Below are 243,793 nucleotides of genomic sequence, written 5' to 3'. Positions count from 1 at the left end.
AAAAAAAAAACAAAAAACCCCACTCCAAACGATTTCAAAGAAGGTTTAGAAGCGGAAACTGCTCCAACATAGTGAATGAACAGTCAAAAACCGCCCTGGAAAAAAACGCCTCTACCTCCCATTGGAATCAATAAAACAAGATTTGAGGCAATTTTTGGCGCTGATCCTGATGAAGTTTACGCGTCAAAATCAGCGCAAAAAACGCTGTGAACTGGGCCTAATACATGGATGGGTCAAGTCCACCAGTGAGGGTCCCTGCTTGTGAGCGGCTCTCCACTCTGGCTCATGTGGGGTCTCTAATGGGCCATATGGACAGCGGTTGTCCTGATAGGACAACCCTTATAATGGCTGCCATTTCCTGTTCTCACATTTGGAAACACTATATAACCGAGTAACATCCAGAGGAAAGAACAACTGAAGGTCTTCTGACTTTATTTTAAGATTGGTAATAATAATAAGTGCAGACAAGACACCCTGCATCGTGCCGGCCCTGCGCAGGAGATCACCACAAGTCACTACAACTCTCTGGCAGGGATTCCCGGGCAGGCATGTCCCCAAACCACCAGGGACTGTCTGACTGAGCGTCTGGAGGGGGCGGGGCAGTGACGTCACGGGGCGGGGACAACCTGAGGAGGCTGCTGCTGCTGCTGCTGCTCGTAGCGCTGCTTTCAGAGCACGTTCAATGAGTGGGGGAGGGAGCCCCGAGCTGCATGCAGGAGCCGGATAACGGGAAGAGTGGACTATTCATCCAGCTCCGATAACCTGTGACCTGCTCTTCTTGGGTGAGTTCAATTCCTTAAAGTCTTTCTCCCGAATGCAACTCTGGTGTGATGATGAATGGACCGCTGCTGCGCAGTCTCCTGTTAGCAGTGGCTTGAAGCGATGGAGATTTAATTAACCCTTACAGCCTGGTGGGATGCAACAAGGGTTAATAAAGTTTCCTGCATTAGGGGGTGAGTGTGTGGGGAAATGCTCATGTGATGCGGGGACTCCCCCCCCACTTCAGTGTCATTTCTGCCCCCCATTGTTCATGAGAGAGTCTGAGTCTAGAGTGTTTCCCACTACTTGGTGTAACTTCTGTGGAGAGGAGAGGGCTAGCAGCAGATCTGCTTATTAACCCCCTCCCCATGCCATGAGTGCCGCATCTTTCATTATATTGGATTGATTAAAATTTTTAAAAATCATCGAATGTCCCTTATTCTTATTCGCCGGTTCTTGTAGCGTTTGACCATTGTGAATGTCACGTATTTGTTTATTTTTTGCACTGATTAGAACATAACGTCTAACTCTACATGTAAACGTATTATTTCCTTACTATTGCACCTTCTGCCTGGGGTTTACATGTGTATGAATGTCGGGCAGCAGCGATTGAGTGCACATTGTAGACTTGGCTGCTCTCCTTTCTCCTATTTCTTCCAGGGAAAAAAATTTCAATAAAAGTGCTATCTAGGAGTGATTGGCTTTCTCGTCCAGCTGCATTTTACTTTGCATCCACCAGGGGCAGTAGAGTGGCCTCATATGGTCCTTTGCTGACAGCTGAGGCAGAAGTGTGTTTCATCTCCCATCAGTCACTGCCTAGAGAATAATAAAGGATCCACACAGCTTCTTCATCTCTTCAGTCTGTCTATAGTGGTGTATTCCCCAGAGGACTGCAGTATGGGCTTGTACTTGAAGCTTCATCATAGCTGTGGGGTGAGCTCATGTTCTTACAGGGTAGGGGGCTGTGACTGACGTTGTGGGCACACCAGACCACCCAGCTACCTGTGGAGAGCAGAAGTGGTGATCTGCTGGGAACGATCCGCCCATTGTTCTCTATTTATTGGAGTTAATCCTAAACTAGAAAGTAATTGTCCGCATTGTAAAAGTTCTTTCTGGTCTGGATGATGTACGGTTATTATGTAGTTGTTTTTTGTTTTTTTTAATCAAATGTGAGACAATAATATTTGTAGCTATGTTGTTGTCAGTTTGACCAGATCTTCACTTGTACCATTGTATATTTATTTTATTTTGATTGTTTTTAAGTTCTTGAGCCCACATTATAAATGAGTCTCCACATTTAACTCACGGCTGCTGACAATAACTTCAGAAGCCGCATCATATGTGGATGTGACATACCGTGAACTTATAATTCTACCTGTTAAAGGGGTTTTCTGGTACTTTGATATTGATGGCTTATCCTTATTAATATCAGATTGCGGGTGTTCATCTCCGGCAACTCCACCATCAGCGGCTTAAAGGAGCTACGACGATGTGCCCCTTCATTGTGTACCAGGCACAGCTCCGTACACAATGACTGGGCTGTAAATCTACAGGGTTTTACACTGTTTCGGAAAGACAGGACAAATAGGAAAGGTGGTGGTGTATGTCTGTATGTGAGAAGCGATATGAAGGTGAGTGTAAATGAGACATTAGAGGGTGAAGATTGTGAGGAGGTTGAAACCTTGTGGGTGGAATTACAAAGGGAAGTAAACACTGAAAAAATTACTTTTGGTGTAATCTATAGACCCCCCAATATAACTGAGGAGATGGAAGGTCAGATATATAAACAGATGGAGCGGGCTGCACAGGCAGGTACTGTAGTGATAATGGGAGATTTTAATTTCCGGGATATTAATTGGTGTCATGGTTCGGCTTCAACTGCAAAGGGGAGACATTTCCTCAACCTGTTGCAGGAAAATTTTATGGGCCAGTTTGTGGAAGACCCGACTAGAGGTGAAGCTCTGTTGGATCTGGTCATTTCTAATAATGCAGATCTTGTTGGGAATGTCAATGTTCGTGAAAACCTCGGTAACAGTGATCACAATATAGTTACATTTTACCTATACTGTAAAAAACAAACACAGACTGGGAGGGCAAAAACACTTAATTTTAAGAAAGCCAATTTCCCCAAGTTGAGGGCTGCAATTCAGGATATAGACTGGGAAGAACTAATGTCAAATAATGGGACAAATGATAAATGGGAGATTTTCAAATCTACTTTGGGTAATTATAGTGTTACCTGTAGGAATACATTTTGCAAGTATAAACGACTCAAATTAAACCCCACATGGCTTACACCTTCTGTGAAAGGGGCAATACATGACAAAAAAAGGGCATTTAAAAAATACAAATCTGAGGGTACATCTGCAGCCTTTGTAAAATATAAAGAGCTTAATAAAATCTGTAAAAATGTAATAAAATCAGCAAAAATACAAAATGAAAGGCAGGTGGCCAAGGATAGTAAAACAAATCCTAAAAAATTCTTCAAGCATATAAATGCAAAAAAGCCCAGGTCTGAACATGTAGGACCCCTAGATAATGGTAATGGGGAGTTGATCACAGGGGATCAAGAGAAGGCAGAGTTACTAAATGGGTTCTTTAGCTCTGTATATACAACAGAAGAAGGAGCAGCTGATGTAGCTGGTGCCAGTGCTGTTAATATATCAGTTGATATACTGAATTGGATGAATGTAGATATGGTCCAAGCTAAATTAAATAAAATAAATGTACACAAGGCCCCGGGACCAGATGGGTTACACCCTAGAGTTCTTAAAGAGCTTAGTTCAGTTATTTCTGTCCCCCTCTTCATAATATTTAGAGAGTCTCTCATGAGTGGTATAGTGCCAAGGGACTGGCGCAGGGCAAATGTGGTGCCTATTTTCAAAAAGGGCTCTAGGTCTTCGCCGGGTAATTATAGACAAGTAAGCTTAACATCAATTGTGGGGAAAATGTTTGAGGGGCTATTGAGGGACTATATACAGAATTATGTGACAACAAATAGTATTATAAGTGACAGCCAGCATGGTTTTACAAAGGACAGAAGCTGTCAAACCAACCGGATTTGTTTTTATGAAGAGGTAAGCAGAAGCCTAGACAGAGGGGCCGCTGTGGATATAGTGTTTTTGGACTTTGCAAAGGCATTTGACACTGTCCCCCATAGACGCCTAATGGGTAAATTAAGGACTATAGGTTTAGAAAGTATCGTTTGTAACTGGATTGAGAATTGGCTCAAGGACCGTATCCAGAGAGTTGTGGTCAATGATTCCTACTCTGAATGGTCCCCAGTTATAAGTGGTGTACCCCAGGGTTCAGTGCTGGGACCACTATTATTCAACTTATTTATTAATGATATAGAGGATGGGATTAATAGCACTATTTCTATTTTTGCAGATGACACCAAGATATGTAATATAGTTCAGACTATGGAAGATGTTTGTGAATTGCAAGCGGATTTAAACAAACTAAGTGTTTGGGCGTCCACTTGGCAAATGAAGTTTAATGTAGATAAATGTAAAGTTATGCATCTGGGTACGAACAACCTGCATGCGTCATATGTCCTAGGGGGAGCTACACTGGGGGAGTCAATTGTTGAGAAGGATCTGGGTGTACTTGTAAATCATAAACTAAATTTCAGCATGCAGTGTCAATCAGCTGCTTCAAAGGCCAGCAAAATATTGTCGTGTATCAAAAGAGGCATGGACTCACGGGACAGGGAGGTAATATTACCACTTTACAAAGCATTAGTGAGGCCTCATCTGGAATATGCAGTCCAGTTCTGGGCTCCAGTTCATAGAAAGGATGCCCTGGAGTTGGAAAAAATACAAAGAAGAGCAACGAAGCTAATAAGGGGCATGGAGAATCTAAGTTATGAGGAAAGATTAAACAAACTAAACCTATTTAGCCTTGAAAAAAGACGACTAAGGGGGGACATGATTAACTTATATAAATATATTAATGGCGCATACAAAAAATATGGTGAAATCCTGTTCCTTGTAAAACCCCCTCAAAAAACAAGGGGGCACTCCCTCCGTCTGGAGAAAAAAAGGTTCAACCTGCAGAGGCGACAAGGCTTCTTTACTGTGAGAACTGTGAATCTATGGAATAGTCTACCGCAGGAGCTGGTCGCAGTAGGGACAGTAGATGGCTTTAAAAAAGGCTTAGATAATTTCCTAGAAGAGAAAAATATTAGCTCCTATGTGTAGAAATTTTTTACTTCCCCTTTCCCATCCCTTGGTTGAACTTGATGGACATGTGTCTTTTTTCAACCGTACAGACTATGTAACTATGTAACCTTTGGTAGTAGCTGTGCCTAGTACTGCAACTCAATCCCATTCAGGCGAATGGGACTGAACTGCAATACTAGAAACGGCCACTACCAAATATACGGAGCTGTGCCTGGTACATAATCAGCAAATTTGAGTGTCGTCCCCCCCCCCACTCCCCCTCCCCCCGTGGCCCATTTAATTAGGTAATCGGTGTGGGTGTTGGGAGTCGGACCCCTACCAATCTGGTATTCCAGTTACAAGTTACCCCCTATCCATATGTTAAGGGATAACTTGCTGATCAGTGGGTGTCCGACAGCTAGGACTCCAGCGTTTACGAGAATGGGGAGCCAGAAGTTGCCCCTACCCCAAGTTTGAACCGATGGGCAGGTCGCTTATGCGCACTGCTGCTCCGTTCATTCTCTATGGGAGCGCCGGGGATAGCCAAGTGCAGTGTTCAGCTTTTTCCGGCGCTGCCATAGAGAATGAATGGAGCAGCAGTGTGCATGAGCGACCTGCCCATCGGTTCAAACTTGGGCTTCTGGCAACTTCGGGCTCCCCGTTCTTATAAACTGTGGGGGGTCCGAGCTGTCTGATACCCACCGATCAGCAAGTTACCCCTTCCCCTACGGATAGGGGGTAACTTGTTGTAACCGGAATACCCCTTTAATGGCCTATCCTAATGATAGGCGATCAATATCAAAATCCCTGAAAACTCCTTTTAAGGCTCGATTAAAAATCACATCTGTAGTTCGCCATCGGTGTATGTGCCGGGAAAATCTTACAATATATATAACAACATGCCCATAGACTTAATTGGCCAAATGTATGCAATAAAAGGCGTCCTTTTTGCATACGTTTTGCCAGTATACATTTTGCAGCCCCAACTGTACCAAGGCTATGTTCACACAGAGTTTTTTGCAGAAGGAAAATTCCTCCTGCAAAAACTGCTCCAGACGTTTTTTGCACAGTGGTTTGACAAAAACTCGTCAAAACACTTGTCGAGGCGTTTTTTTCCTCTTTCTGACTGATTTGAAATGGGGTTTTGGAGGCGGAAACCGCCTCAAGATGGGTCATGACGCTTCTTTTTACCGCGACGCGTTTAAAAAAAACTCGTCCAACTCCCATTGAAATCAATGGGAGCCATTTTCGGGCGGTTTTTGAGGAGTTTTGCGGTGCGGTTTCCGCGTCAAAAAACTCGTCAAAAAAACTCTGTGTGAACAGGGCCTAAGGCTATGTTCACACGGGGTATTTTGCCGAGTTTTTTGATGCGGAAACCGCGTCACAAAACTCGGCAGAAACGGCCCGAGAACGCCTCCCATTGATTTCAATGGGAGGCGTCGGCGTCTTTTTCCCGCGAGCAGTAAAACTGCCTCGCGGGAAAAAGAAGCGACATGCCCTATCTTCGGGCGCTTCCGCCTCCGACCTCCCATTGACTTCAATGGGAGGCAGGAGAAAGCGTATTTCTCGCTGTTTTATGCCCGCGGCGCTCAATGGCCGCGGGCGAAAAACGGCGCGATAATTGCCGCGAAAATCGGCGTGCAGGGAGAGGAATATCTGCCTCAAAGTTCCAAACGGAATTTTGAGGCAGATATTCCTCCCCCAAAATACTCCGTGTGAACAGCAATTATCGCGCCGTTTTTCGCCCGCGGCCATTGAGCGCCGCGGGCATAAAACAGCGAGATATACGCTTTCTAATGCCTCCCATTGAAGTCAATGGGAGGTCGGAGGCGGAAGCGCCCGAAGATAGGGCATGTCGCTTCTTTTTCCCGCGAGGCAGTTTTACTGCTCGCGGGAAAAAGACGCCGACGCCTCCCATTGAAATCAATGGGAGGCGTTCTCGGGCCGTTTCTGCCGAGTTTTGCGACGCGGTTTCCGCGTCAAAAAACTCGGCAAAAGACCCCGTGTGAACATAGCCTAACAGCACCACACCTGTCCGTGGATTGTCTGATGCTGTTTTTGAAAGAAAGCAGCCATGTTTTTCCAATCCTTGACAACCACTTGAGGCCCCATGCACACGACCGTAAAAAAACCTCAGTTTTTGCGGACCGCAATTATGGTCCTCCTAAACGGACCCATTCACTTCCATTGAACGCGGACGCATTTCCGTATCGCTATGGATGAGTGTCCGTGCCTCAGAACCGTGCTGGGAATTATGGAGCATGTCCGTTCTTGTACCGCAATTACGGCACGGACTCCTCCATTGAAGTCTATGGATGAAGCCAAAATTGCGTATGGCTATGGAGGTGCGTCCGCAAATACTGATAGCCATCCACAAATACAGAAGTGTTGCTAAGCGAAACAAAGGGGATTTCCCATTCAGGCCTCATGCACATGACCGTAGCCATGTGCACGGCCGTGATTTCCGGGTCAGCCGGCCACGGAGTGACAGCCGCGAGCCGCCCGCAAATCGCGGGCCGTGCACATGGCCGCGCCCATTATTTTCAATAAGCCCGGACCACAGAACACGGCCGTAATAAGGCTTGCCCGTTCTTTCTGTGGCTCGGGCTCCGGGGCCATGCATGGACCGTGAAAACCAATGTCGTATGCATGGCCCCATAGGAATGAATGGGGCCACAATTCTCCCGTGTATTTTTGGAGGAATTGCGGCCGCAAAAGCGCGTTTGTGTGCATGGGGCCTAACTAGGCCTCTTTTTTTTTTTTTGCGGATCCGTATATATATACGGATGCCCTACGGACCGTATTTGCGGATACCATTCGGCAGAAATGGGTACGTCGCTGATGACTATAAAGCAATATGGAACCGTATTTACGGTCAGTATTTGCGGATACGGTCATGTGCATGAGGCCACTATATGGCGGTATATGTTTTTTTTTTTTGTTTGTTTTTTTCAATAGCAGTCATTGACAGGTGTATGTTACTGTATAGACAAAAGCTCTAGCTTAAAGAAAATATAGAACACAATGTGAATTTAGTATTGTAGCAGTGTTTCACAGTAGCGCTTTAATAGGAGGCTACAAGTCTGATGCGATTCACAGTACGAGCAGTGACAGCAGTGCAGGGGAAGCAGCGCTCGCACGACAGGGGAAGCAGCGCTCGCACGACAGGGGAAGCAGCGCTCGCACGACAGGGGAAGCAGCGCTCGCACGACAGGGGAAGCAGCGCTCGCACGACAGGGGAAGCAGCGCTCGCATGAGTGCTGCAGCCCCTTCAAAACAACAGTTGGGGTGCCGAGAGTCTGACTCTCAGCGATCAGATATTTATGGGCGATCCTGAGGATAGGCTATCAATTTCTTATAACTGGAAAACCGCTTTAAAAGGGTTGTCCAGGATTTAAAAAAAAAATAAAAAATTGCAAGGAGCAGGAAAATTGCTCAAAAAGAAACCAATTCTCACCTGTTCTGTAAGTTCTCAAAAACCGCTTTACTTTAGCAAATCTGACCGACCGCTGAAATCATCGTGTAATGCCTCAGTAAGAGCAGTATAATGTCGATGACAGGTTACCATTAAATCCATTCAGTCTGAAATTTATGCGCCTTTTTTATAGGTTGATGGTTATGGTGGAGTCATGAGCTGTATGTGCCGTCTGACAGTGGTAGTAAATTATTATTCATTGTGATGACACATTAATTCCCATTTCAGAGCGTCTATGGGTTCATGCAGATGGCCGTATTACTGATATGTGTGGTGCGGATCTGTTCTACAGCGCACAAACTGTATCTCAGTGTGCCTCCGATTTTATACATGGCAAATTACATTTCATATTACGGATGCACCATTTTGCGGAACACATTCAGGCACCTTGCACTTGTCTTGTATTGCCCCCTAGATGCCAAACTTGTAGGAAAGAACACCTTATTATGACATTATTGGCATGATGGCATATGGAAAACGTAATTTGGCATGTTGGAATATGTAAATACTTTCTTTCCCCACAGACTCAATATAAATCCATCAGAGAAAAAAAACCTCATGTGCACCCCTGTATGAAATAAGAGGAAACGTATGTGTCCATAGCAGGCTATAAGTGTTGTATTACGGATTATTAATATGACCGCGTGCATAAGGCCTATGCGTTTTGTATCAAATTTACCACATTGTCTTCAGTAACGAAAAAGTGCGTTAAAATGTTACATTCCCCTGTGAACTACTGGGGTCAGAAGTGCAGGTCTTGCCCTTTGGTGACACAGCCTAAACTTTGAGATACTCCTTTTATTTTGAAATACCCTAAAGAAAAATATTCTTATTTTTTATTGTTTGAAACCAAAATTGTCCCATCTATGGATGGTGATAGATGGAGATATATAGGAGTATATATATTACACCCACAATTATTACAACTGCAATCTAAAAAAAACAGTTTGCTAAACATCTGTATAGCCTTATGTGGCTCCCAACTAAGGGTATGTTCACACGAGGGCGTCCGTAACGGATGAAATTACGGGGATGTTTCAGCCTGAAAACATCCCCGTAATTTCAGCCGTAACGGCATGTGCAGGCGCTTGAACGCCGCGTCCATTACGGACGTAATTGGCGCTGCTATTCATTGGAGTCAATAAATAACGGCTCCAATTACGGCCAAAGAAGTGACAGGTCACTTCTTTGACGCGGGCGTCTATTTACGCGCCGTCATTTGACAGCGGCGCGTAAACTACGCCTCGTGTGAACAGACAAACGTCTGCCCATTGCTTTAAATGGGCAGATGTTTGTCAGCGCTATTTTCGGACGTAATTCGGGGCAAAAATGCCCGAATTTCGTCCGTAATTAGTGCGTGTGAACATACCCTAACTTTCCATTTGCAATGCCCTAGATCCTTATTGAATTCACAATCTGGCCATTTCACCATCTCTCTTATAAAGTAAATGGCCACTGACCTGTAGTTCTCTAGGTGTTGACTAATGGAGTACAGTGGAAATGTCACTTTTTTTTTTTTAAATATAAAACTTCTGCTTTGAGTAGTAGCATTGAAAACTGCAAGAAAACAGACATTTGTGTTGGCGCAGGGGGAAGCAGTCAGTATGCTGCCTTCTCCGAGCTTTGAGAGAAAACGTTATTGGCCGGTATTAAAGTAGATCTGTCATCAGACTATGCTGCCCTATGTAAGTCCGGCGTATTCATAAGGTAAGCGCTTTCCCCCCGCCTCTCAGCGGTGATTATCCACATACAGCAGTCAGCCAATCAGTCCGCTGTATTCTTTGCCAGCTGCTATTAGCCAAACTGTACAATACTTTTTTTTGTGCCCTTTTGGCTAAGAAGAGAGCTGACTTGTCCCCACACCATGCTGCCCTTACAAAGTGCAGTTTGGTCTGATGACAGATCCACATTAATTGCTACGTATCAGGTAACATGGCAAGAGCTGCACATTTTTTAGGACTTTTTAAAACTTTTTTTTTTTTAAATCCAACGGCAGCAAGCCTGGTACTTCACTTTAATGGCCAAAACCACTGTAAATGTGTTTATTGTAGTAGTGGTGAAACTTTGTGCCATTCTCCCAATTATCAACTGGATCTTGGGGTTAAAGGGTAAGTAAACGTTCAGAAAACTTTTGACATGTGATCGTTCCGCGACCCCCACTGATCGGTAAAACGAATCGGCCGAAGTGCTCGCGTGAGCGCTGGTCCGCTTGGTTTCTGAACGCCTTTTCTCGGAAAGCCGAGCAGTTGGTCTACAGGCTCAATAGAAAGTCTATGGGCCCATACAACAACTGCTTGGCTCTCCAAGAAAAGCCGATCAGAACGGAAGCGGCACAGCGCTCACCCTAGCGCTTCTGCCGTTTCATTTCAGCGATCAATGGAGGTCTCAATTCTCTGACCCCCAGCGATGAAAACTTCTGACATATCGCTATGACATGTCAGAAGTTTTCTGAAAGTTACCCTTTCAAAAATTACAGAAGTAGATTGGGGCAGGTGTATTAGTGTTAATTTCAAATGGAGATTTTTTGGTGCTGATTTTTGACGCGGAAAAAGCATTGGAGTCAGCACCAAAAACGTCCCAAATCGCCTCCCATTGATGTTAATAGAAGGCAGAGGCCTTTTTTTCCCAGGTGGCTTTGCTCTTTCTTCCAGTAGTTTCCAACTCTGACCTCCCATTGAATTTAATGGTAGGCAGAAAAATCCTGCAACTCTCATTTTGAGCTTTATTTTTCATTTACGTTTTGCATTAGATTCCAAGCGTCCAAAAATGCTGGCAATTGAAAATCTGCCTCAGAATTCCTGTAAGAATTTTGAGGCAGATTTTTTTTTCTGCTTGTCAAAAAAACCCAACTGTGTGAATTAGGCCTTAAATTATGTCTTTCAAACAGGAGGGGGTGTAGCTTGATAGATCATTTGTGGGACTATGATTTTTTTCAATGTCTAAAGACAGAATTTTCTTCTATAACAATAGAGGATATGTATGAAAGGTCAGGGCTGGCACATCGCCTGTTTTATAGGAGTCTTTACTACTTGGGGTATTTTTCATGAGACCTGTGGTATCCATTGCTCAAATAGTTTTACATAGTATTAAATCCTTGCGAACCCACTGTATTACCCCAAAATGTACATAATTTCTGCCCAAGCATCCTCTATTAACACTTAAGGCGGTTTTACACTGGGCGATTATCGGGCAGATGTGTGTTCTTAGAACGCTCGTTGACGATAATTGCACAGTGTAAACAGGGCAGAGACCAGCAGATGAACGAGCAAACGCTCCATAATCTGCTGATCGTATTGTTTTAAAAAAAGTAAAATATTATCGTTGTCGGCAGCACATCTCCGTGTGTAAACAGGAGTCACGCTGCCAACACGATGATAATGTATGGGGACAAGCGATCAAAGTAATGACCGCTCGTCCCCATCCATAGCGCCGTGTGACAGGAGCAAATCGGCACCGATCAACGATGTCTCGTTGATTGGCGCTCGCTGTACCGGCCACTTATAGGTCAGTGTAACAGGGCCTTTAATCAAGTTCAGCCAGCAGCTGTCTCTCTTGATCTGTAAACCTGTACACCGGGGCCAAACGTGAAGGTTTAATTCAATTGGGATGTGGAGATAAGTTGCTGCCTGACACCTATGCCAGTGCTGATCTCCCCAGGAAGCAAAGGTTTGGCATGTTGAAATTCATTCCTAGCCTAATGCTGCACATTGGAAGTGCAGTGCAACTGTATGGTGAATCCGTTTAGTGGGATTATTGGGGCATTTTTTCCTATTTTTTTATTTTTTATTTTTTTTTATATACAGAGACGTATCCAGCAGAAAACAAGATGGTAGGTTGCGGTTTCTCATGCCATATTAAATAATATCTATAGAGCTATGACATCTAATGGAGCATTGTATGACCGCACACAGAGTGCCGTACGACTGCGTTGTACTATCCTGTCACCTGTAGTTTTCTCCCATTTTTAATTCTGCTACAAAGCAGTCTACAAAGATGCAACCCTGAATTTCAGATGCGTAGAAACGTTCCATAGATCACTGGAGCTATTCTGCTGTGTAGCCCCAAATGCCCCCCTTCTGTGTTCTGGCTTATAGTACAGCCATAGAGGGGGCACATAATGGGGGACCTCACTCTGTGCATGTCATGTGTGCTAGTGGATAACCCATTTTAAACAGTGAAGGTGAATGTTCCTCTAAAAGGATTAGATGCAATAGTTGCACTGGAAATGTGTTCTTCTAAACTCATTGCAAATCGCATATGTAATCAGAAATCTATTTTGATGACTTCATGGAAAGTGAGATTGTACAGCTGGGACGATGAGAGGATGTTCCAGTTTTGTAAGGCATTTATCATGAAGTTGTGTGGCCATTGAATAGTTAGCCTGTTAAACTCTTCTATTCACTTTTTCCTCCTGCTAATGCAATAGATGAAAATGCTGGATAGCTTTTATTTACTTTTTTCCAGCTAATTTATTGTATTTGCAATTAAGAACGATGATATCAAAGTGATCGTCCTACAGACCCTTCACTGATGAGACCCCCTGCAGAAGAAAATGCTCACAGTCCCGCAGCTGTCAGAGAGCTAGAAATTGACTGATAGATTCTGTCAGCAGATCTGCATAGATAAATAGAAATGAGCTGCTGGTGTCATGTTGGTACAGACAGAAGGATAAATATCATATGGGTACTTGTTAAGACTTAAGCTGGCCATACACATAAGACAGCTGTCGGCTGACCTCCCACCTTGGCCGAATGTGCATATTTGCACAGAGGGACACAAGCCAGACCCCTCTGGCAGCAGCACAACAAAAGAATGAAATCCAACATACCCAATCATTGTTTACCTGACGTCTGCCATCAGGGAGCAGTCAGGAGACCACCATACATACAAAACATTATCCACAGGATATGCCATAAATGTCCTGACAGATGTGGGTCCCACGTCCATATGAGAGTTCTAGAAACAGCATTGCTCAGTGAGCTTGGCTGTTTCCGTACTCCTGTCCACCTTGTCAGTCAGTGGCTGGAGAGCAGCGGGAGCAGGACATGGTAGGATGGGGCTCAAGGGGCCCTGTTCTAGAGCTATGTGTGGATCTCAGAGGTGGGACGCGCATCTATTGGACATTTATGGCATATCAAAAGTCCAAGATGGAAAAACCCCTTTAATCTAATATGTATGACCAGCATTAGGGGGTTCTGGTATGTGAAGGACGCCATGCGGCGCCGTACAGACTCGCTTCCTCAGAGTGCAACATATATACAAGAAGACAATATCACATGTTTGTAAGCAATGTGAGGCAGGTCTTATGTCAAGAACGGTGATGGTGGTTACATAGGTGCAAACGATGCAATGTATTTATGAAAGTATTTATTTATGTATGGTCATTGTATTTTAATTTCCTATGGAATAAGTTCATTCTGACTTGGCCTTACAGTCTCCTCCACAATTTTCCACAGATACTTAATACCTGTAAAGTCATTAGTGATTCGTCATTGGTGCGACCAGTGTGATGACAGACGTTTCTCTAAATTACAAGTGTGGCTCCATTGTGTGTGTTTTTTTTTTTTTTTTCTTTGCTATTAACCTTAAAATTCCTTAAAGCTTCAAGCAATAACCTCTGGCCTTTTCTACTTAAGGTTAATTCATGCACGAAATAAACAAAGTGCTTTAAAGTAGGGGGTTTGAGGTTTTAAAGAGGGCCTGTCACCTCTCCTGACATGTCTATTTTAGTACATACTTCTATTCCCCATGAAATAACAATTCTGGAACATATTGCATTGTGCTATTCCTGTTACTCCTCCTAGAAATGTTTGAATACATTGACAACTGGATGTTACCATTCTCCTTGTCAATGGGGTGTGTCCCTAGTCTGTTACTGTCAGCACTGATTGGTCATTGTCAGTCTGTGTCGGGACACCCCTCCAACTGGTAACACTAAAGGCCCTTTTACACCGGCCGGTGCAGCGAGCGCAGATCGACGAGACATGGTTGATCGGCGCTCGTTTGCTCCTGTCACACGGAGATACTGATGGGGATGAGCGGTTGTTACTCCGATAGCTCGTCCACATACATCATCATGTCGGCAGCAAGTCTCCCTGTTTACACGGGGAGATGTGCTGCTGACAACGATAATCTTCTATCAGCAGATGATCGAGAGTTTGCTCATTCATCTGCTGAACACTGCCCTGTTTACACAGGGCAATTATTGGCAACGAACGCTGGTCTGCCCGATAATCGTCAGTGTAAAACCCCCTTTAGTGGTTAGTTTATTCTAGGAGGAATACCAGAGGAACAGGTCCTATTTAAGTGTCACATTTGTGTTGTCCCCCTTGTCATCTACCACAAGAAGACTCTAATCACACCAGAATAATGTATAATGATCTGAAAACCGATCACCAACAAAGTAGAAAATAGGTGTTAAAGAGACTGTCACCACGTTATAAGTGCCCTATCTCCTACATAAGGAGATGGGCGCTATAATATATGTATCAGCAGTGCTTTTTATTTAGAAAAATTATCTATTTTTACCACGTTATTAGCGATTTTAACTTTATGCTGATTAGCTTCTTAATGCCCAACTGGGCGTGTTTTTACTTTAGACCAAGTGGGCGTTGTACAGAGGAGTGTATGACGCTGACCAATCAGCGTCATGCACTTCTCTCCATTCATTTAGACAGCGCATAGTGACACTGCGTTGTTCACTATGTGCTGTCTTAGGGTATGTGCACACGTAGTGATCAAAAACGTCTGAAAATACGAAGCTGTTTTCAAGGGAAAACAGCCCCTGATTTTCAGACGTTCTTTGAGCAACTCGAGTTTTTCGCGCCGTTTTCGAGGCGTTTTTTACGTCCGTTTTCATTGGAGTCTATGAGAAAACGGCTCCAAAAACGTCCAAAGAAGTGTCCTGCACTTCTTTTGACGAGGCTGTATTTTTACGCGTCGTCGTTTGACAGCTGTCAAACGACGACGCGTAAATGACAGGTCGTCGGCACAGTACGTTGGCAAACCCATTCAAATGAATGGGAAGATGTTTGCCGACGTATTGGAGCCGTATTTTCAGGCGTAAATCGAGGCATAATACGCCTCGTTTACGCCTGAAAATAGGTCGTGTGAACCCAGCCTTATACTGACACATTAACGTTACTGAAGTGTTTAGACCTTGAGTAGACATTCCTTCCAGACAGGACGGGATGTCTGTTCACAATCCCTTCACTTCGTTAACGTTTGTTTGGTACTTACAGCAGAGCAAGCGTAATCTCGCGAGATCTCGCTGTAAATGACAGGTTACAGCGAGATTACGCTTTGCTCTGCTGTAAGTACCAAACAAACGTTAACGAAGTGCCGGGATGGTGAATAGACATCCCGTCCCGGCTGGAAGGAATGTCTATTCACTGTCTAAATACTTCAGTAACGTTAATATGTCAGTATAAGACAGCACATAGCGAACAACGCAGTGTCACTATGCGCTGACTAAACTAACGAAGTGCATGACGCTGATTCGTCACTGATTGGTCAGCGTCATACACTCCTCTGTACAACGCCCACTTGGTCTAAAGTAAAAACATGCCCACTTGGGCATTAAGAAGCTAATTAGCATAAAGCTCCTAATGTGGTGATAATAGATAGTTTTTCTAAATAAAAAGCACTACTGTCACCTGCATTATAGTGCCGATCTCCTTATGTAGGAGATAGGCCACTTATAATGTGGTGACAGAGTCTCTTTAAGGCATTTAACACAGTGAGGCTAGTTGTAAAAACTAGAGGAGGTGTCCACAGCAACCAGTCAATTCATTGCATTTGTTTCATGGATTCCATAGATATATTAAATTAAATCTTCTTTTTTTTTTTAATAAATTCTTTTATTTTAATTTTGTATCACAAAACGTTCAAAGTATACACAACATAGTTCGAAAATGGCAGTGCAAAACATTCAACAGGTCACATGTCAGTTATCAGCATCACATAAGTGCATGGGGTCACCTGAGAGTACCATGTCGCTGGAGACAAATGTTTAAGGAATCTCCGATATGCACCCTGAACCCGCAGCCGTGCATGGTATTCCAGAAGAGAGCATGAGAACATTAAAAGGAGGAAAGAAAAGCAGAGACAGTGAGAGGGAGAGGAAAAACGGAGAGGGAAAAAAAAAAAGGGGGGGAACTGACCTGACACATCGGATCTAGGTGGGAATTCACGAGGCCATGATGGTCTTGTATTCCAATCACGCCATGTTTTTAGGAAGGAGGCATGGGTCCCCTTCATTGATGCCGTGAGGTCCTCCATTCTCATGATCTCCTGAATCTTGCCGAACCACATGCCTACTGTCGGGGGACAGGACTGTCTCCACAGTGCAGGAACACACGCCCTAGCCGCGTTCACCAGGTGTCGAACTACCAAGCGTCTATACGAGGACAGGGGGACCTCACACAAATGAAGCAGGAAGAGGCCTGGGGATCGCGGGAGGGGGAAATCCGTAAATTTGGAGGAAATGCGCCACACCTCGGACCAGAACCTAGTCAGGAGTGGGCAGTCCCACAAAATATGCATGATTGTACCCACATGGTCCCCACATCTCCAGCATAATGGCGAGGCCGCCGGGATCATTTCATGCAATCTGGAAGGCGCCCTATACCAACGGGACAGAATCTTGAACCCTGCCTCCTGAAATCTACTGGCCATGGAGGACTTATGTGTCATGGTGAACAAGCGTTCCTGTTGTTCAGGGGTGAATGTTTCGCCCAAGTCCCTCTCCCAGCTAAGCAGGTAAGGGGGTGGAGGCAAATTGGAGGGTGAGATCAAGAGCGTATAGAGTCTGGATAACGAGTGACGGATCGTGCCCGTACATAGGAGTTCAAACGAGGAGCAGTCTCGTAGTTGCACTCCAGGATGGTCCAATGACGCCAGGAAATGTCGCAACTGGGTAACTTGCCATGCCGAGAAAGGGACCGGATTCGACAGACCGTATTTGAGCGCTCGACATCCACCTCCCATCCTGCTGAAAATGTATAGCCTGTCCGTTACCCGCCCTCAACCATACTTGAAATGGGCCACTATCCAGTCCCGGTGGAAAGGCAGGATTGCCTAAAATCGGAAATAGCAGGGAGGGGGACGGCGAGAACTCTGCCCGAGGAAACACCCGTGCTGCGACTTGAAGGGTGGGGCCTATTGTCGGGTGTGTCCGCGACCCGGGGAACATGTCTGCCCAACCAAGGTAGTGCCTGCAAGGGGATTGTCATAAAAGCCTGTTCCATAGATACCCATTCTTTTATCCCGCCGTGCCGGAACCAGTCTAAGATTCGTGCCAAGTGGGAGGCGTGATGATAGGAGACAAAGTCCGATAGACCAATGCCCCCCTCCCTCTTTACACGAAAAAGCAAGGATCGGGCGATACGTGCCGGTTTCCCTGCCCATATGAATTTGTGCACCAGGGACAGCGGAGATTGAAAGAACGGGCGCGGGATCTGTATCGGTAGGGCCTGTAGGAGATACAGAATCCGTGGTAAAATGTTCATTTTAAAAATCGCACACCTACCAAACCGGGTGAAGGTGCCCGACGTCCAAGAGTCCAGGTCCGCCTTTATACGTTGAAGAAGCAAGGGAAAGTTCACCGCATGAAGGCGAGATAGATCACTGGGAAGTCGGACTCCCAGGTATTTAAGGGAGTCCCTTGCCCACTTGAAAGAAAAGGACTCCGACAGGTCAGTAACCAGAGTCTGGGGTTAACGAGATGTTAAGAGCCTCTGACTTCTGGTAGTTTATTTTGAAGTTGGATAATCTCGAGTATCTTCTCAACTCCGCCATCAGGTTGGGCAAGGAAATTCTAGGGGCTGTGAGGAAGAACAGTAGATCGTCCGCGTATGCGGCAACCTTATGGGATTTGCCTCCCAGGTCCAAGCCTGTAATGTCTGGGTTGGAGCGGATATGACACAACAAGGGTTCCAAGCATAAAATGAAGATCAGTGGAGATAAGGGGCAGTCTTGTCGTGTACCGTTGGTGATCCTAATGGAGGATGAGAGGTGCCCATTGACCTTCACCTGAGCCGACGGGGAGGAATAGAGACCAGAGATCCAGGACATCATATGAGTCCCTATTCCTATATGTCGTAAAGTGGCCAACATAAAGTCCCAGCTGACCCTGTCGAAAGCCTTTTCCGCGTCCGTTGACAAAAAACAAGTGGGGTGTGACGAGACTGCCGCCTGGTACATTAAATTAATTGCCCGCGTGGTGTTATCTCTCGCTTACCATAAGGGCATAAAACCCACTTGGTCAGTATGTATCACGTTATGAAGGAGCGGAGACAACCGATATGCCATAATCTTCGCAAAGAGTTTCAAATCTACATCCAGTAGAGAAATAGGACGATAACTCTGGCATAGGGATGGGTCCTTCCCCTCCTTGGGTATAACCGTGATGTGCGCCCTCAACGTATCCCCAGGGATGGAGCCCCCCTCGGTAAGCGAATTAAAGGCCCGGATGAAATGAGGTGTGAGCACGTCTGAGTATGTCTTATAGTAAGGCAGGGACAGGCCGTCTGGTCCCGGGGCCTTCCCCGTGGGTGAGTCTTTCAGTGCCCATGACAACTCCTCTGGGGAGATGGGGGCCTCTAAGAACGCAATATCGTCCAGTGGGATGGATTTCATCCCGGAGGATCGAAGATACTCCTCGATCTTCTCCAGTTGGCTACCGCCGTCCTGTGAGGAGGGTGACTTTGGGAGGTTGTAGAGGGAGTGATAATAAGCACGGAAGGCCTCTGAAATGTCATGTGGGAGTTGCAGTCGTTCATTATGTGTGCCTAGGATGTGTGTAACGTATGTACGCAAGCGGGTTTTCCAGAGGGCACGGGCCAAGGTCCTACTGGGTTTATTACTGAATTCGTAAAAATGTTGTCTACATTTAACTAGGGTGGCCTTCGCCTTGGCAAGACAGAGTGAACGTACCTGCTCCCTCAATTGCCCCAATTCTGCCCCTAATAACCGGTCCTGTGATACCTTATGGGACTGTTCCTGTCTATGTATTCGGGACAGTGGGTCTCTAAGGTGGGCTGTCCGCTCCTTCTTAAGTTTGGCTCCCATTCGTATAAGGGACCCGCGCACCACACATTTATGCGCCTCCCATATACAAAAAGGATCCATCCCCGGTGTGTCATTTTTGTCAAAGTACTCCACCAGGTCTCGGCGTACATCGGAGACCACTGTCGTATCCTGCAGGAGCGACTCGTTCAGTCGCCACTGCCAAGAGTGAGGGTGGGCCATTGGACGAGCTAAGGTGAGGGTAATAAGGGCATGGTCAGATATCGTTATGTCATCTATTGAGGATGATGTAAGGCTAGGGAGATGTGCATGACGCAGGAAAAAGTCATCTAACCTGGAGTAGGAATTGTGTGGTGCCGAGTAGTACGTGTAGTCCTTGACTGAGGGATGCAAAACCCGCCACGCGTCAACAAGTTGGTGTTCATGCAGCAGTCGTCGTATACGCCGATGCGCTGCCCTGGATAGGGAGGAGTGCCCTCGTGATGTGCCTAAGACGGGGTCTAGGGTGACTTTTAAATCCCCCCCCCCCCCCAGGACTAGGGTGCCTTCCAGAAAGCCATCCAGAGCCCTCAAAACTCTGTCCAGGTAGGCAACCTGACCAGAGTTAGGGAGATAGTATGAGGCCAGTGTGTACAGTGCATTATCCAGCTTACCCTTCACGAAAACGTACCGTCCCGCTTCATCTGTGCAGGTGTCCACGTGTTCCCAGTGAAGGGAACGGGAGACCAGGATGGAGACTCCCTTGGTCTTGGAGTCAGGGGACGTACTACGATACCCATCGGGGTAGTTAGCGTCTGTGAGCTTCGGGATGCAGTCTGCCCGGAAGTGAGTTTCCTGCAGAAAGGCCGCGTGCGCTTTTCTTTTCCACAGAAGACGGAGAATGGAGGACCTCTTTTTCGGAACATTCAAACCCTGTGCATTTAGGGAGACAACGGTAATGTCAGACATGGTAGCGGAGTTTTTAGGGATGGACAGAGGGGGAAGGAGAGAGAAAGGAGAAGAAGAAAAAGAACGAGCTCCTACACAGGAGTGGTAGAACCTAATGTATCAAACGCAAGCTCTCTAAAGTCGGAGTACAATACCTCTCCACTACTCAACGCGAGCTGTGTCGCCCGCAGAAAGCCTTCAAACACGACACAGCTACACGGAACCCTAATAGGGAACGAGGAAAGACCGGAGTGCGTTAACAGCGTGTCAGCAATGAAAGTGTCAACTAGATAATTCAATTAACTAAAGCGCCTTGAAGCCCCGAACTCGCCCTATCAACAGTTAACATTCCCAGCACCCACCTTCCCCTACGTGATGACACAGATTAGGCAGGTGAAACAGTTAGAGCCGTTAAACCAGTTAAAACATCCCCCAACAGGTGTGAACCTTCCCGCCCCCCAGACCCACAGTAGTTCAACTGGCTATATGGCAGTACCAGCAATGTGTTCCTGACAGTCCTCCAAGAACCCTGTGGGAAAAAAGGGAGAAGGAAAAGGCAAAAAGTACAGGAAAAAGTCCACATAAAAGGTGTCGGCGAGCATTCAGTCCCTCCACGGCGAGCGTCGTCCAGAGGGATGGGAGTCAACGGGCCCTGACCCTCGGTCTCTGCGTGGAGGTCGACGTTCCGAGGTTCGCAGTTCGGGTGGCTCCGCTCCTGGTCGGAGGACGGGACCCATAATCCGCATACGGGCCTCCTCTGGGAGCGAATGGTGCCGGAGGTTCGGTCCAGTCTGGTAACCGCACTGGTGGGGTCTCCAAGAACCGGAATGCTTAAAGAGGCTCTGTCACCAGATTTTGCAACCCCCATCTGCTATTGCAGCAGATAGGCGCTGCAATGTAGATTACAGTAACAGTTTTTATTTTTAAAAAACGAGCATTTTTGGCCAAGTTATGACCATTTTCGTATTTATGCAAATGAGGCTTGCAAAAGTACAACTGGGCGTGTTGAAAAGTAAAAGTACAACTGGGCGTGTATTATGTGCGTACATCGGGGCGTGTTTACAACTTTTACTAGCTGGGCTTTCTGACGAGAAGTATCAGCCACTTCTCTTCAGAACGCCCAGCTTCTGGCAGTGCAGATCTGTGACGTCACTCACAGGTCCTGCATCGTGTCGGCACCAAAGGCTACAGTTGATTCTGCAGCAGCATCAGCGTTTGCAGGTAAGTAGCTACATCGACTTACCTGCAAACGCCGATGCTGCTGCAGAATCATCTTTAGCCTCTGGTGCCGGTGTCCTCGCTCGTCTGACACGATGCAGGACCTGTGAGTGACGACACAGCATGATCTCTCGAGAACACGCTGTGTCTGCACTGCCAGAAGCTGGGCATTCTGAAGAGAAGTGGATGATACTTCTATACACAACGCCCAGCTAGTAAAAGTAGTAAACACGCCCCGATGTATGCACATAATACACGCCCACTTGTACTTTTACTTTTCAACACGCCCAGTTGTACTTTTGCAAGCCTCATTTGCATAAATACGAAAATGGTCATAACTTGGCCAAAAATGCTCGTTTTTTTAAAAATAAAAACGTTACTGTAATCTACATTGCAGCGCCGATCTGCTGCAATAGCAGATAGGGGTTGCAAAATCTGGTGACAGAGCCTCTTTAAATCGAATCTTAACGCTACAAATTTTTAATCTCCCAGAGACCACTTTTCCTCTGCTCATCCAGCATCTGTTTGATGTGCCCAATTAGAATGGCGCCTTAGTGGTCTGAGGTTGTCATTCTCTCTTTGAATACCCACACTCAAAATTGTGATCACGGGATGCATGCACCCTCTCTTTGAAAATCCCACCAATCCCTATGTCCTCCGCTTCTTTGTTGTTACAGTAGTTCTCAGAAGGATTCTGTTGTATTTGTTATAATGTGGTGACAGAGCCTCTTTAAGTGCCCTATCTCCTACATAATCTGATCGGCGCTGTAATGTAGATAACAGCAGTGGTTTTTATTTTGCTCAAAAATTATCGTTTTTCAAGTTATGAGCAATTTTAGATTTATGCTAATTCGATTCTTAATGACCAACTGGGCGTGTTTTTACTTTTTACCAACTGGGCGTTGTACAGAGTGTATGATGCTGATCAATCCGCATCATACACTTCTCATTGTTCCAGCCCAGCTTCTTTCACTGCACAATCACACTGTAACAATGGGCTGTGGATCATGCTGGGCTGGAACAATGAGAAGTGTATGACCCTGATTTGGTCAGAGTTATACACTTCTCTTTACAATGCCCACTTGGCCAAAAGTAAAAACACGCCCAGTTGGTCATTAAGAAACAAATTAGCATAAATCTAAAATTGCTCATAACTTGCTAAAAAATGATAGTTTTTCAAAATAAAAACCACTCTTATCTACATTACAGCACCGATCACATTATGTAGGAGATAGGGCACTTATACTCTGGTGACAGAGCCTCCTTAATATCTACCTAGTAGTTTTAATCCCATTAAACTATTTATTTGAGAGGGAACAGTCATTGTCCTACAGTATGCGTTCCTCTCTTCCAGGCAGGGGGATTTAAATTAACATGTATAAATAAATACGGCCGCTGATGCAGCTTTGTAATGAGTTTGCTATGATGTGTGGAGTGATCTTCAGCTTTCCACATTATGTTAGGATTTTTGTGCATTTGTTTGCTTTTCTTATGTCATTTGCTTTCTTAGAAAGACATTTTCACCATTTTATATAAACCCATATGAAACTGCATATGTTTTATTCGTAATGAGTGAGGACATGGCTGCATGTGGTAGGGAGGTTACAAGTAAGTGGGAAATCTGAGCGTATTGTCGCCCTTATATTTAAAGGGGTTGTCCCACAAAACACATTTATCCCCTATCCACAGCATAAGGGATACGTGTGTGATCGCTGGGGGGGGTGCAACCGCTGGGACCCCCAGAGATAAGGAGAACGGGGAAACGAAAGTCCCCCGAAGTACTCCATGAGAAGCTTGGGACTTCCGGTGGTCTTTGTCCGGCTTATGTGTCTGGCATCTCCATAGAAATTAATGAAGCGCTGCTCACGCATGCACACAAACGTGATCGGTGCTCCATTCATTTTCTATAGAGCTGCCAGACACAGACCCCGGAAGTCCCATGCTTCTTATGTAGCACTTCGGTGGACTTTTGGTATGTGTGATACTGTCCGCGGGCCCTGTATCTAAGCCCGTCCAAGTTCCTGATAGCCCTGCGGGGGGTGGACTAAAAGGTTATACAATTTCTGCCTGCTAGGGCCCTGTATCTAAGGCTGTCATGCGTTAGCCTTAGATACAGGGCCCAGATTACTGTCTGCTGTATCTAAGCCTACCTTGGGCTAGGCTTCGAGACAGGGCCCAGCAGACCGTATCACACACAGGCCCTGTATCTAAGCCTACCATGTGTGATACTGTCCGCTGGGCCCTGTAGCTAAGCCTATCATGTGTGATACAGTCTTCTTTTTGGAGCTGTTTTTCTATTGAGACAATGAAAAACCGCTCCAAAAACGGCTCAAGAAGTGTCATGCTCTTCTTTTTTATGGGGCATTTTTAAGCACCGTTTTTACAAATGAAATGTGTTTTTTTCCATTTAAATCAATGGGCCGATGTTTGGTGGCGTTCAGCCCCCCGTATTATTAGCCGTTTTTCGAGGGGTTTATGGGCCGAAAAACTGTTGAAAATGGGCCGTGTGAACATACCCTTAATATGCGGTCCAAATAGGTGTCAATGGGAGTGAAGGAGGCCACCATTAAGTTGGTTTTTACAGTTCATAGGAGAGATTGAATTAACTTTAGGAGCGGCCCAATCAACAACAAACAGAAGGAATGCACTGGGAGCTCTGCAACGCCAAAATACCTGGAGGACCATGGAAGACAACTAATGTGGATCATCACAGAATTCTTTCCCTTCACAACATCTAGGCGTATCCTTGTCAAAGTCTACAATTAAGAGATGCCTTCATGATTGGAAATAAATTTATCTCAAGATTCAAACCACTGGTATTGGTAATACTCAAGAACACAAAGGCCAGATTACACTTTGCCTGGAAAAATCTAAAAAAGCCATCAGGTTCCGGAACAAGATTCTTTGGACAGATGACACCAATATGAACGAACTTGTTCCAGAATGATGGAAAGAGAACAGCATGGAGAAGGAAAGGAAGGGCACATGATCCGAAGCATACCACATCATCTCTCACACGTGGTTGAGGCAGGATTATGACATGGGCATGTATGGCTGTCGATGGAAATTAGTCACTTGTGTTTACTGACGATGTGACTACAGATAGAAGTAGCAGGATGAGATCAGAAGTGTTTAGACTGAGACCTTCTGCTCAGATTTCAGTGAAATGCTACAAAAGTGATAGGACAACGCTTCACAGTACAGATAGATAATGACCCAAAACATACTGCGAAAGCAACTCAAGAGCTTCTTAAGACAAAGAAGTGGAGATTTCTTCAATAACCGAGTCACCTGACCTCAACCCGATTGAGCTTTTCATTTCCAAATACAAAACTGAAGGCAGAAGGACCCGCAAACATGCAACAACTGAAGACCGCTGCAATAAAGGAAAGCACCTCAAGGGCGGGATCTCAACATTTGGTGATGTCCATTGGTTCCAGACTTTAGCCAGTCATTGACGACTACAAACGATTTGCATCTAATCAGAAATAATACTTATATTTATAATTCTGTTAGTTTGTCCTATTACTTTTGAGCCTGTAAAAATGGAAGGACTGTGTAAAAATGGCTGTCATTTCTAAACGGTTAATGTAATATTTGTGTTAAGCGAATTAAAGCTGAAACTCAACACTTCTATCAGATCTTTATTGCTTTGTTTAAAATCCATTGTGGTGTACAGAGGCTAAATTATGAAAATTATGTCACTGTCCAACTAAATCACCTAATAATGAGGACACTTTGGGGCTGATTTATTAATAATGGCTTAAAAATGTTAGGCTGAAGATGCCCCAATGTTTTTAATGCCTAGCACGCAGTTTGATAGGTTTGGTGCATCTTGGCACATGTGTGTTTCTTTCCCTTCTTTTACACCACCTATTGGGTTGTGTAATTTAGAACAGTATTTTGCTTCACAAAACTTTCGCACACCAATGATAAATCTGGTGCATGTCACGACTGGAGAGCCATATTCTAGGTATGCGTCACGAGCATGTCGAATAACAATGTTTTTTTTTTTTTGGTGCAAACATTTAATTAATTTAAAATGTGCCAAAAATCGAGGCATAACTGCATTGATACATCTGCCACTCTGTTTAACATCGAGATAATCATTCATTACATATATTTACTGCAGTATTCTCGTTCGCTCTGCAACAGCTGTGATAGATGTTGCCTTTGATGTAGAGCTTGAGTAGACAATCAGCAGGCAGAATCCCCCGCTGACAGGCACATGAGTGATCGGTGGTGTTTGCACGTTTTTTTTTCCCTCTGACAGTCTGTAGGGGATAGTCGTGGAAAATTCCAGGATGACCACTCCCTGTAAACTGCACAAACAATTTTTGTCAATTGATTTTTAGATATTGACTTTTGGATGATTCTCAGTGACTGCGAACAAAGGCAAAGTTACAAAACTGTTAGTAAAGTTGTCGGACACGCTTTTTCTGTATAGTGTTGAGTCAATACAAGTATCATATTTGTTCTGTTTTGTTCAGTACGAGTTTCATATGGGGTCCATATGAAGATAGAGAGAGCTAATTTTTCCATTTGCGAGATGAAAAATGGTTGTCTTACGGTATCCTTACGGAGATTTCTCGTGGATCCGAATGCAGGTTCCAATTTTTCAATCCCAATTGACTATTAGAGGGAAAAATTGGTGTTCATAAGCATCTGATTGGAGCATGCTACAATGTTTTTTTTTTTTTTCTTTTCTTTTATTGTTTTTTTTTTTTAATATACAGCAGTACACAAACTGCATTATAGTAATCTGGTCATGTTCATGATGTCTAAAATTGGTAATACAGAGAGAGAGAGAATATTCAACGGCACCAAAAGTATAAAATGCCATTCTACATTGAGTAATTTCTCTGTTGACTAGCCATGGTGTGTACCACTTCCAGTCAGCAAAGTCCCAACAAATTTTTTTTACGCAGAAACCGCGTCGGAACATGCGTCAAAAAACGGCCGAGAATGGCTTCAATTAATTTCAATGGGAGGCGGAGGCTTTTTCCCGTCTCGCGGGAAAAAGGAGCGACATGCCCTATCTTCGGGCGTTTACATTTCTGACCTCCCATTGACATCAATGGGACGCAGAGAAAGCGTATTTCGCTGCGTTTTGTTGCACGCCACGAAAATCGGCGTGCAAGCAGAGCAAAATCTGGCATCAATGGCAGGCTGAGAAAGCATATTTCGCTGCGTTTTTGTTGCACGCCACGAAAATCGGCGTGCAAGCAGAGCAAAATCTGGCGGCAGAGGTATTCTCTTTTAGAAGCAAAGCTTCTAGGGTAGAATAGCTGTGTAATATGGCATCTGATGGCACATGCCACCATACTTTTCTCTGATTCTGTAGAATGCGATCGGCGCTGTATTATGGCTCCATGCAATTCAGAGTTGTAATGTGTAAGGGTATGTGCACACGATATCGACCATTATGCCTGAAATTACGTACCTGTTTTCAGGAGAAAACAGCTCCGTAATTGCAGACTTAATTGCTCGTCCTCGCATTTTGCGAGGCGTCATTTACGGCCGTAATTTAGAGCTGTTCTTCATTGAATTCAATGAAAAACGGCTCAAATTACGTTCAAAGAAGTCTCCTGCACTTCTTTGACGAGGCAGTCATTTTACGCTTCGACGTTTGACAGCTGTCAAACGACGATGCGTAAATTACAGGTCGTCGGCACAGTACGTCGGCAAACCCATTCAAATGAATGGGCAGATGTTTGCCGACGTATTGGTGCCGTATTTTCAGGCGTAAATCGAGGCATAATACACCTCGTTTACGCCTGAAAATAGGTCGTGTGCACCCAGCCTAAGTGGTAGACCTCTCTCAATCTCAACGGAGTGCCTCCTAGAGTCAGAAAAATACTGTGTGTGTGTGTGTGTGTGTGTGTGTGTGTGTGTATATGTGTGTATATGTGTGTGTGTGTGTGTGTATATGTATATGTATATATATATATATATATATATATATATATATATATATTCTAATATTTTACAGGTTTCCTTTTAGTAAGCATGCTCAGAGTTCTAATTCAAAAAGAAAAAAAGTGTAATTCCAGGCTAATTGACTACATGATTCTAAGCCAGACACTAACTAATTCAACATGAGACAAGTTCTTTCCATAACACATGAACCCATGCCCATTTGAAAGTGCACTTAAAAACAAGCCTGGGGAGGGATCAATAACCCCATGCTGACAATAAAAGTAATCACTAACACTTTGTACGTTTTAGTTTTGATGACTAGTTTACATTATTGGCTGTATTTTTTGTCATTACTTGCTGGCTTGTTTTCTGGGGTTGAGATCTTCTGCTTCATCTTACAGAAGTGACGAGAGGCGAGTGTATATTGATGTGATGGAGAAGAATTGGAAAGTGTGTTTCTTGTAAGATAATATATTAACCACACAAGATGTATTCTTAAAGATCAATGTATGTATCGCCACTATATAGAAGGCTAGACCTTTATAAGTAAACGAACGCGGCCTCTTCCTGCAGCTGTAGTTCGACTAAATTTTAGCATGCTCTTCTGAAGTGGCGGCCAAACAGTAGATCTTGGACTGGGACAAGTAGATCTCAATGTTGGATCACCAGGCTGTTCTCTTGCTGCCATCTACACCGATTTGGATAAAAACGATATCTTTTTAGGTTCATCTTTCAGTGTTCCTGACAACGAATGATAAAATCCAACATGGCAGATCAACTTTTTCACGGATATCTGACTTTGGTCAGTGCGCATCACGTAAATAGTCTAAATAGAGACTTTGGGCGGTCAAAAATCCAAAACAGTGGCCAGCTTTACTCACGCGCAACGAAAAGTAGATCCCTCTACTGAAAAAGTGTGGCTACTATTGTACTGCTGTTTATTTCAGCAGTAGAGCGCGTTTAACATCTTGTTGCGATGCTAGTTCTTGTAATGGCAGGCCACACCGGTCATGCCTGCGCGATTACCCGGAATGGAGGCGGCTGCAAACAACAACCCAATGTAATGGCCGGGGATCGTAGAAAACGGCATTCTCAGTCATTTAGCCAATCTGATGCGGCATCACATAGTAGGAGGGCTCCCTGTGCCCGCTTGGGTGGGGGTGTGACCAAGTGTAGGAGAAAATGGTCACAATGGAGCTAATATGGCTGACAGACAGCTACTTCCTTTCTCAGAAATTAAACACTAAAGAAATGTATAGGACAAACATCTGAGCTTACAAGGGAACGAGTGTTTACTGTATGTAAGGACAAGTTTTTATTTTTGGCTAGAGATACTCGTGAAGTACCATGTTCACCTCGTGAATAGGATTCAGATATATAGATATACATAAAATGTATCTGTTTTTTCAATCTTTAAGACACATGTATTGTGAATACAGTCATTGTATTTTAAAGGGCCTGTTCACATCACGGAAGGCCCGACGTTCGGTATATGTGTCGGGAAAGCACCCGGGGGATACAGCGAACTAATCCATAGTCCTCCACTCATCCGGCATATGCCAAAAGAGCACCGGCATACTTTTTTATTTTTTAATAGACTTTACTATTTTGTACAAAGGTATGCATAAAATAACGTGTACTGCGCGATATGTTTATTTTTTTTACACACAATCGGGGAGTGGGCCTATTAGCGATGTATCTCACTGTATGCCTATAGAGTGGCATATGTCAAAGCCTAGCGTCTGAGGTATACATTGGGAGATCAGACGTTTACCTCCGACTTAGGGCTCTGACGTGGTGTGAGCACCGCCTTAACTTGTATGCTTTTAGAACTAGATTTTAACGTTGTCTTTTTTCCCAAACATTTCTATGGAGTCCTATTCACTTCGCTGGAGCTTAGTTGCAATACCACATATAGGCCATGCACATGTGTGGCACTGCTTTTTTAAGAGAGAATCAATGTTTTTCTAATTGTGTACAACATATGCTAAGAACCCAATTACATGTGTAGATATTCTTATTCGAGATTGCTGATACAATTGATGCAAGCAACTGGAAATCAATTATGTTACGTTCTAGAATAAATTATAGGTCTGAAATTTTTGTTGAGTCGCATAAAGGATTGTCGTTTGTTGCATTGACACCTGTACCACAGTAGAGATATATTGGTAGCTAACTAACTGGAGATACTAACTAAAAAGCAGAGATTTAGAATCCTTAGCAAGCATCTAGTCTGGACACCCTTTGGACAGAATGTAATACAGTTTTAAAGATGAATGAAACTATTTTCTGGAAAACAAAAACCCTCTCCTTTTAAATTAGTAAACATGGTGGGAATCATGTTCTTATGGTACAGTAGATGATTTGCCCTAGATCTCTGTCATTAATATAATGCCCAATGGAATGAATGGCTGTCCAAGAAGCGAATCATTATTTCAAATGGAGGAGGTTGCAGTCTACCGATGATAAAAGCCCCACCAGACGTATATCTTCCTGCTGTAGCTAATAGAGAGGGGTCCCGAGTGCATGTTGTTCTCCATTTAACTAAACATTCCCCAATTCAGAACTTGGAAGGGGGTTCCCAAAAGAACACGGTGTACTTTCTATACACAGTGTGCCATTTGTAATCCAAAAAGGAGACTTGAGCCTTCCAGAGTTCTAAGGAATTAAGATTGAGATGTCTATACAAACTTTTTTAATGTTGTATTGCACATTGACGGATGACAGATTTGCAAAGTCAGTGCGGGGGATTTATCAACCTTTCTACGCCAAATTTGCCCAAATGTCGTAATTTGCTTTGCAAATTGTAACTTTTGTCCTTTTTACGTCGTCCTCAACACTTTTGTGAACCTGGGCAGAGCTCAACAAATTTATTATAATTTATGACCAATAACTGGTGCAAGTTAGAGTGGAAATTTACGGCTCGTGCCCCCCTGAGCCCACCCGTATTTAAATAAAAACGTATGTGACGCAGCACTGATGACGTTAAGTGCTGTGTTGCATATAAGGCCCCTTATTCTGCTCGTGGTCGGGACGTTGTATTAGCCGAAGCATGCTGAGGTACCTCGGAGTGAAGGAAAGGTGAGTATACTTTATTTTTTTATTTTTTTTACAGTATGTCCGATGGGAAGGAAGCAACGGCCGTGGTCGTTGTGCCACAATTGGGACACACGGTCAGCCAAAAGATGTGAAACCTTTATTAATAAATGGGTCACATCTTACTCAATCTATCTTTATATTAAGACTGGCCTATAAAAAATGCCTATGAAAGTGGGTTTTCCACTACCGGACAACTGATGGATAGGTCATCAGTATATGATCGGTGCGTGTCCGACACCTGGACCCCGCACAGATCAGCTGCTCTGACCACCTCCGGGCACCGGACGTCCATGCCGGAAACAGTTGGCTCCGGTCACGGAATAGCGGTTGACCAAGTAAATAGCAGAGCTATGCAATGTACGGAGCCAACTGCTTCTGGCTCTGTACACTGCATAGTGTGCAATGACATCCAGTGGTCGCAGGTAGCCGGAGCAGCTGATCGGTGCGGGGTCCGGGTGTCGGACACACACCGATCATATACTGATGATCTATCCGGTGGATAGGTCATCAGTTGTCTGGTAATGAGAAACCTCTTAAAAAATTCTCCCCAGTGTGTTGAAAGGAAATATTCCTACTATTGTTGGGGAGTTAAAGCCAGTTTTCTACATTGCATTATTCTTAAATTCCTAATTTCTTTATCTTATTTATGTGGCTGTCTGTGCCAGGCAAGGTTAGTAAGCTGTGGGCTGGAATAGCCCATCATTTCTTGGCATGGTTTTTGGGCAATGTTTTCTCTAGACTCATCAGTTTTACTTTAACTTTTAGGTAGCATGTTGCTCAACAACTAATCTGTCGATTTTATCAGGTCGCTGCATCTCACGGCTAGGTGTTACATAATTACATAGGTTGAAAAAGACATAGGTCCATCAGGTTCAACCTTTCTCAATAAATGACCCATCATTCTTTGCTTGATTTACTAAAACCCTCAATGCCGTTTGTAAATAATCATCTAGCCTCTTTTTCAATGCTGACATAGTATCTGCCATCACTACCTCTTGGGGAAGGGCATTGCATAGTTTGACCACTCTAACTGTAAAGAACCCTTTCCTATATTGATGTCTGAAACCTCTTTCTTCTACACACAATGGGTGTCCCCTGGTCCTTTGTAGAAACCTTGGAAGGAACAGATCATGTGCTAGTTCTCTGTATTGACCAAACATATACTTATACATATTAATAAGATCCCCTCTAAGATGTCTTTTTTCCAAGCTGAACAAGCCCAGTTTTTCTAGCCTTTTATTGTAAGCTACACCTCCCATCTCATTTCATCATCTCGTTGCCCGCTTTAGTAGAACTGGAGAGGGTCCAATGTCTTTTTTACAATATGGAGCCCAAAACTGCATTCCATAATCTAGATGTGGCCTTACAAGGGATTTATAGAGTGGTAATATTACATTTGAAACCCGGGTTTTTATTTCCCTTTTTTATACACCCTAAAATCCCATTTGCTTTTGCAGCTGCTGCCTGACATTGAGTGCTTCTTAGCTTATTTGTTACCAGAATACCCAGGTCCTTCTCTTGTTCTGTTATCCCCAGTTTTATTCCATTTAATGTATATGAATTAATGCTATTATTGCACCCTAAGTACATTACTTTACATTTATCAACATTAAATTTCATATGCCATGTTTTTGCCCATGCTGCCAGCTTATCTAGGTCTTTCTGTAATATTTTAAAGTCAAGCTGAGTTTTAAGTATCCTGCAAAGTTTTAGACGGTAGTTACTCGGTTCCACCTTTTTACCCTTCTTAAATATTGGTACAACATCAGCCGTCCAATCCTGTGGCACTGATCCTGTTACAAGAGAGTCTTAAAGAGGCTCTGTCACCAGAGTATAAGTGCCCTATCTCCTACATAATGTGATCGGCGCTGTAATGTAGATAAGAGTGGTTTCTATTTTGAAAAACGATAATTTTTGAGCAAGTTATGAGCAATTTTAGATTTATGCTAATTAGTTTCTTAATAGACAAATGGGCGTGTTTTTACTTTGGTCACCGTCATACACTCCTCTGTACAACGCCCACTTGGTCAAAAGTAAAAACATGCCCAGTTGATCATTAAAAAACTAATTAGCATAAATCTAAAATTGCTCATAACTTGCTCAAAAATGATCGTTTTTCAAAATAAAAACCACTTATCTACATTACAGCGCTGATCAGATTATGTAGGAGATAGGACACTTATAATCTGGTGACAGAGCCTCTTTAAGATGATGAGATACAATGGTCTGTCCAATACTGAGCTTAGTTCCCTTAAGGCTATGTTCACACGGGGTCTTTTGCCGAGTTTCTTTGACGCGGAAACCGCGTCGCAAAACTCGGCAGAAACGGCCCGAGAACGCCTCCCATTGATTTCAATGGGAGGCGTCGGCGTCTTTTTCCCGCGAGCAGTAAAACTGCCTCGCGGGAAAAAGAAGCGACATGCCCTATCTTCGGGCGCTTCCGCCTCCGACCTCCCATTGACTTCAATGGGAGGCAGGAGAAAGCGTGTTTTATGCCCGCGGCGCTCAATGGCCGCGGGCGAAAAACGGCGCGATAATTGCTATTCACACGGAGTATTTTGGGGGAGGAATATCTGCCTCAAAATTCCGTTTGGAGCTTTGAGGCAGATATTCCTCCCCCAAAATACTCTGTGTGAACATAGCCTAATGCTTGTGGATAAATGCCGTCTGGGCCAGGGGATTTATCAATATTTAATTTGCTCAGATGAACACAGAGGAAAAGTATGTGTTTTAAAGAGAACCTTTCACCTGCCCATACATGTGCAGTATGTAATAGGCGGGGCTGCACAAACCCTGGGGCACTTTACATTTTTTCCCTATCTTCCTCCGTTATTTAGATATCGGTGCCATTATATTTGGCACCCCATATTTAAATAACCCCCTGAACTGTCAAGGGGGCGTGTTACTATTGCTATGACACTGTCCAATCAGCTACGGACAGTGCCACAGCAAGAGCTGGAGAGAGAAGTGCCTGTGCACGCTCTCACTCTCCAGCTCTCGGCAGACAAGGACAAGACTGATCTCTCGCGAGAGATCACACAGTCTTGTACTTGTCTGCCGAACTGGCAAGGGGGCGTGTAATGGCAAGGGGGCGTGTCACCGCTACGGACCGTGCAAGAGCTGGAGAGAGGAGAGCGTGTGCGCGCATATGCTCTTACTCACTCTTCAGCTCTCGGCAGACCAGTACAAGACTGTGATCTCTTGCGAGAGATCACAGTCTTGTATTGGTCTGCCGAGTGCTGAAGAGTGAAAGCGCACGCAGACGCTCTCCTCTCACCAGCTCTGCAATGTTACACGCCCCCATGCCATTACATGCCATATATGAAGGACGCTGGGTGAAAGGATTGTATACAAGCATAGGTATAGTGGGATAGATTGGTTTCAAGATGTAGGTATAAAATGGAATAATAAGGGGCCAAAGCTGACAGAAATATCAGTTTTCCCTTTTATACTTTTCCTTCTTTTGGGATCCACTCCTGCATTAAAAACTACGTGTGTGATTCCAGCCTAATGGTCTGTTTACACTGAGTTTTTGGGCGCTGATTTTGACACTGAAACCGCGTGGCAATCAGCACAAACTTCGGAAATCGCTCCCATTGATTTAAATGGGACGCAGAGGCGCTTATTTACCCAGGCAGCTTTTGGCCGCTCGTTGGAAAAAAAAAAGCGGCATGTCCTTTTCTTTCTGTGGTTCCCGCCTCTGACCTCCCGTTGAATCAATGGGAGGCAGAAAAACCCTGCGGTTCTAGTTTCTGAGCGTTTTCTTGCTCATGGTCCTTGCATTCGCTTCAATGGCCGCTGTCGAAAAACGCTGCAAAATAAACGTGGAAAAATACGTGCAAGTAATTCAAAATCTGCCTCAAAATTCCTGAAGAAATTCTGCAGCAGATTTTTTTTTCTGCATGCCAAAAAACTGTGTGAACATCGCCTTAGGCTAGATTCACACATGCAGATTTCTTATGCAGTTTTTTTAATTCAGATTTTAAGCCAAAGTTTAAAAAAAATACACATTCAAAACTGCGTGTGTGAATCCAGCCCTTAGGTCAATACAATTTGAATTGTAAACTTTTTTTTTTTTTTTTTTTTTTTTGAATATATTTTCTTACATTAATTTTTTACAGGTTGGAACCTTTTATCTATGATCATTTTACATTGTAGGTATTCATTTTTTTTTTTGTAAAGCGGTGTAGCAGTAAGATCACAATACGTATTTGTTCTTCTCTCTCCATGCATATTTAGACTATTCTACATTAGCCAGAAATATTACAATAGTGTCCGGGAGAGGGCTGTGATCTTGAAGCTAGGAATGTCGTTTGTACACTTAAAACAGGAAACTGCTGGAATTCCCATTCCTATTGTGCTGTGGAGGGGGGGGGTAGCCTCTCTTTATGTATCAATGTGCTGGGTGACTGTTTTATTGAGCTGGGACCCGGTGAATCACTCAGATACACACTAGTTGGTGAGCGTAAACACATTATTCATTTAATCGTCACTTAAACCATAGAAGGAAACCTTAGCTATTTTATATAGAGTATTTTAAAGAGGCTCTGTCACCAGATTTTGCAACCCCTATCTGCTATTGCAGTAGATAGGCGCTGCAATGTAGATTACAGTAACGTTTTTATTTTAAAAAAACGAGCATTTTTGGCCAAGTTATGACAATTTTTGTATTTATGCAAATGAGGCTTGCAAAAGTCCAAGTGGGCGTGTATTATGTGCGTACATCGGGGCGTTCTGACGAGAAGTATCATCCACTTCTCTTCAGAACGCCCAGCTTCTGGCAGTGCAGACACACAGCGTGTTCTCGAGAGATCGCGCTGTGACGTCACTCACTTCCTGTCCCAGGTCCTGCATCGTGTCAGACGAGCGAGGACACACCGGCACCAGAGGCTACAGTTGATTCTGCAGCAGCATCGGCGTTTGCAGGTAAGTCGATGTAGCTACTTACCTGCAAAATCTGGTGACAGAGCCTCTTTAATTTTAGGTTCAGAACTGTTCATATCGTTCTTGTATTTCCAGTGGTAGTAATTCTATATAATGCCAATGCATTTCCCAGCACTGCAAAATTACTGGGAATCCAAGACTTCGAGTAGCTCCACCTTTTGTACTATGTAGCTTTTTTGTGGCAAAAATACAAATCTTAAGAGAATTTTAAAATTAAAATCTTATACTGTGTCTTTAGAGCCCTCATGCTTCTATAGGAAATTAGAGAAAAACACTGGTTGCCTTCTCAAACTCACCGTATAGCCACACCTTCACTGCAGCGTCAGGTTTGTGCATTAGGATCCATCTTTACATGTAAGCCCCAAGTTCGTTATTTGTTAGTGCGCATTCACTAGCAAGTCCGTTAATCCTATAGAGTATGTCGGTCAACTTGAGCACAAGAAAGGATCGCCAGTGCAGTAAAAGGGGGCAACTAATCGTGCGCATTCGCAGTACCATATAAGTTGTCAGGCAAATTGAGCAGTAGTCACATGGGCCACCATTAAGAAAATACCTTCTTTTGCAATCCTTTCAAAAAATGTCTATAGGAGAAAATAAAAAAAATAGTAGTATCTTTGCATCCTTGTAGTTTATAAACACACAGATGGAATCATTTTTAAGGGCTATGTAAACCTTCTAAAGTTATTATTCTTTTTTAATAAATATGTCAGTCAGTGTGTTTGATGCCACTTTCTGTATACAGAATACAAAGCAGCTGTAACTCAAAGTAAGAATTTTTAATAAAAAGTAACTTGAAAGTTGCATGAAACACACTGACATTTTTATTAAAAATAAATACTCCCTTTCAAAGGTTTACATTGCCCTTAAGGCTACATTCACACGAGCGTATCAGATACACGCGCGTGAATCTGGTCCGTGTGTGTTGCGTTATGCATCAGTGTGCTTTGCGAGTGGCATGTGTTATTCACGCACTCGCAAAGCACACCTTTATTTTTATTTTTTTAGTACTTTGAATTGATGCGCACATCACGCACTGCACACGGATGTGAATCCGTGTGCAGTGCATGGTTCTTCACGCACCCATTGACTTCAATGGGCGCGTAGGTGTGTGAAAAGGCACCAATATAGGACATGCAGTGAGTTTCACGCAATGGACTCTCGCTGCGTGAAAACTCCTGCATGTGTTTACGGCCCCATTGAAATCAATGGGTCCATGTGCTGCGCGTGATTTCCATGCACAGCACACGGACGTTATTCATGTTCGTCTGAATGAGGCCTAAGGCTGGGTTCACACAACCTATTTTCAGGCGTAAACGAGGCGTATTATGCCTTGATTTACGGCTCCAATACGTCGGCAAACATCTGCCCATTCATTTGAATGGGTTTGCCGACGTACTGTGCCGACGACGCGTAAAAGGACTGCCTCGTCAAAGAAGTGCAGGACACTTCTTTGGACGTTTTTGGAGCCGTTTTCTCATAGACTCCAATGAAAACAGCTCCAAAAACGGACGTGAAAAACGCGTGTTGCTCAAAAAACGTCTGAAAATCAGGGGCTGGTTTCCCTTGAAAACAGCTCAATATTTTCAGACGTTTTTGGTTACTATGTGTGCACATACCCTTAGGCTGGGTTCCCACGACCTATTTTGAGACGTAAACGAGGCGTATTATGCCTCGTTTTACGTCTGAAAATAGGGCTACAATACGTCGGCAAACATCTGCCCATTCATTTGAATGGGTTTGCCGACGTACTGTGCAGACAACCTGTCATTTACACGTCGTCGTTTTACAGCTGTCAAACGACGACGCGTAAAAATACAGCCTCGTCAAAAGAAGTGCAGGACACTTCTTTCAGACGTAATTTGAGCCGTTCTTCATTGAACTCAATGAAGAGCAGCTCAAAATTTACGGCTGTCTGAGAAGCCTCGCAAAATGCGAGGAGGAGCATTTACGACTGAAACGAAGCGGCTGTTTTCTCCTGAAAACAGTCTGTCTTTTCAGACGTAAAAGCCAGTTATCGTGTGAACATACCCTTAGTCTTTTATGCAGAGTATTTTGACTGAATAATGATCTGTATGTGTTGTTTCTGGAGCTTTACAACTATCTAAAATACTTCTAAAGAAATACATAGAAGATACGGGCAGCATATTGTAATCTCAATAGTAAATTATTGAGCATTATCACTTTTGTTTGTCCCATTTATAGGGGTGCCCAGTTTGGACAACCCTATTTTTTTTAATTATGGGTCCCCTGTCACAACTGAGGGACAAATTAATGCTCGGATGCCCACCAAAGTCAGCTGCTCAAGAGGGCTACCACTGAAAATAATGGACTTTTTTATGTGAACGTCCTTGCAGTATCCACTTGGCTAATACAGGTAGGTCCAAAATGGAAGTCTCAACCCTTTAGCTAAATTAGGTATCATTTAGAAACAATACATTATATGTCCTACTAGGGTAAGGACCCATGTGAATACAGTCCTGTATTTATTGTTTTATATTGGAGTAGTTTGATGTTTTATAAGTAAAGAGTAATAAATAATGTTTAATGCTAAGCATGTTTCACTATAGTGCATTGTTAACCATTACAATATGTGCCATCTGCTGCTAATAAAATATTTTCTCAGACAAAATATGCTTTATAATGGCATTTTATTGAAATTGTTTCCCTCTTTTTTGGGGGGTGAGCATTAAGGTATTTCTATATTGTTTCCAAACCTTTGTCTTGTTTCACTGTTGACGTAGCTGCTGCCTGTCTATAATGGCATTGTGTATTCTCTGAGGGTGGTATGCTACAGAATATCGGGTTACCCAAGACTCCAGCCAGTGGGAAGACATCTAATGCCCGACCAATATATTTAGAGAAGGTGGAACTTGGCACCTCCTGCTGAAGGTCGTGATCCATCCTTGATTACAGGATGTTGCTTTTGTGCCATGGTGGAGATTTGTTTAAATTTGGATCCTAGCATTTGTTTAATTTCCTTTTAAACTCTTCCTGACCTGCAAAGCAATGACCCTACATGTGTTTCAGAATGTGATAGTCTCTAATGACTGTGTCCGTCTTAATGAGGGTTAAATATAGAGGTTGTCTGCCCCTTTTCCTTAATCTCAAAGAACTCCTTTAACTGTACTATTCATCATTCTCAAGGCTTAAAGAGGCTCTGTCACCAGATTATAAGTGCCCTATCTCCTACATAATCTGATTGGACCTGTAATGCACATAACAGCAGTGGTTTTTATTTTGAAAAACGATAATTTTTGAGCAAGTTATGAGCAATTTTAGATTTAGTTTCTTAATGCCCAACTGGGCGTGTTTTTACTTTTGACCAAGTGGGTGTTGTAAAGAAGTGTGTATGACGGTGACCAATCAGTGACCAATCAGCATCATACACTTCTCATTGTTCCAGCCCAGCTTGTTTCACTGCATAACCACACTGTGCTGTGGATCATGCTGGGCTGGAACAATGAGAAGTGTATGTGGCTGATTGGTCACTGATTGGTCACCGTCATACACACTTCTTTACAACACCCACTTGGTCAAAAAGTAAAAACACGCCCAGTTGGGCATTAAGAAACTAAATCTAAAATTGCTCATAACTTGCTCAAAAATGATCGTTTTTCAAAATAAAAACCACTGCTGTTATCTACATTACAGCGCCGATCAGATTATGTAGGAGACAGGGCACTTATAATCTGGTGACAGAGCCTCTTTAACAAATCCCAGGAGCCAGGTAGACCGAGCGCCTAGAAATGTACGGCAAAGCTACTTTTTGGTAGATTTATAAATCTTTGTATTACCGAGCCATTAAAAGAGACAAATTTGGTTCCTGGAAGTGTCTGTATCCTAAAATCAAATATTGTCCACGTATGACCATGCTACCACAAGGGAAGATTTTCACTGTACCTGACTTGCGTTATATAGATTTCCTTTCATGTGGTTGAGTGTTTTTCGGAAGCTTCCACGAATCCTCAGAGAGGTGCGTTCTCTGTACCACTAAAAATAAGGTGCGGACTCCCCTGAACCTTGGATTTTAAAACTGGCCTTTCACCTGAGAAAGGTCAGCAAAATTGTTGTTTTACTGATCTCTTTTTCCACTCAACCATCCCATAAAAATGCATGCTCATATTGGCTTACTGTTAGGAGAGCGAGATAAGCCAATGTCAGACTCTTCTTCATGCGTCTTATTATTTTCCGGCATGACAAAGGAACAAGCCTGTTGAAATGTTACCCTAATATCTGCTGTCAGTCAGGAGGCCTCCATAGATATTAGATTATCAGCTGGATCTGTAGATCTTATGTTTGGCCATCTTAACAGGTAGCCAGCCACTTTTCACCGAGAAAAAATAGTGTTTGCTTTGTGCTATCCAGCAGGTATGCTATCCTTCTCATTTTCTCCTGAATGCTGCAGTCAGCTCATTCAGGAGAATAGCGGCGGAGATGAGGTTTCTCTGATCTCCGCCGTTTTATAGAGCGGGGCTGCGGCTGTGTAATATATCCGTTTGGGGATGCACCGTATCGAAACAGTATCGAAGTTTTGATGCATCGTGCATCCCTATTCTGAAGAGAGCACGTCAACATGCGGTGTCCTGTAACAGAATGGACCTGCTGGTTCCACACCGTAACGACGAGAATGATGAATTCAAATGTACTTTACGCATGATAGGAACCTATGATGGTGCGTCAAATCACATATTGAGAGTACTCCAGTCCTATTGGGCGATATTGAAAATGCACCCTGATATCAAGGAGGTAATTTCACCTAAAGCCTCAGTTACATATAGGAGAGGTCGTAATTTGAGGGACAGACGTGTAAAGAGCCACCTAGCCATGAATAGTATTGGAAATAACTGGTTAGGACGTGCTAATTTAAAGGGCACATATTGTTGTAGTTCTTGCAAAGCTTGCCAATATATTAACACTAGCAAAACTTTTACTAGTTTATCAACTGGTATGGAATATTCCAACAGGGAATTCATCAATTGCAAGACTACTGGTGTGGTATATTTGGTTACATGTCCATGTCCCTTAAATTACGTAGGCAAGACCATTCGCCAACTTAGACGACACATCCTAGAACATGTGGGTAATATCCTGAGACAGGAAGATCGCACCCTGTCCAGAAACGTCTGCCAGCATCATGGAGGAGACCCTGGGTGCCTCAAATTCCAGGGTATTGAAAGGATTCGCCCATCTCCTAGGGGAGATGACCTTGATAATTGGCTCCTAAATAAAGAGGCACAGTGGACGTTCAGACTCAATTGCGTCAAACCATGCGGCCTGAATGACACTATTTCGTATGCACCATTCATAGAGTAAGGTGGTTACCCTTCTACTCCATTTTTCGTACAAGCTTATGTGGCTTTCTAAATTGTAAACACGATATGAATATACTAATTCCTAACAAATTCTCATGTGAGGTTCACAAATACGGCCGTTTTATCGCTATTGTAACAGGATTACAGCCTGCACTGATTGCAGACCGGTAATATTGTCTAATACATTAGGTGCTATATGTTTTCTATTGGAATCTTTGTCTTCAGCCCAGCAGCGTCTTTCTGCCATGACACCAGACCCCCGTCCTCATAAGACACACCTACCACTCTCCTGTCCAATCAAACGATGGGATGACGTGGTGTTGTGGGAGGTATTTTTATTTATTATTTATTTCAGTTACTTATATAGCGCCAACATATTACACAGCGCTGTACAGAGGTCCTCTTTTACTGTCCCCATTGGGGCTCACAATCTAAATTCCCTATTGGTATGTTTGTGGGGGGAAACCGGAGAGAACATACAAACTCCATGCAGATGTTGTCCTTGGTTGGATTTGAACCCAGGACCCCAGCGCTGCAAGGCAACAGTGTTAGCTCCACCTCAGCATGGTGGCTCAGTGGTTAAGTCTCCTTATAGTCTGTGTTTTCGTCGCCGCGAACCACTATCTGAACCTGAGCGTTAGTTCACCATCAGGACTAACGCTCAGCAGTTTTAAAGAGACTCCCCACATTATAAGTGCCCTATCTCCTACATAAGGAGATGGTCGCTATAATATAAGTGACTGCAGTGGTTTCTATTTAGGAAAAACGATCTATTTTTACCACGTTAGGAGCGATTTTAGCTTTATGCTAATTTGTTTATTAATGCCCAAGTGGGCGTGTTTTTACTTTAGACCAAGTGGGCGTTGTACAGAGGAGTGTATGACGCTGACCAATCAGCGTCATGCACTTCTCTCCATTCATTTAGTCAGCGCATAGTGACACTGCGTTGTTCGCTATGTGCTGTCTTATACTGACACATTAACATTACTGAAGTGTTTAGACAGTGAATAGACATTCCTTCCAGACAGGACGGGATGTCTATTCACAATCCCTGCACTTCGTTAACGTTTGTTTGGTACTTACAGCAGAGCAAAGCATAATCTCGCTGTAACCTGTCATTTAGGCCGGATTCACACAAAAGGTCCATAAAAGGTCAGTGTGTCAGCCCTGTATGATGCGCGGCTGCGTGATTTTCGCACAGCCGTCATCATTATGACACTCTGTATTTATGTTTGTACACCAAAAAGCACGTGGTGCTTTTCTGTTTTCATTCATAGTTTTGACTACTGTAGCGCGCATCACACGGAAGTGCGTCCGTGTGCCGTACACATTTTTCACGCACCCATTGACTTCAATGGGTGCGTGATGTGCGAAAAACGGGCAAATATAGGACATGTCGTGAGTTTTACGCAGCGGACATACGCTGCGTGAAAATCACTGACAGTCTGAACGGCCCATTGACTAACATAGGTCCGTGCGACGCGCGTGAAAATCATGCGCGTAGCACGGACGTATTATACGTTCGTCTGAATAAGCCCTTACAGCGAGATCTAGCAAGCTTACGCTTGCTCTGCTGTAAGTACCGCAGAAACGTTAGCGAAGTGTCGGGATTGTGAATAGACATCCCGTCCTGGCTGGAAGGAATGTCTAGTCACTGTCTAAACACTTCAGTAACGTTAATATGTCAGTATAAGACCGCACATAGTGAACAACGCAGTGTCACTATGCGCTGACTAAATGAATGGAGAGAAGTGCATGGCGCTGATTAGTCACTGATTGGTCAGCGTCATACACTCCTCTGTACAACGCTCACTTGGTCTAAAGTAAAAACACGCCCAGTTGGGCATTAAGAAAGTCATTAGCATAAAGCTAAAATCGCTCCTAAGATCGTTAACTTATAGTGTGGTGACAGAGCCTCTTTAACTGCTCAGTTACTACTTCATCGCAAATAGCAGTAAACAAAAGTTTTACTGCTAGGATTCTACTATTTTCTCATCAGTTTAGATTGCTCACTAGCTACTATATCGCAACAGCAAATGTGACTGCAATCGCAGTCTATCATATCTGTTAAAGCTCTATAACAGCAGTTTTTACCGCTACAAATCCAATATTGTATAACACTCCTGATGATTCCCCGCTTGTGTAGCGAATGGGAGAAACGCGTAGAGTTAGCCTTGCAATTGGAGTTCTATTTATAATTGAGAAAAGTAGCGCCACAGGATGTATACTGAAGTAAATGAATGTTAGGATCCAGCAGGTATCAGCTTGGGTCACATAGCGTAGCTGGGAGCTAGGTCCCCCCCCCCCCCATCACATTTACGTGTACCTACTGTGGCGCATGAGTTGTCTTTACTATCAGAGTTTACCTTAATTGAGAAAATCTAGCACTACAGCACTTGTCGTTGAGTTAATGAGTGAAAGTGTCTAGCAATTATCAGCACGGTGTGTATAGTGTGGATGGGAGCCAAGTCCCCCTCAGTCTCATTTGCTTTCAACCACTGTGGTGTATAATCAACAATTAGTATTTTAATTACTTATGCAGCAACAATAATACTGCATATTATTATCTCTTGGTTGCAAACATATCAAGACACTGGGTGTTCTAGTGTCCAATTATTGCAAGTAACATCAATCTTGAAAGCCACTATATTTTAAATGTACTTATTAACATTTATATCTTCATTTACTTATATCCATTCCACTTTCTTTTAGTGAACAGCATTTCTCACTGCTCAAAATGCTCAAAAAACAGAATTGGATTGGACAACCGTTATTGTGGACTGGAAAACGTCTTCTAGTGACTTGTACTATTTTAATGCTATGGATTTTAGTTTTCCACTTTCTTTTCCTCAAGCGACAAACACAATTGATGTATTGAGCCTAGGGATGCACGATGCATCGAAACTTCAATACGGTTTCGATACCGTGCATCCCCAAACGGTTCGATACCGTTATTTCATGTGTTACTATAATAAGCTGTGCTCAGTATAGTAACACATTAATGTGTGAGAGCGGGGCTGCGGCTGTGTAATACAGTCATTGCCGCGCTCCTTAGTCCTGACAAGTGCGCTACGTCAGGATGATTTGATGCGGCCAGCGCTGCACTAATGAGAGCCGGCAAAGAAGACCGAACATGGCGGGCGCACTGCAAAACACCACCATGTTCTGTCTTCAGTACTGCCCCGCCGCTCATTAGTGCAGTGCCGGCCGCATCGCCTCATGCTGACCGCGCACGCACTTACTGTCAGGAGCGGGGCAATGACTGTATTACACAGCCGCAGCCCCGCTCTATAACGGCGGAGATCAGAGAAACCTCTCATCTCCGCCACTATTCTCCTGAATGCTGCCATCAAAGCTGACAACCACTGCAGCATTCAAGAGGAAGTGAGAAGGGGAATGCCCCATGGATCGCATCCACCCCTTTTCCCTGTGACACGACTGAGGGACATACCATATATCGGCAGACAGCCCAGGGTCCATTGAAGGACCCCAGGACTGTCTTACCATATTTCCTGTTGCTAGGGCATACTTAGGTATGTCCTAACAACTGCCTGTGTACGATCAGTACACAGGCTAATGTGCTGGTATATATATATATATATATATATATGCCAGTACATTAAAGTTTAAAAACAAAGTTAAAAACATAAAGTAATATTAAAGGGAACCTGTCATCAGCATTTCACCTATTGAACTTTACATATCCCTCACTGGCCGCTGCTATAAAAAGTTAATTGCTGTTATCGCCTCTCCCAATCTCCTCCTCCGACGGTAAATAATGGTCTGCAAACATTTTGCGTTTTTTATCGTAATAATCCGGTGGCCCTTTGTGCGCACACCAGAAGAGAACATCAATGCACGAGCGCAGGATTTTGTGTACTGGGGGAAGGCGAGGAGCTGTCAATCAAAAGTAAGGAGGCGGGGTAAACTCCGAAATACTTGAGGAATGAAGATTTGACTCTTTTCAAACGAAGATTTGACTCTTTTCAAACGAAGATTTGACTCTTTTCAAACGAAGATTTGACTCTTTTCAAACGAAGATTTGACTCTTTTCAAACGAAGATTTGACTCTTTTCAAACGAAGATTTGACTCTTTTCAAACGAAGATTTGACTCTTTTCAAACGAAGATTTGACTCTTTTCAAACGAAGATTTGACTCTTATGCTCATTAGCATACGGTGTGGGAACACTAAAAAACTGAATACTAAAGCTACAGAGCCGACTAAGAAGATAATTATAGGTCATATAGTAATGATTTTTCACCCGCTACCACCAGGTAGTGCTGGTTTAATAGGTGAAATGCTGGTGACAGGTTCCCTTTAAATTAAAAAAAATACACAGACACCTTTTTTACAATAAACATTAAAATAAGTCTCAATACATAAAATATTCACATATTCGGTATTGGCACGGCTGTAATAACCTGCACAACAATTTTTTTGCATCATTTATGATGTGTGCGCTGTAAAAAAATAAAATAGAAACGGCTTTCTTTCACTTATTGTGGGGCACAAGGTCTGATGAATTTAACCTCCATGTTCCTCACATTAACCCCTTAAGGACAGAACAATTTTTTTAGATTTCCCTCTTTGAATCCCGACGCTCATAACTCTTATTTTTTGTACAACGTAGTTGTATGAGACTTTGTTTTTTGCGGGACAAGTTGTACTTTATGTAGGTACCATTTTTTGATACAAATACATTATCGTTTAATTTCTATAAATTTTTATTTTGGCGAAAATGCAGAAAAAAGCAGTTCTGCAGCAGTTTTAATATATATATATTTTTTTTACACCATACACCGATCATCATAAATAATGTTATACATTTATTGCACAGGTTGTTACGGTCGTGGCAATACCAAATATGTCTATTATTTCATGTTTTGGGACTTATATTTTAAAAAGTTTATTATAAAAAAGTGTGTTCTGTGTATTTTTTTTACTTTATCATTTAATTTTTTTTACATTCATTTTAACTTTTTTTTTTCAATCCCATAAAGGGATTTTGATTTAGATTGTTTTAACTGTAATGTTCTGGCATAGATCTATATGCCAGTACATTAGCCTGTCTACTGATTGTACACAGGCAGTTGTTAGGGCACACCTCAGTATGCCCTAACAACAGGAAATATGTTCAGACAGCCCTGGGGACCTTCAATGGACCCTACTAGGCTGTCTGGCCATACGAGTTATGGGCTTTGATCACGTCACCATTATCTTCTGTGACGCGATCAAAGTGCAGTCCCCTCTCCTTGAACGGCGCGATCAGCTTTCATCGCGGCATTCAAAGGGTTAACGGCGGAGAGAAGATGTTTCTCACCTCTCCGTTGTCAGAGCGGGGCCGTGGTTGTGTATTACAGCCGTTGCCCCGCTCTCGATCGCGCGCACAGATGGCTGTCACACAGGACGAGAATGCTCATCCCAATGCACAAAGTGCTCGCCGCTCAGGTTGAGCATTCTCGTCCTGTGTCGGCAACCAGTTAATAGTAATTAACCCCATCATGTACCTTACACATTAACCCATTATGATTAAGAAACAAGATGGGGTTAATTACTATTAATGTGAGGCACATTCAAAATTCATCACACCTCGCGCCTCATCAGAAAATTTACTTTTTTTTTTTTTTTTATTACTGCTGTTGGCAAAGTATCGTTTTGGTATCGAAATCGCAATACTTCACTTAGTATCGGTATCGAAGTCCAAATTCTGGTATCGGGACATCCCTAATTGAGCCAACTGCTCTTTCTGTTTTAAAAGACTATATTTCTGTTGACTTATATGTTTCTTTCCTTTTGATGTCAGTGTAAAACAGAATAGGGGCTGTTGACTATTGAAATTAACTCCTGCACCGTGCTTTACGAACCGTGGCCTTTATAAGGTGGATTGTTAATGATAAAATCATAAAACCGATGTACTGTAACACATGCTTATAAGATTACGTTTACATTCATGGAATTTCAGGTTTCAAGTAGAATCTCCATCCATTGCCCTTACAGAAATATCAAACCTACATTAACAATATGTATATAAATACAGATTAGAAAAATGTCTACTAATACTATTTCACACATATGTAATGCCGATGTTTCTGGATGTTCTCTGAATGAAGCAATAGATTCATTAAACTGCACCCCAAATGCAAATAAAACTGGGGCCTCATTTATCAAAACTTTCTTAAAGGAAAAACTGGCAACCAATCGCAGAGCAGCTTTTATTTTTCCAGAGCAATTTAAGTTCTGATTGGTAACTCTGGGCTACACGGACAGTTTTTCGGTTAGAGAGTTTTGTTAAATATCTCGTAAAACTTTTTGATTTTTGCATCTTGAATTCATACTATGGTGCTCTGACAATGTAGGCTATATATTCATATTTATGTTGTGGCTTATGAACGGAAACCGCGACGATCTAATGGACTGGTCGTACCCCATTGACTTATGAGTGTCTGTGGTTCTGCAATGGGGCCTCCAATGCATATGAAACAGTCTAACTTACAGAACATATCCATCTCAAATCACACTCAAATTAAAAATGGCAGCCAATAAAAATTTATCAAATGAGTATATTCTGTAATACATCATTAGTAATGTTCTGTCTTCAATCCTGACTTCAACAAATCTTGCATTTTCAGTGTTGCCTGATTCTGTATATGGAGATCGTGAAAGGCGCAGGTTAAAATGTGAGTTGTCTGAGCCAGTGTTGTAAAAAGCACATTAAATTGCAAGAGAACTTTTGCACATTTTTGAGGCATAAGAGTCTTCGAAAGTCCCACGTAATACTAGCGTGCAAGGGTACTGTTGTGCTTTTTTTTTGGACTGTACATCTTTTCTTATCCAATGGAAATCGGGTGGAAAATATGACATTACCCATGATGCAAAGTACTGATATAGCCATGTATGCACATGGATCACCCTCCCTGGAAGTGTGGTTACGGTGTCACAACATTTTGACTTAAGCTGCTTATACATTACGTAATTATCGGCAGATCCTTTCAGGATCCGCCAACAATCAAGTTAATGAGGGCCTTACGACTGTCCATGCCTCCCTCGGGGCAAATGATTGTTGGATTCTAGGTGAGTAGCCTATTAATGGGGTGATCGGGGGACATAGCTTTGCTTAGTCCTGAATCAGTCTTGCAACCATATGATACAGTATGCTTCCAGCTGATCACTGCGGACACCTGTCTACATAACCAACTCGAATTGGCAACTTCCTTGGGAGTGAGGGATCCTTCTAGCTTATGATGTCAGAACAATATCCTAAATAAATATCCATCAGCTTCCCTGTATGAGCTGTGAATGTTATATACTGCGCTTACTTTTGTTTTTCAAAGAAGTTGACGGATTTGAGGCTTTTACATGATGTGATATTATCTAAAGTGGGAAGAATACGAATATATAGCTGAGCACTAGAAATGAGAATCCCCATGACCTGTTCCGTAGACAGACAGCCTGTCTCAAATTCATGTCTCTTGTTAATTTTTAACCCCTTAACGCTCAGTGACGTACTATTACGTCATGGAAAGCGCCCTGTTCGCGCTCCATGACGGTATAGTACGTCTCGGGAGTAACGGCCGTTTCGGCCGTCCTCCCGACACATACAGGAGCTGTGACAGCTGCTGTCTCGTACAGCAGCTGTCACAGCTCCTACAGCGGGGACCGATCGCTGTGTCCCCGCTGATTAACCCCTTAAAAGCTGCGTTCTATAGAGATCGCTGCTTTTTAGGGGTTAAGCTGCCATCGCCGGCCTGCTACACGATAGCGGCCGGCGATGGTGACTATGGCAACCGGACACCAAACAATGGCGTCCGGCTATGCCATAGACGGAAGCCTAGTGGGTCCTGACAACGTCAGGACCTACTATGCTTGCTGTCAGTGAGTAGCTGACAGTTCTAATACACTGCACTACGCATGTAGTGCAGTGTATTAGAATAGCGATCAGGGCCTCCTGCCCTCAAGTCCCCTAGTGGGACAAAGTAAAAAAGTTAAAAAAAGATGTGTAAAAATAAGAAAATAAAAGATTTAAAAGTATTAAAAGTAAAAATCCCCCCTTTTCCCTTATCAGTCATTTATTATTAATAAAAATATATAAACAAACAAATAAACTATACATAATTGGTATCGCCGTGTCCGTAACGGCCTGAACTACAAAATTATTTCGTTATTTATCCCGCACGGTGAACGCCGCAAAAGAAAATAATAATAAACCGTCCCACAATCACAATTGTTTGGTCACTTCATCTCTCAAAAAATGGAATAAAAAGAGATCAAAAAGTCGCATGTACCTAAAAATGGTATTAATGGAAACTACAGTTCGTTACGCAAAAAATAAGTCCTCGCACGGCTTTATTGATAGAAAAATAAAAACGTTCTGGCTCTTAGAATAAGGTAACACAAAAAGTGAATGATTTATTACAAAACGTATTTTATTGCGCAAACGCCATAAGACATAAAAAAAAACTATAAACATCTGGTATCGGCGTAATCATATCGCCCCGCAGAATAAAGTGAATGTCATTTATAGCGCACGGTGAACGCTGTAAAAAAAAATTGAATAAAAAAACAATAGTAGAATTGCTGTTTTTTAGTCACCACGCCACCTAAAAATAGAATAAAAACTGATCAAAAAGCCGCATGCACCCCATGAAAACTACAATGAATTCCTCAAGGGGTTTAGTGTCCAAAATGGGGTCACTTTTGGGGGGTTTCCAATGTTTTGGCACCACAAGACCTCTTCAAACCGGACATGGTGCCTAATAAAAAAGAGGTCTCATAATCCACTGGGTGCTCCTTTGCTTCTGAGGCCGGTGCTTCAGTCCATTACCGCCCAAGGGCCACATGTGGGATATTTCTCTAAACTGCAGAATCTGGGCAATACGTATTAAGTTGCGTTTCTCTGATAAATCCTTTTGTGTTGTAAAAAAAATGGTATAAAGAGGATTTTCTGACAAAAAAAAAAATGTAAATTTCACACCTACTTTGCTCTAAATTTCTGTAAAACACCTAAAGGGTTCATAAACTTTCTAAATGCTGTTGTGAATACTTTGAGGGGTCTAGTTTCTAAAATGGGGTGTTTGATAGGGGTTTCTAATATATACGCCCCTCAAAGCAACTTCAGAACTGAACTGGAACCTAAAAAAATAAATAAATGAGGCAATACTTCGCTTCTTACATTATACTGTTAATGAGCCGTGCCCACCCCGAGATGACCCCAGTTTTGACCGTTTGTATAAACGGAGACCCCTCTTAGACCGTTTTCAGTGCCCGGTTTTCCCAAGCATTCACCCCCGAGACGTGTATTTCTATTGATGAGTCCTTGGTACATTTTAAAGGGAGGGTTCAATTCCGCGAGTACCTGCCGAGTAAGAGGGCAATGTATGGCGTGAAGATGTATAAGCTGCGAGAGTGCATCAGGGTATACCTACAAATTTAGGATATATGAAGGAAAGGCCACCCCCAAACCAGACTGCATCCTGGACTACAATAGGTACATGGGAGAGGTGGACTTGTCAGATCAAATCCTGAAGCCCTACAGCGCCATGCGGTGTGGTATAAGAAGCTGGCCGGGCACATCATACAGATGGCTTTGTACAATGCGTACGTGCTACGTCGATGTGCAGTACAGACGGGAACTTTCCTGGAATTTCAAGAGGTGATTATCAAGAACCTAATCTTTAGGGACCAAGAAGGGGGGGCACCCAGTACTTCTGGAAGCGGGGCCACACGCATCGTACCAGGGCGGCAACACTTTCCAGGAGAAGTTCCCCAAACTGGCAAGAAGGGAAAAAGTCAAAAGAGGTGCAAAGTCTGTTATAAGGGATGACAAAATATACCAATGTGACCCGTGTCCCGAATAACCAGAGCTCTGTATGAAAGAGTGTTTTAAAATTTATCATACATCCCTTGGTTTATAATTTACCCCAATTTTACTTACCCTGACGCCCCCCGCACAGCTTATCCCCCCTCGTCTTTCCCCTCTGAGCCCTGCTGTGTGCCCAGGCAGCTGATAACAGCCACATGTAGGGTATTGCCGTACCCAGGAGAACCCACATTACAGTTTATGGGGTGTAGGTCTCCGGTGAAAATGCTCACTACACCTCTAGATGAATGCCTTAAGGGTGTTTTTTTTAAAACGGGGTCACTTCTTGCGGGTTTCAACTGTACTGGTACCTCAGGTGCTTCTGCATACATGACTTCGCACTAGAAAATCCCCAGTAGGCCAAATGGTGGTCCTTTCCGTCTGAGCCCTCCCATGGGCCCAAACGGCAGTTTATCCCAACAAATGGGGTATTGCGGCACTCAGAACAAATTGCGCAACAGAATGGGGTATTTTGTTCCCTGTGAAAATAAGAAATTTTGATCACAAATGACATTTTATTGGAAAAAATGTCATTTTTTTCATTTCACAGCCCAATTCAAATACGTGCTGTGAAAAAACTGTGTGGTCCAAATGGTAACAACAACCATAAATGATTTCCTTGAGGGGTGTAGTTTCCAAAATGGGGTCACTATTGGGGAATTCCTACTGTTCTGGCACCTCAACACCTCTTCAAACCTGGCATGCTGCCTAAAATATATTCTAATAAAAAAGAGGACTCAAAATGCACTAGGTGCTTCTTTGCTTCTAGGGCTTGTGTTTTATTCCACGAGCGCAGTAGAGCCACATGTGGGACATTTCTAAAAACTGCAGAATCTGGACAATACATATTTAGTAGTGTTTCTCTGGTAAAACCTTCTTTGTTACAGAAAAAAAAATGAATAAAATTGAAATTCAGCAAGAAAAATGAAATTTGCAAATTTCACCTCCACTTTGCTTTAATTCCTGTGAAATCCCTGAAGGGTTAAAAAACTTTCTAAATGCTTTTGAATACTTTGAGGGGTCTAGTTTTTAAAATGGGGTGTTTTATCAGGGTTTCTAATACATAGGCCCCTCAAAGCCACTTCAGAACTGAAAAGGTACCTTAAAAAAAAGGCTTTTGAAATTTACTTAAAAATATGAGAAATTGCTGTTTATGTTCTAAGCCTTGTAACGTCCAAGAAAAATAAAAGAATGTTCAAAAAACGATGCCAATCTAAAGTAGACATATGGGAAATGTGAACTAGTAACTATTTTGGGTGGTATAACCGTCTGTTTTACAAGCAGATGCATTTAAATTCTGAAAAATTCTATTTTTTCAAAATTTTCTCTACATTTTGCAATTTTTCACCAATAAACACTGAATATATCGACCAAATTTTACCACGAACATGAAGCCCAATGTGTCACGAGAAATCAATTTCAGAATCGCTTGGGTAGGTTTAAGCATTCCGACGTTATTACCACATAAAGTGAAATATGTCAGATTTGAAAAATGGGCTCTGAGCCTTAAAGAGGCTCTGTCACCAGATTTTGCAACCCCTATCTGCTATTGCAGCAGATAGGCGCTGCAATGTAGATTACAGTAACGTTTTTATTTTAAAAAAACGAGCATTTTTGGCCAAGTTATGACCATTTTTGTAGTTATGCAAATGAGGCTTGCAAAAGTCCAAGTGGGTGTGTTTAACTCCTTAACGCCGAAGGACGGATATATCCTTCCTCAGCAGCTGCTAGTTCGCGCAGGAGGACGGATATATCCGTCCTGTGATGGCGCGGGTACTGAGACTGTAACCACGCGATCAGCGGCAGGAGCACGGCTGTTATACACAGCCTGGCTCCTGCTGCAACTGCCGGAATCGAAGCGCGCGCCGATTCCGGCAGTTTAACCCATTAAATGCCGCTGTCAATAGTGACAGCGGCATTTAATGTGTTTGACAGAGGGGGGAGCTCCCTCTGTCACCCGATCGGCGCCCCCGCAAACAAATCGCGGGTCGCCGTCGGGTTTCCATGACAGCCGGGGGTCTAACAAAGACCCCCAGGTCTGCCTTCAGCATCTGCCTGTTAGGCGATACCGGAGGCATGACCTAACAGGTTGCCTGTCAGTTTTACACTGACAGGCAATAATGCTTTGGTATACGAAGTATACCAAAGCATTATATATGTGATCGGCACATCGCATAGTGAAGTCCCCTGGTGGGACTAAAAAAAAAAATGTAAAACAGTTAAATAAAGTTTGTGAAAAAAATAAATAAATAATTACAGTCAAAGTCAAATAAAACTACTTTTTTGGCCCAAAAAGTGGTTTTATTTAGTAAAACGGTCAAAACAAATCACACATACACATATATGGTATCCCCACGTTCGTAACAACTTGACCAATAAAATGAACATATTAATTAAACCGCCGGATGAACGGCGTCCAAAGAAAACGCAAAAAACGTAGTCAAAATTCTCTCTTTTCTCCCATTCCCCCCATAAAAAATAAAATAAAAGTTAATCTATAAGTCCTATGTACCCCAAAATAGTACTAATAAAAACTACACATTGTCCCGCAAAAATCAAGCCCACGTACGGCCACATCGACGGAAAAATAAAAACGTTACGCCTCTTGGAATGCGGCGATGCAAAAACAAGTAATTTTTTTCTAAAAGGCTTTTTATTGTGCAAACGTAGGAAAACATATAAAACCTTTACATATTTGGTATCCCTGTAATCGTGCCGACCCATAGAATAAAGTTAACATGTTATTTACGCTGCATAGTAAACGGCGTAAATTTATAACGTGAAAATTAATGCTGGAATAGCTGCTTATTTTCAATTCTCTCCTAAAATAAAGTTAATAAAAGTTAATCAATATGTTATAAGCATCTAAAAATGGTACAATTACAAAATACAACTCGTCCCGCAAAAAACAAGCCCTTATACGGCTATGTCGACGGAATAAAAAAAGAGTTACGACTCTTGGAATGCGACCGTGAAAAAACAAAAAATAATCCTTGGTCATTAACGTGCAAAATGGCCCGGACATTAAGGGGTTAAAAGTAAAAGTCCAAGTGGGCGTGTATTATGTGCGTACATCGGGGCGTTTTTAATACTTTTACTAGCTGGGCGTTCTGATGAGAAGTATCATCCACTTCTCTTCAGAACGCCCAGCTTCTTCCAGATCACGCTGTGACGTCACTCACAGGTCCTGCATCGTGTCAGACGAGTGAGGACACATCGGCACCAGAGGCTACAGTTGATTCTGCAGCAGCATCAGCGTTTGCAGGTAAGTAGCTACATCGACTTACCTGCTAACGCCGATGCTGCTGCAGAATCAACTGAAGCCTCTGGTGCCGATGTGTCCTCGCTCGTCTGACACGATGCAGGACCTGTGAGTGACGTCACAGCGTGATCTGGCAGAAGCTGGGCGTTCTGAAGAGAAGTGGATGATACTTCTCTTCAGAGCGCCCAGCTAGTAAAAGTATTAAAAACGCCCCGATGTACGCACATAATACACGCCCACTTGGACTTTTACTTTTAAACACATCCACTTGGACTTTTGCAAGCCTCATTTGCATAACTACAAAAATGGTCATAACTTGGCCAAAAATGCTCGTTTTTTAAAAATAAAAACGTTACTGTAATCTACATTGCAGCGCCTATCTGCTGCAATAGCAGATAGGGGTTGCAAAATCTGGTGACAGAGCCTCTTTAAGGCCAAAACTAGGCTGTGTCCTTAAGGGGTTAAGGAGTAACCCCCCCCCCCCCGCTACAACATGCACTACATGACTATTATAAAATAAGCTTTTAGTGTTAATAGCAAACATCAATCTTCTTTTACCGCCCCGTTCACTTACAAAGGACCGCTGTTCCACCTTTGCTCTATACATTTTTAGGCTCCTATACAGACAAAAAACGAAATCTGGTGGTTTTAATCGTTGCGGGCTACATAGGAATGCATTTAGAAGCTTATGTGTTGAGCAAAAGATGCAGTTGAGTCAATCACTTGACAGCGACACCAAATCAATGTTAAATTTTAAATTAGAGGTGGGCCTTGTTCACATTGCCTTAATTTCGTTCCATCTGAGGTATACGTCGAGAGGAGTACCGACGGAAGGTAGCGACGTATCTCACTACAACATCTACGTATAATACGTCTCCTGCAGATACGTCACCTCGGGTCTCCGGTCCTGGAAAAGCCCTTGATGTTACTGTCCATGTATGGACAGTGAGGTTAAGAGCTTTAAAGAGGCTCTGTCACCAGATTATAAATGCCCTATCTCTTACATAATCTGATCGGCGCTGTATTGTAGATTACAGTGGTTTTTATTTTGAAAAATTAACAATTTTAGATTTATGCTAATTAGTTTCTTAATGACCAACTGGGCGTGTTTTTACTTTTTACCAACTGGGCGTTTTACAGAGAAGTGTATGACGCTGATCAATCAGTGACCAATCAGTGTCATACATTTCTCATTGTTCCAGCCCATTGTTACAGTGTGATTGTGCAGTGAAAGAAGCTGGGCTGGAACAATGAGAAGTGTATGACCCTGATTGGTCATACACTTTACTTTTGTATTTCAGTGTATTAAGCCTGTCCGTGTAAAACGGACAGGCATCTGCTAGGTCATGCCACAGGCATACACTACAGGCAGACCTGGGGGCCTTTATTAGGCCCTCTGGCTGCCATAGAAGCCAGACACTCGGCGATCTTATCGCCGGGTATGGCAGGAGAGAGAGAGGGAGGGCGCTCCCTCTCTCCAAAACAACTCAGATGCGGCGCTCGCTATTGAGCGCCGCATCTGAGGGGTTAGATCGATACTAATATCGATCTCACACGGTCGAGCAGGGATGCCCTCAGCTACATCTGGTAGCTCTCCCTGCTCTGTTTATTTATTCTGATGCAGCACCGTAAAATGGCTATTGCGTCGGAATAAAGCCCATTAGTGGCCGTCGTAAAAACGAATGAAAAATCTGTTTTCGTAAATAATTGTATGCCCCATGAAATAACAGTTTTGGAGCATATTTTCTTTAAACCCTACCTTGTGCCATTCCTCTGTTATTCTTCTCAGAAATGTAAGAATAAATTGTCAACTGGGAGTTACAAGTTGGATGTGTCCCTACGCCCCCTTTGACAAGGGGAATGACAACATCCAGTTGTCAATTTATTCATTCATTTCTAGGAGGAATAACAGAGGAATGGGATAATGCAGAGTTCTAAGACCATATGTTCCAGAATTCTTATTTCATGGGGAATACGAGTATTTACTAAAATAGACAAGTCAGGAGAAGTGACAGGTCCTCTTTAAATGACGCCCACTAGGTAACATATGAAACATTACGTAGTTGGGTTAATGCAATGTAGCAGAACCATAATTCTAAGTTGTCCTTCTGAAATATATTCCAGTTAAGTAGATAATGGTGCGTTACATCACTATATTCTATGGCTGTTTTCTCATGCCTACTGAACGGAGAGCACATCTCCACCTCCTGCAGTCTAATTGAGTGGAGTGCTGGTAATCATTTACCCTGCAGCTTGCACGCTTCCTGCTATTACAGGAAAGCTTTCATTGAGAAGGAACTAGCTGTTTCGTATTATATGTAATAATATGTCATATCAACGTTGTTCTGTTCACCATTATGTAAGTATTTTTTTACGGCTTTGAACTAAGGCCTTATTCACATGAATGTGTGCGTTTTGCGCATTTCAGTTCCGTGTGTCATCAGTATGTGCTGCGTGGCTGCGTGATTTTCACGCATATGCCATGCTTATGACATGCGGTTTTGATGTTTAGAAAAAGAAATGAAGTGCTTTTATTTTTTCCTTCATTTCTTTATCTACTGTTACGCGAATCACGCACGACACACGGAAGTGCTTCCATGTGCCGTGTGCGATTTTTCACGCACCCATTGACTTCAATGGGTGTGGGATGCGCGAAAAACGGCAAAGTATAGGACATGTAGTGAGTTTTACGCAGCGGACATACGCTACGTGAAAATCACGGACTGTCTAAACGGCCCCATTCACTAACATAGGTCCGTGCGACGCACAAGATTTTCACGCGCGTATCACGGACGTAAAACACGTTCGTATGAATAAGGCCTAAAGTTCACATTCTAGAGGATTTGTCGTGTGAACATTTTCATTGAGTGCAAGGCAGACTATTCTCAAGTACTTTTCATACAGCTTCAGGGGGAAGGTTCTGATCTGGGAGTGACCTCGCATAAAGTTGCTGAAATGACCATCCGCTTTGTATTGAGAAATACCAGAATTTAAATTGATCAGGAGGATGATTTCCAGCATGTTAGAAAATATCTTAACGCTCAAATCTTTCCTTTTCAAATAGATTAGATTATATTTGGACACAGTCCTGCTAAATTTAAAGAGGTTCTGTCACCACATTATAAGTGGTCTATCTTGTACATGATGTGATTGTCGCTGTAATGTAGATTACAGCAGTGTTTTTTATTTAGAAAAACAATCATTTTTGACGGAGTTATGACCTATTTTAGCTTTATGCTAATGAGTTTCTTAATGGACAACTGGGCGTGTTTTACTATATGGCCAAGTGGGCGTTGTGGAGAGGAGTGTATGACGCTGACCAATCAGTGACCAATCAGCATCATACACTTCTCCCCATTCATTTACACAGCACATAGCAATATAGCTATATTGCTATGTGCAGCCACATAAACACACTATAACGTTACTGCAGTGTCATGACAATGAATATACATTACCTCCTGCCAGGACGTGATGTCTATTCAGAATCCTGTCACTTCTATAGTGTCTGTGTGATATTTACAGCAAGGCAAGCATAATCTCGTTTGAAATGACAGGTTAAATCGTAATCTCGCGAGATTACGCTTGCCTTGCTGTAAATATCACAGAGACGCTACAAAAGTGACAGGATTCTGAATACACGTCATGTCCTGGCTGGAGGTAATGTATATTCATTGTCATGACACTGCAGTAACGTTATAGTGTGTTTATGTGGCTGCACATAGCGATATAGCTATATCGCTATGTGCTGTGTAAATGAACGGAGAGAAGTGTATGACGCTGATTGGTCAGTGTCATACACTCCTCTGTACAACGCCCACTTGGCCAAAAAGTAAAACACGCCCAGTTGTCCATTAAGAAAGTCAAAAGCATAAATCTAAAATAGGTCATAACTCCGTAAAAAATGATTGTTTTTCTAATTAAAAAACACTGCTGTAATCTACATTACAGCGCCTATCATATTATGTACAAGATAGGGCACTTATAATGTGGTGACAGAGACTCTTTTAAAGGCTATGTACAGACTAGCACTAAAATTAGTTTTCTTGTTCATTTACTTCATAAATGCAAAATTAAGCAACTTTCTAAACAGTCTAAATCAGGGCCGCAAAGACCGGAAGAGCAGGGGGATCTCAACACTCGCTGTTGGAATGGGGTTATGTGGGTATGTATTTTATGAGCCACTATTGGGGCTGTGTGGGGGCAGCTAAGGGGTACTTTATACTGTGTGAAGGGCAGCTTTGGGGGCAGTTATGGAAGTATTATACTGTGTGAAGGGCAGCTATAGGGGGCATTATGCTGTGGAGAGCAGCTATAGGGAACATTATACTGTGGAGGGCAGTTATAGGGGGCATTACACCGTGTGGAGTGCAGATGTAGGGGCATTATACTATGTGGAGGGCAGCTATAGGGGGCATTATACAGTGTGGAGGCAGGTATGGGGCATTATACTGTGTAGGGGACAGCTATAGGAGCATATAGTTACCCCTTGAGAAAGCTATTTTACGCGAATAGCGCGTCGGGGCAATTGTCTGGCATACCTTCACCACACTAAATGGGTAAGACATTACTTCGTTATAAACGTGTGACTTAGTGTCCCAAATTTGGGACTCTTTTCCCTTATTACCCAGAATCTTACCGATTTGTGGGTTTTTGTTTCAGTGCACTTAAAGAGGCTCTGTCACCAGATTCTCAAATCCCTATCTTCTATTGCATGTGATCGGCGCTGCAATGTAGATAACAGTAACGTTTTGTTTTTTAAAAAAACTTGCATTTTTGGCCAAGTTATGAGCTATTTTATATATATGCAAATGAGCTTTGAAATGGACAATTGGGCGTTTTTTTTTTTCGTTATGTACAACTGGGCGTGTATTGTGTTTTTAACTGGGCGTGTTTACGTGTATGACACTGACCAATCCGTGACCAGTCAGCGTCATACACTCATCTCCATTGATTTCCACAGCAGCGATGTGCAGCCGCATACACAGAGATTAACGTTAATCAAGTGTCCTGATAATGAATACACATGATCATCCAGCCTGGACGGTCATGTGTATTCAGAATCCTGACACTTCTGACTCTTTTCTTTGAGATTTCTAGCAAGGGAAACAAAATCTCGCGAGATTACGATGTAAACGAGATTTCGTTTCCCTTGCTGCAAATCTCACAGAAAAGATTCAGAAGTGTCCTGATAATGAATACACATGATCATCGAGCTAGGCCCTAATTCTGTTTGGATCTTCTGGGTTTTACCATTTGTTTTAGCTTTTTGCTACAATAAAGATTATTTTCTATTTTCAATAGTGCGTGACTCCCTGTCCTCCTTGTTTTTCATATGGTAGGATTATTATGTGTGGCGGCAGCTATGGTAGCTTTATAATATGTGGGTCAGCTATGGGGCATTGTACTGTGTAGGGGCATCTATGGAGCATTATACTGTGTGGGGGCAGTGTCGGGGTATATTCTAAACCGCAGTATACAGCAGGATCAGGGGACAAATAGTAATTCACTGGCGTAGCATTCAAATAGGGGGCGTGGTATGCAAAAAAAGTATGTGGCCTAAATAATCGTTAATTAATGGTAATCCAGGTTACATGTTCAATTAATTGTGATTTTGATTTAGGTCATAATCGCCCAGCCCTACTGTAGAGTCTGTGGTACTGCTGTATATAACTGGCTGTCCTGCTGTTTTTGACAGCACACTGATCCTCGCTGTGTCTGCTCTCTGTTCTCCCCTTCCCTTCTCAGTGTTAGGGTATGGTCACACAGGCTAATTTCAGCTATTTTTCAGGCCGTAAACATCTCGAAAAACGGCAGAAAAATCGGAAGCAAAATGCCTACAAACATCTGCCCATTGATTTCAATGGGAAATACCGTGTTCTGTTCCGATGGGGTGTTATTTTACACCTCATTTTCAAATAACGGCGCGTAAAAAGAAGTGCATGACGCTTCTTGAGACGTTTTTTCATTGACTCAAAAGAAAAACCGCTCCAAAAACGGCCGTAAAAAACACTAGTTTGATTAAAATACGGCTGAAAATCAGGAGCTGTTTTCCCTTGAAGACAGCTCCATATGTTCATCTGTATTTTGTTAAGCGTGTGAACATAGCCTTAGGGATATCAACAAGGAGGGGAAGAGGGTGTACACAGAAAATCAGTGTGTAAAGAGGGAGGAAAGTATCCAAGTCTTCAGGAAGGGCAGATCACATAAGCAGTCAGTAGCAGAGTGAAGATAGGGAGGAAAGCACAAGGCAGTCTGATGGAGGTGATTTACTGATGTGTATCAGTATGTGTATATATATATATATATATATATATATATATATATACATATACACACACACAGAGAGAGAGAATCTATGGCATGCTCTGCAGGGGATGGAGGGGCAAATTACACATTCTTAAACATCAATATCTGTCAGCACAAGGGAGTAGAGATCCCTGGGCTGTGGAAGGAGAAAGCAGTGCAGAGATAAAGCTGTGCTGATACATGCTTGTGAAGTCAGCAGCATCCTGAAGTCACAGGACTCTCATGCAGCATGTATTTCTGGGAGGGACATGTTCACATGAAAAAAGTTAGAAACTAGAAGCAGGTTGCAAGCTGAATATCATGGGGTTTGAAAATAAAAAACGGAAGGAAGATTGCAGCCTGAAACCTGTTTAACTAAAAGTAACCGCTAACAAATGTAAGTCTTTGTTCACATCTGCGTTGATGCCTCCATAGCAGATTCCGACAAATGAACCAGACCTAATACTGCAGCATGCAGCACTATTTTGTCAGGGAAAATGATGGAAACCCAACGGGACCTATTAAGGTCAATGGGTTCCGATGGGCAACGTTGCTATCTGTCATTTCACAGATCCAGCCCTTCTGTGCAGATGTGAACAGAGTTTCAAATTCATTTTTTCCATGTCAAACGTGTCCATAGCCATTAAGAGTGGGTTAAACCACTCCATGGGCCAAATTTACATTTTTAATTTCTTGCAATAAGAACTGACTTAGGCATGAGTGAATGCAACACAAAAAGTTAGGCACCAGTTGCTTATTTTGGGCTCCTCGTCTACCTGGCTCCGAAAGATCCCTTTTTCCGCCAGGGGTCTTTGTTTCCTCATAGGGTCTCTTATAGGATTTAATAACTGGAGTACATTGTCTTTGGCTTAAATTCTTTCAGAAAAAGTGATATTTGTAAGAAGAAATATTATCTTCTAGTACGCTTGTAATCTATAGAACGTAAAGCAGGGTCTGTTTTAATCTTGTGGTTTTAGATGTTCTTCAACCTTTTAGCTGAAGTACTAAATCCCCATCTCTACTAATCAGTCTATCTCTTTTACAACAGAAAGGAAATTTAATATTATGACTTCCATTTCCTTTTTCATTTGAAAAAATAAAATTTAATTGCAATGTGACAAAAGCGAAGTTTTCAGATTTTGAAATGATAAAAGCGGGAGGAAAGCCATAGGGTGTGATGTGCTGCAGCCTGATACACTGTTGCAGATGCTTGTGATTACATCCTCCGCAGACCATTGTTGGAAAGCTTCATCCCATTTCCAATGGCTCTCGAGTAGCAGATGTGGAATTACGTTTCAAACAAAGTGTATATGTAATAGTTTGCATGTGGGTAGAAACACATAACATCAGGCTAGTCGTAGGGGGAAATGAACAACACAGCCACTTTCTTCCTATTACAGATCAATGCAAAGTCTTGCTGCAGGCCTAATTTTGAAAACTGATGTGTCATCAATGGTTAACATTATATATGTCCCCTTCCCCCTCCTTGCTCCAGGTTATTTTTACTGCTGATACCAACCAAAACAGTTGTTTATATAGGCGATTATCTCTCTTTATCCATATAGATTTACATCTGGTTTCATCTATATTTCGCTTCTCATTGACCATCGTTGTATTAACATTGACTCGTTTTGTTATGTAATGTGTCATTTGACTGTTCTCAAATGTACATGCCATTTATTGTATTTGATATACCTTTTCAATAAAAATGTAATTGAAAAAATAAATAAATAACATTATTGTCACGTTGGGTTCGTGGACCCACTGGCCCGTACCGCCTTAGCGGTAAGGCAGCTGGCCAACAGGGCGCAGGTTACAGTCTATAGTTCGTATAGGGTACCTGTGGCAGCTTGGACAGTAGCAAGGCAGGCTCGGCTGGGACTAGGCAGCAGGCAGGCGTCCGGCGTGGTGTTGCAGGACAGGCGTGGTATACAGCACAGCACAACTACAGCTCTGCACGGCACTTGACCAGGATAGCACGAGATACAGGATACAGGTACGGGAAAAACTGGGAACTGGAAGACACTAGGAGACCATTTGCATAGGCAAACTAGAGGTATGACAACAATTCTCAGGCATGGGAGGAAGGGGTTGGGGCCTTCTTAAAGTCCAGCGTGCTCATGGGCTAATTAAACATAAAAGTCCGGCCGAGGTGAGCGCTGGAGTCTCCTGAGTAGGAGACGGGGGCCAGCGCTCGCGGACCCATGGCTGCGGCCTTCAGGAGGTGAGTGAGCCTGACGGCGTGCGGCCATGGGCATGACAATTATATACATGATGATGTGTATTTTATACAGGGCATTATTTACCAGACACTGGTATATAGGCTTGTTATAAAGAGTCACTAAATTGGGCTCCCGATGGCGACTGAAATGGTCGTAAATTACCCAAAAATATAATTTGGTTCTTAAGGTTTTTGAATAAAGAGCCACAGCTGGCCTAGTGATTATTTTATTTATTCGTTTTTTGGCATGGACCTGTGCTGCAAAGTCATTAATTTAAAACATAACATTATCACCACCTGTGGCAGCCACTTGAGGGAGCATACTGTATAATATCTTATTATTGATTTCAATGTATAACATGCAGTAAGTTCCTATGCTCCCTCTAGTGGCAGCTTCAGGTAGTCCGAACGTTGAGCACATAGATTCCTCTAAATGAGTCAGTCAGTCATTCAGTCCATTGTCTAGTGTAAACACTGTCATACCACAGTTTAAGGCCCTTTTACACCGGCTGATAAGCGGCCGATGCAGGGAGCGCCGATCAACGAGATATCGTTGATTGGTGCTAGTTTGCTCCGGTCACACGGACCTATGCATGGGGACGAGCGGTCGTTACCCCAATCGCTCATCCTCAATCCATTATTATCATGTCGGCAGCGTGTCTCCCTGTTTACACAGGGAAATGTGCTGCCGACAAAAAAATGTCACTTTAAAGAGGCTCTGTCACTAGATTATAAGTGGCCTATCTTCTACATAATGTGATCAGCGCTGTAATGTAAATTACAGCATTGTGTTTTATTTAGAAAACAGATAATTTTTGACTGAGTTTTGACCTATTTTAGCTTTATGCTAATGACTTTCTTAATAGACAACTGGGCGTGTTTTACTTTACGACCAAGTGGGCGTTGTGGAGAGAAGTGTATGGCGCTGACCAATCAGCGTCATACACTTCTCTCCATTAATTTACACAGCACATAGTGATCTTACTAGATCACAATGTGTAGCCACATACTCACATATTTAACGTTACTCAAGTGTCCTGACAGTGAATAGACCTCACTACCAGCCAGGACGTGATGTCTATTCAGAATCCTGACACTTTGGTAACGTTTGTGGTTGATTTACAGCACAGCAAGCGTAGTCTCGCGAGCCAGTGAATTTACAGTCTAGGCTTCTTTATTTTAAATGTAATAATATTGAACGTAGTTTTTCCTGTCCGTAAATACTGGCGGAAATATGGGTCCTTGGTCACACGTATTCCACCAGTATTTACGGACCCGTGCCCGTAAATACGGGTCCGGTGTCACCAGTATTGGACCCGTTTTCTCTGCACTAATCGGCAGCCCCTTCTCTCTCAGCTCTAAAAAGAGAGAAGGGGCAGCCCTTTTAGGCAGAGTTTCTGCAGCGATTGAAAGTAATAGAAGTTCATACGTACCCCGGCCGTTGTCTTGGTGACGTGTCCCTCTTTTGACATCCAGTCCGACCTCCCTGGATGACGCGGCAGTCCATGTGACCGCTGCAGCCTGTGATTGGCTGCGGCAGTCCATGTGACCGCTGCAGCCTGTGATTGGCTACAGCGGTCACATGGGCTGAAACGTGATCCCAGGAGGCCGGACTGCAGGAAAAAGCAGGTTAGGTTTGTAGGGAACTCCGATCTTGGGTGATCAATAGCGACTGCGGAGTTTTATGAAGGGGGAGGGGTGGCCTGTCTGTGTATTTCATTGTTTTATATATAGAAGCGATTAGTGGATCGCATCTCCAAGTCCCACAGACAGACTAAAAAATAAATAAAAATTACTAAAAAAGTATTGAATAACGTTTGCAGAAAAAGAGAATAAAAATCCCAAGAATAAAATAGAAAAAACATTTTTTTTTCCCTTACAGAATGTTTTATTGTGAGGGGGAAAAAAAATACACATAATTCGTATTGCTGCATTCGTAGCAACCCATACTATAAAATTAAAATAATATTTATCCCCCATGGTGATCGCCGTAGAAAATTAAATAAACTATACAACAATGGCAGAATTGCAGTATTTTGGGCATCCTCCCAAAAAAAGCAATAGAAAGTATTAAATTCATATGTACTCCAAAATGGTACCATTGAAAACTTCAACTTGTCCCACTAAAAATAATAATAAATAATACAGCTCTGTCGACTGTTACAAAAAAAAAAAAAATTGCCTCTCAGGCCTCATTTACACGATTGTAATATACGCGCGTGCGATGCGCGTGCTTTTCACGCGTGTCGTACGCACCTATATTACTCTATGGGGCAGTTTAGACGATGCGTGAATTTTGCGCAGCGTGAGTGCGTTGCGTAAAACTCACATGTTCTATAATCATGCGTTTTTCGCGCATCCACGCACCCATTGAAGTCAATGGGTGCGTGAAAACCACGCATGCCGCGCGGAAGCACTTCCGTGCGAACTGCGTGATTCGCGCAAGAGCTGTCAAAAGGATGAATGTAAACAGAAAAGCACCACGTGCTTTTCTGTTTACAAATATCCAAACGGAGTGTCAAATTAGAGATGAGCGCACCGAACTTCACCGGGTTCGGCCGAACTCGTTTTGACCGAACCCGGCAAAAAATGTTCGGGTACGCGACGTCAGGAGACAGCGACTGCCCACGGTGCTGAAAGACTTAAACTGTTTCAGCACCATGGACAGTGACTTTCGATCACAATATACGTGTAAAAAAAAACAGAAGTTCGGACTTACCGATAAGTCCCGGCTCCTTCCTCCAGTCCGACCTCCCGGGATGACAAATCAGTCCACGTGACAGCTGCAGCCAAGCACAGGCTGCAGCCAATCACAGGCTGCAGCGGTCTCATGGACTGCCGCGTCATCCTGGGAGGTGGGGCCGGGTGACAAGAGAGGGACGCGTCACCAAGGCAACGGCCGGGAGACCGGACTGGAGGAAGCAGGCAGTTCATGGTAAGTTTGAACGTCTTTTTTTTTATTCACAGGTTGGTGTATATTGTGATCGGCATTCACTGTCGAGGGTGCTGAAAGAGTTACTGCCGATCAGTTAGCTCTTTCAGCACCTTGGACAGTGACGGGCGTCGACTAGCCTCATCTCTATGATGGCGGCTGCGCGAAAATCACGCAGCCGCGCATCATACACGGATGACACACGGAGCTGTCAAATGCCTTTTGCGCGCGCAATACGCAGCGTTTTTTGCGCGCGCAAAACGCACACGCTCGTGTAAATCAGGCCTCAAACTGTGGAGACACAAAAAAACAAATTTATATAGTTGTTCAATACATTATATGTACCCCAAAATGGTGCCATTAAAAAAGTAAACTCCTGTAACAAATAAGCAGTCATTTGACTACGTAATAAAGTTATGGCCTTTGGAATTCAGCGATAAAAAAAATAAAATCTCTTTGCCCTTAAGGCACTAATTGGGCTACGACCATAGGGGGTTAAAGCCGGTTTTTGTATTTTTGCTTATACGTAACTAGTGGAACAGCTCCATGCATGTCTGGAACATTTTAAGGTGGTTATGTATGAATGATCAATTACGCCAAGAATAAGCATCTTCAATGGGTTTTCCATCTATTATATATGCACATATCCACAGTATAGGGGATAAATGTTAGTTCTTTGGGGGGCTGAGTTCTGGCAGCTCCAACGATCTCTGTCCTGCGTACGGCCACAAATGAAGAAGCTATATGGCTGAGCATGGAATAATCCAAGTGACATAAGATGGTACCAGGCAGCATTCAGATGGGAGGTCAGGTTCAAGCCAGACTACAGTGAAGACGGATTCATACATGGGCTAAGTAGAAAAGATGAAATGGGCACAACCTCGTTTTATATTCCATTTAGTGTCTACCGAAAACTGAGTTACAGCCCCAACTGGCAATGCAATGGCCAATTTTAAGTGGCATACTCACCATATTTTAAAGATTGCAAATGAGCAGTATGCGTAGTATGATATAATGTAGCAACAAAAGTAGAGAGTGGACTTCTTTCCCCAAAATGTGAGAATTTTTTGAATAAAATTGAGGACCTGTGTTTAGGGGTGGGCGATTTTAATCAAATTTGATTAATTCGCTCTTAAGGGCTCTCGCAATTCTTTTTTTTTTAACAGAATCGTTGCATCGATTCTGTAGTCTCGCCGAGCTGCAAGGGGAAGCTCCGCCCGCCGCCACGTCATTGCCTGGTCTGCCTCGTCCTGTCTCTGCTTCCCCATGGAACTGCTGTTCTGTACTAAACAAAATGATACAGGACGGAACAGCGGGGATTCCTAGTATATAGCCACACCACCTAGCTGTAGATCGCACCCCCCTTGGAGATCGCACCCCCCTCTTGTAGATCACAACCCTCTTCCATGTAGATAGCGCCGCTGTAGTTCCCACTAGGAGCTGAATCTCTGGCCAAAGCGTCAGCAATATGTGCACTGTGGCACTGCATGTGGGCACTGTGGCACTATGTGGGCACTATGGCACTATATGTGGGCAGTGTGGCACTATGTGGACACTATCTACATGGACATTGCGGCACTATCTACATGGGCACTGGTGTTTTCAGGGGATTGGGACAAAAAACACTGACAAAATAAATTGCTGATGCTGTGACCGGGGATTCCACTCCAGGAGAAGCCCTTGATGTCCCTGTCCATAAATGGACACAGACGACAGGGGCTTCTCCTGGAGTGGAATACCCGGTCACAGAGTTGGCAATGCTGTGGTGGGGATTCCGCTTCAGGAGTTGCCCCTGATGTCACTGTCCATATATGGACAGAGACCTCAAGCAGAGCGCTCTAGGACCGGAATCCCCGGCCACATGGGGATTTCGCTCCTTCAGGGAGCTACAGTGGCACTAGTAGATTGCAGAGCAGGGAGATACCTCCCGGCACTGCTATAGTGTGCCACTGGTAATGAGAGGGGCCCGTTTGACGGGCGGCACGGGCGCCCTCATGCCCGGTGTTGCTGCTACAGCGGTGGTGATGCCAGTGAGTGAACAAGTGCCCTGGCGGAAAGGCGGCTGCTGAGTCGCTGGGCCCGGGTGCTCCTGATACAAACAGGGGAAGGGAGCCAGCGCAGCGTTTTATACTTGTTTGTTTCAAAACCAATAAAAACTTTGTATATGCAAAAAAAAAAAATATCTCTTGGTATTACTGTTAAATAAAGAAGAAAGTCGGGATTAAAATTTTATTTTTTGGCAAAATCACCCAAAATCTACCTGTATTTGTGAAAACTAGACAGCCACTTCCCTTTAGGGCTCAGTTAGAAGAGCGTGTAACTCGTCCGTATGATGGCCGTTAAAACAATTGCCGTCACACGAACACATGTATTTCAATGGGGCCGTTCACACACCCGTTGTGTTAACTGAGCGTGTGAAGGGTCTGTGGAAAAATAGGACATCCTATTTTCTTGCGTTTTTATGCATCCCTTCATAGACTCTAACCTATGAGATATATATGTGATAACGCGTCCCACACGGGTGCACCTAGGACGGGAAAAACTTCTATTTTCCACGTCCGATGTTGCACACGCTCGTCTGAATGTAGCCTTACTGGCCACTGACATTTTAGTTGAATCCATATAGTTGTATGAAATAAAAAACGCATCTTCTTTTCATTTATTACCACAGTAGTTCTAGCCGGTAATATATGTAGGAGAAACTCTAAAATTGCCACTCTTTAAATGAGCTTTACTACAAAGGAGTGAATCTATATACTTATTACTCGGTTCCTGGGGTTTGGTAAATTATATAACACGGCTGATAAAAGTATTTGAGCAGTACATATTGTTTGCTCTGTACTGTGTAATAAAGTTTATGGTTTGTATTTTTGGACAAGCCCATTGGTAATCTGTGTTCATCACGCTGTGCGCCATTAGACAGAATATTTTAGCAGCGTTGTTTTGATTGGGTCTTTGTAAACATGGAAAGAATGTTATGTGGAAGTGTTTATAGCCTAGTTTATGGTCAGGGAAGCTTAACTTTGTGATGTAAGAAGATGCAACATCCCATATGTGCTACTTAAAAGCAGGGAACAAGAAAGCAAAGCCGATATCCTCCGTTTTAATGTCAATGTTTGTCTATGTTCCTGGTGTATTAGTTCAGTTGGATCTTCATAATTGACTATAGTCTTAACCAGGGCCGATTCTAGCTTTTCTGCTGCCTGAGGCGAAAATGGAAATGGCGCCCCCCCCCCCCCCCTCCACACAAAAAAAATAAATTGTAAGTAAGAAACAACTTGTAAAACGAAGCAAAAAAATTAAAGCTGTGTGAACAAAAAAATACATTAGGGCCTGTTCACATCACCGTTCGCTTCCGTTCCGAGGTTCTGTCGGGTGAACCCCGCAACGGAAAGTGAAAGTGACAGCACAGCTTCCGTTTCAGTCACCATTGATCTCAATGTTGATGGAAACATCGCTAATGGCTTCCGTTCGTCACCATTTCGGCTGGTTTCCGGTTTTCCGACGGAATCAATAGCGGAGTCGACTACGGAACGGAACGGAATCGAACGGTGATGTGAACAGGCCCTTATTGAACATCATTGTTATAAACTGCAAGGTCTCATAATGCTACAGGCAATTGTGTAGTAAATATCCCTATATTGCCCAGCTATAAATACTAGTAAAATGACCAGGGCAACATGTATCCAAAATTCAAACACAAAAATGAAAGAACAATGTCAGTGTTCAAACTTGTGTCAGGGCTCCTTTAATGGCTCTTTACAGTCAGTATAGTAACGCACGCTGCACTTTACAGTCAGTATAGTAACGCACGCTGCACTTTACAGTCAGTATAGTAACGCACACGGCTCATTACAGTCAGTATAGTAACGCACGCTGCACTTTACAGTCAGTATAGTAACACATGCGGCACTTTACAGTCAGTATAGTAACACATGCTGCACTTTACAGTCAGCATAGTAACACATGCTGCTCTTTACAGTCAGTATAGTAACACATGCTGCTCTTTACAGTCAGTATAGTAATGCACGCTGCACTTTACAGTCAGTATAGTAATGCACGCTGCACTTTACAGTCAGTATAGTAGCGCACGCCACACTTTATAGTCAGTATAGTAACACATGCGGCACTTTACAGTCAGTATAGTAACACATGCTGCTCTTTACAGTCAGTATAGTAACACATGCTGCACTTTACAGTCAGTATAGTAACACATGCTGCTCTTTACAGTCAGTATAGTAACACATGCTGCTCTTTACAGTCAGTATAGTAACACATGCTGCTCTTTACAGTCAGTATAGTAACACATGCTGCTCTTTACAGTCAGTATAGTAACACATGCGGCACTTTACAGTCAGTATAGTAACGCACGCTGCACTTTACAGTCAGTATAGTAACACATGCTGCTCTTTACAGTCAGTATAGTAACACATGCGGCACTTTACAGTCAGTATAGTAACGCACGCTGCACTTTACAGTCAGTATAGTAACACATGCTGCACTTTACAGTCAGTATAGTAACACATGCTGCTCTTTACAGTCAGTATAGTAACGCATGCTGCTCTTTACAGTCAGTATAGTAACACATGCTGCTCTTTACAGTCAGTATAGTAACGCATGCTGCTCTTTACAGTCATTATAGTAACACATGCTGCTCTTTACAGTCAGTATAGTAACACACGCTGCACTTTACAGTCAGTATAGTAATGCACGCTGCACTTTACAGTCAGTATAGTAGCGCACGCCACACTTTATAGTCAGTATAGTAACACATGCGGCACTTTACAGTCAGTATAGTAACACATGCTGCTCTTTACAGTCAGTATAGTAACACATGCTGCACTTTACAGTCAGTATAGTAACACATGCTGCTCTTTACAGTCAGTATAGTAACACATGCTGCTCTTTACAGTCAGTATAGTAACACATGCTGCTCTTTACAGTCAGTATAGTAACGCACGCTGCACTTTACAGTCAGTATAGTAACACATGCTGCTCTTTACAGTCAGTATAGTAACACATGCGGCACTTTACAGTCAGTATAGTAACGCACGCTGCACTTTACAGTCAGTATAGTAACACATGCTGCACTTTACAGTCAGTATAGTAACACATGCTGCTCTTTACAGTCAGTATAGTAACGCATGCTGCTCTTTACAGTCAGTATAGTAACACATGCTGCTCTTTACAGTCAGTATAGTAACGCATGCTGCTCTTTACAGTCATTATAGTAACACATGCTGCTCTTTACAGTCAGTATAGTAACACACGCTGCACTTTACAGTCAGTATAGTAACGCACGCTGCACTTTACAGTCAGTATAGTAACACATGCTGCTCTTTACAGTCAGTATAGTAACACATGCTGCTCTTTACAGTCAGTATAGTAACACATGCTGCTCTTTACAGTCAGTATAGTAACACATGCTGCTCTTTACAGTCAGTATAGTAACACATGCTGCTCTTTACAGTCAGTATAGTAACGCACGCTGCACTTTACAGTCAGTATAGTAACACATGCTGCTCTTTACAGTCAGTATAGTAACACATGCGGCACTTTACAGTCAGTATAGTAACGCACGCTGCACTTTACAGTCAGTATAGTAACGCACGCTGCACTTTACAGTCAGTATAGTAACGCACGCTGCACTGTACAGTCAGTATAGTAACGCACGCTGCACTGTACAGTCAGTATAGTAACGCATGCTGCACTTTAGTCAGTATAGTAACGCATGCTGCACTTTAGTCAGTATAGTAACGCACGCTGCACTTTACAGTCAGTATAGTAACGCACGCTGCACTTTACAGTCAGTATAGTAACACACGCTGCACTTTACAGTCAGTATAGTAACACACGCGGCACTTTACAGTCAGTATAGTAACACACGAGGCACTTTACAGTCAGTATAGTAACGCACGCTGCACTTTACAGTCATTATAGTAACGCACGCTGCACTTTACAGTCAGTATAGTAACACATGCTGCTCTTTACAGTCAGTATAGTAACACATGCTGCTCTTTACAGTCAGTATAGTAACACATGCTGCTCTTTACAGTCAGTATAGTAACGCACGCTGCACTTTACAGTCAGTATAGTAACACATGCTGCTCTTTACAGTCAGTATAGTAACACATGCTGCTCTTTACAGTCAGTATAGTAACACATGCTGCTCTTTACAGTCAGTATAGTAACGCACGCTGCACTTTACAGTCAGTATAGTAACACATGCTGCTCTTTACAGTCAGTATAGTAACACATGCGGCACTTTACAGTCAGTATAGTAACGCACGCTGCACTTTACAGTCAGTATAGTAACACATGAGGCACTTTACAGTCAGTATAGTAACGCACGCTGCACTTTACAGTCATTATAGTAACGCACGCTGCACTTTACAGTCAGTATAGTAACGCATGCTGCACTTGCTTTCTGTCCACGTCTGTTGGATAATCTGAAAACTATTCACTGCATGTTCAGGTCTTAAAGGGGTTGTCCCAAGATTAAATGTTATCCCCTCTCTACAGGATAGGAGATAACATGCGGCTCAGTGGGGGTCCCTCGTACCCCTGAGTTAATGACGCTGCAGGTCAAGCATACACCCTGCCGCTCCAGTTACTCAGGGGTACAAGGGACCACCGTTCCAGTTATCAGTGGGGGTCCCAGTAGTTGGACCCCCAACGATCGGCATGTTATGTTATGTCCTGTCCTGTAGACAGGGGATAACATTAAATCTTGGAACAACCCCTTTAACTGCAAGGGGCAAAAATTTATATTTAGAAAAAAAGGCATATGGAACAGTAGCAAAGCAAAAAATAAACTGCGCACAACCTATAAATAAATATGTGCCAGCAGTGTACATACCGCTCTGATCTATATATAGCAGCAGTGAATATACCTCAGATATAAATATATACCAGTAGTTTATCAGCCACAGTCCGCCCTTCTCCTCCTCCTCTCATCCAATAACATGTGGAGGCTGAGGAGAGGTGCAGAGTTGCCATACTCACTCGTTAGACGCGCTCTCTGTATCGTGGTCCGCAGGGGCGTGCGCTTCTCCGCTGCAAGCTCTGTTGTGAACTTGTGATATTCTACACACAGGGGCGGATATAGAATTGAAATCTAGGGCAGGGGTGGAAAAAACACAAACTGTGAACAGACCATATTTTCCCCCCTCCTCCCCCTAACACCCCCCCCCCCCTATTGAACTCTGTCACCTGTTAAAGGAAAAATCATCTGTCAGAAGGAAAAATGTTTCTCCGATGAGTACAAGAAAGCCCCACCTGGGAATTAGACTTTCTTGTACTCCACAAAGGGGAAACATTTTTTCCCTCTGGCGGCTAACTTTTCAGTTGACAGGAAGCAGAGTTACATGAAGGGAAATTATTTTTCCTTGACCTCTAGTTTCTATTGTGGCGCAGGGGAGAAAAAAGTATAGGTTTTATATTTGTAATACTGCTAACTTTTATTTTTTTGCTATGTTCGGCTGGACCATTTAGACTAAGGGTATGTGCACACGTAGTGATCAAAAACGTCTGAAAATACGGAGCTGTTTTCAAGGGAAAACAGCCCCTGATTTTCAGACGTTTTTTGAGCAACTCGCGTTTTTCGCGGCGGTTTTTACGTCCGTTTTTGGAGCTGTTTTCATTGGAGTCTATGAGAAAACGGCTCCAAAAACGTCCAAAGAAGTGTCCTGCACTTCTTTGACGAGGCAGTCATTTTACGCGTCGTCGTTTGACAGCTGTCAAACGACGACGCGTAAATTACAGGTCGTCTGCACAGTATGTCAGCAAACCCATTCAAATGAATGGGCAGATGTTTGCCGACGTTTTGGAGTCGTATTTTCAGACGTAAAACGAGGCATAATACGCCTCGTTTACGCCTGAAAATAGGTCGTGTGAACCCAGCCTTAGTCATAGATTAGTTGGACTACTTCGATAATGGACGTTTTTTTTTAAAATAAAATGGTGAAAGAGGGTTGTGTGGGGTAGTTTTTATTTCAATAAAAAATGTTTTCTTATGTCTTTGTTTTTTTTTAAATTATACTACCGGCCGGCCTTAGGTTGGATGGCGCACTGTGCGGGGGACTCTATTGCTGCCCTCTACAAATACAGGCAAATATACACACATATATATATATATACACACATACACACAAGGCATGTATACACATACCAACACATATATACACACATAGACGGACCCAAGGCATGTATACATATACAGACACACAGTCCAGGGTGGATGAACACAGCACTCCAAATGCAACAAATCAGGCCATGTGCTCGTTACCTGGGGGTGAATCAATTCCCCAATATCCAGATAGAGAGAAATGTAGAGCACAGTAACGGCACCAGGACTTCAAGATGGATGAAAGCAAAAGTGGACACATATACACACACACACACACACACACACACACACACACACACACACACACACACACACAGCATGTATACATATAGAGACACATATATACACACACACACATACAATCAGACACAAGGCATGTATGCATATACAGACACATATATATATATATACACACACACACACACACACACAAAGCATGTATACATATAGAGACACATATATACACACACATAGACAGACAGTCAGACACAAGGCATGTATACATATATACACACTCACAGGAACTTACCATCTCTCCAGCTGCACAGGTTTCTTGCAGGTCGGACTGTGGGCGGAGCTTCCTCCTCGGCTCTGCACTTGCTTCCTCTGCTTCCTCAGTGTGTGTAACGAGGAGCAGAGAATATAGAGTCCAAAGCACGGCCTGTACAGTTGCGCCCCCTACATGGTGGGAGGATGCAGCACCATGTCGCACACCTCTAAGGCTGCCCAATGCAGTCAGTCCGATGCCCCCCTCTTGTCAGTATGGTAGCAGCCCATCACTTTTAAATTAGTGAGGGCAGGAGGCTGAGCGCAGTAATTGGCACTCTGCCACTCTAGTCTTTATCAACGACTCAGCCTCCTGTCCTCAACTCATTACTTACCAGCTGCTCTTCTTTTCTTCAGGAGAGAGCGTCGGCCGCTCCTCCCGCAGTCCTCCAGGTTCCCTATGCTCCTCTGTCGCGGCGCGTGCAGCGTCACAGAGGGGGAGTGTACTAGCAGACGTGCGCCTATCGTGCTGCACGTCTGCTAGGTAAAGTACTCTCCCCTGCCTTCCCCACGCATCCCCCCTGGCCCTGCCACAATATGCCGCCCCCCGTTTTTAGCTCGGTGGCGCCGCCTGAGGCCGCTGCCTCACCTCGCCTAATGGCAGGTGCGGCCCTGGTCTTAATGGTGGTTATAAGGTTATAGTTCAGAACAAGTTTTAGAAGTGTACAAAATGTTCACCATATTTTTGTCAAGTGTGCTTACCCCTAAAAATAACTGGAAATGTAGGTCCCTTGTAGGAACCTGTCACCAGCATTTCAGATATTAAACCAGCAATACCTGGTGGTAGTGGGTAAAATTCATTTCTATATAACCTATAATTGTCTTCTTAGTCGGCTCTGTAGCTTTAGTATTCAGTTTTTTGTGTTCCCACACCTTATGCAAATGAGCATAAGAGTCGCATCTTCATTTGAAAAGAGTCATATCTTCATTCCTCAAGTCTTTCCGAGTTTACCCCGCCTCCTTACTTTTGATTGACAGCTCCTCGCCTTCCCCCCGCACACAAAATCCTGCGCTTGTGCATTGATGTCCTATTCTGGTGTGTGCACACAAAGGGACCATGGATTATTACGATGAAAGGCGCGAGATATTTGCGGACGGTTATTTACAGTTGGAGGAGGAGTTTAGGAGAGGGGATAACAGCAATAAACTTTTTATAGCAGAGGCCAGTGAGGGATAAGTAAAGCTCAATAGGTGAAATGCTGGTGACAGGTTCCCTTATAGCTGGGTTCACACAGAGTTTTTTTTTACGCGGAAACCGCGCCCAAAAACTCGTCAAAAACTGCCCGAAAATGCCTCCCATTGATTTCAATGGGAGGCGGAGACGTCTTTTTCCCTCGAGTGTTAAAACCGTCTCGCGGGAGAAAGATGGGACATGCCCTATCTTCTGGCGTTTACGCCTCTGAAATCCCATTGACATCAATGGGAGGCAGAGAAAGCGTATTTCGCTGAGTTTTATGCCCGCAGCACTCAATGGCCCGCGGGCGGAAAACGCCGCGAAGATCGGCGTGCAGGGAGAGGAAAATCTGCCTCAAACTTCCAAACGGAATTTTGAGGCAGAATTTCCGCCTGCAAAAAAACTCCATGTGAACCCAGCCTAGAGGATTTTATATTTAGAAACTATTAGAAACTAATTGCACCCACTGAAAAGTCACACGGCTAAGTATGTTCACACAGCTTATTTTCGACCATTTTTGGGGCCCAAACATCAGAAGCAGACACTCCCCAAACATCTGCCCGTTGTTTTCAATGTGTAAACGGCGTTGTGTTCCGACGGGCCGTTTTTTTACGCGGCCGTTTTGAAAAATGGCCACGAAAAAGAAGTGCCTGTCACTTCTTCAGCCGTTTTTGGAGCCGTTTTTCATAGACTATAGAAAACAGCTCCAAAAACGGCCGTTAAAAAAAGCCGCGAAAATCGCGAGTGGCTTAAAAAACATCTGAAAATCAGAAGCTGTTTTCCCTTGAAAACCGCTCCGTATTTTCAGATATGTTTGACTAAGCGTGTGAACATACCCTAACTCTCACTTGGGGGACACGTGGCATACATTAAGTTTGAGGGACAGTAAAGTGGGTGCAATAGCACCCAGTATCTTAATATTATTAGGGCATCTAAGATGCCATAATATATAGAGGGTTGAGTTATTGTAACAGATGGTTTCCAAAGATGATGGCCGTTACTGTGCCTATACTGTGCTTTTACAAAGGTTCCGCCTTTAGTGACCTAGAAGTCTGGATTGTTATATTGTATGTGATTTTTTTTTTTTTTTTATGGTCTAAACCAGTTTTTACCAACCGGGGTGCCGCAAGAACTGTCCAGGGGTGCCGCGACACTCTGCTCATCCACTGCAAAAACCGCCCCCGACGTTGTAGCAGACATGACACGTGCATGTGTTATGAGTACCGCCCACCGCTTCCTACTAGAAGCCTGACTGAGGGAGAGGAGCCATGCTGTGCAGGGTAAGTCTTTTTTTTTTTTTTTCTTTTCTTTAGTTTGTTACCAATTGTGTTAGAAATGGAGCCACTGGAATGCGGGAAGTTGTAGTCCTCTCCTCTTATATCACATAACAGTCTGGACAAGCTGGGAGCTGTAGTTCCTTCCTCTTATACCCCCTCCCTGTAATGTCCTCTTATATCCCTTAATAACAGCCTGGACATGCTGGGAGTTGTTGTTCTTATACCTCCTCCTCCTGTAAACTTTCTCTGATATCATATAACATCCTGGACATGCTGGGAGTTGTAGTTCTCACCTCTTATACCCCCTCCCTGTAATGTCCTCTTATATCCCTTAATAACAGCTTGGACATGCTGGGAGTTGTAGTTCTCTCCTATTCTACCTCCTCCTGTAAACTTTCTCTGATATCACATAACATCCTGGGCATGCTGGGAGTTGTAGTTCTTTTCTCTTATACCCCTCCCTGTAATGTCCTCTTATATCCCTTAACAGCCTGGAGATGCTGGGAGTTGTTGGTCTTATTTCTCCTTATTTATTTCTCCTTATTTATTCCTTCCCCAGGAGTAAGCACACTTTCTGTCTAGAGGGGCAGATGGTCATTTTACTGGGGGGGACTGAGGCTGATGGTGGCTTTACTGTGAGTGGGGGGCTGATGGTGGCTTTACTGTGAGTGGGGGCTGATGGTCATTTTACTGTGAGTGGGGGGCTGATGGTCATTTTACTGTGAGTGGGGGGCTGATGGTCATTACTGTGAGTGGGGGGCTGATGGTCATTACTGTGAGTGGGGGGCTGATGGTCATTACTGTGAGTGGGGGGCTGATGGTCATTACTGTGAGTGGGGGGCTGATGGTCATTACTGTGAGTGGGGGGCTTATGGTCATTACTGTGAGTGGGGGGCTGAAGGTCATTACTGTGAGTGGGGGGCTGATGGTTATTTTACTGTGAGTGGGGGCTAATGGTTATTTTACTGTGAGTGGGGGGTTGATGGTCATTTTACTTTGATTGCGGGGCTGATGGTCTTCGGGTGGTTTCCGCCTTCTGACTTCCCATTGAAATTAATAGGAGGCCGAAAAAACCTGCCGCGCTCGTTTGGTGCTTTTTTGTCTGCAGATTTTGCATTCGCTTCAACGGCTTAAAAAAAATGTGGCCAAAAAACACAGCAAAAAAATAAGTCAAACAATGCTGTCCATTCAAAATCTGCCTAAAGGAATTTTGAGGCAGATTTTTAGTTTCTGCCTTACAAAAAAAACGCTGTGTGAACATACCCTAAGAGAGCAGTGCTTGTTTTTAGCCATTTTTTGTCGTTTTGTAAACAATTTTTGGTAAGGGTCCCTTGAGAATTATTTTTTTTTCCTGCGGTGCCTCGAGCCTGAAAAGGTTGGGAAACTCGTGTCTAAACAATTTATTCATGGTCCGTACAAAGCTGTGTGACAACCACCTGTCTGCACTGTAATGGTTGACATTGAGCGAGTGTTACCCATGTAGGAGACCAATATAGCTAAAAAATGCTTTCTAGTATAGGAAGAATAGGGCTCCAGTACTATATACACTACCGTTCAAAAGTTTGGGGTCACCCAGAAAATTTTGTGTTTTCCATGAAAACTCACACTTATATTTATCAAATGAGTTGGCAAAAATGACTAGAAAATATAGTCAAGACATTGACAAGGTTAGAAATAATGATTTTTATTTGAAATAATAATTTTCTCCTTCAAACTTTGCTTTCGTCAAAGAATGCTCCATTTGCAGCAATAACAGCATTGCAGACCTTTGGCATTCTAGCTGTTAATTAGCTGAGGTAATCGGGAGAAATTTCACCCCATGCTTCCAGAAGCCCCTCACACAAGTTGGATTGGCTTGATGGGCACTTCTTGCGTACCATACGGTCAAGCTGCTCCCACAACAGCTCTATGGGGTTGAGATCTGGTGACTGCGCTGGCCACTCCATTACAGATAGAATACCAGCTGCCTGCTTCTTCCCTAAATAGTTCTTGCATAATTTGGAGGTGTGCTTTGGGTCATTGTCCTGTTGTAGGATGAAATTGGCTCCAATCAAGCGCTGTCCACAGGGTATGGCATGGCGTTGCAAAATGGAGTGATAGCCTTCCTTATTCAAAATCCCTTTTACCTTGTACAAATCTCCCACTTTACCAGCACCAAAGCAACCCCAGACCATCACATTACCTCCACCATGCTTGACAGATGGCGTCAGGCACTCTTCCAGCATCTTTTCAGTTGTTCTGCGTCTCACAAATGTTCTTCTGTGTGATCCAAACACCTTAAACTTCGATTCGTCTGTCCATAACACTTTTTTCCAATGTTCCTCTGGCCAATGTCTGTGTGCTTTTGCCCATATTAATCTTTTCCTTTTATTAGCCAGTCTCAGATATGGCTTTTTCTTTGCCACTCTGCCCTGAAGGCCAGCATCCCGGAGTCGCCTCTTCACTGTAGACGTTGACACTGGCGTTTTGTGGGTACTATTTAATGAAGCTGCCAGTTGAGGACCTGTGAGGCGTCTATTTCTCAAACTAGAGACTCTAATGTACTTGTCTTGTTGCTCAGTTGTGCAGCGGGGCCTCCCACTTCTCTTTCTACTCTGGTTAGAGCCTGTTTGTGCTGTCCTCTGAAGGGAGTAGTACACACCGTTGTAGGAAATCTTCAGTTTCTTGGCAATTTCTCGCATGGAAAAGCCTTCATTTCTAAGAACAAGAATAGACTGTCGAGTTTCACATGAAAGCTCTCTTTCTAGCCATTTTGAGAGTTTAATCGAACCTACAAATGTAATGCTCCAGATTCTCAACTAGCTCAAAGGAAGGTCAGTTTTATAGCTCCTCTAAACGGCAAAACTGTTTACAGCGGTGCTAACATAATTGCACAAGGGTTTTCAAGTGTTTTCTAATCATCCATTAGCCTTCTAACACAGTTAGCAAACACAATGTACCATTAGAACACTGGAGTGATGGTTGCTGGAAATGGGCCTCTATACACCTATGTAGATATTGCATTAAAAACCAGACGTTTGCAGCTAGAATAGTCATTTAGCACATTAACAATGTATAGAGTGTATTTCTGATTAATTTAATGTTATCTTCATTGAAAAAAACGGTGCTTTTCTTTCATAAATAAGGAAATTTCTAAGTGACCCTAAACTTTTGAACGGTAGTGTATACATACATACATACATACATACATACATACATACAGTGATAGTTACATGTTTGATTTTACTCATGAGAAAAGAATAGCTTTAGATGTAAGAGTACAGCATTAGTTCTCCCTTCTTTTTTACTAGAGCCTCCAGTCGGCTCCCGAGTGGTCTTGTCATTTGAGCCTTGTCAAATCTCCCTCATGGCTTGCTCTTTCCAAACACTCTCACTACCTTCTAGACTTAATTGGATTTTAACACTACTTCCCTTACCGTCATCTGGAAGCTATTGAGAAGCAAACTGTTTTTTGCCGTAATTGCTAATTGTGGTTTATACAGTCAGTGAGGTTGTTAAATCATTGGGACTAAAGAGATCTCATTCCATAGTTTTAGTTTTACACGGTTTGTCTGCTTGTGGCTTGTTTTTATTCATGACTAAGATGCATTTTATATCTGAATGATAAAAGAAATGTCTGCAGGAAAAATAAGGCTGCGGAGTACATCTCCTTTTATAAAATCTATGTAAAATGGTTGAGACCTATTATTATTATTCCTGGGGAGCAGTCGACTGATAGACATCCCTCATCTGGCTTCTGTAGAACAAAGCAAAAAAAACAAACAAAATTAACATAAAAAACCTCATACAGCCTCAACCACAAATAGAAACAAACCACGTCTCCGCTACAATAAATGAATGGTCCATTATTTAATAATAACCTATTATCTATTGGTAGCCCAAACTTGATAAGAATATAGCCTTATAGATATTTAAAGGGGTTGTCGGGAGGCATAAAAAGTGTCCTAACAGCAGATGGTAGCAAGTTTAGGGGTTGCCCTATTAGGAGAACCCTTTCCATATGCAATATTAGCGCCTATAGACATTATGGAGTTGGGGATCACCTGCTGCTTCTACTCTGGTGGGAGGGTTTATTGCATCGGGGTTACAGCTGCCTGGCCCATGATGACTAGCTTCTTGCCTCATTTAGAAAAAGGGACAACCCCAGATGAGACCACTTCTTTAGCCAATTTCTAATATAAAGTCTGTATCCATTCTGGTTTCCTCCACAATATACCTTCAGGGTCTTCTATCTATTTGCAATGACTCTGCTCTAGCTAATAAAAGAGGGGTCCAGGGTGGACATTTTTTTCTCTGCCTGCTGAGTGGGTGGGCTCTTGCTGGTCTAATGATTTCAAGGTCATGACCATCTTGAAACAGACTCTCCAAGTTACAGGAAGTCCGTGCCAGGAGTTCTGGATAATAGTAGCAAGGAAACTGTGCGGTTATCTCCATCATCTGCACACATTTTTCTTGTATTCGGCACGTAGGTGGAAGCATTTGAGATTAGTATCCTCCTCATAGAAACTTTTACTGCTAGAATTTAGACGCCCTTTTTAATGTAAAGCTGTATGAATATTCGGTGTATTGATATTTGGGTGACGCTTATCAACCATATGGTCTCCTATAACTTCTATTATACAGGGTGGGCCATTTATATGGATACACCTAAATAAAATGGGAATGGTTGGTGATATTAACTTCTTGTTTGTGGCACATTAGTATATGGGAGGGGGGAAACTTTTCAAGCTGTGTGTTGACCATGGCGGCCATTTTGAAGTCGGCCATTTTGTATCCAACTTTAGTTTTTTCAATGGGAAGAGGGTCATGTGACACATCAAACTTATCGAGAATTGCACAAGAAAAACAATGGTGTGCTTGGTTTTAACGTTACTTTATTCTTTCATGAGTTATTTACAAGTTTCTGACCACTTATAAAATGTGTTCAAAGTGCTGCCCATGGTGTTGGATTGTCAATGCAACCCTCTTCTCCCACTCTTCACACACTGATAGCAACACCGCAGAAGAAATGCTAGCACAGGCTTCCAGTATCCGTAGTTTCAGTTGCTTCACATCTCGTATCTTCACAGCATAGACAATTGCCTTCAGATGACCCCAAAGATAAAAGTCTAAGGGGGTCAGATCGGGAGACCTAGGGGGCTATTCAACTGGCCCACGACGACCAATCCACTTTCCAGGAAACTGTTCATCTAGGAATGCTCGGACCTGACACCCATAATGACATAAATAACTCATGAAAGAATAAAGTAATGTTAAAACCAAGCACACCATTGTTTTTCTTGTGCAATTCTCGATAAGTTTGATGTGTCACATGACCCTCTTCCCATTGAAAAAACTAAAGTTGGATACAAAATGGCCGACTTCAAAATGGCCGCCATGGTCAACACCCAGCTTGAAAAGTTTCCCCCCTCCCATATACTAATGTGCCACACACAAACGGGAAGTTAATATCCCCAACCATTCCCATTTTATTTAGGTGTATCCATATAAATGGCCCACCCTGTATATTATTGTACCAAGGACAAGATGTTAACAGTCTTGTCCCCAGCATTTGCAATGAAAATAGTCACTATTGCTTGTTGTTAGTTGTTTCAGGTGGCAGTTATTGCATCTATGGCCACCTTTACGTTGCTCAGTGTTTGTTTTCCTATCAATATCTGCCCTAATCTGCTGAGAGTTGTAGTAGAGCAAAAAAGTTAAACTTTTATTTTGTTGTTTTATTTTAACTCCACAATTCTGTGATAAGTGGTGTTCCCGTACACATTGCTTTTGACGTGTTGTCAAAAAGGAAATCCCTTTTCCATGCATGCTAGAGCTGTGTTCTGTAATACAACCTTTTTAATGAGAGGTTTGCAAATGCCATCGCTTTCTCTGTAATCCCGGGATTATCTAGGTATGGCTCCAAAGTGATACGTGGCAAATCCGCCTCCGTTTAATAGGTCATAAGTTAGTGAACATTAAAAAAATTTGACTTCTACTATGTGTGTGTGTGTGTGTGTGTGTGTGTGTATATATATATATATATATATATATATATATATATACATATAAATAATAAAGTGTGTGGGGGGGGAATATATGCATATATATTATAATTGTATTTCTTCCATTTTGTGCAGAGATATGTATATTTATAGAGATTAAAGAATAAGGTCTGCTTTTTATAACACACCCCCCCCCCCCCCCCCCCCCGGGTGAAACAGCGCCACTCATTGTATATGGGTTGCGTCTGGTCTTACAGCTCAGACTTATTCAAGTCAATGTGACTGAGCTGCAATACCAAACGCAGCCATGGACAGGAAGGGTGCTACTTTTGTGGGAAATTAAGCAAAATTGTGTTTTGGTTTGGTTTTTTTTACACGCAGCCTCCTTTAAGCTGTGTTGGTCTTGTGGTGCAAATCCCGCTGGACCATCCAGAAAAGCATTTAGGTCTAGAATGCCCACTCTGTTACACAATGTATGTGTTTATGTATTACATGCAAGTCTTGTTTTTATATTAAAATTATTATATCGATCATTTTCTATTTCAGGATTGACTGATGAAATGTTACTTTCTCTGGCTCGAGATATGGACATGTTCTAAGTGATGTAAAAGGTAAATGAAATGTTTTAAACGGTTAATATTTTCCATGAGGAATTCTCTAGGTTTCATTCTGGAGCACAGATATAGTTATGAGGTGATGTATTACTGCTGATCACAAACTTTAAGATCCTTTTAGGTTGGGCATTGTACAATAGATCAAAGCAATTGACCAAGTTGGTCACTGATACACTAACCTTTGGAGATGGGACAGTCTATGTATGGCTGTTCTCTATGAACTCTTTAATGTGAGAGCCATATCCCCTGTAGAGACCATTATAGGGGATTTCCATTTGGGCAGGAGATGGCAAGTTCCCTTGGCAAAATCAGTTGTTTGCCAGTGTTCTAAGGAGCTAGACCCATTGAGATCACCTGATGTAGTATGTAGAGGCCATTCAGATGAATGCTCTACTTGTTAGTGGCTCCAAGGGGAAGTCTAGATCCGAGGACCCCCCTATATGACTATTATATGCCATAGTAAGGTATATAGAGAGGTTGTACAGATGAGATAAAACCCCTTTAATATTTGTCAGACTTAATTTGTTTGCCCTATGGTAAAAGGGAACTAAATATTCTGTGACTCTTCAGGTTGACCTTCAAGTTCCTGCCGGATGCCTTGTCTTGATCAACCATATTGGATTTAGTTTAGAGGCTGATCTCATTCTAGAATTTTTCTTGTTCTCCTATAAAAGTAAAGCTCTTCATGTGGGGTGTAATCCCAATTATCAAGAATCACAGTGATGGCCATGTTTCTAGATAGGTCAGATAATGATCAACAATGACTGGGATCTTAAATTCTTGGTCAATTTGATGCTAGATTTGTTTAGACTATGAGACACATTTGAAAAGATAACTGCAAAATCCTGCGTCCTCTGTTTATATGAACTGTTATTTTAGTTCGGAGATTGCCTCACAACAGATCAGCCTGTCTGCAAGCTCCCCGCAGATATCTGTTTAATCCCTTCTAATAAATCCTTGTCTTATTGTCATGGCCCCAGTTATGTGGAGGCCAAGAATCATGATAAGGGCAACCCTGGAGCACCCTCCGGCATAGACGGTACAAATCATGCATGACACATCAAAGGCCCTGCACTGCTGACGCGGGGTAAAGCTTGGTAGGTGGGGGATTAATGTGTGAGCACAGTTTTCCTGACCTAATAACCAGCACAAAGCAATATGATAGCCTTGTTTGTCCAGTCACGGATATGGAGCCGCTAGTAATGTTCTTTGGCCGCTGTTGTTGAAGGGGATTTTCTCAAGGCGACCCTTTGTCTTTCAATAACAAGACTCGCTTAGCGCTCTTTCTGTTGCTGGAATTACATTAGGGATGAATTGGAATTTTTTTCTTGCTTGTATGGGGATATGGTAACATCACCAAACTTACTTGATGTCGCTTTTTATGCACATAAACATTTTTTAGATAATCAGGTGTCTGTAACAAATATTTTAATATGAGAACGTAGATAGCCGCTTATTTTTTTTTACAGTATTGAAATTTTGATTTCTTTTTTTTTTCCCTTTTGGCATAAAGCAGTGTTGTGAGTTAAAGTTTCCATTCAGCAATTTTATTTTGCTGCTGCTAAACTCGTGATGTCTGTGCGCATAGCCAGGTCTGTTTTATGTAAAAAAAAAAAAAAATGCTGCAATTGCACAAAGTAAAAAACCATATGTGGGGGAAAAAAAACCTGTAGCATTGTGACATGGGATATTGGATTGTTTTCATTCTCTACTTTAACTATATGACTTTTGTTTATTGTTGGTGGAGAAAATAATGTAATGTCCATGTCAAATACTGTCGTTTCTCCCCTTGTGGATTTTTTTTTTTATATGATTGTCATCACCAGGTGAATGCTGTTTTCCTCTTTCATCGTGGTAGGTAGTCGCAAAGGAGATTATGATCAAGGTACAGGTCTTACCGATCCGTAGTTTTCCCTCCAGCCATTGCCTAATGGCATGTGTTCTCCAAAACCTCTTAGGCTCGGTTTACACTGAGTTTTCTGCCGTGGTTTTTGTTGTAAAAATGGCGAAATTGCCTCCCATTGATTTCAATGGGAGGTGGAGAGCAGAAAAAAAAAACGCTTGCGTGGAAAAAGAAGCGACATGCCCTATCTCGAGGCATTTTCCGCCTCAAAAACCCCAGTGGAGTGCCATACCATGTGTAGATATCTATTAGTGTGTCCCTTGTATGCATCTACTGCTTCTCGGCATTCTGAAGTTATCACTCTGATTGAAAAAGCTTCTTTTTGGCCATCGAACTACTGCTTTGTTCTTTTTGCATATTGAGGGTTTGTCTTCTTTTGTTCCAAAGGATTTCGACAAAAAATATATGCATCACTCAATCTCCACACCTTCCTCCTATAAATATGCGCTCGCTGTTCATACCTTTCATCGCTTTTTAATGCACGTCCACACCAAGTCATTTTTTAACTTGTCTTCAGTTTTCTTACACGGGTTTTGCTCAATTAGACACCTAATTAAAGAGGCTCTTTCACCAGATTTTGCAACCCCTATCTCCTATTGCAGCAGATCGGCGCTGCAATGTAGATTACAGTAACGTTTTGTTTTTTTCCAAAAACGAGCATTTTTGGCCAAGTTGAGCATTTTTATATTTATGCAAATGAGCCTTTCTTAAGTACAACTGGGCGTGTTTAAAGTTATGTCCAAGTGGGCGTGTATTATGTGCGTACATCTGGGCGTTTTTACTTCTTTTACTAGCTGGGCGTTGTGAATGGAAGTGTATGATGCTGACGAATCAGCATCATCCACTTCTCTTCACAACGCCCAGCTTCTGGCAGTGCACAGACACACAGCGTGTTCTCGAGAGATCACGCTGTGACGTCACTTCCTGCCCCAGGTCCTGCATCGCGTCGGACGAGCGAGGACACATCGGCACCAGGCGACAGTTGATTCTGCAGCATCATCGGCGTTTGCAGGTAAGTCGATGTAGCCTCTGTTTCACCTAGTGCCGATGTGTCCTCGCTCGTCTGACACGATGCAAGACCTGGGGAAGTGACGTCACAGCGTGATCTCTCGAGAACACGCTGTGTGTCTGTGCACTGCCAGAAGCTGGGTGTTAACGAAGAGAAGTGGATGATGCTGATTCGTCAGCATCATACACTTCTATTCACAACGCCCAGCTAGTAAAACAAGTAAAAACGCCCAGATGTACACACAATACACGCCCACTTGTACTTAACTTTAAACACGCCCAGTTGTACTTAAAGGAACAGTGTCACCACAATTATTTTTTTAATATGTTAAAGATGTTAGTGCTTTATTAAAAACGTTTGGATTAATTTGTGTGTTTGTGTGTTACTTTTTTTTATTTTTACACTTTTTCTTCCCTATGGGGGCTGCCATTTTTTTTTCCATTTCTGTATGTGTCGATTAACGACACATGCAGACATGGAATACGGCAGCTCCAGTCCCATAGGGACTGTGAACAGGGCCCGTTCCATCCACTATCATGTACGCCGCTGTGTGGGAACGGCGCATGCGCCGCACCCACACAGTTCAATTTGAAATGCGCGCCGTCCGGCGCAATTTTCCTGTGGACCGGAAGTCGCGGCCGGACAGTAATATTACTACTTCCGGTCGCGGCTTCTGGACTTGTGCACATGGAGCAGCGGCAGCAGACGGAGCGGATGGACCGGAGGGAGCGGCGGCGACTGGAGCAGGTAAGGGATTTCTATGTATGTTTGTGTTTCAGTGTGTGTTTACTACTGTATGTAAACCTACTACACTGTGTGTTAGCTCAAAAAATGGCGACACACTGTGTAGGAGGTTAGACCGTTCAAACCCCTCGTTTCTCCCGGCACTAGCCAGGATAAAGGAGGGAGGGATTCTGAGAGCTCACTAGAGCGAGGGATTTTTACCCAATTTTGCAGCATAAAGCAATGTGGTTGCTTTACCACATGCAATGCTGCAATTTTGGGAATGGCTCCATCTAGTGACCAGCAATGGAAAATATTATAAATTAGAATCCAATAGAATCCAATTTATATTTTCTGACTCGTGAAAAAAAAAAAAAAAATTAGAACAATGTTTAATCACCTACGCACTAATTGTTTAACTAAAAAAAAAAAAACATGTTTTGCTGGCAACACATTCCCTTTAAGAAAGGCTCATTTGCATAAATATAAAAATGGTCATAACTTAGCCAAAAATGCTCGTTTTTGAAAAAAAAAACACGTTACCGTTATCTATATTGCAGCGCCGATCTGCTGCAATACAAGATAGGGGTTTGAAAATCTGGTGACAGAGCCTCTTTAAGTTGAGAACAGTTAACATTGCTACAAATAGCAGCGTCTTAACCTGCGCCTCCTGACCTAGTCGGTGTAGGTGTCTTTTATAGTGACTTCACATCCTGCTCTTGGAGGAGCTGAACTTTGGATCTTGGCTAAATAATGAAACATAGAAACTGTCAGAATCTCTTCAGAACTGCAGAGAAAACCTTTACAGACTAATTTTTCAACTGGATTTCAGAAACCTCTAATGAGGGAGGATTTATTTATTCCAGAACATCTGTAGAATTGAGCAGGGCTATTATATTTGTTAGTAAATGTTTCCATCTCCCCATCTTAAGAAACCAGAGAAGGGAAAAATTATTTCACATTTTCTTTGCCCAAACCCATAGCAAAAATGGTCCTGCACTCCGTATATAGAAATGATAAACTTGGCAAGAGATCGAGCTAGGCCTGCTACTTCAGATACATCAGTGGTAAGCGTACAGTGCGCTTCAGGCAAGCAGTCACCTAGTAAATAACCATGACCGAGCCAGGTGACTGTAGTTTTAAACATTCGCCCTCTATAGAAGTTGATTTTAACCCCTTCCCGACATTTGTCGTAAGTATACGTCATGGAAAGCCAGTTCTTCCCGAAAAATGTTGTATACTTATGGATGGCACCGGCTCAAAAGCGGAGTCGGTGCCATCATCCCTGGATGTCAGCTGTATCTTACAGCTGACACCCTGCTGTAATAGCGGGGACTGAAGTTAGCTTCGATCCCCACCACTAACCCCTTAAATGCAGCGGTCAAAAGCGATCGCTGCATTCAAGGTGTTTGCAGCTCATGGACATCCCAGCAATGAAATCGACGGGGTATCTGTGTCGCCAGGGTGTTGCCAGGGTAATAGTGGCCTCCCACTCTGCCTAGCACAGAAAATTTTCAGCCCGGAAGCAGGAGGTGAGCTGGTGTCATCAGCGATGGATGTCCGCTGTATGTTACAGCTGACATCCACCTGTAACGGCAGGAACCGGAGCTATGTCAGATCCCTGCCATTAACCCCTTAGATGCAGCGATCGAAGGCGATCGCTACATATTTGTGGTTGGCAGCAGTGCCCTGCAATCGCATGGCTGCCAACTCTCTACTATGGCAACAGAAGACCTAACAATGGCCTCCTGCTCTGCCATTACGGAAGCGGATTAGGCCCCCGCCCGGAGGCGAGGCCTAATCGGCTTGCTGTCAGTGAATGACTGACAGATCTAATACATTGCACTACATAGGTAGTGCAATGTATTAGAAAAAAAACCTGACAGTTGGACCTTCAAGTGCCCTAGTGGAACTAAAAAGTTTAAAAAAAAGTTAACATTTTTTTTATAAATGTTTCAAGTAATAAAATAAAACACAATTTCCCTTTTTCCCTTATAAAATCCTTTTATTATTGAAAAAAATAAATAAAACATACATATTGGGTAACGCTGCTTTCGTAACGGCCTAGACTATAAAAATATTATGTTATTTATTCCACACGGTGAACGGCATAATAAAAACATACAAAAATGCCAGAATTCGTTTTTTTGTCACTTTGCCCTACAAAAATGTAAATAAAAAGTGATCAAAAAGTCGCATGTATCCAAAAATGGTACCTATAAAAACTATAGCTCGCAAAAACAAAGCCCTCATACAGCTCTGTCGACTAAAAAATTAAAAAGTTATGGTCCTCACAACATGGCGACAGAAAAAATACATTCTTTTTACAAAAGTAATTTTATTGTGCAAAAAGTTGTAAAACCTAAAGTGCTATAAATTAGGTGTCGCCGAAATCGTACTGACCCGCAGAATAAAGTTAACATTCAGTTTATAACGCATGGTGAACCCTGTATAAAAAAAAATTATGCCAGAATTGCTGTTTTTTGGTCACCTTGCCTCCCAAAAAATAGGGTAAAAAGTGATCAAAAAGACGCATGTACCCCAAAATGGTACCAATAATAACTACAGCTCGTCTCACAACAAAACAGCCCTCATACCACTACGTCTATGAAAAATAAAATTAGTTAAGGCTCCAATAAGTCAGGAAATAAAAATATGCGGTTGTGCAGGCCCGAGGGGAACATTTCTTCTGTTTCAAGAGGCGATTTATCAAGGATCTAAAATTGGGGAACCAGGAAGGGGAGGGCCCAAACTTATCCGCTGGAAGTGCGGGCATCTGTATTATACCAGGACAACACTTCCCAGCAAAATTCCCCAAACTGCAAAGGTGTGGAGTGTGGACCAAAAGGGGGATAAGAAAGGACGCCATATATCAGTGCGACACCGGCCTGTGCAGAAAGTATTGCTTCACAGCGTAACACACATCTATGGATTGTTTTATTGTTTACCGCATTATTATACCACCTGACTATGCCCCTGATGTACTCTGCCCAGCTTACATGTACCCCCACATTATAAACTGAAATACCAGTAATACTCAAACAAAACTACTACCAAGCAAAATCTACACCTTCAAAAGCCAAATGGCGCTCCCTCCCTTCCGTGCCCCACAGCGTGCACAAACAGCAGTTTACGTCCACATATATGGCACCGCCATACCCGGGAGAACCCTTTTTAATAATTTTTGGGGTGTGTGTCTCCAGTGACATAAGCTGGGCATGACATATTTGCCACTGAATTGGCATATCTGGGGAAAAATGAAAATTTTTACTTTGCACCATCTGCAGCGCAATCATTTATGGTAAAGACCTGTGGGGTGAAAATGCTCACTACACCCCTTAATAAATGCCTTGAGGGGTGTAGTTTCTAAAATGGGGTCACTTGTCAGGGGTTTCTTTTTTATGATTTCACATCCGAGCCTCTGCAATTGTGAACCAATGCTTTGTAAGTCGCCAAATTAGGCCTCAATTTCGCAAGGTGCTCTTTCACTCCTGAGCCCTGTCGAATGTCCAGGCAATGGATTAGTGCCCCATGTAGGGTGATTCTAGAAACGGGAAACAGCATAATAATTAGAGAACTGTTGTTATGGTGGCACAAGCTGGGCACCACATATTGGCATATCTATGGAAAAAATCCCATTTTCCCTCTGCAACATCGAGTACACACTAATTTCTGGAAAACACCTTCGGGGTTAACATGCTCACTACACCCCTAGGCGAATACCTTAAGGGGTGTAGTTTCCAAAATGTGGTCACTTCTGGGGGGTTTCCACTGTTTTGGTCCCACGTGGGCTTTGCAAATGCTACATAGTGACCAGAAACCAATCCAGCAAAATCTGCACTCCAAAAGCGAAATGGCGCTCCTTCCCTTCTGATCCTTATTGTGTACCCAAACAGCAGTTTATGACCACCGCTCCAGAGAAGTTGCTTTACTAATGTTGGGGTTCTTTTTTTCCTTTATTTGTTGAGAAAATGAACAATTTTGAGCTAAAGCTACTTCTTATTGAAGAAAATGGATTGTTTTTATTTTCACTGCCCAATTCTAATAAAATCTATGAAATCCCTGTGAGGTCAAAATGCTTACTACACCCCTAGATGAATTCCTCAAAGGGTGTAGTTTCTTAAATGGAGTCACTTTTTAGGCGTTTTCACTGTTTTGGTCCCTCAGTGGCTTTGCAAATGTGACATGGCCTCCGCAAACCATTCCTGCTAAATTTGAGCTCCAAAAGCCAAATGGCGCTCTTTCCGTTCTAAGCCCTGCTGTGTGTCCAAACAGCCGATTTATTACCACATGTGGGGTATTGTTTTACTCGGGAGAAATTGCTTTACAAATTTTTCGGTGCTTTTTCTCCTTTAGTCCTTGTGGAAATGAAAAGAAATTAGCTAAACCTACATTTTCATTGAAAGAATGTAGATTTTCATTTTCACGGCCTACTTCCAATAATTTCTGCAATAAACCTGTAGGGTCAAAATGCTCACAATAACCCTAGATAATTTTCTTGAGGTGTGTAGTTTCCCGAATGGGTGTCACTTTTGGGGGATTTCCAATGTTTTGGCACCGCAAGAGCCCTTCAAACCTGACATGGTGCCGAAAATATATTCTAATAAAAAGGAGGCCTAAAATCCACTAGGTTCTCCTTTTGCTTCTGAGGCCTGTGCTTCAGTCCAGTAGCACACTAGGGCCACATGTGGGATATTTCCTAAAACTGCAGAACCTGGTTCAAAAAATATTGAGTTGCATTTATCTGGTAAAACATTCTGTGTTACAAACAAAATGGATTAAAAATTAATTTCTACCCCAAAAAATTAATTTTGTAAGTTTCACCTCTACTTTGGTTTAATTCCTGTGAAACATCTAAAGGGTTAAGAAAATTTCTAAATTCTGTTTTGAATACTTTGAGGGGTGACGTTTTTAAAATGGGGTGACTTATTGGGGGTTTCTAATATATAAGGCCCTAAAAGCCACTTCACAACTGAACTGGTCCCTGAAAAAATTGCTGCTAAAGTTCTAAGCCTCGTAGCGTCCTAGAAAAATAAAAGGATGTTCAAAAAACGATGCCAATCTAAAGTAGACATACGGGGGATGTTAATTAGAAACAATTTTGTGTGGTATAACCGTCTAACTTACAAGCAGATACATTTAAATTTAGAAAAATGCTAATTTTTTACAATTTTTCACTACATTTTGGTGTATTTCACAATTAAATACTAAGTATGCCGAGCAAATTTTGCCAGTAACATAAAGTCCAATGTGTCACAAGAAAACAATCTCAGAATCGCTTGGATAGGTAAAAGCATTCCGAAGTTATTACCACATAAAGTGAAACCTGTCACATTTGAAAAATGAGGCTGTGTCAGAAAGGTCAAAAGTGGCCAAAGCGGGAAGGGGCTAAAGTACTCGTCTACTTCAGACAACGCCTTGATATGTATTTGGCAGCTTACAAATGAGGACCCTTGCTATGATCTATTGGTTAGCTGCTTCCAGTTTCAATCTTGGAGAACTGCACTTTTTCATTAAAAATCATAGGCGCTGGTTGATCTCAAAGGGTCCATGTGCACGGTTGTATTTTAGATCCATAATATGACACCATAGCCTCCCATACTGTTCTTCTGTGTGCTTTTGATTTCATATAAAGCATATTTGGAGTTTTTTTCTTTTTTCCATGAATCCCATATGAATTCTTGAGAAAAAAACTTTTGCCACGTTTTAATGCCTGCAGTATTCTGGATGGTGTTTTCGCACAGAAACATTATTTTTAGGAGAGAGTACATTGCCTTTCAGAGGCACCTTACAACAGCAAACGGTGTACTATGTATATGTAAAGAAGAACCGTATGCCAACTGTACGGGGGCACATCAGCCCTTACGTTTTAATTATGCAGCTCAAAACCCCCAAAAAATCTGATTATCTCATCCCAGGGAGATCTATATAAGCTCTGTTTGTCCCAACCACATAATACCAAGGGCATAGATACCAAAGAAGGTAATGCATGTGGCTGCTATGACGTTCCTGGAGAGAATGGGCCCATCTTAGGTTTTTGTGAGAACCTGTGCATGGATTCCCTCTTCACAGGCCCTACAATGCAAATAAAAGACGGAATTAAACCAATCATAGAAGAAAATCTCTACATGTATGCACGGAACAAAAACTTTTTATTGCAGCTGTTCCCATAGCAAAAAGGCCGCAGATAAACCTTCTGTTCATGCCTAGCTTGGGTCTACCTCCTTATTATTTCCTTGATGACTAACCTTTAGACACTTCAGCAATAAAGAAACACTGATCTTCAGTCCACGTTCAAACCAAATATGTAAAAAAAATATTGATGTCTCCCTATTCCTACTAGGCTTTCCTTATCCAAAGATCCAAAGATCCAAAGCATAAATATTTGAGTTGGCCCATGGATATTGTTGCAGATAAATGGTTATTGTTGCAAGATGGAAAGCTCCTAATCCAAAACAATGAAATGATCGTAATGTATCAATGTCTGCATTCCAGAGGTGAGGTTATCCCTATTAAGGAGAAAGTTTATTATTATATTGTTAGGTCATGTTTCTGTTGCATCTGGCGGCGTTCTTCATTACTCATCCGTATATGATGGAGCTTCTGGCTGTAATATTAATGATGTATCTTGGCGTAACATTACTGATGAGTGCTGATTTTAATTGATTCGATTTTTTAATTTTTTAATTTAGGCCATGTTGACATTTGTGTGCATCCCAGGAAAGGGATAGTTTTCTGTGCTGTTGCTCCAGACTTTTTTCTGCATGGCAATTCAGTTTAATTGTATGACTCCCCCCATTTAGAATTCTATTAAACAAGGAAGGATGATAGTGTTTCATTGATTCAAGAAAATTATCAATGGCCTTTGTGGAGTCGTGGAAATTTTTACTATTGGAAAAATGTATAAAAATCAATTTTTAATTAATTTTAATTTCCCATCCAATGTATCAAACAACTAAAGAGCGTAATGAACTTGTCTTAGTGCTGCAAATCCCAGCCCGACCGCGGATCTAATGAGCGGAACGAACAGCATCATAGATCCCTAAGATATGGTTAGTTCGGATCGTTGGAAAATGTGATTTTTTTAAAAATATAAATGATTGAACTTTGGACGAGGGGAATATTTTTGCTGGAGTCCATAACATTTCCACAAAGGCATTAATGATGTAATTGATGAAGCGCTGTTGAAGTAACGGTTTTGTGTAGTCACCATATATGTCAGTTTAGTAGGAGATCGTTTCCTCTTTGGTGTGTTGGATGAGTGCATTGATGAGGTTCTTGGAGTAGAGTCAACAAGCTGACTCATGTATTTTGTTTGCAGTTATTGTGTCTGCTGCTCGGGAAGCCAGAACATTATCTATCTGGATGAAATCCATTAGCTGGAAAGGTTATGCCCTTAATATTGTTTTGCGTGGTTATACTGTATAGTAACGGTGAATGCTGAATGGTGCATTTCCCTTTAACATGTTTTCCAGACATGATATAAAAGCTTTATTCCTCACAAAAGTGGACCTTCTCCCAGAAATAATAAGATGCAGATGTACAGAAGATCTATGTATTACTGTAGTAAAGATAAAATTGTTCCCCCGTTATGGTGCCCAGTTTTCCACCTAAGACAGAAGGGTCTGCTGTTTGTCCGTCCCCCCTCCCCCTACACCCTTTCCATAACCCCTTTTGATCTTTTCTCCATCTCCTCATTTGCCAACAGAACACTTCTTCTAGACAGAGGAGTATTGCACAGTTTCTCGCCACCCAATCACTAGAGGGATGGGACCAATGAGGACTAGGCCTTCTCTCGCCAAGGACACTATAACAATGGGTTGCTTCACTGATATGTACGCCCTTATTGCTCACCTCGTATACTGCTGACAGACATCCTTATGCACGTTCCATAATTATCTGGCAGACGATTGTGGTTTAACCACTGGAGGAGCCAGAGGAGACCCAACCTAAGCTGGTCATAAATGGTGTGGTTCTGACAGGCATTTCATCATATTACACATGTTGGAAAACTTTCTGCTTGTTTTGGCACAAAATGAGCAATAACCAACATCTGGTTATGTTCTCACAGTATGTGCTATCTATTCTAGCTGATCTTTGTATTATATAAAAGCCTGATTGTGAATATAAATTGACTGTTTTTGGGGGCTCAGCTTGACCATTAATAATGGTTATGTTGTCTAAAATTAGTATGATTCCCAATAGTGGTCCTGCTGTGATTATTTTGTTCACCTGTAGTTTTGTTTCAATATTAATTTGGTGTATATGGATAAAGCAACGTTTACATGTAGCAACAATTGCTCAAAATCATCTACTATGAGACTCCTGTTGATTTTGTTAAAAATTCATTTGTGCATAAGGAAAATTATTATGGTTGGCAAAATTGGTAAATGTTGAACGAGTGACAATACATATACACTGCTGTAAGTGGAAACGGTTGCATATGTGCAATGATGGAAAACTATCAGATACCCCTAATGAGATTTCAAACTGTCAACCGTCGTTTGTAGGTGGTTTGAAGAATTGCTACATGTACGTGAGCCTTAAACTGGCGCTAGGATCAGGAGGGCCTTTACGCCCAGCAGCTGTTCTTAAACTTGTCATCACCATTTGCTAAGCTTATTAAAGAGACCATTTACACAGTTATTCTGCATATGTTCCATATTATAAATGTTGTTACATGATACATTTTAAAATGAAGTTGCCTTGTTTACATAACTTTGGGGAAACTTGTCTTATCTTGTCCTAGGAAATTTGAACCTTTCACTTTGTTAGATTTGAAAGAATGAATGCTTTGTCTTTTACATCGGGACATTGAATTACGACGCTAACTGAATTACATTACACTCTCCTGGCCAATTTCCCACCTGCTATAACCAATACTGATTATACACTGAAGACGGGAAAAATTAAAAAGACTAGTAAAGTAAAGATAGCAAGTTGGTGTAAGGAAAACATTTAGTTACTATACGGCTGACCCCAGGCATTACATCCTGCTGGATTCCACACTAAAGACGGTAGCCTAGAACGCAGAACAGGACACTCTGTCTCCTACTGTCTAGTTAGGTGCAGCCGGCAACAATATAACTGTAAAGAACCCTTTCCTATATTGATGTCTGAAACGTCTCTTCCATTGCTTTTAGAGTAGTGAAACTATGGAATGCCCTTCCCCAAGAGGTAGTGATGGCAGATACTATGTCAGCCTTTAACCCTTTCCCGCGATTGGGCGTAACTGTACGTCCGAAATCAAAGTGATTTCCCGCAGACGGGCGTACAGTTATGCCCTGCAGATAAAGCGAGCACAGGAGCTGTGCACGCTTTATCTTCAGTGGCTGTCAGCTGTTATACACAGCTGACATGCTGCTGCAATGGCTGCGATGGCTGTTACCGCCGATCGCAGCCATTTAACCCCTTCAATGCGGCTGTCAATGACGTCCGCCGCATTGAAGTGGTTTACAGAGGGAGGGAGCTCCCTCTGTAACCCCCGGGCCCCCCCGCGGTGGATCGCGGGTGGCGATTGTTGCTATGGCAACCAGGAAGCCGTTACTAGGCTTCCTGGTTGCCCAGGTACGGTAGCCTATTAGGTCCTGCCCGAGGCAGGACCTAATACGCTAACTGTCAAATGAAAAATGACAGTTACGATACACTGCACTACATAAGTAGTGCAGTGCATCGTACCGGGGATCAGAAGACCAGATCTTCAAGTCCCCAGGTCAGTGTAAAAGAAAAAGTAAAAAATTTAAAAAAAAAATGTGAAAGAAAAATAAATAAATAAAAGTTAATAAATAATAAATAAATAATAAAAACAACACTTGTCCTGTTTCCCTGATCAACTCCTTTATTATTAAATAAACATGAAAATATGCAAAAAAACTATACATAATAGGTATCGCCGCGTTCGGAACGGCCTGATCTATAAAAATATCACATTATTTTTACCGCACGGTGAACACCGTAAAAATTTTTAATAAAAAACAATGACCGCATTTTATTTTTTGGTCATCTTGTCTCAAAAAAAATGTAATAAAAAGTGATCAAAAAGTTGCAAGTAACGCAAAATGGTAGCAATAGAAACTACAGTTCGCCACGCATAAAACAAGCCCTCCCGCAGCGATATCAACGAAAAAATTAAAAAGTTACGGCTCTCAGAAAATGGCGACACTAAAACCATGATTTTTTTTCGAAAAGAGTATTATTATTGTGGGAACGTAGTGAAACGTAAAAAAACGATATAAATTTGGTGTCGCTGTAATCGTATCGCCCCGCAGAATAAAGTTAACATGTTGTTTATACTGCACGGTGAACGCTGTAAAAAAAACAAAAAAGAAACGTGCTGGAATGGCTGTTTTTTGGTTTCCTCATCTCCCCAAAAATTTAATAAATAGTGATAAAAAAAATCGCATTTACCCCAAAATGGAACCAATAAAAATGACCGCTCGTTCCACAAAAAACGCAGCCTCACACAGCTCCGTCAACGGAAAAATAACACGTTATGACTCTCAAAACGCAATGGTGCAAAATGATGCCAAATGACGACCCAGACTAATTTTTAGGTCCAGTAGAATTTCACTAAATACCCCACATCGTCATTTGCTGGACCCCACAGGTTGACCCTGTAGATGCAGCGGAGATGAGGAAACTTTAGGGCCTTGTGCGGCTTATGGGGCTAGTGAAGAAGTCAAAGATTAGGCAATACTGGAGCGCAGATATTTTGTATAATACCCAATAAACCCAGCCTGTGCATAAAGGATTGGTTCCAAGCGTACCACACCAATCCATGGATTATTCATTCTCCCCATTATTACATCATCCTATTATGTATGACCTGTTGCATTCCGCCCAGCTTACATATACCCTGATGTACTCCGCCCAGCTTACATATACCCTTTTGTACTCCGCACAGTTTACATATACACTGATGTACTCCGCACAACTTACATATACCCTGATGTACTCCGTCCAGCTTACATATACCCTGATGTACTCCGCCCAGCTTACATATACCCTGATGTACTCCGCCCAGCTTACATATACCCTGATGTACTCCGCCCAGCTTACATATACCCTGATGTACTCCGCCCAGCTTACATATACCCTGATGTACTCCGCCCAGCTTACATATACCCTGATGTACTCCGCCCAGCTTACATATACCCTGATGTACTCTGCCCAGCTTACATATACCCTGATGTACTCCGCACAGCTTACATATAGCTTGATGTACCCGCACATATTACATATACCCTGATGTACTCCGCCCAGTTTACATATACCCTGATGTACTCCACAGATTACATATATCCTGATGTACTACGCACAGCTTACATATATCCTGATGTACTACGCACAGCTTACATATATCCTGATGTACTCCGCGCATATTACATATACCGTGATGTACTCCGCCCAGCTTACATATACCCTGATGTACTCCGCCCAGCTTACATATACCCTGATGTACTCCGCCCAGCTCACATATGCCCCCACATTATAAGCTGAAATACCACTAATACACCAAACAAAATCTGCGCTTCAAAAGCCAAATGGTGGTCCAACTGAGCCTGGCAGTGTACCCAAACGGCAATTTATGACCACATATGGGGTATTCTGGAGAACCCGCTTAACAATTTATGGCATGTGTGTCTACGGTGGTGCAAGCTGGGCACAACACATTGGGCACTGAAATGGCATATTTGTGGAAAACAGCAATTTTCAATCTGCAACATCTATTGTTTACTGATTTTTGCAAAACACTTGTGCGGTCAAAATGCTCACTACACCCCTAGATCAATTCTTTGAGGGATCTAGTTTCCAAAATGGGGTAATTTTTTCGGGGGTACCACTGTACTGGTACTATAGCTCAATGCAACATGGTGTCAAAAAACGAATCTTATAAAATCTCCACTCCAAATACTAAATGGCGCTCCTTCCCTTTAGAGCCTTGCGTCCAAATAGCAGTTTATGACCACGTGTGGGGTATTTCCCTACTCTGAAGAAGTTGCTTTACAAATGTTACGGTGCTTTTTCTCCTTTATTTGTTGAGAAAATGAAACATTTTTAACTAATGCTGCGTCTTATTGGAAAATAATGTAATTTTTCATTTTCACTGCCCATTTCTAATAAAATATGACACACCTGTGGGGTCAAAATGCTCACTACACCCCTAGATGAATTCCTCAATGGGTGTAGTTTGCCAAATGGAGTCACTTTTGGGGAGTTTCCACTGTACTGGTACCTAAGGGGCTTTGCAAAAGCGACATGGTGCAGAAAAACCAATCCAGCAAAATCTGCTCTCCAAAATCCAAATGGCGCTCCTTCCCTTCTGAGCCCGGATGTGTATTCATACAGTACTTTATTACCACATATGGGGTATTTCCGTACTCTGGAGAAGTTGCTTTACAAATGTTACGGTGATTTTTCTCCTTTATTTGATGAGAAAATGAAACATTCTTACCTAAAGCTACGTCTTAGTGGAAAAAAATGATTTTTTTCATGTTTACTGCCCAATTCTAATGAAATCTATGAAACACCTGTGGGGTCAAAATGCTCACTACACCCCTAGATGAATTCCTCAAGGGGTATAGTTTCCTAAATGGAGTCACTTTTGGGGGGTTTTCACTGTACTGGTACCTCAGGGGCTTTACAAATGCGACATGGTGCAGAGAAATGAATCCAGCAAAATCAGTTCTCCAAAAGCTAAATGGCTTGCCTTCCCTTCCGAGTCCTGCCGCTTGCCCAAACAACAGTTTATGACCACATGTTTGGTATTTCCGTACTCTGGAGAAGTTGCTTTACAAATGTTGGGGTGCTTTTCCTCATTTAGTTGTTGAAAAAATTAAAAATTTGGAAGTAAAAATACATGGTATTGGAAAATAATGGCATTTTTCATTTTCACTGCCCAATTCTAATGAAATCTATGAAACACCTGTGAGGTCAAAATGCTCACTACACCCCTAGATGAATTCCTCAAGGAGTTTAGTTTCCAAAATGGGGTATTTTTTGGGGTGTTTCCTTTGTTTCGGCACCACAAGACCTCTTCTAACCTGACATGGTGCCTGAAATATAATCTAAGAAAAGGAAGGCCCTAAAAGGCTCTAGGTGCTCCTTTGCTTCTGAGGCCGGTATTTCAGTCCAGTAGCGCACTAGGGCCACATGTGGGATATTTCTAAAAACTGCAGAATCAGGGCAATAAATATTCAGTTGTGCTTCTCCGGTAAAAACCTTCAGTATTGCAGGAAAAATGGATTAAAATGGAATTTCTGCCAAAAAAATGAAATTTGTAGATTTCCCCGCTACATTGCTTTAATTCCTGTGAAACGCCTAAAGGGTTAAAAAAACTTTCTGAATGCTGTTTTGAATACTTTGAGGGGTGAAGTTTTTAAAGTGGGGTGATTTGTGGGGGTTTCTAATATATAAGGCTCTCAAAGCCACTTAACAACTGAACTGTTCCCTAAAAAAATGGGCTTTTGAAATTTTCTTGAAAATGTGAGAAATTGCTGCTAAACTTATAAGCCTTGTAATGTCCTAGAAAAATAAAAGGACGTTCAAAAAATGATGCCAATCTAAAGTAGACATATTGGAAAAGTTAGCTAGTAACTATTTTGTGTGGTATTACTATCTGTCTTACAAGCAGATACATTTGAATTTAGAACATTTTTTTGCACATTTTCTCTAAATTTTGGTGTTTTTCACACAAAAATATTGAATATATCAACCAAATTTTTTCACTAACATAAAGTACAACATGTCACGAGAAAACAGTCGCAGAATCGCTTGGATAGGTAAAAGCATTCCCGAGTTATTACCACATAAAGTAACACACGTCAGATTTAAAAAAATGAGGCTCTGTCATTTGGTCCAAAAGTGGCTCAGTCCTGAAGGGGTTAAAAATGGCTAGATGCTTATTTACTGACGAATGGCATTGAGGGTTACAATAGTCTAGCAATAAAAGACGTGTAATTGACTGAGGTTAAACTTGATGGACCTGTGTCATTTTTTCAACCTTTCTAACTATGTAATATACACTAATACAATAATAATTGTATTGCAAACGCCTGCACTTTTGCTTTTATAACTGGAGGTACGCTTTAAGAGAAATTCTATTTATATTTTTCTTTATCTTATTATGTAATAATCATTTCGTATTCGCCCTATACCACCACTTCATCTATTAGAGCTACTGTGTGGCAAAGTGCAGGGGTTTTGGAGTGTCCTTGACATAGTTATTAGATCCCATAGCCTATATCTAAATCCAACAGTTGATTTTGCTTGGCATCGTAGTAGTACAGCCCACTTTGTAGGCTAGAGATAAGTTGCCCACACACCTACATTCTCTGCTGAGCGTGCATCTGTTCTCAATAGGTAGAAGGGAGAGAGCCACTGCTAGAAACCTCTGGAAGCGGCTTACTAGGGGCGTTTCTAAAGTCTCATGGGCCCGGGTGCAAGAATTCAGCTTGGGCCCCCCTACCCCTCCAACACCACCATCGCCAGACCTCTACGCGCGCCTATGCCCAGCCACCTTGCCCAACAGCCCCCATAGTATAATGCCCCCACACAGTATAACGCTCCCATAGCTTGCCCCATACAGTATAATGCCCCCATATGAGCTTCCCATACAATATAATGCCCCCATATGAGCTTCCCCATACAGCATAATGCGCCCATATGAGCTCCCCATACATTATAATGCCCCCATATCAGCCACCATACATTATAATGCCCCCATATCAGCCCCCCATACATTATAATGCCCCCATATCAGCCCCCCATACAATATAATTCCCTCCTTATCCGCTCCCCATACAGTATGTGCCCCCATATCAGCCCCCCATACAATATAATGCCCTCCATATCCGCTCCCCATACAGTATAATGTCCCCCCATATCCGCTCCCCATACAGTATAATGCCCCCATATGAGCTCCCCATACTGTATAATGCCCCCATATCAGCTCCCCATACAGTATAATGCCCCCCATATCTGACCCCATACAGTATAATTCCCCCATATCAGACCCCCATGCAGTATAATGCCCCCTACCTTATCAGCCCCCATGCCATATCAGCCCCCCATACAGTATAATACACCCCGCCATATCAGCCCCCCATACAGTATAATGCCCCCCATTCAGTATAATGCCCCCCACCATATCAGCTCCCCATTCAGTATAATCCCCCCACAGCATATCAGCCCCCCATACAGTATAATGCCCTCATGTGCATAATAGAAAAATAACAATTACCTATCCCCGTTCCCACGCCGGGTGGAGGATCCTTTGCCTCCTCTGGTGTGTGCTCGGCACAGACCGGTATAATTCCCCCCATATGAGCTTCCCATACAGTATAATGTCCCCATATGAGCTCCCCATACAATATAATGCTCCCCATATGAGCTTCCTATACAGTATAATGCCCCCATATCCACTTCCCATACAGTATAATGCCCCCTATATCAGCCCCCATACATTATAATGCCCCCATATCAGCTCCCCATACAGTATAATTCCCCCCTACCTTATCAGCCCCCATGCTATATCAGCCCCCCATATAGTATTACACCCGCCATATCATATGTGCATAATAGAAAAATAACATAATTACTTACCTATCCGCGTTCCCACGCCGGGTGGAAGATCCTTCGCCGCCTCCGGTGTGTGCTATGAGTGACTGCGTCGAGCCGCTCAGGGTACAGTGAATGCTGGAGCAAGGAGCGGTCAGCTCCTTGCTCCAGCATTGAATGGAACCGGGACCTCGGTGAGTGACTCGCGACCCCCTGGAGGTCTTCACACGACAACCCAGGGGGACGCGACCCACAGTTTGTAATGTATTGTGTTGTATTGTGCAGTTTGCAGGGGAGAGAGGAGGGGGGGCTGTAATTTAACGCCCCCCCCCCCTCCATCGCAAACACAGACAGCACAATACAATACATTACATTACATTACAATACAGACTCTGCAGCTCACTTGGAGTCCTCCGCATCGGCTCTTTCACACTGACTGGAACGCCCCTCACGTGACGTCATGGTCACATGGTACACTAAGTGTACCATGTGACGGTAACCAGGAAGTGCCAGCTTCACGGCACAGAAATTGTATTTAATCAGCATGCTGTATGGCAACGGGTGCCCCTTGGGCCTCCCAGGCTTAGGGGCCCGGTCACAACTGCGACCGCTGCGACCCCTATAGCTACGCCACTGCTGCTTACGTACATCAGACATGTTGAAATCCAACAGAACGATGGTGGCAGTGTTCTATTTCACCTATAAGTGGAGGTAGAACCACAGGACAACCTGATGTTAAAGGAATAACATAACTACAATAGGAATTTACTTCATGTAGCGGATCATTTGACACCATTGTTATACACCACTAGCCATCTCCTTTAAATTTTCCATTTTGGCCAGTCAGCTGTTGGCTTTTAGCTTAGTTTCTTTATCCAGGCATATTTCTCAAGAATGAATAAATAACGGGTTTTGTGACTGCTTAATTGTAGAGTACCTGTTGAAATAACTCCATGGTGGCGGACACCACAAATACACCAGTAGGTTGGATCCAGCAGTTTTTCTTTTGGCCAATTGTAAAGACAATATGAAATGAAAGGGACAAATAATACCACAGTGTTGGTTTGTGCTCTTAATGGTAATGTTTTATTTGACCTTGATGTCCTTGAAACATTCTATCCAGGACCTGTTGCCTATATGTTTACATAACCAAAAAATGTAAAATATGGCACTTTATTGTTAAAGGGGGATGTCTGGTTTAGAAAACTCATTTGCAAATATTCTGTTAGGGAATTCTGAGTTAATTGAGGATGTTTCGGAACAGGAGAACGCCACTCTTGCTCTGCGGGACCTGGCACTACAATGACAGGCTATTTATAATAAGAACTGTGTAATTCTTCATTATCCCTGCGGTGGCACTGTAAGGAAATTGAACACTTGCTGCCGAATTACCTACAGATTAGAGCTCATCACTGGGGTTCTCAGAAGCAGAACACCATGTGATCAGCTTATTGTTGGAGGACCCTTCTAACAAGAGGATTGGCCAAACCCCTTTTTAATATTTATAAGGAAGATTAATGTTAAAAGTAATAGGCAACTGTAGATTTGTGCTAAGATTACCATCAAGATCTTGCTCACAGTAATATAATTTTGCTTGGGCTATATACCATGTGGCAAAATTGGATCTGGTGTAATCAACATCTGACTTTTGCTAAATATTACCTCCAGTATCCTAGGACATTGCTAATGTCATTGAAATAGGCTCTTGAATATTAGCGATCTGTATAAAAATCTGCGATGGTGTGCATTGTTTTTTCCTGATTTTTGTACCTACACCTTTTTTTTAATTTTAAATTAACCATTTAGAAATCTCTAGCTTCTTGTCTAGTGCATTTCCTGTCCGTACATATTGGAAAATAATACAAGATAGTCAAAACCTGTCATAGAATACTACGATAACGTTTCTTCCAATCTGTGAAAAAAAACACACACAGAAAGGTGACAGGTTCTCTTTAATTGTATTTTTTTCGTTATACAAACACATGTGGAAGAACATTTGTCACAATGTCATTTTTTTTGATAAATTGATGAAACCAAGACGGTATAATTAGCGGCAGCTGCTTCTTGTTTGGTTTTGGAACTTTTCGAAGTCTTTATTGGCCAGACAGAGAAGAATCGCATAGTGTGCTGGAAAGTGGAAGATTCATAGTAATGAGCGCTTACAGAACAAGACACTTACTGTTGTGTGTGTAGAATTTGACTTTTATTTTCATGTGCGGTCATAAACTTTAGTAGCTACATCTGTATAATTGGGGTTTTAGATCGTTATTATCTGGATCTTGTGTGTGAGAGACACAGGACCGCCTGAGCCGTCAGTCCAACTAACCTGACGGAGTCGGTTTTGACGGAATGATACAGCTTATATTATCCAAGATAATAAGTCAATTTAAAATTTGTTTCAAATCCCCTAAAACATTGAGTTGTTAAAAAGGTGTACAGAGCCTTTACAGAGGACCTGGCAGCTCTCTTGACATGTCCGCTTTAGTCAATTTCATTCCCCATAAAATGTTTCTTAGAACACTACATTGAGCTGTTCCTCTCCTATGCCTCCTGGAAATGTATGAATAAATTGACAACTGGGTAATACCATTTCCTTTGTCAAGAGGGTGAACCCGTACACACCCTGTCATCGGTGGCTGTCTATTTGACAGTGTCCCAGTATCGCAATGAATTGTGTCAAATGACATCCAGACATGTAGAGTTTGGTGCAATATTCAGTGCATGGTTTTTAAAATGTCCCCAAAACTGTTGGAGATTTTGGAAGAGAAATGCATATATGAAATATCAATCTACTAAAGAGTCCGCCTTGTTTGAACCTGACCTAAACGTGTTATGTATGTTGATAAATGCAAGAAACCGGAGGAGATCTTCCTTCTTTGTTTTCTTAACAACCAACTTGTGTCTAGTAGATGTAGAGCAACAAAGCTTCTGTACATGGCGGCAGATGTTCGCTCAAGTCCTAGTGACTCATTCTGGGAAGGAAGGCGTTTATACAGGGCAGGACTCCGAGGACCTGGTGCTTTACCTCCAGTGTCTGCTTGTCATTTACCACGTCTTCCTAGTTACAGGAAAGATTAGCAATGTTCTTTTTTCACTTCTTTGGGGTAGCGCCTGATTTGTTTTCGTGTTCTGCTCAGATTAACAGTATTTGTAACGTGAATGTTTTACTGGAATACCCCATTTTCCTCAAATGATGGTGGGAGCACAATGCGCTGTACATAGAGAGTGAATGATTGGCGGAGGGTGGGATTGCACAAATAGTTGTAACAAATTGCTGGGTTTTTCATTCCATTAAATGCAGCAAATACAACTTTAGGGATCTTCCAGATGGATATATTCACCATAGGAAACGACTACGTAGCCTCCGGAATTTGTGTACAGGGATCATTGATCCCTATACCGTCAACCACAGTCTCCATATACAATATCTAAACTAGTCACCCATCGGTTATGTTTTCTAGTAACTCATAAAGACATCAATGAAGATTACTGCTTAGTGTACAGTTTTTTTCCCCTGATACTGTCTGTATATTTAATTTCCATGTTCTGCCAAAGTAATTATATTACATCACTAAAGAAGACCTCATTGTGCTAAGCTGTATGAGTTGTAGTCATCGGTCTGCTTATTCTTATCGGAGAGATGTCTGCAGCTTGTGTTCGCTGTGCTGAGTCATGATTGCCCCCTCAGGATTTCATGGAGTAAATCTCCCAGCTCGTCTGATGGATCATTTCCCCGCAGGCGTACAGTTCGGCTATGACTTTATTTCTCAGCGATTTGTTAGTTTTCAGTAATAGACTATGATTCAGCAAGACAGAAAAATATCAGTTTTTAGCAGGAACGTCTCCAGTTCAGTTCACATTGTAATCTTTTCTTCAGCCTTAACCTATATGTCACCATGTCATATACAGTCTGTGACATGGGGGATCTCAATGATTCATTAGATGTTAATTATTAACCCCTTCACGACAGCCATACGGCTATATATGTTCCAACTGCCGATGCCCCGTGCAGTTGCTATGTATATAAACGTTGGCAGTCTGAAACAGTGTTTAATGAGTGCAGTGCTGCTTCAGTCTGCACTCTCATGTCTGCTGGGGCTTTGAGAGCCCCGGAATACACCCCCCCCCCCCCGCCATAGATACCGCCACGTGCAAACCCCCTGTAGACGGCACCACCTAAGCTCCCTCTAGGAGCGGAATCCCCGGTCAGGGCGCTCAGGCTGGGGACTCCGCTCCTAGAGGGAGCCCCTGATGTAGATAGTGCCAGAACCCTGCATATAGCGTCACCCCTCCTGTAGATAGCATCCCCCTGTAGATAGCACCACACTCCCCCCTGTTGATTGCGCCTCTCCTGGATGGAGCCCATATATGGACAGTGACGTCAGGGGAACCCTGTAGGAGCGGAATACCCTGCCAGAGCGTCGGCAATACTCTGGCCGGGATTCCGCTCCTAGAGGCAGCTTAGGTGGCGCTACCTACAGGGGGGGGCATGGTGCTATCTGCAGGGGGGCATGGTGCTATCTGCAGAGAGGTGTGGCAATATATGGGCACTACTTACATGGGACACTGGCGTGATCTACATGGGCACCGTGTGTCACTATTTACAGTGGGAACCGTGGCACTGTGTGGGCACTATCTACTGGGGAAACTGGCACTATTCAGGCACTGTGGCACTATCTATGTTGGCACTATCTACAGTGCAGTAATTGTTACAGAGCTGCAACAGTATGTGTGTGTGTGTGTGTGTGTGTGTGTGTATGTGTGTGTGTGTGTATATATATATATATATATATATATATATATATATATATATATATATATATACATAGCAGCACTCCGCATCAAATTCCAAAGTGGTAATGGGTGCAAGCGTGCAATCCCGATCAGAGGATTTTGAGATATAAATAGAAGAAATCCCTCAGCACTCCAATGAAGCAAAAAGGTGTAGTTTTATTCAGTCAACACAAAGCTGCAACGTTTCCGTCCTGCTATATGCTTGAAAAAGGTCCTATATCAGGACGGAAACATTGCAGCTTTGTGTTGACTGAATAAAACGATACCTTTTTGCTTCATTGGACTGCTGTGACATTTCTTCTAATTCTGTGTGTATATATATAAATATATATATATGATATAAAATTACAAAAGTGTTTTTTTGTTTTTTTTTTGTGAATTGTCTGCTCAAAATAAAAAATAAAAACATTGAATTAATTAACCCGTTCCCTCTTTAGCCACTATTGACCTTCCTGACAGAGCCTCATTTTTCAAATCTGACATGTTTCACTTTATGTGGTAATAACGTCAGAATGCTTTTACCTATCCAAGCGATTCTGAGATTATTTTCTCGTGACACATTGGACTTTATGTTACTGGCAAAATTTCCTCGATACGTTCAGTGTTTAATTGTGAAAAACAACAAATTTTTGTGAAAAATTGCAAAAATTTGTATTTTTCTCAATTTAAATGTATCTGCTTAGCAGTTATACCACACAAAATGTTTGCTAATTAACATCCCCCATATGTCTACTTTAGTTTGGCATCATTTTTTGAACATCCTTTTATTTTTCTAGGACGCTACAAGGCTTAGAACTTGAGCAGAAATTTCTCACATTTTAATTTTTTTTTCAAAAGGCTATTTTTACAGGGGCCAGTTCAGTTGTGAAGTGGCTTTGAAAGCCTTTTATATTAGAAACCCCAAATAAGTCACCCCATTTTTAAAACTTCACCCCTCAAAGTATTCAAAACCGCATTTAGAAAGTTTCTTATCCCTTTAGACGTTTCACAGGAATTAAAGCAAAGTAGAGGTAAAATTGACAAATTTCATATTTTTTTGAAGAAATTCATTTTTTAATCCATTTTTTTTGTAACACAAAGTTTTACCAGAAAAATGCAACTCGATATTTATTGCCCAGATTCTGCAGTTTTCAGAAATATCCCACATGTGGCCCTAGCGTGCTACTGGACTGAAGCACCGGCCTCAGAAGCAAAGGAGCACCTAGTGGATTTTGTGGCCTTGTTTTTATTAGAACATATTTTAACACCATGTCAGGTTTTAAGGGCTCTTGCGGTGCCAAAACAGTAGAAACCCCCCCATAAGTGACCCCATTTTGGAAATTATCTAGGTGTATAGTGAGCATTTTTACCCCACAGGTTTTTTGCAGAAATTATTAGAAGTAGGCAGTGAAAATAAAAATCTACATTTTTCCCAATAAAACATAGGTTTAGCAAAAAAAATTTCATTTCCACAAGGACTAATGGAGAAAAACCACCACAACATTTGTAAAGCAATTTCTCCCGAGTAAAACAATACCCCACATGGGGTCATAAACGGCTGTTTGGACACACAGCAGGGCTTAGAAGGGATAGAGCGCCATTTGGCTTTTGGAGCTCAAATTTAGCAGGAATGGTTTGCGGAGGCAATGTCGCATTTGCAAAGCCCCTGAGGGGACAAAACAATGAAAACGCCCAAAACGTGACTCCATTTAGGAAACTATACCCCTTGAGGAATTCATCTAGGGGTGTACTGAGCATTTTGACCCCACAGGTGTTTCATAGAATTTATTAGAATTGGGCAGTGAAAATAAAAACAATCCTTTTTCTTAAAAAAACAACGTATCTTTAGCTCAAAATTTTTTCATTTTCTCAATAAAGGAAAAAAAGAACCCAACATTTGTAAAGCAATTTCTCCCGAGTACGGCAATACCCCATATGTGGTCATAAACTGCTGTTTAGGCACACGGTGGGGCTTAGAAGGGAAGGAGCGCCATTTGGAGTGCAGATTTTGCTGGATTGTTTTCTGGGCACCTGTGGGACCAAAACAGTGGAAACCCCCCAAAAGTGACCACATTTTGGAAACTACACCCCTCAATGCATTCACCTAGGGGTGTAGTGAGCATGTTAAACCTGCATGTGTTTTGTAGAAATAAGTGTGCACTCGATGTTGCAGAGTGAAAATGAGATTTTTTTCCATAGATATGCCAATATGTGGTGCCCAGCTTGAGCCACCATAACAAGACAGCTCTCTAATTTATTATGCGGTGTTTCCCGGTTTTAGAAACACCCTACATGTGACCCTAATCTTTTGCCTGGACATTCAACCAGGCTCAGGAGTGAAAGAGTACCATGTAAAATTGAGGCCTAATTTGGTGATTTACAGCGTATTGGTTCACAATTGCAGAAGCTCTGATGTGAAATAATAAAAACAAAGTGACCCCATTTTGGAAACTACACCCCTCAAGGCATTTATTAAGGGGTGTAGTGAGCATTTTCACCCCACAGGTCTTTTTTTTTTTCATAAATGAATGCGCTGCGGATGGTGCAAATTAAAAATTTATATTTTTCCCTAGATATGCCATTTCAGTGGCAAATATGTTGTGCCCAGCTTATGGAGACCCACTCCCCGAAAATTGTTAAAAGGGTTCTCCCGGGTATGGCGATGCCATATATGTGGAAGTAAACTGCTGTTTGGGCACGCTGTAGGGTTCAGAGGGGAGGGAGCGCCATTTGGCTTTTGGAGAGCTGATTTTGCTTGGTAGTAGATTTGTTTGAGTATTGCTGGTGTTTCCGTTTATAATGTGGGGGTACATGTAAGCTGGGCAGAGTATATCTGGGGCATAGTCAGGTGGTATAATAATGGGGTAAAAAAACAATAAAATAATCCATAGATGTGTGTTACGCTGTGAAGAATCCTTTCTGCATAGGCCAGTGTCGCACTGATATATGGAGGAGTCCTTTCTTATTCCCCTTTTGATCCACACTCCGCACCTTTTCAGTTTGGGGAATTTTGCTGGGAAAGTGTTGTCCTGGTATAATACGGGCACCGTCTCTTCCAGCAGATATGTTTTGGCCTTCCCCTTCCTGGTTCCCTAATTTTAGGGCCTTGATAAATTGTCTCTTGAAACAGAAGAAATGTTTCCCTCGGGCCGGCACAACTGTATATTTTTTATTTCCTGACTTATTGGAGCCTTAACTCATTTTATTTTTTCATAGACGTAGTGGTATGAGGGCTTTTTTTTGCGGGACGAGCTGTAGTTATTATTGGTACCATTTTGGGGTACATGCGACTTTTTGATCACCCTTTATCCTATATTTTTTGGGAGGTAACCAAAAAAACCGCAATTCTGGCATAGTTTTTTTTTATACAGTGTTCACCACCTTTATTCTGCGGGTCAGTCCGATTCCGGCGATACCTAATTTATAGCACTTTTTTATGTTTTGCACAATAAAATAACTTTTGTAAAATTAATGTATTTTTTCTGTCGCCAAGTTGTGAGAACCATAAATTTTTTACTTTTTTGTCGACGGAGCTGTATGAGGGCGTTTTTTGTTTTGTTTTTTTTTCTTGCGAGACGAGCCATAGTTTTTATAGGTACCATTTTTGGATAAGTACGACTTTTTGATCACTTTTTATTCCAATATTTGTGGGGCAAAGTGACCAAAAAACAAACTCTGGTATAGTTGTTTTTTTTTTTTCAATAATAGAGGACTCGATAAGGGAACAGGGCGATTTATGTTTTATTTTATTACTTGAAACTTTTATTATGTTTTCAAACTTATTTTTTTCACTTTTTTTTTACACTTTTTTTCTATACTTTTTTTCAAATCCCACTAGGGGACTTGAAGGTCCAACTGTCAGATTTTTTTTCTCTAATACATTGCGCTGCATACGTAGTGCAATGTATTAGATCTGTCAGTTATTCACTGCCAGCAAGCAGATTAGGCTTCGCCTCCCGGCAGGGCCTTGTCGGCTTCCGTAATGGCAGAGCAGGAAGCCATTGTGTCTCCTGTTGCCATAGCAGCAGTCGCCAGTCCTGATTGCCTGTCAGGGCTGGCGATCTGCTAGCAACGACTAAGATGCAGCGATTGCTGGCGGGGATCGAGGCTAATTTCGGTCCTCGCCATTACAGCCGGATGTCAGCTGTAAGATACCGCTGACATCCGGCGATGATGACACCTGCTCAGCTTCTGAGCCGGTGCCAAGCATTTCGCATATGGATACGGCAAAATGCGGGAAGCACTAGCTTTCCATGGCGTACCCATACGTCAAATGTCGGGAAAGGGCTAAGCTAATCTAGAAAATGAAAGCCTTAAAAATCTTATAAAAAAAAAACAAACAATAAAAATAGTTGTGATATTCAAAGCGGTTACAAAGATATTCTAGTTTAAAGAAGTGCATATCAGAAATGGTAAATGTGACCTGGACACGGGGGCATCAATGACCCTTGGTCATGAAAGGCCTTGGGGAAGTATTCTCCCATTGGTGTTTTTCCTGTCTTGTTGCATTACAATTTTGAATTAAAATAGGCATGTCGTGTAAATCATATGGTACAAAATCTATCACTTTATTGGTGCAAAATATTTTTTACTGTGACACAAAAAATAAATAAGACAAAAAAAACTGAACTTTATTGTGCAGAAGTATTCATCCCCTCAAGGTCAATACTTTGTGGAGCCACTTTTTGCTGCAATTACAGATACAAGTCTCATGGGGTACAGTATGTCTCCATTAGATCAGCGCTTCCCGACACTGGGATTTTGGCCATTCTTCCAGACTCCTGCTCCAACTCTTCAGGTTAGATGGGTTGTGTTGGGGTGCAGCAGTCTTCACGTCATGCCACAGATTCTCTATTGGATTGAGGTCTGGGCTTTGACTCGGCCATTCCAAGACCTGTAAATGTTTCCCCTTAAGCCCCTCCAGTGAAGCTTTACCACTATGTTTAGGGTCTATGTCCTGCTGGAAGGTGAATCTCCACCCCAGTCTTGTCTCTGGCAGACTGAAACCGGTTTTCCTCAAGAAAATTTACTGCCATCCATCTTTCCTTCAATCCTGACCAGTTTTCCACTCCCTGCTTCACTGTAGGAATGGGGATCTTGGGGTGTTGGGTTTGTGTTACACACAGCGTTGCCCATGAAAGCCAAAAAGTTACATTTTAGTCTCGTCTGACTGGAGAACCCTCTACCATGTGCTTGCAGAGTCTGAGTTCATATACAGGTGAATTCAGGGCCTTACCTGTCTGCACCTTTTCATCCATCTAATGTCTTTGTATTTACGCTGAAACATTACAATATATATTTCTCGGACTCTGTGCACTTCGCAGCAAACATTAGACGGCCTAGACCAATCTCTCAATAATAACTAAAAAAATCTGCATGGAAGTATTAATGCTCGGTTTCACTTTCACGTTGGACTAAAATTGCATATTTTACAGTGAACCGCAATAAAAAGGTGCCACTTTGCCATGATTTTCTCTAAATCGACACAATTTGTGTCAAATTGCGACTTGAGAACCTAGCAATATACACTTGCAGTTTTTTAGTTATGTGCTTTTGTATTTTATTTAACAATTATGAAGAGATTTATATTAATTGGATTGTGTTGCCCTGTACGAGTTTAGCTAGAATACATTTCATATAGGTACGGGATTTTGTGCTGCGAGTATAGAAAGCTTTAGCAAAGAGACACCCCCCCCCCCCCAGTCACTTCCAGCGGTGCGTCCCCCCTGTCCTGTAACCAGGGACTGAAATTGACAACAGAAGGTGAACAGCAGATTACAGGAAGGGAGACACCTAGTGGTAGTAGCTTCACACAGAATTTGCATGGATAAAACGGGTATTTTTTTTTTTACAAAATAAATTGAAACGTTGCTAGATATCCAGGAAACCAGTCCATTAGTAGTGTCCTTTAAAAGCAGTAGCTAAAGCCTGTCCATTAGGTTTTTCACAGAGATGTTGCAATTTTTCGATCCAGTTGCAGCAGCCATTTTTGCAAAAGTAATTGGCAGTGCAGCCATATTGGTTGTCTCTTTTTAAATTGGCTTCTCAGCAACTGATGGTATAAAAATAATCTCTTTGATATTGACAGAACAGCCTAGCTGAGTCTATTCTCCGCGCTCTGCTCCTGAAGGGGTAGACCCAACTTTTTAAGTGGATGTGTGTTCAAAGACCTTCCATTAAAAAGAGAAGATCTTGACTTTGAAATGTACGGTGACAATAAGTTTGAGGATTAAGGAGGTTAAAGAGTAACCATTAATGAGTCTTCGTTTATGAAGGGTAGACAGAAAAAAGGCTCTATTCATGGCAGGTCCTGACCTTCTGAAAGTTCTCAGGTTAGTTTGGGGGGTTTTCCAAGCCTGTGAATTCCTCAACCGTTACACCATGCCAGCTCCGTCCCTCCTGAAGCCAAAACTTTTTACAGCTACTTGCAAGTTTCTGAGACTGACATAAATGAAATCCTGTGTGTTTCCTCAATATAATTCACTTATGAAATGAAAGTGAGCTAAATTCTTGTGGTGAAAGGTAATTTCATGTAAGTGAAGAGCATCTCCTGGAATCTGAGCAGTGAAATCCTTGGTTATTGCTCTCGATTGCATAATACATTTAGCTGCTACGTTTTCATATTTTGGTATTATTTAATATGCCTAAATATTTTACTCAAATGTCATATTTTTATTATATTTAAAAGTGGTTATAAATGCTGCATAAACGGACATTTAGGAAATACACTAGTATTCCATGAAATGGCAAAATGGGACTGTCTGAAGCAATTTATGACTTTTATGGATTATGTGGACTAATAAATGTAGAATATCCTGGTTTACCCTTATACTGATTAATAAAAGGCTCTTTAATAATTCTCAATAGTTTGACTTTAGAAAAGATGTTTCTACCCAGGATATGCTTACATGTGCATGTGAAAGGGGCTCCGCCAACCAAGTATTGCACAATAAATGGCTACTCTTCAATGTCTTGTCTGTTTGTTACTTTAGTCATACTCGCTCTTCACCAAATTCACAGTGTATGTGGGGAGACGGTTTCTGAGAGGTGTATTACGGAACCATGCGTCTCTATAGAACAACTTAATATGGGGCCTAATTTAGTTAAGAATACGCTAGTCCCCTACCTCCACACTCAAATATTTCTCTCTCCCTCCATCGTCCACACCTGTTACTTAAGGTTCTCTTACACGGACAGCTCGTTGATTGGCGCTCATTTGCTCCTGTCACAAGGAGCTAGTATGCGGGCGAGGGCTCGTTACTTTGATCGCTCGTCCCCATATATTATCATGTCGGCAGCACGTCTCCCTGTTTACACAGGGAGATGTGCTGCCGACAACTATATTTTTCATTTTTAAAACAATATGATCAGCAGATGCACGAGCATCTGCTGATCGCTGCGCTTTTTACACAAGGCAATTATCGCCAAGGAGCGTTCTATGATGGAGTGTTTTCACAATAATTGGCCCATGTAAAAGGCCCTTTACTATCCCTCACCTCTACGACTCTCTTAATAGTTGAGTTGGGCCCCTTCAGCTGCCAGGCCTCATAGAAGCTGTTATGTCTGATACGATGGTAGGTATGCCCTCAGGTGGGGAAGGGGGTTATAGGCTAGAAAAAACAATAAGTAGCTCTAGATTGAAGTAGATTTGGGAATAACTGTAATAATATGGTTTCCTAAATACTACCAATACATTTGGATCAAGACCGGATTGTTTCAAAATAACCATCGAAAAAATAATCACGCAAATGATTATGTAGAAGTTTGCGTTTCCCATGTTCAGCATATTCAGTCGATCATCATGTAGTATGGTAAATGGCAAATATTTTTGATTTCACCATTACAATTAACAAGCTGTGATATCACAATTCCAAAACCTTCTGATAACACGTTCTTATGTTATAGCCTTCAGATCCTGATTGTTTTGTACCATAGACGTCACCACAATTCTTATGATTTTATACACTACTCGGATTCTTATCACTATACTGTACATCCCTAGATGAGTGGTAGTTAATAGACATTTTCAGCTGAATCATATATTTGGAATTTGAGTTCAGGTTAGAACACTGCGGCTCCACCCAGAGCTGTATTCTGTATGCTGACAATGTGGGAAAAGGTTCTGATTTATTATATATGGTGATTTGTTTGTACTTCAGTTAGCAGAACATTGATTCTAATGTGCTGGTTAGAAGGTCATGATATAAAGCCGCTTTTATTATTAGTTTTGTTATATTATTCAGTAGTTTTTTGCTTTTAAAGCTGTGGTAGTAATTCTTTATTACTGGAATAAATTGGCATCAGGCAATCCTCATTCCTGCGTGACGTAGGTAAGTTTCCCCTTTATAGGTGTGGTAGACCTTCGCAACCACTTTTTTATTGTCCCAATGTACACTATATGGACAAAGTATTGGGACACGTACACATTACACCTACAAAAGGTTTTATGACATCCCATTTTTAATCCATAATCATTAATATGGAGTTGGTCCCCCCCCCCCCCCCCCCCCCCCCATTTCAGCTAAAACAGCTTTCACTTTTCTGGAAAGGCTTTCTACAAGACTTTGGAATGTCTGTGGGAATCTTTGCCCATTCATCCAGAAGAGCATTTGTGAGGTCAGACACTGATGTTGGACGAGAGGGCCTGGCCCACAATCTCCGTTCTAGTTCATCCTAAAGGTGATTGATGGAGTTGAGGTCAGGGCCCTGTGTGTGGGCCGATCAAGTTCTCCCACCCCAAACTCACCCAACCATGCCTTTATGGATCTTCCTTTGTGCACTGGGGCACAATCATGCTGGACCAGAAAAGGACCTTCCCAAATTGTTAACACAAAGTTGGACGCATACAATTGTCAAACATTTTTGAGTATGCTTAAGAATTAAGATTTCCCTTCACTGGAACTATCCCTCCTCCACCAAACTCTACTGTTGGCACAATGCAGTCAGGCAGGTAACGTTCTCCTGGCATTCGCCAATCCCAAACTCGTCCATCAGACTGCCAGATAGAGAAGGGCGATTCGTCACTCCACAGAACACGTTTCCACTCCTCCAGAGTCCAGTGGTGGCATGCTTTACACCACTCCATCCGACGCTTGGTATTGTTCTTGGTGATGTAAGGCTTGTATGTAGCTGCTCGACTATGGAAACCCATGACATTCGTCTTCTGGGGGAACAGTTTTTGTACTGATGTTAATTCCAGAAGCATTGGTGACTTTTATACACTATGCGTCAAAGCACATGGTGATCCCGCTCTGTAACTTTACGTGATCTGCCACTTCGTGGCTGAGTTGCTGTTGTTTCTAATCGTTTCCAATTTGCAATAATACCACTCACAGTTGATCGTGGATTATCTAGGAGGGAAGAAATTTCATGAATTGACTTGTTGCAACGAAGGCATCCTATTGCAGTATCACACTCTTTAGAGTGTTACAAATGTTTGTAAAGGCAGACTGCATGGCTAGTTGCTGGATTTTATACAACTGTGGCAATGGGAATGAATGAAACGCCTGAATTCAATGATTAAAGGGAATGTGTTGCCAGAAAAACATGTTTTTTTTTAAAAAATTAAACATTTAGTGTGTGGGTGATTAAACATTGTTCAAATTTTTTTTATTTTTTTCGCGAGTCAGGAAATATTATAAATTATTTCTAATTTATAATACTACCCATTTTTGGTCACTAGATGGAGCTAGTTCCCAAAATTGCAGCATTGCAACATTGGGTTAAAAGCCCTCGCTCTAGTGAGCTCTCAGCATCCCCCCCTCCTTTATCCTGGCTAGTGCCGGGATAAACGAGGGGTTTGAACGGTGTAACCTCCTACACTGTGTGTCGCCATTTTTTGAGCTAACACACAGCGTAGTAGGTTTACATACAGTAGTAAACACACACAAACACGAACATACATTGAAATCTCTTACCTGCTCCTGCCGCCGCGGCTCCCTCCGGCCCGTCCGCTCCGTTTGCTGCCGCTGGTCCAAGTGCACAAATCCGGAAGCCGCGACCGGAAGTAGTAATATTACTGTCCGGCCGCGACTTCCGGTCCACAGGAAAATGGCGCCGGACGGCGCCAATTTCGAATTGGACTGTGTGGGAGCGGCGCATGCGCAGTTCCCACACAGACGCCGTACACGGAAGTCAATGGGACGGGAGCCGTTCACAGTCCCTATGGGACTGTGGCTGCCGTATTCCATGTCTGTATGTGTCGTTAATCGACACAGACAGAAATGGAACAAAAAATGGCAGCCCCCATAGGGAAGAAAAAGTGTAAAAATAAGAAAAAGTAAAACACAAACACACAAATGAATATAAACGTTTTTAATAAAGCACTAACATCTTTAACATATAAAAAAATAATTTGTGATGACACTGTTCCTTTAAGAGGTGTGTCCCAATACTTTTGACCATATAGTGTATCTAAAGTGAAAAATGAAGCAACTTTGCAATAGGTCTTGATTAAAAATGTCCTATAATTTTTGTACCACTCCATGGTAACAGACAACAAACAAACCCTGTGTGTAGTCTGACTCTGCAGTCATTCTTACACCTTCTGTTTGGGCCTGTTCACATCACCGTTCATTTCCGTTCCGGGGTTCCGTCGGAGGTTTCCGTCGGGTGAACCCCGCGACGGAAAGTGAAAGTGCATCCACAGCTTCCGTTTCAGTCACCATTGATCTCAATGGTGACGGAAACATCGCTAATGGTTTCTGTTCGTCATCATTCCGGCAGGTTTCCGGTTTTCCGACGGAATCAATAGCGGAGTCGACTGCGCTATTGATTCTGTCGGAAAACCGGAAACCTGCCGGAATGGTGAAGAGCGGAAACCATTAGCGATGTTTCCGTTACCATTTGAGATCAATGGTGACTGAAACGGAAGCTGTGCTTTCACTTTCACTTTCCGTTGCGCGGTTCACCTGACGGAAACCTCCGACGGAACCCCGGAACGGAAATGAACGGTGATGTGAACAGGCCCTTACCTGCAAAAACTCTGCGGACAATCATTTGAAAACCACATGTTACAGCAGTTTTCATCTGTGTTTTCGGCTTATCTATTGGAGATCAGTAGGCTCTTTTGTGCATAACTACTATAATGGTATGTTCACACAGGGCGGATACTTTGTAAAAGCACACCGCGTATCTGCCCTGTGCGCCGCAGGTAATTCCGGCCGAAAAACTGCAACAAATTGTGGTGCAGTTTTTCGACCGGAATGTCCGCTGCGGAAATCTGCACCTGAAAAAAAAAGCATATACTTGTGTAGCCATGGTGACTCGTCCCTTTCCCTCCCATGACGTTTCATCCCATGTGAACGCTGCAGCCTGTGATTGGATGCAGTGGTCACATGGGATGAATCATTATCCCAGGAAGCCGGCCTGGACGAAGAAACACAAACTTCTGGGTTAAGTTTTAGTTTTTTTTCTCAGTTGGGTTTTCTGCGGCGTAATTGCTGCTTTTCCGCCGCAAACAAAACCGCAACATCTGCTATTTGTTGTGGGATTTACCTCCCATTGAATTTCAAAGAGGTAATCCCGCAACAAATAAGCAGCGTTTACACAAATACAATTGACATGCTGCGGATTAAAATCACCACCGCATGTCAATTTCTGAGCGTTTTTTCCTCTCGGCATTTACGCAGCGTGTGGATGAGATTTGTTCAAATCTTATCCACTTTGTTGCTACTGTATTATGCTGCAATTTTCCACAACTAAATCTGTTGCGGAAAATCCACAGTATTTTTTACGCTACGTGTTACACACCTGATGTAACTTTTTCTACTCCCTTATGCATGAGGCAATGGTGTTGGTAGACTCTGAAGTTGGTGTTGGTAGACTCTGAAGATACGTGGGCCACTGGCAGAGGGGGAGGATGCTGATACATTAAAGGGAATGTGTCGCTAGAAAAAAAAAATATTTTATTTTTTTAGTTAAACTGTTAGTATATAAATGATTACACATTGTTCTAATTTTTTACATTTTTTCACAAGTCAGAAAATATCATAAATTAGATTCTAATTTATAACATTTCCCAGCACTGGTCACTAGAGGGAGCAATTCCAAAAATTGCAGCATTGGCATGTGGTAAAGCAACCTCATTGCTTTATGCTGCAAAATTGGAGAATACACACTCGCTCTAGCGTGCTCAAACAATCCCCCCTCCTTTATCCTGGCTAGTGCCAGGAGAAAGGAGGGGGTTGAATGTTCAATCCTCCTACACTGTGTGCCGCCATTTTTTGAGCGAATGCACAGTGTAGGAGGATTAGATACAGTGGTAATCAGACAGTATAACACGAACATACACACACACACACACACACACATCACATACACAAACATAACTTACCTGCCGCTCCCTCCACTTCTAGTCCTTGCTTCTGAACATATGGACGGAAGCCGCGACCTGAAGTAGTCATCTTACTGTCCGGCCGCGGCTTCCGGTCCACATGAAAATGGCGCCGGATGTCGCTCTGCCGAAGACCTTCCGTTTGGACTGTGTGGGAGCGGCGCATGCGCCGTTCCCACACAGACGGCGTACAGCATAGTGGATGGAACGGCTCCCGTTCGCATTCTCTATGGGGATGTATGTGCCGTATGCCATCTCGGTATCTGTCGTTAATCGACACATATAGAGATGAAAAAAAAAATGGCAGCCTCCATAGAGAAGTAAAAGAAAGAAAAAAGTACAACACAAATAAATAAAATGTATTTTAATGGCATACTAAAAGCAATAACATATAAAAAAAAAATTTTTCGTGACACCTTCTCTTTAAATCTAGGGACTGATGGTGCTAACACCTAGACATTGGCCTCTGGTGCCAGGTGCTAGCAACACCACTGGTAATTTTTCTATACACAAAAGGATATGAACGATAAACTTTATGCTGAGGTTAGCAAAAAGTTGCACAGCAAGGCCTAATTCACACGAGCGTATTTCACGTACGTGTTACGCGCCTTAAAATAACACACGTCACACGGACCTATGTAAGTCAATGGGGCCATTCAGACATTGTGTTTTTCACGCAGCGTGTGTCCGCTGCGTGAAATTTACTGCATGTCCTATACTTGTGCGTTTTTTGCGCATCACGCACCCATTGAAGTTAATGGGTGCGTGAAAAACACAGACAGCGCACTGACGCACACCCGTGTGCTGTGCGTCATTCACGCAACAGTTGTTTAAAGAAATTATTTTGAAAAACACCTCCTTCAGTTTATTTTGCTGACGTGAAACGCGGGACATATTGATGACATACGCGCGTAAAAAACGCAGACACGCACCATACACGGATGTCACACGGAACTGCAATGCGCGTAAAACGGACACGTTCGTGTGAATAAGGCCTAATTGTGGTGCAGTTTTTTGGCCGGAATGTCCGCTGCGGAAAATAGCAGATAAAAATAAATCCTACTTACCCGTAGCCATGGTGACTCGTCCCTCTGACATCCTGCAGCCTGGCTCATGGGATGACGTTTCATCCCATGTGACCGTTGATGCCTACGATTGGCTGCAGCAGTCACATGGGATGAAACCTCATCGCTGGAGGCTGGGCTATATGCTGGAGAGTCATGGGTAAGTATAAGGTTTGTTATATTCATTTTTTCTGAGTTGCTGTATTATTGCAGCTTTTCCACCGCAAAAATCGCAACATCTGCTATTTGTTGCAGGTTTTACCTCCCCATTGAATTTAATGGGGAAAACCGCAAACAGAAAAGCAGCGATTACGCATCATAAATTGACATGCTGCGGATTAAAAAATTGTACCGCAGGTCAATTTTTATGAACGATTTTTTTACCCAGCGTGTGGATGAAATTTGTTCAAATCACAGCTACTTTGCTGCTACTGTAATACGCTGCCGATTTTTCCGCAATTAAATCAATCACGGAAAATCTGCAGTGTTTGCGCTACGTGTAAACCCGGCCTATGGGCTTATTCAGACGAACGTATAATACGTCTGTGCAACGCGCTGGATTTTCTCGCGCCTCGCATGGACCTATGTTAGTCAATGGGGCCGTTCAGACAGTCCGTGATTTTCACACAGCGTGTGTCCGCTGCGTAAAACTCACGTCATGTCCTATATTTGTGCGTTGTTCGCGCATCACGCACCCATTGAAGTCAATGGGTGCGTGAAAATCACGCGCAGCACACGGAAGCACTTCCGTGGGACAAGCGTGATTCGCGCAACAGCAGTAAAAACTATGAATGTAAACCGAAAAGCACCACGTGCTTTTCGGTTTACAAACATACAAACATGTGTCATAATGATAGCGACTGCGCAAAAATCACGCAGCCACGCATCATATGCTGATGACACACAGAGCTGTTATGGACCTTTTGCGCGCGCATTATCATTCGATCATCTCTCATGTTCTGTACCCAAGTATTGGAGTAAACTATGCAAAATTGTATATACATTTTGCTTTTGTTTTTTTTTTAAGAACACGATGATTGCTTGGCCTTAAAGGGCTTTTCCAGAGTGATAAAATTGATGGACCATTCTCCGTATAAGCCATCAATATCTGATCGATGGGGTCCAACTCTTGACACCCCCGACGGTGAGCTGTTTTTAATGGGAGAAAGCTGTAATACTGTGAACCACTGCTACAAGTGTGTAGGAAGCAACTGTCGCACGAGCGTCGCGGCCCTTTCAAAACAGCTGATCGGCAGGGATCCCGAGAGTTGGCCCCCCCCCTTCCCACTGATCAGATATTTATGGCCTATTCTTTGGAAAGGCCATCAATCTTATCTCTTTGGATAACCCCTTTAATGTGGCAAACGGAGCATGGTAGATAACGGCAGGCTTGTGCTGAGTTTTTTACTTTTATGGGTTTCTTCATTACTTTTTAAGCATCATTTTTAACTGAACCAATGAGTACTTTTTGATTTGGACTTTATTTCATTCTATGACCGTGAGTGGGAATTGTCTTGTTCAGTAAGGCTATTATGTTGGTAATCCACCTTTCTTTTGGTTTTATGCATTTGTGTTGGATGGAGTCGTGAATGAAAAGGTAATTACAGAAGCTCTTTTCTGTCTAGGAACACATCTATTATAGTGGGTCCTTTGTTAGAAAGACAAGAGCGGGCGCTCAACTTTTGTGTATACAACACATTCTTTTTGAGGTAGTGAAGCGTATACATGATTCAAAGTAACAGTGAACCAAGAAAATAGCTTAGATTAAATGAAGATGTATGAACATTTTGCTGTCTTTTTCTCTTCATATTTGCACATTCTGAGCTTCTGCATCACTGACTATTACCAATATTCACAGCCTGAGATGAGTGAGTCTGAGACAGTCAATAAATACTTTCTTCCTATGGCAGCATGGAGACTTACAAGAGAAGTGTTCGGAGGGCTGCCATTTAGACAAACCTGCCCTTATAAGTGAGCTATGTAGCCTCATTGTGTAGCATCGATGTATTGATTTCTAAAGGTATATCATAAATTAAAGGGATTTTCCGTATTAACGAAACTCTTTATTAACCTTATAAATAGATATAAAGTTACCAATAGTAATGTATTTCAATCTTTGTCCAGAATCACCAAAGGGAACCCCGGTCACGTGATACCAGAAGCTCCCTAGTTTCAACCTACCTGATGACTCATCGGCGCAGCAACATATGACCTCTGCTAGCTCTCTACTCCTGTTGATGTCAACGCATCATCGAACATATGACCTAAAGGGGTCGGCTTAGAAAAGGAACAGTGCCAGCCTCTTTAAGTCACATGTTCTAATTCCCGGTTCTATCCGCAAGAAATTAGCCTAGTGCATGTACAGTATATCAGTGCGTACGTGGCTCAAGAGTGTTTGTGTAGGGTTTTTTTTCTGTTTCTATTTTATTGTAAAAAGAAGGGCACATAAGATACAGAAAGCGTTGGAGCAAGGGAATAGTAGTATATTGGCTCTTACTAAATAATAGCAGAGCTCCACTGGACGATGTCCAGGAAAACCAGTGTAGTCCACATTCAACATAGGGCCTCATGACTGTCCTTTCTGGAAAAACCCAACTATATTCCGAGTATATAGGGTGACTCATGTTTTCTGGAGGACCCTTGTTAACAGGTTGTAGGTGGAGTGAGCTCAGAGGTGATGGGGGGAGGGGAAAGCATATTCTGAAGAAATACATTTTGAACAGTCAACATGTCCGTGAGGAAGTAGTGCATCTCCAATGGTTTTCAGGACTATTCGGAGAGTAATTTCACCACTGTGTGAGGTATTCAGTATCAATGACAAGCTGCATTAACATCTTCGCAATGCATGATGTGAAAGGATCCTGTCTTAAGGCATCACATTGCTTTCCTGGAAATTCGAGCGACTTTGACATGTGTATTATAACTTTGCTCCCCATACTGAGCTGTAGCAGACGTTCTTCAATCTACAGGTCCCAGCAGTGAGTACTGCTTTCCGTCAGTAGAATCGTGCGGTTTTTCCAAGTGTCAGTGATCGGTTTCCTTTTCAACACGTACTGAGGTCACAGCAGATACTTATGTCATCAGGGAACAGAGCGTTTACTCACAAAAGCCTGGGTTCTGCTACTTCTCATATATGAAATAAATACAATAATATTGCTTTATGCCTGATGATTAATCCTTATGTCCTAGCAAAATAGTAACAGCAGCTTACTGGAGTTTTTGTAAGTATTTTGCAATGTGAAGCATCAGGGCTGACAACCATCACCAATAAGTTTTACTGAGCGCTTAGAAGACTAGATGGCCAGTGTCTTCTCTTCTGCATCTGAACATTGATTGTAAATGTTTGGGGAGGTGTCAGCCATAAGTACATTCTGTTGGTTAGTCTCATGTGTATGACCAGCTTAAAGAGGCTCGGTCACCAGATTTTGCAACCCCTATCTCCTATTGCAGCAGATCGGCGCTGCAATATAGATAACAGTAACGTTTTGTTTTTTTCAAAAACGAGCATTTTTGGCCAAGTTATGACCATTTTTATATTTATGCAAATGAGCCTTTCTTATATCCAACTGGGCGTGTATTGTGTTCGTTACATCTGGGCGTTTTTACTTGTTTTACTAGCTGGGCGTTGTGAATAGAAGTGTATGATGCTGACGAATCAGCATCATCCACTTCTCTTCGTTACCACCCAGCTTCTGGCAGTTCACAGACACACAGCGTGTCCTCGCTCATCCGACGCGATGAAGTTCCTGTGGGAGGAAGTGACGTCACAGCGTGATCTCGCGAGATCACGCTGTGTGTCTGTGCACTGCCAGAAGCTGGGTGGTAACGATGAGAAGTGAATGATGCTGATTAGTCAGCATCATACACTTCTATTCACAACGCCCAGCTAGTAAAACAAGTAAAAACGCCCAGATGTACACACACAATACACGCCCACTTGGACATAGCTTTAAACACGCCCAGTTGGACATAAGAAAGGCTCATTTGCATAAATATAAAAATGGTCATTACTTGGCCAAAAATGCTCGTTTTTGAAAAAAACAAAACGTTACTGTTATCTACATTGCAGCGCCGATCTGCTGCAATAGGAGATAGGGGTTTGAAAATCTGGTGACAGAGCCTCTTTAAAGCATACCTCTTGTTTAAGGGGACTTCTCCGAATAAGCTGTCATAAGTGTGTACATAAGGAATAACTATTTCTGGCCATTATAATACTTGTATCCTGCATTGTTTAGCAGTTTTCTCCTCTGCAGGCTCTTTCTCTAATTATCAGTTGTCTCTGGGATAGTGGGCGGACCTAATTACTATTATGTCTTCTATACACTATACACAAAAGGGGAGAATACTGTTCTATCGATCACCTATATAGAAGCTGAAACAACATAGATATTATACAGCAGTAATGAGCAGTGCAGCTGTGAATTCAGGGGTGAGATAGAACTCTTACTAAAAGCTGCAGCAGCTCTCTGTGTTTCTCCCTGCTTCTCCCTCTGCATTCTAGACATCTATGGGCAGCTGTAACCTGATCCTTCAGTGAGCTGATACCCTCTAGTTTCTCAAGACGGATTGTGGCAGGGAATTGAATGTATGTTCAGTGCAGGAGGCAGGTATAGAAGTGGCTAATAAGTGGAGAAAGAGACATTTTACTCTGAGATTACAAAGTTTATTATATTTACTTGTACTATTGATTTACGCAAAGTTTGTTGAAACCGTGACAATTTAAGTAACCTTTTTTTACTGACTATATAAGTCTATAAATTTTAACATGTGGGTGTGAGCTTAGAGATCCAAGTTCATATCGTGTGTCCATAGCTTTCCACATAAATGTTGCACCCTCTCCACTCACACACTCCAGCATTTGAAGAACATTTTTTTTTTTAAATATCATTGTTTATTTAAAAAATATCACATACATTAACCCCTTAAGGACACGGCCAATTTTGGCCTTGAGGACAGAACATTTTTTTTATATTTCCCTCTTTGCATCCCGACACTCATAACTCTTTTATTTTTTGTACGACGTAGTTGTATGAGACTTTGTTTTTTGTGGGACGAGTTGTACTTTATGTAGGTACCATTTTTTGGTACAAATACATTATCATTCAATTTCTATACATTTTTATTTTGGTGAAAATGCAGAAAAAAGCAGTTCCGCATCAGTTTTAATATTTTATTTATTTTTTTACACCATACACCGAACATCATAAATAATGTTAAACATTTGTTGTACAGGTTGTTACGGTCATGGCGATACCAAATATGTCTATATTATTTCATGTTTATATTTTAAAAAGTTTATTATAAAAGTGTATTTTTGTGTATTTTTTTACTTTTTATTTATTTATCATTATTTTTTTTTTACATTCATTTAACTTTTTTTTTAAAGGGATTTATCATTTTGATTTTGTAACTGTAATGTACTGGCATAGATCTATATGCCAGTACATTAGCTTGTGTACTGATTGTACACAGGCAGTTGTTAGTGCATACCTCAGTATGCCCTAACAACAGGAAATATGTTCAGACAGCCCTGGGGTCCTTCAATGGACCCTGGGCTGTCTGGCCATACAAGTTATGGGCTTTGATCGAGTCACCGTTATCTTCTGTGACGCGATCAAAGTGCAGTCCCCTCTCCTTGAATGCCGCGATCAGCTTTCATCGTGTCATTCAAAGGGTTAACGGCAAAGAGAAGATATTTCTCTTCTCTCCAGTGTCAGAGCGGGGACGTGGCTGTATATTACAGCCGTTGCCCCGCTCTCGATCTCGCGCACAGACGAGCATTCTCGTCCTGTGTCGGCAACCAGTTAAACAAAATATCAAACAAAAACACATTTCAATAGTACCCTCAACCCAACCCACCCCCTTCCAAATTACCCAAACCATGATAGGAAAAGAAAAACACCAACCCTCCTCCCCATTCCTCTTTCCTCTTATCTAATCTTATCTAAGGGCTTATTCAGACGAACGTAAAATACGCGCGTGCAACGCGCGTGATTTTCACGTGCGTTGCCCGTAGCTATATTAGACAATGGGGCCGTGCAGACATGGCAGCGTTTTTTGCGCAGCGTTGCTCCGTTGCAAAAAACTCACGACATGTCCGTTGATTCAGCGTTTTCAACGCATCACGCACCCATTGAAGTCAATGGGTGCGTGAAAACCACGCATGTCGCACGGAAGCACTTCCGTGCGAACTGCGTGTTTGCGCAACAGCTGTCAAAAGGATGAATGTAAACAGAAAAGCACCACGTGCTTTTCTGTTTCCGAACATCCAAACGGAGTGTCTTTGCGATTAGCGAACCCCGACAACCGAAGCTAACTTCACCGGGTTCGGCCAAACTCGTTTTGGCCGAACCCGGCAAACAAAATTCCGGTCCGCGACGTCGGGGGACATTCACTGTGCATGGTGCTGAAAGAGTTAAACTGTTTCAGCACCATGGACAGTGACTTGCGATCCCAAAATACATGAACCTGTAAAAAAAAACGAAGTTCTAACTTACCGATTACTCCTGTCTCCTTCCTGCAGTCCGACCTCCCGGGATGACACTTCAGTTCAAGTGACAGCTCCAGCCAATCACAGGCCAAGCACTGGCTGCAGCCAATCACAGGCTGCAGCGGTCACTTGGACTGCCGCGTCATCCAGGGAGGTGGGGCTCGATGTCAAGAGAGGCGCGTCACCAAGGACGCGTCACCAAGGACGCGTCACCAAGGCAACGGCCGGGAAGTTCTTGGTAAGTAGGAACTTTATCTTTTTTTTAACAGGTTTTTCGCTGTTGTGTTCGGCATTCACTGTCGAGGGTGCTGAAAGATTTAGCTCTTTCAGCACCTTGGACAGTGACGGGCGTCGACAAGCCTCATCTCTATGATGCCGGCTGCGCGAAAATCACGCAGCCGCGCATCAGACACGGATGACACACGCAGCTGTCAAATAGTGTTTGCGCGCGCAAAACGCTGCGTTGTTTGCGCGCGCAAAAACGCAACGCTCGTGTGAATCCGGCCTAATAGTAAAGCCCTATCCACTTATTTATAAATCAGCAAGTACTCCAGTATTTGAACCACTCCTCAATGTATTCACTCAATCTTATATCTTGTTTCCTGTTCTTATTTATCCATTTCTCATACCTTTAAGAAATTACTGGCCTCTTCACTCCATTCCTTAGGCCCCATGCACACGACCATAATTATGGACCCATTCATGTCTATGGCCGACAGACACCTTCCCGTATATTTACGGGAAGGTGTCCGTGCCGTAAAAACCTTCTGTAAAAAAATAGGACGTCCTATTTTTTTATTTTACGGACCATGCTCCCATACTTTATAATTGTAGCACGGTCCGCAAATGCGGATGACTGTCGCCAGGCCGTGCCCATGGGGCCTTTAATCTGAGGTGGTTTTTTTTTGATAGCCAACTCCTTGCTATGATTAGTCGGGCAGCAAATACCAATTTGTATACAACTCCTTTTTTCGTATTACTCATTGTTATATTTATCGTATCTCCCAAAATTCTGAGTTCGTATCTGTCTACTATATCTACATCATACATTTTTTTGAATTATCTTAAAAACCTTATCCCAATATCTCCTGACTGAATCACATTCCCACCATTTGTGCTCCAATTCGCCTTCTTCCCTTAAACATCTATTACAGGTTGCAGTTTCCCTGCAGCCAATCCTATATAACAACCGTGCTGAATAATATAAACGATGATTTATCAAAAATTATTCCACCTTGTGCCCATTAGCTCTGAGCAAATTATTGCTTGACTGTTCTATTGTATCCCAATATCCCTTCTCTTTCCATCCAATAATTACCTCAGACTTCTTTTTTGTATAAATTAGCACTTTTTTGGCCACCTCCCCACTTAATCTTACAAATTCTTGAAATGTTACCCTCTATATTTATTTCCCTGCATACCTACTATTTGTGAAAGAGTGCTTGAGACTATTCTCTTTAATTTATCTTTTCTCTTTCGTGGCTACCACCGCACTTTTCATCTGTAAATACCTCAAAGCACAAATATGTATGTTTTCTTTTTTAAAAACCTTTCACAAAATTGTGCTGTTTTTGTTAACCCCTTGACAACCCAAAAAGCTGGATCCGGCACTTTTACAACCTCTGGAAGAGAATCGTTAAAAAATATTGGTGTAATATCGAAGGGCCCTACTGCTCCAACTATCTCTTTCATATTAGTCCAAACCCTCACCAATGATCCCCTCAGTGAATTTTTAGGAGCCATTTTACTTGACTTAATTTATAAAACATCAAAAATACTTTGTGCCACTCCATTATATGCTTAACTTGTGCATTCCAAAATCTGTATTTTTCCATTTTATTAGGGAAGGCAAATGTGCAGCCATAAAATAATGAAACAAATAAGGTATATCTAATTCTCTCTCTTCTTCTGGGAGTGTCATGATTTTCAACTTAATACGAAGCCTCTTCCTATTCCATATCAACTCATTGAGCAATCTATCAATTTATTTTATATATATTTTATCCCCAATCCACACTGGGGATTTGCTGAGAATACACATGATTTGTGGGGGCAATACCATCTTTATTAATCCAATTCTCTCTGCCTTTGAAAGTGGAAGTCTGTTCCATGTACCAATTTTTCTTTTGATCATTTACAACAGAAGGGTGACGTTCAAATTTGTGTCCAACCCGGGTTTAGCCGAAAGATTCACCCCCAAATATCTACAAGAACTTCCTGGTGTTACCCGTTGCACATCTGTATCCAAACTTCGACTTGTCAAGAGGAAGTAAAACCGATTTTCCCCAGTTTATCTCCAAACTCAAGAATTTCCCAAATTCTCCAATTTCTTCCATTACTATTCCTAAACTCTCCTCCGTGTCCCCCAAAAACAGGAGGCGGTCATTAGCATACAATGCTATTTTGTCCTCTCTCCCTCTCAATACAAACCCCTCAATCTCAGGGTTTTTCCTAATTTTGATCGCTACTAATTAAATAGCCAGTATTTTTGACAGAACTTTAACATCCGAGTCAATCAGTGATATGGGCCTATACGATTCAGGATCCAGTAGATCTTTATCCCCTTTTGGAATTAACACAAAACTAACTTCGTACATAGGTAGTTGACCATTAGCTAAGGACTGAATCTGTACTCCATGTAGTTGTTCCAACAAGGCATCCTCATATTCCCTGTACACCTCTATTGTCAACCCATCAGACCCTGGAGCCTTATCACTTGCCATATCTCTTATTACTTGTCTTACTTCTTCCAGTTCTATTGGGCGATCCAAACATTATTGCTGCATTGGCAACAGTTTGGGAGTGTCCACCTTCTCAAAATACCCGTCTAACAACTGGTCAGAATATTCTGCCCTCGAGCTGTACAATTGTTTGTAAAAGCTCTGAAACACTACAAGAATCCACCACTCTCATTCACATATCCCCCATTATGATTTCTAATCCTCATAATTGGTTTATGCACCTTATTAGTACTGATAATATTGGCTAAAAACCTTCCTGGTCTGCCCTCCTGATCATATCTGTTCAACACCCCCAAATAATTTTTGGGATTCTTTACTTTCTCATACAAATAAGACTTCAGGCTCTCCACTGATTTAACCCACACAGCTTTATGTTCCAAAATTTGTTTTGAAGAAAATCTTTCTGCCTCCTTATTCTCCTTCTTCAATCTTTCCTATGTTACGCTAAACTTCTTCTTGGGCCTACAAATTGCTCTGAATAATATTCCACGAATGTATGTTTTAGCCGCATCCCAAAATATCCTTACTTCTGCTGACCCCAATTTGCACCCAAAAAAGACACCACCTCTTCCCTGATCTTGTCATGAGTTTCCAACAGTTTCAACCAATAAATGTTACATTTAAATTCTGGTTTTCTGAAGCCTCCTCCAAAATCCAGATGTTTCACAATGGTACATGATCAGACACACTTCTCCCACCATGTGTGACCGAACGTACCCTTGAGATGCTGAATTCATTTACCATCAACATATCAATTCTAGAAAACATTGAGTCGTGCTGAAACACGTATATTCCCGTTCCTCTCGGTGCAAATGGCGCCACGCATCCTCCCAACCAAACTCCTGAATTATTTTGCATGGTTATTCTTTGTTTCCCCTGAAACTATTCCACCGTTCTCCACCTATCCCTCTCCTCCTCCATTACACAATTAAAGTCCCCAAATGCATAAATTGGAATACCATTATGACCCAATGAGAATTTATAGAAATTTATCAACACTTCAGGATTAAAAGGAGGAAATATATATAGAAATACCAGGAGACTGCGCTTACCTTCTAGCACACATAGCAAGAAAACATATCTTCCCAATGGATCAATACGTTCCTCAATTTTCTGAAATGTACCATTCTGGTGTACCAACACACTAACCCCTCTAGCATACCCCGAGTACGTAGAATGAAACTGAAATGTTGCCCACTTACTGGCGAGGAAATGTACCTTTCCTTTATTAAATGTGTCTCCACCAAGCATATAATTGCTGGCAAATATCCTCCCATCCCCCGAATAACAGCGTGTCTTTTCAGTTTATCGCTCAGTCCCCTGACCTTCCATACCACAATTTTCAACATCCCAATTTCAGATTTTATGTGATGGCCCCACATCTCTCCAATCAAAAGGACCAAGCGGGAACGGAGAGAGGAAGAGCAAGGGAGAAGAAAAAAAAGAAAGAAAAGGAACACAACCCCAGTTACCCAGTCGTCGTCCCCTATCCCCACACACTGACACATGTACCCCTGTTCTAGAGGTCATATGTCACTATACCTTGCGCTTCACAACAGACGCCTCACCCAGATGTAAAATACATCTACTTGTTTCCCAACACTCCAACCGCTCAACATATGAATTCCAAATCTAATCTCCAACCTAACTCCCTATACCCTACAATACTTTTATATAACTCCTTATAGCATGTTATACATCATCCGCACCCACTTCTTGATACTATTATTTCAGCCCTAAAAGCCTTACCATATATTTTGTTATGTAATATGCTGTGTCTATAACATGCCGCCACCCACACCCCCTTTCCGCAACCCTTGGGTTTGCCATTTTATTCATTTCATCTTGGATTATTGAGATATCACTTTTAATTTCCCCAATCTGAGGTATAATATTCGCCAACGCCTCATTGCTTTTATCCACCGAAGAGAGTATTTCCGCTAACATTGGATCACTCCTCTTATTGCTGCCCCAGGCGCCCTCCTGCTCCTCCCGTCGTGCAGGATTAACCTTTCCTGCTCTACTTAATCTGGAAGTCCCTGATTTATGCGGAGTAGAGGGAAAAAATCTATCCATTTTATCTTCTTTTGTTGCTCCGGGCTCCCCCGTTTTCTCAACATCCTCACTACCAATCCGGATTCTATCTGTGCCAACTATCCAGTTGTGCTTTGCACGGAACAACCAATACATCTCACACCAGGAATTAGTTCAGAGGCACAATCTCCGCAACCTCTTTCTTATTTAAGGTTGTTATAACATAAAGCGTAAGGCACAAAAGAATAAAAAGTCTCTTCCAAACGTGACGGCTGTTAACATGCAACTAGACGTATAGTCTGCAATCCAGAAATGCCCTCCTTCTCAAGATGAACTGGGTTTAAATCTTCAAACGGTTCATATTCAGATCATGGTCTAACTCATTACCAACCATAGCATTTAGAACACATCAAGGGTTGAATATCATAAAGGAAAAAAAATGTGGAAAGGTCTTACCTATATGAAGTAGCAAGTTTTTTTCCTTCCCTAGGTCCACCGTGGTATTTATAGCAGTATAATGGCATCCACTCTCATTTCTCTCCTCTGTTGGTCACATTGACGAGATTTCCCTCTCCTGATCCTTTTCCTTTTATGGCTCTGTAGCTCCAAACCCCTGCAGAGCAGCAGGGAGCCAGAAAATGGGTGAGATGGCTGGAGGTGGTAACCACTATATAGGCAGGGGCGGTGAAAAAAAAATGACCGGTATTACCAGCTCCCATAGGCCAATAGGCAGTAGTAGGCATCCGATGTCAGACAAGGCAGTCGGGGCCACAGGACAGCCACGGCTGCAACAACAACAAAAATAGATGGGGTAGGGCTGTAAGGAATACGGCGGCTGTAGGGCTGGGAGGCAGGTGGCAGGGAAGTGCTGTAGGGCATACGGGAGCAAGTACTCAGCGGCTACCCATGCTACAGGTCGCTGCATCTAGGCTCAGCGTGCGAGGCACACATTTTTAACACCGCATGAACACTGTTCAAGGAAAAAGTTTGTTTCCCATTATAATCAGTCAGATCACCTCTTTCAGATATCATTAAGGGTGGAATCTGGTTGCTTTACAAACTGTAGAAATATCATGCAATGAATGTGTAGTTGTCAAACATGAAAGTGAAGTTTTACAAAAGAAGAACTTTTGCTTTTAGATTATAAACAGGGGCGTAACTAGTGGTGCAGAGGTTGCAGTCCTACCCAGTTTGAAGGGGGTCCAAAAGGTCATCTGCCCTATATGATGAGACCAGTACTACGAATGACGTACGGTAATTGTTGGGGGGGCATCTGTTAAAGATTTTGCATTTGGGGCCTAGGAGCTTCAAGTCAGCCCTCTGCTTATAAAGTAAAATGATCTTTTTAGTCTGTTCTCTGGATAAATTTACCAATTAATTTAAACCTTTGACAAATGAGCTGATATACTGCTTCAGTTTCTCAAAACAAAATTTTCTTTTTGGTCTAATTATTGTGACCCTCGGGCTCTTGTAGATACTAACAACCCATAATACTGTTTATTTATGCTGTGCTTGAAATATAAACCTTGGGCCTTGTAACCTAGTCCTAACGTGTTCTTCCTTTTCATGTCTGTAGTGTCAGGGCGATGGGCACAGATTTAGCATTTTGTGTTTACGTCATTTACAGCGTGAAGAGAGCTGTTTGGCATTGCAGTCTTATCAGAAGATTCCCACCCGGAAAAGTAAACACAAACTTTGTTCCTGTGCGCTGTCAAGGCAATCTGTCCCTGCGTTACTGTAACTTATCTGCTTTTATCTCTTCTCGACTGATATGTTCCTAGCACTGTTAGTCGTCAGCATTTTACAACAAAGAGTTTCTCTTGTGTGTGTTCGTTTTTGAGGTTTAACGTAACATTTTCTGTTCAGTTCAATTTTGGAGCACAACGTCCACAGCTCTGGACTGGACCGGTGTGTTGAGCTTTTAAGTTAGAACAAAAGGTCTGTTTTCAAATATATTTCTGAATGAGAGAATTTTATTCTTGTTTGTCCTAGATTTATATTTGTGTCTCAGATAAACAAAACACAAAATTTGGTTTAAAAAGACAACTTGGTTTTCTTATTGGAACAATACAGACTGCTGGAATTTCTAACGACAAAGTTTGGAAAAATGGATATTGAAACTGAATTTTTAATTCGCTATTGAAAGAATTGTGAAATTCTTAAATATTACTTTTTAAGAGCGGTTTGCTGCCTGGGAGTTAGCAAATTCTGAGGAGAGACAATGCCAGGTACAGTTTTCAGACCAGTGTCCGGTGAGATAGATAACCGCCTTTGTGCCGCTGGCAGGATCATATAAAGTATATTATGCAACAACGCAAAAGAAATGTTTGCACACCCATGATAGTCAAGGACCAAAAATGAATACAAGCCTTCCCCTGAGGAAGCTGAACGGTGTATAAGCGATATGTGTGGGGCTTCAGCTATAGGGCTACTCTTTCCCAGACAACTTCATCATCTCTTTTCGCCTTGCATCGTGTATGGTTGAACATCTTTTTCTGACCCAACGGGGTCAGAATCATGGTTTTGTATCACACATTGATGATTTATCGGATGACATATTGCATATTTTTTTCATTATTGGGTAGCCATCTTGCATGTCTTTATAATTTTTTTTTCTTTTTGCATTCTTTAGCGCTTTTCACTTTGTATTTGACCTGTGGTTATTTAATGCCATACATTTATGCACTTGATGCTATTTCAAGCTGAGTGGAGAGGTTCATTCATTATTCACTTATTCTTATTACTCTTAGTCTGGTAATTCCCATATTCTGGGTTCTCGCAACAGTAGGGTCACAGAATTTTTTCTTTTAGATGTTTTTAATTTGTCTATTTGGATATATTGCTTGTAATAAAATAAAGTACTTTCATTTTATACAGTTTACTAGACGCCTGTGATGCACCCCTACATAATGATTTTTAGCTGTGCTTGCCATTCTCTATGCATGAACAACAAATGGACCCAAGTAGCTGGTGGGCTAAATTCATAAGCAATAAACCAAATTGCCAATGGCAAAAGAATAAACCCTTGTTTCCCAGGTACCTTAACATATATTTGTAAATATCATAAAATGTAACTTTTATTTATATTAGAGAGCAAACAAACACACATAGTGATTAAAAACAGTCAATGTGGAATATTGGACCAAACAATTGTGTGTGTATAGTGTCAATTTGACGATATATCACTCTTATTGTAAAGTCTATATGATGTATCAAAGCCACACAGTGTATAAGATGTCAGAGCTACACAGTGTAGCAGTTCTCTCCACAGAGTCTACGTAAAGCTAATGAATAACCAACGTCTGGCTATGATAGGAGCCAAGCAGCGGCTGCAGTCCGCTTACAAGAGGACACTATACATTAGACCGCATTGATATAGCAACTACATCTATGGAGATAAGAATATTACATATTTGTTCTAACATTGAATACATAATTGTTTTTAGATTGGCGATAGGAAGTACAGTGGGGGATAAAAATTTGAGAACATTATAATTCTTATATAATTCTTATATGGAAATGAGCATCCATTGATGTAATACGTAACTGCTCTATAGCCACCAAAAAGATCTGATGTTTGAGGAAGTCTCTTTAGAATTTTTGAATTGTCTGGTAGGACCGTTTAACAGATCCATTCGGTCCGTCGCCCTGGGCCTGGTATAGGCCCAACGTAAGCTTTTTTTTGGGTAGCCCCGTGCCCTAAATTTTATGTTCAGAGTATCGCACTCTTTTTGTACATATCATAAAACAGAACTTTTAATTATATTAGAGAGCAAACAAACACACATGGTGAATAAAAAAGGTCAACGTGGACTATTGGTCCAAATAATTGTGTGTATATTGTCAATTTGACGATATATCACTCGTGTTTTTGACACGTTTTTTGATGCGGAAAACGCATCGGAAAATGCGTCAAAAACTGTAAGCTGTAAGCTTTTTTCTGGGTAGCCCCGTGCCCTCAATTTTCTGTTCAGAGTATCGCACTCTTTTTGGAAAGTGAGAACGTTAGAGCGATTTCTCTTGGCTCATAAATACTGGCCTATAGGGATTCTCTTAATAAGCCCCAATACCCCTAAAGACGCCACTGTTGTGGTGAAACAGGTCGTGGGGGCTATGAGAATTCCTATTTTTTATGTTTTTTAACAATCTTTTTTTTATTTTCATGAGAATTTTTATACATCAAAACAGAAAATATACGCATCCATCATACATACATACATGGCAATAGAAAGCAAGAAGAGAACCAAATAAAAAATAAATAAAGGAATTATGCATATAACGTTCCAAAACACAATGCACAGCAGTCTTCTGATCCAGTAGGAGAAGATAATATTATAGGCAAGATACATGGATATCAGGAATACTCGTCAATACAAAATAAGCAATACTGACAGTACATTCAGTACAATGGGCACCACGGCGATCGGCATCAGAACCATTACACATCACAATGAACTTATATTTACGCCCTGCATCAGAGAGAGGATAAAATATGTAAGCAGATCAAGAGAACCCAAAGACCATCTAACGGATCAGACCAATCAAATCCCACCCCCCCTCCAGCCCAGCCACCTCCCCCTCAATACAGTGCATGTGCTCCCCCTACTTTCAGCTAGCGGACTTCTCCCTCAAGCTGCCGGGAAACCTATCCTACACACCCGGTGGGACCTATACATACAGCAAATAATCCTCTGACTCGCAGAACTCCCTCCAAGCCTTCCAGACCAACCCCGCAGTCCCTGAATTCGTGTGATGGGCCGGTGTTGCTTCCTCCATTCTCTGCAGATGCAGTATCTCCTGGAACCAGTCAGTAATCGTTGGCACGCTACTGGTCTTCCATAAACGTGGGATAACAGTGCGCGCTGCGATCAGCAGGAAACTAATCAGGGTTTTCGTGTATCTTTTTACCGGTCCGGGGAGCATGGAGAGTAGCAACACCTCCGGGGTATTGGGAAGCACCTGACCTGTGATCCTGTGTATCAGGTCCACTACTGTAGACCAGAATGCGTTGATTAACGGGCATCCCCACCAGATGTGCAGCAAGCAGTTCCACCCGCCCTGCTAGAATTCCTATTTTTAAACATCTCAAGGTGGTCTAATGTATAGTGTCCTCTTGTAAGCGGACTGCAGCCGCTGCTTGGCTCCTATCATAGCCAGACATTGGTTATTCATTAGCTTTGCATAGACTCTGTGGAGAGAACTGCTACACTGTGTAGCTCTGACACTTGATACACTGTGTGGCTTTGATACGTCATATAGACTTTACATTAAGGCTGAGTTCAGACAGTTTTCCGCTCGCGACCATTGAGCGCCACTGGCAAAAACGCAGCTAAATACGCTTTCTCTGCCTCCCATTGATGTCAATGGGAGGTCAGAGGCGTAAACGCCCGAAGATAGGGCATGTCGCTTCTTATCCCGCAAGCGTTTTTTACCGCTCGCGGGGGATAAAACGCGGCCGCCTCCCATTTAAATCAATGGGAGTCATTTTCGGCCGTTTTTTGGCGCATTTTCCGATGCGTTTTCCGCGTCAAAAAACGTGTCCAAAAACTCAGTGTGAACTGGGCCTGAGAGCGATATATCGTCAAATTGACAATATACACACAATTATTTGGACCAAAAGTCCACATTGACCTTTTTTATTCACCATGTGTGTTTGTTTGCTCTCTAATATAATTAAAAGTTCTGTTTTATGATATGTATAAAAAGAATGCGATACTCTGAACAGAACATTTAGGGCACGGGGCTACCCAAAAAAAAGCTTACGTTGGGCCTATAGCAGGGCCAGGGCGACGGACCGAATGGATCTGTTAAACGGTCCTACCAGACAATTCAAAAATTCTAAAGAGACTTCCTCCAACATCAGATGTATTGGTACATATGATGTTTGTTCCCAGTAGGTCAAAGATATTTTGTATAGACATTGGCCTATTATATTGGCTGACCCTGACTTATGTGATGTTTTAACTGGTACTCCAAGCATCACCTAGCAAAGAAGGAAAAATGAGAGAATTTGTGGTCCACAGGCGCTACTCTAGAGCATCTATATCGCATAGTTCATGGCTTCTAGCACCCATCTTGGGATCTTATCCATGTGGACAATGTACATTTTGTCCCCTCATGCCGAAAACTAAAAGCTTTACCAACCCCATTAATGGCAGACTTTGATATCAGACAGTTCAGTCAGAGTTCTGGAGTCGTATACATTGCCAAATGCCCTTGCCCAAAATGCCAAATGGGCAAAACTATACAACAACTTAGAAGACAAATTTCCAAACACCTTAGTTCTATTAATAGAAAAGAAGAGACTCCTTTATCGAGACATATCAGGGCAGTACATAATGGTGACACGAGATCCCTCCAATTTTGGGGGATCGCTTTGGTTAAGTCAGACCCCAGAGGGGGCAACCTAGATCGTAAGTTATTACAAGAAGAGGCTCGTTGGATTCACCAACTTAGCAGCCTTAGCCCCAATGGTCTAAACGAAGGCTTTACTTTCGTGGCTTTCTTATAACAAGGATATTCCACACATGATCCACTGTGCCGTCCTTTAGGTTATTTATCAGGTAATTATAAAATGTGACCTTCTAGATACATTCATTTATTTTTGTTCAAGAGAAAGACTATTATCGGTATTCACATATATATCTTTTTGGTGGCTATAGAGCAGTTACGTATTACATCAATGGATGCTCATTTCCATATAAGAATTATATAAGAATTATAATGTTCTCAATTTTTATCCCCCACTGCTTGGATCCTATCATAGCCAGACGTTGGTTATTCATTAGCTTTGCATAGACTCTGTGGAGAGAACTGCTACACTGTGTAGCTCTGACATCTTATACACTGTGTGGCTTTGATACATCATATAGACTTTACAATAAGAGTGATATATTGTCAAATTGACACTATACACACACAATTATTTGGTCCAATATTCCACATTGACTGTTTTTAATCACTATGTGTGTTTGTTTGCTCTCGAATATAATTAAAATTTACTTTTTATGATATTTACAAATATATGTTAAGGTACTTGGGAAACAAGGGCTTATTCTTTTGCCATTGGCAATTTGGTTTATTGCCATGTCTCTATGGCACTAAAGCCTATCAAGGGCTCATGAGATGAATTCCAAGTAGTCATTGCACTTCTGACAGTCTTAAGCTGGCTATACACATGAGCGGCTTATGGCCAACAAGTATTTCTCCAGACTCAGTTCGGCCAGCGTGCATGTTTTTTTTTCAATGGAAGGAGGGGAATGCTGGTCCCCTCTTGCAGCGGCTTATTTCCTGCAGGAACAAAGGATCAGGCATGTGAATCCTAAATGCCGACCCTTCTTTCCTCCTTTTCCTATACACCTTAGATCGTCATCTGATCCTACCTAAATCTGCAGGTTCGGACGACTTTTATCCAAAGTGTATGACCAGCTTCAAATCAATCAGAAGTTCATCCAAGATGTACTAATGGGCTCAACAGAGCTTTAATATAGGACTATGGATAACTAGTATGCTGAAATAAATAATCATTAACCAATGAACCACCAATACCACAAATCAATGTACCCTGTTCCACAGAACCAGCGGGAGGGTAGAAAGTTGTTTGGTGGGAGATTTTACTGCTGTGCAATATTACATATTGTGCCCAATACTATAATTTATTTACAGACGTAGGAAAGTCAACTTGAGTAATTTAGGTAGTGTGAGATTGCACTTCTTATGCATCTTTTGTGTAGAATTAAATATGCAAGTCCTCGCAAAACACAGGGAAAACCACTGTATTTTTTTATGTCTATAGACGCCTATGCTTGTATTCTTTCTATAGATTCGGGGCTGCATAATCTTTAGGTCATTGAGGGCTTCCCTTAACTATCTGACCCGGCATGTCATTGCTTTACATGTTTAACCTATTGATTTCACTCGCACCATATAATTCTTAATTTCCCCAGTGGTGGCAATGCAGGGGTATAGAAAACTTGCTACAAGGTTTCCTTCCAGCTGATCCCTGGAGTTATAGAAGCCGGACATTTCATGATCATCTTAATTTTGGGGGACCCTTCTATCATAAAGGGATTATCCAAAATGGGGAAACTCTTTAAAGAGGACCTGTCACCTCTTGTGATGTGTCTGTTTTAGTAAATAATTGTATTACCCATTAAATAATTCTGGAGCACATTTTCTTAGAAGTCTACGTTGTGCCATTCCTCTGTTATTCCTCCTAGAAATATATGAATAAATTAACTACTGGGTGTGTCCCTACACAGACTGATACTGTCCAGTCAGTGCTGACAGAGTGAGACTGTAAGGACACGCCCCTTTGACAAGGCGAATGGTAACACCCAGTTGTCAATTGATTCATAAATTTCTAGGAAGAATATTAAAAGAATGGCACAATTCAGAGTTAGAATCAAAGATTATCCAAAATTGCTATTTTATGGGGAATACAAGTAATCGCTAAAATAGACCTGTCAGGAGAGGTGACCCGATGCACTTTATAAACTAGATTTTGGGGGAAAATACATCAAATGTTTAGGAGTACTATGTGGCGTTCGTTATCTCCGTAAGTAAAATTGTGCCTAATAAAGGGTGAATTCACATGATCCAGATTTGTTGCAGACATTTCTGCAACTGTTTCATTTATCTGAATAGGACTTGCAGAAATCCATGCACATTCTGCATTCACGTGTATGGTATGAATTGCTGTAAAAATGACATTTTTATTTATATAGCGTAGTAGGTGGCTTCATCCCAGTACCAGCAAAAAATTATCACCATTTTTGCTGGCGGTTTGCCCCTGACATGTGATGTCTTTGCAGTAAACAATGAAGGCATAGTTTGCATTCTCCCTGTGTAGTACTTGCACCCTGGTGGTTATTGTAGCACCTATATGTCATTGTACTGGATGGTCTAGAGAGCCGTCATGTATATAGTCCTGTAGTGGCATAGTCATGTATATAGTCCTGTAGTGGCATAGTCATGTATATAGTCCTGTAGTGGCATAGTCATGTATATAGTCCTGTAGTGGCATAGTCATGTATATAGTCCTGTAGTGGCATAGTCATGTATATAGTCCTGTAGTGGCATAGTCATGTATATAGTCCTGTAGTGGCATAGTCATGTATATAGTCCTGTAGTGGCATAGTCATGTATATGTTCTTGGCCGGGTTTACTGTATTATTCACACAGAAAAGTGTGATCTAAGTGTGTGTCATTCATCTGATTCCATCTTCAGATTCCAGAAAAATAAGAATATTTCTAATTTCCAGAGAATTTCCCTCTTAAGTAAAAGTTCACCAGTAATATTAAGTGTTTGGAGTTGTCCTTTTCTGTTCAAACTATAAAACATATGAATAGAGTTTTTATCTGTTTCTCAAAAAGCTGACAACCCTTATGACGGTCATTACAGCCATCACAGGGCTTTTCACACAGCTTTCTCAGACTCCAGAATGGCAAATTATCCTAGTAATGCAGCAACAGGGGAGCAGGAGTTGTAGGACTATATACTGTGGGAGATTTGGCCTGGTCAGGGACCTTCTGTGAATGGTATTAGTGGTTATTTCAGATTATCGATGATTGAATATATACTTTTCTTGGTATGTAAACACTGCATCACTGTTACTGTACTGGGGGGGTCATTCAAGACCATAATAGATGCTGTCCGGACCTGGTTGTACAACCTTAAATTATAATATGCTTGATCTGTTGCTGAAAAGGCCTGACCGATCCTTGCATGTGTATAGCGTGTCCTTTGTAGAGGCTAGGTTCCTTCTGCGGTCATGCTAGTTCATCGGGGTGACATTTCTGGACATAGTTTGGGATTTCTTTATAGCTAGAAGCTAATTCTCCACTATTTAGTGTTTAGCTCAGATAAGGGTATGTTCACACGCACTGTTTTCAGACGTAAATCCGGCGTTTTACGCCTCGAATTACGCCTGAAAAAACTGCTCCATTACGCCTACAAACATCTTCCCATTGCTTTCAATGAGTTTTACGATGTTCTGTTCCCACGCGATGTAATTTTAAGCGTTGCTGTCAAAATACGGAGCGTAAAAAGACGCCCACGTCAAAGAAGTGCATGTCACTTCTTGGGACGTTTTTGGAGCCATTTTTCATTGACTCCATTGAAAAACAGCTCTAATAACGTCCGTAAAATACGCCACGAAAAATGCAAGTTGTTAAAAAACATCTGAAAATCAGGAGCTGTTTTCAGGCTAAAACAGCTCAGTATTTTGCTACTGCGTGTGAACATACCCTAAGAGTTTTTCACGAACATTGATGCAATTGTATTCTTCTAGAATGGGATCTCTGCAATAATAGAAAGTAGTTTTAGATCTGTCTGATGGAACATCTATTCGAGCTGATCTAATAGGTCTTCGGGCCATTTTAAAGAACTCTGCTGAAGTCGAAACTAGGAAACCCCTATTCTATCTCCAGTATACAGTAGAAGCTTATCACAAAAGTCTGGTTGTTGGACAGAATTTGGCTCCGTTTCCTGTAAACCTGTTGAAGAACTTTGCTCCCAGCTTCTCCTCAGGGTTTAACGTTTTATAAGGTGGAGTAGTTTGTATTCTCATTGTGAAAGATCGAACCAAGATTAAGACATATTCTAATGCAGTAACATTGTGACTTTGATGTGTTCCTGATAGATGTCCCATATATTGTATAGACTCCATGGAGTAACACCACTGTTCCAGGTACTATAAAGTCTCCAATGTTGACAGATTGCAGCAGTGATTACGTATGTGAAACTGTCATCAATCTTAACTGTATCTGTTCTGCCTTTCTCCGTAGATTTGTGATGTCATCCCGATGGGCCGTGCCTGGGAGCTCCCTTGGAACATTGAGCATCATGTTTCACTATGAATGTTAGAACAGGAGAATTGGAAAGCACAGGACGTATGAGTGAGCTGCTTCATTGACTACAAAACGACTGGATTATAAAGCCTCGACAAGTCGGATTTCTTCTGGTTTTTTTTTCCCCCAACCAGGATTCCAAAATTTTCTTCTGTGCATAAAATCTGATTCAGTACTAGTTGTCGGCAGTCGATGGTCTACACCATGTGTCATGTCATAGTAACATGCCGTTCTATGCTGTGGACCGTTCTGAGTATTGTCGTTGCCTTTGGAGAACTTATAGCTTTTATGAGTGAGGACTGGCTCATTGGCAAAGTAAAAAGCACGGATATTGATAACCGGACTGGTGGTCACCATGAGCCTTATCGTCCAACGCTAGGCATATATGGACGTTGTATCAAAGTACCTACAGTCCAGTACTTCAGAAGAGACCCTCTGTGCGGTCCTTATGCAGAGCATTTCAGTGAGATAGCTAGTGGTTTCTGGCAGGCTACAGCTATCTTCCTTGCCGTGGGGATATCCATCCTATGTATCGTAGCTTTTGTCTCTGTCTTTACAATGTGCGTACAAAGTGTAATGAAAAAAAGTATATTCAATGTGTGTGGGCTGCTACAAGGAATTGCAGGTACGTAATCTATGGACATAACATTTCATGTAACCTATGTCTGCTTTATAGTTTTGGTCTACCCACTGTCTCTCCATCTATCTAGATGTACTAGAGCCGAGTGTGGTTTGGTACAGTAGTCCTTTTACCAATGAGAGGTTTCTTTCTTTCTTTTTTTTTCTCCCATCAACTTTTTTTTTTGTTTGTTTGTTTTTGGCAGTTCTTTGTCAAATATTCCCTTTTGTATTCTAATTGGTGGGGGACCTTGGTGTTTGACAGAAAGATACAATATTGATTTATTGACCTACAAGTAGAAACAATAGGTGGTCCACTAGGGGCTGTCATGTCTACCTATGGCTAGCATTTAGAAAATATGAAATTATATGTCGCAAAAGAGACCGTAAATTCACACACCTAAGGTCACGAGAGCCCTAGACAGAAGTAACCCTATGTCCACAATAGACATTCTCCTGAGTCAAGCAAGTGTGAGCGATGAAGGCTTTTGATGTTATAAGAACCTTGCGTTGTTGTCCACCTCATACAGTTCTGCTAGTGAATGGCATACAAGTCTGGACTTTGTACCTAGTATAGTACGTAGTGTTGTATCACGGAAGGTTACTTTCTATTAGCTGGATTATTACCTGCTATATCTCAAAGGTCACCTTGGCTGTTTTCACATCAGGAACTTGTCAATATTTGCACCCAGTAATCTCCGGTGTTCTTGTCAGGTTTCTCCAGAGTCTCTGTAACTGACTGACTCACTGAACGTTTACACTGTACTGTAGACAGTGGGCTTTCATGTAAGGTCGGGATACTTGGCTTCTTTACTGTCTTTCTATCCAATATCAAGGCTCAGGTGTATATGACACGACAACTTTATCTATCTATCTATCTATCTATCTATCTATCTATCTATCTATCTATCTATCTATCTATCTATCTATCTATCTATCTATCTCATATCTATCTATCTATCTCATATCTATCTATCTCATGTCTGTCTCTATCTATCTCTATATCTATCTATCTCATATCTATCTATCTCTCTCATGTCTGTCTGTCTATCTATCTATCTATCTATCTATCTCATATCTATCTATCTATCTCATATCATATCATATCTATCTCATATATCTATCTATCTCATATCTATCTATCTATCTCATATCTATCTATCTATCTCATATCTATCTATCTCATATCATATCTATCTATCTCATATCTCTATCTCATATCTATCTATCTTTTTCATATTGTATCTATTTGATATTGTATTTATCTTTTTTTGTCCTTTCTCATATATTTTTCATATCCTATCTGTATGTCTATCTTATAACTTTATCTATGTTCTATCTACTTCTAAATACTAGTGCATTTTTTTCAAGTGTATATAGGGGGGTAGAGCTCCCTTTTTGTTTTTTCACATTAGAATTTATAAACTGCACTGAGAGATCTGATGTGATGAACGCAGCACAGAGTATTATGAGAAACTGTCTTAATATTGGTTGCTGTGATCTCTTCTTATAAAGTGTAAAGACAAACATGACTGGTACACTAGACGGTTTGATCTGCAGACAGGTGCCAATGGGGCTGAGGGAAGCCAGAGGACAAGGAGGAAATTAGATTTGGTGTGGGCTCTAGCTGTTGACAGACATGTCTAAATTATAACAGTTTAGTTCTATTTTAGCTGGGTGCCTATGGAAATTCATATCGAGGACCGGAGTTCTACACATCTCTTACCACATGGCACGGTCTAATGAGATTAAGTCCACAAAGGAGCAGGATCTGACATTATCAAGCTGTGAAGAGACATAGAACAGACAGCCGCTTTGTCTCCTAAGTCATTTTCTCCTTCTAGTAACATAATTGGGGAGACTTCTGTGGTTTATGCTGCTCACATGTTGTTGACATGTCTTGTGCACTTCAGAAATTAGATCCTGAATAATTTTACATGTTAGCATTGGGTAGAGAGCATTTCCATTTTTCACAATAACCAAAAGGATTTTTTTTGTCTTATTTTTTTACCTTGGGGCATGTTTTAAGTTGGAAGCATAATTAAAATGATCAGCTATGCCAACTAAATGGCATGAGTGGTAACCTGCAGCCTGGCGTTTGATCGGCTGGCACAGAATTTAAATACTCTAGGTTTCCTCTTGCAGTATACTCTACTATAGGTTGTAAATTTTATAAGTATAGGGGAATTACTATTTATGCATATACCTTTTATACCAAAGATGAACCTGCACTTACCTACTTGCCATGGTGTCATCTCACAAGGGAGGATTGACTATAGGAAGTGTGCACATAATCTGTGGGTTGTTTGGCAGATCTCTATATAGAAAGTAATTTATATTTCTCTTGTTACATTGACATTCTGACTTTGTGTTTACAGCCAGTTATCTATTTATTTATACATTTCCAGGAGGAATAACAGAGGAATGCCCATTGTTTATTTATTTTTTGAGGAATACAGGTATTTACTAAAACTGGCATCTCAGTAGAGCTGACATGTCCTCCTTTAATAATCCCCAAAGGGGTTAATTACATGACAATCCCCAATTAGAAGGCTACCCTGGTCTTCAAATTAATCGCTGACCATGTAATACATGGTCATGCAAAGTCTGCCATAGGGAAAACCGCTCTTTGTGAGCGGCTCTTCGCTCTGGCTAATAGAGGATGGTCCTGAGCATGGGACCTTCCCCCTATGACGTCCATGTCGTAGGGAACCTAGAAAGGGGTATCACGTAGACAAAGCCCTTTAAGAAGTTCTATTCTGCATCTCTGTCCAGTAATATGGAATGTTTGATTATCCAGCACTGGTTGGGTCCATTTGATACTGATTCATAGTGGTTGGCTGCAATAGCAGTATAATGCCTCAATGTTCTATTTTGTAGTAGACCTGGTTGATTACTTTGGGCTGGTAGCATGAAGGTGGCTGAGATTGTTCAAACCTTTTAAAGGAAATTGACGTTCTATTTTTTGTTCTATAATATAGTATATATAGTGTGTTCTTCTATGCAGATTTAGATTTATAAACAATATTAACGGACAATTGCCATCAAATTACAATAAAAATTAGTAAAACGGACTTTAGGACCGTGAATAAAGGTTAATTAGCTTTTGTTGGAGCCACTAATTTGTAATTCGATCACACAATTCTACGGTCAGGATCCTGGCAGCCGCCTTCCTACTTATCTAGGTTTCTCTCACTGAGTAAACACAGCTGAGTGGTAAGATCTCCCATGTGCGAAGCACTGAAGTGTTTTTATCCAGACCATTGTGAGACTCTTTGTAGGATTTTCCAAGTACTTCACATTCAGGTCTTGAGTAATTTTTTTTGTCCACATTTCACTTTATGGAAACCGTTTGTCCTTTGTATTCCTATGATCCAGCAGAAACAGAATCTGGAAAGGTTTACATTGGACTGATTTATGTAAATTTACCAAATAAAATAATCTTGTAGATACCGGTAAATGATGAAATGTCTCACTATGGAAAATGTTCCCAGGATAACGACACATTTCTCACCATTCTAAAGTATTTTCCCTGTGGGCTACTCTGGTTTATATTTTTGTATTGACCTTCCAGTTGGCCACACATATAGTTCACTTTTTATGAATGGTCTCCTCTCACTTGTCCTCGTCATCACTTATAGCTATTGTAGATTGGATGAGGATGTGAGATTTCAGCATCTACAAACGGATGCTGCTGAGTCCTATCTAGCGGAGAAGAAATCTTATTAAAGGGGTTGTTATCTCGACAACTCCTTTCCATATGCCCTTATAGAGCATATGGATGTCATAGAGGGGGCTCCCCTCTTAGGATCCCATCTATGAGCCGGGGCAGAGACCTGCTAATAAGCAGTGGCACTTACGAACATTGGCTGTCATGAACTGCACTCCGTGAAATCATCTGTTTGCCATGGGTCTTGGGAGCCGAACCCATGAATACGGGATGCACTGTCCCTGATGTCTTATTATGAAAACCTCAACCGGGACTTTTAAAACATTTTTTACAATGCGTGTCTTCACACGATAACCTTTGCTTCAGTTCAACAATTAACAGTCCGTTTTTATTTGTTTTTTTTGCTAAACCCATAACTTGAATGCATTGATTTTGGAATTTATACACATCATGCTAAATGTTGCAGATGATGTTCAGAAGTTCATATTGACACATAACTATGCACTAAAGCAATGGTCACCACTTGACTCTACAATATATCTGATTTGATCTAATAGGCTTATAGAACTAAAATCTTGAGGCTAAAGGTACTCTTACGCCGCTGCAACAAGCGCCGATCAACGAGACAGACTTGTGACTGGAGCAAACGAGTGCTGATCAACGAGTTATGTATGGGGACGAGCGCTCGTTGCTCCAATCGCTCGTCCCCATACATTATTATCATGTCGGCAGCGCGTCTCTCAGGGAGATGTGCTTCCGACAACGAGTGTTTGCTCGTTCATCTGCTTATCGCTGCCCTGCTTACACAGGGCAATTATCGGCAACGAGTGTTCTATGAACGATCGTTTGCCCGATAATTGGCCCGTGTAAAAGGGACTTTTAGATGTACAATTCGTTTCTGAATTTGGACTAATTAAACATTGTATTGTGTGTAGTTGGCCATTCAGAAGCCAATCAAGTAAGTGAGAGTGTGGCATTGTATGGTAAGCAATTGAGCTGAGCAGAAAAGCTGAGAAATCCAACTTGCCCGATCCAACATCTTTAAAGAGGCTCTGTCACCAGATTTTGCAACCCCTATCTCCTATTGCAGCAGATAGGCGCTGCAATGTAGATTACAGTAACGTTTTTATTTTTTAAAAACGAGCATTTTTGGCCAAGTTATGACCATTTTTGTATTTATGCAAATGAGGCTTGCAGAAGTCCAACTGGGCGTGTTTAACCCCTTAACGCACCATGACGTAACTACGTCAAGGTGAGCAGTAAGTTCGCGCACCTTGACGTACAGTTACGTCAGTGCTTTGACAGTTAACCGCCGCGCGGCGCTACACCGCAGTGGCGGTTAACTGTGCAGGGTGTCTGCCCTGCATTCCTCGTTGCCGATCACTGGCCCATCGCCGCTGATATCGGCAGTTAACCCCTTAATTGCGGCGCTCGATTTTGAACGCCACAATTAAGGTGTTTAGCTCCGATCGGCAGCCCCCACGTGAAATCACCAAAATGGTACCAATGAAAATTACAGATTGTCCCGCAACAAATAAGCCCTCACGCAGCTCCAGTGGTGAAAAAATAAAAAAAGTTCCGGCTCTCAGATTATGGCGATGCAAAATGTACAGAGCGTTCCAAAAGCGGATAGGATCGGGTGCCATTTATAAGTGCGACACTGGCCACATATCTGCGGATTATTTATTTACCGCATTATTATACCCTCTTATTATGCCCCTGATGTACTCTGCCCAGCCTACATTTGCCCCCACATTATAAACTGAAATATCAGCAAAACGCCAGAGCTACTACCAAGCAAAATCTGCGCTCCAAATGGCGTCCCTCCCTTCTGAGCCCTACAGCGTACCCAAACAGCAGTTTACGTCCACCGATATGGCATCGCCATACCCGGGAGAACACTGTTAATATGTTATGTGGTATTTGTGGCACAAACTGGGCACAACATATAGTGCACTAAAATGACACATCAGTGGAAAATTGTAATTTTCACTCTGCACCATCCGCTGCGCATTAAACCCTTCACGCACCATGACTTAATAGCATGTCGTGGTGTGGGGGGTGATATATGGAGCATCTCACTCGCTGAGCCCGCGCCTTACGCTGCGGGTGTCAGCTGTGTATTACAGCTGATACCCGGGACTAACGGACAGAAACAGCGATCACGCTGTAACAGGAGCCTGTAAAAATGAAAATATACTGCAATACATTAGTATTGCAGTGTATTCTACCAGTGATCTAACGATTGCTGGTTCAAGTCTCCCAGGGGGACTAATAAAATATGTAAAAACAAAAGTAAATAGTTATTATTAGTGGAAAAAATTTAATAAATATTTAAAGTCCAAAAAGAAACCCTTTTCAAATTTTTTCTGTAAAGTAATGTAAAAAAAATTAAAAAATACACAAAATTGGTATCGCTGCGTCCGTAAAAGTCCAAGCTATTACAATATACCATTATTTAACTCACACGGTGAACGGCGTGAAAAATAAAGAATTTTAAACGGCAAAATCGCAGTTTTTTGGTCACCCTGGCTCTACCAAAAAATTTAATAAAAAGTGCTCAAAAAGTCTTATGTACCAAAAAATGGTACCAATAAAAACTACAGCTCGTCCCGCAAAAAATATGCCCTCACACCGCTCTATTGACGGAAAAATAAAAAAGTTGTGGCTCTCGGAAAGCGGGGAGGAAAAACCAAAAAGCAAAACATGAATCAGTTCGTAAAGGGTTAATTACTTTCTAATGAAAGAACATTTATGACCACGTGGGGTATAGCCGTACTGAAAAAATTCAACATTTTAGTGGAAATAATGTTGATATTAATTTCACGGCCTAATTCTAATAAATTCTGCAAAAGACGTGTGGGGCCTAAATGCTCACTATACCCCTAGATAGATTCCTTAAGTGGTGTAGTTTCCCAAATGGGGTTACTTTTGGGGGGCTTCCACTGTTTTGGTCTCTCAGGGGCTTTGCAAATTCGACATGACACCCAAAAACTATTCCAGGTAAATTTGAGCTCCAAAAGCCAAATGGTGCCCCTTCCCTTCTAAGCCCCGGTGTGAGTCCAAACAGCAGTTTATTACCACATATGGGGTATTTACGTAATCAGAAGAAATTGTTTTACAAATGTTGGGGTGCTTTTTCTCCTTTATTCCTTGTAAAAATTAAAAATGGCTACCCTTTTTCAGAAAAAAAAGTAGATTTTTACCTTTACAGACTAATTCCAATGAATTTAGCAAAACAACTGTGGGGTCAAAATGCTAACTTTACCCCTAGAAAAATTCCTTGAGGGGTGTAGCTTCCAAAATGGGGTCACTTTTGGGGGGTTTCCGCTGTTTTCATCCCTCCAGTGCATTGCAAACGCGACACGGCACTGAAAACTATTCCAGCAATATCAGAAATCCAAAATCCAAATGGTGCTCCTTCCCTTCTGAGTCCTGCTGTGGGTCCAAACAGCAATTTATTACCACATATGGGGTATTGATACAATCGGAAGAAATTGCTTTACATATGTTGGGGTGTTTTTTCTGTTTTATTCCTTGTAAAATTTTAAAATTTCTACGTTTTTTCACAAAAAAAGTAGATTTTCATCTTCACATACTAATTCAAATAAATTTAGCAAAAAAACGGTGGGTTCAAAATGCTAATTATACCCATAGATAAATTCCTTGAGTGGTATAGTTTCCAAAATGGGGTCACTTTTTGGGGGTCTTTATTGTTTTGGTACCACAAGACCTCTTCAAACCTGATATGGTGCCTATAATATATTCTAAAAAAAGGAGGCCCCAAAATCCACTAGGTGCTCCTTTGCTTCTGAGGCCTGTGTTTCAGTCCATCACGCTGTGACGTCACTCACTTCCTGCCCCAGGTCCTGCATCGTGTCGGCCACATCGGCACCAGAGGCTACAGTTGATTCTGCAGCAGCATCGGCGTTTGCAGGTAAGTCGATGTAGCTACTTTCCTGCAAACGCTGATGCTGCTGCAGAATCAACTGTAGCCTCTGGTGCCGATGTGTCCTCGCTCGTCCGACACGATGCAGGACCTGGGGCAGGAAGTGACGTCACAGCGTGATCTCTCGAGAACACGGCTGTGTCTGCACTGCCAGAAGCTGGGTGTTCTGAAGAGAAGTGGATGATACTTCTCGTCAGAACGCCCAGCTAGTAAAAGAAGTAAACACGCCCCGATGTAACACACATAATACACGCCCAGTTGGACTTTTACTTTAAACACGCCCAGTTGGACTTTTGCAAGCCTCATTTGCATAAATACAAAAATGGTCATAACTTGGCCAAAAATGCTCGTTTTTTTAAAAATAAAAACGTTACTGTAATCTACATTGCAGCGCCTATCTGCTGCAATAGCAGATAGGGGTTGCAAAATCTGGTGACAGAGCCTCTTTAACTACTGCGAGCAAAATTAAATCCTCCTTTTGTAGACACTATTAGGCAGTGTTTTCTGATAAATTTCTGTTTAGCCTACTATTATGGCAGTTGTTTACTGATTTTATCCTCACTGAAAGCCAAACCAGTGTATTGTATATAGTGCAGGAAAAGATTGTTATTTATTAAGAAGGCTTTACATAAATATGCATACAATTCTGATAATAGTGATTGTGTCTTATGTCTAGCGCGTACACATTCCTGTGAGGATAGTCCAAATATTATTTTTTTGCTTTAAATATAATTATTATTTTATGACCACACAACATTTAACATGATACATACACTACCGTTCAAAAGTTTGGGGTCACCCAGACAATTTTGTGTTTTCCATGAAAACTCACACTTATATATATCAAATGAGTTGCAAAATAACTAGAAAATATAGTCAAGACATTGACAAGGTTAGAAATAATGATTTTTATTTGAAATAATTTTTATCCTTCAAACTTTGCTTTCGTCAAAGAATGCTCCATTTGCAGCAATTACAGCATTGCAGACCTTTGGCATTCTAGCTGTTAATTTGCTGAGGTAATCGGGAGAAATTTCTCCCCATGCTTCCAGAAGCCCCTCCCACAAGTTGGATTGGCTTGATGGGCACTTCTTGCGTACCATACGGTCAAGCTGCTCCCACAACAGCTCTATGGGGTTGAGATCTGGTGACTGCGCTGGCCACTCCATTACAGATAGAATACCAGCTGCCTGCTTCTTCCCTAAATAGTTCTTGCATAATTTGGAGGTGTGCTTTGGGTCATTGTCCTGTTGTAGGATGAAATTGGCTCCAATCAAGCGCTGTCCACAGGGTATGGCATGGCGTTGCAAAATGGAGTGATGGCCTTCCTTATTCAAAATCTCTTTTACCTTGTACAAATCTCCCACTTTACCAGCACCAAAGCAACCCCAGAACATCACATTACCTCCACCATGCTTGACAGATGGAGTCAGGCACTCTTCCAGCATCTTTTCAGTTGTTCTGCGTCTCACAAATGTTCTTCTGTGTGATCCAAACACCTCAAACTTCGATTCATCTGTCCATAACACTTTTTTTCCAATCTTCCTCTGTCCAATGTCTGTGTGCTTTTGCCCATATTAATATTTTCCTTTTATTAGCCAGTCTCAGATATGGCTTTTTCTTTGCCACTCTGCCCTGAAGGCCAGCATCCCGGAGTCACCTCTTCACTGTAGACGTTGACACTGGCGTTTTGCGGGTACTATTTAATGAAGCTGCCAGTTGAGGACCTGTGAGGCGTCTATTTCTCAAACTAGAGACTCTAATGTACTTGTCTTGTTGCTCAGTTGTGCAGCGGGGCCTCCCACTTCTCTTTCTACTCTGGTTAGAGCCTGTTTGTGCTATCCTCTGAAGGGAGTATTACACACCGTTGTAGGAAATCTTCAGTTTCTTGGCAATTTCTCGCATGGAATAGCCTTCATTTCTAAGAACAAGAATAGACTGTCGAGTTTCACATGAAAGCTCTCTTTTTCTAGCCATTTTGAGAGTTTAATCGAACCCACAAATGTAATGCTCCAGATTCTCAACTAGCTCAAAGGAAGGTCAGTTTTATAGCTCCTCTAAACAGCAAAACTGTTTACAGCGGTGCTAACATAATTGCACAAGGGTTTTCAAGTGTTTTCTAATCATCCATTAGCCTTCTAACACAGTTAGCAAACACAATGTACCATTAGAACACTGGAGTGATGGTTGCTGGAAATGGGCCTCTATACACCTATGTAGATATTGCATTAAAAACCAGACGTTTGCAGCTAGAATAGTCATTTAGCACATTAACAATGTATAGAGTGTATTTCTGATTAATTTAATGTTATCTTAAATTCAATGGATTTGTCATTATATCTCGCCACCAGGTTCTCTATTTATATGAGATTATTTACTTCTGTGACCCGTTCTTTTAGGAATGGAGCCTACGATAGTCCAAAGTAGATAACCTAAATCAGTTGACCTTTTCAAATTATTGTAAAATCATTGCAAGCAAATTCTATTACTTGTTGGTCTTTAAAGAATCTCTGTCACCACATTATAAGTGGCCTATCTTGTACATGATGTGATCGGCGCTGTAATGTAGATTACAGCAGTGTTTTTTTATTTAGAAAAACAATCATTTTTGACGGAGTTATGACCTATATTAGCTTTATGCTAATGAGTTTCTTAATAGACAACCGGGCACTTATAATCTGGTGACAGAGCCCCTTTAAAGGGAACTCCTACGTATGTCTATTAAACCGTGGATCAAGCAATCGCTTCCCAGCGTCACATGGAAATACCAATATTTTGCCCCTTAAACTCTTGTAATTCTGCATCGTCTGAATAATCTTATTGCAGACTCATATGCTTTATTGCAGTGTGTGAAGCCACCCTTCGCTCTTGCAACATGTTTAGCCATATGCAATGTTAGAACTAACCATAACCTAGAATTTCCCATCTGCTTATATAGCACCCATGTATTGACAGTACTACATATCTGGACGGGTGCTGTTTCTGAAATATTTTTTCCCTAATATATGACATTAAGGTATGTTCTGCCATCCTACATATACATTAGATTGTCTGAGGATCCTGCCAATGGCATATTCATGTTTATAGGCCACTCAATCTGTAAAGACAATTGTCAGGACAAGTATCTCCTTGTGGGACCTAATGAACTTGACATAAAGGATAAAGGTTCTTCTACATTTTGTGTTTTTTTTTTTTTTGGGGGGGGCTATGACTCTGGATAAATGTAGGTTAAAGTAGCATAAATTGTACTAAAATGTGAGAAATGTAATAAAACCTAGACATGCAGGGTGTAACTTATTGTATATTATGGGTATGTTTGCATGCTGTTACATAGTTTGTAGACATTTAGCCCTAACCATAATCACTGCGTTCTCTCTGTCGGAAAGGATATAGTTGGTAATCCATCAGGCATGACTCAAGATAATTTCCTTATGCTGGTAAAAGTTTCTAGGTTTCCCATATTTTGAAAAACTTCCGTAAAATATCTGACCTCTGGGCACAGAAGAAACCATGAATTCATCAGTTGCAGGATCTAACTTGCACCCTGACGCATTTCTATGAAGCCTTCACAGATGTATCAGTGACGTAGGTACAAAATAAACATGATAAGAGCCAACATTCTTCCCAGTTGAGGTTTTTAAGAAAAAGAATTCAGGTTGCCAACAACATAATCAGGTTGTCATTTTCTATATATTTGCTCCAAGTCACATATGCAATGAATGATCCAGCCTGATTTAATGCAATGTCTTAATTAAAAAAGAAGCCCTAAGTATATAAGAAAAATCAATGCCATTTAATTTATAAGAATTTCCAAATTCATAAATTTAAATTAACTTGTCTGTATCATATAAGGAGCCTACTTGTTAAAGAGGCTCTGTCACCAGATTTTGCAACCCCTATCTGCTATTGCAGCAGATAGGCGCTGCAATGTAGATTACAGTAACGTTTTTATTTTTAAAAAACGAGCATTTTTGCCAAAGTTATGACCATTTTCGTATTTATGCAAATGAGGCTTGCAAAAGTACAACTGGGCGTGTTGAAAAGTAAAAGTACAAGTGGGCGTGTATTATGTGCGTACATCGGGGTGTGTTTACTACTTTTACTAGCTGGGCGTTGTGTATAGAAGTATCATCCACTTCTCTTCAGAACGCCCAGCTTCTGGCAGCGCAGACACAGCGTGTTCTCCAGAGATCACGCTGTGTCGTCACTCACAGGTCCTGCATTGTGTCGGACGAGCGAGGACACATCGGCACCAGAGGCTACAGATGATTCTGCAGCAGCATCGGCGTTTGCAGGTAAATCGATGTAGCTACTTACCTGCAAATGCTGATGCTGCTGCAGAATCAACTGTAGCCTCTGGTGCCGACACGATGCAGGACCTGTGAGTGACGTCACAGATCTGCACTGCCAGAAGCTGGGCGTTCTGAAGAGAAGTGGCTGATACTTCTCATCAGAACGCCCAGCTAGTAAAAGTAGTAAACAAGCCCAGATGTACACACATAATACACGCCCAGTTGTACTTTTACTTTTCAACACGCCCAGTTGTACTTTTGCAAGCCTCATTTGCATAAATACAAAAATGGTCATAACTTGGCCAAAAATGCTCGTTTTTTAAAAATAAAAACGTTACTGTAATCTACATTGCAGCGCCGATCTGCTGCAATAGCAGATAGGGGTTGCAAAATCTGGTGACAGAGCCTCTTTAAGCATATCAAGAATGATGCCCAATTGATTTTGGTTTAAAGTTTGACATTTTGAAACATTTTATCAACCCAAGTGCCACCACTGACTAGTATGCAAATTAGGACAACAATCTTTTTCTATCGGGTGTAGCTTCCCTACAAGTCCATGTCAGACCCACAGAAGCGCCTTGATACATGCCAAAATCCCCTCCAAAGGAAGAGAACACCATTCGTAGACAGCTGTTTCTGGGTTTTTGTCTCACCTCCGTACAGAGCAGCGTGCTGGCTGGGTGAGGGGCCTTTCCGCTGACTAGATGACCTGTCAAATATTTAATAAAATGGAATTGGGTCCCAAGTGGCTACATTTATATTTATAAGTAAAGTACTTGTACCCCTTTACAAATATCCAACACATACATTTGTTATTGGTTTATTCAGCCTTACTTCTCCATCCTACTATTAAAGGGGTTTTACCATCAGGGACATTTATGACATATCCACAGGTTATACCATAAATGTCAGATGCAGGTCCCACCTCTGGGTCCTGCACATATCTCTAGAATGGGGCCCGTAAACCTCACTTTACTTTTTTCTGCTCCCTCTGCCTCGCCGGCCACTTTCTGACTATATGGTCGGGAGTTCCAAAAACAGCATAGCTCACTGAGCTACGCTGGTTCCGTAACTCCCATAGTAGAGTATGGCAGTTGCGGAAGCAGCGTAGCCACCACAGGGAAAATAAGGCATTACATGGTGCCCATTAAATTTTATGGGCAGTCCATCCATATAAAATGTTGCCGCTCTCCCCACTGGCTGATAGATGGAGGTCCTGAATGAGCGATCCCCTTTATAAGCTCAGAATTCCTTTTTATAGGGTATTTGAAAATATACTTTTTTTTTCCCTCTACCACACAAACCCTTTAAAGAGGACGTCATGTCACCAGAAATGTTAATCTGCTGCCTTACCTGCATTGCTCCCTCACCACCGCCCCCGATTCCAGCGCTGTTTATTTTGTGTTTTGTATGTGCCTCGGTTCCTCTGCGATCCATCTCTGCATTCAGCCCGTTTTTGTTGGCGTCTGATATGCTAATTTATAAGTAAATTGAAAACTGGTCGGTTTCACCGCTCATCGTCAATGGTCCGTCAACCTAAACGCTCTGACAGAATGTAGGGGGAATGGAGGTGTATTGCAGAGGAACCAAGGCACCTACAAACATGAAATAAACGGTGCTGGAATCGTGGGGACGAGAGTACTGCAGGTATGGTAGCAGATTAACATTTTTGGGGACGTGACAAGTCCGCTTTGAGCCAAAGGAGCATGCTGATTCTAACTTGCAGGTCTTCTTTTGCCTACTAGACTGTCTGCTGCAACTGACAACATAAAGCAGGGAACACATTCAGCAGAGTGGTGAAGGCAAGTGTTGCTCATACTGTAGAGATGAGTCTGCTTTAACACGGGGGGGGGGGGGGGTTTGCGTATAAGCAGGATAGCTATGTTTGCTATAGGACAAGCCACATGAAGGCAGATGTTTCACATAGCTTGTGGTTTCCCTGTTATCGCTCCTAGAGTATTTTTACAAGACTTTGCAGTAAACGTTCCTTTTACTTTGACAGTTGCGTTTATGAGTTTTATTTTACCTTGCAGCGCTCTGTTGCGTGTTGAGAGCTCAATGTAAGTGTGACTATAAAGAATAGAGCTGGCTATGCTGTTCTTGCGTTGCTGGACAAACATCCATTCATGCGCCCATTAAGTAATTTGAGCACGGGGTTTCTGGGAATACAAAAAGGATCAAAGAATGTGAACTATCACAAGGTCAGAATGCAATTTCTCATGTACCTTTTGACCTTTTTAAAGGGCTTCTATACTTCTTCTTTTATTATCTGAGCACAAATTACTACCCTATATACTGTTAGGCATTGTTTGTTTACATGTGCTCCCTCATGCTGATCCAAACAGGCGTTGTGTAAGGACAATATGTTCTTTATTTTCCGTGCACATATCATAAGCTGCAGGGGTGGACAAATTACAATAAACCCTGAAAGGGGTTGTGTCATCAAGACCATCCTTTCCATATGCCCCATCAGCGCATATGGACATCAAAAAGGGGCTCCCTGGCTCAGGAGTCCCCCTATTAGTCAGAGCTGCAAACAGAGAGTCTTCCGCTCTCGTAGGCCTATAAGTTTATATTTTAAGTGGATGGGCCAGCTTTAATCTGAAAAGAAGGGTTGTCTTAATAAGACAACGCCTTTAAGTGCCAGGTAGACCACTCCAGGAGCCAGTTTGATTGGTTTTTCACCATGGACACCAATCCAAAACGATAGGGGCCAGAAGCAAATATCTAGTCATATTGGCTAACTGGCAGTCAAATAAAGACATTTTCAGTACTTCCAAATCCTTGTAAAATCCAAAATGTTTTTTGAGACCATTTTTAAATTTTAAAAACAAAAACTTTACAGCTCAAAAAGAACATTCACTTCAAGTATTGCTGACGCGTTTCGGACCAAGGTCCTTAGTTATAGTGCACAGATATGTAGACTCATTGGCTAACTGGCTCTTGGGGTGTGTCCTGGTAAGCTGTATTATTGTATAGGAAGCATAAGTGAAGTTTAGTATTTTTTCACTTCATGTAGTTTTTACATTAGGATATCATTAGAATTCTATATACATGTAATGTAAACTAACGAGGAGGGATCCAAACTTCCTGTGAAGGGTGTTAATGCTGTGTATTAATTATGCACAGAGGATTGCTAGAATGAATACAATTGTAGCAAAAAAACAGCTGTATGTAGGACCAGGTTTAAAGGACTTCTACATAATTAAAAAAAACATGGCTGCTTTCTTCCAAAAACAGTGCCACACCTGTCCACAGTTTGTGTAAGTTAATGCAACGGAGCCTCACTCACTTTAGTAGGGCTGAAATGCAATACCGTACACAACACATGGACAGGTGTGGCACTGTTTCTGGAAGAAAGACATGTTTTTCTAATTATGTACAACCCCTTTAACCAGCTATCTTCTGGATGCCATTATTGGGATAATCCTATTGGTGTGACCTAGGTTCACATTCGTTGTGTTTCACGGTCATATGCTGTTCTATCAGGCCACATGTCCGTAAATACTTTATGCTGGTGTGTGGCCTGTGTAATGCTGGCTTATCCCACTCCTAGTATGCCTGTTAAACCCATACAGAAAACTTTGTGCGTTCCCTTTGTGTGCGATCAGTTTACACAGAACTGTATGATTTCACCTCGCTGAACAAGTTTATTAATGTCACATGAGTAATGCAATTATCTTTTGTTTGTCTAGGTGTATTTTATGGTGTTAGCTGATATAAACCATGGCCACCCACCAACGCAGTCAGGTTTCCCAAGCTATGAGGTTTAAGACTTTACTTGATTTAATCTCTCTCTTTGTTTTGCGGCATGTCCATGCTGAGCCATGTTATAACACATAGGGGATCTAGATAAGAAATGCTTGGCTTTAACGTTTTTGTGTGTTTGGGACATTTATGTTTATTTATATTTGGGAGTCCTTGTTATTCTGATAAGAGAAAGTAAATCTTCCCCGGCTCCATAACATATCCTATGGTGCCTTAATATGGTTGCTCTACTCTATTTGTCAATGCCAGCCATCTGTTCATCGTCCTCTTCAGCATTTGGGCATACAGGCAACATTGATCTGGGTATTTCTTACCAGCAAGCAGTTGCCCAAGCAGCACAGACATCTAGGCCTCATGCCCACTTCATTTTTTTTCATCAGGGTGCTATCTGTTTTAACTATTAGCACCCTGACACATTCATTACAATTGGGCCATGCACACTTCCGTTGTTTTAACAGCACCGTGCGGCCGTTCCATCAAAAAATAGGAGAGGTCCTACTCCTGTCCATTTTTGACAGAACAGTCTCTGCCTTTTCATTGATTTGGTCCATCAAACAACAGATTGCACACGGAAGCCATCCGCGTGCGGTCCGTGTTTCACAGAGCCGTCATTAGCGGCCGTAGAACGGCCGATGGATACGTGCATGCAGCCTTACTGGGTGACCTGTCATTGTTGAGAATATAAGGTACTGGAACTTATAGGAGTATAAGGCTATGTTCACACGGCCTATTTACGGACGTAATTCGGGCGTTTTTGCCCCGAATTACGTCTGAAAATAGCGCCTCAATAGCGCTGACAAACATCTGCCCATTGAAAGCAATGGGCAGACGTTTGTCTGTTCACACGAGGCGTATATTTACGCGCCGCTGTCAAATGACGGCGCGTAACTAGACGCCCGCGTCAAAGAAGTGACCTGTCACTTCTTTGGCCGTAATTGGAGCCGTTATTCATTCACTCCAATGAATAGCAGCGCCAATTACGGCCGTAATTGACGCGGCGTTCAAGCGCCTGCACATGCCGGTACGGCTGAAATTACGGGGATGTTTTTAGGCTGAAACATCCCCGTAATTTCAGCCGTTACGGACGCCCTCGTGTGAACATACCCTAAGACCTATATGCAATGACTCATGCCTCAATATCTGAGTGGGAAATTATCCCCCGTGGACAAGTATTCGCCCCTGTGGACCAATTATGAAGACTTTATCATTATCATAGTATAAAATTAGCCATACACATGAGAAGGCTGTTGACAGAGTGCTCATTCAGCTCAGCTGACAGCCATTTCTCCTGATTCCAACATAAACATGCACGTTTGGTCCGGCCGAGCGTGCATGTTTATTTTAGTGGCTTGTCTCTAATGGGAACAAAGGATCTGGCATGTTGAAAACAAACATGCCGGATTCCTCTTTCGCCTGGCAACTGCCGAAAGGGTACAGTAGGGAGGCCCCTATACACATGAGATCTTTGGCCAATTAACTCACGTGATCGGCTGTTCTCCTCAATCCATCATCAAGGGACCTAAAAAAATAGATTTAAAAAAAAAAAAAGGCCAGTTTGGCTATATATGGGTTAGTGAAATGTCTTTAACCATTTAATAAAACTGATCTCAATCGACTGCCATGTCCATGGCCACCTTGGAACACGTGAGGAACCTTATTCAGTATTTACAACTCAAATTCTTTGGGGATGGTCATCCAAATAGATGCGGTGAGGTAAACTTGATAGGGGCACATGATAGTTAATGTTTTCTAAATTATTCTCTATTATATAGATATACTATATATACAACGTATGAAAAACAGACAAAAACTAATGTAGTAGCCAAAGATCACGTCTGGAGCCAATTTGACTTGATTATTCGTCCACTAATTATAACTTTTACAGACCTCGATAGAAAAGAACCTAATAAGTAAGGCAATAGAGGCAAGTTTGTAGGTTCATGGGCTACCTGGATCCTAAGATTTTTTTAATTGTGGCATTTGGCACAGAACCAAGATAGTCTATCTATGAAGCACAATACAAGCTATTCTACAGGCTGTATGGGTTATGGATGGCAGTAACTCTGATCTATGATAATCTAGAATTCTACATATGGTTATAGCAAACCTGATATAATATAGATCTATAGATTTAAAATTTGATCCCATTTAACAAATCCTGATGTTTGAATAGATTTAAGTGGTCTCTTAGAGCGATGGTGAAATCTTATCCTATAAGACACGGAGCCTGTATTCCTATAATTGCTGCATCTGCATTAAAGATGCTATAAAGAAATGTGCTGACTAGTAAAGCGCAGCTGGGATTAGAACATCGCTGCAAAAACTTTCAAAGAAGATTACAGGGAGGATGCTGGATAATATGTATACAGTACTCTGTGATTGCCCTTATGTTCACTTTAGTTTATGCTATAGTTATATACTATTCACTTTTTTCTTTAGGATTTTTTCTTAAAGATTTTTACATGCAATACCAGAGACTTAATCACTGAATGATCTCTTACCTGCATAGCCGATATTACTAAAATAACCAACTTGAGGGATGTATCCAGTTCTATAGCTGCCCATACACTACGCTGGGTTTGGCGAATGGCTGATTAGCCACATACTACACTTTTATGGGCCAGTATTTTTTACCTGCATTGAATGTGAGGTTGTAAAATGTGAATTGGTACAGAAAGATGGAAAGCTCTTCTGTTCAATGAAGGCCTCTGAACGTATGTGTCCTAATTGTCCATGTAAATATCAAATCCATCTCCGATCTAGAAGTTCATCCCTAGCTTCAAACAACCAGGTATTCCAGATACCATCATAAACATATAAAATGTGGTGATCTATTCTCTTGGCTGCTTTCCATGTGGCTTCATCTTCTTATATATAGGAACCTTTTCTTGCACGAGAGATGGTGTAGAACGAATTCTTTATCTGCCAACTAAAAATGTGAAAGTGTCTGATGGCATTCCTAAGGCTACGTTCACATTTTGCGGTCAAACGTGTCTTTTCATGACGCAAACAATCGTGTTACAAAAGTTAGATATCTGAAAACCTCAGATATGTTGGATCTTTTTGCTCCTAGGCAATGCTTGAAAGGTCGTTCATGCCAAATGACAGGTGTACCCCTCCCCCATCAATAGGAGACCAGGCGACAGATCAAGGCAGAGCTTACGGTCTCATACTCACGGCAAATCCACGTACATAGACTCTGTTCAGCAGTACATCGAGTATCTAAATGTCCATATTACAGACCCTTTGGCACTGGTGTACCGCCATATAGTACATTTGTAGAGCATTCTATTAAGCAATGCTTCTAGTGGGGGAAATACTGTAATATGGCATGCAGTGCCCATATCCAGCTATGGGCATATCACAAAACCTTACAACACGGATCCGTTATATAGCTGTGTACATGAGTACTTGGGCTTTGTTTTTGCTAGTATTGTGGCTTTTGTTTTTACAGGAGCCATGACTGATCTATTCTTGAGCATATTCTGATGGATCCCGTTGGCTGATAATGGGTCCATCAGTTTTCCATTCTTTTTACAGGATAGGATACTGCATATGCTGTGCTATTCTGGCCATCAAAGAACATCCTTTTTCCAGATCACTAAACAAAAAGTACTTTGTCAAGAAATGAGTATGCTTCTTCACTGTATTTTATGATATTGCGCCCACAAATGGCACATAGAGAGGGGTAACTGGAGCCTCCCAATTGTTCAGTGTTTATTAAAGGTCACATTTCAGAGGAGATTATTCATTATTGGAAGTCTTCCCAATGACATCTGGTCTTGTGGAGAGAATTGCATGGGGATCTGTGACTAATAAAGGTTACTGACAGTGTAACAAAAGCAGTTTCACTTACATTCTGCATCCCTGGTAGGTCAGGAGACTAAGGCTGTGTTCACACTGAGTTTTTTGCAGGAGGAAAATTCCTCCTGCAAAAACTGCTCCAGTAGGTTTTTGCACAGTGGTTTGACAAAAACTCATCAAAACACTCGTCGAGGGTTTTTTTTCCTCTTTCTGACTCATTGAAATGGGGTTTTGGAGGCGGAAACCGCCTCAAGATGGGTCATGTTGCTTTTTTTTACCACGACAAGTTTTTTTTTACTCGTGGTAAAAAAACTCGTCTGCCTCCAATTGAAATCAATGGGAGGCATTTTCGGGCGGTTTTTGAGGAGTTTTTTGGCACGGTTTCTGCCCCAAAAAAACTCGTCAAAAAACTCAGTGTGAACAGGGCCTTTATGCTTCTAAAAAAACAAATCTTGCTCAGGTACTGGCACGTGTACAAGCACATTTCAGGGGTTTTACCTAAACACTGGTCATCCCTGATATTTATGTATATTTGTTGTTTTTTTTTTGAGGAAGGACACTGCTCTCTCTTGGATTTCTTCCGATCTCCCTGACTGCTTGTTCAGTGTATCATTTGCTGGTTCTACTTCTCTTCCCCTTGCTATCGGAGTTTCTCAGGGATCAGTCCTAGATCCACTCCTCTTCTCTCTACAGCCCTGGCCAAAAGTTCTGAGACTGACACAAATTTTTGTTTTCTCAAAGTTTGCTGCTTGTTTTTATAGCGGCAATTTGCATTAATTCTAGAATGTTATTGAGTGATCAGATTAATTGCAAATTCGTTCCTTGCCATGAAAATTAACGTAATCACAAAAAACAAAATTTCCACTGCATTTCAGCCCTGCCAGAAAATTACCTGCTAACATTTCAGTGGATTTTCACGTTCGCTCAGTGTTAACAAGGACAAGGCAGCTGATTTCACTGTCATTCTGATGGAATTATAAGCGCAGACTGGTTGCTTTAAAAGGGGGATGGCGCTTGAAATCATGGTCGTCTTCTGTTAACCATGGTTCCCTCCTAGAAAACACGTACAGTCATCATTGCTTTGCATCAAACGGGTTTTATAGGCAAGGTCATTGCTGCTTCTAAGATTGCCCCTAAATCAATCATTTATTGGATCATTAAGAACTTCAAGGAGAGAGGTGAAAAAGGCATCAGGGCACCCAAGAAAGTACAGCAAGTACCAGGACAGTCTCCTAAAGAGGCTTCAGGGCAGGGCAGAGCTTGCTCAGGAATGACAGCAGGCAGGTGTCAGTGCATCTGCACACACACACTAAGGTGAAGGGCTTTTGGAGGCTGGCCTGGTGTCAAAAAGGGCAGCAAGGAAGCCTTTTTTTCTCCAAGAAAAACATCAGACTGACAGGGATTGGACTGCAGAGGACTTTTAAAGTTATTTTCTCTGATGAAGTCCCCTTCAGACTGTTTGGGACATCCGGAAGAATGATTGTCCGTAGAAGAAAGGTGAGCACTACCATGAGTCCTGTGTCATGGCAGCAGTAAAGCATCCGGAGACCATTCATGTGTGGGGTTGCTTTTCATTCAAGGGAGTCGGCTCACTCATAGTTTTGCCTAAGAACACTACACTTCCATGAATAAAGAATGGTATCTAAACATCCTCCCATGATGTCCTCTACACTGATGTCATGGGAAGAGGTATATAATTGGGTGACATCACCCCTGCTCTAATACAAAACACCAGTGATAGTCTGTCCGCTGTCTCTAACATCATGTCCTCTCTCTATCTGAAACTGAATCTTTCTAAAATTGAGCTCCTTGTGTTCCCACCATCTACTAACCCACCTAAACCAGATTTCTCCACTGCACCCAGTGTGTGTGTGGCACTACCAAAACTCCTAAGCAGCACGCCCGCTGTCTCGGGGTTATTTTTTTGACTCCGATCTTTACTTCACACATTCAACCACTCTCTCGCTCCTGTCACTTTCTCCTCAAAAACCTCTCCAGAATCCGCCCTTTTCTTACACTTGAAACTGCCAAAACTCTCATTGTCTCTCTGATTCACTCTCGTCTTGACTACTGTAACTCATTACTAGTCGGTCTTCTCCTCACTAAACTCTCCCCTCACCAATCTATCCTGAAAACAGCAGCCGGGCCCATCTTTCTGAACAACCACTATACCAATGTCTCTGCCCATGTCCCATGCACTCCACTTTGCCGTTTACATGGTCGGGAGATTATATACAATATAAAGCAAGCTTTTTCAGGGGGGATCTTAAGTAATCATTTACTGTCCATTCTCTCATCTTATAGATTATACCAGTCTATGTTATAATCGAACAGCAGACTAGATTTTGGTTTTGTAAGTCTGGTGCCAAAAAAGTCAAAACCGTTTTTGCTATTTAATCTGACGTGCAGCCAATGTAATGGGATTTTTAGGCTTGTGAGTATTCAGCTGTACGGTAATAATATTATACGCAGACGTAGTCTAGTGTTATCTTTTAATAAATTAGAAAATACTTGCAGGAACCTTAGATTTCTTAAGAAGCTGAACCATGTCTATGAAATTTGTATATATTTCCTTCACACATGTATACATTGCTGCAAGTTTGATTTTACAGTATGACTGAAGACCATGTAATCGCTGTGTGCGTTAGATTGGAAGAAAGCCAACTATGTGTCATAAGTACAGTTGAGTGTTTGTCTCTGTTCCACCCCCAGCTGAGCGTGTCAACCAACCGAGAGGTCAGGGATTAGAGCAACGGTCTTGGTTCCATTTGGGGGAAAAAATACTAATCCAGTGAATGTTGTCTTTTTGTACAGAACGGCAAATACCTAACTCAATATTACTGCAAAATTAAATGTATTTGCATTTCTATGTTCGATTTATTATGTTAGACGGAAAATAATTATAGTATAGTGTTAAACTATGGTGTTAAAATACCAAATTTACTCTGCAGAGGTCACTGTTGCAGGCAATTTATTTAAAGGGGCACCTTCCAAATTGTCTGGAATCCTCCTAGTGGCCAAAGTTGAATTCCCGCACAGGTACATCTGTAGCTTCATGTGTGATCCTACCAGTGATGCTGAAATACTTTCCTTCTTATGTAGGTGCAAATATACCTGTGCAGAACATTTCCATGGTTTTCAAATTTGCTTAATTCGGCCACTAGGGACTTCTGGATTAAAAATATGGTAGCATGTGCGTATTAATTTGGTTGTAGTAATTTTATAATGTAGGTGGTTATTTTTCCCAACATTAATTGTTTCTTTACGCTTTTATTTTTATTTTTTTATCCTAGGTCTTTTTCTTATACTTGGCCTAATCTTATACCCTGCTGGATGGGGCTCTCAGAAGGTGATCGGTTACTGTGGACATTATGCCTCTGCATACAAACTTGGGGAGTGTTCCTTGGGGTGGGCTTTCTACACCGCCATTGGAGGCACCGTCCTTACCTTCATCTGCGCCGTCTTCTCTGCACAGGCAGAAATTGCCACCTCTAGTGACAAAGTTCAGGAAGAAATAGAAGAGGGGAAGAACCTTATATGTCTGCTTTAATAAGCAAAGACTGAATGGCCATCAAACACTTTAAAGACTTTATAAAGGGATCATCATGTTTACACGGCCCTCTTTGTGCATGATTGGATGATACACACTCACGTACTGTCATGCTCAGGCTTCTTCCTTCTCCATCAAGTGGAAAGGGGTCCTAAACCAGGAGATGGGACCAGAGAGGTGACTTGTAGTGCTCCGCATGTGGAAATGAAGTGCAAAGATTTGTGTATAGTACTTGCCAATGTTCTCATCCTTCAGCTTCCAAAAGGTCACTTTAAAACTGTATTTTCTCCTTTGCATATCGGAAAGCTAACCGTGTATTTTTGGACATAGTAGTTTTTTTTTTCTAATTTCCAGTTTTTCTCATTTGAAGCCACTGCTTGTTAAAATTGTGTGCCACTAATCTTGGTGATTGTAAACTGGAAAATGTAACTTTTTCTCATGTGGTTCTTTATGTGGTGCAAATGAATGTTTTAGATAAATATAAGATTAATATTTTGTAGGTATGGAGAGAACCACTGCATTAAAAATGGGAATGCTTTGGATGCAGACATTTGAATAGACTTTTAAAGGGGTCCTAATAATCATTGGGTTAATGACAGCACCCGAATGGATAAAGTCCTTCTCCGAAACATGCCGTTACACCCAGCAGATATGTCATTGTGAGGGCTGAGCCACTTCCGTGTATATCACTAAATCAATTGATGCATTGTAGGTTTTTTGTCAAAATTGCCAATCCTGTAGTTCCAGCCATGACAGCTGCAGCATGCCCGTGTGGTCTAGTTTTAGTGAAATGGCCATAATGTGCTGCGGGGAACTCGCACAGATCCTGTTCTGGAGATTTGGCCTTAAATAAAAACACCTTTAGACTCTAATGAATGTACTAACATTATACATGTATACAACTTAAGCTATAAAAACCGCACAGCGTTGACCTATGGCAACAGCCAGTAATAGACTCCGCAAACTATTATCACTGTCTAGAGTTACATGGTTCATTTGCTGAGGGTCCTAAACTCAAACTTCATAATTATCATTTAAAGTATTGTTTATGCTGGGACCAAATATTTGGTGCTTTATATTTCCTATAACTGCCCGTTATTTATACTAGATTTGAGAAATGACTATAAATAGGGCTTTGGCTCATTATGTCTCTTCAAAAAGTTGGTTACTACAAGACTGATGTTTTGGTGCTCAAAAGCTATATAGCAATGCACATAGTGATATATTGTCTGGCCTACAAGTTCACTAAAATATGTTGACCACGATCGGCACATTGACATACATACATACATACATACATACATACATACATACATACATACAGGAATTCTTTACAGTGTTTTTTAGGTGCACCTCCCATTCATTTATTTTTATTATAGAGTGGTTTTTGGGGATGCACTATACTCCCTATACTATCTTTTAGAATAAGTATCTGTTCCTATTGTTCTGAGCTCCTTCTCCATAGACACAGTAGACAGTATGGTTGTTAGACCACTGATTATTCAGTGATCCTCCTTGATTTTTGGTTTCTCTATTATATTCAATATGTAAAGCCATAACGAAAATGGAGAGTTCTGATGAACAGGGAATGTCTTAGACTTTGCTCCCAGTTTACCCTAGTAGTATATGAGTCTGTTCTCTCTTCTATTTATTAAAAAAAACAACTTTCCTTTGGACACGTATTCCTTCTCTAGAGTTCCATTCACGTTTAAAAAAACAAAAAGCAGAAGAGTGAACACACCTATATAACTACTAAATTACAATAAAATACTAATTCATAAGGAATTTAATAGAAAAAGAAAATCCTATGAAACGCCTCTTTTATCTTGTAAAATGTCAGGAAAATGTTCATCATTTGGCATACTTAGAAGCACTTCAAAAAAGCTTTAGCTACAAACAAGCCACGAGAGCCCTGTCTGACAGACGGTTCATTACGGCATATTAGGTGAGATACCCGACAATCGGGGTGTTGAGGTTTAGGAATAGGCAAAAGAACCTGATGATAAAGTGAACAGTTTTCTAGTATTTAAGGCCGACCTTTTTACCATGGTGGAACCACTTCAGAACATTGTCCCATCCTAAGGAACCCATACTATCCTGCACACATCAAACCTCACTGCCTGCATGACACACACTTCCCATAGTCTCTTCTATACTGATATATAATATTGGGACAAATTTACCATAAAATGTGTTCCAGTTCTCTCAGCATTATCAGAGATAGTCGAAGTGAGGGCAGAAAACACTCTTTTTTTTATTGTTCTTCTGCTTATTCACTGTTGAGCTTTCTGCCAAGAATTCCCTGACAGGATTTTTATGCAACCCTGGTTGGGAAACACATATTTAGTGTTACTTTCTCCATTATTATGAAGCAAAATAATGACAATCTTCATAATTGTATGCGACCAAACCATTATCCACCTCACTGTCCTTTATTCCCGAGATTCATGTCATTTTAATGAATAGATTAAATCAATAATTTTTAGGTTCTCATAAGAATTATGCAAATCCAAGCTTTGATGTAGGTTCTGCCTTTTTTGAAAGAAAACTAGTGGAGACATAACTGCAAACCGAATAAAAAAAACATATACATACTAACCTATCAATTATGGATAATGGAAGGCTATGAGTTACAAAACTTTACCTACACTATAATCTGTAATGTGCCAACTCTAGTAGATGCTTAACACCTCCAAGTATCTCATGTTTCAGCGTTACTACAAACCAAAGCACAACTAAGACCGCATGCACCTCATAATACGGCATCAAATGGAGCATACAACGATTTCGTTTCGGATTCATCCAGAATTTGACAGAAAAAACCTCCGTTGCCCTCTAGGTATATGAAGGTACAGTATGGCCTCATAGACTTCTATGGGTATTGTATTGTAGCTCCGTACAACTCGCAGGTTGAACAGCGCAGTTATGTGTATGAATCTGTGATATGGAGAGTTCATGGTGGCTTCACTTTCTATGGAGGCCATGTATAGCATATGCTAGCTAACATATTATGGCGCTCATGTATCAGTCTCAGAAATATTTCATAATTGCATAGTAAAATATCGTCATCAATTGTTAACAGTTCCGATGTTACGTCTTGCAAATCAAGAGTAAGTTATAAAGCAGGACAAATCTTTTATTTTATATTGTGAAACCGTTGATCAGAATGTCTGTGGTCTGTCAAATCTGCATACACAAGCAATGTTTTGTCTCGTGCCATAAGGTTTTTTCGTCCTTTCCAATCTGTAGCATATTTAAAAGCGAAAACAAACACACAAGTTTGGGTCTGTGTAAAAAAATGTGCAATACAATATGAAGTTGTTAGTATTATGAAGTGGTGGACGTTATAGGTTCACCTGTGGCCTAGGTACAGTAGAGGCATCCATGTTGTTCGGTGAAGTGATATTCAGTGAAGCTCTTCATATGAACGTGGCTGGAGCCTTGGCTATCATATTTTATTATATTGCTAATGTGTGCCTATGATTTTTTACTTGCCCCACAACCTCTTGTCCTCCACTGTGCCTCGGCCACAGGTTCTTTAACTTTCTCAAGAAGCTCAATGCTAACTTTTGTACATACTCTGTAACATTTTATGAAATGCCACAACCAAAATGTTATGCTTTTGATACTGTGAGTTTGCGGTCCTTGGTAATCAGCAAAATGAGACTTAAGACAGAAAATAATAATAAAAAAATATTGTGTCAAATAGAAAATGTTGAATGTGATTGTTTATGCATTGTGTGCGATTTCTTTTATTTATGAGGTCTTGGATGAGATTCTTTAAGGCTAAATTCAGACAACATCTTTCAGCATATGTGCCCAATTACTTTAATTGGTAAACGTATGCCAAAAGGGTGTCCTTTTGACAGAGATATTTCAGGATCCTGTAACCCCCAACTGTATTGAAAGCTTTGTCTGCTGCTTGTTTTAATACAATTGTATAAAACAAAACAAAAAAAAAACAAACTTCCTAGGCCATCACTATTAGGTCGCGGGGGACAACTCGGCACCCCCACCAATTAGTAGTTTCAAGGGGCTGTGACACTCGTACAAGCCTCCTCATTGTTTACATGGTTCTCCTCATTCATACTTTACACGCGCCGTTACATTTGTAGTGGCTGTGCAAGGTATTGCACCGCCGTTACATTTGTAGCGGCTGTGCAAGCTATTGCACCAGTGTAACATGATGGATGGTTTACAAACACAATATTTTACCCTTTCACCTATGACAGCACCCCTGGAGAGACATCCCATCCACTGGACAGGAAATCTGAAGATATAAAAAGGGACACACCTCTCCACACACCCAGTCAGGTTTTCTGTCATCTGGATGGAAGGATTGTCCTGAGAAAAACACTTCTCCCTGGGTTGCAGACCCCCTAGCAAGGTCTTACCTTATTTGCACTAGGGGTGCTCTGGAAGCTGTAAGTCTCCTATGGAGGGAGCAACCTTAAGCCTGGTACATGTACTCCCTCCTCGGAGGTGGTTTAAGGTTCAAAGAGTTAGTCCTTCCACTGGCAGGAGAGCTCCCTAGTGGGGCCGGACGATGCCCAGCGTTGGCTTCCGGCGCATTTACTGTGAGACTTCCGGTTTCCGCGACGCGTCACTTCCGGCGAGGTGACACGTCCAACACTCCAGGAGGCGCTGCTTCCGATTGACCCTAGCGGGTAGGAGGTGCTCCAAGCGTCCGGAGCGAGGGCCTCACAGCCAATCCAAGGCCTATTTAGGCCTGAACAACAGGAGCCTCAGTCTCCAGCTTCTTCCTCCATTATGGAAACGCCAGAAGCACCAGGACGCACTGACCGCTCGGATGCCACCAAATCCTCCAGTCCTGTACTTGAGGAAAAGTCAGGACTATGGGGTAAGATAAAAAAAAAACTCTTCCGTACTAAGTACTGTATCCCTTTTTTTGCAGATATGTTTAGGCCAGGGATTGTCCTAGGAAAAAACCCCACAACAATGAATGTGCTGTTTGTAAAAAGAAACTAGCATCCTATAATAAGAGACTTTGTCAGAAGTGTTTAGACAACATTATCTCGGAAGAGTCTACAAACTTAGCCTCAAGTATTAAAGATATTGCGAGGGCAGAAGTTAGGAACTCCCTAAAGTCCCTTAAAAGAAAAAAGGATTTACCACCTGCCTCTTCTAGCTGGATAGATCTATATGATTCCTCAGCAGAAGAGGATTCTCAACCAGAGGAAGAAGGAGAGTATAGCTTCTTTAGACACCTCAGATGAAGGGAGGGAGAAATTTGTTCCCAGCAGAAGACACAGATCAACTTCTCAAGACTGTAAGGGCAACTATGAACATTGATTATCCTAAAGAACCTCGTTCTGTCCTGGACATAATGTTTCAAGGCTAGGGCCTAAAAAGAATAGAACCTTTCCCATCCATAGGACCATAACCAGCCTCATTAAAAGAGAATGGAAAAATCCTCATAGGAAAGCGGGTATTCCCAAATTCCTCAAAAGGAAATATCCCTTTTGAGGACGATGTATGTAAAGATTAAACCCCTAGACTCGACGCCCCAGTGGCAAAAATTTCAAGGAAAAACTCCCTTCCCTTTGAGGACCTGGGCTCCTTGTCAGATCCCATGGATAGAAAGGCCGATTTCTTTATTCTCTGCGCTGGAGATTATCTTTTTGGACCCCCGCTTGACGACCTACTACAAAATGCATCCGATAGCAGAAAGGGGTTCCCTACCTATTCAAAACCAACAAAAGATTAATTTCATAACAAAAGGCCTAATAACACAAGACCTAACCCTAGGGGACAGGATTTTAGATCTTCAAAATTTACAAGGAAGAATAAGGACTTCCTTTTCAGGCCCCAAAACGACCCTAAAAATAGAGACCAACAATGACACCAAAGGGTCTATGGTGGGGGGTCGTCTTTCCCTATTTTTCAAGGATTGGCAGAGAATATCGGTGAATCCTTGGATCCTAGGAATCATAACAGCAGGGTACGTGCTAGAGTTCAGGTCTCTTCCCCCAGACAGATTTCTTTCCACAAGGCCTCTAAGGGACCCAGAGGCGCAGAGAGTCTTGGAATTGGAAGTCCTGTCACTCATAGAAAAAGGAGTCCTAATTCAGGTCCCAAGCACAGAGATAGGTCAGGGCTTCTATTCCCGTCTCTTCCTAGTGAACAAACCAGGAGGAATACACAGGGTCATAATAAACCTAAAAAGTTTGAACCTTTATCTGACCTACAAAAATTTTTGAATGCAGAGCATTGTGTCAACTATAAACCTCCTCTCCAGGGATTGTGTCATGGCATCAATAGACCTGGAGGATGCTTACTACCACATACCCATATGTCGTCCTCACCAAAAATATCTGAGGATAGCAGTGACCCTCAAAGGGTCTTTAATTCACCTACAATACAGAGCCCTCCCCTTTGGAATTTCACAAGCCCCAAGAGTATTCTCAAAACTAATAGCGGAAATGACCTCTTACATCAGCACGAACGACATCCTCCTGATCCCGTACCTGGACGGCTTCTTAATAGTCGCAGAAACATCTCAGACTTTGACACTACAAATAGAGATAGTTCGCACTATACTAACAAGGCTAGGATGGAACATAAATTTAAAAAAAATCTAATTTACCCCATCACACAGATGTTTATTCCTAGGAATTCTGCTAGACTCCTCCAAGCAGATGTCCTTCCTTCCAGAAGGGAAAATCAATTAGATAGACAGAGTATCAGAGCTCTACTTAGATCATACGATCTCTTTCAGGAAGGCTATGTTAGTCCTGGGCCTCATGATGTCATGCATCCCAGCTGTACTATGGGCCCACTTCAGATTCAGGGCCCTACAGTGGGACATTTTTAAGTCCGTGGGACAGGAGCAGTCTCTCCCTAGACCAATCCCTACACATCTCATCCACAGCCAGGCTGTCTCTCAGATGGTGGTTGAACAGGGAAAACCTTATTTGGGGCATTCCATGGAAATTAACCCCTACTCTCAACATTACCACAGATGCAAGTCCTTGGGGGTGGGGAGCTCATTACGACTCCTCTTTTCTTCAGGGTCAGTGGGATCAGCAGACCGTTCAGAGATCCTCCAACTACAGAAAGCTGGCAGTTCTTCAAGCCATGAAGAAATCCATACAGGCAATTTCAGGTCGACACTTAAAAATCTATTCCGACAACACGACCACAGTGTCTTATATAAATCGTCAGTGGGGTACAAGATCGGCCTTGCTGATGGACTTATCCTCACAGATCTTTTCTCTGGCAGAGCACCACCTGTTGTCCCTATCAGCTGTCCACCTGAGGGGAAAAGACAACCAGGTGGCAGACTTCCTAAGCCGAGAAAGGCTTAGTCAGTCAGAATTTCTGAATGCAACAGTATTTCAGAAGATCATCCCCAAATGGGGGACCCCCTCAATAGATCTATTTTCATCCACGGAAAACAGAAAGACCAAAAGATTCTTCTCCCTAGACCCCTTAGAACACCCAACAGCGATAGACGCATTCTCCCAATGTTGGAGTGAAGAGAGGGGCTATGCCTTTCCCCCTCTAAACCTTCCAAGAGTAATCAGAAAGGTCAGGGAAGACAAGGCCAGCGTGATATTAATAGCCCCCTTCTGGCCAAAGAGACCATGCTTCACGTGGTTAAGGAAAATGTCCTCAGATCAACCATGGGTTCTCCCGAACGTACCAGATCTCCTTTACCAGGGCCCAGTAAAGCACCCCGAGATTCAGAAACGCCATCTGACAGCCTGGAAATTAAAAGGATAATCCTCAGGCAGAGAAGATTCTCAGAGTCCGTAATTTCCATCCTGCTAGCTAGTAGAAAACAAGTTACCTCAAAAATATATCTGTGGGCCTGGAAAGCATTTTTGAATTTTGCAGACAGGGATATCAATCCTTTAGCCAAACCAGATATCCCTTTTAATATTGGATTTTCTCCAGGCAGGATTAAATAAGAAGCTTAGGCCTAGCACGTTAAAGGTTCAGATTTCTGCACTAAATTCATTTTTTAATTCTAAATTAGCAGAACACCCCTGGATTAAGAGATTCCTAACAGCCTCTTGCACACTTAAACCCCAGATAAGATCTCCAGTTCCTCCATGGGACTTAAACATCGTTCGCCATACTATGACAAATCCACCATTTGAACCACTAGACTCTATAGCCACAAAAATGCTGACACTTAAAGGGAAGGTGTCGCAAATTATTTTTTTTTTATATAAATTTGCTTTTAGTATGTTATTAAATAAAATTTTGTTTATTTGTGTTTTACTTTTTTCTGTCTTTTACTTCACTATGGGGGCTGCCATATTTTTTTTTCATCTCTGTATGTGTCGATTAACGACACATACAGAGATGGAATACGGCACATACATCCCCATAGAGAATGTGAACGGGAAACGTTCCATTCACTATAGTGTACGCCGTCTGTGTGGGAACGGCGCATGCGCCGTTCCCATACAGTCCAAAAGGAAGGTCTTCGGCAGAGCGACATCCGGCGCCATTTTCATGTGGACCGGAAGCTGCGGCCGGACAGTAAGATGACTACTTCCGGTCGCGGCTTCCGGACATATGTTCCAGGCAGCGAAGACGCGAGGAGTAGGATCGGAGGCAGCAGCGGCGGCAGGAGCAGGTAGGTTATGTTTGTGTATGTGATGTGTGTATTATGTTCGTGTTATACTGTCTGATTACCACTGTATCTAATCCTCCTACACTGTGTGCCGCCATTTTCTGAGCGAATGCACAGTGTAGGAGGATTAGAAGATTCAACCACCTCCTTCTCCTGGCACTAGCCAGGATAAGGGAGGGGGGATTGTGTGAACGCACTAGAGCGTGTGTGTCTACACCAAATTTGCAGCATAAAGTAACGAGGCTGCTTTACCACATTGCAATGCTGCAATTTTGGGAATTGCTCCCTCTAGTGACCAGCACATGGAAATGTTCTAAATTAGAATCTAATTTATAATATTTCCTGACTTGTGAAAGAATTCAAAAAATTCAAACAATATGTAATCACTTAAATACTAACTGTTTAACTGGAAAAAAATAAAATAAAAATTCTAGCGACACATTCCCTTTAAAATTACATTCTTGTTAGCTATCACATCAGCCCATAGAGTGAGTGAAATTCAGGCCCTTTCCGCCTTTCCTCCACATATGCTACTATTATAGGATAGAGTAAGGCTGGGTTCACACGAGCACATTAACGTCCGTAATGGACGGACGTATTTCGGCCGGAAGTCCCGGACCGAACTCAGTGCAGGGAGCCGGGCTCCTAGCATCATAGTTATGTACGATGCTAGGAGTCCCTGCCTCTCCGTGGAACTACTGTCCCGTACTGAAAACATGATTACAGTACGGGACAGTTGTCCTGCAGAGAGGCAGGGACTCCTAGCATCGTACATAACTATGATGCTAGGAGCCCGGCTCCCTGCACTGAGTTCGGTCCGGGACTTCCGGCCGAAATACGTCCGTCCATTACGGACGTTAATGTGCTCGTGTGAACCCAGCCTTATCCTAAAAACCTTACCAGGTTTTCTTCCTAAAGTGGTCTCTCCCTTTCATTTAGACCAAGAGATTATTCTTCCATCCTTTTGCGACTCCCCAAAAAATGAAAAACAGTTTAACTGCCTAGACGTAAGGAGATGCCTAGTCCAGTACCTAAAAACCACCAAGGATCTAAGATCCTGAGAAAATTTATTTATCCAATTTCAGGGTCCTAACAGGTTCAGCAGCCAGTAGAGCCACTATAGCGAGATGGATTAAACAGGCCATACAATTAGCCTATATAAATCAGAAACTCCAACCTCCAGAGTTCTTCGGAGCTCACTCCACCGTAGCTTTGTCTACTTCGTGGGCTGAGAGCACAGAGGCATCTCTAAACCAAATATGTAAGGCTGCTACATGGAGTTCTCCTCACACATTTTTCAAGCATTCCTGATTACAACTGCATACAGCCTCTGACTTGGCCTTCGGTAGAAAGGTGCTACAAGCGGTGGTCCCACCCTAAATACTGATTTCTATTGTACATCTCCAGGGGTGCTGTTATAGGTGAAAGGGTAAAAGTTTGATTACTTACCGGTAATGGTTTTTTCAAGAACCTATGACAGCACCCCTCTGTTACCCTCCCTATTGTTTGTAGCACATAGAGCCCTCATAAGGTAGTTTGCTAACATGAATGGGGATTCCTTGTAAATACTGTGTGTGTGTGTGTGTGTGTGTGTATATATATATATATATATGGGTATGTCCACACGCTTAATAAAAACCATCTGAAAATACGGAGCTGTTTCCAAGGGAAAACAGCTCCTGATTTTCAGACATTTTTTAAACAACTTGCGTTTTTCGCTGCGTTTTTACGGCCGTTTTTTGAGCTGTTTTTCAATGGAGTCAATGAAAAACGCCTCCAAAAACGTCCCAAGAAGTGTCCTGCACTTCTTTTGATGAGCCGTCATTTTACGCCGCCGTATTTTGACAGCGACGCGTAAAATAAAGGCTCGTGGGAACAGAACATCGTAATTCCCATTGAAAGCAACGGGCAGATGTTTGTAGGCGTATTAGGGCCGTTTTTTCAGGCGTAAAAACACTGTGTGTGAACATACCCTAAGGGGAGATTCACACGAGCGTTGCGTTTTTGCGCGCGCAAACAACGCGGCGTTTTGCGAGCGCAAAAACCATTTGACAGCTGCGTGTGTCATGCGTGTCTGATGCGCGGCTGCGTGATTTTCGCGCAGCCGGCATCATAGAGATGAGGCTTGTCGACGCCCGTCACTGTCCAAGGTGCTGAAAGAGCTAACTCTTTCAGCACCCTCGACAGTGAATGCCGAACACAACAGCGAAAAACCTGTAAAAAAAAAAGATAAAGTTCCTACTTACCGAGAACTTCCCGGCCGTTGCCTTGGTGACGCGTCCTTGGTGACGCGTCCTTGGTGACGCGCCTCTCTTGACATCGGGCCCCACCTCCCTGGATGACGCGCCAGTCCATGTGACCGCTGCAGCCTGTGCTTGGCCTGTGATTGGCTGGAGCTGTCACTTGGACTTAATTGTCATCCCGGGAGGTCGGACTGCAGGAAGGAGACAGGAGTAATCGGTAAGTTAGAACTTCGTTTTTTTTTACAGGTTCATGTATTTTGGGATCGCAAGTCACTGTCCATGGTGCTGAAACAGTTTAACTCTTTCAGCACCATGCACAGTGAATCTCTCCCGACGTCGCGGACCGGAAATTTTTTTGCCGGGTTCGGCCAAAACGAGTTTGGCCGAACCCGGTGAAGTTTGCCTCGGTTGTCGGGGTTCGCTCCTCGCAAAGACACTCCGTTTGGATGCTTGGAAACAGAAAAGCACGTGGTGCTTTTCTGTTTTCATTCATCCTTTTCACTGCTGTTGCGCGAATCACGCTCGTCCCACGGAAGTGCTTCCGTGTGGTGCGCGTGATTTTCACGCACCCATTGACTTCAATGGGTGCGTGATGCGCGAAATACGCAGTTATTGAACCTGTCGCGCTTTTTGCGCAGCAGACAAACGCTGCGCAAAAAGCACGGACTGTCTGTACTGCCCCATAGACTTGTATTGGTCCATGCGTGCCGCGTGAAAACCACGCAGCCCGCACGGACCGAATACACGCTCGTGTGAATCCCCCCTAAAGGTGTGAGAGAATTTCACTTGGGTGGTGCAAAAAAACAAAAAACTGGGTGTGTGGAGACGTGTGTCCCTTTTTTTATATCCTCAGGTTTCCTGTCCAGCGGATGGTGTCATAGGTTCTTGAAAAAAACGATTACCGGTAAGTAATCAATCTTTTTCCGGTTTAAAGTGGACCGTTCACGTCCTCTGGCATCTAAAGTCAAGTAAGCAGTGCCCAGCACTCCGTGTCAATCTCAGTCCTACACAATGAGCGCTAGGGACCACCCACTTGACAGTCTACACATACAGGTCACAGAAACCAACAGGACTGATAGCAGGGAAACGCTGGTGGCTAAAAAGAAAAGATAAACCAGCGCAGCAATGGTAAGCTATTTAGCTGATTTTAGATGTCAGAGGACGTAACAGGTCTTTTTTAATATCTACTATTGAACAGCATTTTACTGTTTCATTGGTACTTATTGGAAAATTGCAAAGAGATCACAAAGGTACGTGCCCATGTCCCCATGCAAGGAGCACGCAAACAAAAACAAAACATACATTTTGTAAAGTTAACAAATAATACTACCCATTAATAAGAATTTCACAGGAAAAGTCACATAAACATAGGATGGTCATATCCACCTGTCTCTAATAAAATATAAACGTCAGAGGGGAAAGACACAAGACACAAGTCCAACCCGATGTGGACTGTCCCCCATTTAGGCTAAGGGTTATGGGGAAAAAGCAGACTTTTTTTCCCCCCTAATCTAGGACAACCATTTTAATGGCTTTACTCACAGGTTTGTGAATTTGGTTTAAAATCTGATGACAAGCTAAAACCTGATGACGGACTAAATGCCTTCCCACGTGTGAAAACACATTCTGCTCTTTCCAATGGTCCAGTACTAATCAAGTTGAATAAATACATTTGTGTTCCTCCATCTTAAAAACAGACCTTAAAGATCAATCTCCACTTGTGTCCTGTGTAGTGTAGCCATGGCTTAACTCCTTAACGCCGAAGGACGGATATATCCGTCCTCAGCAGCTGCTAGTTCATGCAGGAGGACGGATATATCCGTCCTGTAATTGTGCGGGTACTGAGACTGTACCCACGCGATCAGTGGCAGGAGCACGGCTGTTATACACAGCCAGGCTCCTGCTGCAACTGCCGGAATCGAAGCGCGCTCCGATTCCGGCAGTTTAACCCATTAAATGCCACTGTCAATAGTGACAGCGGCATCTAATGTGTTTGACAGAGGGAGCTCCCTCCCTCTGTCAGTCACCCGATCGGCGCCCCCGCAAACAAATCGCGGGTCGCCGTCGGGTTTCCATGACATCCGGGGGTCTAACAAAGACCCCCAGGTCTGTCTTCAGCAACTGCCTGTTAGGCGATGCCGGAGGCATGACCTAACAGATTGCCTGTCAGTTTTACACTGACAGGCAATAATGCTTTGGTATACGAAGTATACCAAAGCATTATATATGCGATTGACACATCGCATAGTGAAGTCCCCTGGTGGGACTTAAAAAAAAAAATGTCAATCAGTTAAATAAAGTTTGTGGAAAAAAAAAAAAAATTACAGTCAAAATCAAATAAAACTTTTTGCCCAAAAAGTGGTTTTATTCAGTAAAAGTGTCAAAACAAATAACACATACACATATATGGTATCCCCACGATCATAACGACTTGACCAATAAAATGAACACATTAATTAAACCGCCGGATGAACGGCGTCCAAAAAAAACGCAAAAAACAACGGCAAAATTCTCTCTTTTCTCCCATTCCCCCAATAAAAAATAAAATAAAAGTTAATCTATAAGTCCTATGTACCCCAAAATAGTACTAATGAAAACGACACATTGGCCCACAAAAATCAAGCCCACATACGGCCACATCGACGGAAAAATAAAAAAATGACGGCTCTTGGAACGCGGCGATGCAAAATCAAGTAATTTTTTTCTAAAAGGCTTTTTATTGTGCAAACGTAGGAAAAACATATAAAACCTCTACATATTTGGTATCCCCGTAATCGTGCCGACCCATAGAATAAAGTTAACATGTTATTTACGCTGCATAGTAAACGGCGTAAATTTACAACGTGAAAATCAATGTTGGAATAGCTGCTTATTTTCAATTCTCTCCTAAAATAAAGTTAATAAAAGTCAATCAATATATTGTAAGCATCTAAAAATGGTGCAATTACAAAATACAACTCGTCCCGCAAAAAACAAGCCCTTATACGGCTATGTCGACGGAATAAAAAAAAAAGTTACGACTCTTGGAATGCCACCATGAAAAAACAAAAAATAATCCTTGGTCATTAACGTGCAAAATGGCCCGGTCATTAAGGGGTTAAAAGGACTCAACGTGACTCTGTTCAAGGGTGATGTGACATTGACTGTGCAGAGACAGGGATGGCACTGGTATAAGAAAGGTATGCGAGTGGCATTTTCCATATATAAATGACTAAATTGTATGGTTCCCAAATTTAAAACAATTAGTTGAATAATAACTAGGGCATTATTTTAGAAGGCATTGTCTCATGAAGATCTGTCCATTATGCCCCACTCAGGACCCCCCCCCCCCCCCCCCTCTATGAGCCAGACAGCTTGAATAGCCACCATGTGGCCACTGTAGGAGAAATGTATGGCCAGTCCTGAAGCATCATAGGTCAGCTGAGAGGGATGCAATGCACTGCATACAATGGGGCAGATTTACTATTAGGGTATGTGCACACACACTAATTACGTCCGTAATTGACGGACGTATTTCGGCCGCAAGTACCGGACCGAACACAGTGCAGGGAATCGGGCTCCTAGCATCATACTTATGTACAATGCTAGGAGTCCCTGCCTCGCTGCAGGACAACTGTCCCGTACTGTAATCATGATTACAGTACGGAACAGTTGTCCTGCAGCGAGGCAGGGACTCCTAGCGTCGTACATAACTATGATGCTAGGAGCCCGATTCCCTGCACTGTGTTCGGTCCGGGACTTGCGGCCGAAATACGTCCGTCAATTACGGACGTAATTAGTGTGTGTGCACATACACTTACTGTGTAAGTTTTAGACAGAGTAAACTTAGGCACGGCAGTCAGAAAAACGCACCAAATTTATCAAAATGGTGCATGCTTTATGATAATTTTGGCGCATCATGTTAGACATGCTCGATGATTTTCTCTTCCTTATATCAACTATTAGTTGGCTTAGTTTACGCCAGGTTTTTGCACCAAAATGTTGGTGCATTTTTTGGCGTACAGTGTCACATTTTAAGCCATGCCCCCTTTTCATTAGACAACGCCCTTTTCCCACTAAGCCCCTAAAACAGTTAATAAAGGCCCACAGCATGTACGCTGGAATTCTTGCTCAATTTGAATAGTAAATCTGCCCCAGTATGTCACGTTTTAGTCCCGATCAGGTCAGCAGTTAAGAGGGTCGTTTAATGGGTGCTATTGCTTTAATTGACAGAAGTCTGCTTGGGCGACTCCAATACGCCAATGTAACTATTATTGGTATCTGTACATATGGGAGGTTGTAGTTGGCAATGAAAATGTAGATACTGTTCAAGTTTTTAAAGTCCACCGCTTGGCTTTATTGCGGTCCAAAAATAAACAAGTGCTTATTCAGCATACAAGACTAGCAGCATATAAACACCTGGCCCATCTGGGCACTTACTAAACAGCAGGTTCCCTCACCTATTATAATCCATGAGTACAGTATTCCGTGTATCAGCCTTTCAACACTATCCTTGTGTGGATTCCCAGGCTCTGACCCTCTCTGTACAAACTGCAGAGCTTTCATGGCTCAGTAACGAGTCCAGTAGCTTCACCAGAGATAACTGGGCAACAGGTAACCCCCGTACTGGAGCGGGGATGTGAATGACCGGTTCTACTACCAATTCTAGCTGCAATTCTATAAAGACCCAGTCCCAGAACACCTATTTAACAAAATTCAACTTTACTGAATTCCTATGTCACCCATCTCAACAAACTGAGTGAGATTACACCCTCTCTAGCACTTTTCATGCTGCGGGCTTACAGTATAATAAAAAAAATATATATATCCTGCGTAAGGAGGTGTCCCAATCCCGAAAGGCTAACTTCCTATGGTCTCTGCTCCATTTTATTACGTTTGCTCTAATAATGAAGAAAAAACTAACTTTTCCCCTAATGTTCTGTGAGTTTGTGGTTAACCAGTCTGCCTCAAATTCTTTCCCTAGTCTCTCACTGCCGCGTCCAGCTGTGGCTTCAAACTGAGAAATTCTTTTTACAGCTCAAGCATTGAGAATGGAAAGTGTGATGATTTCTTTCATAGTCTCGGAGATATTCTGCTCATACCAATATCATGTGCCTCCTGTCTGATGGATTTCATCCACGGTTCATTTTATTGCAAACATTTTATTCTAGAAGCAATTAACATGAACGTAAATGCAGAGCAATTCACGGAAACTAGACTTTTAAGCGGAATAGAAGAGTAAACGTATAGGGTTTCCTTTTGGGGTGAAGGTCCGTGAGAAGTGCTTGTCATCCATATACAATGTGACAGTGATTTATAACAGACGGTGATTCTAGTTCTGCGCATAGAAACTACGGAAAGTATTAATAAGTGGTAAAAAGGAAAAAAAATATAGCTTTGATTTCTGTTTCCTGTGGGGCCACTGTGCCTCGTACAAGTGGAGGTTTTTGTGCAGCCCATTGAAGGTGATGGAACAAGAAAAGTGTAGCTGAGAAATGAGCTGCAATGAGAGTTCCTAGCAGGAATGTGGAAATTCGGAGGTCAAATGTATCCGTCTAATCCTCCAGGAAACGAATCAATATGCCATGTTCTAGCATTTGTCATGTTGCTCATACATGTAATAGGAACAGTGGGGCTGTCAGATAGTTCATGTGATATGTGGTTAACTGGAAATCCATATCATGTTGTATTATGGGGATCACGTGGCACGGTAGTTGAGGTGTTATGTCTACTGCATTATCCGGACAGCTGATGCAAATGGAAATGGCACTGGATTTCAACAATTCTGGTCACTCTCCAGTCCGTGCAACCTTTAACCTGACAAACCAAGACGACCTACGCACTTTAATAGCTGTCTCAACTGTTATGATGTTTTATTAAATGAAGCGGTCATTCGATTGATTGATTTATTTGAGTTTTTTTAAATAAAAGATATTGAGGGTAATTGGGACATAGCTAATTATCGATACTATGTTAGCGTCATATTAAACCGCTAAGGCCTCACGCACAAGGCAGAAGCGTCTGCAGAAGACTGTAGGGAGACCAGCGGCGTCCATGTGGTTCAATATGACGAAGCTGTAGGCACTCCGCGTGTTACTATATATATTTTTTGTTCGCTTTTTGCTGTCTAATTCATACATACAGAGGTACAGTAGGGCCCTATAGAAATCTATGGGTGACATATTACTATTTAGCACCAAAATGGAATTGATCCATTCAGATTTCTTCCCATCAATATGTTTATTCGACAGCGAGGAGGCAAGCCACTGCCAAACACTTCTGACATCAGCTCATCTCCGGTAGAACAAGGAATCGGACATTTTGAAATCCTATGTATGTCTGATCTGCGATTCCTCCGAGACATCCTGGAAGTTTACTGTGGTGTACAGGATTTTTGCTGTATTAAATAGCATAGCCTACTTTATTCTAGAAAAGAAAAAAATTATTCTCAAGCTATTTACCTGTCAAATGTATATTAAAAGGGAAACTCTTTAGGTATATGTTTGGCCCATAAAAACCTGTGGCTAGGGACTTAATGTCAGTATTCATGGCATCATAATAAGAAACAAACTGGGGCAAAATGAAATTCATGGGACAAGACCAGAAACCAATGCTACATTAAGGGTATGTGCACACGCTTACTAAATAAAACGTCTGAAAATATTCAGCTGTTTTCAAGGAAAAACAGCTCCTGATTTTCAGCTGTTTTTTGTGTTTTTTTTTAGCAACTTGTGTTTTTCGCACCCGTTTTTGGAGCTGTTTTTCTATAGAGTCAATGAAAAACATCTCCAATAACGTCCCAAGAAGTGACATGCACTTCTTTTTCACGGGCGTCTTTTTACGTGCCGTTTTTGGAAAACGAGGTGTAAAAAAACACCCCGTCGGAACAGAATGCCGTTTTTCCCATTGAAATCAATGGGCAGATGTTTGGAGGCGTTCTGCTTCAATTTTTTCAAGCGTTTTTCGAGGAATAAACGCCCCAAAATACTACATGTGCACATATCCTAAGGCTGAATGAACATGGACGAATTGCTTTTCCATTTTGTATGGAGCCATAAGGCTGGATTCACACAAGACAGAAATGCTGCAGATTTTGTGTGGAAAATCTGCAGAGGATTACAGTCCCATCCACATGCTGCTAAACATTTTCCGGATGGATATCAGAGCATGCTCACTCTGTTCTGGATGTTCACTACAGATTTCACACTTTTCAATGTAGAAATGGTGCAATCCACAGCAAAACCTGCTTGTAACACGTGCAGAAAATCTACAGCATTTCTGTATTGTGTGACTCCAGTTTAAGGCCTTGTTCACATGGTGCAGAATATGCTTACACTTTTTAAGCCAAAACCATAATTAGATCCAGAAGAGGAAACACTTTAAGGCCTTCCTTTATATATTTCTTCTGTTTAGGATCCGCTCCTGGTTTATGCTTTAAAAAACCTGTAAAATCTGCATCAAACCTGCACGGTTCATGGGACCTCTACTGTACCTCTGTATGCGCCACGATTTAAGACAGAGCATTGCTTCTAGGGGAGAATAGCTCTGTACATGCAGCACTCAAGGGAGCCTGTGCGTCTCCATATCAATGCTGGTCTCAAATTTGCCAAAGAAAAGCGGGATATGATTTCTCATCGGTGAAAGACTGATATCAAATGTAAGGAAGGATTTACTACCCAGCAACTATTGCTGAAAATGGTGGGGCAAGTGGTTAATAAAGGAAAACTAGGTAAAACTGACACTGTATTATGTCTGGTGTATGGCACAGTGATTCAATGAATGCCAAGGAGAGAACCCCTGTGTCATGTACCACCCCATCAGGACCTGCACTAGACAGGTTCTAGCCCCCTCCCCCCAACAAGACATTTTATTACATTTTATCTTGTATATTGGTAAAGGAGTTCATGAACATAACCCTAGTCCAGTTAATAAGTTGATAGCATCTTTGGTGGTCTAGGGTGGCGAAAGGGTTGATGCTAGCTTCCCTGGTGCTCTAGGGGAGTGAACGGGTAATTCATCCCTGGTGTCCAGTGGGTCACTCAGCTCCCCAGAACCCAGCAATGTCTCTGCAGCTTCTGACAAGAAGCTGAACATTGGGGCCGGGAAACAGCCCACCTTCCACAAAACAGGGGTAGTCCCATCTTAGACATTAATGGCATATGATAGATGAAGGCCCCAGCTCTGGGACCTGCATCTATAGCAAGAACATGGGGTCACCCGACCCCCTTCCACCTGGTGCAGCATAGTGGACCCCCGTTCTTGCTATAGGTGCGGGTCAGAGAGCTGGAGCCCACATTTAGCAGACATTTATGGAATATCTTGTGAATATGCCATAAATGTCTAAGATGGGAATGCCGCTTAAAAACCACGGATTTATTGATGTCCTATCCAAATTTAAATAAGTATTTTCCCAAATCCCCATCACCGCAGCTTTGATTCTGAATGAAATCTGCTGTAGGTGAATATTTCTCATTAATAATTGTTATTGGCATCGACTTGTGGAATTTTGTTTCTCGTCTTCTCATGACATCATCAGTCTTTGTGTGGGGCTTTCCAACAAAGACTTATTTGTGTCCCAATGTTTGGCTTTCTTGTAAGTCCCAGTAAGACTTCTTTGTATGATATATAATTAGATCTTTCTTGTAATCGGTCTTCTGTTCTGTCATATTGTTTAATGGGCTAAGATTTTCCTATTTTGGCCTCGGTGTGAGTAACAATTCTACAGTCAAAAGTTCACTCCGATTCCAACACATCATTTCTTCCAGTAGTAATTGGTACTTGTGCAATAAAGTGATTGAACGCACCATTAGTGACCTGCAAAGAATGTACTTTAGACTGTTTTCACTATGAAAGGTAACTGAGATGTGGACCTTTTGCACCCTCCACATGTTATTCTCCAGAAAAAGTACTATTGATCCATCAGGTACCCTAGAACAGTGAGGATCGGGTCCCACTTATTGAAGATATATTTCTCTGACCACTAATCTTTCCTGGGCCTCCTCGCTAGGCAAATATCTGAGGTAAAATGACATTATTTACACAATTCCAGTGTATAATGGAACTATTTCTTCATTTTCTTCATAGTGTATGCACTTTTTCATGTTTGTTTGTCACTAGGATTTATCAGGGAACAACATTCTTATGTGTACAACTAACATTTTCATCATTACCTTGAAACCCCTCAGCTCCACCCCATTGGCAATCTCTGGTAGGATGCCTGGGGGGCAGGCGGGCAGGCAGACAGACAGACTCTAGAGCAGTGTTTCCAAACCTTTCCAAGTACAGTGTTGTGGCCCCCAACCCCTCCCTGTAAAAAAAAAAAAAAAAAGCAAACCGCCACCTCCCTAAGATTCAGTGAGGGTACTCCAGACCCGGGTGCTAGACTTTTGAGAAGCCTTCTGGCTCAGTGGGTTAGAGAACATTATGGGACCTTTCAGAAAGGGTTACAATAGACCACATTTGAGTGCACGTTGGTTGAGAGAGCATGATCTCAGGGAGAAAACAAAAACATTTTAGCTAGGCTTAGTCTGACTTCTTTCCCTACAGTCAGCCATCCATCATTAATGATTAATTTACCTTGGAATCCATACATGTTTTTAGTCAAAATAAATATTTTCATTACGACCGGAAATAACGACCTGATCTAGGCTTGCGCTATAGGAATCCATAGTGTCGTTTCCTGCTAGCAAGGCATCAGATTAGCCTTTCCTTTTATCGTCTAATTCTGCAGCATTCCCTCAAATCTGTTTGGGTGGTTTTTTTTTTAGAAGTACATACACTGTACTGTGAATGTGGTATAAGAGTGAACAGTTTCACCAAGGTGAGGGTTCCTGGTTTAACACAATAGGTCAATATTGTATAAACCATGAGAAATGACAAATAATGCAATGCATGACACTGCCACCTATAGGTCATTTCTGGGTATAAAACTCTCATAAGTTTTCCTTTTTAAAGTTCACAGCATTACCTGCTGATCAAACACTAACTGCAATGTTTACTAACTTCCACAGTATAAGGTAAAAACACCACTTTACAATAGTATAATGTTGGTTTCTGAAATTGCTCTTCTTTGTGAGTTTTGCGGGACTGCTGTCTATATATACAGTATGATAAATACTAAGAACAAACAGCAGATCAATAGTAGATGAACAGAGCAGGTGAAGAGTCCTCACAACTTTAAGAAATTAGTCCATATACATATATACCTCACGGCTCAGACGCTCTCTGGACATGAGACACAGCACGGTCCGTGTGCACACTGGGAAACTAAGCGTTTGCCTCAACAGCGTAGAAGCAGCAGATGGAAAACCGCTATGTGTGTACAATCTTCTGAAGAGGGTATTCTGAGCTCAGTGGTTCTACCTCCAACCAGCGTCTGACTAGCCCTGCTTTTATCCGGCAGTGGAGCAGAGAGACTGTTGTCTCCCTGCCCCGCTGCTTACTCTTGTAGGCAGGGGGGGGGGGGGGGGGGACGACTGGGTTATTGAATAGTATAGGCTGCAGGCCACGTTAGGCCAGCAGCATATAAGACGCTGGGACGGAGTCCCTGCGCAGGCTGGTATAATGACATCATTGCATCACGCTGGCCTACGCAAGGGTCCGGTCTGAGACCGTGGAATGCTCTGGCCGTCGCGGGAACAGGGCTAGGTAAGTACAATTATTTTTTTTGGGGAGAGGGCCGTGTGGCGCCATCTAGCAAGGAGGGGGAAGCCGTGTGGCGCCATCTAGCAAGGAGGGGGAAGCCGTGTGGCGCCATCTAGCAAGGAGGGGGAAGCCGTGTGGCGCCATCTAGCAAGGAGGGGGAAGCCGTGTGGCGCCATCTAGCAAGGAGGGGGAAGCCGTGTGGCGCCATCTAGCAAGGAGGGGGAAGCCGTGTGGCGCCATCTAGCAAGGAGGGGGAAGCCGTGTGGCGCCATCTAGCAAGGAGGGGGAAGCCGTGTGGCGCCATCTAGCAAGGAGGGGGAAGCCGTGTGGCGCCATCTAGCAAGGAGGGGGAAGCCGTGTGGCGCCATCTAGCAAGGAGGGGGAAGCCGTGTGGCGCCATCTAGCAAGGAGGGGGAAGCCGTGTGGCGCCATCTAGCAAGGAGGGAGAAGCCGTGTGGCGCCATCTAGCAAGGAGGGAGAAGCCGTGTGGCGCCATCTAGCAAGGAGGGGGCCGTGTGGCTCCATCTAGCAAGGAGGGGGCCGTGTGGCGCCATCTACTGGAGGGGCCGTGTGGCGCCATCTACTGGAGGGGCCGTGTGGCGCCATCTACTGGAGGGGCCGTGTGGCGCCATCTACTGGAGGGGCCGTGTGGCGCCAACTACTGGAGGGGCCGTGTGGCGCCATCTACTGAAGGGGCCGCGTGGCGCCATCTTCTTGCGGGACTCCTTTAAGTTAGATGGTCTGCGGAGCGCTTGTGTAGGACTGGTGTCTGCCACTATATGGTGGAAATATTGGTCTTTGGTTCACTACACACGTTTTACTGCACAATTAAGAGTGGTTGGATTATTTCTATATAGCTGACAGATGGGCTCCAAGAATTATTTCCTCTGCTGGACCCAAGGTACTCTAGTCCGACACTGCCTCCAACCACGTGTCGCAGAGTGGAAAAAAGGCCCTATTTCAGGCCAACAGAAAATTGGGATAGTGCAGTATTGCCACACACCGTTTGAAAGCAAAAAGGTACTTTATTATACTCACAACAAGTATAATAAAAATGTGCACATACAATATCAAGCAGCACGCCAAAAAACAGCAGCCCGACTCTGGGTTTTGCCCTATTTCAGCATCTTCTGGGGTATGTTAGGCGTTTCTTTCCAATGTCTTAAAGGGGTTTTCCTACAAGGGACATTTATGACCTATCCACAGGATAGGTCATAAATGTCAGATAGATGCGGGTCCCATCTCTGGGACCAGCACCTATCTCTAGAACGGGGCCCCTAAACCCCGTTCTACCTCTTTGTGGTTTCGGCTGATTTCCAACAATGAAGGTGAAAACAGCTCGCTGAGCTATACGGTTTTCGTAAGCCCCATAGAACTGAATGGTTGTTACGGAAACAGCGTAGCTTGCATACTATGCTGCTTCCGTGACTGCCATTCACTACTATGGAAGTTACGGAAACAGCGTAGCTCAGCGGGCTACTCTGTTTTTGTAACTCCCGACCGGAAAGTCCAGAAGTGGCTAGGAGTCAATGATAGCAGACAAAGCTAGAACTGGGTTTAGGGGTCCTGTTCTAGAGAAAGGTGCTGGTCCCAGAGGCGGGACCCGCATCTATTTGACATTTATGATGTATCCTGGGAATAGGTCATAAATGTCCCTCATGGAAAAAACCCTTTAAATAGCCATCAATCAAAGATAGAATGCATTACAAAGTGCTGATTTGGGAGCTTTAGACTACAATTTTTTTTGCCAAAACAATAAAACATTACAATATACATATAAACTGCAATTCATGCGGGAAGTATAAAAAAAATAAAAGAAATAAAAAAGACCCACGATACCTACAATTACAATATACTGCTTGAAAACAACATAGATACAAAAAGATTCCTCTCCCTATTCCCATCATCCGAGCATGTAGGTGTGTACAGGGACATAAATTCGTTAGAATGAAGTTTTAAATTTTATAGATATATTATATGTAAATAAAGAGATCTGCCATTAGGGCAAGGAATTTTCCTAGGGCAGAAAAAAAAAAGTACTTTAACAACATATTTTATTTTTATTTAAAAGTGAATTTGTGTTTTTTAGCAAGTTACTTATTTTTATTATATTTCGTTTTTTTTTTTCTTCCACATGGTGGGAAGTATTAAAAATTAAATAATAATGACATGTTTTCCTATGTTGGCCACCAGAGGGAGAACTTCCCAGAATTACAGCACGGTGAATCAGGCAAAGCAGCCTGATTTAGGCCTCATGCACACGGCCGTGCCCATAATCAAAGCCCGCGATTGCTGGCACGGCCGGCCGCCGACTGCCGCCCCCGCATTTTCTGGTCGTGCTTCCATACAAAGTTGCGAGAAAAAACGGCTCTACCACCCATTGAAATCAATGCGGGAAGGTTTCGGGGGTTTTATGCCGCTGATTCTAAAGCGGTTTCCGCATCAAAATCAGCACTAGAAAGCTCTGTGTGAACAAGGAGTTATGTCTGTTTTTTCATACCTTAGTAACGCCTTAGGGCTGTGTTCACACTGGGCGGATACGCTGCGTAATAGCACGCAGCCTATCTGCCCTGTGCGCCGCAGGGAATTCCAGGCGAAAGCGCACCAAACTGTGGTGCAGTTTTTCGCCCAGAATGTTCACTGTGGAAAACTGCAGCACTTAGCAGGCCGGCCTCCTGGGATGACGTTTCATCCCAGGAGACAGCTGCACTCTGTGATTGGCCGAGGCGGCGGTCACATGGGATAATGAGTCATCCCAGGAGGCCGGCCCTCTGACGTCATACGGGCCGGCCTCCTGGAATGTTTCATCGCATGTGATCACCGCTACAGCCTGTGATTGGCTGCAGCGGTCACATTGGATGAACTGTCATCCCAGGAGTCCACGCTGGAGGGAGGAACACAGACTTCTGTGTAAGTAGGAGATTTTTATTTTTTCCCTGAATCGCGTTTTTTTCAGAGAACCCCACGTCGTTTGTCAATTATTTCTTGATTCTTTTTTTATTTTTATTTTTTAATTACTTGGGGCCCCCCCCTTTCATAACCAGCCAAACACAATAAAACAGCCGCAGCCTAGCATTACCAGAGTGCACTCTGGCCGGGTACTCCGGTATTGTAGCTCCCGACATCCCTGTCCAAATATGAACAGTGACGTTAGGGGCTTCTCTAGGGCTAGAGGATCGCTTCAGGTAGCGCTCTGCTCCAGGGGCGTTCGGGTAACATTGTCCACTCTATGCCTATACAGTAAAATACATTGCAGCCTTCTGTCAGATGTTTACATCGCAGTGTACCTCTGACAGATGGTAAAAACATGACACAAAGGGGGCCTAGGGCTGTAAACGGAACCGGTCATCAGCATTTCACCTATTAAACCAGTAATACCTGGTGCAAGTGGGTGAATTTTTTTTTTAAATGTAACCTATAATTATCTTTTAAGTAGGTTCTGTACCTTTAGTATTCAGCTTTTTAGTGTTCCCGTGCTGTATGCTAATGGGCATAAGAGTTATATCTTTATTCCTCAACCCTTTCCGCGATAACCCCACCTCCTTACTTTTGATCGACCGCTCCTTGCCTCACCCCACCACACACGAAATCCTGCACGTGTCCTGTTACGGTGCGTGCACACAACGGGACACCATAGCAGGGAATGAGCAGTAACTCGATTTGAGGCTCGGACGAAGCAGGGAAGGGTGTCGGACCATACATGACGAGCGCACGCGTCATATCTCAGACGAGATTTCGGCATTCAGGGCGGGCCAGTTATTGGCAGTGGGCGGGCATAAGAAGAGGAACGACTGACAGAATATTAAAATAAAATGCGCAAAAGGTTTGCAGCCCCTTATTTATGGTCGGAGGAGTTAACAGCAATGAACTTTTGACAGCAGCGGCCAGCGAGGGGTTCAATAGGTGAAATACTGGTGACAGCAAATATCTGTCAGAAATTGGACAAGTTCTACCCCCAACAGGTTATCTGTATGTACTAGTTATGGGGCTTATGTAAGAGCTGAATGGCCCCAATTTCTATAATCTGAATGCAGGTAGACTTCTAGTTCCCTAAGGACCTGTGTCAGGGGATGATTAATACTGCAAGGTGTCATTTGGTTTTTACCTGAAAGAAAATCATGCCGTGTAATTCTGTACAATACATGAGAAACCAACCGTGCAGAAAAGGTGCAAAGTATGAAACGGAAGCTGGAAGATCCAGATGTCATGTAGGACGACAGTAATGTTTGCGTTGTCAGGTAGGAGAAAGAAGAGCAGATTAATTCACAATAAACAGGAATGTTCTAAACCTTAGAAGGTGTTGAGCGATGTGGAAATCCCATTTAATCCCTTTATGGGTGTGAAATGTTATTAAATTGAGGAAACAACTCCAGGAGTCATATGTGGGGTCAACCCTCCCCCTCAATGCCTCGCAGGCAGGATTCATACCACATTTGGCCTGTAGTGTTGAGGTATAGATTTAGAAAAATATACTACAAAAAAAGATACGATGGAAATGTATGCACATTGCGGTCTATTAAATCATAAAAAAGTATTTTATTATTTTGTATTTTTTAGGGCGTTTTAATTATTCCCTATTGACTTCCCGCTAACATCTGACTGCAGCGTTTTTTTGCAGAAAAAAAACCGGCACTAAAAAAAAAAAAGTAAAAACATCTGCCTTTTCCTAAAACCGCTGCGTGTAAAGGGTACCATGCCAGAGCTTTCTTTATTATCAATAGGTTTTCCTACTAACAAAGAAAAGTTATTACTCTCTGTGGGTATTCACATCTAGGATTTCTTCTTTTCCCTCGTACTTCGTAAATGAATCATCTACATTATTGGTTGGGATCCCTAGTTTTTCTGTAATATTTGGATTTATAGATGTGTAAGAATATTTCCTTTCTTCTTTGGGAACAGCTTTCTATATATAGTAAATTCCCATCAGACTATCATTTAGATTGGGACATGCGCTCTGTAGCGGCCTCTAGTGGATGTCAGCTTTTATACACAAGAAATGTGTGTATTATATATGGGACAACAAAAGCCCCTAAATTCTGGAATATATTAGAAGTTATTAGCAAGTTGGAGGCCATATAAACACGGCTGCAGTTAGAGGCTTTTAATACAGCATGAAGACCTCACATGTGACTTCTAATAGTCCTAATATACAGTAGTGTGTAGATGGCGATCTATAATGCACATCCCAATAGCTTCATAGACTTAAATATGGAATGTTCAGGTCAATCCTGGACAGTGAAGAAATAGTAGTAGGAATTTTCATGTTAACGAGGTTCTGCAGCAGCTGGGAATCAGTGACCGACAAACATTCCTTTTTTGAGGTTTCAACAATAGGCAAGCTATGTATTACACACTAACTACTAACCGAAAAAAGGAAAATTACCCTCGGGAAAGTGTAACTGACACTAGAACAAGTTGAGACCAATGGACGTTTAAAGAATACCGAGTTTAGTGGTCAGTGGTTGTTCCTAAATATTTTTAAAGGAGAAGTAATATTAACGGCTATGTACACCTTTGAAAGGCAATTTATTTATTTTTTCTAATATAACAGTTTTTATTAAAAATTTGTTTTACCTTTTGGAGATAAAGCTGTTCTGTATATCTCGCTAAATCCTGAATCAGTCAGGTCCATGGGACTGACGGGTTCAGTGACAGCGTATCCAGCGTGTGTATGACATGCAGGATCCACCGGTTATCCATCACATCCAAGTCGCAAACTTAGATGTGATACTGACGGATTCAGGTCTTGGCGAACGATACAGCTGCTCTGTATACAGAACAGCTGTATCTCAAAGATAGATTTTATTTGGAAAACAAAACATTATTTAAAAAGTTGCACCAATCACACTGACCTTTTATTAAAAAATTAAAAAAAAATTGCCTTTCATAAAGGTGTACATAACCTTTAAAGGAGTCTTCCTTAATTCTCACATTGTTTTCTTTTAACCCGACAGTAGGAGCCATTAAAAAAAAAAGAGCCATGTCAGCTCACCTGGCAGCACACTTAGGGCAAAGCCCCACGTGGCGGAATTGCTCTTGAATTCCGCTGCGGACACTCCGCAGCGTTAATCCGCAGCGGAGCAGTTTCTCCATTGCCTTCCACTTCTTTTTAGTAGGCTTTTAGACGTGGCTGAAAATTCCGCTGCGGAGTATAGGCTGCAGTGCAGAATTTGGTGTCCGCAGCATACAATGGATGTTGCGGACCAGTGGCGGACTCGTTGCGGACTCATTGCGGAAGTTCTCCATTGACTAGAATCTCCATTGAAAATTCTGCAATGAAGTCCGCAGATTTCATGCCCATGTTATGTGTGCTGCGGATGCGTCTTGCTTTTTTGACATGACATTTCTTCATTCTGGCTGGACCTATGTATTTCTAGGTCTACAGCCAGACTGAGGAAGTCAATGGGGCTCCCGTAATTACGGGAGCGTTGCTAGGAGACGTCAGTAAATAGTCACTGTCCAGGGTGCTGAAAGAGTTAAGCGATCGGCAGTAACTGTTTCTGCACCCTGGACAGTGACTACCGATCCCAATATACAGCAACCTGTCAAAATAGAAGTTCATACTTACCGAGAACTCCCTGCTTCTGTCTCCAGTCCGGCTTCCCAGGATGACGTTTCAGTCTAAGTGACGGCTGCAGCCAATCACAGGCTGCAGCGGTCACATGGACTGCCGCGTCATCCAGGGAGGTCGGGCTGGATGCCGAAAGAGGGACGCGTCACCAAGACAACGGCCGGTAAGTATGAAATTCTTTTACTTTCACTAGGGAAAGTGCTGTCCCTTCTCTCTATCCTGCACTGATAGAGAAGGGAAGCACTTTTACCGCAGTCCGCAGCAGCTAGTCCGCATCAATTTACTGCACATTTTGGGCAGATCCGCCACAGAATCTGCAACGCAGATTCTGTGCGGCATTGATGCGGACAGCTGCGGAAGAAAACCGCCACGTGGGGCCATGCCCTTCGTACGATACCCCTTGTAAACGGGAGTGCGTCCCTATGAAGGACTGACCGTATCAGACTGTAGGGACGTGCTCAATTGATAAAAGGAATGGCAATACTCAAATATTCATAAATTTCCAGGAAGAATAGAGGAATGGCACAATGCAGAGTTTTAATAAAAGATGTTTCAGAATGGTTCTCTCATGGGGATTACAAGTATTTACTAAAACAGACACGTCAGGAGAGGTAATAGGTCCTCTTTAAAAGGGAACCTGTCAAAAGATTTAAAGGTCTAAAAACTGCTGACAGGGTGATATAAGGGAGAGCATTTTAAACGTACCTTTTTCTCAGTCATGCAAGTTGCATGACCGAGAAAGTAAGAATTAGTCTTACCGGTAATTCAGTTTCCTTGAGTCCACCATGACGGCACACTAGGAGGAGGATGATCCCTTGACCTCTGTAGGGACAGGAACTGAGAGGTTAAAAAGGGCCACACCCCCTGCCTCCCACCAGTGTGATCCATATTACTACACCGGAAGGAACTAGCTAATCCTAACTATATGTTAATCTCACATACCACTAAGAAGGTAGGGTGGGTAATGGTTTGCCGTCATGGTGGACTCAAGGAAACGGAATTAACGGTAAGACTAATTCTTATTTTCCATTTTGTCCCCCAGGACGGCACACTAGGTACCAAATGTGATGGTTTAGGGTGGGACTACCGCCTAGAGTACTTTGTGGCCGAAGGCAAAGTCTCTACTGCCCAAGTAGCTGCAGTACAAATCTAGTCTAACAAAGCTCCTCCCCTTTCTGCCACGATGAAGCTGTGGATCTGGTGGAATGGGCCTTGATGTTTATAGGAACTGATTTTCCCTCAATAGAATAACAGATTTTAATTGTTGTTTTCATCCATCTAGCAATGGTAGCTTTTGAGTTTTTTTAACCTTTATTTTCCCCCCAAAATTGGACCAGGAGTTTGGAGTTTTTCCGCCAATCTGCAGTACCCTGTAAGTATTGTAAGACTGCCCTTCTAACATCAAGACAACGAAATTCGTCTTTTTGAGTTTTGGCAAAATGAAGGAAGGACAACCTCCTGAACTTCATGAAAATCTGAGACGACTTTTGGAAGGAAACTAGGCTCAAGTTTTAGTACGATTCTGTCATCCGTTATCCTAAGATCTGGTTAGTCTGTGGATAGCGCCTGTATTTCCCTAAGTCTCATTGCTGTCATTATTGCTATTAGAAAGGCCCCTTTAAAGGAACAGTGTCACGAAATTATTTTTTTTTACATCAGTTTGATTTTAGTGTTTTATTAAAAAACGTGTGTGTTTGTGTTTTACTTTTTTTTATTTTTTCACTTTTTCTTCCCTATGGGGGCTGCCATTTTTTTTTCCATTTCTGTGTCGATTAACGACACATACAGACATGGAATACGGCAGCTACAGTCCCATAGTGAATGCGAACGGGGCCCGTTCCATCCACTATGCTGTACGCCGTCTGTGTGTGAACGGCGCATGCGCCGCTCCCACACAGTCCAAGTTGAACTGTGCGCCGTCCGGCGCCATTTTCCTGTAGACCGGAAGTCGCGGCCGAACAGTAAGATTACTACTTCCGGTCGCGGCTTACGGACTTGGAGCGGCGGCAGCAGACGGACCGGCGGTGACAGGAGCAGGTAAGTGATTTCTATGTATGTTCGTGTTTCAGTGTGTTTACTACTGTATGTAAACCTACTACACTGTGTTAGCTCAAAAAATGGCGACACACAGTGTAGGAGGTTTGACCGTTCAATCCCCTCCTTTCTCCTGCCACTAGCCAGGATAAAGGAGGGGGGGATTCTGAGAGCTCACTAGAGCGAGTGAGTTTTTTCCAATTTTGCAGCATAAAGCAATGTGGTTGCTTTACCACATGCAATGCTGCAATTTTGGGAATTGCTCCATCTAGTGACCAGCACTGGGAAATGTTATAAATTAGAATCTAATTTATAATATTTCCTGACTCGTGAAAAAAATTAAAACAATGTTTAATCACCTATACTTGTTTAATTTAAAAAAAAAAATACATTTTTTTCTAGCGTCACATTCCCTTTAAAGAGGCTCTGTCACCAGATTTTGCAACCCCTATCTGCTATTGCAGCAGATAGGCGCTGCAATGTAGATTACAGTAACGTTTTTATTTTTAAAAAACGAGCATTTTTGGCCAAGTTATGACCATTTTTGTAGTTATGCAAATGAGGCTTGCAAAAGTCCAAGTGGGTGTGTTTAAAAGTAAAAGTCCAAGTGGGCGTGTATTATGTGCGTACATCGGGGCGTTTTTAATACTTTTACTAGCTGGGCGCTCTGATGAGAAGTATCATCCACTTCTCTTCAGAACGCCCAGCTTCTGGCAGTGCAGACACAGCGTGTTCTCGAGAGATCACGCTGTGACGTCACTCACAAGTCCTGCATCGTGTCAGACGAGCGAGGACACCGGCACCAGAGGCTACAGTTGATTCTGCGGCAGCATCAGCGTTTGCAGGTAAGTAGCTACATCGACTTACCTGCTAACGCCGATGCTGCTGCAGAATCAACTGAAGCCTCTGGTGCCGGTGTCCTCGCTCGTCTGACACGATGCAGGACCTGTGAGTGACGTCACAGCGTGATCTCTCGAGAACACGCTGTGTCTGCACTGCCAGAAGCTGGGCGTTCTGAAGAGAAGTGGATGATACTTATCAGAGCGCCCAGCTAGTAAAAGTATTAAAAACGCCCCGATGTACGCACATAATACACGCCCACTTGGACTTTTACTTTTAAACACACCCACTTGGACTTTTACTTTTAAACACACCCACTTGGACTTTTGCAAGCCTCATTTGCATAACTACAAAAATGGTCATAACTTGGCCAAAAATGCTCGTTTTTTAAAAATAAAAACGTTACTGTAATCTACATTGCAGCGCCGATCTGCTGCAATAGCAGATAGGGGTTGCAAAATCTGGTGACAGAGCCTCTTTAAGGGACAAGTGTTTGATGTCTATGTTCTCAATTGGTTCGAAGTAGGGGGGGGGGTATCGTTAGGGCACTGATTTTTTTGTAAGAGGTGGCTTTTATAAATCTTTTGATATTGGAAAATAGATTTCTTTTTTCCCCTGGTAGTAAGGATAAGTATAGGGAAGAGTCCAGTAGGACCCCTAGAAATGTTGTCCGATTGTGTGGAATTGGATTTGATTTTTGATAATTTATGATCCAAGCCAGCTCTGCTAGTTGGCTTGTTACTAGCTTTACCCTAGTGGAGAGAATCTCTTGGGTACTTGCTGTAATTAAGAAGTCGTCCAGATATGGGACTATAATAATTCCCTGTCTGGAATTAAGCCATCACTTCTATCATAATTTTGGTGAATACCCTTGGGGCAGATGAAATCCCAAAGGGCTGTAAACTGGAAATGGACAACTTCGCCTGTCGAGTCCTTTACTGCAAATTTTAGGAATCTGCGAGGAGGGATTAATGGGGACGTGGTAGTAAGCGTCCTTTAAATTTAGGGTGCACATGTAAACACCTTTCTTTATTAAGGGAATGGTCGATGTTACAGATTCCATCTTGAACCTCCTGTAAATGATACAATTGTCGAGAGGTTTCAGGTTTATTATTATCCTGTATGATTTGTCTGCCTTTTTTTTTTTTTTTTTGTAAGAAAGAGGAATAGTGACCTTCTCCACACTGATCCTGTGATACCGGAGATATTACCCCTCTCTGGTGTAGGCTTTGGATGCTGCCCTACATCTGCTTTCTCAGAAATTGTGAGGGCTGTGTGGTGAGAATAAATCTCTTTGGAGGAAGAGTTGAAAATTCTATACGATAGCTTTTTTTCTGGGTCCTTCCATTCGTCATTTATTAACTCAAACTGGTTTTCGTTAATAGGAAACACATTTCTCTTTGATTTTTAGACCACCAAATCTCATCTTGGATGGTTTTCGGTTTCTTAACTTCCTCAATATTCATCGTAGCCCTGATTGCTTTTAGTAAATCATCCATATCCTCAGAGTAAAAATAGTATTTCTTCTCATCATCCTGATCTCCTTCAGGATTTAGTGACCACAATTCATCTATGTCCTCTGGATCTTTAAAAGAACGGCCCTTTAGTGTCCTAATCAGATGGAGTTTCATTTACTAATTTCGCCTTTTTATACGGGGGAGGAATGGTCGTGTATTGAGGCTGTATAGAGGCGGATTGAACTTCCTCTCTGATCATAGAACATTGGTCGTCCATAAAGGAGGGTTGTTCCGCTTTAATTTATTAATACAAGACGAACATAGTTGTTTTTTGTGTGCGCCTGCCAGCATTTTGGAGCATGTAGCACATTTCTTAGAACTTTTAAGCTTCCCATGTTTAAGTTTCTGGGATCCCTCATTCTCAACCTAATAAACGAGGGAGAGGGGGCGACCCAGCTAGTACAGTTTACAGTAATATAACACGTACTTTCCCCTTGGGGAAAAAAACCTCACGGGAGTGGATGGGCAGGAGACCTCAGATTCATCAAACTCGGACCCCACCGGATTGACACCAGGAAAGGACACGCTTGGAGACACAGACCTCAGAGCAGGACGCACATGGCAATTTTACTCCGAACACGCTGGTCTATTTACCTGCTCTGCGTTCCCGATGCAGTCCCAGCTTGTGACGTCACTTTCGTCCGTGCGGCCGCCTGACTCCACTTTTGCCGGATGTTTGTAAACAAAGCTGTAACCACGCGGTCGGGACGCTGGCAAAAGTGCTAAACTCCGTCTGGCTTTAGTCTCACAGCAGACGGATGTGTGGTTTTCTACGAAGGGGGGGGGGGAAGACACGACGACGACAACATCAGTCGGAAGAAGAGAAGCCCCTGATCCGGACCTCCATTAAGGGAAATAAAGAAATAAAAAAAAAATCTCTTCAATCCCCCCCCCCTAAGGAAAGAGGATCCGCACTTCATCCTGACTCCTGTAGGGACAGGAAATGCACTGGTGGGAGGCTGAGCATGGGGCCCTTTTAACCTCTCTCCGTTCCTGTCCCTACAGAGGTCAAGGGATCATCCTCCACCTTATGTGCAGTCATGGGGGATGAAATGGGAAAATTATGTTTAATAACCTTCGGCGTGTTGATGGCATGTGCCACGGAGGCGGGACTTGATGTGCAAGTGCTCTTGCACTGCACACCCCACCCCTGTGTGTGACAGCTCTAGCGGTCACCTTATTGGCCACTAAAGCCGTCACTTACAGCAACGGGGAACCAAACTCTTGTTTCTTGGTCATGCAACGTGAAAAACAACTTTATAAATGCCCTTACCCTCTGCGATACGTCACCCTGTCAGCAGTTTTGAGGCCTTAAAACTGCTGAAAGGTTCCCTTTAAAGATGATCGATTTTCCATGTATTAAAGCAACTGCTAGGAAAGAGTGAGGATAGTTGTATGGCTCCCCTCTAACAAACCAGAACACATGTTGGTAAATATTAATTTTATTCTAGGACACTGTGTTAATACAATAAATATACAAAACATCTGAACTACTCAGACATGCAACACAGAGTGGGAGAGACAACGTTTGTACAGGGCGATGATTTATTTAACTGTAATGGGAGAGCAATATTAGTCATTTACAAAATATACAAACAGCCTTCAGATAAATAAAATCCAAGCCATACAAGACCGGAACATTGTAGAGTGCGGATATTCCAGTGTTTAGATTTGATCTCATCAGTCAATTAAAGGAGACCCGCCACTTGCCCCACGGTGACAGAAGCCGCTTTGTCTACTGAACCAATGCCTCCTACGGCTTTGATTGTTGCAGCCTTCAGAAACATTGGCTCCATTTACAAAACGGCTACTGCCACGGTGTGCGACAGACGGGCGCAGTGTAATGCATACTGAGAAATAAAACATTTAGTGCATAAAACCAATCCAAATAGTGTTACATTGATTTAACCAGTCTGTGTCAATAGCGGTTTGCAGAAAGTAGGATGAGATGGAGGTCTCTCAGTTGTCAGTTTGCTCAAGAAGTGAGCCTCAGATTTAACCAGACTCATGCTTTATGGAAGGTGCATTGATTCTACAGCAGATGACACAACATCTAAAGATCTGTCATTATCCTTTCAGCCAGCGATATCCCAAAGTATAACACAACCCAAAGTGCAATGGCTGCAATACGGGGATCCCCAATAATAAACTTTCATGACACGTGAGTCTGACATGACGCAAGTGCCAGCAGTCTCCAGAGTAAATGGGTTCTGATCCGTGTGTTTCAATGGAAAATCTTTTATGGTCAAGCTGCATTAAAAAGAACCCATCACAAATGAAAATGTAGTCCCATCTGCAGTTTGCATGCTATAGAGCAGGAAGAGCAGAGCAGATTGATATATAGTTTTGGGGGAAAAGACTTCGTATAACTTGTAATTTATAGAACTAAACCCCTGCTCTCTCTGGGTTTAGGAGTCCAGTGGGAGGTTCTGCACTGATGGAAAGTCTTCCCAGTATGAGAGTACAGAGATAGCAGTCACCACTGAATAGGACACCCACTGGACTCCTAACCCAAGAGATTTCGATCTATAGATTACAAGTTATACTGAATCTTTTACCACAAACATATATTAATCCGATCAGCTCCTCCTGCTCTATAGCATGGATTTTCCACGTGAAAGGTCCCCTTTAACCTTGTCTATTGGGCCTTTTTTTTTTGACAAGTCTAATGTGTTAGGCCTCATGCACACGACCGTAGCCATGTGCACAGCCGTGTTCTTCGGGTTGGCCGGCCGCGGTGTGACACACGCAGATCGCGGGCCGTGCACATGGCCGAGTGCATTATTCCCGATGAAACCACGGTCGTGTGCATGGGCCCATAGGAATGAATGGGGCCGCAATTCTATTGTGGATTTTCGGGGCAATTGCGGCCGCAAAAGCACGTTCGTGTGCATGAGGCCTTACATGAGTTAATTATGGGATAAAGCCATACAATTTCCCTTTAGGGAATGCTGGTAAGTCTTTATGATAACACTTTAAACATTCGCCTGCCAGGAGGAAATGGATAAGGTGTTTTTTTATACACAACAGCACACTATTCACATAGGACCGTTATATACTGGTATTTCTCTGGTACTCATAAAACAGAGAATATGAACAAATGGAGCGGAGTCTTGATGGCGTTTGGCCGCAGTACCACACTATAGTATGACAATACAGCTGAACAAAAGATAAAGAAAAACCTAAAAGATTCAGTCAAAACTCATAGGGGGGGGGGGGAATGGGCTCCGGAAAGCAGCTGAGCAAGAATCCTTCATCTGACTATTCAGCGTTTCCTTATAGAAGAGGGTTTGCAGCAATCTGATGAGATCCATGTAAAAGGTGATGAAAACTTCAATGGACTGAAAACCATCTAACATCTAGAAAGCAGATCAGTCTAATACAATAGTCTGAATAGGATTTTACTATTAAGCACTGTAAAGCTGCAGGATATAAAGCAAATAAACCTAGATAAAGTAACAGCACAGTCAGTGGTTGAGTAGACCGGATCCATCAACTGATCAGTCATTAACAAGAAAATACCCTATTTACACCCAAGGTTGAATGAAGGTGCCCAACTCGAAGATTCCACTTCCCTTATCCCTGGAGACCTGGGGGGGGGGGGGGGTTCTTCTTGAAGGCCGATCTTAGAGGATCTGTCACCTCTCCTGACATGTTTGTATTAGTTAATACTTGTATTCCTCAGGATAACACCATGCTGGAGCATCTTTTCCTAGAGGAATGGCACAATGGGGAGTTCTGTCATTTCTCCTGGAAATGTATGAATAAATTGACAATTACCATTTTTTGCCAATAGGGGGTGTCCCAACACACTGACACTATCCAATCACTGCTGACAATATTGAGGGCGACATCACACAACGTGGCAGATGTGCGATTTTGCCAGCAATACCTTCGTTTTACTCGCTAAATTACGTGGCCATTTGTCACCCACGTGGGCGTTGTTTGGCCGCGTGCAGCTGAAACGCTGTGTGTTCTCACCGAGACTAGATCGATACACCCGATCGACAAGGGAAACGTTAACACCCAGTTGTCAAAATTAAAGTACTCACTTAAAGGACCCCACGGATCTCCAGATTAATGGAAAAGGCTAAGTGGCTTTCTAATAATCATTTATCACCTATCCATGGGATAGGTGATAATTGTCTGTTTGGTGGGGGTCCCTCCGATTCCTAGAACGGGGGTCCCAGAGTCCTATGTGAATGAAGCGGTACCGCGCATGCTCCGCCACCGCTTCATCTTGTAGGTGATAACTGTTGATTAAGGAAAATAAATACCTTTAATGGGGTGGGCTTCATTTTTAGCTTTTTATTATGTTCACATTTTCCCTTTAATAATACAGGTACACGTGTGACCTCACAATGCCCAGCAAATGATACTAATATTACTCAAGATGACAAGACTGAATTGTGTGGCTCATTTTAAAGTTGGGAGATCGACCTATTGAAATTGAAGCCAATAATGAAGAGCATGCGACTGCATCAGTTATTATAGGGTGCACAGTTCATCCTACATGGTTACGCATACTTTGCATAGTTGTTTCATGGATTTGCAATGACCAAGGAGAATCTTATAAATATGTGTGTGCGATTAGTACCAAACTTAAAAAAATAAAATATTGTAACTTCATAACATTTCATGCATTCATCACAGGGTCTATCCTGAATACATGGCGTGTAAGACCTACCTCTGCAGGAGGACGTTTTCATACGGATGGGATTTGGTGTTAGAACGCATTCCTCCTGCAGTACAGCGTGAAAAACGTACATTAAAAGGGAAGTCCGCTCAGAACGTTACAGGACCTAGTGCTTCTCTTTTCCATTTAGAATCGACTAGAACCATATTAGATCCAGTGATCCTGTGTAATCTAAATAGTTATAAGTTATAATTACATTATAAATTATATTAAAGTTATAAATACACGCAATACATATATATCAAGGTACAACCCTTACTGCTAACAAAGAAGCTCAATAGAGCTATTACTCAACACTTCTAATGGCCATAACCCCCTATCACTTCTATTTGTATGTTCCCCCGTCACTGCTCATGTCATTTACACAAGGCCGGAGCAGAGACTAACCAGGTTTCAGGGCTCTTAAATGACACCTATATCAAGACATCCAATTCATATTGGAACACGTGGAAAAATGAATATATAAATATAATCTATCAATGTAAAGAATAATACAATTAGTAAAAGTTACTGTCAGGTTTAAGTAAAGCTTAGGGTTAGTGAGAACCCTAACCCCAGGTTATATCCACCCCCTCTGTAAATGAGGAGGCTGCTTGTCTGAAGGTAAAGCTGGGCATAAGATTTGTGGTGGAATCTGCCGATAATCTGCTGTTTATGGGCCCTCGTCTTAAAGTTATCCTATATGGACAGCTTTGGGTAGAGATATTCCGATCTTAAAGACGTATTCTAACTAATGACATTTATAATACGTCTATTTGATAGAAGTCACATTGGTGGAGGGAGCTGGTACTCCCAGATATATTGAGATTGGGGGTCTCAGTTTTTCTGCACTTTATTTGCATTCACCTTTCAGTTGAAAACTGGGCCCCTCTGGCCCTCAATATTGATAATTCAAACGTCAAAAAAGTAATTCACTAAAAAAAATAGCTTAAAAAAAGGATACAAGCCTAAGACAACTCAATACTGGCCGTGAAAACAAACGATGATCGGAAATACAACACTGGGCTGCCCACATGCAACCATTTTTTTGGGTCGCATAAAAGATGCCATTAGCCAATGAACAAGCTTCTTGTTCATCAGCTGATTTTTGCCCTGTTTACACCAGGCAATGAATGTTAGTTTAACTGAGCATCAGCCCGTGTAAAAGGGCCTAGATTTAAAAAAAAAAAAAAAAAACTAAAATAAAAAAAGGAAAAAAAAAATAAAAAAAAAGTCTAAAGTACTCCACAGTCTCTGATAAGGGGGAAAAATGCAGTTTAAACCGGTTAAGTGTGCAGAGGCTCCCCGCATTGTAATATAGAAAATGTAACAGCATTAGACTCTCTGGGGTACTTAGAAAATACACCAATTACACACTCAGAAACAGTCTTGGCTACTGTAAAAAACTGTTTCAATGTATAAAAGGGAAAAAAAAAAAAAAGGTGTACTTCCACTAGAAGTTAAAAAAAACCAATGCACTGCATTCAACAAAAACAGCAAAACAGAAGAAGTGTTTAAGGAGACATCAAACACACAAAATAACACAAAGGCTATGAAGAAATTTAGCGCAAACACGGATACAGCTTCCTTTTTCTTCAATCCTAATGGACCTTACAGTTACCACTGAGACTTGCGTCAAGCAATGACAATCCAAAGTACACACAAATCCTGCTGAGATACTCTATCTGATTAGATACAACCCCAGGAATACAGGCTTGAAGTGGCCATTAAGCTTTCACATCTACGGAACTATATCAGATTAAGTGCCACTTGTGCTTTTTCCTTACAAATGCACATAAAATCAGACAAACTACTTACTATGTGCAGGTATGGATAGTGGCCACCGGCTCTTCTAATAACTGGCTGAACGCTTCTATAGACTTGAGATTAATGCCTTGTTCTATACTTAAAAGTCTAAGTAGCAACAAAAAGTGAATCATAAAATACATAAAAATGTGCACTTTGAGCATTAAGAGTTAGCAAATACTCCCTGCAATTAGAACCTCAGGACAATTCCAATCTAGTTACGCCATATTCACACTACAGTTACCCACCAGTTATTTAGACAGCATTTGGGACGGAGCATTCTGAGCTCAAGGACAGGAGAGGCTGGGATGCAGGGATAGAAGTGCGCAAAAGATCCAGTAAGAGCATCATTATTTTCACCATGCACAACCAATAGACCCATAACGTGCCCAGGAAGCCTTATTTTTTTTTTTTATTATTCCTGGCACCCAATGGGCTAAATGGAACAGATCCACATGGTAAGTGCAATTTAAAGTCTTTTGTGTGTGTTGCAAACACGGCTGGAGGAATAGACGTGACTGAAGAGGGATGACCGTGGTAATGGTTGCCTTCAGTGGGAGCCTTTACATCTGGTTACCCTTGAAAGCATTCTGGGCAGCGCTGCTAGCAGCTGTAGAGGCAGCATTGGCTGCAGCGGTCTGCACGGTTTTGTTAGACATCACGCCTGTAGCAAACTCTTGCTGGGCCTTCTCAAAGCTGGCACCTGTTGTCCGGTACAGTCCATGCACCTGTAAGAGATATATCCCAGGGTTCAAATAAGTAGATTGCGTCAATAGTAGATACAAATAGAAATTTCCACCTTTAAAATGTAGTTCCAGTGATGCCAAAAGTTTAAAAGGGACGTTGGAATGTTATGTAGATCATTTTAAAAATTGTGAGCAGGATGCTGGAGAGCCACATATGCAGGTCTAAAGCAAAGAATAAGTCATAGGAGAGGTTGTAGACTGTGCCACATATCACAGGAGCGTGCAAACACCAGCCCACTGCAGGGAGGGGCAGAGATGATTGGTTAGCAACAGCCTTAAGGTGCCCGCACACGAGAGTGAGTGTGAGAGTGAGTGTGAGAGAGAGAGTGAGTGTGAGAGAGAGTGAGTGTGAGAGAGAGAGAGTGATTCAGTGTGAGAGAGAGAGAGAGTGATTGAGTGTGAGAGAGAGAGAGTGAGTGAGTGTGAGAGAGAGAGTGAGTGTGAGAGAGAGAGTGAGTGTGAGAGAGTGAGTGTGAGAGAGTGTGAGAGAGAGTGAGTGTGAGTGTGTGAGAGAGAGTGAGTGTGAGAGAGTGTGAGAGCCTCTTGAGGCGTCTGTCAGCGGCTGATTTGCCCTCTCCCCATTTAGGCACACATCTATCTAGCGTGTATGGCCACCTCTAAATCCTATACAGGAAACTGGAAGCAGCCTGGAGGAGACTCCGTAAAAGCGGAATACACGGATGACTTGAAGTTGTCCCTCCGTGTATTGGATTAAAGCTATGTAATGGCCAATGGGATATTCTGCTAATATTTTAATACTCACAAACATACATCAAGATTACGGGTGACAATTCATATAAGAAACAATGGAGAACAGCACCCAGATAAAGCAGGAAGTCGCTCTTCGTTCTCTTGTTGGCAGCCTGCACACGACTGTTACCCAGGGGGTTACAATATATTATATCAGAGCAGCATACACCGGCTAATAGAAGAGTTATTCAGCTGTAGTTTGTGCTTCATCCAATATCCTGAGATATCTCTATCTATATATAGTAAAAATGGCATACACAAGCTGCAGATCAAATGCTGATATTTTGCAGACATCTCTCCCCACTTCCCCTCATAAACATGCAAATATCAGCCAGAAGGGGGGGGGGGGGAGAGAAGCCCCTGCCGGACCCCTCTGGCTGCGCCTCAATGTGGGATGTTGAAATCCAAATGCCCGATGCCTCTTTCTCTCAATGACAGTCAGGTTGACACCATACACATTAGATGGTCTGTGGGCTCAGATTGCATTCATACAATGTGTGGCCAGCTCGACATGGTAGCAATGCGTATATTCTAAATAAATAAATATATACGGAGGTTTCACTGGGGCATGGCATTATAAGGAGGGGAGGATATGAACTTGCCATCATGAACTGGCTACCCGAAAGTTTTGTTTTTACACTTCAGTAATGAACCATGTGCGTCACTTCCTGAAGGCTACAAGGTGGCAGAACTAGTTCTACTTATCTTCACTTTGCACTTACCTTTTTAAACATAGCTAGTGACACTACTGCAGAACCTGTGAAAAGGGCAGCAATCAGAATCATCATAACCCCCACAGGAATATTCTGATTGAGAGCAGTTAGTGCAGAAATCCAACCACTGCAAGACACAAGAAGAAGGATTATGCTGATAGTCAGTGCAATAAATCCATCATCCATCGGTAATGCCGGGGGCCTACTGCCTTTAATAATCATCCTGCTAACCATGGAATATCAGATTACAACCAAAGTAAATATGCACATTAGTAATACACATTTACTGGAATTCATCCCCCACCTACATTAATCTACAGGTATGTCCTAAACAAGACCCCGTCCACCGTGCCACGCGTCCCTCTATAGGTTGTAAAATTATCAGGCTCTTATTATTAGAGAATTGGTTCCAGATAGTTATCCAAGTGGAATTGACAGAACTATATAAAGAATAGAACAACCTAATAAATATAACTTACCAGTTACCCCAGCCTTTAAATCCAGCAGCCTGTAAGACGTGGACTGCAAACTGACAGATGTACACAAAGAAGAACACAAAGAACCTGAAGGAACTGTCACTCCTGGAAGGAAAAGGACATATGAGATGAGCTGAAGTCTTCATAGAGCATCACATCATTATAAAAGAAAGAACAAAGCTCAAATGTTGTGCACTACAAGTGAGAATTCGGAAAAATGCCCTGTCTGTGCACTCTCCTGTGATCACGGACACCGCACAGATACATTATAATCTTAAAAAAAATGGGAAAAACATTTCAGCTCTGGCCCTATGGAGAAAAAGATCCATACAGGCCGCCAAGCACAATATGTATTAAATTTATCTCAAGATGGCCCGCTGTATGATAAATGTGACCCATCTACCTAGACATGTTAGACACTTTACTCTTATACCAGCTCGTTTTGCTTACTTGACGCCATTTTTTGCCCCAAGTGCATTTTAAGCCATGCCCCTTTTCATCTAGGGCGCATCATCATATTAAGCAAGGTGCAAAAAGTGTCTAAACCAGTTAACAAATGTGTAGCACGTCTTACGCACCAGAATTCTGCTGCATTTTGAATAGTGAACCTGCCCCAATGTGTTTACGGTTTCTAGAAAAGGAGTCATATATGCAGAACTGGAAATAGTCTACGGCTGCGGAGCACACGTGTAACACAAAGGCGCTCACAGGAGACGTGTCTATCTTGGCAGTGTCTACACTAAGGGTCGCATGTTGCAGTTGAGCTGCAGTTTAAGCCGCATAGGGAAAAAACGCATTAAAAAAAAAAATGGATGCGTTTTTACCGTAATTTGGTGCGGTTTTGATGTGGTTGCATTATTTACCGCAACGAAAAATGCACCAAACTGCGGTAAAAACACATTGCTTTTTCGGATGCAGTTCTAACTGCAGCTCAACTGCAACATGCGAATAGACACTAAAAGTTTACATGACAATGCATATTTTTTCCAGATTCTCCGATCTCAATACCAAAATGTACAGCATCGGATTTATACCTAAGTAATAAACCGTGGCCTAGAAGAGATTATATATATATATATATATATAAAAAAAAAAAAGAAGCTGTAAATAACAAAGCACGACCTGAGCATTAACAAGCCCTTACCTGAAGGCTCCGTACAGTGGTCTGTACCAGCATACAAAGGAGCATGGTGTGAAAAGCAAAAACCACAGGATGGCCAATCCAAAGTCAACACCTCGACTTGTATCTACGCAGAACCACGCCAGACAGCCAAAGATATTTACAAACAGGGTGACTGTATGGACTGTGGAAGAGAAGAAGAGTTCTATTAACTGAAATGTGACGGTTGAGAAGAACAAAACATAAGGAATAGAACATTACGCACTATATGACAACGGAGGAGGCGATGACCCCAGAAGCAGGGGCTGTAGAGAAGTATAAAATGAGAAAATAAAAAGATTTTTATACTTTTCATTTGCAATTTGAAACCGAAAGTAGAGAAGATCATGCTAGGTGTTAGTATTTTTATTGTTTTTTTGATACTTTAATTGCAGCCATGGGTGCCTTAAAGGGGTTTTCCCAACTTGGACATTTATGGCATATCCACAGGATCGATCTCCAGAACAAGGCCCCCTAAAACCCATTCTACCGTTTTGTGTTCCCACTGCTACATGTGATTTCCGACCATGTAAGTAGAAAACTGCAATGCTCGCATGCTACGCTGCTTCCGTAACTGCCAATCACTTCTATGGGAGTTCCGGAAACAGTTTAGCTCAGCGAGCACTTGGCTGTTTCTGGAACTTCCGACCACCCAACCAGGAAGTGGCCGGGAGGCAGCGGAGCAGAGTAAGCTAGAACTGGAAATATGGGACCCATTCTAGAGATAGGTGCGGGTCCCAGAGTTGGGACCCGCATCTGTCAGACTTTTACGGCATATTCTGTGGATATGCCATAAATGTCCAAGATGGCAAAACCCCTTAAATGTAAATTGCATCAAATTGTAACATATGGCTGGAGCCGTACACACACAACACTTCCTAAATATAGACGTTGAAGATGTGTAAAGTTCATACAAGTCACTTACACGCACACATCTGCACAAAATCACCACAGCTGAAGAGATCAAAAATCTCCCGTCCCAGATGCCAGAACAGATCTGTCCACAAATGGCCTCTCATTAGGTCTTTGGGATGAAGCACACCCACATGTAAAGCCTGCCATACACAAGACAGCTGTTGGCCAACCCCCACAAATATGCACACTTAGCTCACCTGTGCGTGCAAGTTATTTCAATGAGGGGGGAATTGGCACTGCCAGGCCTCTGTCTATGTCATAGCCCTACAAGCACTTTAACCACAGAAAACGTCAGGAGTTTAAATATCTTATATATTCTGTGTAAGAGGCAGAGGGAACACTTACAAAAGTGGCAAGAAGTTAAAGAATACCTAGGGCTTATCCATAAATGCTGTGTCTTTGAAGAATGGAATGCAAAGCTCAATTTCGGAAGTGTTTTTTTAAATCGTACTTTTTAGAATAAGCGGTCGTGTTTGTACATGAGTATTAGCACTATTTCTGACCATTATATCACTTGTATTATGCATTATTTAGCAGTTTTCCTCTCTGAAGGCTTCTCTAATGCCCAGTTATCTCTGATCTAGTGGGTGGAGCCTAACTGCTACCATGTCTTCTATACAATGCACGGAGGGGATTATACACCAGTAATGAACAGTGCAGCTGATAATCCAGCACCAGTGTGAGACGGTAACATTTAGCAGGAAGTTGCGGCACGTCTGTGTACATCTCTTTCTTACTCTGCTACTGCTCCCCCTCCCCTCGCCATAGACTTGTATGGGCAGCATGTCTGTCTCTCTCTTTGCTCCCACCTCCTGCCCCCCCTCGCCTCTTCATAGACATGTACGGCAGACAGTGAAGACACCCCCCCCCCCCTACACCTTATGCGGTCAGTCTGTAACTAAAGACGGATTTTGCTTGACAACAGGGGAAGGACCGCAAATAACAGAATTTGCATCAATAAAAACTCCATTTTAACAGTAACTAAGTGACAAAATACATCAGGTATTCTATTAGATCAGTATAAGTTGTTTGAATATTAGTGTACATTTAACTGAAAAAGATCATTTCCTCTGAAGTTTTTAGTTTTGTATTTTGGTTTTTTTTAAGCTAAAAGTTTCCTGCATTTGACTGTTATAACTCCTTCAGTGTCAACTGCTGGAAAAACCTCGGAAGTCTTTTTAAGGGTATGTGCACACGGTGAGAGGCTTTTACGGCTGAAATGACAGACTGTTTTAAGGAGAAACCAGCTGCCTCGTTTCAGCCGTAAAAGCTCCTCCTCGTATTATGCGAGGCGTCTAACGCTCGTAAATCTTGAGCTGCTCTTCATTGACTTCAATGAAGAACGGCTCAAATTACGTTGCAAAGAAGTGCCCTGCACTTCTTTGCCGAGGCAGTCAATTTACGCGTCGTCGTTTGACAGCTGTCAAACGACGACGCGTAAATTACACGTCGTCTGCACAATACGTCGGCAAACCCATTCAAATGAATGGGCAGATGTTTGCCGACGTATTGTAGCCCTATTTTCAGACGTAAAACGAGGCATAATACGCCTCGTTTACGTCTGAAAATAGGTCGTGTGAACCCAGCCTTATACTACTATTTAGAACTGGGTTTCGCTGGTATGAAACCAGTATGGACAATCTGCCAAAACTGATGGGTAAATAAAATAGGAAGATACAGCCTTCCCAAGTACAAAAATGTGACAGGATCAGCAATTATTGGGACCCATTTGAGAATGACCTCAGACTGAACAGCATATTTATCAATTCCCCCTCCACCACTTCACATTGGTGAGATTGCCAAAGCGCATGCTCAGTCTCCAAGACTACTAAGTACAGGCAATCTGTAGGGATCCTATTCATCCTAACAGAAGCATTACAGTAAGGCTGCCCTTACGGAGTCTAGTAGCTTAAGAGATGGATCGTGTGATTTGAAGATCTCACCATTTTCCACACGGCATGCAGAAATTAATCTGGGAGGTCCATCTGTAATAACCTTTGTAAACAAGCAGAGTACTTTGATTAACTCCCAAACAGGCCACTTTAAGGCTACATGCACATGTCGCGGAATTTCAAAAAATCTGAATCAAAACCAAAAAGGTAAATGCAGGTAGTACCGCAGGTGTTATGTTTTTTTTATGCATTTTTAGTTGTGCTTTTTACATTTTAATGCGGAAACAGGTGAAGATCTCAATCTGCAGATTTTAGCGCATTTCTTTTATAAACTTCTCAGAAACAATTTTGAGACGGAAACGCAAGTAAATTGTCATCCTGCGGATTTTAAGTCTGCACCGCACGTGAATTTACATGCGCAAACATTTTGCAACATGTAGATGAGATTACTTATGTCATTTAATTTCTGGTACTGTATTACACCACATCCGCACGTAATACCATCTGAGCTGGTGAAAAGCCACGTTCACTCTCACAATCAGTACTGTTAAGTAGAGTAGCGGAGAAGCCATTATTTATATTTTACATACTATTGGGGCATTAAAGGGGTTTTCCCATGATGATTGATGGTTTATTGCTAGGATATACCATCACATGCTAATCAGTGGGGGTCCAACTGCCGCGACCCCTAACCAAATTCTCAGAATGAAGGAGCAGCCATGCGGATTAAGCGCTGGTGCTCCCTCATAGTATTTCCCTGCACAGCCATCCACTGTGTAGGAAACTAAAATATAACCCCATTCATTCGAGCCGGGAGCGCCGCTGTGCAGGAAATGAGCCAATAGAGAACTTGGTCCTTTCTTTCTCATGATCCGTAGGGGCCCCAGAGGATGGGACACCTCTGATTTTACCACTAGGATATAATCTAGTAATATACCATGACATTTTGAGAGGGAACTACTCCCTTTTATTTTGTGTGGAAACCCTCTTGAATATAACTACATTTCCTTTTAAGAGATCTTCATTTTAACCCCCTGGAAACTACTAATCTGGAAGTCAATACCGTCAGGAGTTCCCCTTGGTGCGGTGCTCTATTTTCAGATCTCCTACTGCTAACAGAAGGGTCTCCTCTTCTAACAATATATTAGGGAGCTTTGTAAAATACCTTGCAACTGAGAACAGCTTATATTATCCATGGTCTACGAGAGACATTTTAGCAGGTTTCCGTATCACGTGAACACTTACACATCCATAGATAGTACATAATCTTAACCGTTTTCTGAAATTCCACAGGAATATCCACTGACAAATCTTGGTAAAAACATGGACCAACAGGAAAATTTGCCGGTAAGGGAGGCCAATTGTTCCTTCTTCCTGGAGAATCAAAGGTTACAAGAACAAACAAGATGTTGAAATTACAGAACGGTTAACGTGGACACAGCGGTAGAAGGAAAAGTCTAAACTATGAATTAAAGTAGTACTCGTGTATTTACAAAAACAAAACGTTACTAGGATGACATACGGAAACTCTAAATTCATGCTTTCTGACACATCAATGGCTTGACGAAGGCACTGTCCACATCACGTTATGGACTATATTTAACGTATACGGTGGGAAAATTTTCCGACATATAAATGGACGCCTCAGACGGATGCCTTAATGTGGCATCAGTCACCCATTCATAAGGGCTTTATTTTCTTTAATCAATAACACATAATTTGTAGTTAAAGGGAATTTCCCGAATTAGAAAAAGATGGCCGCTTTTTGTTTTTTTTTAATGGGGCTAGGTATACAACACACAGTACATTGACAAGAGTGGTGCCGTTTCTGGAAGAAAGCAGCCATGTTTACATTGACTCATTCAGATTGTCCCTCTAAAACACTGGTCTCCAATTTTTAGCTCTCCAGCGGTTGCAAAGTGACAACTTCCAGCATACCTGGACAGCCGCAGGCTCGGTGTTGTAGCGTGGCAACAGCTAGAGAGCCAAATCCTTCTGGCAGAGCCATAAAAAAATAAAATACTTTTCCCTTATGCGACCGGTTGAGTACAATAAGCGGACATGGCAGAATTATCCAGCGCTCATACAATCTTCACACTTGCCTCCCAGCTGGTTCAGACTTTGAATCTCCCGCTCCCTGCGGTCTAATTCTGCGGCTTTCCTTTCCAGTTCTTCCTGGCGCTTCAGGAGCTCAGCCTGGGTTATAGCATGTTCCTTAAGAGAAATCTAGTTTAAGAATGACATCAACCTGAACGCAAATTGTTCTGAACCTCTCCATTGTTTTACTAAATATGATATAAAGGGTTCTGTATGCTAAAGAAAAAGGGAGCACCCTAGATTATAAATTGCAACTATTGGCACATTCTAGAATAAAATCATAATTTTTTTTATTTTTCCTTGCGATCTAGCGGTTGTGGTAATGTAAATTATTTCGTTTGCTCTGGTGTCGCCATCATAGTATCTGGTGTATGGACTTCAGGACACACGACCACCACTCTCACATGACATGCGACATTTGATTTCCAAGCCGCTTCTTTACTATGGTGTAGTGAGTAAATAACAGAGGTTTAGACATGATAGGTCTCAGGACAACGAATATGCGAACGTCCCCTAAAACCACCAATGAGGAACTGTAAAAGGAACTTGAAAAAGCGAATGAGTAACTCTTGAGCAAGCATCATTGATTATTATTTCTACTTTAAAAAGGAGCATTTCGATTTGGACAACCACTTCCTGTATGACGGGTAACCCAATAAGATTATTGCTACTGGGACACCCTGCGATCAACGGTCCCAATATCTGCAGGGAAAATAAAGCATTACACACTTTGAGTGTAACATTCTGCTATGGCTAAAAGAAGGGATCCCATACAGGTAACAAGGCACATAGAGAGAGGTTGTCTAAAGCAGACAGAGCATGTCTACAGCCTAACATATCAGGTTACAATTTCGTCTCAAGTGTGAAGGACAGTGGTATGATTTACATAGACGTGGAATGTATGAGACTTAAAGTGACCCTGTGGTCTCAGGACAAAATTACAAACGATGGGGTATATGTAGCAATATTACCTGGTGCCCCCTAGTTGCGTCCCTCAGCTGTGGATCTGCAGTTTTAGGGTCTGTGCGGACTCAAAATGGCCACAGCGCTTCTCAGAGTCCATGACACTCCCTCTGTTCATAGATTGGACAGAGCTGCTCACGTGAGCAGATCTGGCCAACTCGAGACCAGTGGGAGTGTCTCAAACTCGTAGGCCAAGTAGCGCTACAGCCATTTTGGGACAGCACAGAGAGGACCCTAAAACAGCAGATCCACGGCATAGGGGCGAAACTGGAGGACACCAGGTGTTCCTACTCAACATACCCGATCACATTTAAAATGTTGTCCCAGGACGGGAGGGTCGCAAAAAAATGATAATTCGCAATGTGGCCAATCAATCGTTCGTACACCTTCATGTTTAAAGCAAAATCAGCTAGAATTAGGCTATGTTCAAACTTGTCTTGTGGCTTCCGGAAGCCACAACACTCTGCTGGTTCGGTCATACACCAGATACAGCCGGCACCTGAAAGACCCCATTGAATTACTATGGGGTCTGTTGGCTTATGGTGTGTGGTGTCCATCGTTTCGATGGGAAAAGTAGTGCTGCAGGCAGCGTTATGTTTCTTATCAATATTGATGGAATTTACAATGGAGGCGCTGATCGAGGCCTCTGACGCAGATGTGAACATAGGGAATGCTCTGGGATATGTGAATTACACTATGTACAAAAGTAGACCAAAAACTGAAGTCATCTGATGCCACTGTCTGCAGCTGCTTTTTATGGTGTATCTAAAATATAATAGAGAGTGGCAAGTACATGTGTTCTGTAAAATGAACATTTACTGAAAGAGAATAGGACTTGCTCAAAACTCTTCTACACGGACATGTTCCTTGAAGATACAGTTCAGTAGACTACCTGTGCAATCTGTGTGTAAGCAGGAGGTTCCTCGGTTGGCTTCATTATGGCCGGTTGTGTGCTAGGAGCAGAGGTCGGCATTTTCACTTTTGCTACTGGTTGTGGCTGAGTGAATAAAGAAAAAAAAAAGTCAGACATTAATAAACCGAAAGGTAATTGAGCCGCCCAAACTCGAGGATTAGATAAGGAAACGTTGATATTTGATAGGAATGGAGTCATATCCGAACAAATAATATGTTGAAATCCATATACGTCATTGATATGTATTGATCCGTTTTCACAACCTCCATTTGCCTACTCTGAAAGGTAGCCGCACATAATACCTTGTAATTGCTATATGTGAAATGTACTAATATGTCTGGAACAAGGAAGGGGGAGAGGAGTGGGGTTAAAGAGTCTCTGTCACCACATTATCAGTGGCCTATATTGTACATGATGTGATCGGCGCTGTAATGTAGATTACAGCAGTGTTTTTTTTACATAAAAAAACTATCAATTTTGACGGAGTTATGACCTATTTTAGATTTATGCTAATGGCTTTCTTAATGCCCAACTGGGCGGTTTTTAGCTTTTGACCAAGTGGGCGTTGTAGAGAGAAGTGCATGACGCTGACCAATCAGTGTCATACACTCTACTATGTGCTGAATACATGAATGGAGAGAAGTGTATGACGCTGATTGATGTATGATGTTCCATTATTTGATGTATAAAATCAGCCGTGTCAACAGCCCCATTTCGGGTCAATTGTTCCTACTCCGGCCGTGTGACGGCAGTTCGAAGACCGCCCGTCAAACGGTCGAGAATGCCTGTCGTGTGAATAGGGCCTTGGGTTCACGTTTCACCAGTTCCACGACACTAGTTTGCACACTATCCAATTCTGGAAAGTTGCAATGCGGCTGCTTACTGTGGGGTCCGAGACTTCATAGACAATCTTATTCCTAGCGAATGTGCCGTGCTGCTGCTCGGGTGCGCCAAGACAGTTTCTACCTAGTAGTTTATACAAACGCCAGAACGTTTGGGTTTGATGGAACTTTTAGTGCCACAGAACTGCTCTATTGGCTCAAATCCATAAAGCAGTAGACGTGTATATACCGAAGGGCTCATAATTTACGGAAGGCTCATGTAATAAACAGGGATAAGAGAGCTCTCCTAAACTGTAGAAGTAGAAGGCAGTACAGGCATGAAGATGTGCATATACATTAGCGCTAGAGAAAGCAACAGCATCCAAGATTCACGGATCTTAAATAAAACATGTATTACTTGGAGGGACATGTCCACACTAGAAAAGTCTGAAACCAGGAGCAGGTTGTAAACTGCATATCAGGGGGTCTGAAAATTAATAAACTTTTTTAGCTCAAGGTAAGCACTAACATACGTTAAGTATTTTTTCCCCATGTCAAAGGTGTCCATTTTTTTAAAGAATGTTTTTAGTCCAAACAATAAAAGGAAAATACTTACGGTTTTGGAATCTGAGAAGGGATTGTATTCTTCTAACCCAGGGGGGGCATTTCTGGTCACCTGTGTGACTGAAGGATCCTGTAGGAAATAAAAATGAAATACTTTGTTACATTGGATGTCAATCTCGGCAAATCAATGCAATGCAGTTACAGAGAACAGCTAAGGCCCTGCTACCACGACAGGGTTTCCTGGCCGTGTGACGGCCGTTAAAAAAACGTCCGTCGCACGGCCGCAGTAGGAACAATAGACCCCAAATGGGGCTATTCACACGACCGATTTCTTGACGGCCCGGGAAACCGGGGCGGTCAAAAAATGGGACATGCCTTATTTTCGTCCATTCTCCCGGCCCCCATAGAAGTCTATGAATGTGCTCCAAGTGACGGCCGTGTATTATGTCGCTCGCTTTCTCTCCTCCGCAGTGCATGTGAGGAGGAGGAGGGTATTTTTTGCTCCGTGTAGGAGTGGAATCCCCAATCCCCGGCAACGCTGTGGCCAGGGATTCCACTCCAGGTGAAGTCCCTGACTTCACTATCCATATATGGACAGTGTAGTGAGGGACTTCTCCAGGAGAAGTCCCCTAGAGGAAGGAGGGGGGCCGCGTGGCACTACCTACAGGAGGGGGGCCGCGTGGCACTACCTACAGGAGGGGGGCCGCGTGGCACTACCTACAGGAGGGGGGCCGCGTGGCACTACCTACAGGAGGGGGGCCGCGTGGCACTACCTACAGGAGGGGGGCCGCGTGGCACTACCTACAGGAGGGGGGCCGCGTGGCACTACCTACAGGAGGGGGGCCGCGTGGCACTACCTACAGGAGGGGGGCCGCGTGGCACTACCTACAGGAGGGGGGCCGCGTGGCACTACCTACAGGAGGGGGGCCGCGTGGCACTACCTACAGGAGGGGGGCCGCGTGGCACTACCTACAGGAGGGGGGCCGCGTGGCACTACCTACAGGAGGGGGGCCGCGTGGCACTACCTACAGGAGGGGGGCCGCGTGGCACTACCTACAGGAGGGGGGCCGCGTGGCACTACCTACAGGAGGGGGGCCGCGTGGCACTACCTACAGGAGAGGGGCCGCGTGGCACTACCTACAGGAGGGGGGCCGCGTGGCACTACCTACAGGAGGGGGGCCGCGTGGCACTACCTACAGGAGGGGGGCCGCGTGGCACTACCTACAGGAGGGGGGCCGCGTGGCACTACCTACAGGAGGGGGGCCGCGTGGCACTACCTACAGGAGGGGGGCCGCGTGGCACTACCTACAGGAGGGGGGCCGCGTGGCACTACCTACAGGAGGGGGGCCGCGTGGCACTACCTACAGGAGGGGGGCCGCGTGGCACTACCTACAGGAGGGGGGCCGCGTGGCAAAAAATGTACAAATTAAATTCATCCGATTTTAAAACTGACAGGTAAAAAAACGGATGCAAAACGGGTCAAAATTGGCTGTTAAAAACGGAAATACGGCCCGAAACAGATGCAAAACGGCCGACAATCGGACCCGGTCGTGTCATTAGAGCCTTAGGGTTCCGTCTGAGCTTTCAGTCAGTGACTAATCCGGCGCCAATGGTTTCCATTTGTCTCCGTTGTACAAGGGTTTCGTAGTTTTGACAGAATAGTGTAGTCGACGACGCTATTGATTTCATTAAAATGACAGAACCCTTGCACAACTGAGACAAACTGAAACCATTGGCACCGGATTCGTCACCGTGGAAATCAATGGTGATGGAAACCTGCGGTTTCCGTTTGTGTCAGGGCTCCGTTCTGAAGGAACGTCAGAAAAGAGCCATGACAGATATGTGAACGAAGCCTAAGACTATTATAGCCTCTGCTGGGTTAATCACACAAAGTATCCATAACAAGCAGTAGCTCCAGCTAACAGTGTGGTCTTCTGGGTCTGCCAAGACTTTTTATGGAATTAGGAAACTGCACATTCATGAATTTTGATTTTATATAAGATCAGCTGCTTTTAAAAAAAAAAGATCTCAACTCCCACTGCAAGTTAAAGGAGAAGCAAGGACTACCTAGAAGGACCTTTCTGGACTCTTAAAATCATGCAGCCAACTGAAACCGATAATTGGCCAAATACCCCAATGGGGCAGAATTATTAACGGAGTCTAAAATAAAGAGGGCATAAACCTAGAGGAGATACGCAAAAGATGCGCTGTGTGACAGATTTAAGGCATCTATTTAGACAAAGTTGATAATTTATGCCACGCCGGCTTACTTTCGACCAGCATTTTTTGCCAAAATTGCAGCACGTCATTAAAAAATGTGCAGAATTTTAGGAATCCACTCAGCCACGTCTCTTTTTAAAAGAGATTAGTGAGGTGCAAAATGTGTCTAAGAGGTCCTTTTATGCGGCCTGCTCATGAATCGGCGCTTGTTTGCTCCTTTCACAGGAAGATATGATTGGTAATGTATGGCAGGGAGTCATCGTTCCTACGATCGCTCGTCCCCAATGCATTACGTCAGCAGCACATCTTCCTGTTTACGCAGTGAGATGTGCAGCCGACTAGCGACCATTTTATTGGAAGTATAAACTATATGATTATGAATTAGCATTTGCTCGTTCAACGACTGATTGTTGCCCTCTACACAGAGCAGTGATCCGGTACTAGCGCTCATATGAACGTCCATTTGCCCGATCAGTACCCAGTGTAAAAGGGCCTTAAAACACGTAACAAATCTGGCACAACATGTACGTCAGTTTTTTGGTGCAATTTGTGCAAGAAATTGCATTTGCCATAGTAAATACACCCCAAATTTATGGGCTAAAAAAGCACCATGACCGATAGATCCACATAAATGTTCAAACCAACTCGAAACAGACAAAGGATGACTGCCTCATATGGGCTGTGTATGTTTCCATCATACAATCAGTGAAGACTATTAAAACCCGGAGGATCACGGGAACGATAGCTGGATCCCAGCCACATTACCGTAACAATCAATGACCAATCCTATACTTATCCTGTTACACACCATTAAGTGGCACAGCAAGCAGCAGAGTAACCAGAACTTGGGTGCATCTACTCGGTGGCAAATTGGTAGAGCTAGAAGTTATTACTAACAACATCAAGCTTCATCTCGCCTGGCAGACGTGGGTACAGAACACTAATGCCACGCCAACAAAGCAGCTGTCATAATGACCGTGCTAACAGGTACTGATGCAGAAGGAGCACGTGGCAGCCGGCGACAGGCTGCTTGTATGCAGCTTCCTGCCCATAGACAGCGCATTGTGGCTGGCAGACTTGTCCAGGTTTGTTGAAAAGTTAAAATGATTGGAGTTGTGGTCTGGAATAAAAGACAAATTCTGACTCCATTGTTTAACCTGCCACCTGGCCAGGTGCCATTTTCCACACACATTCGCTGGCCTTCTCAGGTCTCACCTGGGAAGCGACACAAGTTCTAATTTCCATGCAGGCTTCTATAAAGTGCTGTGCTTGGCATCTATAGGAACAGCGTGTCCCTCGTACAACAAGAATACATATAGACTAATATTAGATTATTCACAAGCAATGGGAAAATGCTACCTGCTTTCAACGCCACACAAGCCTGGCATAAGAAAAACCCTAAACAGAAAATAAGCCAACATCTAAAGCTGAAAAGCGTCAACTTTCAGACATCAGATTAGTGAACCCTACACACAAACATATAATCCAGATTATTAATGTGCCGCATAGTTACATCCAGCATCACACGAGGTGTGGGCATTGCACGAAGACCCCACTTTGTTCAGGTTTCCAGAACTTACCGAGGCATCCTGCACCAGAGACCCATGGGTCTCTGTATCTTCCTGACTGTCACCTCCTGATGCCGACTGAGACACATGCACTCCCATTGTCCTGTATGCTGGCACTCTACAGGTGCCATGAGACACCGCCCGCTCTCTGCTGCAGTACTTGACAAGCTACCGATGCACCTTCTCCCAGCGCTACACCAACAATGACAGGGAGATGATGGATCCCACCCCCACCCTCAGCGCTTACAAGAGCATCACGTATGTGAAGTCTCAGGAACAAATATTTTAAAAGGGGTTTTTGGGCTAAAAATACCCCATATGCTTGTCATACATGTAAAAAAAAAAAACAACCTATTCAAGCCGCTTTACCATTGGCCGACAGCGTCAGACTGTGTAGGGACACCCCAATTGACAAGGGAAGTAGTAATACCTAGTTACGTTATTCATACATTTCCAGGAGAAATAACAGAGGAACGGCACAATGCAAAGTTATAAGCAAGGGTTCAGCATTGTATATGTATGGGGAATAGAAGTGATCAGTCCTTTTTACTTCTAGAACAAGCAGAACGGAGCCTAAATGGCAATATTGTGGGGCCCGATTGACTTTATATATTGTTGTTCCCGCTGTTAGAATATGCAGCATTTACTTACTTTTGTAGTCTTACTGATTTGCTTTCCCTTTTAAATTTGCTGCAGATTTGACGCCGCTTGTTTTTTTTGTGCTGTGTCTGAACACTAAATCTGAACCCCAAGTATTTTTGCAGGGATGTCCCCCGAATAAGAAAACATGGCTTAGGCCTTGTTCACATCTATGCTCGCCATTCTTTTTATCTGCCCTGTCAGAAGATCAAAACAAGGGAATAACCGGAAACGCCGCTTCCATTTTACCACAGACACCACTGGCAGCCGATGGAACCCATTAACTTCAGCACATGCTGCACTATTGTTTCCGGTATTCTCGGACAGATCTGCGACGAAGGCCCCTAACAGAGCCTATAAGGGTCAGTTCACACAGAGTTCTTTTTACACGTTTGACGCGGAAACCGCGTCAGAAAACGCGCCAAAAAACAGCCGAAAGTGCCTCCCATTGATTTCAACGTGAGGTGGAGGCGTTTTTTTCCCACGAGCGGAAAAAATAGCTCGTGGGAAAAAGGGACATGCCCTATCTTCGGGTGTTTACGTCTCTGACCTCCCATTGGGAGGAGAAAGCGTATTTCGCAGGGTTTTTTGCCCGCAGAGCTCAATGGCCGCGGGCGAAAAAAACACAGCGAAAATCGGCGTGCAGGCATTCCAAACGGAATTTTGAGGCAGATTTTCTGCCTGCAAAAAACTCCATGTGAACCCGGCCCAAAAAGCAGATGTGAACGAGGTTTTAATCCAATAAGATTTACAAAATGATATGAAAATATTTCTTACAACAAAAAAAACAAGAATTCGCAATGGTCGGTAACCAAACAAAGGTGGTGGTGTTTATTTTTCCCACCTCCGCTCTCTGTTTATGGGACGGGGGGGGGGGGGGGGGGTCAGGGAGTAATTTAATACACGGTTTGTGAGATCTAAAAAAACTTAATAAAAATATGTCCTATCCGGCACATACTACAGACCCAGGAAACAAGTGACGTTGTGGTCACTTTAAGACGACATTTCGAGCTGTGAAGAACAATCTGTCCAGTCACCACTGAAAAGCTTCTTAGTATTCGGTAACTAATAACCCCTTACTGACCATTCTATCCTTATCCAAAGCAACAAACCCACAACTCCGCATAACCCTGCTGTGACGCTTCCACCCGGCAATTTCAGCCAGTCTTCTTGTAATAGTAGAATTAAATGCAAAAATAGGCAAAGAATTAACCCTGAATGTCATGGACTGATCTGCTCGTGGAATGACATAAGACGTGAGTCGGCACCTCCGGGTTTGTTAGCGTGTGCGCCGCCAGTCACAGCACATTTCACTTTTAAAGTGTAGGGAATATAACAGTATTGTCATTTGAAATAACCCTTTATAGTCCATGTTTGTACATATCCTCGCGCCTGCAGAGCGCTGCTGCTGCATTTTTGTGTTATTTACAAGACAAGAAGGAGTACGGATAATAGAAGTTCTACCTACGGATTGTAGCACGGACCCACTACCAATGCGATCTCCATCTCCTGGGATGTGAATGGACAGGGGAGGGTCTCGCTGGGTTTACACGTGGATAACCTCCCTGATCTTCCATAAGAATACCAGACGACAGTGACTAATCCTGCCATCACGTGGTCTCAGATAAAGAGGGTAACACGGAGCTGTATATAATAAGAAGCGCGGCTGGAGGCCTCACCTAAGAGGAACCTTCTAGGCCTTGCGATTATCTTGGGTCTCTAGCCTCCTTTTCTTTGACCCTGGACTGTCCTGTATTACAATTCATATAATGAAGCATTATTCAATTAAAAAAACAAGTCTGCTTGTTTCACGGGAAGGATCGATCCCCCTACATAGACCTCAGATCAGAGACCGTCTACCGCTGTGTTGTCTGAAACCGGAGAGCAGGCAAGTAAACAAGGCTTCTCCAATCTAGTACCCCAAGAAGTCAGACATTGATGAATTCACTTCATATATAATAATGAAATACTCAAGACATGACCGGAAGTGTGCTCGATTTGAATGCGCAAAAAATGGGCCTGTGTTTCACGCATGTAACGGTCCGCGAGACGTCAGTGTGGTTTCCGTGTGTCATCTGGATTTCTCGTCTGTGCTTCTCCTCGGCAACCACTTTTTTTTCAATGCATTTCTTTAGCAACCGATGCATGAAACACAGATGCCATCTATGTGACGTCCGTTATTTTTACGCACCCATTGACTTCAATGGCGATGTGGTGTGCAAAAACGCAACAGAATAGGACATGCGGCAAGCTTCAGGCAACGGGTACACGCTGCGTGAAAAAGCACGGACGTGTGCATAGCATTAGTCAGTGTGCCAGACAGCACAGACGTATAATACACTCATGTGAATAAGGCCTTAGGTTGCGTTCCTGGTTTTAGTTTAAAAGATAGCTGCAAAATCCGTGGGAACAAGACATTACACTGTTCACATCTGCCTCAAATTCCATAGTTTTTGTCGGACAAAAAAAAACCAGCATGCAAATCAACGAACACCACGACGGAAAGCCATTAAAGCAATAGTTTCCATCGGGCGACGTTGGGGTCGCGTGGCAAATACGGAGCTTCCATCTTTCTCGTTATTCTGCATTTTAATTAGTTACTTAGGCTCTGTTTACATCCGCGTCATGGCTCGACCGCTGCGCCATACAAACGCCTCCTCACTGACTGTGCTGGAGGGTTGGTACACAGGGTTTCAGGGGTGGCCCTGTGTATAGGTGATTGATGTTGTTTATAAGGAAAAAAACAAAAACTTTGGAAGACCCGTGAGTTCTCCTGTTTTATGTAAAGGGAATCTGTCAGTAACTAGGACGGCTTCTCTGAGGGCAGCATAAAGTATTCAGACACGAACGCCTCATACTTAGAGAACCGGTCAGGTCCTCAAAAAAGTTAAATTGCTGCCACAGCTGGATTCCTGCCCCGTTTTCAGCACCTTTTTTGATCACTCTACGTGCCTCTGGTCAATCTATTCATGAATTGGCTTATAAGTGGCCGAAACAAATAGCGAAACTGATAACGCAGGGGACGGAAGCATGTAGTGAGATTTAAAAAATGGCGATGGAATCCAGATATGATGGCAATGTAACTTTTTTAGGGACATGGACGTCCTCTAGGTTAATTTTAGTGAACTTGCGTTAGAACATTACAGCGCACAAATTGCGCTGGGAGAAAGGAGTCCGGCATATTCATGAGCTTCGGTGTCCTCCGCCGATTGACAGCTTTCTCGATATGCACAGTTGGGGTATGTTCACATCTAACACACACTGCAGATTATCCGCAACGGATTTAATTGCGGAAAATCCACAACGTATTACAGTAGCAGCAGAATTTAACAAATCTAAAGGGCCTTTCACACAGGCCAATAAGCGGTCGGTGCAGCGAGCGCCGATCAACGAAACATGAGCTGATCGGCGCTCGTTTGCTCCTGTCACACGGAGCTATGGATGGGGACGAGCGGTTGTTACTCTGATCGCTCGTCCCCATACGTTATCATCGTGTTTACACGGGGATGTGCTGCCAACAATGATAATATTTCACTTTTTTAAAACGATACGACCAGCAGATGATTGAGTGTTTGCTCGTTCTTCTGCTGATCTTTCCCCTGTTTACACAGGACAGTTATCAGCAACGAGCGTTCTATGACCGCTCGTCTGCCCGATAATCGGCCGGTGTAAAACCCCCTTTACCCACAAGCAATGTAAAAAAAAATAGTTTTAATCCACAGCATGTCAATTTCTGCTTTGGAATGGCTGCTTTTCTGTTGCAGGTTTTCCCCAATGAATTCAACGGGGTGTTAAAACCCGCAACAAAACAGCGATTTTTTTTCGGTGAAAAACCTGCGATTCCACCGCAACTCAGAAAAAAAAAATACTTTTTGGGTCACCCCAAAACCTAACATCTATACGACATCTTGATGGAATTTTCTTTATAAATCTCACTTCTAGACTTTGCGTTGTCATGTGACAAGCACATGGTTACTGACAGGAAGTGTCATCTCCTGGATATCTAGGTCTACAGTATTCCCAGCTGCTGGTGACTCACAGTCATTATGGACATCCAGCGGCTGTCATGGGCTGCACAGCAGACCTGCCACTAAAGTTACACATCCAACTGGACAAGATTTCTATGTTACCGGAGTAAACGCACACATATTTCCCCAAGACACAAGTCTTTTAAAGCCTAAAACAAAACGACTTGCTGACATTGCTTTCCAAGGAAGCAGATCTGTCCTTATAGCAGCCAGTATGGACGGACGCTGCCCCCGCTTCACTCCCATCTGCCCCACCTTCTTATCCTACAGGCTGTAGAAGGGGCTGAGGACGTGAAGGAACAAAGGACTGCAGTATCAGATTGCACACAGGGCTTGTTTATAGTCTGCACAGGAGAAGTATACACAAAAAATTTGATATTGTTTTTAGAAAAATGCTTATTTGTTTTATTTTAGATGCATTGGAGCAATAAAAAACAAACAAAAAAAAAAAAACTAAGACCTCATGCCCACTTCAGTTTTTTCCATTAGGGTGCTAGCCGTTTTTCTGACGGCTAGCACCCTGAACCCATTCATTTCAATGGGACCATGCACACTTCAGTTTTTTTTTTGACGGTCCGTTGCTCCGTTCCGATCCAAAGTAGAGCATGTCCTACTGTGGTCCGAGATTCCGTGACCGTGAGGCCCATGCAAGTCAATGAGGCCGTCAAAAAAACTGAAGGCACACGGAAGGCATCCGTGTGCTGTCCGTGTGTGACGGAGCCGTTGCCTAGCAACCGCCGGGCGGGCAGAAAAACAAAACAGAAATATGACACTAATCGGCAGCCACTTGTCTATATCAATCACTGATAGAGAAAAGAGGCTGCTGAAAACTGTGTCGGAAGTGTGCACGAGGCCTAAGGCTGGGTCCACACAAAGTTTATTGCAGGAGGAAAATCTGCCTCAAAATTCAATTTGGAATTTTGAGGCAGATTTTCCTCTGCCTGCACGCCGACTTTCACTGCATTTTTCACCCGTGGCCATTGGGCGCCACGGGCATAAAACGCCGCAAAATACGCTTTCTCTACCTCCCATTGATGTCAATGGGAGGTCAGAGGGGTAAACGCCCGAAGATAGAGCATGTCCCTTTTTCCCGCAAGCCGGTTTTTCCGCTCGCGGGAAAAAAACACCTCCGTCTCCCATTGAAATCAAATCAAAGTTTTTGGGCGCATTTGCCAACGCTGTTTCCGATGCAAAAAACTCTGTGTGAACTCCCCCTAAAGTGTGTATATAAACAGCATGGCGGCTGAATGGTTTTAGAACTGTTGCTTTGCAGCACTCCGAATCTAACCAAGGTAAAAACCTACATAATGGAAAAAAACAAAAAACCTCTATATAAGGCTTCATTCACATCAGTGTCAGGGCTCCGTCCCGAAGGAGCTTTTTGTCGGAACTGAGCCCGGACTGGCACAAACTGAAACCATAGATTACCGTTTGCACCACCATTGATTTCAATGGTGACGGATGAGGTGCCAACTGTTTCCGTTTGTCTCCGTTGTGCAAGGGTTCCGTCGTTTTGACTGAATCAATACCATAGTCGAGCACGGAGGGAAGGAATAGATAAATGGGGCACAGACCACAAAAGCCCAAACCGCACCAGATCGCACACCACGTGTAAACTTCAGCCACCATTCTGCAGACACGGCAGATGAAAAACAGCTCAACATGTAACCCGCAGCATCTCGCAGCTCATAAATAATGTGACACCGGACCGGCATGTAACCAGACACAAGAGGCTCTGCTCTAATGAAATGACAGCGGTCACCACCTCAAATCATTTTACACACGTTCCTTTAGGATTACACAAATATGTCCATGTAGATTTATACAAAAAGATGACAAGAACTCCCAAGGAACGAGTAACTGCTGCAAGATGTCGGTAGGTTTTAGAGCCATTTTGTAGTGGGTATAACATAAGATAGGCCATTTCATTTCTGACGTGTAGGGGAAGGGTTAACGGCTCATGCATAAAGCCTCATCACAACTCCATATTACTTCCAAGTGGTAGGGGCCGCATATTGTACCTACGTATGCCCCCTCCTAGGGAGAAGATCTCCGGACGAACGACACTAGGCGAAGCCTCTCCAACCTTAGTCCACTGCCGGTAACTGCTTTATATCCTTATAGCCCAAGGCTACTTGCTGCAACGTACCCAGTAAAAAGCCCACATGATCTGCCATTGAGGAGCGAAGACTGAAAGAAGTCGTCGGAGCCATCAGAAGACGACGTCACATGAAGCCTCTCGGTGCCTGGACTTCTGGTTGCAGAATTATTTCCGCAGTAAGTCCCCCAGAGATCAGACAGTTATCACCTGTCCTGTGCGGAGGTGATAAATGGGTGATTTTGGGACAAGCCCTTTAATTCACAGGTCTGCAGTCAGTTGTAATTTCACCTGAAGGGGACGAATTACGGGAAATGTAGTACCGTAGTCGTCCATGTAAAACATGCATGGGCCTGAACTCTTACCAGCTCACCACTCCTGCTCCTAGAAGGGGGTCCCAAGTGCAATGAAGAGATATAATATACTTCTATTATAAGAATAATCACCAGCGCAGGCTATTATCCACAGTAACCAATCAGATAACTACTCACTTATTCACACGCAGGTTGATATTGGCATCCAGGTCCAAATAATTGTCATGTACCACTCGGTTTTATTAAGAGGAAACATGGCGTCCACCCACCAATCATAGTCAGTGATGAATCCTCAACCCCTGGCTGCTTGACACGAGCACTCTGGAAAAGGTGCTGCAAGTTCTGCAAGATTTTCTGTACTGACCGGAAGGGCTACTTACAAGACTTGGGCCATGTTCACATCTGCGTCTGAACCTCAGTCGCCGATAACACCCTTTTTTTAATTTTTTTACAAGAAAAACAGCGCTGCACGCAAAACCATTTTTCCTGTCAAAACTACGGACACCTCAGCAGAATCCATTATGAGTCAATGGGGTATCAGGGGCACGGCTGATGTTGGACGTACCCATCACATTGTTATGATGTCTTCTGGTAACAGGAGCCACAACACAGATGTGAATAGAGGTGAAGGTAAAGTCTATATCGTGACATGATACAAAGCTGTGGAGTCACAATAAATATTTTTAGAAAACTGTATTGGCAGCCGTGTAGATCTACTGAAATATACTTTAGGGTGGATTCACACGAACGTGTATTGGGTCCGTGCGGGCCGCGTGGTTTTCACGCGCCACGCACAGACCAATACAAGTCTATGGGGCAGTACAGACAGTCCGAGCTTTTTGGGCAGCGTTTGTCCGCTGCGCAAAAAGCGCGACATGGTCAATATCTCTGCGTATTTCGAGCATCACGCACCCATTGAAGTCAATGGGTGCGTGAAAACCACGCAGGTCGCACGGAAGCACTTCCGTGCGAACTGCCTGTTTCGCGCACCTGCTGTCAAAAGGATGAATGTAAACAGAAAAGTACCACGTGCTTTTCTGTTTACAAACATCCAAACGGAGTGTCTTTGAGATGAGCGAACCCGGACAACCGAACCGAACTTCACCGGGTTCGGCCGAACTCGTTTTGGCCGAGCCCGGCAAAAAAAATTCCGGTTCGCGTCGTCAGGAGATAGTCACTGTCCATGGTGCTGAAAGAGTTAAACTGGTTCAGCACCATGGACAGTGACTTCCGATCCCAATATACATGAAAGTATAAAAAAAAGAAGTTCTGACTTACCGATAACTCCCGGCTTCTTCCTCCAGTCTGACCTCCCGGGATGACAATTCAGTCCAAGTAACAGCTCCAGCCAATCACAGGCCAAGCACAGGCTGCACCGGTCACATGGACTGCGGCGTCATCCAGGGAGGTGGGGCCAGATGTCGAGAGGCGCGTCACCAAGGCAACGGCCGGGAGGGAAGTTCTCGGTAAGTGCGAACTTTTTCTTTTTTTTTTAACAGGTTTCTCGATATTGTGATCGGCATTCACTGTGGAGGGTGCTGAAAGAGTTAACTGCCGATCAGTTAACTCTTTCAGCACCCTGGACAGTGACTGACGTCGACTAGACTCATCTCTATGATGGCGGCTGCGCGAAAATCACGCAGCCGCGCATCATACACGGATGACACACGAGCTGTCAAGTGGTTTTTGCGTGCGCAACACGCCGCGTTTTTTGCGCACGGGAAAAACGCAACGTTCGTCTGAATAAGCCCTTAGGCTAAGGATCCACGGCGACTTTGGCCATGCCACCATCGCAGGTATTAAAGTCAACGTGGCCTTGTTGCGACCCGCAGGTTGCCGCGACCATGACACGACAGTTGCAAAGAGATCTGTACCGGCTGGATTTATTGGAACTGTCACGTCATGGTCGCAGCAACCTACGGGTCGCAACGAGGCCATATTGACTTTAAATACCGGATTGGGTGGCAGGGCCGTGTCCCAGCCAAAGTCGCAATGTAGCCATAGGATCCGTTGACATTGGCGTTACAGGTTTCTATCAGGTGTAGTGTGAACAGAGCCTTACATGCAAAACCGACTTTAACAACAGTGGCGGAGAAATCAAAGTGAAATTGATGGCTAGAATCTGGTAGAAGCCTGTATTCCGCGTATGTAGAGGCTGTCGCGATGTGCGGACAGGCATCCAGACATATCACCGCCTGCACCAGAAAACCAAGGCTTCTATAACTGGCATCTGATCACGTCACATGCAGGGAATTTGATTTGCTAAAATTGGTGTCACATTAGCACAAAACTGGAGAATTTCCGATTACAATTTTTTTTTTTAACTATTGATTGAATGCAAATCCCTAACAATGTCCAAGGGGGAGCTCATAGGAATAACGTGATAAAGTGACCGGTGTGCGACCACCTCAGAACATGAACACAAAGCCCCGCATATCTCACAGCCACCTCCTCGCCCAGCAATATTGGGAGATACCATATCATACAGGGGAGCCGGGAGATTTGATCCGCATTTACAGCTTGGCTGTCAACAAAGACCTGTCAATGAATGGTGGCGAACCATCACCTTAGTAACCACTCACATGTAGCTCACCTTAAACGGGTTGTTGAGGTCCGGATCTGCAAACGGATTGCTATCGAAGTCGGACATAGCGGTGGCGGGTCACGGGCAGCTCCCGGAGCACGGACCCGCACGCACCGTTATCCAAAGCAGAAAAATGGCCGCTCCGGATATGACGTCACTGCTTTACATACACGTAACCGAAGTAGTCCCAGCGAGGGTGTTCTATGGCCCCGCCCCTCAGCGTCATGTGGTTGAAGGGGCGCTGCTGTCTGTCATGGGGATTACGTGGGATGTTAGATGACAGAGTATCGTGTCAGTAATGAAATCCTGGGTTAAATTATAGATAGAGATTTGGTTAATATTACTGGGAACATTTTAATATTTATAAAGAAAGAAAAAAGTTTACAAGATCATTTTTTACTACCTCCCGACTTTTGGCCTTGAGGACAGAGCAATTTTTTTTATATTTCCCTCTTTGCATCCCGACGCTCATAACTTTTTTATTTTTTGTACGACGTAGTTGTATGAGACTTTGTTTTTTGCGGGACGAGTTGTACTTTATGTACGTACCATTTTTTGGTACAAATACATTATCGTTTAATTTCTATAAATTTTTAATTAGATTAAAATGCAGAAAAAAAGCAGTTGCGCAGCAGTTTTAATATTATTATTTTTTTACACCATACACCGATCATCATAAATAATGTTATACATTTGTTGTACAGGTTGTTACGGTCGTGGCGATACCAAATATGTCTATATTATTTCAGGTTTTGGGACTTATATTTTAAAAAGTTGATTTATTATAAAAAATGTGTATTTCTGTGTATTTTATTTACTTTTTATTTATTTATTTACCATTATTTTTTTTTTACATTCATTTAACTTTTTTTTTTAATCCCATAAAGGGATTTATCATTTTGATTTTGTAACTATAATGTACTGGCATAGATCTATATGCCAGTACATTAGCCTGTTACTGATCGTACACAGGCAGTTGTTAGGGCATACCTCAGTATGCCCTAACAACAGGAAATATGTTCAGACAGCCCTGGGGTCCTTCACTGGACCCTGGGCTGTCTGGCCATACGAGTTGTGGGCTTTGATCGCGTCACAGTTATTTTCTGTGACGCGATCAATGTGCAGTCCCCCCTCCTTGAACGCCGCGATCAGCTGTCATCGCGGCGTTCAAAGGGTTAACAGCGGAGAGAAGATGTTTCTCTCCTCTCCGCTGTCAGAGCGGGGCCGTGGCTGTGTATTACAGCCGTTGCCCCGCTCTCGATCGCACACACAGAGACGGCACAGACGGCTGTCACACAGGACGAGTATGCTCGTCCTAATGCGCGAAGTGCTCGCTGCTCAGGACGAGCATACTCGTCCTGTGTCGGCAACCAGTTAAAGGTCCACACGGTACGATGCCCCAGTAGTGCACACAGTATAATGTGTCTGTAGTTCCCCCATACAGTATCATGCCCCAGTAGTGCCCCCACACAGTATAATGTGTCTGTAGTTCCCCCATACAGTATCATGCCCCAGTAGTGCCCCCACACAGAATAATGTGTCTGTAGTTCCCCCATACAGTATAATGCCCCAGTAGTGCCCCCACACAGTGTAATGTGTCCGTAGTTCCCCCATACAGTATCATGCCCCAGTAGTGCCCCCACACAGTATAAAGTGTCTGTAGTTCCCCCATACAGTATCATGCCCCAGTAGTGCCCCACACAGTATAAAGTGTCTGTGATTCCCCCATACAGTATTATGTCCCAGTAGTGCCCCCACACAGTATAATGTGTCTGTAGTTCCCCCATATAGTATCAAGCCCCAGTAGTGCCCCCACACAGTATAATGTGTCTGTAGTTCCCCCATACAGTATCAAGCCCCAGTAGTGCCCCCACACTGTATAATGTGTCTGTAGTTCCCCCATAGAGTATCGTGACCCTGTAGTGCCCCCACACAGTATAATGTGTCTGTAGTTCCCCCATACAGTATCATGCCCCTGTAGTGCCCCCACACAGTATAATGTGTCTGTAGTTCCCCCATACAGTATCATGCCCCTGTAGTGCCCCCACACAGTATAATGTATCTGTAGTTCCCCCATACAGTATTATGCCCCAGTAGTGCCCCCACACAGTATAATGTGTCCGTAGTTCCCCGAAACAGGATCATGCCCCAGTAGTGCCCCCACACAGTATAAAGTATCTGTAGTTCCCCCATACAGTATCATGCCCTAGTAGTGCCCCCACACAGTATCATGCCCCAGTAGTGCCCCCACACAGTATAATGTGTCCGTAGTTCCCCTAAACAGTATCATGCCCCAGTAGTGCCCCCACACAGTACAAAATATCTGTAGTTCCCCCATACAGTATCATGCCCCTGTAGTGCCCCACACAGTATAATGTGTCCGAAGTTCCCCGAAACAGTATCATGCCCCAGTAGTGCCCCCACACAGTATAATGTGTCCGCAGTTCCCCCAAACAGTATCATGCCCCAGTAGTGCCCCCACACAGAATAATGTGTCTGTAGTTCCCCCATACAGTATAATGCCCCAGTAGTGCCCCCACACAGTGTAATGTGTCCGTAGTTCCCCCATACAGTATCATGCCCCAGTAGTGCCCCCACACAGTATAAAGTGTCTGTAGTTCCCCCATACAGTATCATGCCCCAGTAGTGCCCCCACACAGTATAATGTGTCCGTAGTTCCCCCATACAGTATCATGCCCCAGTAGTGCCCTCACACAGTATAATGTGTCCGTAGTTCCCCCATACAGTATCATGCCCCAGTAGTGCCCCCACACAGTATAATGTGTCTGTAGTTCCCCCATACAGTATCATGCCCCAGTAGTGCCCCCACACAGTATAAAGTGTCTGTAGTTTCCCCATACAGCATCATGCCCCAGTAGTGCCCCCACACAGTATAATGCGTCCGTAGTTCCCCCATACAGTATCATGCCCCAGTAGTGCCCCCACACAGTATAATATGTCTGTAGTTCCCCCATACAGTATCATGCCCCAGTAGTGCCCCCACACAGTATAAAGTGTCTGTAGTTTCCCCATACAGCATCATGCCCCAGTAGTGCCCCCACACAGTATAATGTGTCTGTAGTTCCTCCATACAGTATCATGCCCCAGTAGTGCTCCCACACAGTATAAAGTGTCTGTAGTTCCCCCATACAGTATCATGCCCCAGTAGTGCCCCCACACAGTATAATGTGTCTGTAGTTCCCCCATACAGTATCGTGCCCCTGTAGTGCCCCCACACAGTATAATGTGTCTGTAGTTCCCCCATACAGTATCGTGCCCCAGTAGTGCCCCCACACAGGATAATGTGTCTGTAGTTCTCCCATACAGTATCATGCCCCAGTAGTGCCCCCACACAGTATAAAGTGTCTGTAGTTCTCCCATATAGTCTCAAGCCCCAGTAGTGCCCCCACACAGTATAATGTGTCTGTAGATCCCCCATACAGTATCATGCCCCAGTAGTGCCCCCACACAGTATAAAGTGTCTGTGATTCCCCCATACAGTATTATGTCCCAGTAGTGCCCCCACACAGTATAATGTGTCTGTAGTTCCCCCATATAGTATCAAGCCCCAGTAGTGCCCCCACACAGTATAATGTGTCTGTAGTTCCCCGAAACAGTATCATGCCCCAGTAGTGCCCCCACACAGTATAAAGTGTCTGTGATTCCCCCATACAGTATTATGTCCCAGTAGTGCCCCCACACAGTATAATGTGTCTGTAGTTCCCCCATATAGTATCGTGCCCCTGTAGTGCCCCCACACAGTATAATGTGTCTGTAGTTCCCCCATACAGTATCCTGCCCCAGTAGTGCCCCCACACAGTATAATGTGTCTGTAGTTCCCCATACAGTATCATGCCCCAGTAGTGCCCCCACACAGTATAAAGTGTCTGTAGTTCCCCCATACAGTATCATGCCCCAGTAGTGCCCCCACACAGTATAATGTGTCTGTAGTTCCCCCATACAGTATCTTGCCCCAGTAGTGCCCCCACACAGTATAATGTGTCTGTAGTTCCCCCATATCGTATCAAGCCCCAGTAGTGCCCCCACACAGTATAATGTGTCTGTAGTTCCCCCATACAGTATCATGCCCCTGTAGTGCCCCCACACAGTATAATGTGTCTGTAGTTCCCCCATACAGTATCATGCCCCTGTAGTGCCCCCACACAGTATAATGTATCTGTAGTTCCCCCATACAGTATTATGCCCCAGTAGTGCCCCCACACAGTATAATGTGTCCGTAGTTCCCCGAAACAGTATCATGCCCCAGTAGTGCCCCCACACAGTATAAAGTATCTGTAGTTCCCCCATACAGTATCATGCCCTAGTAGTGCCCCCACACAGTATCATGCCCCAGTAGTGCCCCCACACAGTATAATGTGTCCGTAGTTCCCCTAAACAGTATCATGCCCCAGTAGTGCCCCCACACAGTACAAAATATCTGTAGTTCCCCCATACAGTATCATGCCCATGTAGTGCCCCACACAGTATAATGTGTCCATAGTTCCCCGAAACAGTATCATGCCCCAGTAGTGCCCCCACACAGTATAATGTATCTGTAGTTCCCCCATACAGTATTATGCCCCAGTAGTGCCCCCACACAGTATAATGTGTCCGTAGTTCCCCTAAACAGTATCATGCCCCAGTAGTGCCCCCACACAGTATAAAATATCTATAGTTCCCCCATACAGTATCATGCCCCTGTAGTGCCCCACACAGTATAATGTGTCCGCAGTTCCCCCAAACAGTATCATGCCCCAGTAGTGCCCCCTCACAGTATGTGTCCGTAGTTCCCCAATACAATATCATGCCCCAGTAGTGCCCCCACACAGTATAATGTGTCCGTAGTTCCCCCAAACAGTATCATGCCCCAGTAGTGCCCCCACATAGTATAATGTATCCATAGTTCCCCCAAATGAAGTATAATGCCCCGGTAGTGCCCCCACACAGTATAATGTGTCCGTAGTTCCCCCATACAGTATCATGCCCCAGTAGTGCCCCCACACAGTATAATGTGTCTGTAGTTCCCCCATACAGTATCATGCCCCAGTAGTGCCCCCACACAGTATAGTGTCTGTAGTTCCCCCATACAGTATCATGCCCTAGTAGTGCCCCCACACAGTATCATGCCCCAGTAGTGCCCCACACAGTATAATGTGTCCGTAGTTCCCCGAAACAGTATCATGCCCCTGTAGTGCCTCCACACAGTATAATTTGTCCGCAGTTCCCCGAAACAGTATCATGCCCCAGTAGTGCCCCCACACAGTATAATGTGTCCGTAGTTCCCCCATATAGTATCAAGCCCCAGTAGTGCCGCCACACAGTATAATGTGTCCGTAGTTCCCCCAAACAGTATCATGCCCCAGTAGTGCCCCCACACAGTATAATGTGTCCGTAGTTCCCCCAAATGAAGTATAATGCCCCAGTAGTGCTCCCACACAGTATAATGTGTCCGTAGTTCCCCCATACAGTATCATGCCCCAGTAGTGCCCCCACACAGTATAATGTGTCTGTAGTTCACCCATACAGTATCATGCCCCTGTAGTGCCCCCACACAGTATAATGTGTCCGTAGTACCCCCATACAGTATTATGCCCCAGTAGTGCCCCCACACAGTATAATGTGTCCGCAGTTCCCCCAAACAGTATCATGCCCCAGTAGTGCCCCCACACAGTATAAAGTGTCTGTAGTTCACCCATACAGTATCATGCCCTAGTAGTGCCCCCACATAGTATCATGCCCCAGTAGTGCCCCACACAGTATAATGTGTCCGTAGTTCCCCCATACAGTATCATGCCCCAGTAGTGCCCCCTCACAATATAATGTGTCCGTAGTTCCCCAATACAGTATCATGCCCCAGTAGTGCCCCCACACAGTATAATGTGTCCGTAGTTCCCCCAAACAGTATCATGCCCCAGTAGTGCCCCCACACAGTATAAATTGTCTGTATTTCCCCCATACAGTATCATGCCCTAGTAGTGCCCCCACACAGTATCATGCCTTAGTAGTGCCCCACACAGTATAATGTGTCCGTAGTTCCCCGAAACAGTATCATGCCCCAGTAGTGCCCCCACACAGTATAATGTGTCCACTGTTCCCCAAAACAGTATCATGCCCCAGTAGTGCCCCTTCACAATATAATGTGTCCGTAGTTTCCCAATACAGTATCATGCCCCAGCAGTGCCCCCACACAGTATAATGTGTCCGCTGTTCCCCAAAACAGTATCATGCCCCAGTAGTGCCCCCTCACAATATAATGTGTCCGTAGTTCCCCAATACAGTATCATGCCCCAGTAGTGCCCCCACACAATATAATGTGTCCGTAGTTCCCCCAAACAGTATCATGCCCCAGTATTGCCCCCAGACAGTATAAAGTGTCTGTAGTTCCCCCATACAGTATCATGCCATAGTAGTGCCCCCACACAGTATCATGCCCCAGTAGTGCCTCACACAGTATGATGATACCGTAGTTCCCCGAAACAGTATCATGCCCCAGTAGTGCCCCCTCACAGTATAATATGTATAGTCCCCCCCACACAGTATCATGCCCCGCAGTGCCCCCACACAGTATCCTGCCTTTATAGCTCCCCCAGACAATATGCCCCCATAGTGCCCCTCAAAGTATCATGCCCCCACTCAGTATAATGTCCCAAAATAGTCCCCACACAGTATAATGCCCCTATATTGCCCCACACAGTATAATGTCCCCATAGTGCCTCCCCACACAGTATAATGTCCCCATAGTGCCTCCCCACACAGTATAATGCCCCCATAGTGCCCCCCACAATATAATGCCACAATAGTGCCTCCCCACACAGTATAGTGTCCGAATAGTGCGCCCCACACACAGTGACATGCCCCTATAGGGCCCCACACACAGTATATTTCCTTGCATAATGCCCCATGCACAGTATAATGCCAAAGAAGAGAGGAAAACTTTGATACAGTGCCAGGTAATATTTAAAAGGAACGATGTTTCAACTTTATTTCCAAACTATATAAAATTCTAATACAGGGATGGTTCGCAAATGGTAATAATGCCTACGCAATTCGGACAACGCTTATGTCCTTATTCACGGCTTGTCATAAATAAAACAGTGGCATTCCGTAGTTTATATCCGGTCAATATGGTGGAACGCAGTGCAGCATGATAACGGTGCAATGGACCGCAACTTGATTAGACGGTACTCATATCATTCCGGAAATTCCGAAAGACCTGAATAACACTATATGGTAAGTAAAAAACATTCTTTCTTAAAGAGGCTCTGTCACCACATTATAAGTGCCCTATCTCGTACATAAGGAGATCGGCGCTATAATATAGGTGACAGCAGTGCTTTTTATTTAGAAAAACGATCTATTTTTACCACGTTATTAGCGATTTTAGCTTTATGCTAATGACTTTCTTAATGCCCAAGTGGACGTGTTTTTACTTTAGACCAACTGGGCATTGTACAGAGGAGTGTATGACGCTGACCAATCAGTGACCAATCAGCGTCATGCACTTCTCTCCATTCATTTACTCAGCGCATAGGGATCCTGCTAGATCACTATGTGCTGTCTTATACTGACACATTAACGTTACTGAAGTGTTTAGACAGTGACTAGACATTCCTTCCAGCCAGGACGGGATGTCTATTCACAATCCCGACACTTCGGTAACGTTTCTGTGGTACTTACAGCAGAGCAAGCGTAATCTCGCGAGATCACGCTGTAAACGACAGGTTACAGCGAGATTACGCTTTGCTCTGCTATAAGTACCAAACAAACGTTAGCGAAGTGTCGGGATTGTGAATAGACATCCCGTCCCGGCTGGAAGGAATGTCTAGTCACTGTCTAAACACTTCAGTAACGTTAATGTGTCAGTATAAGACAGCACATAGTGATCTAGCAGGATCCCTATGCGCTGAGTAAATGAATGGAGAGAAGTGCATGACGCTGATTGGTCACTGATTGGTCAGCGTCATACACTCCTCTGTACAACGCCCACTTGGTCTAAAGTAAAAACACGTCCACTTGGGCATTAAGAAAGTCATTAGCATAAAGCTAAAATCGCACCTAACGTCGTAAAAATAGATCATTTTTCTAAATAAAAAGCACTGTTGTCACCTACATTACAGCGCCCATCTCCTTATGTAGGAGATAGGACACTTATAATGTGGTGACAGAGCCTCTTTAAAAGCAAAAGCACAAGAAAGTAACATTACCATGTTATGTATTTTGATCAACCACTCATTTAAAAAATATTGTCTATCTGACTATATTTGTGGCAGGTAGTAATGACCGGGTGTAAACCAAACGGTAGATATAATTGCAATATAACATAAAGAATACAAATTAAGCTTTAGAATTAAATTAAAATCAAGATTAAAATGATTAACCCCTTAATACCGAAGGTGTTTTAAACCTTAGTGACCAGAGCAATTTTCGCAGTTTTGCTATTCACAGATGTAACGCAGTATAACTCTGTATGTGTTTTATGTATCGATGTGAATTTTGCACTGTTTTCTTGGGACATGTAGTGCTTCCTTTTTGTGGTATGTATGTACAGGTAACATTTTTGTTACTTTTTTTTATAGCCGTGGAAAGACAGAAAAAAAAAGAAAAATTTAGATTTGTCATCATTTAAAATGTAACAGTTTAAAAATAAAAGTAATTGTATCATACAAATGTATTGAAATGTATTTTTTCATTTATCCTGATCATAAGGACGCCTGACTTGGAGGTGTAGTTTATTTTTTTTGACCAGAAATATAGTATAAAACACAAGTGCCCCTTTTTTCAATTGCGCACTAAAATGTCTTAATTTAGTTTTTTACACCATGGTATTAATATATGGGTAATGGACTTGAAGTCCAATAAATAATGGTAAAAAAACATTGTGTTCTACAAACTAGACACTCTAAAGTCTATTTCTAGCGCTACAATTTCAGTTTTAACCCTTCACACTTTTACAGAATTTGCCCAAACTAAGCCCAAAAAAATGTAAATTGCATTTTTTTTTACAAAAGTGTCACTTTTCTTAAGCCGTTTTAAAACACCATATGACATACTGGTAAAAGTGACACCTTTCCACATTCTGCTATTTCTCCCATGTACGGCGATACCAAATATGTGTGTCTAATCTATTATATGGACCCGTTATAGGGCATATCATAGAAGGAGTTCATTTTGGCTTTTGGAGGCCTTTTCACACCAGAGCTGATTTTAGGGAACCACGCTGTATTTGCCGTGGTACTGCAGGTCATTTTGACAAGTATAAATGTCCTGCGAATATTCATCTAGGGGTATAGTGAGTATTTTTAATAGGCAGAAAGAAAAAAAAGATATATGTTTTTCCAGAAAATACAGTATTGCTGCATTTTTACAGTGAAACATTATCCAATAAGCAACCCTCCCTTTTGGTTCTCCCTACAAAAACAGTGTTAAAGTAAATGAGTTAATAATGTGGGACTGTATGATAAATTTCAAAGCATGGATAGTTACAGAGACCAGGATTAGAGGGACATGTAGGGCAATAAAATCGCGTGTCCTTTCCTATGCCATTTTTGCTGCACACTCTGCATCGCTTTTGTGGGTATTGTTTTTTTTCAGTACCAGGCACAGGGTGCACAAAGTGACGTTCCACAAGCCGTCGGACACCTTCTGCCTCATGGCTGTGTCTGGGGTCAGGGAACTCAAATAAAAGTTGTTCAATTATGTTCTCCAGAAATTGAAAAAAAGTAATTTGCCCATTAGATTTTTTGCACCAGGTATGACTGTAAAGCCTGGTCAGACAAATCCACTGCCCCCATGAATTTATTATACAATGTGATGCAGACCGGCTTCTCTTTATCAGAGGTGGCACCACGTTCCCTCACTGTCACTTTGTGAGTGAACAGTGCTTAGCATGAACACATCCTTACGGTCATTAAATTTTATTGCAAGAAGGTTTCCACGGCAAAGACCACTTGATTCCCCCCTTCTCAGGCGTTTTCTCACCAGCGCCTGTGGCAAGCCCCTTCTGTTTTTGCGGATTGTTCCGCAAGCCCCTGTGTCAGCGGCATGCAGGTTCTTGTACAAGGGGACGCTGGTATAGAAGTTATCAGTATATAACTGATAACCCTTATTCAGCAGAGGCTGCATCAAGTCCCAGACTATTTTGCCACTGCATCCTCGCTCACTGGGAACCTCCTGGGGGGTTAATATCACGGTCTTTGCCTTAATAAATTTTAAAGGCAGATGTGTAGCCTGTACCGCTCTCACAGCAGAGGCGTAGCTAGGTTCTCCAGCACCCGGGGCAAAGATTCAGTTTGGCGCCCCCCCAACCTCTTTCCCGACATCTCCTTCCCCCTCGCCGTGTTTGTTTTCTCTACCAATCGACGTGTCATTTATTTTTATGTAACGCGAGCATAAAAACATTTGTACATTTTACAAGCAATATGGTCCTATACACAACACCAGAACCAAGCTCGGTACATATATACAACACCAGCACAAATACAGCTCAATTTAGTGCAACCCCTGCCGTATAGGTGTGTACGGCGTAAAACTACAGCTCCCAGCATGGCCTGAACAATGGTAAGGATATGCTGGGAGATGCCGTTTCACAAAAAATAAATCCTATCATAATCATACCACCCATCATCTCGCTGCAGATCATACAGTGACTACAGTGCAGATTAGAGGCAGAATAAACATTTACATTAAGTCACTCACCGGTGACGTCTCAGATTCTAGTTCTTTCTCTCCATCCGGTCCAGACCTCCATGATGACTTCTCCCGGTCACAGCCCATTTCTGCAGTTTGCCGCTCAGATGTCTTCAGCTTCTCACTTTTTCAACATTTCTGCACCTATAAATAAATATAAAGTTATCATTATACCACACACTACACCCCTAAATATAATAGCGCCATACACTGCACTCTAATTATAATAGCACCATACACCGTGTCCCACACACACCGTGACCCCTGTAGATAGTGCCCCCATATAGCCCACCCCTGTATATAGTGTCCCACAAATAACTCCCCCTATAGTGCTCTACAGATAGCCCACCCCTGTATATAGCCCCCTGTAGATATAGCCCACCCCTGTTTATAGCCTCCTGTAGATATAGCCCACCCCTGTATATAGAGCTCTACAGATAGCCCAATCATGTATGTAGCCCCCCTGTAGATATAGCCCACCCCTGTATATAGTGCTCCACATATAGTCCACCCCTGTATATAGTGTTTCACAGATAGCCCACCCCTGTATATAACCCCCCTTGTACATATACTCCACCCCTGTATATAGTGCTCCACTAGATAGTCCACCCCTGTATATAGTGCTCCACAGATAACCCACCCCTGTATATACTATATACAAGGGTGGGCTATCTGTGGAGCACTACATACAGGGGTGGGCTATATCTACAGGGGGACTATATACAGGGGTGGGCTATATCTACAGGGGGACTATATACAGGGGTGGGCTATATACAGGGGTGGGCTATATCTACAGGGGGACTATATATACAGGGGTGGCCTATCTACAGGGGGACCATATCTACAGGGGGACCATATCTACAGGGGGACCATATCTACAGGGCTGGGCTATACACAGGGGGGCTATATCTACAGGGGTGGGCTATACACAGGGGGGCTATCTACAGGGGTGAGCTATACACAGGGGGGCTATATCTACAGAGGGGGGCTATACATAGGGGTGGGCTATACACGGGGAATATATCTACAGGGGGGCTATATCTACAGGGGGCTATATCTACAGGGGGGGCTATATACTGGGGTGGGCTATCTATGGAGCACCATATACAGGGGTGGGCTATATCTACAGGGGGCTATATACTATGTAGCCCACCCCTGTATATGATGCTCTATAGACAGCCCACTCCAGTATATAGCCCCCTGTAGATATAGTCCCCCTGTATATAGCCCCCCTGTAGATATAGTCCCCCTGTATATAGCCCAGCCCTGTAGATATAGTCCCCCTGTATATATAGTCCCCCTGTATATAGCCCAGCCCTGTAGATATAGTCCCCCTGTATAGTCCCCCTGTATATAGCCCAGCCCTGTAGATATAGTCCCCCTGTATATAGCCCCCCTGTAGATATAGTCCCCCTGTATATAGCCCCCCTGTAGATATAGTCCCCCTGTATATAGCCCCCCTGTAGATATAGTCCCCCTGTAGATAGCCCAGCCCTGTAGATATAGTCCCCCTGTATATAGCCCCCCCTGTAGATATAGTCCCCCTGTATATAGCCCAGCCCTGTAGATATAGTCCCCCTGTAGATATAGTCCCCTGTATATAGCCCCCCTGTAGATATAGTCCCCCTGTATATAGCCCCCCTGTAGATATAGTCCCCCTGTATATAGCCCCCCTGTAGATATAGTCCCCCTGTATATAGCCCAGCCCTGTAGATATAGTCCCCCTGTATATAGCCCACCCCCTGTAGATATAGTCCCCCTGTATATAGCCCAGCCCTGTAGATATAGTCCCCCTGTAGATAGACACCCCCCCACGTAGATATAGTCCCCCTGTATATAGCCCCCCTGTAGATATAGTCCCCCTGTATATAGCCCAGCCCTGTAGATATAGTCCCCCTGTAGATAGACACCCCCCCCCGTAGACAAAGTCCCCCCGCAGATACAGACACACACGTCTATTACAATTTAAAAAAAACAAAAAAAAAAACTCACCTTAATCCCGCCCCCACGCCGTCCGGCAGCCATGGAGACCTGCTCTCTTCTGCTCAGGTCTCCAGGGGGTTGAACACAGCGTCTATGAAAGGCGCTGATTGGCTGGGCAGGATGACTTTCCCTGCCAGTCAGTCAGCGCCTTTCATCGACGGAAGCGTCACTGGTACAAAAGGTACCAGTCGCTTCATTCGTGGAGAGGCGCTGAATGGCCGGGCACGGAACGTGCCCGGTCATTCATTGCTTCTAATTGTACCTGTGCCCTTGCGACACAGGTACAATTATAGTGCAGGAGGAGGGGGCGCTGGCGCCCCCCTCTGAACTGCGCCCGGGGCACGTGCCCCGCCTGCCCCCCCCTAGCTACGCCCCTGCTCACAGAGCTTGTAGATTTTAACCCCATATTTTGCTCTCTTTGTACTGGCGGAATGAGAGCCTGCCTTTGTAACTCATCAGCGATTCATCCACCGCTAGGTTTTTTTCAG

The 243,793-nt window shown here is 42.8% G+C and overlaps 2 protein-coding genes across 3 annotated transcripts; one reads left to right on the top strand and one right to left on the bottom strand.

Annotated features, from left to right (window-relative positions):
- The first annotated feature begins 631 nt into the window (after positions 1-631).
- On the top strand, positions 632-169,955 carry LHFPL2 (LHFPL tetraspan subfamily member 2). Of its 2 annotated transcripts, XM_075838693.1 has the most exons (5): positions 632-782; positions 76,359-76,533; positions 83,061-83,125; positions 142,546-143,233; positions 166,003-169,955. In XM_075838693.1, exons 4-5 carry the CDS (start codon positions 142,801-142,803, stop codon positions 166,257-166,259), a joined length of 690 nt encoding a protein of 229 aa, XP_075694808.1. In that variant the 5' UTR covers positions 632-782; positions 76,359-76,533; positions 83,061-83,125; positions 142,546-142,800; the 3' UTR covers positions 166,260-169,955. The 2 variants fall into 2 exon arrangements, with proteins under 2 accessions (XP_075694808.1, XP_075694800.1); XM_075838685.1 differs by lacking the exon at positions 76,359-76,533.
- A 30,166-nt stretch (positions 169,956-200,121) lies between these two features.
- On the bottom strand, positions 200,122-230,863 carry SCAMP1 (secretory carrier membrane protein 1). Its single transcript, XM_075838674.1, has 9 exons — positions 230,646-230,863; positions 217,238-217,315; positions 215,780-215,884; positions 213,926-214,041; positions 213,073-213,197; positions 209,006-209,165; positions 207,865-207,966; positions 207,395-207,512; positions 200,122-205,904 (listed from the first exon to the last, which is right to left on the bottom strand). The coding sequence occupies exons 1-9, from the start codon at positions 230,700-230,702 to the stop codon at positions 205,740-205,742; spliced, it is 1,026 nt and encodes a 341-aa protein (XP_075694789.1). The 5' UTR covers positions 230,703-230,863; the 3' UTR covers positions 200,122-205,739.
- Positions 230,864-243,793: the final 12,930 nt, after the last annotated feature.

This window comes from Rhinoderma darwinii, chromosome 1, assembly GCF_050947455.1.
Source record: "Rhinoderma darwinii isolate aRhiDar2 chromosome 1, aRhiDar2.hap1, whole genome shotgun sequence".
In the NCBI taxonomy this organism is placed as follows: Eukaryota; Metazoa; Chordata; class Amphibia; order Anura; family Rhinodermatidae; genus Rhinoderma; species Rhinoderma darwinii.
This window is presented reverse-complemented; position numbering and strand designations above follow the sequence as displayed.

What these genes read in the sequence shown, in the direction of transcription:
- LHFPL2 (XM_075838685.1), top strand. Translation starts at nt 142,801, where the DNA reads ATGGTCTACACCATGTGTCATGTCATAGTAACATGCCGTTCTATGCTG. An exon ending in GCTGCTACAAGGAATTGCAG is followed by an intron (nt 143,234 to 166,002) that starts GTACGTAATCTA and finishes TTTTTATCCTAG; the next exon opens with GTCTTTTTCTTATACTTGGC.
- SCAMP1 (XM_075838674.1), bottom strand. Translation starts at nt 230,702, where the DNA reads ATGTCCGACTTCGATAGCAATCCGTTTGCAGATCCGGACCTCAACAAC. An exon ending in CCTTCTCAGATTCCAAAACC is followed by an intron (nt 215,885 to 217,237) that starts GTAAGTATTTTC and finishes TTATTCACTCAG; the next exon opens with CCACAACCAGTAGCAAAAGT. An exon ending in TTTAAAGGCTGGGGTAACTG is followed by an intron (nt 207,513 to 207,864) that starts GTAAGTTATATT and finishes TGTGTCTTGCAG; the next exon opens with TGGTTGGATTTCTGCACTAA.